General features: G+C 45.5%; 1 protein-coding gene across 3 annotated transcripts; it reads left to right on the forward strand.

Moving 5' to 3' along the window:
* The first annotated feature begins 17415 nt into the window (after positions 1-17415).
* On the forward strand, positions 17416-217523 carry LOC144768698 (zinc-binding protein A33-like). 3 transcript variants are annotated; one of them, XM_078652559.1, is made up of 8 exons: positions 17418-18315; positions 69488-69593; positions 91310-91794; positions 103650-103745; positions 133906-134139; positions 205350-205372; positions 205462-205580; positions 215495-217523. In XM_078652559.1, the coding sequence occupies exons 1-8, from the start codon at positions 17563-17565 to the stop codon at positions 216040-216042; spliced, it is 2364 nt and encodes a 787-aa protein (XP_078508685.1). In that variant the 5' UTR covers positions 17418-17562; the 3' UTR covers positions 216043-217523. The 3 variants fall into 3 exon arrangements, with proteins under 3 accessions (XP_078508687.1, XP_078508685.1, XP_078508686.1); XM_078652560.1 differs by having other exon boundaries at positions 91313-91794; XM_078652561.1 differs by lacking the exon at positions 133906-134139 and having other exon boundaries at positions 17416-18315.
* Positions 217524-288358: the final 70835 nt, after the last annotated feature.

Below are 288358 nucleotides of genomic sequence, written 5' to 3' on the forward strand. Positions count from 1 at the left end.
CTAATACCACTACCACCACCCCCAATACCACCACAACCAATACCACCACCACCAATAACACCACCACCACCACCATCAAAACCGCCACCACCAATACCACTGCCAATACCACCACCACCAACAACACCATCACCAATACCACCACCACCAATACCACCACCACCACCACCAATACAACTACCATCAATACCAACACCGCCAATAACACCTCCAATACCAACACCAATACCACCACCGCCACCACCATCAACACCAACAATACCAATACCACCACTGCCAATACCACCTCAAATACCACCACCACCAATACCACCACCACCAATATAACCACCACCAATACCACCACCAACAATACCACCACCAATAACACTAATACCACTACCACCACCCCCAATACCACCACAACCAATACCACCACCACCAATAAGACCACCACCACCACCATCAATACCGCCACCACCAATACCACTCCAATACCACCACCAACACCACCACCAATACCACCACCACCAATACCACCACCACCACCAATACAGCCACCATCAATACCAACACCGCCAATACCACCTCCAATACCAACACCAATACTACCACCGCCACCACCATCAACACCAACAATACCAATACCACCACTGCCAATACCACCACCGCCAATACCACCACCAATACCTCCACCACCAATACCACCACCATCAATAGCACCGCCTACACCACCACCAAAAGCACCACCACCAATACTACCACAAATACCAGCACCAATACCACCACCACCAATACCAACACCACCAATACCAACACCACTGCCAATACCACCACCACCACAAAAACACCACCAATACCACCACCACCACTAATACCACCACCACCAATACTACTACCACCACCACCAATACCACCTCCACCAATACCAACATGACAGCCAATACCACCACCACCAATACAACCACCACCACCAATACCAACACCGATACCACTACCATCACCAATACCACCACCACTGCCAATACCACCACCACCAATACCACCACCATCAATACCACCTCCTCCACCACCACCAATACCACTACCACCAATACCACCACCATGACCAATACCACCAATACCACCATCAATACCACCACCAATACCAACACCACCAATACCACCACCAATACCACTACCACCACCAATACCACTGTCAATGCCAATACCACCACCACCAGTACAACCACCAATTCCACCACCACCACTACTACCACCACCACAAATATGACCACCACTAATACCTCCACTGATACCACCGCCACCAATACCACCACAAATACCACCACCACCAATACCACCAATACCACCACCACCAATATAACCACCACCAAGACCACCACCAATACCACCACCTACCTGCACTACCAGCACCTCAACCACCAATACCACCAATACCATCACCACCAATACCACCACCAATATCACCACCACTACCACCACAGCCAATACCACTATCAATACCACCACCACCATCAATACCACCACCTCCACCAACACAATACCAACAAAACCAATAGCACCAACACTACCACCACCAATAGCACCAACACTGATACCACCACCAATACCATCAACACCACCACCAATACCACCACCACCATCACCACCACGAATCCAATACCACCAATACCACCAGCATTACAACCACCACCACTAATACCACCAAAACCACCACCAATACAACCACCAATACCACCAGAACCATCACCAATGTCAATACCACCACTAATACCACTACTACCACAACCTCCAATACCACTACTACGACCACAACCACCAATACCACTACCAATACCAGCACCAATACCCGCACCTCCACCAATACCACCACCAATACCAACACCACAACCACCAATAACATGACCACCACCAATACCACCAAACCAGTAACACCACCACCAATGCCACCACCAAAAATACTGCCACCACCACCCCCACTTATACCACCACCAATACCTCCACCACCATCAATATCATCACCAACACCAATACCACCCACAAAACCACCACTACCAATACCACCACTACCAATACCACAAATACCACCAACACCACTAATACCACCACCATCACCAATAGCACTACCACCAATACCGCCACCACCAATATCACCACCACCACCAATACCAATACCACCACCAATGCCCCAATACCGCCACCACCAATACAACCACCACCACTACAACCACCACCACCAACACCAATACCACCACCACCAATAGCACCACCAACACCACCCACCAATACCACTACATATACCACCATCACCAATCACTATCACCAACACCACCACCAAAACCACCACTACCAACACCAACACCAATACCACTACCACCAATACCATCACCACCAATACCACTACTACCACCACTACGACCAATACCACCACCTCCACCAATACCAACACCACTACCACCACCACCACTACCACCACCACCAATACCACCACCACCAATACCACCACTAATACCACCACCAGCAATACCACCACCACCATCAATACCTCCACCACCAGCAATACCACCACCACCACTACCATCACCAATAGCACCACCACCAATACCACCAATATCACCACCACCACCAATATCACCACCACCAATCCAATACTACCACCACCACCAATACCATCGCCAATACCAATACCACCACCACCAATACCATCAGAACCATGACCACCAATACCAGCACCACCACCAATACCACCACCACCAATACCACCACTAATACCACCACCAGCAATACCACCACCACCATCAATACCTCCACCACCAGCAATACCACCACCACCACTACCATCACCAATAGCACCACCACCAATACCACCAATACCACCACCACCACCAATATCACCACCGCCAATCCAATACTACCACCACCATCAATACCATTGCCAATACCAATACCACCAATAGCACCACCACAAATGCCACCAGAACCATGACCACCAATACCAGCACCACCACCACCACCAATACCAATACCACCACCTCCACAAATACAACCACCAACAATACCACCATTGCCACCACCAGCAATACCATCACCAATGCCACCAATACCAGCACCACCAATACCACCACCACCAATACCACCACCAATGCCACAAATACCACCACCACCAATACAACCACCACCACCAATACCACCATCACCAATACCACCACCACCACCAATACCACCACCACCAATACCACCACCAATGCCACAAATACCACCACCACCAATACAACCACCACCACCAATACCACCATCACCAATACCACCACCACCACCACCACTACCACCACCACAAATACCACCACCTCTAACACCACCACCAATACCACCACCAATACCACCACCACCAATACCACTACTACCACCACTACAACCAATACCACCACCTCCACCAATACCAACGCCACTAACACCACCACCAATACCACCACCAACACCACCACCAATACCACCACTAATGCCACCACCACCAATACCCCCACCACCATCAATACCTCCACCACCAGCAATACCACCACCAATACCACCAACACCATCACCAATATCACCACGACCAATACCACCACCACCGATATCACCACCACCACCAATATCACCACCACCAATCTAATACCACCACCACCAATATCATTGCCAATACCAATACCACCAAAACCATCAATAGCACCAGCACCAATACCACCACAATCAATACCGCCAATAGCACCACTATCAATGCCACCAGAACCACGACCACCAATACCAGTACCACCACCACCACCAATACCACCACCAATACCACCACCACCAATACCGCCACCACCAATACCAAAACCTCCACCAATACCACCTCCACCAATACCACCACCACCAATACCATCACCAATACCAGCACCACCAATACCGGCACCACTAATAACACTACCACCAATACCAATTCCACCATCAGTAATTCCAATACCACCACCTCAGCGCCTCTCACTCACGAATAAAAGCAGGGGCACTGTCCCAGGCCGGAGCTGCAGCCGAGACCATCCCACCTCCCTCCCTCCATGCCTGCCATAAAGCACAGCCCACCCTACACCTGGAGTGTTTTTTATTAGGCCAAAGATATCAATGACATTATGCAATGCAACACTGCACACTCAAATCAGAGAGAGGGCAGGAACTAGGCCCTCTTCCTCTTCCTCCTGAGCCGCAACAGTGTAATCACAGAGCAAAAGGTGTTGGAGCACTTTGTTAGGGTTTATAGCACAGATCATATGTAACTCTCACTTCACACTTAGTGTCTGTGTAATGTACAACACTTACACATCTTCTTCACTGCACTATTTATTTATTTATTTATTTTAAGTTTTATTGAAAATAAACAAACATACAACGAAAACAAAACAAAACTCACAAGGCAAAAGTAGAATGATACATAGTCATGAGTCCATGCGGGCAGAGCTCCAGAGGTAGATGGATGCATTGCAGTTGGCAAGCGCGGGGTAACAAGGGCGGACAAGGAAACATGCAGAATCATTGGCGATAGATGAAAATTGGATGTCAATTAGAGGGACGCAGACACATCAAAATTAACATCCTGTGGGGGAGTGCATATATTACCACGGTAAGCGCTCCATTGGGACCAGATCCTACCCCATTTCTTGGGCCGGCCCTGGGAAAGGTACACAGTCTTCTCCCGGAACATGCATCAGTCCATGTTCTCCTTCCACTTGGATATGGTGGGCGGTCTGTGAGAGCCCCAGAGCTGAGCAATGTCTCTTTTTGCGACCATATTTCCAAGGGTCGCCCATACAATCTGTGCTGAGCTGTAATCATTGGGCTCCCAGACATTCAACAGACAGCGCCTGGCCTCGGGCAGCAGTGACACACCCGTAACATTCCCCATCACAACATGTATTCGGGACCAGAACTCAACCACCTCCGGGCATTCCCACAATATAGGAAGAAAGGTGCCAGACACTCCACAGCCACGCTTGCATAACCCATCCAAGGAATAGCCCATTCGAACCAGACACGGCCCGGTAACATACACTCGATGGAGTATCTTGAGCTGGGCGAACCTCAAGCGAGCAGAAATGGCGACTTCCTTGGGCGAGGACTAAGCAGAATGCAGTCCTCATCATCCAATTCTAGTCCGTCAGCGCTCCACGTGGCCCTGAGGTGAACCAACAAGTCAGCTCTATTATTAATGAGTTTTTTATAAATCAGTGAAATCGTGCTGTCGGGTACATGACCGTCCAAAATACGGTCCTCCAGAGGGGAGGACTCAGGAATATCATCACCCGCAGCAAACACAGACAATAGAGCGTGACGGACCTGAGCATACCTGAAGAATTCCGTGTCCCCAAGCTCATACTCCACTCGCAACACGTCGAAGGACTTGACCGTACCTTTCGACCACAGATCACCCACTCTACTGATACCAATCATATCCCACTTATCGAAGCCCTTCGTTCTCCACAGATGTCCCAAACATTCAGAATCATATAAAGGGGTAGCCCGAGTAAATCTGCCACACCAACCCAAGGCCGCATTCGCATCACGCCATACTTTCACTGCAATGTTAGTGGGACCGGTCAGTGTTCCATGGAGTCCTCCGGAGTACAACGCTCTGCTAAAGGTCCCCCCTGGCAAAATAAATTTATCCATGGAGAAAGCCAGGGTAAGGCCCGGTGCGTAGGTCGCATGATTAATCGCACTTAACTGGGATGCCCAGTAATAACGCCTGATGTCCGGGAGGGCAATACCGCCATCATACCACGGGAGCGTGAGTTTAGAGAGAGCGATACGGGCACGCCCATCCCAGACCAGTTGTCTCTGCAGGCTCTCCACTTCACGAAAATAGCCCGAGGAAATCGAGTCAAAGGAGTTCTGAAGTGCGTATAAAAATCGAGGCAGAGACATCATTTTAAAGTGCGCCGCTCTACCGAGGGGCGATAGCGGCAACCTACGCCAGCGAGCAACATCGAGTTTGAGCCGCTGAAGGGGGGGTAACAAATTATGCTCGTAATGCCTAGAGGGGTCCAAAGAAACGTAAATCCCCAGGTATGTAAAACCAGTCTCAGTTACTTGGATCGGAAATCTACGAGGCAGTGGAGGGAGATCTCCTGCCAAAACATAGACGCAGGATTTAGCCCAATTAATAACGAGACCCGAGTTCTTTCCGAAAGAGGTCAGAACATCAAAAAGTACATTCAGGGACTTCCTAGGGGAGGTGAGATAGAGGAGGATGTCATTCGCATATAGCGAGACTCGATCCTCAAAATCGGGAGACCATCGGATGCCCCGCATAGAAGGTTCCCAACGGAGCCACTCCGCCAAAGGTTCCAGAGCAAGAGCGAAAAGCAATGGGGACAGCGGACAGCCCTGCCGGGTGCCACACCCAAGCGTGAAAACGCAAGACACTCTCCGATTAACAACTACCTGAGCCAAGGGCACCTCATACAGAAGTTTCACCCAGGCGATGAATCCCGGCCCGAACCCAAACTTCGAGAGGGCCGCCCAAAGATAGGGCCATTCGATGGTGTTGAAGGCCATGGTAGTGTCAAGAGAAGTCAAAATGGCCGGTTCAGCGAGCGTCCCAGCTCTCGAGAGAACTCCATGGAGTCTGCGTAGGTTTAGAGCAGTATTGCGGTGTGGGATAAAAACGGATTGATCTGGATGGATCAAGTCCCCGATCACAGTTACTAAGCGATTAGCAAGTAATTTAGCCAAAATTTTTGGTTCGGCATTGAGCAGAGAAATGGGTCTGTACGAAGCACAACAATCCCGCGGATTACCCTCCTTATGAATGACTACGATAGTAGCGAGTCGTTGGTCCAAGGGGAGGGAACCAGACTCAAGAGCCTCAAGGAACATGTCCCTTATGTAGGGCGCCATTTTGTCGGGTCGCAGCTTGTACAATTCAATGGGCAAACCATTGGGGCCCATCGCCTTGCCAGAACGAAGGGAACGAATAGCCACAGCGACTTCGTCCACTGTGAGCGGAGCATCCATGAGGTCTCTGTCAGCGTCAGAGAGGCGAGGCAAAGCGATGTCCCGCAGCAGCAACCGGGAGTCCTCCTCATCCCTATCACAAACCGAGGTGTACACAGTCCCAAAGTGGTCCGCGAAACACTGAACGATCCCAACTGGGTCAGTGATACACTCACCATCAGGCCGCTCAATCACAGGAACAACACGATTCACTCTCTCTTTCCTGTCCAACCACGCAAGCAGTTTACCCGCTTTGTCTCCCACATCATACAGCCTGCCCTGCTGCTCCCTATACATCACTCTCGCCGCATCAGTCACGAGCGCCCTATAATCAGCTTGTTTTAAGGCAAGGGAGTGCAACTTCATACTGGAGACGCCCATCCGAAGATCGTCCTCCAGTGCAGCTATCTCAGATTCCAATCGTACAACTTCCACATTTGCAGCCTTCTTAGCGGCGGCAATCAAGGACAGGGACTGCCCGCGATAACAGTCTTGAAAGCCTCCCACAGCGAAACAGCAGAGGAAACAGACCCCACATTTTCGTCAAAATAATGCTCAATAGCTTTTACAAGTTCCGAGCGGGTTTTAGGATTACGAAAGTACCAGGGGTTAATAGGGGCAACCCTTCCCTCATTGCCCGCCCCGACCTCACAACGAAGCCACAATGGGGAGTGATCGGAAATACCCCTAGGGAGCTGATGAATTTCTCTAATGGAGGAGGATTGGACCGCTGGCATTAAGAAGTAATCCAATCTCGAAAGGCTACCATGTGCCCCAGAATGAAAAGTGTACTGTAGCTGTGTGGGGTGCAGTAGTCTCCAGGCGTCCACCAGCCCGAAGGTCTCAAGCAAATCACTCAACCACATTTGCGCCCTGGGTAGATCCCTAGTAGGATGACGATCAGAGGTACCAGAGACAACCGAATTCAAATCCCCGCACAAAATCAAAAGGCCTTCAGGAAGTTCCAAAAGGACCCTGCAGAGATCAGCGTAGGTTAAGGTCTGTGGCCCCGGGGGGACATAAACTGAGAGTATGGACAATGTCTTCCCCTCCCATCTACCAGTGAGCACCGCATAGCGCCCCCTATCATCAAGTTTTACTTCATCAATTGCAAAAGGGAGAGAGGACTGAATGAGAATACCAGCCCCCCTGGCACCAGAAGTAAACCCCGCGTGGGCCACCAACCTATATCCGCGCCTATTCATTGCCTACCATGCGTTGCCTATTAAATGCGTCTCTTGTAGGAGGACAATATCGGGAGAATGACGCCTAAGGAACCGCAAAACAATCCCTCGCTTAAATCTGTCACCCAACCCATTGACATTCCAGGACAGCAGTCTCAACTCGCCATCCCCCATCCCCGAGAAATAGGCAGAGCAGATCCCACATTGAACTCAACGATCAGTGCTGAGGAAGAAAACAATACGATGCCTCGTGAATAAAAGAAAACACATACACCCCCCACCACCTCCCAACTTGAACATGTTACACCCCCCACCCTGCACCCCTGCGTACGACTCATAAGCCACCCCAACTTGAAGTGTGCCGGTTGCCCCATTACTGAACTAAGCTACGCAAAGAACCCAGGAGGAGGAAGAGTCCCCATTTACCCCCCGCCACACCCAGGCTAATCTAGCCCTAAAAGAAGACCAAAGTCCAGTCTCAGCTGAAACAGTAGAAAAGTTCAGACGCCAGGATCCACGGTGCAACCTTCACTCCGCCGCACCCCCGTCGGCACCTCCGGGGTGCCCAGTACGTTCGTCTCTTCTAGGCAGAGAGTCAAGCCAGTCACTGACATTGTCCGGGCGATCAAAGGAGAACCGCAATCGTCTCTTAACTCCCTGAAATCCAAGTCTTTGTTTCTGAACAAGCTGTGAAAAGTCAGGATAAAAAGAAACAGACACATTTTCAAATTTCACCGGGCCCTTATCCCGTGAGGCCTGAAGAATAGCATCCCGATCTCTGAAGTGGAATAGCCTGGCAATGATGGGCCTCGGGGGAGCACCTGGCTTCGCCTTCCCACCAGGGACTCGATGAGCGCGTTCAACCGCAAAGAACTTGCTGAGTCCGGCGGGAGCAAGATAATTTGTAATCAGGTCCTCAACCAAAAGTTCAACCCCAAGGATCTCGGGATTCTCCGGGACACCAATAAGGCGCACGTTGTTGCGACGGGCCCTGTTTTCGTAGTCCTTGAGACGACGAGCCATCAGGTCGTGCGAGGAACGCAGATTGCCGATCTCAGTCTGGGCCTCCGTGACATCCGCAGTAAGACTGGAAGTCTTCAAACTCAATGACTCGACCCTCTCATTGGTCTTTGCCAGATCCGCTCTAATCAGCGTGATGTTGACGGCCACCGTGTCAATCTTGGAGGCGAGGGCCTCGTACTGCTGTCCAATAGAGGCCTGCATGTTGGCAATGGCGCCCATGACGTCCTGCAAGGACAATTCCGAAGACGCTGAAAAGACGGTTTTAGGATTATCCGAGGCGCGACCCGAGGCGCCAGGCGACCCCTTAATCTGCGAATAGTGGTCCATAATGTTCGTCTGAGTTTGACCACCGCGGAGAGGTGTTTTGGTCTTGCGCTTCTCAAGAGCCGGTCCGGTGGCCATATTGGAAAAAGGACCCCTGCGACCTGGTAAAAATGGCCGGTCGTGGAGTGGCCAGACAGACAACCAAAACCAGGTCAGACGTATGTAGGCACCAAAAAGGCCGGATTTTAGGCAATCAATCGGGCCAGCACTAAACAGCAGAGAGTCGCCAGGCCAGACGAAGGTGGATCAGGGCTGCGCCTCCGCCAATCCGGGCCGGGAGTAGAAAACGAAACCAAAAGTCAGGAGGGGGTCAACCAGAAGGAGACCCCCTCAGCCGTTGTTGTTCAACTACTCCCCGGCCTGCCAAGCAACTGAGCCCCCGGTCCGCCTCGGGGTGGGCCGCAAAAAGTAGAGGCGATGTAAAAGTGGACCCCACCATCCAAATTCGATTTTTCAAAGGATAGGAAGATCAGCAAGGATGTACGAACAAAAGCCCGTCCTCAAAATCAGGATGTAGTCAGGCTATCCGTGAAGGGTGGCGCGGGTCCGGGGAGCTCTGTGCTCACGCGACCATCTTGGATGCCCGCGAAGCTCCTCCTCCTTCACTGCACTATTTATCACTACTTTGAAGATGTCGCAGGCCAGGCTTTTCCTCTGATATTTACAATCTAACAAGCGGTCGAGAAGGGCTTTTATTGCAATGTTTATTGCAATGTTTTTTAAAACCAAAAACATAAATAATAGGCATTGTCATTTACAATGCCAATAGCTCAAACTAGCATGAAATCAAGACCTATTGCATTGCAAATGCTTGTTTTGGATAGTTAATAATTTTCGACTAACCTTCATTTGGCTGCTGATCTGGGTTTTTGTGTAGCCACACTGGTTACACTGTACATTAAATTTGATTTGTGGAATTTTCTTGCTCCTCTTTACACTTTCATGCTGCAAAAAAGGACCATTGCATGTTCGTCATCAGGGATTTCCTGAGTAAATAGGCCCAGACCCTTTATTACCAAACCCCATAAAGTGTGGGGCAGTTTGCCACCAGGCCACGAAAATACCCCTCTGGGCGGAGCCAAAGCCAGATATACATGCCAACAGACCTAATTCAGGCAGGAGATTCATGATTTTTGAACCCAAATAGCTTAATGTTAGCTGTCTCCCCCTTAAATTGCCTCTGCTTCAATAGCTGTCACTGAGAGAATAAAACCAAGTCAAAAAGAGAACAAGCAGGATGCAGAGCACATATAAAAAACATTCATTTTAATGACATCAATTAAAAAATATTTAATAAAAATTAGTGTTGTGACACAATACATACAGTTTTTACATTTAAAATAAATCAAGTATAAAATTTACAATAAAAAACCGGGAAGAGAATCAATACAATTAGTGGCACAAATCAATTGACGCGCGTTTTCGGCGTACACAACGCCTTCTTCAGGAAAAGCCACAGATTCACGTTTAACTCTCTGGTAGTTTATAATTCTATAAGGGACCTGAAGGTGGAGGTCTAATGATAGAAAAATGGTGGGCAGTCTGTTCCTCAAAAAGAACCCGAGTCGTGATTGAGGTTCACATCCAACGATGATGCTATAGTAGCTGCGGCGTATTCAATAAAAATAAACTGAGAAGATAAAAAACCAATTCCTATACGGCGATATTCCCACGGTAAGGCTAAACGATGGGGGCATCAGCTTAAAACTAGGTGATCTGTATTATCAAAGCTGCCAGCAGATCTGGGTAAAATGATAATCCCACGATACCATAGGTATGGCCAGGACGACAGTCTTGGGATGAATGGTCTTAATAATTGAATAACCTGGCAGTGTTCTAAATATGTTGAAAATGATCAGGTACCTCACGAAATGATATATTCGAGGTATGTTAATCTCCCGATGCTCGGGGATCCATCACGGTAGCGAGCTGAAAGATGGCCGCCAGTGTGTTACGTTAGTGTGGGAGGAGATACATTCTCCTAATAACAATTTTTAATCTTCCACTTTCCTCTTTTAAAATGTTGGCAAATATGCCCACCCTATCTATATTTTACAATATTGGTAACAAAGGTTAAATAAAAATAAAGCTATCTGCAGAGAGACCTAAAAAAGAAATAGTAATATGAGGAAGGGGTCCCAATGAGATTGAGAACACAAAGTAAAACTTGATAAAGACAACAATCACGTAGACATTAAATCCAACCACATTGTTTTAATCACAATGGGGAAAACATGATCAATAACATCAATAGTCAGGTAATTGGTGAAAGGTGGAGCAAGGCCCCGGGAGGGGGGGGAAGGGGTGCGTGATGTTGTGAGGATACAGTGATAGGGAAGGGTTGATAGGTGACAGAATAATCAGTATTTCAAACCAAATGGTTTTGATGGTTACATACTATGTACAAAACAAAACAGGAAAAAATCCACTTTAAAATCAAGACATATCATACTCCAAACAGTACAATATATGAACAGTTGGGACGTGGAGTTGATAATTAGAACAGGTAGTTGTCGACGTTTCGACCCTCTCGAATAGGCAGGTATTGTTATGTCCTTGCAACAGGGTCTTCTTCAGGACAGTAGAATGGGGGCAGACCACCTAATTAATGTATACAAATGCTGGTATTATTTGGAATATTCTAACTAGTGGAAATAAATGACCATCATTCGATTAGGAAAGCACAATGACCTATTAAAATGGAAAGGGAAAGCGTGACACTATGCACACGATCAACATTGTTGAGAACTCCTCCTTCAACCCTGAGCTCCAAAGATTGGCGACATGGTGTCGCTCTACACATGCATTCCGCAACAAGAAGCCCTGAATGTAATAACACGCTGTCTACAACGCCGTCCGGCACCGGTTCAAGTACCCACGGAGTTCATCGTGTCCCTACTCCGGATCGCTATGACGAAGAACTTTTTCATTTTTAAAAACAAGTTCTACATTCAAACGTCTGGTGCAGCAATGGGGGCTCCCTTTGCTCCAGATGTAGCCATTTTGTACATGGCCGCTTTCGAGGAGGACACCATACTTAATCTAGTCAATCCATTCAGAGACCAGCTCGGTCTCTGGATGCGATATATTGACGATGTCCTCATCATTTGGAATGGCAATCCAGCCGAATTACTTTCCTTTTTTACTTGGCTGAACCTTCAATCGGACTTTTTGAAGTTTACGATACAATCTGACAATCACACGATAAACTTTTTAGACCTCACTATCTATGAGAATGCAGGAATCCTATTGACAACACTCTATCGAAAACCAGCAGAGAGGAATTCCCTGCTATACTACGACAGCCATCATCCTAGAGCCCTCCGGGATAATCTGCCCTTCGGGCAGTTTCTCCGAATCCGCAGAAATTGTTCAAACCGAGAGCATTATCTCACGGAATCTGAGGAGCTCACCAATCGTCTGCTGTCGAGAGGGTACCCTAGACGTTTAGTCAAAAAATCCAGAAAAAGAGCATGGTTCTATCCCCGCGGGGAACTACTGTCTCCCAAGACCAACATGAGCCAACAAGAAACAAGGATCGTTTGTGTTACTACATTTAATACCGAAACGTCGACAACTACCTGTTCTAATTATCAACTCCGCGTCCCAACTGTTCATATATTGTACTGTTTGGAGTATGATATGTCTTGATTTTAAAGTGGATTTTTTCCTGTTTTGTTTTGTACATAGTATGTAACCATCAAAACCATTTGGTTTGAAATACTGATTATTCTGTCACCTATCAACCCTTCCCTATCACTGTATCCTCACAACATCACGCACCCCTTCCCCCCCTCCCGGGGCCTTGCTCCACCTTTCACCAATTACCTGACTATTGATGTTATTGATCATGTTTTCCCCATTGTGATTAAAACAATGTGGTTGGATTTAATGTCTACGTGATTGTTGTCTTTATCAAGTTTTACTTTGTGTTCTCAATCTCATTGGGACCCCTTCCTCATATTACTAATCAACCCAGGTCCCAGTGACTCCTTTTGGGTAAAACCCCCCCAACTGTACACTAAAAAAGAAATAGAGCAGACAATGAAGAAATGTGCAAAAGAAAGATTGAGCCTAAAGAAGAGCCATGGTGTAGAAAGAAAGAGCAAGGCAAAGGAGAAAATATGTGGTGCAAGTTGCCACACAAATATGTAACTACAATTCATTTGTGCCTCTATTTTGTATTGCGCTTTTTCTATCCTGCTCTGGGGGCTTATTTACAAGCCCCTTGCTCCACCGGTGAGCCACTTTTAATATGGGAAAAAGTGATGCCGCCGGTACCACCGGTGAATAGGGTGACCAACCGTCCATAAATGTCACGGACTGCCGTAATTTGGACCTCACATCCGTTGTCCGTGAGGATCCCTCTTACGGACACCTTTTGTCCGTAATTATGGCCCTTACAGGGAGCAGCACTGCTCCCTGCGAGAAGCCTTAGTCCCTTGATGCTGGCGCCTCGCACTTCTCCTCGAGCACAAGAGCAGCCCCTCCCGCCTATTGTCATTCTTTATGCCGGCTAATTGCCGCATACAGAATGTCAAAGGTGCAGTCTGGGGGGTGTGACAGCATGTGGTGGCCTCCTCCTGCCTCAGTGTACAGCAGGGCATTCGGTTAGATAAAAGGTAAAATGCCCATGCTGCAACGTTAGAGAACATTTTATTTAAAGAAGCCTGTAAAACAAGTTAAAAAGAATAGGTTATGTTCTTTCACTATCTCATCATTTTAGAAATGAAGTATTTTCAATATTATATTCAACAAAGCCATGGTTACTGCTTTTTTATTGTAAGCAAATAACAACCATTGACAAAGCCAATAGTCCTGGCTTGTTGTTGGTGTAATGATACTTGCTGTATTATATAACTGGTTGCAATGACAGAAACAACATAATACCAGTCACGCGAAACATATGCTACGCACAGATTTTTGGCCTAGATGTTTTATACCACACCCTTAATTACATTGAATACATTGAAGAGACCCCCAGTTTTGTTACGCCACTTAAAGCCCTGGAAACAACACCATGTCACAGTCACCTCACATCCTGGCACTGTGCATCATGCATGACTCATGACTTCTAGTTTTCAGATTGCCTGTGTGCAGGGGCATAGTGAACCCTCCCCCACCCCCTGCTTTAGGAACTACAGCAGGGGTGAAGTTCTTGATGGGGCTCTTCTGTCTGCAACTCTGCAGACAAAGGGTCAGCTCATGTGAAAAGGTGGGTGAGTAAATAAGTGAAGGAATGTGTGAATGGCTGGATGGATTAGTGAAAGGATGAATGAAAGGGTGAATGGATAGATAATAAAAGAAAGGATGGATGGATGAGTGAGTGGAAGTACGGATGAGAGAAAGGGTAAATAGATGGATGTATGGGTGGAAGGGTAGATGGATGGGTAAAAGTGTGGATAGTTGTGTGAAAGGATGGATGGATGGATGAGTGAAAGGGTAGATAGTGGGTGAGTGAATGGGTGAATGGATGAGTGAAAGGATGGAATAGATTGATGAATTGATAAGTGAATGGGTGGATGGTTGGATAATTTAAAGGGTGGATGTAAGGATTGATGAGTGAGTGAAAGGGTGTAGATGGACAAAAGGATGGATAGATGAGTGAAGAAGTAAAAGGGTGGATGGTGAGAGAACGGATGGATAGATGAGTGAAAGGAGGGATGAGTAACAAGGTCAATGGATGGATTCATGAATGGATGGGTGGGTGAACGGATGGATGGATGAGTGAAAGGGTAGATAATAGGTGAGTGAATGGATGAGTGAAAGGATGGATGGATTGATGAATTGATAAGTGAAAGGGTGGATGGATTGATAAGTTAAAGGGTGGGTGTAAGGATTGATGAGTGAGTGAAAGGGTATAGATGGACAAAAGGATGGATAGATGGGTGAAGAAGTGAAAGTGTGGATGGATGAGAGAACGGATGGGTAAGTAATAGGGTCAATGGATGGATTCATGAATGGATGAGTTGATGGGTGGGTGGGTGGAAGGATGGATGGATAAGTGAAAGGGGATGGAGAGAGAAAGGGAGGATGAATGACTAAAAAGGTGAATGGGTGGAAGAATAAGTGACTGGGTGGATGAATGAGTAAGTGAAAAGATGGCTGGATGGGTGAAAGGGTAAATGGCTGGATAGATGAGTGAATAGATGGATGGGTAGAAGAGTGGATGGATGACTGTATGGATGGATGGGGTGAAAGGGTGGGTGGATAATAATGGATGGATGAGTGAAAGGGTGGATGGAGGGATGAATGAGTGAAATGATAGATGGAAGGATACATGGTGGCTAGGTTTGCAAATGGTTGAATATGTTTGGATATAGATGGGCACATAGATGGAAGGACAGAATGAATGGCGAAAGACTGAATGATATATAAAAGAATGATTACACCTTGTAGCACCCATTATCTTAAGTAACATTTCCTATACATTGACTTTCACGTTTATATAAGTCATTGTCTCTACATAATGTGTGTGTGATGTAACACACTCGGACGCCCTGCCCTACATACTTGGGATGAGTAACACTATAAAAGAAATTAAATACACATGAGAGACGGTCTATGTGAAGATAAGGGGCACCATTGGAGAGTGGTAGCAAGGCCGGACTGGCCAACCGGGCATCAGGTGTTTCCCTGGGAGGCTGGAAAGGGGGGTGAGCGGTTTTGTTACTTGGGGCGGGCACTGCCAAGTTCCTTGTATATCCAATAGTTTTGAATCAACAATAAAAGCGGCCTCACTTATATTCAGGTGTGGTTCACCATCGTCTGGTGACTAATGTAACTGCTGGAGCGAGATGCCAGTTTTGAATCGTCTAAGGTAGCAAGCAGCGGCCATACTGAAAAACCCTGAAGTGCACGATTGTCTCAACCTAATATAAACTTATTTTACCGTGTACTTAAGTGGGTGACTATTTACTTACTTATATACTGTTGCGCGACCTCCTCTGACGCGTCTGTAAAAGTTACCTTTTGTCCTGAAGTTTTGTCCTGAATTTTGACCTTTTGTCCTGAATTTTTGTCCTGAATTTTGACCCTTTGTCCTGAATTTTTACACTTGCCGTCCTGAATTTGCACCCATGCCAGTTGGTCACCCTAGCTTTGCACCTGTGGAGCAAGGGGTTTGTGAATAAACCCCTTAGGAGCAGATTTACAAGCCCCTTGAGACACTTTTGCGTCACTTTTCCCATGTTAAAAATGACGTAAAATTGACACAAGGGGCTTGTAAATCTGCCCCTTAGTGTTTTAACTTCGTTCCCATGTTCTTGTTCTTTCATTCATAAGGCACGGTTCGAAACGCAGCCCAGTCACGGTGATACATGTAAATCATTTTTATGCTTTGAGGGACAAGCTTTCCAGTAACGTGCTTTTCTTCAAATAAAATCGTTGTGCTCGTGTAAGCAATCTAATCCAGCAGGTTCGATTACTGTACAGCAAGTCTCCAACTTCCAGAAAGCATCTATTATGTTTAATTCTAGGGCGGGATTTGGGAACTGTATATACAAGGGCCAGCCAATCCCTGTATTCATTCATTCAGTAACTTGTATTTGTTGCCGCACACCACGCGTTAACGCTAGATTAAAAGTATTAAATAATAAAGTACTGGATGTACATCCCTCTAGTAACGTAGGAGCTCAGCTTTAATCTATGTTTTCCTTGGAGTGTATAATTAAAATAATTAAATGTCTAATCAGCGTCGTTACTGTAGTGACGGCATCATTACAGTTACGGTACCCACATTGGGCTTTTTATCGCAGCTAGTCGGGCGTCATATCTCTTTATTTTGACAGTCAGTTGGGCGTGTTTTCAAGCCACACCTGCAATGTGTTTCTCTTCACGTGATGTTTTAAATTGGGGGCAAAAGAGCAGAACCGCCAAACTGATTCGTAGAGACAAACTCGAGTGTAGTAGGGGTCCCGCTTGCGCCAGTAGTTTATTCTAGAACAAGAACAGATTGCGTCCCGGCGCCTCGTAAAGGAAGCGCCCACAGCAGTGTTCTCCGGGGAAATTATACAAACTCGGATTCCTCTCTTAAGGACCGCTCATGCCTTCCAATATACAACGAAGCCCCTCTCTACGGTGCCCACCTCCACCTTCCAATGGAGTGCAGTTACTTCCGCTTAAACGTAACGTGTCCTTCTCCATGACACCCCAACAACTCACTGCTAAGTGTTCCCCTCCGCCTTCCAAGTGCCCCCCTAAATGCCTTCCTTCAAGTTCAAGGAGATGCCAGCAACTCTCTCCAAAGTCCCTTCCTTCCAAAATATCCCAACAAACCTTTCTACGGTGCCCTTCTCCAAAATCCCAAGCCCCCTCGCTACGGTGCCCTTCTCCAAAATCCCAAGCCCCCTCGCTACAGTGCCGTTCTCCAAAGTTTCACGCCCTCTCTCCACAGTGCCCTTCTCCAAAATCCCAAACTCTCTCTCTACAGTGGCTTTTTCCAAAATCCAAAACCGTTTCTCTACAGTGCCGTTCTCCAAAATCCCTACCCCAGTCTCCACAGTGCCGTTCTCCAAAGTTTCACGCCCTCTCTCCACAGTGCCGTTCTCCAAAACCCCAAGCCCCCTCTCCAAAACCCCAAGCTCTCACTCGAAAGTCCACTCCTCCGCCTTCCGCAAGACCCCAGCCGCTCGCTTCTAGCTACCCCCCTACACCTTCCAGAAGATCCCAGCAACTTTCTCGAAAGTGCCCAATTTCTCCAAAATCCCAACGGCTTTCTCCAAAATGTTCACCATCGCCTGCAAAAAGATCTCAACTCTCTCCAGCGACTCGGAGAGCCATCCCTTCACCACCAAGGGTGAGTTTCCCCATTAAGAAGGGACGAGGTACGGGATGCGCGGGAATCGGTCACTAACCAGGCGGGAGGCACGATTGATAGAGGGATTGGTTTGTGGGCCTTATGTGGAATAGAAATCGAGACTTTACATTGATTTGTAAGTTGAGGCATTTGGGTTCGACTTTAATGTATTTTTACGAGTAAATGCTTGAATTGTTTTTTTACCATAGCTTTTTCCTTCTAGTAGGGAGCTAGCGACCTCACTAAGACAGTGTGGCCTGTGATGTTTAGCACGAATGTCCATCTCCAGTATGTGCACTGCTTTAAGGTTTTCTGTAAATGAGAGCCTGCGACCTACGGGCAGAACTCTGCAGCCTGTATATCAACTAAATCACCAACTGTCTTGCATAAATTAGAACTATTGACGTGCAGATTGCACTCAGGTTCCTGCAAGAGGGAGAGCACGCCCTCCTTTTTAACCTATGAGACCAGATTGTTTATTTTTCGCTGTTTTCCTTTCAGCGTTGGTCATTTTTATTATTTTTCTTGCTTTTCAAGCTCTGGCCCTTTTGTTTGCAAATTCTACCGTTTTCTTCCCCTTTTTCCTGCTGATTTTTCTTTTCATTTAGTCTGTTTTCTGTAACACTTGTAACGCTTACTCTTTTGTTGTGCGTTTTGTCACTTCATCACTCAACTTGTACGTTATTTTACTACTTTTTTTCTTGCCAAATTTACATTTTTAATAGTTTATTTTTCATCCAGTTTATTGTGTTCTGCCGTTTAGTCTGTTCCACTCTTCTGCAGCTAGCCAATTTGACTATTTTGCTCCCGATTTTTCCGCAGTATTCTGCTTCTTGTGTATTTTCATCGAGTGAAGTGGGAGGTGCAGTAAATGACCTTCATTCAGCAGTTTTATCGAGCATGTAGAAATTCTTGTTTGAAAAGCGAAGAGAACCCAAGAGGGCCTGGGACCACTCGTGTCACCAAGTCCAGTCCACTTTTGCTCTTCTTGTCTAATACTAAATTTGCTCTGGACTGCATAGGTCGGGGAGCGATGAAGTACAGGTAGGCCTGGATGTATGTGTGGTGTTTCCACAAATAAAGTAATCAGGAAACGGAGAAAGGTTGAAGAGTCCGGTTTAATAGCCTCATCCACAAACAGCTTCAGGTCGTAACTGACCTGGAACACTAAACACATTCCTATTCTAAGAACAGAGAAGCATTCCTATTCTAAGCAGAGTCCTGGAAAGCGAGACCAGAACCTAGAGGGGAGACATGCATGGTAAACAGCACAACATAACATATCTCCCTTCTTTACAATAAATAATGAGATGAAGAATAAACATAACAGGGAGATAAAAGGAGAAAGCAATTAAGAAGAAAAATGAACATTGCTTACACATAATCTTTCATGTACATTGGAGCACTGCGTAATCTTTGACTTCTCACCCGAGTATTACGTGAAGAGTTGGCACCAGAGTGAGATGGGTTGTTTATACCAAAAAGATTAGAGTTGGTATCACAGTCAGCCTGAGTAATGTTTTTCGATTTAACAACCACAACTCGACTTTTGTTCCAAATCCTCCCATCTTGTGTTTTGATAGCATTACCAAAAACTTTACTGACGGGTCTGATATTAGTATACTTTGACCAAGACCTTCTCCCCACAGGTGCCTTTATTTTAACAAAGTCACCCACTTTTACATCATGAAATTTAACACCTTTAACTTTGTCAAAATACGCTTTCCTACAAGTTTGTTTTTTTATCTCTCTCTCCCTCCAAGCACCAGCACGATTGTCCACAAACCCTTTTTTTAGATTCATCCAACCTGGACACCACATAGTGTTCGGAATTCTACCCCTGAATAGCTCAAAAGGGGATTTGCCAGTAGTTGAGTGAGGGGAACAACGATAAGCATCAATTCTTTCTCTTAGTGAATCTTTCCAATTTAAACCACTAGCTCTTGCGAGCTGAATACTTTCCTTCAAGGTACGGTTGACCCTCTCAACAGCACCATTTGTTTCAGGGTGGTATAGTGATGTTCGCTTGTGTGACATCCCACATTTTTTAAGATATTCTTCAAACAAGCTAGAACAGAACTGTGGACCGTTATCTGATAATATGCTATTTGGAAAACTCTCTCAAAAATATATCAGATAAAAATTTAATGACTGAACTTGACGTAATCTCACTAACTGCGCGTACCTCTATCCACCGTGAATACAAATCAATTAAAACTATCAGGTAAGGTGTGTCAGAAACTCCGGTGAGGGGCCCTAAAATGTCAATAGCTAATTCATCCCAAGGATGACTTGGTAATTCCCTACATACCATAGGCATTTGCCTGACTTTTAGGATTTTGTCACTTGCACAGCATTCAACACAGTCTCTTACCATGCGTTCTATTTCTAAGTCCATTCCTGGCCACCAAAACTGGGTACGAATCATCTCTTTGGTCTTTACTATGCCCAAATGTCCAGAGTGTGCATGTAACAACAACTTTTTTCTTAAAGAGAAAGGAGGGATAAGCCTCAAACCACGAGTTAGCAAGTCATCTGAAATGGATAGCTCCTGCGAAACCAAGGACCAAGGTTTATCCAGACGCTTATTACCTTTTAATAGTCATTACCCTAACCAACTCCTCATCCTTTAACAATTCCTCTTTCCACTCTTCCTTACTTACTACACCCTCCGTAACCTCACAAACATTGAGATAGTCATTCTCATCAACATAGTCATCTTCACAACCAACATCATCATCTTTCACCAACCTAGAAAAACAATCAGCAGCCTTGTTTGACACACCAGGTAAATATTGCACTTCAAAGTCAAATTCCTGCAAGGATATGATCCACCTTCTAATCTGAGAAGAGATAGAATCTAATCCCTTTTTGCAAAAAACTTCTTTTAGTGGCTTATGATCAGATTTGACAATAAATCTAGTCCCCCAAACTAAATTTTTGAGTTTTTTTAGTGCCCAATATATAGCCAATGATTCCTTTTCAATTACGGAATAGTTTAACTCAGGACCACGAAGACACCTGGATGCACATGCAATTAAAGAATCCTGGTCATGTTTATTTTGGACCAAAACTGCTCCTAATCCCTTATCACTCGCATCAGTGAATATGAATGTAGGTAACCCAGGAACAAATGCTTGTAAGCATGGAGCTTTCTTTAATTCCTCTTTTATACCCTGAAATTCCTTCTTGCACTCATCAGACCAGTCAAATGTGACACTTTTCCCAGTGAGTCTCCTCATGTTCTTTGTCTTGTCCGCAAAATGAATGATAAATTTCCCATAAAATTCTACCATCCCGAGAAAGGATAACAATTCCTCTCTATTAACAGGCTCTGCCATATTATTGATGGAAGTAACTAGATCAGATTTAGGAAAAACCCCTTCACTCTTAATACAATGACCTAGGTAATTTACCTCTTCCAAGCCAAATTTACATTTTTCCTTTTTGAGGGACAGACCTGAGTCAGACAGTCTTCTCAACACATCACACACCCGTTCATTGTGTTCTTGTAAGTCTGACCCATATATTAGATCATCATCTTGGTAACATTTTACCCCTCGAAGACCTTTAAGTATGTGAGTCATGATTCTCTGAAATACCGAGGCAGCTGATATTAATCCAAAAGGCATTCTTTTGAACCTAAAAGTACCCATTGGTGTTATAAATGCAGTTGTGTCTTGACAAGAGACATCTAATTCGACTTGGTGGTAGGCAGATGCCAAATCCAGAGTGGTAAAGTATCTCGCTCCCTCTAATGTGCCTACAATCTCATCTATATTGGGTAATGGGAATCTGTCTACCACCACCTCCTTATTTAACGCTCTTAAATCAATACATAAACGAATCTCTCCAGTTGGCTTCTTTGCTACTACAATTGGAGCCAACCATTCAGTGGCCTCTACAGGTTCTATTATGTTATTTTTAATTAATTTCTCAATCTCTTCTTGAACCTTCACTTGTTCTGCAAGTGGAATCCTTCTAACCTTCGCTACTATGGGAATAGCATTTTTTTTAAGCTTTATACAATGCTTGTAGCCAATTAAACATCCCAACTTATCCTTAAACACAGAGGGAAACTTTTCTGCAAACATGTCGGATAGGTTTTCAACTTCAAGAATTCTCACCTGAGGTGTGGCATTTGGATCAAGTGTAACTCCAAGGTCACGTTGGTCTCTCCAACTAATTAGGGCATCACCAAAATTAGTAACGTAAATTTTCCCTGGAATGATTCTGCATCCCAATTCCATAGTGGCCATAAAATACCCTAAAATCTTAATGGGTTTACTGCCATAACCTAAGGGTAAGATGTCACTCTTGAACAACTTTACATTTTTTCCAAAGGTTTTGTGCATTAACTCCTCATCGATCATGGTGATTTGAGAACATGAATCAAATTTAAATTCAACCATGGCATCATCCACCTTAACTAAATGTGTTGGATGTTCTAATGGCCCTGTACTAATTTGAAAAGTTACCGTTTTCACCTGTGGTTGTGTCCATTTCTTGTAAGTATTATCCCTTTTATTACCTTTCGTTCTACAACATTTTGAAAAATGACTTCTTCTCCCACAATCATTACAAATAGATTTCAATGCGGGACAGTTTGGTGAATTAGCTAGATGCCCAGAGTTGCCACATCTGTAACAAGAAAATCTGTTAGGCATATTAAAATTCGGATTGAATCTGTTCATCACATTGTCATTTTTTCCACTGTCTACTTTATCTTCTTTTTGAACTTGACAAACAACTTCTTCCACTTTTGATTCTGTCTTCTTTTCCGGTTCCACCATCTTCTCTTTTTCACCTTTCAGTTCATCTACACATTTGGTCATGTGTTCTACTTGTTTTGCTATTACAAGCACTTCCTCTAAGGGTGGTTCATCCTTTAGCCATAGTTCCTTTCGAATGCTATCATGAGCACACTTCAAAACAAATTGGTCTCTTATTCTTTCCTCTAATGTTTGTCCAAATTTACACGAAGAGGCCAACTTTCTTAATGCTGATACATAGTCTTCTACAGACTCATCCCTCTTTTGACCTCTTAGACCAAAATGGTATCTCCATTATTGTGCTCAACCTTGGGAGGTAATGACGGTCTAATTGTTCAATAGCTACTTCGTATTCATTTAAGTTTCTCTGTTCCGCCGCAGTGAGTTCTGGCAAGTGTTCCAATACATCTTGGCCTTCTCCTCCTAAACAGTGTAATAATAAAGAATGTTTCCTTTCAGCACTTGGGTTTGTGCCGCAAACCCTCGCATAATTTGCAAATATCTTTTTCCATTTCTGCCATTTCACATTTGGCTCACCTGGACTTATTAAAAAGAATGCAGGTTGGGTTACATTTTGCATCTTCTTTCCTTTCTTTTTATTTTTTTATTTTTTATTATTCACTCTTTTTTCTTCTTATAAATAAAATAATGAAGTGTTAACTTCTTTTCTCTTTATTTCACCTTTTTACCAGTCTTTGTTCCAGCAATAATGGAGTCAGACTTGTGAGATCACACTTTTTGCTTGTTGCTGTTAACAATGCTACATTCCAATCTTAAAAGAATATATATATATTTTTTTTTATTTGAGAACACGATTTAACAACAATGCCACGTTCTAATCTTACTAAAAGAACGTCTTCACTTCCTTCGTTCTTTTAGATTAATGACGCGCTTGAACAGCCTTTGTTCGCGTTTCATTAGCTTGTGCGTGGTTGATCATTGGAACGCACGGCTTGAAACGCATAGAGGCTTCCTTTTCACGTTAGCGTGGCGTGTCATTGAAACGCACACAGCCTTTCCCTGGAACGCACTGCTAACCGGATCGCGCAATGACACGCGAGCACTTCTAACGGCTTAAGCTTTACATCAAAGTGCGCTGTTTGTTTTCTTCTTTTTTTTTTTTTTTAAAGTCCCCTTTTATTTTAATTAGCCTCCCACCTTGCTCCTCACCGCCAAGGAGTTTTCTTTCTTTTCCTTTCGTCGGATCTGCTGCTGGGAAGGCTACGCTTCCTTTCTGTTATACTGCCGCTGGGGAGGATGTTCGAAATGGAGACAGCTGTGTGTTGAGGCCTTTGAGAGGTAGGATCGTCGCCCTTATTAATGTGGTGTTTCCACAAATAAAGTAATCAGGAAACGGAGAAAGGTTGAAGAGTCCTGTTTAATAGCCTCATCCACAAACAGCTTCAGGTCGTAACTGACCTGGAACACTAAACACATTCCTAGTCTAAGAACAGAGAAGCATTCCTATTCTAAGCAGAGTCCTGGAAAGCGAGACCAGAACCTAGAGGGGAGACATGCATGGTAAACAGCACAACATAACAGTATGGTTGTTGTATTACCTTATGGGTGTGGTACGAGAAGTGGTTATTAGTGTCGGAAAATACTACTCCTAGTATACCTACTCATATTAATATGGTGCCTGATTATGCCCACTAATGGGGAGAGAATCTGGATGAGTTTAGCTATTGTAGAAAAATTTGGTATTCAATCTATTTGTAGTTTTATTTATCCATGCAATTTTTGGTAGGTTCTTAATCTGTTTATCAGTGGAGATTTCTGCTTAAGCCTCCATTATAGATAGTATGTCGGGTCTGGTGGCAAATAGGACTAGTGCGTCCACCGAGGAGCCTGTTTGTCGTCATAATCGCAGGTTGAAATTTGGCCGTGGCGGCCTTTCATGCTTCTGAAGTCTATAAAATGAGTACTATTAAGCGGCAATTATAAACATCGGTTATTCAGCGCCAAGATACCCTTCTCCGCGAACGTGCGCTTTTTACAAATACACATGCTTTGTTATAGAAAACTATTTGTTTTTAATTTTGCTTCATTGAAAAACGAAAGTAAAAAATATTTATTTATATGGGCTATTGGTGCAGTATTACTAATGTGTAGACTAAATTTAAGTGATTAGTGCAGCCAGGGTTTTCCATTGATAATTAACTACACTCTCTCTGGGTAGCATTGGCATATTACTTTTTTGTGCATACATGAAGGTTTTTAGATCCTGCAGCTGATTCACCAAGCAGGGCCGGAAAGGAAAATCCACCCTGGTTAAAACGTTGAAACCACTTCCACACTGCAGGAGGCTTCCCTTTAACGTGGCCATAGGGGCCTTTACTCTCGGTGAACGGTAGCCCGCCAGGTTTTGAAAGTTTGCCCTGTCAACTAGCTAGGGTTGTCATCTTTCAGAGCAAAATATACCAGGTAGTTGACCATATTTGTATAACTCTGAGGAAACCAAGAACTATTTTGACATCTCACTTAAAGACAGCGGCCTGACAAGCTATTGCCCTCAGGGCCGTCCTTAGGCATGGACAATATAGGCAGCTGCCCAGTGCCTCGCTCGCAGCCCACCAGTATGGGGCCCCGCATCAGTGCAATACACCACCAAACCTACCTCGTGTACCCCTGCCGATCCCATTAAAGCAATGTCTGTTTGCAATTGGGCTTACTGGAGGGGGGCCCTCCCTGTGCGCCTCAGGGATGGTGTGGGGAGGCCTAGGGTAGAGGGTACACTTAATCTTGTGACAGTAGCACCCGCCCTGCGCCATCATACAACCAACACAAAATGCACACACACTACAACTGGCCTCTTTCAGCATTGGAAGCTGTGGTTCAGCTAGCTTTATGAATTGGGTAAAAGGGCTAGCCATCAGCGTTCGTATTGTCAAACAGCTTTTTATTGATGGAAACGCTATAAAAACAATATCCTTTGTTATCCAGTCAACACGTTTGCTCGTGTCTGAACACATTGCAAGTACACGTAGTGAGCAGCCAGGCTTCTTTATGAATGGAGAGCGAAAAGAACATTGTTGTCTTGTTGTTCCACTAACACACTTCAGATGCAGCAGCAGCTGTTACCTACTGTTACATGGTACTCATTCAGGCCAGATCTTTCCCTAAAGCCCACTCCACCTGGAGCAAGCAACCCAGGTAAACATTTTAATCCACTCTGCAAGTTCCCGGGGCAATGGATCTGCCCACTTCTTTTAGATTTCCCTCCCTGCAATAAGCATCAACTAGAACAAAAGGCCTCACTGCTCCTTACTCAAAGAACGTGTTAACAAATCCGTACCCACTGTAAAAAAAAGATCGTTATTGGCCTTTAGAAACCCACACTTTCTGCACCTTGGGGTGGGTGAAGGGGCGAATGTAGCAATTTTTGAATGTGTCCAATATAGTCTATTAATAGTGAAAACGTGATTTAGACGCTGATTTGACTACTGAATATAGTAATTTCAGAGTCACACCAGATTGACTGAATGTCTGACTCTTGGAAGATGTCTCCCCATACCGTATGTGCTGATCCAGGTTTTTTTTATTTTTATAGTCCGCTTCCAGGAGTCTCCAATACCAAAGAGCGACCTTCTTTTTAGATCGAATGTTTTGGAGAGGGGACTCTAATTCCTAATTTCCCTCGATCTCCACCTTCAAGGCCAAAAACCAGGAGGACAGTTGGACATACTTAAACCTAGATAACCTGTCCCCCACTTTTGCTCGGAGTGCTTTCCAGGGTAACAACCCTTGCATTACCATCAAATCTCCCTCGGTAACAATCCTGGTACAGTGTAGTGGGAGGCTCAGCTGGTCCTTCATATAGGCTGTAGTACCTGGGGAATCCCATATTGGTGAAAAATGAGAATAGTAACCTACACACACCAGTTTTCATATCCTTTACCAGAGTGGAGAATTCAGAACATTCAATTGCACCTTTTTAAAATACTTGGGTGCACCAAACACATAGAAACCAATCGAAAGCCGCCTCCCCAGTCATCTCTCCTAGTACCTTACTCCAGGTAGAATTATCGGGCTTTCCCAACAGCATTTGGATATTTTTAAACTTGAATGCCATAGAGTACAGGTATAGATCCTACCCTTGACCAGCTTACGTTTAAGATTTTTCCAAGCCAATCTGGCCCCTCTTGAGGCCCAAATCCAAATTACTATTTACCCCTGTATTTTATCTATAATTGACCTCTGGAAGGTAAGGGAGAAACTTAGAGATGTTCACTTGGGGAGGATTGTCACTTTTACCAAGTTACCACGTCCATAAATTGTTAGGGGCAAGTTCTTCCACCTAGCGAGCAAAATATCAACTTCCCTGGCTACCCTTTTTAAATTGCAAAGGAATTTCGTCCACCGCATTAACAATCGTAATCCCTAAGTATTTGATCTCCGAGCTGACCCTATCACTCCACCCTTCTACAATCCGACACATTATTTTGGTTTTGGACATATTTACCAGATACCCTGATAGAGCCAGACATTTCAGGTATCATGATTAAACACAGTGATTGCACTGTTACCTTTGATTTGCGTTAGAAGTTTTAAGAACAGGCGAGCATTATACAATGGCAGTGATTATTCTAAATTGTTTGTGTGGTCACCTCACTTTGATCCGTCTTGGTTGCATGTTTGTTTGGTTTTGAGAGCATGTTTGTTTGGACACTGAATATTCTACTGCGATTTTTCACTTTGGCTTTGAAACTTAGGTGACGCTTCCGTAGATGTAGGTAGAGCTTTTTAATTCATGTCAGTGTTACCGTACACTACAGTGGCCATGAATGTGTTTGAAACACATATGGTTTTGAAACATGTGGAACTTCTACCAGTAATGTCGAGGGTCATATTTATTGCGTTTGAGTGGAGGGTTTGTAAACACGATTTTTCTTTAATTTTGCAGATATCTTTTGGTGCTTGGAAACTTATGCCATGTTAATTACTGTCATTTCATATAGTTTTCTACCCCTAATTAACTCAGTTATTGTGAAACACGTGTTGACTAGAATGGATGAAAATTAAAGGAAGAATTTAAGAGACTGATATCTTTAATCTATGGATGGCTGGAAAGTAAGAGTGCTCAGGGATCACTGATCTAAAGTGAAGCACAACTTTTTAACTTTCAAAAGATAAGTTTATTAATTATATATGCCAAAAGAGAACATCAACGTATCAAGTGATAGAACATCAAAATACATTCCGAAAGGTATCATTAATAGCATATAGGCAGGTAATCACACAAGAAAAGAAAATGTATGGCAGGAATAAAAGGATAGAAACAGGCTCAAAATTGTGTATGCAACTATAACAAGAATAAATGGAATAAAATATAAGAATGATCACAAACAGAAAATTCAAGTCGGTTGAGCAACTTCTTGAATACATGGTACTGGAGCAAAATATCTTTTAGCGTAATTATCCAAACCTTGTGTGATAGGAGACCATAAATGTAATCGTGTTTTTTTTCTTTTCTTCAAGAGACATGGAAAATACAAAGGTCGCATCGAGTCTGTCATTGTGACATTCAGAATGCCACCAAGCTAAATGAGAGTTTGGAAGCATCATTCCAGTTTTTTGTTATCTGCTGTAAAGCTGCAGCTAATATTAGGTCAATAAATTGTTTGTGTATTCATTTTAGTCCAGCTAGTGGAGAGACTATCCAGAAAAATATTTGCAAATGAAAGGTGAATGTTCGCACCAAAAATAGTATTAATTTGTGTCCAGACTTGTTTCCAAAAATGCAAAACTTGTGGACACGAAAAAAGTAAGTCTTGAAGATCTGCCTGTGGAAATGAGTATGACCAACAAACATCAGGAATGTCAGAATGTATTCTATGCAAGGAAACTGGTAACAGTAGTCTGTAATAAATAAAAAGTTTGTGTAGCGCTAGCTGCTCTGGAAGACTTCTAATTTTCGTCCAACTCTTATCCCAAACAGATATGGGCCAATGTGTATCTAGGTCAGTCTCCCAGGAAAGCTCCGTTTTTGTTTTGGCTTTTGCAGAGGATGGGATTAATGCGCAGGTGTAAAGAGTGGAGGTCTTAGGCAACCTACGAAGAATGCTTGACCAAGTAGTCTGGTGAAGGAGAGGGGTAAGGCAAGGATTCAAAATAAGAGTAAGAATCAGGAGAAGGATCAGACAACCATTTGGATATATGTCTTAGTAAAAAGGCTTTATGATATTTGGGAAAATCAGGGAAGCTAACACCACCTTCAGATTTCAGACACGATAACTTTAGTAAGGACAGTCTAGATTTTTTATTCAGCCATAGAAAGGAAGTAAGGATAGTTAATTTTATGGAACCATTTTGTAGGAATGGGTATGGGAATAGTAGAGATAAGATAAAGAATAATAGGAGTTAACATCATTTTAATAGTGTTGAGACGTCCCCAACATGAAAGATATAGAAGATGCCATTTGGATGTGAGGGAGCCAAGCTTCTCAATAGATTTATAGGAATTGATGATTTAATGGAGGAGGTGAACCATATACCAAGGTATTTTATGTGAAGGGGGTTCCAAGTAAAATTAGAAATGGAAAAATCTTTAAAAGTATATTTAGTTTAGGGTAAGATTTCACACTTATCGTTGTTTAATCTGTAACCCGAGACCAAGGAATATGATTGGACTTCATTTAAAAAGGCTGCCTGGGAATCATGAGGTTGAGAAAGAAATAGAACAACATCTGCATATGCAGCTAGTTTCACTTGTAAAGAGTTTGAGGTGAAACCCATAATAGGCTGCTTTGGTCTTATTTTGGATAAGAAAGGTTCTAGGGCTAGGTTGAAAAGAAAAGGGGATAGATGATAGCCTTGTCTCACTCCACTGTGAAGAGTAAAGTAGGGAGAGGTGAGACTGTTGGCAAGAATTGCAGCTTTAGGGTTCGAGTAGAGCAGGGAAATGAAGGAGATGATTTTTGAGCCAAAACCAAATCATTTTAGTGTCTGAAAAATGAAAGGCCAGTATACTCTGTCAAAAGCCTTTTCAGCAACAAGGGTAATGGCAGCGGGGGGCTTTGAAAGATTTAGTGACTTGGAAAAAATTTCAAAAAACCTAAGCGTGTTGTCATTGATAGATCGTCCTTTGACAAAGCCTGTTTGATCCTTACCTAAGAGTTGAGGGAGATGAGATTCCAATCGAAGAGCTAACCAATTAGAAAATATTTTGTAATCTATGTTAACTAGTAAGGAAGTAAGTCTTTATTGCTTGATTAATTAAAATCTTAGCAGTATATAGTTATAAAAAAACAAAAATGACACGGATAGAACACAATTTCATATTTCCATAAAAACGGTTACTATGTTCTAAAAACAAGTGTTTAAACTGGTTTAAAATACATGTGATAAAATTATAATGAGCTTCTAAATTGAGGCGTAGTCCGTATGCGAGTCCCGTACTTAGATCGTCACCCTTTTCCATAGATCTAAATGGTTGGTTGTTGGGTCGTGGCCCGCTAGTTTTAGTGTCCATGTGGGGTAGAGATCGTATGCGATCACCTGGCTGGAGGCCATGGACGTGGATGGTTATTATCCGGTTTCTGCTCCTAGTTTTATTTTTACTAGTTTCATAAAACTGACACAACTGCAAACTAATATAACATTTGCCCCATCAAAACACGCCTTCACTGCCTGTCTGCAAGACCGCATCTGCATTTAATTTATATGTGGCTTTAACAACTCTCTCCTCTCCTTGTCTAGAGACATGCAAATACACAAAAAATGCAACAAATCTTCAGTTTCTCCACATAATCTGCAGAGGGTGGTTGGAAATGAGCATTTCCAGGGGGGCATGTGGGTTTTAACAGGTAAAATCCCCATCCTCATTGCCAAGAAACTTTCCTTCAGTGATCTGGAGAAGCTGGTGCCTAGTATAATTGTGGTGAGCATTTTGAATAACTTTGAATCACAAACCAGCTGTGTGCCCTCTTAAGTCTGCATGGTCTTTTTCAGTGCAGACAAGGTTTATCGACTTATTAACCAGGTCTTTAACGTTGTTAAAAGGAAGTCCAGATTCCCAGATGTTCTGTAGGGCGAACACGCTGATCCCTGATTGAAAGTAGGCCATGGCGGGGAAGTTGTTTTTCCTTGATGTGAGTTAAGTGATCAGGGCGCGGCGCTCTTTATTTTATACCAGTTTTTAACGTACGCGCCCTACCGGTTTATTGCCTGGTTTGGTAATCAGAATTCGAGCCTTAGTTGCACTGGAGAAGTATATTGCGGAAGGTTGAATATTATTCTTATCGCTTTGGAAACCGTTTTGTCCAGGGTTGTTTCGTCCTTCCCTCGCATGGCCTCACTGCCATAGGTTATTGTTGGTAAGAGCTTCGCTCGGAGTACTTCGAGCAGCGGGAGTAGGTTTGGACCAGTTATTTTATTTTTAAGATGTTTGCTAGGAGGGTCCCTCGCCTTTGAATTGCCTCTTTATGTTGGTCGGGCGGCCGCTTATTTTCAAAGATTATTCCCAGGTATTTATACTCTTTGACCACTTCGAGTTCACTCTCGCCCAGCTCCCATTTCAATAGTTTGTTTGCACTTCGCTGGTTTAGTACCCTAATTTTCGACTTTTCTAAGTTTATTTCCAACCCGTTGTTTGTGGCAAAGTTGTTTGTAGTATTGAGTAAGTGTTGCAAGCCAACTTGGGTTCGGCTAATCAGTAACTAGTAGTCAGCATACAGTAAGTTTGAAAGGGGAGGCCACCCAGATTTGGTGCATGATGATTAGTTGTCTAGCTCGATTGAAAGGTCGGCCACAAAGAGGTTAAATAGGGTTGGCGCAGGGACGCAGCCCTGCTGTAAACCTCTGGTGGTTGGAATCCGCCTTGACATGATGGTGCCGCTCCCTAGTTTTATTTCAACCCATGTCTCAGTGTGTAATAAAATGAGTTGGTTCAGGAGAGCGGGAGGGATTTCCCATCCAGCTAGCTGTGACCATAGTTTACCTCTGTCAATACTGTAAAAAGCGGCTTCATAGTCAATAAAGCTAACAAATAGTGGTCTTGTTGCTTTTGTGGAGTCAGCTAGGAGAGAGAAGGCCAGAATATTTGTGGTATTTCCCAGGTTTTTCTGGTAGCCTATTTGGTTGATTGGGATTAATGTTTTTTTTCCCCGACCCATTCCTGTAGTTCGGCCAATATAAGGCCTGCATATTATTTGTCAAAACAAAGGGGGACACTGTTCCTCAGCGTCTGGTGCAAATAGTCACCTGAAACGCACAGGTGCAAAAAGTCACCTGTGTATTAAAAGGGGTATAAGAGAGAAATAGGAAAAGTAAAGCAAAACCTTAGGTACACAGGACCCACCCAAGGAGTGAAAAAACATATTTCGTCCTCTGTTGCCCTCACACACCCCTGGGGGTGTCATGCTTCATCATCGGGCGTTTGCTCCTCGTAGGGCCGGCGCTGCAATTCCCTACGGGCCCCCGAAGGGTCTCTTTATCGGAGATCTTTTTAGGACAGCCGGATGGTGCATGTGGGTGTGTGGGGTGGGGGTCCAATGAGGGTAAACAAGTGCGTGCAAAGTGAAAATTAAGTTGAAAGGGGGTAAATATGCAGCGAATGTTTAATATATATACCCTTGGCAGATTTGACTGCCAAATAAAATCTTGTTCCTGTAGGCATACTAACCCCAGGAATCATGAAGGTCATGGGTCGACATGTTTCGCGCCTCCGTCGCCTTAAGGGTCGTTTGCGCTTCATCAGGACCAGTATTATAAAATTTATGTGGACGTGAATTAAATTAAAATACCCTCTAAATTCAACCGGGCAGGCGGTGGGGTTGTAAACCCGTAGTCTGGCTACAGCTTCATTGTAAGTACCGCTCCTGTTCAATACCTAGGAAGAGAGAACATAGTGAAACAAAGATATATGTACATCAGTAACAACTTGATGTCAGACTACGGGTTTACAACCCCACCGCCCGCCCTGTTGAATTTAGAGGGTATTTTAATTTAATTCACGTGCACATAAATTTTATAATACTGGTCCTGATGAAGCGCAAACGACCCTTAAGGCGACGGAGGCGCGAAACATGTCGACCCATGACCTTCTTGATTCCTGGGGTTAGTATGCCTACAGGAACAAGATTTTATTTGGCAGTCAAATCTGCCAAGGGTATATATATTAAACATTCGCTGCATATTTACCCCCTTTCAACTTAATTTTCACTTTGCACGCACTTGTTTACCCTCATTGGATCCCCACCCCACACACCCACATGCACCATCCGGCTGTCCTAAAAAGATCTCCGATAAAGAGACCCTTCGGGGGCCCGTAGGGAATTGCAGCGCCGGCCCTACGAGGAGCAAACGCCCGATGAAGCATGACACCCCCAGGGGTGTGTGAGGGCAACAGAGGACGAAATATGTTTTTTCACTCCTTGGGTGGGTCCTGTGTACCTAAGGTTTTGCTTTCCTTTTCCTATTTCTCTCTTATACCCCTTTTAATACACAGGTGACTTTTTGCACCCGTGCGTTTCAGGTGACTATTTGCACCAGACGCTGAGGAACAGTGTCCCCCTTTTTGTTTTGACATTGATATAGGAGCATGGACACTGGACCTTAATAGCTCCAGGGTCCCCCCTCTCTTTTGTTGATAAATTATTGTGCACGGCGGTTTAGCCGAGGACCCATATATGTTTTTCTATCTTTCCTTTATCTTTGAACTGGCACATGAGATACTATTTGAACATTGGTTGGCACTGTATTTGGATTCCACCTCGGCCCAGTGGTGTAGTGGTACCCCGACATTTTACAACCACTCCCCTTATATAACAAACCTTGTGTTAGGAGGGAGGAGGCTTGTGGGTCGCTTAAGTGGCTGTCACAGTGATATTCCACCTTTTCTCCCCCCTCTTTCTCCCAAATAAAAATTCTGTTTAGACTTAGAAGACGTTTATGAACAGCCACCTATATTAGATAGTTGCAATACATACAGACACCATGTACATAGCGGGTCTTTGTCCAAGGTCAGTAAGTTATGAATTACATTCACATGTGCACAAAAGAATCAATATGTGTAGCGCGTATGCGTTTAAAATGAATTACCGATTTATTTAGTATGCGGCCATGTCTAGTAACATTTTAAACAAGCTTGTCATTTGGCAATATAGGCATCATGGCTTACATTGATCGATTGCGCATGCATTAGGGACTAGTTACCCGGTTACTCGCACATGCGCATCGAGTACGTGCTGTTGCGCATGCGCTCACCTTTCTGATTACCGTAGGACTTCCCGGAAAGGGTTTACTTCCAGGTGTATTCCCTAAGTATATAATGAGCACAAATGCCCTTGCCTAGTTTGGTTCACTAATGGCTGACATTCGGACTGGGTAGGTGCACAGGAGGCAGCACCCCGGGACAAACGTAAGGCAAGATTTATTTTCCGCAGAAGGTTTCTGTACATCTTTACTCAGTAACTTCTGAGTTGGGGTCACAGTTTGACTCATGGCTGCATATATCTCTACTTCTATTCACTTGTCTAGTGATTCAAAGCCCGGTAATGTGCGGGCGCCGATTGTTGTTGCCAGAGAAGACATCGCTCAATAAGCGAGGTGAGCACTTTGGAGGATTAATAAGTCTGACGGCACCCATTGTTTACGGTGCCACTGCGCCGCCTTTTGCATTTATTGGAGCCAGTTACTAGGAGTTTGAGTCATGTTCACAATACATTTAGGGCAACTGCGTGTACCGGGCATGCGATTGACGAGCAGATGTAGTTTTCGTCACTGAGGGGTGCCTTAGAGATCCTGATAGTGATATCTCTTTAGGGGGGGTCCCTACTGAGTAATCTTCAGTGCTCTAAGTGTCTCATGAGCCAGTTTTGTTGTTGTTTTTATGTGAAAACGATGTGCATACATTGGTGGCACATTTTATGACATCAAGTTGTTACTGATGTACATATATCTTTTGTTTCACTATGTTCTCTCTTCCTAGGTATTGAACAGGAGCGGTACTTACAATGAAGCTGTAGCCAGACTACGGGTTTACAACCCCACCGCCCCCCCTGTTGAATTTAGAGGGTATTTTAATTTAATTCACGTGCACATAAATTTTATAATACTGGTCCTGATGAAGCGCAAACGACCCTTAAGGCGACGGAGGCGCGAAACATGTCGACCCATGACCTTCTTGATTCCTGGGGTTAGTATGCCTACAGGAACAAGATTTTATTTGGCAGTCAAATCTGCCAAGGGTATATATATTAAACATTCGCTGCATATTTACCCCCTTTCAACTTAATTTTCACTTTGCACGCACTTGTTTACCCTCATTGGATCCCCACCCCACACACCCACATGCACCATCCGGCTGTCCTAAAAAGATCTCCGATAAAGAGACCCTTCGGGGGCCCGTAGGGAATTGCAGCGCCGGCCCTACGAGGAGCAAACGCCTGATGATTAAGCATGACACCCCCAGGGGTGTGTGAGGGCAACAGAGGACGAAATATGTTTTTTCACTCCTTGGGTGGGTCCTGTGTACCTAAGGTTTTGCTTTCCTTTTCCTATTTCTCTTATACCCCTTTTAATACACAGGTGACTTTTTGCACCTGTGCGTTTCAGGTGACTATTTGCACCAGACGCTGAGGAACAGTGTCCCCCTTTGTTTTGACATTGATATAGGAGCATGGACACTGGACCTTAATAGCTCCAGGGTCCCCCCTCTCTTTTGTTGATAACTGCATATTATTTGGCCTCAATATCGATAAGAGCTATAAGCCTATAGTTTTTGGGTTGCTCTTACAGCCTTTATATAAATGGGGGAAATAATTGAGCCTTTCCATGATTCTGGGATTGTTCCTGTCGGCAATGTTGTCAAAGAGTGGTAGTAATGCACTGGACAAATATTTTGGGTCTTGTTTATATATTATTGATGGCAAGCCATTGGGCCCCGGCGCTCCCTCTTGATGGCTTTTCTTCTGCTCTCAATCATTTTGGGAGAGAAACTGAGTGGTAATCCATTCTCTTGGAGGGAACGGGGTGGTTGGGCACCATGATACTCGTATATTTTCTGCGGTTTGCTGTAAGATTCTGTATTAAAGTAGGTTTGTAAGCTTTGCCCAAACATCCTCTGTTATGTGGGAATTAATCCCAGGTGCCAATGGGTTCTCAATGCTCTTAACCATTTGCCAGAATCTTGCGCTGTTTGTTTTTGCGTCATACAATAGTTTTGCCCATAGGTAAGGTAAATTTATTGTGCATAGTTAATTAAAACCAGTGCAAAACATAGTAGAAAACAGTTAAGAGAACTATAAAATATCATAAATTTGTACATTATTCTCGTCGTTAAAAGTCATGTGCAAAGGAACCCAGTCAGATTAGCCAGGAGCAATTGTCTTTATGGCGGAGCAGCGTATTCCCGTGAGTCCCGTAGGCCACCTACATATTGTCTGTCAATGATCGAGAGATTTTTATTTTGACAGTTTTTGCTCGATCATTACAAGGAACTTGACATATCTGCAATTCAGTTTCGTATTAAGCAGGGTCTTTAGGAGCTGTTGACAGGCTGGCCGTAGCGCTTCACAAAGACAGGTCAAATGAAGTATGTCGCCCTTATCTATGTTACAAAACGGACAAGCCTCGTGGCCATTGCTCCTGAGCCATGGTGGGAGATGCTCTCTGCTGGGCAGAACCCCTAGTCTGTATTTCAAGAACTTCAGTTTCATTATTTTGGGATAACCCTGGCTGAAGTAAGGTTGTGGTATCAGTGTTTTGTAAGAGTTTAATACCATCCAGGCATGGTTTCTTTTGGTGAATGTGGCCTTGTCCTCTAGTAAGGATAGAGTTTTGACCGTTTTCCAAACTAGTTTCTTGAATGGGTTGTGCCCGAGTTGCATGTCCCAGATCGCAGTTAGGTTGGTAGCCACCAGAGCTGCCTTCAGGTAGGATCTTGCCTGAGATGTCCCTGTCTTGAATGTCTTGCCATAGCAGCGAGTTTAGAGTGTTGGCGCGAGCCGAGCGGAGTTTGTGGCAGCAGTTGATATACGCTCCCTGTCTGGCAAGAGCTTGCTTTTGCAATCCAAATTCCAGCCTAAGTTGGGCCGGCGATGTGTAGGGCGGAAGGGAAAACATTGTTCTGTAGGCTTTTGTCTGGATTGTGTCCAGGTTCTTGGCGTCTCTCCCGCGAAGCGCCTCGCTGCCATAACAGATAGAGGGGAGTAGCTTGGCCTGGATAACTCTCAGGTAGGGGGTTAGAATTGGCCCCGTCAGTTGATTGGCTATATTTTTTAATGTAACAGCGTTGCACGCCCCTCTCCTTTTTGCTTCCGGCTTTTGCTGTGCGAAGGTGCCGTCTCTGTCGAAGAGAATTCCCATGTATTTATAGACAAGTGCCGAATCTATTTTTTGGCCGCCTAGTGCCCAGGACTTCTGAGACTTCTTCTTGGTGTTGATCGACATGGTGGGTGTCTTGCTCAAATTTATTTTAAGTTTGTTTTCCGTGGCGTAGCTGTGCATTTGAGTCAGAAGGTGCTGGAGGCCGATGTATGTATGGCTAAGTAGCACAACGTCGTCCGCGTACAGCAGGTTGCTCAAGGTTCCCCCCCCCCCGTCCCCCCAGCCTCGGGGAATGGGAGTTGCATATATTGAGTAAGGTCGATAGATCCGACATGAACAGATTAAAAAGTATTGGGGCAAGCACACAGCCTTGCTTTAGGCCTTTGGTAGTACGAACTTTAGATGACAGGTGTGTGCCGCCTCCTAGCTTCACCTGCACCCAGGTATCCGAGTGTAGGAGCTTCAGCATGCTTAGGATCGACTGAGGTATTCCCCATTGTGCCAGTTTCCCCCACAGTCTACCTCTCTCGATGTTGTCAAACGCTGCACTGAAATCGATGTAGCGCATATGCAGCGGCAGTTTTTTCGTTTTTGCTACATCGATCATTAGAGAGATGGCCAGAATGTCGGTAGCTGTTCCAGAATTTTTACGGAAACCTGTCTGGTTCAATGGTATAATCTGGTTTGAATCCGCCCATAGTGCAATTTCCTCTAGGAGAGTTCCCGCAAAATATTTTGCCTCATTATCGAGGAGGGCTTCTAGTCGGTAATTATTGGGGTCCATTTTGTCGCCTTTTTTGAATATGGGGACAATCGTCGACCCTCTCCAAGATTCTGGGATTTTGTTTAAGAGTCTTACTTCCGCGAATAGCGGTTGCATGTTCGTAGCACATTCTGTAATCTTTTCCTTAAATAGGGCTGGCGGGATGCCGTTTAGACCCGGAGCACCTTCCTTCCTGCCCTTGCGAATCGTTTTTTTTATGATTGCTATTTGCTGGCCGACTGTTGTATCGGTGATGTTTTTGGGTAGGCTTTGCTCTCTTGGTCAGTACCTTCAGCGAGATTATTCTGGAGTTAGGCTCTGTGGTGTTCGTTTTTTGCACTCCTGCGTATTCCGCCTGGTCATTGAAGTGGCTAGAGAGGTAATTGATCCATGACTCTTCTAGTATGTGCGAGCCTAGTTCTTTGTGCTGTGGTCTTAGGATCCTGTTTGCTGATTCCCAAAAGCGTGCGCTATTGCTACTTTTGCTGTCATGTAATAGTTTTGCCCATGTCTCATTTTCAGCGTCTTTCTTTATGTTCCATTTTAAGTTTTTGAGCTCAGATCTTTGTTTCTTCAGCACTGTCCGAAGCTGTGCGTTGTCGGGGGCTGATCTTAGCATTCGTAAGGTTGAGTTTACTAATCTTTTTATGCTGCCTTAATTCTGCTCTGTCCTTTTTAGGTCTCGCTAGACGTAAGCAAAAGCGAAGCTTTTGCTGTCTATGCGAGACAACTAATGTAGTTACTTTTCGGGGAATGAGGACAGCAAAGTGACACGCGCATTTTTTGCAGGCCGAGATTCGACCTCGGGAGCGCGCACGTCGCCGTGCCTCGTATTCCCATTCACAAACGAAGCCACTCTCACGCATGCGCACATACACACACTGCATACACACACACGCACCCCCCCTCAAACAGACACACGCTGCATACACACACGCACCCCCCCTTAAACAAACACGCACAGACACACTGAAACAGAAACACGCGCGTACACCCCCACCCTCAACCCCACTCACCGGGCTCCTCTCCCCTTACGCATGGGAAGGCACTGTGGAGCTCTGTGGCAGAAGGAGCGCTGTCTGAAATCACCGCCGCCTCCCACAGCGGCATTGTAGGGAAATTAAAATGTGGCTCCCCGTAAACACCGCCGCAGCCCGGGAACATCGGGAGCCTGAGAAATCCCGAGCGCAGCTCCTCTGACGTCAGACAAGGAGCCGCGCTGGGATTGGTGGCGGTGGGGCCGTTGCCTAGCAACGGAAGACCCGTCGACGGCGGGCAGGAGGGGCTTCTTCGCTCCTCACCCGGGCAGCGCCTGCTTTTTTACTTCGACTCCACAGCATTATAACACGGCGTTGTTATTTCCGCGATGTTTTGCTCGCAAACTAGCGGTGGCGCGTCCCTTGTTTAGCTAATAGTTTGCTTGTTTTTTAATGAGGGCAGACAACAGGAATCGCCCGTGTTGTGTGGCGATCTTGCGGCCCCTGTGAGAAGCGTGGCCTTTGAAACTGGGCTTCACATGCGTGGGCACTATTTTCGCTGAAACTTGTTTGCAATTCTCTCGGAGGTGTGGCTATGGCCCAGAATTAGTACCAGCGGCAGGAATAGCGGAGCAGAGCGGGAACTGCCAGGTATGTCATTGCACAGACTAAGTGGTGGGGGCATCGGCATGAGAGGGGTACGGGCGCAAGAGTGCATGTTGAGCTGCCTGATTGTTTTCTGAATGCAGCTTTCAGTGTTATAAGCAGTATCACACAATTCCGTTAGATGGTCTCCGAGCACCAACGCACCTTCAACATACAGGGAAGTCACAGCCACAGCCTTCTTCAGTGGGGTACAGTGGGACTCGTGCAGGGACATATGAAGCTTAATGACCTCATGTCAGATGCTTACCAAATGTAATGAGCACGTTTTAGACATCTGTAAAAATAGTTTACGAGCACATTTATTGCTACTGAAATAGGTAAACAGGTGATGGGGTGCTTAAACATTCTCAACAGCTCGAGCGCGCGCCTCTGCTTGACATGCAAATGCTACAATCATGTCATTGCTCCCGCTCCACAACACTTCATTCCACACCTCTCAAAGAAAACCCACAAAAGATCTCAACTTGTAGCCATCAAAAGAACCAAACCCCTCTTAACCTCTACTGCTGGCAATTTTTGTAATGTACTGCAGTTTTTAACAGTGCAGCGTTCTTCAATCCTGCCTCCTGACACTTTTTTCCCAGACTTTTATATAACGCGGACTCGACCCGAAGGTATCAGATCGGTTTAGATAGGCACCAGTTGCATCAGAAACGGACACATTCATTACATTAGGAACAGTAAGTGATTTGCACAGAATGTTGAGCCCCCCCTGCCGAGACTTAACCCCAGTTCCCCAGCTTCGAGTTCGACCGTTCCAGCCGGTAGGCCATATCCTCCGATGAACAGACGGATAGACGAGGTAGGGGTTACAGGACATTAATCTTTTCCCTGGCATCAGTAACCATGAGTGGTGGGCTTTGTTTGGTGAGGGTTGGTCCTACAGTGGTGTATTTCGTAGGAGAGGGATGGATGTTATGATCCCTTCAACTGCAGCAGTGTGACCGGTATGTCATGGGTTACCCCTTGCGGTTGGTCTGCAGGGGAGGCGAGTGGTTTGTTTTACAGCTTGACACGATGTTGTGCTCCTTCAAAAGTGTTTGCATGTCAGAGCCTTGGGGGGTGCATTATTTTCTATTTTTTTTGGCCTTGGGTTGTTTCTTTCGTGACTTCTAACAGGCCTAATGTTGCCCTGTCCGATACCCAGCACCCCTTTAGCTGGGGCACTTCGGACCTCATCTTGCTCCTTTTCGGTTGCTGCTTTTCACTGCCCCACGTTCTCGTGTATGGCATTTCGCAGCATGACTTGGCTGTGTCAGAGTCCCCCTGTCATTTGTATCCATGCTCCCAAAGGGAGAACCACTGGAACAACCAACTAACCGGGACTAAATCCTAGCCTACTCTGATCCGCTTAAAAGAGACAGTAAAAACTGCCTATTGATTCGGGCCCCTTGTAGGTCCCCTCCTCACGCATGCTTACATTTAGGATTTCGGTGGGTGATTGCCTAACATGACACCATTGTGCTGCTGTTAATTTTTCATGGGGTCTTTGTGAGTGCAGCTTGGAAGAGGGTGAGAGGATGTGGTGTCATGGCCATAGCTGCTGACTGTAGCAACTGTGTCGGCTCATCATTGATGTTAACAAGCTGGTCTCCATGGTAATGTTGTGTAGTGAAGTGTCATATCAGCGACTGCTCAATGATCTGTGCTGCTCTCTAAGCTACTTGTAAATTTCAAAACGTATTACGACTGCATTGTCGCAATCAACAGTTAAATATGAGCCCTAAATCAATAAAGCTCCGAAACATAACGTACTACAACACAAATAAATTACTACTCAATCTGCATAATGCTTCAGTAATCTGTTCTCGCAGCTTCCACACACCTGTAATAAATCACATTTCCCCTGCTTCTACAATGGAAAAGGAAATGCACATTATTAATGTACACGCACAGCTCAGGTTACAGCACAAACAGTCACTCACGAGCTCAGTAATACAGAGGTACAAATTGACAAGAGTCCGTGTAGGCACACACATGCTGACATAATGTCCCAACAGATGTATAAAGAATCAGAGGCTGACGAGAACCGACATAACACAGAGATAAGAAAATAGACCCCCGCACACACCTTTTTGATCCTATTCACACTCCAAATAACAAACATTTGCAATGCAATAGGTCTCGCATTTACGCGAGTTTCAGCTATTGGCATTCTAAATGACTATGCCTTTTATTTATGTTTTAAAAACGAAAACAAAACTAAAAGGCATTGCCATTTATAACGTCAATAGCCCAAACTCGCGTAAATGCGAGACCTATTGCATTGCAAATGCTTGTTTGAGTTGGTTTTGCTGCTTACATTGTGCAAGTTACTTTTTGCCGGGGTCTTGGTTGCCAGTTCTTTTAGCAAAGATCCTGTGTATTGCTCCCAGTGTGGGATGTGCCCAGCTATACTAGTTTTGTGTGTATTATATCGTTGGAGGGCAGTATCGGCCAGAGTTGTTAGATTACTTGGTGTGCATTTAATCCTTTTTTGATTGATGGTATAGATCGCGCTTAGCGTTTTGTCTGGCCGGATTGTAATAGGAGACTTTGGTATCAGATGGCATTCCTGGGGGCGGTGGTCACTTTCTCCCTTGTCCCCATTCTAAATTCTGAGATGTAGGGGAAGAGTGCCAGACTGGCAAATGTGTAGTCCAAGATGGAACTGGCTGTTTGTGAGTAGAATGTTTCTACTGGAGGACGATCTGTCATGAATCTGCCGTTTAGTGCCCGGAGATTTAGATGTTCGAAGTCTTTGAGAAAGGAATTGTATGGGTACTTTCTCCTGTTTTGAGGGGAGCTTTGTGGTGGTATGGTGTAGATTTTGTTCAGAGCCAGGACCTCTTCCTCTGCCGATGAGCCAAGAAGGTTTTGGTTGAAGTCCCCTGACAGGAGGAAGAGTGGCTTTTCCATCTGAGACATGTACTCCGCGAGTTGCTTAGAGATTATGTTGGAGTCTTAACCTGTGTTTAGGGTGAACGTATGCATTGACAAGGCATATCTCTTCTTTATTACAGAGCTTCAGTTTTATTTTTACTGTTAAGGTTGAGGAAACCAGCGCCAAGAAACCTATGGTGACAGAGCGCTATATAAGTTTCCCATAAGATAAGATAAGGATGTGGAGGAGTTCATAAGTACTGCTGATGATATTGTTGTGTTGGATATATATGTAGCCAGGCCTCCTGACTGGTGGCCAAATCTGTTGGTTCTAACTGCTGCTGTTGAATAGCCAGTGAAGCCCGTGATGTGTTGTATAGATGTGAGCCAGGTTTCCTGCAGCATTACTATATCAAATAGAGAGATGTACTTTTGGAAGTCTGGGTCATCCGTTTTTGAGATTAGGCCGTTTATATTCCAAGAACAGATGCCTATAGTTGGTACACTACCCTTTATGCCATCTCATTTGTTGGTGGCATCAATCCTCTTCAGGGCGTAAGAAGATCGTTCGAGAGAGAATTTCTCTTGTTAGTGCTCAGTTTTGATGTCGCGCCCCCGTTGTGCTCGCTTCTGTCCATCCCCGAGGGCTGCGTGTATTTTTGGTTGGCGGACTTCTTCTCACGGGCTTGGTCATAATGGAAGTGCGGATCTGATGATACTTTTGCACTGGGCTTCTCCCGCTTGATGTGAGTGCTGGTTCAGTACCCACTGCCACCCTCGACCTATCTTCTGGACGCTGCCAGGGTATGTTATCTCTTTTTTTTGGGCGAGCTTCCCAGGGCACCTTTAAGGACGCTAAGAGTGTTTGCCTGTCTTGCCTCCCATTTTGAGCTTGTCCTCCTCTGGAGGGGAGAGGGGGGTAGGCTGGTTTTATAATGGGGTCTAGCTTGATGCCCCAGGACTTAAATTGCTCTGCTTCTGCTGCAATGAACTCCGCAACGTTGTTCGAAGACCAGGTGGTCTTGGTCCCCTCCGGGCTATTTGGGTTTGCGGCAGGCAAGAATTCAACCAAGATTAAGTCTTTAGTGCTTATCCCCTCCAGGCTGGAAATATTTTCCATTAATTTAAGAATGTTGCCACGGTTGAGCGTGTCATGCTGCCCTTGTGACTTATATTCCGGACGGAAGACCAACATCTGTTGTTTGGTGTTTCCTGCCTCCTTGTATTGTGATTGATGTGCTTGAGGTAGTGATGCATGGCCTGTGAGTTTCACGAGGTACCGGGGTGGAGCCTTCACCTGGCATGTTGGTGGTGATTGTTGATGTTTTGAATGAGGTCGTTTGCTTTGATATTGTTTGTGTTTTGGATGGCCGTTTTACTTGGAGACGCTCAGTTTGATTAGAAACAAGGTGAGTAGTGAAGTCCAATGTATCTGTGATATAGGCTCCATTGGTTTGGGTTAGCGTTGGGCCAGGTTTTCCATTCCTGTCCCCCGCCTCAGCATTTGACCTTAGAGGATGGTTGATGTCATTTTCATTTGGTGGTGGCAAGTCTTGATTGTTTGTCGGATCTGATCCTCCCCTTTCCATTTGGGGAGGAGGCTCTCTGCTTTGCAGTGTTGAGACTCCCGCTTGATCCTCCGAGGTCCTTGCTGTCTTGTTCTTGGTGCAGTTTGGCGGTGTAAGGTGATTGATCTTTACTACCGCCTCTCTTAATCCATTTGTTTGTTCCGTTTGGTCTCCTGCCTGTGGTCCTTGGGACCCTTGCCCTTCTTGTTTCGGCTGGCTGCTGCTTGTTTTGTGCTGCTGCTGATTTGTGCCAAGGAGTAATTGGTTTTCGCTATCTGTGGGATTGGCAATGTTTCTGTTATCCCAAGATCTCTCCTTTGTGTCATAGAATGGGGAGATATTTGGACATGGATGTTTCGTTTTTTTGCTTACGCCCTTTTCTTTTTTGTTGGCGGCGTTGTTTGGCGTTGAGTTTTTGCGAGTGCTCCTGTCCCGTTAGGGTTGTCTCTTCTGTTGCGGAATGGATGGTTGGCTCTGCCGCGATTCTGGATGCTTCGCTGTTGGTGTCACCTGTTACAGGGTTTGTTGTGACCATTTTTTTGGTTGTATATCCTCTGTGTAGAGTCTTCATGTCTCCTATTAGGTCAGTTAGCATTGATGGCAGTGAGGCTACTTTGTCTAGTGCCTGACTGCAATTACAGCTCACATAGGTGTTTGATTGTGCTCTCAAAATTAGATTGTTTAGATTACCTAGCTTGTCGTCAATGCCAGCTGTGAAGACTGCCAGTGTATTGAGAAGATTAAGTTGAAGCTCTATTTTCTCTGATATTGCAGGGTATCTACTGCTAGTTGGATTGTGTTTAGCAGTGTGTTCCACGTTCCGGTGTTTTGTTCCTTTCTCCGCTCATTCTCTTTAAAATCGTTGCCGGGCGTGTTTAGGTTTTTGACTGCCAAAGGTGGGTCAGGGGCAGTAATCTCTTTGGGATCAAGTGTGTGTGGGACTAACATTTCTTCCCATTCTTGTGTGTTGAAATAAGACGCTGGTGCCCTTGCTTCGGCTTTGCTACTGGAGTCGTGAGAACTTGCAGCCTCCCTGCCAGGGGCGCTTCTTGCGGAGTTGTGGGTTTCCTGATCATAGGTTGGTAGAGCGCATTCAGCCGTTTGGTGAGACTTGATAGGTGTGCTGTGGTTGTGGCTCTTGGATTGCAAGTCCAGCTCCGGGCTTGGTGCAGTTTCTTTTGTTGGAGCCAGTGCTGATGTCTGTAGGCCTGCCCCGGGATCCCTTTCAGTGGGGCAGCTATCTAGTTTGTCAGCTGGTATTTGGACTAAAGTAAGTTTTTCATTCAGGTTGACTTTAATACCATCTGGTGTGGATGGTAAGATGTTATCCCGGCTGCAAAGGACCAAGCCAGCTGGATGTGCGTGCAGAATCTTCTGGTTGTGGACAACAGGGTTGGAAGACTTCCCTCTTTCGTACGAGGTCCCCAGAGGAGTGCTAATGTTCCCGTGCCCCGAAGTGCTGCCCTGCGTAGGATCCGACCAAGAGCCCCCTTGTGACGGCGGGCCTTCGGGTACAAGCGGTGGTGGTGAAGAGTGTGCTAATCCCAAGACAGTGGGAAGCAGTGGTGTTTGTAGTCCGGACAGGTGCCTGTTGCTTGAGTAAATAGCTGCGCCCGCGTCCTTTAGGAATTCAAATGTTGTGTGTATTTTAGGCTGATAGAGTTTTTTTGCAGTTTGTGTTGCGCTTACTACGGTCTCTGGTATCAGGACCGTAAGGGATCCTTGCTCTGTTGTGTTGTTGCTCAGCCCCAGCGCCAGCTCTTATGTGGAGAGGTTCAGCTCCGTGCTGGTGGTTGAGTTTACGCTCATTTTCCTTTTCTTATTCTTGTGCCCTTTCCCATTTCCCCGTTTTTCGTTCGCTTTTACTGTGGGCTTTGTTTTGACTTCCAAGGCCCCCCTGGCCTTGCCCGATCTCATGTCGTTGGTAGCAGTGATGGTTGGCTCGCTAGTTTTCTGTCCATAGGTTGACCAGTTATAAGCTGGATGCGTTTTAAGCGGAGCGTGGCGGGCGGAGCACGCAAAGGCGCCGTAGGTCAGTCAGACCTGGTCGGACTGCCGGTCACACCCCCCTGTCAGACTCCCTGGCTCTTACTTAGCTAGCAGCCATGCTCGCACTTGCGCTTGCTTTTGCTCGCCTCCCCCGGGGGACCAAGTAGTATGGTAAGTAGGGAGGGTTCCAGATGTGCAGCCTCGCTTTCTACCCCCGCTTCACCTCTTCTCTTCTCTTCTCCTCCTCAGTCCTCAGTCCTCAGTCTTGGGCAGATGAGCAGAGTGAATACAGCAAAGCAGCCGCTGCCCCTGCTCACCTTCCTGCTCCTTGCTCCTCCGAACTCACTCTTCGCTTGCTCCTTACTCGCTCGCTAGTCTCGCTTGGTCTCCCGATTCTCTCAGCCTTATTTACAGCCCTTTTTTTGCCCCTGGCATCAGGAAAAGACAGGCTGGGAATCAGAGAACCAGGACTGGGCTTGGATTGAACAGCCCTGTAGCCCCTGCACCTGCAGCACCTGGCTGTCCTCGGCGTTGAAGTCGCTTTCCACTTTTCTATGGTGGGCGGGCCGGGATCAGGACGGGCAGAGGTGGCTGGAGCGGCGTAATTAACCAGCAGTCGCCGCTCAGACCCGCGTCTCGCCGACAGCCCCGACTGAGAGATTAAGATAGACTGTCATACTTATAAAAATACTGCCAGGTCACACCAACCTAAAGACTATTCAGGGACTGTAATCGGGGGTTTAATTTAGACTGTTCAAAAGCTGCTCCAAGTGTCATTAAAAAGGTAGAGCATGACAAGAGTCACGTGTGTCTCACAAGTCACTGCGCTAGGGTCCAGGGGGCCAGAAGCTGAAGAAGTGACCACTGTAGGCCCACAGATGTCCTGGTACTGTACTGGTACTGTACGGTGCAGTACCATCGGAGGAGGGAGCACAGCACAACGACAGGCGACGGGCAAGCAGGCGACAGACAAGGGACAAGGTCACAAACTGCTCCTTTCTAACCGCTCACCTCGCTCTCATGCCTTCGGAGACCTTCACACCGCTACACCCACCGCCGCTGCAGTCGCCACCACCGTCTTTACCGCTCACCTCACTTCTTCACTTAACTCCACTCCAGCGTTTCAGGTTCCTTGGACCGTCTCCGACTCTTTCCTCGGGGTGTCCTCCTGTTGCCTTGTCTAGTCATGCTGCTCCCCCACCTCGCTGATGGGTTGTGGGCTTGCCGTGGGCTGTGTCTCTGCTCCACGGGAATGCTGCACTGCCCACATGCCCACTATGATCTGCTGTCCTCCCGCCGTGACCCGCAGCTCCTTTACCACAGAGCCTCCACGAGCTCCGTGACCTTCCGCGATCTTCCGGGAGCTCAGCTCAGCTCAGCTGCTCAGCCATGGAGCCGAGCACAGCACGGTACAGATGAAAAAAGGCCAGGCAGGCAATGAGCTTCCATGTGGTTCCGCAGCAAGGGCAAGGGCAGACTCGGCTGGGTCAGCGAGCGTTAACTTTTCGTAGCAGCAGCCCTTTGGAAATGGCGATTCTGGAGTTCTGGCGATTCTCGCAGCTCTCTGGCTCACTCTAGTGGCAAGAGTCCGTAGCCCATAGGGATTCCGCGTTGTCTTTTTTGCGCACCAGATTTTATTTTTCCCAGTCCGAAGTTTTCTTAATACCTCACCATCAGTCAGGTTATTTTGGCGGAGGCTGCGGATTGCTCTACTTAGTTCTCCCCTTATTTGTCTTAGTTCGGCTTGGTGACTTGATAAGAGATGGATTCCCTGGCTTTTTTCCACCCCAGTGCTTTGGTTGTGCTGGTGCTTTTAGCTTGATGCGAGACTACTGAAAGGGGGGATTGACCTAAACCTTTAGCGAAGATTTCCCAGGTGGGGACGATGTTTCCTTGAGGGGGTTTAGTTTCCACCCACAGGGTTTTTGCGGCGGCTGATAGCTTTTCTGATTCGCGTATTTTGCATCTGATTCTTCTGTGTTGAAATCTCGTTGTTAGATAAGAGTCCGGGTTTGCGTATGTTAAGGCGGTGCCCTGTTTACCAAGAGTGAGCTCTTGCGGTTGGTGATCGCTGTGGTCTGACACCCCGATCCTAAAGTCCTTTGTTAAGCCAAAAAGTGGTAGAGCGAGGAAGGTGTAGTCTATTGCGGTGTTAACTAGTGTTCTATGGAAGGTTGGGGCTTGGGGCCTGTTCCCTGGCGTACGGCTGTTTAGCGCTACCAGGGATGGACTTTCCAGCTCTCAACAAATTGTTCGAGGTCTTAGTTGGATTGTCCCACTTGAATTTATCCAGGGAGAAGACCCCGCTCGATGTTTGTCATCTTCTGAACTGTCATGGTCTGTGACCTCAGCAAGAAACATATTAAAGTCCCCTGTTATAATGTAGCTTGAAGCGTCCTCCTGTGTTATTGGGTTTGTCAGTTCAACTATTAACTGCTTCGCGCCGTTCCTCTTACTCTGAGGGTGAATATAAATGTTTACCAAAATTAAATGCTGTAAATTGCTTCGGCCCTGCATTTCGAGAGGAATTGCCATTATTTCAAGGGATGTAGTGTTCCTTTTAGTTCTTTACCTGTAGATATGACTTTGATCGAAGCATAGATGGTTAGTCCTCCTTTGGAGTGACCATAGTTTGAGTTTTGAACTGCAGGGAGGTGGTAGGTCTTATAACCTTGGAGATGGAGGGGATGCTCCAACCAGGTTTTCTGCAGGAGTACTAAGTCGAATTTTTGAAGATTTGACAGTAGTGAGTTGTCGCTGATTTTGGTTCTGAGACCATTTATGTTCCATGAGCAGAGTTTTAAGCTCCCTTTGTTGTTTCCCTGTTCAATGTTGGGTCATGGGATTTCCGTTCTAAGATTTATAGTTTTTAGATATTCAGGACCAGTCTGTTGGGAAATGGCTTCCTTCTTGACTCCGACACCAAGTTGTGGGGCTGAGTGCATCTGGACCTGCTGTGGAGGTACTACAGGCTCCCTTGAGGACTGAGATGCAGTGACCGTGCCCTCTCGAGCTGTTGGGTGACCTCTTGTTAGAATCTAAATGATGTTGGAGCAGCCGGTCCGGATAACCAACTGGTCGGTGTTGATGCACTCTGATTCCCCCAAGCTTCTAACTGGGATTCTTTGTTAAGAATTCTCTCTGCCTGTTCTGGTGTTGCTCATTCTGTCCTAGTTGTCGCTTGGTCCGAAAGATTTTTGAAAGTTTCGAATTCTACTGACAGCAGATCTTGGGTTCTGATCTCGGACAAACTGCTGATTGCGTTTAAAATTTGGAGAAGATTACCACGGTTAAGGGTGTCCCTTTGTCATTTTGACTTGTACTCTGGGACGAACAGGATTATTTTTTAAGTCACTGGTTGAGTTGTTCACTGAATTTCTGTTCATTAGGCACTTGCAGCCTCACTCTTCGCTTAAGAATTTCGTTTGTGGTTTTTCCACTTCGTTGCCCTTGCTGGGGCTTCGCTCTTTGGGGTTGTTTTTCACCAATACTTTGCATAGTCCTGTGAAAAAAAAGTGATTTGCCTGACCAAGAAATACGTTTAATGGACCTCACAGCCGTTAAGATTTTGAGCAAATCCGTATATTCTAGGAAGTACAAGATGAATCCTCTCTGCTACCCCATGCTGGAAGAAGACCAGGAAGATGCTGGACCCAACCTGTGAGCATGCCAAATATTAAGAGTTCCTTCTGGTAAATTGAGAATTTTTGGAAGGAAAGACTTGAAGAAAATAGGATCCTTGTCCACTTGCAATTTACCTTTTTGGACTTATGCTGGTAACAAACTAATATCTTCAGTTATATGGCTACATTTCCTTTTTCTCCCTGTGGATTTGTGTCCTGCCCTTTGTGTGGCTCGAGATTGGGTTCGTTTTCATCTTGCACATCATGCTTGCCAAAAAACAAGGAGCTGTTGGTGGGGAAAGGTCCAGGTTAGTGGTGTGGGTTAGGTGAGTAGTTTGGGTGGTTTAGTGGTTTGGTTGGGCATTGCTTAAAGGAGATAAGATGTGCGACACAGAGTGGGTCCATGAAGCCCTGGCACTCTAGGAGACCAGATGGCAATATTTGCTTCGGCTTGCAGTAGTAGACATGGGGTAGGTGGGATTGGGGGTACCTTAGTTACCTCCACGACGGTGGTGTGCTTCTTGCTACACTTTAAGATTGTTAAGAGAAAAAAGAGAATTGAGGCAATGGTGAAGCTAAGGCAGGTGGTGTATGAGTCAGAGGGCAGCAGTAGGTCATCCCAGTCTACTTATCTGGGGTGCAGCTGCTAGTTCCCCCAAGATAGTGGTGAGAATGCAGTCTGTGGCCTGGGTCTAACTGAAGCCAGAAGCAAGCAAATGATGGCACCCAGCTGGGCTGGCACATGGAAGCAGCGTCTGTTGTGGGAAAGCCTGTGGTAGAGGTGATGCTGGGTACTTAATCATGGGAGGAGGAACATTAGGCGTGTGCTATGTTCGTGAACATCCAGGAGGTAGAGCAACTGACAAGTTGGGACTTATTGCGCCATTGGCCAGGAGTATAGTGCATTTCAACAAAGGGGTGAACCCAAGAAAGCCACTGGGACCTGGGTAGCTAGTAGTACAAAGGGAGGAGGGGTCCCAGGATACTATGCACAATAAGGACAGTTCAATAGAAATATAAACACATAGAATCAAATAAAGTGTACATGTTATTTATTCACGAAGTATCAGCGCACACAGCTCATATTAACATAATCACATATTGGGTGCCAAAGGGAAAGGGGGAGTGAGGGTGTAAAGTGCTGGGACGTAGTGCAGGGTTACGTAGTGTAATATAATACTGGTCAAATATCCTTAATTACAATCTTGAATAAGGAAACAGCAATGGCAAGAACCAAAGAAAACGCAAATAAATGTACATGAGATTTAGGCAACCATGCTTCTATCAAAAGGGCAATACATTTTTCATGCTCTGGGTAGAAGCTGGTGGGGCGATCTGTTGACGTTTCGACCCCACAAGAGGGTGGGGATATGTTGGCTCTTACAGGAGGGTCATCCTCAGGACTGGGAAATGGGCTAGGGCACAGTCTATAAAGTAAAGATACAAAAACCAGAGTCAGAAAAATCTCCTTAGGGATCAAGGCATACATGGATGGGTGTGGTTAAGGTGGAGAGTGAGTTAAAGGAAAGCGAATTACCAGGGGTCATGAAGATCACAGGACACGTAGTTTCATCATGTCAGGGGACGCAGTCTGTAAGATCTGCAAAACCAAAGGGGTCATGAAGGGTGAGACAACGGAAGGCTGGCAGCCTGTACGATGAGCAAAGGACGGACTCAATGTTAACTACTTACAAATGGTATGCTGTTCCAAACGATCCATAAAAACAAAGAACAGGGTGCCAACCGCTACCCTACAAACTCAACATCATGGGTGATCAGATGCGGGGGATTGAATCCAATACAACAGTCAGGGTGCCTTCAGCTACCCGCGGTATCTATGGGAGAAAGTTAAAATAAAAATAAAAGCCTGTGGCAAATAAAAGAAAACAGACGTAATGTTGAATTTAAGTTCAAAACCCATACTAAACAACGGAGCCCGAAGGGTCCGTGTTGGGACCTGGAGACGTACCTGTATGTTTGCGGTCAAAACCGAATGTTAGCCGTCATCGAAGGAGCAGTAAGGGAGCGCCTGTGTAGAGCAGTTAAAAAACCGGCAAGGTGTGCACGTAGTGCTACGCCGAATGCGTGAAAAATAGTTGAGAGACTCGGGCAGCGCCTTCTCACTGATTAAATACCAATAATAAAAACATTGCTTGAACGTAGTGTGGAAAATTGCAGGAAAAAGGCAGAATCGCTTAATTCCGAACGTGGTGCCTATGGGTATTATTGTATGTTTAACAGCTGAAGAATACCTGATAAGGTCTAACACATTATATATTGCTAATCATGGGGTCGGTAAGCAGTGTCCGATGAAAGAATCACCAGGTAAACACATGGAATTTACACAGTGTTTTCACGTTGCGAGTTAATCAACCGATAGATAAAATGTGCTGGTCAACAACTTGAACGTATATATTAGGCGTGCCTAGCACTTTACACCCTCACTCACCCTTCCCTTTTTCTTGGGCACCCAATATGTGATTATGTTAACATGAGCTGTGCACGCTGATGCGCAGGTACTTTGTGATTAAATAACAAATGTACACTTTATTTGATTCTGTGTTTATATTTCTATTGACTGTACTTATTGTGCATTGTATCCTGGACCCCTCCTCTCTTTGTACAGGAGTATAGTGGGTAGTGGATTCGGGGTCCTTGGGAGAGAGGCAGGTCAAAGGCGACTGATCTTGAGGTTGCTTGCATGGTTAACGCAAGTAGAAACTTTTCAGGTACGTGCCCAGGGAGTGAGATGAGAAGGTTTTGGCAGGAAGTCGTGAGATGGCACCTGCTCAATGCAGAGCATTGAGAGGGAGGGGTCCCAGTGTGAAAGTAACAATGAACATACAATTTATCAAAGAATTTAAAGAAACCATGAATGAATCCATTGTTTATTCACAATGGGGATGGGTATATTCAATATACTGTCAAATATTTACATGTTATACGCGGTTGTACAGTGCCCCAAGGGGGGGGGGGAAGGGGAAGTGATAAAGTGAGGATAGTGCGGATAATGGGAATTGTGACAGTAAAAATCAATGTAATATCAAGTGCACTTGTATATGAATTTCGATATACAAAACAAAAGACAGTTGGTTAAAAACATCAGTCAACATGTATCATGCTTCACAAGTTACAATTAATGTCACACTCTTGGCGTGAAGCTGACAAACTGGGAGCTATTGTCGACGTTTCGACCCTCAATGCTTCGCAGGGATTAGTGGTACCCTTGCTGTAGGGTCTTCATCAGGACAGGGTGCGGGGCAGGCAACCTAGTTGATATATGTTTAAAAGAACTGTTTTAATAGTTGCTCATAGTCGCGAGAAATAATCAATCCAATTATGTACACCTAAGGGCATACCATTCTGGTTGATGCTCGTCATGTGGATAAGACAGGACTTGCGTCTCCGTAAAATTGTTCAATTCTTGAGACTGAGAAAATTAAAGAGAGGAATTCACTTGGTAAAAAGAGACCAGTAGGTCAGAGAATGAAGGAATAAGCGTATTGTTATTCCAAAGAGGGGCGTAGTAGTGGATTACATAGCCCATAGTTAAAATAAGTTAAAATGACTTACAATGAAGATGTTAAATTGAGCGGTGGAGATGGAGTCTGGCCCAGGGACGGTGAATGGCGGTATCTGGAACAAGACCTCCATATTAGAATTCAAGAGCTCAATAGGACCGTTGTAGCGCCCACCATTGGTGAAAAACCAACCAGGACTTACCCGATTTGTAAGTTGCGATGGCACTTAGTCCGAGGGTAATTTAGTTGCACAGGGGATCGCTCCGTGGTATCTGTGGAAGAACATGGAAAGCGTGTTGCGGATTAGGGTATTAAAAATGAAACAGTTTGGCGCTATCTGAGGTCGGGTTGGCATAACAAGAGGGACATAGGTAATCCCAGAGGGGCGCCAGAAAGCCTTCGATGGGTTGTGTTAGAAAAGGCAATACTAGGACCCCGAGGGGGCAATATCTCAGGCATTCTCAATACACGTGAATTGAAGTGGATGCTTTTCTTTGACTCCATCCTGCATGGTCTCAATGAACAGGACAGTTCTTTTTCCCAATTAGCAACCCTGCCCCGAATCCCCTGTAATCTAAACACTAACAACAATTTACATGATTTATTGTCGCTGACCAGGACGGGCCTATACCCTCTTGTGAGAGGTACGCCATTGTAATAATGTAGTGTATATGAATACCTGCCGAAAAAATTACATGTCATTCATCATCACTTATCTAGAATGTGTTTCATTGTGGTAACATATGGCTTTACTATCATGCGACAGGTACGCCATACTAATACCTTTGATTTCCTTGATTGTAATTGTGATATCAGTATGTACCAATTTAAGTCCAGGTGTGATTCTCACCAACTTACAATTAATATACTGTATTCCCAGCACAGTTTCTAACTACAACCCTTTTAGGCTTGATCCCGTGGTATTTGTACCAACTGCCCGGTATTTCTTCTATGTCCATACTCCTGACTCAGTCACGTGATGCCGTCTCCATAGCTACGGTAATTCTAGGAAGCTCTGTTCACCATTACAGAAAACGAGCGGCACCGTTTGCCAGATTCATTCAGAGCACGGTGAGTGATTCCGTCAATACTAACCCGGCCTCAGACAGCACTAAATTGCGATTCATTTATGCACTTAAATCTGTAACCCGCTCTCAATGTTCTTTCTTAGATGCCATGGAGCGATCCCTTGTGCAATTAAAGTACCCTCGGACTAAGTGTTAATGCAACTTAGAAATCGGGTAAGTCTTGTCGATTCACCATTGATGCACGCTAAAACTGTCCTGTTCGGCCTTTGTATTCTAATACAAATGTATTGTTCCAGATACAACCTATTCACTGTCCCTGCGCCAGATTCTGCCTCCCAAGCCCAACAAAACTTCTTCATTGTAAGTCAATTTTATTTTTATTTAATTACGGGCCATGTAATAGATCGCTACGCCCCTCTGGGATTACCTATGTCCCTCTTGTTATGCCAACCCGACCTCAGATAGCGCCAAACTGTTTCATTTTTAATACCCTAATCCGCATCACGCTTTCCGTGTTCTTCCACAGATACTACGGAGCGATCCCCTGTGCAACTAAATTACCCTCGGACTAAGTGCCATCGCAACTTAGAAATCGGGTAAGTCCTGGTTGGTTTTTTACCAATGGTGGGCGCTACAACGGTCCTATTGAGCTCTTGAATTCTAATATGGAGGTCTTGTTCCAGATACCGCCATTCACCGACCCTGGGCCAGACTCCATCTCCACCGCTCAATTTAACATCTTCATTGTAAGTCATTTTAACTTATTTTAACTATGGGCTATGTAATCCACTACTACGCCCATCTTTGGAATAACAATACGCTTATTCCTTCATTCTCTGACCTACTGGTCTGTTTACCAAGTGAATTCCTCTCTTTAATTTTCTCAGTCTCAAGAATTGAACAATTTTACGGAGACGCAAGTCCTGTCTTATCCACATGACGAGCATCAACCAGAACGGTATGCCCTTAGGTGTGCATAATTTGATTGATTATTTCTCGCGACTATGAGCAACTATTAAAACAGTTATTTTAAACATATATCAACTAGGTTGCCTGCCCCGCACCCTGTCCTGATGAAGACCCTACAGCAAGGGTACCACTAATCCCTGCGAAGCATTGAGGGTCGAAACGTCGACAATAGCTCCCTGTTTGTCAGCTTCACGCCAAGAGTGACATTAATTGTAACTTGTGAAGCATGATACATGTTGACTGTTTTGAACCGACTGTCTTTTGTTTTGTATATTGAAATTCATATACAAATGCACTTTTGATATTACATTGATTTTTACTGTCACAATTCCCATTATCCGCACTATCCTCACCTTATCACTTCCCCTTCCCCCCCTTGGGGCACTGTACAACCGCGTATAACATGTAAATATTTGACAGTATATTGAATATACCCATCCCCATTGTGAATAAACAACAATGTGGATTCATTCATTGTTTCTTTAAATTCTGTGATAAATTGTATGTTCATTGTTACTTTCACGCTGGGACCCCTCCCTCTCAGTACTTATAGAACCCATGTCCCAGTGACTGTTCGGGTAAAACCGCCCCTTATATACAATGCAGCATGGCACAGTTCTAGGGCGCTGGCCCGAAGATAGGAGGTGGTCTAGTAAGGCTTTGCTGATGCTGTGGAAAAAAAGCAGAGGATGCACAATCCTTTCCGCACTACAAATCATCAAAGTCGCATTGGTATGATTGGAGAGTGGGAGATGGCGAGCTGCGTGGGACAAATTGAGTTTTCATCAATGAGATGGTGGAAGTTGGTTTGGAGAAGACCTAGCTCCTTATGAGAAGTGTCCGCGCTTGGAGGAAGGAGAAACTGAATGGGTATAACTAGGAGGGGTTGTGGTGCTTTGTAAAAAAAAGTTATTGAGCCACCAAGGAAGAAAGCGGGGCTCTGAAGAGTAATGTAAATTGGTGAGCTGTCCTAGAGTCAGTAAATAATAAAATGTGGACTTAGAGTTTTTTATATATATATACCAGCATTTATTGCAAAAAAAATGGGCAGTGGCTTTACTTAAAGACCTGGACATAAAGGAAATCACAAATGGATTTTGTGGACCTGGCCTGCTTATGAGACAGTAGTCCTAAAGATGAAGTGTGAATGAGGCGAAGTCATGGGGACACATGGCAGTGGGTTGACTGTTCCTTATGAGCCTTTTTGGGGTGGGGGATGGGTTGGCAAGACAACATTACTGCTGCATGTTGGGGGCTTCAAAAAAGGAATTTGTTCTGGAGCATTGTTTCAATCACAAGTGTTGGTAGTGCAGGAGAATTCACACACCATTTCAATGTCTGGGCCAACTGTTTACAGACCGACATTAGGAAGGGTGCAGGGGTGGGGGGGCAGCAGCAGTTTCTGTTTAAGGGTACCTACAACAGGAAAGTGTGTGTATTTGGCTGGTAAAGTTCCCTGATGGAGGCAGCAAACTTTGGGAAGAATTTGTATTTGATTGCTATGGGTACAAAGAATGATGGAACATCTTCAGTCTGAAAGGGAATTGAGACATGTGATGAGGGAGGTTAAAGAAAGAAGTGATCGAGAGAAGGGTGATTGGTCCTTTTGAGAATTGACCACTACATGATTTGCTGGAAGGTGCATACAGTGAATTACTTTGAAGCACAGGAGGACAGGATGGTACAGAGTGCTTCAGTAGATGGGAAGGAATTGGTCAGCATTTGTGGTGATGGTACAGAGCTGGCGAAGTGCATATAAAGTTTGCTTTACACATTATGCCGGAACACTCTGCTGACTTTGCATTGCTAGGATTGCAGTTAGATGGTGGTTTTTTTTTGTTGCTGGACTATTGCCAATCCAGTTTCCCTTTCCCGCTCTTCAAATGCTCAGCTTTTTTTTAAAGATTTTGTTTGGTCATATTCTGGTTGTGACAAATTACTTTTTGTTGGGAGGAGTTTGGTGATGCTTTTTATTGTTTCAGTAGATTGGTTGACCAATTTGAGGTACAATTCGCACCAGAGAAGACAGAGTAACATAACCTTGTTTTTTGTTATTTTTTTCACCTATCAAAATGAGCACCGTTGTAGTGCAGATGCATTTGCCACACAAAGCTGAGGAGATTGTAACTGTTGTAGAAGTCAGGAAAGGTTGAAAAGTTTATAAAAGCATTTGAGCTTTGCATGCAGATTTACGATACCCGGTAGGGTTTTGTTCTTTTTAGTATTTGCAATGTCAAGAGCGGTGTTACCTTGTAGAGTACAGCAAGAGCAGATTTGAGTGTACAGTTAGGTTTTCTGGAACATTTCAGTGGAGTGACAATACAGTCCTTGAATGAGGTGTTGTGGAATGTACAGATTTATTCTGATGTAGCTGGAGCAGAGGCTTTTCGTTTTTGCAGGGTGGGGCTGGAGAGCAGGCCTTTAGGAAGGCCTTAAACTGGAATTTTCTGCTTCTTCCTACTGGAAAGGTGGTCGGTGTGAGCTCTCTGCTCTCCTTGGCTCCATGGCTGTGGCGTGATTTTCTGCGATGCTCCAGGATGGTGTTTTCTAAAGTAGTTTGTATAGTAGTTGGAGATATAGCAGGTAGAAAATACTTCATTATTTACTGTTCCCAGCTGGTGGAATAGAAGCTTCATTGCTGGTCAAAGTTTCATTAGGACTTGTATAGCAGTGAGAGGAGGCTGGTAACTACTCGGTATCCCACGTGGCCTACTGAGTAGAACCGGGCACAATGCTTTTTGATAAGGTAAATTGGCACACATCTCTTGTTTTAGCAACCAACAACGGGCGGCAGGAGTACTGTTCTGGTACCTTCAATGGCCAAAACGGGTAAAGGCATTCTATAAGATGTCCCAAATAATGACTTGTCTGCTATTTTCCCCTGGACTGCGACCAGTCCACCAATCTTTGGAGCCAAACACAAATGCGCTGGTGCTTCCTTCACTTCTGCACTGGCTGTGTGTTTAACTTCGACATTGCTCTGTGCATCCCAGTAGTTCTTCAGTTCCTGTAAAACAGCCAAAAGGTCATTGATGTCAAAGGAAGTTTCTCTCGCCACTGTGCTGGGACAGTCTTGGTCAGGAACCCACATTTTAACCCCAAAAAGGATCTCGTAGAGAGTCCAACAGGGTTTTCTAAGCAGATGTTAGAGGCTCTCTGGAACCGATATAGGTGATGTACCCAGCTGCCACCTGAGCCTAATAACCTTGCTGTTAAAGACTGCTTGAAGTCTAGGTTCTTCCTTTCCACTACTGAATTTCCTTCAAGATGATGGGGGGGGGGGGGGGGGGAAGTACCAGTCACCCAATTTTCCCATGGTGTCTTTGTAAGCTGTAGAGGCAAACACCAAACACCAGCCCTTAGCCTGAATGGAATTTGGCAATTTCGTAAGTTCCGATAAAGACTTGCCGATCATTGATTGGTTCGGGCATTCGCTGATTGCGGTGGCCAAACTCATAGGAATCGAACAGGAATCCACTGCACCCATGATGTACTGGTAAGCCCCATCCTGTTGTAAGGGGCCATAATGGTCCAGGTACACACAAGTAATTGGCTTGTTTGAGATCAGAAGTGGTGTCTGCCGTGAGTATGCTACGATGGAACTCATCTGCTGCCAGATGTCACATTTAAGAACAAAGTTCCTCATCTGTAAAGACCTGGCCAAAAATAGCATTGCTGAGGTAGGGAAATCGTAGCGGTCACCCCTGCATGTGGAGATGCCTAGCTTTTATGTCCTGTTAGGATTATACCTAACATGCAACCAGTGGGTACTACTCTATTCCCGCACTCTGGGAATATGAGCAAATATATTATGTCTTGTGCACATAACCGGTAGGAGGACTTTGCTGGGAAGCCTTTTGGCAAATGGGTGTCCCCCATGCAGTGTTGAAAGCCATCATAATGTCCATCATAGTGCTGGAAAACGAGTAATCACAACAACAGTTCACACTGTTTTTGCGACTGTCAGCCATGGAATTCCCTGTAACGTGTATTCCTACATGTTGATGACTAAAGGTGTGAAACACATGAGTCTGTGGCAACCACTATTTCAGCTTAGATCCTTGTCCCATAGCGTTTTGTGCTTTTTTGGTGTACCTTTTGGAAACTCTTAATCCAACGCATTCAAAATACCTCCGCACGCATGATCCTCTACATCCCTCGCCGCAACCACAACACACCCCACCTGAGACCTGCACTGGCTCCCTGTCAACAAGAGGATCACCTTCGAGCTCCTCACCCACACACAAAGCACTCCAACACTGGACCAGCATACCTCAACAGACCACTCCGTTTCTACACCCCAACTGCCAGCTCCGCTCTGCCGCAGTCCCCCCTCATCCGAAAAGCAACCTCCGGCGGCTGATCGTTCTCCCACCTCGCCGCCAAGACCCGGAACACCCTCCCCATCCCCCTACAGCAGACCCAGGACCTCCTAACCTTCAGAGGACTCCTCAAACCCTGGCAATTCGAGCAGTAGCAGCACAGCCCCCCCCCTGTACCTTGAGACCCTCACCGGTAAGTAGTGCGCTTCACAAATGTTCTGATTGATTCTGACTAGTAGTGTAGATAGTCCTTATAAGACTGGACACAATAATACGTATTGCACACTATCAGTGTGTGGAATTTGGGATCCGTACTCTTGTACCAGAATTGGAGCTTTTAGTTCTAACATCTGTGCACTTGACGAGTGATTATGTGTAGGTCTTTCCAGGCTGGAATTCACCATCCTTAACTGGGCATTCAGCTAAAGTTGCTGTTTTGTCTCTATAGCAGGCTGTGCAGAACTGTCAATATAGATGTAATCCTACTGATCAAGAGGCATGACTTTATTAGTCAGAGGGTATTCATTTTCATATTGCAGGTATGCTTGGGTTTGTAGTGTAGAGTAAAGTCTGTAGTCTAGATATGTCAGGGTGAGAGTTGGGCCACTGTTTCCACCACAGATGTAAACCTTAGCTTTCGAAACACTATCTTCTGTGACCGCCCCAAAGGTTGGTACTGAAGTACGCCAATTGTTTCCCTTGAGCCAATCTTCTCACCACAGCAGTCTGTACTGCCATCAGAATATTTTCTGTTTGTGTAAAGCTCTTCTCAGCATTGGTGTATAAATGTGATTTTATGTAAATGGTACGGTCTCCTTCATTTAATGTATTATAGGTGTACCTGATGCACCCGCATTAATATGGACAGCCAGGTTTGAAGTTTTGGTAAGTGTTTTGCCGCTAGCATGTCATCTTGTAGCGAACATAAAATCTGTGTTCATTTGTCCAATGTGTTTGTGTGCTCAAAGTCTGGATGAATAGTCTTCGAATGGGTTAACTAGTCTGCATAATCTGGAATGGAAGTTCTGCCAAAACCTAGGAATCCCAATATGAATTGCAGTTTCTACAATGTGCTTGGTGGTTGTAACGGTGCACACTTCTCAAAGTGTAGCAAGGCATTTGCCTTCACTTGACAGCTAGCATCCCAGAAAAAGGACATTGATGTGGGAAATTCTTATATATATTTTTTTTAGATGAATTTGTGGTTCATGAACAAATCCCAGAACTATGCGATCCACTCTTGTACAATATGTGGAAAGGTCATAATCGGTCAAATGTCACACGGGGGAATGACTGGTCCTCATTTAAAGATCTAACTCTGACTGAAAACCGCTCAGAACTGTTCTTGCACAGCGGGGGACAAATGACAGAACTGGTTTTGAGAACACTGCGTACTGAAGGTTGTCAAAGATCTGCTCTCGGGTGCTTTTTAATTTTTACAGAAAAATCCATTTGAGATAGTGTTTTGGATTTTTACAAACTATATTTATTAGTGCTGCGCATGTTTTGTACTGCAAATGCTAGTGTAGCTGTGTTTAAATGTCTAATCTAATTCTAGATGATATGAACATTACTGAAAACAAGGGATTATTCATACAAGAGGTGCAACTTTATATTACACCTTGGTATTCGAGGTCTGTGAGAATCCCTGGCTTGTTTTTTAGCTTCAGTTTAAAGGAGGTATTGCCTTTGAGGTTGTGGGGGCAACATCCCTTGTATTACATATGGTGAACCCACCCCACCCACATTGTTGCTGTGTAAGGCAGAACCAGCAAGAATGCCCACTCGTTGGTGTATGAATGTTTAACTGATTCTGGGAAGAGGTCTGAAAAAGCAGGTAAAATTACTGTCTCTCCCTCCAGGCAGTCTATCACAAATTCAGGTGGCCCATCCTTTTCATCTGAGAAAATATCGTAGCCAAATGACAAGTTTTCTCAAAAGAGAACACGAATGTATCTAGATACGTTCCCTTCCAACTGGAGTTTATTCTCATGTAAATCATGCAAGATGTTCACCCTAGTATCCAAAATTTCCACCTGGATAAAGTCACTCGAAGCTACTGCCGCCAGACAATCCATCCGGTTCCAGCGATCTACTGTGACTTCTGCTGCACTGTCCGGCATGGTCAGAGCCAACTCTCTGCTCTGAAGCATCTTCCATATCTGTTGCATGCTAGACTTTCAGTCCAGCTACCTTCTTAATGAATTGAGGCTTTGGCTGTTTAGGTTTCTTACTTTTTAGGTAGTCTCGACACACAGCACTTGCGCTGTCTGCAAGACCTGTTGTATCTCTTCTAAGGGCTTTTGGCACACCCTCTGATTGCCATTAGTTATTTGGGGCATTCCGAAATGATTGCTTGTTGGTACATTTTTGTAAATATCCTACTCTGTGTGGCTCGTTACTCCCATGGCAATTTCACTAATTCCTTTTGGTTGTCCCGCAGGAGAGGGCTGTGCTGATGACTACCTCAGTTGGGCTTTTTTATTAGGATATTGGTTTGGTTTCGGGATTCTTTTTAAGGAGGGGTAGGTTAGGCTTGTTTGCATTGCTAGTTCTTATTGCCAGAAAATTGCTAGGAGCGCAAGTAACTTTGCAGCAGTTGTTTTAACTCGATCATACATTTAAAAAAATACACCTTCCCCCCCCTTCAGCCCGGCACCCACCACCATAAAACTGACCCTGGATGTCATCATTGTGCCCTCACAAGTCAGGTGCTGTCATTTTGTGTACTGGTGACACCGGTCACATCGAAGCTTTATCTGCTCATAAAAAAGATGTTCTGGTTGCCTCTTGGCCATTTCCTTTTAATATCTTTCTTCAAGCGCACATCCCCTCGGGTCCTGTTACTTTTTTACCTTTAACATTTTATTATTCGTTTTGAAAAGCCAAAGTGAGAGTGTGGCACCGAAAGGGACTTTAAGGGATCTAAGCATCACAGGCCAGAATACTAACTCTTTAATTCTCGATCTTATTTCCTGTTTTTATTTATTTTGTAGTTTTTACTTATGTTTTTTTCTGGGTCTTTCTTTCTGATCTTTCTTTTACTTTCTACTCATCCCTTTATCTTAGCTTTTCATGTATCCTTCCTGATGTCCTTTTTACTTAATCATTTTCTTTGAGTCCTCCTCTTTTTTGCTTTTTCTTCCTTACTTTCCATCCTTGCTTTTTTTACTTCATATTCTCATCTTCTTTATTTAAAATATCTTCTAAAATACTCCATTCATTCTTTACTTTTCTAACCCCCTTCTTTTGCTGCCTCCTATTTCTTGGGCTCCCCCTCTGGACATTACACTGCCTAAACTAAAACAGTAGGCTTAATATTGCCGGCTAAAGTATTTGATTAACATTTGTCTATAGGTCTCGAGTTTCACACTGTACTTCGTTTTCTGAGGAGGATAGGTCGGAGTCTTGGGTCCAGTGTTGGAGCAGCTTTGGTCACTGACTTTTCATTTAAAGCCCTTTTGGGCTGAAAGGGTTGTGCTGATGTGTTTTTTACTAGAGCACCAGTTTGCTCTTAGATCTTTGTCCATGGACTAGGGAGCTCAATCAAGGGGTGTCTGCGTGTGGAAATGCCATGGCAGCATGAATGTGTGGTGTGGAAGGAGTATAGGGTTTTCCCAGCAAAAGCTTTCCGGCAAAATGCTTTAACTTGTGACCTGCCATCCAACTAGGTGTAGTTGGTATAAGTCTGGGGGAAGATCTTCTGCCTCAACGCTTAGCCTGCATCAGCTATGGAGGTTTAGTCATTTGCTTAGGGTCTCAATGGATGGCATACTACACAGGCTGGCTACTGCCCTCCTACACCTTGAGTGAATATGCTGGTGCTGTGCACTTTTATTTGCGGTTAGGGCTTGCGTAGTCATCCTTTGGTAAAGCTATGAGCAGGTGCATTAGTGGAGGGGGGGCCTTGTCAGGTTCCCTCAATAGATACATTTTCTACCTGGCCCTGTCACTTGATCCCCGTTCCAGTACTGTACAAGAGTTCCCTCTGTTTGCAAAAGCCATTGTTATTATTCTCCTGTCCCTGTGTTTGATCTAATTGGTCGTTTGTTTCAAGGTTCTTTCCCTGGTCTCCTCCAATAATCCTCTTGATTAACTTGTCCCCATCCAGCTGGAACAGTCCAGTAAGTGAGGTTTAAAGAAGGTTCATACTAAGATTCGAGCTGCGAGTGATGGTCTCTTCACTGGTGCAATGGTTCACGGAGTTCCTGAGATGGAGAGCCATGAGGTGCTGGTTGGCCTCAGTTCGGTGTAGTGGAGGCTGAGTAGTCCGTACTGTAAGAAACAAGGCAAACTGTGTGCAACATTGCAGTTCTATAGTAGTAAACTATCTGACTAAAGAAGCGAAAGCAATCAGTACAGCTAGCGCATGGAACAGAAATTAAATTGCCTCATCCAATGATCCCTCTTAGTGTAAAACCAATGTTTGCCAATATCGCCCAGAAACCCGCATGTCCCAATGGAGAAAGCACAAGTAAAGGCAATGCACCCCCCCACCGCTTGTCACACCTACAGACAAATCCACAGTAAACCTGCTAATCTGAATATAGTAACAAGCCTTCAATAGATCCTGGGATTGTTTTCCGTCTCATGTGGTTGTGGTTCTTTTGAGATGAGTAAACTACCTTCCCAAAACCCAAGTGGTCCAGAAGTGCACAGAGCCGGCAGTCTTCACGTCTCACTCTGGTCTGGGTGGCATCACCAATTGTCCTGAAATTTTAATGACAAATGTGGGTAACCAAAGATTTGCCAGTTTGTGCCCAAATATCTCAAAATAGAATATAGTGTTTGGGTGTCCAACATAGGTTCAGTAAATCCAACTCCTCTACATAGGGCTGCTTCTCTGGTCCCATCAGTAACTTTCCCATTCTTAGTACTCTAGTCAGTGCTACTAGCGGTTTCTCTTGCTATATCGGTAATTCTCCATTCTTAGTCCTCTAGACAGTACTGCAGCAAAGTCTCTGTTCATACATCCAAAACACTCTAAACCAAAAGATAGTCATTGTAAAATGACAATGACTTAACTCTAATAAATGCTTCACCTGTTGCATTTTAAATGCTTGTTTATTAGGCTGTCCAAGTGTCCAGTCCTTCAGTTTCATGTACTACTGTGATCTGCGCTCTGACTGTCCAGCTCTCTCCAATGGTTTCTCAGATGTATCCTGAAAGGAACAAGATGAACAGATCAGTATCTTGATACTTGTCAGGAGTTGTAATATCGGTTACGCTTTTCAGTGGCCTCCTGTTGAGGAGATCCGCCCTGTGACTTGGTCTTTTCTTTGTTTATTATCTCACTACTTTGATATGGTTCTTGCTTTGAGTTATCCATTTCTGAATTTTAGGCCTGGCTCCCAAGGTATCCCTGCCTATGGATGCATACATTTCTTCAGTAATATTTGTTTACTCTCGCTCTTGTTCTGAGTTAAGTTGGTGAGTCATTGGTGTACCACAACACAGCTGCTTTCCCCTTTAATATTACTCAACATAATGATGAATATTGCAGCAGAATTGCCCATCAACTTCATTCCCACATCCAAGGCAGGTGGTGCCACGTACTATTCTTGAATCTGTTTGAGCGCTTCTGGTAAAACATCTAATGATGGTGTACTACGAGTCCTAGGTGTTTACTGCAGCGAAGACTGTCTCCCCCAAGTGACATTTTTCCACGGGGAAGCCATCCCCATTGACAAGGATAATGTAAATTCTGAGGTTTGCCTGTGGTCCTGTATGGGGAAACACTACTTCAGGTTGCTTGTTTTTTGTGGAATCCAGAAAGTAAATTCCTCCAGTCTGGTGGGAATTGTCCCCTTAACAGCATTAATAGTCTGTGGACTAATGTCTTGTGTAGCCAATTGTAGTTGTGCAGCTTGAGCAGTCCTTGCATGATTTTCTGCTATTGTTCGCATGACAAACTGTCAGACTTGTATATATTCTGACTAAACTATTCTATAGTGTGCTTAATTGTGGTGCGGTCAAATTAGTTATATTTAGATGTAGTGTAACTGGCTAAAACTGGACATGGTGCCCCCTCATGACTAAGGGAACCTAGTTTAACTTCTTCTTTAGGGAGTGGTAGTGCGCCTTCATACCAATTTTGATCATGTTAATGGAATTTCTAAAGCTCTACACTTATTTGGAGCGTCAGTTGAAGTGTATGTGTGAAACAATCTTCAGCAGTTCGCTGCTGGTAATGTAATCCATATAGAATATCTCAGTCCTAAATGCTTCGTGTGCCTCAACCGCGAAGGTAACCTCCCTACCAGGAGGTGAGATCACATTGTAGCAATTTCTAAATAACCATGTCTGCAGTTCTCGGTATGTTTAATGCTGCCGGTTCAGCCATAAGAATGTTATCATTCAGAGGGTATCCCCGTGGGGAGATCCTTTTGAAAGGTTCAAGCTCTAACAACCTACAGCCAATATATAGATTTAACCTACTCCCTTGGGCAGGATTTTTCCTTAACACTAAGGACGTCTCCAGTTGAAGAGATGGGCTCTTTGTGTATACAAAAGACAATTACTCGGGCAATCCATTAAATAAGCGCTCAACCTATAACGCTGGCTGCACCATTTTGTACGGCTTGTACCTCCACTGTAAAACTGTGCGCTTGCTGGACAACCTAAACATCCGGATTGTGTCAGGATGATTCCATAAACACCCTCCGGATATTTTGCCCTGTATCCCTGCTAGCCCACAGTGCACCATCTTCACCCCTAACCGTATAGGAAAACAAATGTGTGTTCAACTTCAAAGCATTACCACTCTGATTCCACCCCCCAGTCCCCCGAACTCAGGGTAACCGATAGAGCACACTTTTGTTTGGACACTCATGCATACCCACAGAAATACTCAGCAACGTGTTTCAATATTTATTGAAGCATTCTGATTCTTTTATAAAATGTGTGCTGCAATAATCAATAGAATGAAACTGATTAGAGTAATTTCCGCCATGGTGCTAAGACAGTGAATACTTACAGGCATGTAAGTACTGTGTATATTGTACTCCTACCTAGCGCTCCCTAGCTTAGTCTCACTTAAGGTAGGCGATATGCCAAATCCCTGCCCAGGTGGTCTAATCTCCCATTATCTGTGGTCTTGTCAGGTTGTCTGTCTTTCTGTAGAGCTGGACATCACTTGTAAGCCGAAATCAGCTAAGCTGACATTCCGGCATGTAGTGAACTCTGTTGGTGGAGTGCTCCTCTTCTCCCCGTCCCACCGCGCCAACCAGGAAGTGGTTGAGAGTATATATATATATATATATATATATATATATATATATATATATATATATATATATATATATATATATATATATATATATATATATATATATTAAACAGCACCAATGTAGCGATGTTGCAAACTGTCAGGCCACGATTGTTTGTTCCAGTTGGATAGCATCTATTGAACAACAATGACGTTTTAACAGTGAACTTTAGCCCTTGTAGCAAATGTTCAAGGCGTCGTAATGTGCCTGTGAAGTAGAATTGTAAGCAACTCAGATAGTTATCCAGCATGGTCTCGTACTCCAATGCACATTTAGTCATCGTGTGTAAAAGAGAAGGCAACTTAATAAATGTGAGCATGCAAATGCCGGTGTTTCCTACCAGGCCTATCCTGACCACATGACCGAACTACCTTGGGCATCCACCCGTCGCTTTATTAAAGCTTGTGCAGCCTTTCGAAAGCAGCAGAAGGTGCAGAATATTGCATCTTAAGAGGCAACATTTTTGCCACCGGAGCTCACATGGGGTTGCCTTGGGCCCAGGGGTCGTGGTGTGGTCTCACTTCCTTAAGGTAAGACACTGGTTTTGGCAGCAGGGAAACGACAGTTGCCTAATGGGTTCCAGAGCTGACACTATAGTGTGGAAAAGATGCATCTAGGACATCTGCGAGTTACTCATTGAGGTTGCAGCACCTGCTCCTCCTCTACTGTCTTTAGAGACTACTCTTGGAAATGTTCCATTGTGCTACAGATTTATTCATACTGGCAGGAAGACCTGTGTATATTAGTCAACGATTGAGGGAAGCGTCGCCCAGTATGTTAAAGTTGACACTGGGGTGAATATTATAGGGAAACTCTGCGTACTCCAGAACTACCAACTAGAGTTGCAAAAAAGCCTGAGGCAGAAACTGTGTGCTCCAAAGTAATTAATTATCGTGAACCTGCCATCTCGTTTCTAGGCGGAAGAGTAGGCTAACGACCAGGTCAGACACCTGTAGAGCTTGAACGTACTGAATGGTCACCGCTTCAATCCAGTGAACATGGTGACTTACTCTGTCTCCGCGGCAGCAGAGAACAAAACCCTAGAAGCAGCCTGATCTGGACCATGGGTGTCCCTGCTGCCTGTATAACCAATCAGAATGGTTAATACTCTAGTGCGATGGGTAGAAGCACCAGTGCGGCAGGCGGCTGTGAGGTGGTGGCCATAGAGCGGGAAAAAAATGGAGGAAGCCATGCCAGAGTGTGGCACTTCCCATTGAACAGCCCACACAGTAAATACAAATACTGATTAATATCCCCCCCCCCCAGTTTAGGATTAACCAGTCACTCGAGCTCCAATTTCTGAAGTCCCGTAAATAGACAGTTGTAAAGGAAAGGCACTTATCTGGCAGACTAACAGGGAGGAAAGGGGAAGGGACTTTCTTTGTCTAGCTACTAGGGAGAGTAAGACAATTGAGAGAAATCAATGTTTGAGTTTAAAGACTCATGGAAAATGTAGTCTTTTGAGTTATTGCCCATGGTAGTTTTGGCTGCTGAGCTAAAATCAAGGGAAGAGTAATGCATAATTTGAGCCTCCGGTCCAGACCTTGAATTCTTAGGCACTAGCTCCTCACTCATATACTTAAATATTGCTGTAGGAATGGATTTAATAGCTTAGATGCTTTGAAATATTTCCCAATTTCTTTTTACCTGCCTTACAATAAAATTACAGGTTCTGTTCAGGTTGACTCAAATACAGCGAAACTAGCCAGGTTGTTACCGTACTCTAAGCCAGATTGACTGATAGGCCAGTCCTGCCAAGTCATTAAGGTTTGGAGTTGAGGCTTTCATAGCCCAGTAGGTTAACTGTTTAGGAGTGCAGTGTATAACATCAGAAGAGTAGTAATTGTAGTAATTAAAATGAGTATATAACCTGATCCGGTCCGTCTAGTAAAATTGTAGAGAAGTACGTTAAAGTATCTCATTTCCTATCCTTAAAAACATGGAGTCCTGATAAGATTTTGGCAGTACCTCAGGATTTTGAATGAATTCATGCAACTTTATGGATGGTTTTCTGTTTCCTTGTGTTCTCGTTAGACCATGTGTAGAACTGTTCGATGGCTCCCACCTAATGTTTTCCCATCATGATCTGAACTGCGAGCCAGTGAACTTTAGGTAACTCCCAGGTTTTACTTTCCTCGTCTGCCTAGATTTAGAATGCATGATTCATTTTATATTTTCACCTGCCACTTTGGTTGTTACTTGGATATTCATGCAAGAGCTCCCTAAGCTCGGAACTTAAGTTGACAAATAATAAAAGGTTTGCTATTAAGGGAGTAGCTCACTGGGGTGACTGGTAACATAATTTCTTTCTGGCGGTACTCACCCAAGTCATTTGGAAACAAAGCCCATCTGGCCACCATGCCCTTTAATCTGCCCTCCCCTGGCTTTTAGTGTAGAGACCTGACAATTAAAGGCAGGGTGTGTGAAGTAACAATAGGATTCTAGTTCTGTCACTCATCCAGTGTAAACAAAAATATATTTTAGAATTAAACTGATATTGTAATACCCTCTCCAATTGTACCTGAAAAAATGTATTTGTCATTTAACTATACTGACAATCCTTTGTTCTGTTTTAGGTGTTCACATTTGAAGTGGACCAGCAGCTGTTGGGGGCCATGCAGCAGAGTTCTTCATATCTGGAAAATATCCCTGGGATCCTGAGTTCAGAAATAGAACATGATGGTAAGGATAGGCGCAAATGTACCCATTGACTCTACAAATCGCTGTGGTCCTGGAGGAGGTTGAAAAAAATGAATTAACAAATCTGAGTGTGGTGGTAACTTTTGGAGCACAATATAGTTGTGAAGGGAATGAAAAGAACACTCCCATTTGCTCATTGAAAGCATAATATGAAGAACATCAGTTATGAAATGAAATAGTGCTGGCATATTGGTGCATTTAATTTTGGTGAGTAAGACAAGACTTTTTTCCTTCCAACTCTTGGCGTCATGGCTTTCATGATGCCCTACATATTTTAGAACATGCATATGTCCTGTTGGATTCAGGCTTTTTAGACACTGCTCAGGCAAGAGGTCTTAAGCCATGCAGCTCATGACACAATGTGATACTTTTTGCATCGGACTTTCAAGCACTGTAGATCCCCCTTCTCCCCCCTACATGAGAAGACAAGGTTCACAGCGTAAAAAAACCTTGCACCATGTGCATTCATTCTAATGTTCTGTCTTTAGTGCTAAACTAATCAACACATGTTGTCTTTTTGAAGCTAAAGCCACCCTTTTTGGTCTCTATTTATCATGCTGGTACTTCCTTTAAAGTTTTTTTCTTAAATGGTCTCTCCTAGTGCTTCCCAGACGTTTAAGACTACACCCAACTTTAGGAATAGTAAACTTTCATGACCCACCTAGCTTTAATGGATATGCGTTGGGTGTGGATTTTCTTTTCTGTAATAGCATTGTAAACATCAGTACCTTGACCACACACTTCGATATTGTGCTGTGGTCAGTAGAATGATCTGCCCATAAAAGTGAGCTGGAACCAGTTAGGTGTTGGCCTGTAGCATCTCTTAACCAAAATCAGAAGGCTTCTGAACAATCTTGGTGTGGATACCTGTGATTGGAGTACATTTGAAAACCCTCTTCTGCAGCAGAATGAGGTAAGACCTGATATCCGTTTTTGTTGGAACGAGGCAGTCATGCATTTTAGACTGTGTGTGTATCATAGCTCGACGTCCAATAGACACGCACTCCAATTTTGCAAAAACATTTTCCTAATTAAATCCGAAGTTTAAAGTGCACAAACACTGCAGCAAAAAAACCCACTTTTTTGGTGCTGTTTTTGCCGAACGGTTTGTTCAGTTTAAGTTTATGAATTATTGCAACGTTGGAGTGCGGTCTCTTGTAGATGTGGAGGAGTGATTTGCTTAGTGTATGGGTTCCTCATCTGGACGTTCACCACTGCTGTCAAGGCTCCTGCATATGAAGATGTATATTTCACTGAGAAAAACCAAAGGTTACAAGGACTTTATAGTTGGTCCCAGATTTCACACATACAAAACCAGTGAAATTCTGCAGTTCTAGTTACCTGCGCTAACTAGAACCTGCCCCCCCCAATGCACTGTTTGACCTCACATATAGCATCACTCATGACCTGGTCGGTGACGTCACGGATATATTGATTTGTAAGTGTTTTCTAAAGGTTTTTGTGTTAAATCTATATACTAAGGTACAACAAGAGCTACATTGGTATACTTGATGTACTACTGAGTGATTCCTTTTTTAATAGTTAGGTGTCTGAGTGACTGTACAGGTGTGAGTGCTTGTTCAGCTGTATAAGTGGGTGTCCAAGTGGCTATCTTTGTGACTGAGTGGCTGTATCAGTGAGTGGCTTTGACTCCTTGTGACTGTATGGGTGAGTGGGTGTCTTGCTGGCTGTAAGTGACTGGATTTGTAAGTGGCTGATTGTGAGTTGGTGTCTGTGGGATTGTATTGAAGAGTGAGTGGCTGTTAGTGGTTGTATGGATGTGTGGAATGGGTATATCCGTGGTTGTGTGGGTGGTTGTATGTGTAAGTGAGGGCCTCTGAGGCGGTGTGGGTTGGTAAATGGGTGTCTGAGTGACTGTATGGGTGAGTGACTGGCTGTGAGTGGCTCCTTGGATAAGTGAGTGGTTGTGTAAGTACTTGTATGGGTCTGTGAATGGATATGCGAGTGTGGGCGAGTGGGCGTTTGAGGTTGTATACGGGTGTAAGTGGTTCTATGGATTGTCATCAGTAATGTCACTGACATCTCATGAGTGTAATATAAGGACATAAACAGTGCATTGCCCCCTTTCTCAACCACTATGCAAATGCACCTCCTGGAGTACTGGCCCCCTGCTAACCATGTTCTCAGTACCATTGCTTTCCCTTAAAACTGTCCACAATTGGCAAAACTTCAACAACCCCTTTAAGTCCTTAGTAAATGTAGGTACCCCTGGTATGTAGGGCATTGGGACTGAAGAGGGTCCACTAGGCATGCAGCAAAAATTGTGCCACCCTAGTGACCCCTCAACAAAACTATGCAAACTGCCATTGCAGGCTGCGTGTCTTGGTGCAGAGAACTGAAGTCTGCATCCCACACAGCCCTGTCATGCCACCATACATTGAATGAGTTATAGGGAAGTCAACCCTACTGCAGGCCTTATATCCCTAAGGAAGAGTGCAGTATATCCCATGTGTGGGCATATTTGCATGAGCAGATAGTCCCCTGCAATATCCGAGCCATTCCTGGGTATTGTACATGTACAGGGAAGCCGTAGATAGTACATGAGCTGGATACTTGTCGCAAGTTTCCTCGCTCCATGATGGCTTCACTGAGCTCTAATATTTTAGATACCAAACATCTCTTCTTAATAAATCCACACTGATGCCAGTGTTGGATTTATTAATACATGCAGACAGACCTTTTAGAGGGCCCCATGGAAACCCACCAAGCACTGGTGTGGTATCTGACTAGTCTTAGAAAGCTTCCCACCACCAAACCTATTTCTGAGCTCACTGGGTGAGAGCTAGCACTCTGAGACTGGGAACAAAGTCTGCTCAGGGCAGAGGTGCTTCACACCTCCCCCAGGCCAGGATGGCCTTCCAGGGTGGAAAGATTCAAAGGCGATGCTGCCTTTAAAAGGCAAACCAGGCAACTCCAGTTAAGGGATGATACCATTCCCCCCTGTCTTGCTCCACATTTGTCGGTAGTACAGGCAGGAAAATTAGTTACATTAGGGGGTGGACCATTTTCAGCCAGTACCACCCCTGAGGTGGGGCAGGTGATGTTGAGTCCACTTTTTATTTCCCTCCATCTTGGTTTGAGGGAGAATTAGCAAATAGTGTCAGGGTAGTGACCCTTCCCACATGAAGTGGTCACTTAGAGGGGGTAGACACCTCTAAAGGTAGGTAGCCCATTTGGCTACTACCTGTCACTCTTTAACTCCCCTAAATTTAGTATTTAGGTGGCATCCCTGGACACAAAAGGGCAAACGAGATCTGCTGACTCGCAGACTGAATCCCTGCTTCAGAAAATTAGCACCAAAGCCTGCCTGCTGCTTTAAGGACTTGACAATCGTGGTGTGCTGCCTCCTTCAACTTTTAGGCCTCCAATAACCCTGGAGAACCTCCAACCTGTGCCGAAACACCTAAGAACTACCTTGGAGTCGAGGTACTACTCTCCTGAAATCCGCAGCCACCGAACCAGCATTTGCTGCTCCCCAGTGACTCGAATGCCGCACCTGAACCGAAAGTGGTACACCAGCCTTGGATGATAATCAGTCTCCCCTCCAAGTTTGGAGACACCAGGATCTACTGAAGCAGTTTCACGCCAATACAAAGTGTTCCAGACCCTTGGCAGTATTCACCAAGACGAAGAGTCCAATCCAGACTCCAACTGCCTAGGGAGCAAGATCCTGTTGACGGATGTTGAGACCCCTGAAAGCCACTTTGCAAGTGGCCCAGATGCCCTGGAATTGTTGCTCCAAGCTTCCAGCCCCTAACCAATAGGAAATCTTGGCACGTGCTGGCTGGATGACCAAACTGCCCTGCACCCAGCCTGCCTGGCCTGTGTACTGATGAACCAACAGTGGGTTCCCTCTGATTTACCCTTTGAGTCTCCTTGTGCAGTGCTTTTTCAGGTGGCCCCCTTCATAGCACACTAGTTACCACTGCCCTCTTCACCCTACTCCCGGCCAAATCCAGGATGCTCCTGGGAAACTGCCGGTGAAAGATTGTGCTTGTCCTTGCTACTTGCCTAAATCCCGAAGGTGAACCTCTAAATGCAACTTTTTATGTGCATTTTTCTATTTTCTCCCATTTGACTTCAAAGGTGAGTAATTGTGCACAAGTGATTTATTTTGTGAACTTAAATTCATATCTTAAAGTACTTGCTGTAGAATGAAGTTCTTAGTTTGAAAAATTATTTAAAAATCAGTGTTTTTGTAAATTTGTCTCCGATTTATTCTCAAGTGTCTCATTTATTGCCTTGGAGTACATCAAAGGCTTAGCACCATCCTCTGAGCCTAGCTGCTCACCCTCACTACCACAAATAGAGCATTTGTATGATCTACTTTTGCCTTTGTATACCAAACTGGTGCCACTGGACAGTGTACTTCATTTTAGTGTACTATATAGAGCCAGCATCCTACAACCTCCCACCCTTAGCTTTCTCCATTTTTTCTTTGATAGTCTTACCTTTTTTTTATTCTTCCTCTTTCTGCTACTTTCCGACCTGTGTTCTGGCTCTTTGTTATTTTCTGACCTTTACTGTGCCTCTCATCTCCCCTCCCATCCACTCCCAAGACCAGGGGCGATTCTCCAGGCCCCCATGCTCCCAGTCAGTTCCCTGCCTCCTGTGGGAGCTGGCATTGCTCTCAGACTGAACTGCCCAGCATGCAGCTTCCTCTGTCAGAGCAGTTCCGTAGTAGGGGATCTGTGTATAGTCATAATCTAGTGAATAGTCCCGCCCATGTGCGTGGACCCGGAGCAATCAAAAATAATCTCTTAAGTGTCTGTGCAGGTCTGCATTTTTTGATAACTTAAGAGAGAATGTAAAGACAGATAATGCAGCCTATATCCACAGGCTACACTGTCCAATACTTCAACTAGAAATTCCACCAAAAATCCACAAACCGCACAGCCTGTCCCGATTTCTCCACAGAGAAAAACTTTCCTTTACCAGCAAAACCCTCTGGAATGATAGAGAGGAAGGAGTGGACAGACAAGCCCCATAGGCTGCCATTATGTGATTCAGAACAGGATACTGTGCCTTTAAGAGAACTTTCCAGAACTCTCTCAGTATCCCAGAATGCACAGCAGGTCCCTTTTACTTTAAGTTCTTTTTTCCGGGTCCTGCAAGCAGGCCCCTGGAGCATTGAGCTCTCCCTTTTCAAGGGTTTATTTGGTGATTTTTCACTTTTTCAAGTATTTGAGCGCTTTCATTTGAAGTACTTTGGTGTTTTCTTCCTTGTGTGTGTCTTTGTGCACTCTTATTTGTCAAAATGCCTACTTTGTTTGACAAATGCCCAGAGTGTCCAAGGAAGACTGCCAAGTCGGACCCACATGAGGTGTGCATCATCTGCCTTCCCTCATCTCATGTCCCAGAGGAGTGTGGCATCTACCAGACATTATCCACCAGGACCCTGAGAGAGAGGATGAAGATCAGGCTCCAAGGCCTGGAAGATAAACTGAAGACGCAAGGTGGGTCTGGGCATTCTTCATCTGCCCATGCTGAGGTCTCGGGAGGAAGACCAGCAAACGTCCTATTTCTCCGCCGACGTCTATGGCATTGACTGCGTTGAGAGAGATGACAGCAGTCTGTTCCTCCGTCTCCCCAGCGCTCTGGGTTGAAGCGGCGTCGACGTTCAATGTCGAGGGGACTGACTAGGCCGCCGTCGACTGTCATTGGCGTGAATCGTCGAGTCTTCGACGTCGAGGGAGTTCGGCCCGGCGTCGGCGTTCGTCGTCGAGGCCACACTGCTGTTCGCCGTCGGCGAAGAGGAGGAGGTCGGCGTCGAGGAGGACGTCAAAGGCTCGCAGGCGTTCGACATCTAGGAGACGCTCTGCATCCAGATGGCGTTCGCCGTCGAAAGGCGTTCGACGTCACGGAGGAGACTCTCTACATCGAGAGGACGACTATCTCCGTCGAGACGTTCGCCGTCCAGTCGTGACTCAACGTCGAGACGATGGCGCCGGTCGACGTCGAGACCGCGTTCCTCGACGTCGAGACGACTTTCTTAAACGCCAAAGAAGCGCAGAAGGAGTTCTGGCGCCAGGAGTCCCGCTGGGGCGTGTCTGCGCTGTTCTCCAATAAGACACTGCCTCCATCGCCTCCGCCTAAGAAGAAGAGGGAGTCACCGGGCTCGGTGTACTCTGAGGTATATACACCGTCTAAGCCAAGGTCGTCTACCCCTCTTCCCTTGCCCAAGGAACCTCCGCCGCGGAATCCCACTCCGCCTCAGCTTCCACCACCGATTTCCCCCCTCATGCTCATCCTCTGCCAACTCCTCATGGACTGCGTCCGGTTCCGCCGAGGTCGGCTTCACTACCACGGTACCAGACTCCTGCTAAGGAGACTCCTCAGACGAGGGTCCCGGTCAGGCCGCAGTCTCCTGCTCCTTTGAGACCTGCGGAGTGTCCGAAGCCGAGGAGATCGCGCTCTCGTTCTGGACGGAGGGAGAGGTCGCGGAGTCGTCATCGGTCATTGACAAGATCAAGGCGACGCCACAGGAGGCGCAGATCAAGATCCCACACAGACTCTTCTGGGGCCAGGAATACTCGCCGACTTTGTCGGAATCCCCTGGGACGAGGGTGTCACCAGTGGACGACATAGTCTCATTCCAAGATATTCTGCTGAGGGGTGCGGCTTAGTTGGGCATCACGGTGACTGTGCCCACGACGTCCGTGATTTTCGAGACGCTACATAAAAAACACGTCTCGGCCGCTGCTACCCCTAGTACCAGGATTGGTAGAGCCCGCTCAGGAGTTGTTTCTCACTCCGGCGGTAACGAAGGCGGCTCCCTCCAGGCTCCTGTACCGGGCTCAGGATTCTGACCCGGCCTTTCTCAGGATGGATCCGCCACCTGACTTGGTCATAGTGACGGCTGCTAAGAAGCAGCATGCCACCACCCCGTCGTCCTCCATACCTCCTGGTAAGGAGAGCCGCTGGTTAGACTCGGCAGGCAGGTCTGTGGGACGTCGTCTACTGCAATGAAGGCTGCAAGTGCCGCAGTGTTGCTAGGGCGATACGATCGAGCCTTGTGGGAGTCCCTCCAGCAATTTGCTGAGCTCCTTCCTCAAGAGAAGGACTTCCAGGAGATTCTAAATGAGGGGCTACTGATGTCGAACCAAGTCATCAGCGCGGCTGCTGATGTCTCTTCTGGCGGCGCATGGGTATTGCCATGGAGTCAACCAACGGCGCCACGCTTGGCTTCGCCTTACATCCTGCAAGCCAGAGGCTCAACGGGTGGCCAACCTGCCTTTCTCGGGGGAAACCCTGTTTGGCAAGCATGCGGACGACGAGATGGCCCGCATGAAAGCGGAGGCCGAGACCCCGACAGCTGTCTGGTTGGAGAAGACCTACCGCCCGTTCCAGAGACGGTTCGGGGCGCAAGGCAGAGGGCGAGGGCAGGCTTCGGGACAGCAGCAGCAGTTCCGGAGGCCCTTCCAGAAGCGCCAGAAGGGCAGAGGTGGCCAACAGTCCGCAGCGGCAAACAAGGGCCCGGCTGGGTCTAGGCCCTGAGCAGTTACTTCCCCTACATCCGTTACCCCCTCCGGTGGGGGGGGGGGGGGGGAAGCGGTCAATTTTTTTCTGGCAGAGTGGAGAAAAATTACTCTGGACAAGTGGGTGCTGAATATTGTTTGCAATGGATACAGTCTTCGGTACACCAGCCCGCCTCCAGCAATTCCACCTGTCAGCTCGCAGTTTCAGCTGCGCGAGCTCCAGGTGGAGGCCGATACCCTGTTAAGGAAAAGGGTGATAGAAGACGTACCTCTGTCTCAAAGGGGAAGAGGTCTGTACTCTCGGTTCTTTCTGGTTCGCAAGAAGGACAAGAACGAGTTCAGGCCCATTCTGGATTTGCGACAAGCAAACAAGTGGATTCGCAGAGAGAAATTTCACATGCTGTCGTTGCATCAGATTTATCCCCAGCTGCAACAGGGAGACTGGCTATGTGCTATAGACCTACAGGATGCGTACTTCCATGTGCCCATTGCATACAAACACAGGAAGTTCCAGCGATTCCAAGTCGGCGCCAATCATTATCAGTACACAGTACTGCCATTCGGGCTGAAGTCTGTGCCCAGAACATTCTCTAAGTGCATGGCAGTGGTAGCTGCACACCTGAGGAAGAACAAGGTGTTTGTCTATCCGTACCTGGACGATTGGTTGATCAAGGCCTCCTTCTCGGAAGCTCAAGCGCACTTCCAGAAGGCGTGCGTTCTCTTGAACAAGCCGGGGTTGCACATCAACATGTCCAAGTCTGTCCCGACTCCGGTCCAGTGCATACAGTACTTGGGAGCCTCCATCAATACGCTGTCAGCAAGCGTGTCTCCTTCGGAGAGACGATTATCACTCCTTCGGAAGGCTCAGGCTCTTATGACCGCTCCATCTACAACAGTGAAGACGGTGTCTTCTCTACTGGGGTCGATGGCCTCTTGTATCTTCCTCACGCAACACGCACGGCTGCACATGAGACCATTGCAGGAGTGCTTGGAGGATCAGTGGTATCAGAGGAAGGGGTCTTGGGACGATAATATAGGACTGTCTCTGCATGCTCTTCAGTCTCTGAAGTGGTGGTGTTCAGTAGAGAATCTCCTGAGAGGGGTTCCCTTCCACAAGGACATTCCCACACAGACTATCGTGATGGATGCGTCCATGACTGGGGAGCGCTTTCCGGGGAGTTACAGATCCAGGGTACGTGGTCCCAGATGGAGTCCAGGTATCACATCAATTTCCTGGTACTCAGAGCTGTTCACTTGGCACTGAAGGCCTTTTATCTGTCCTTCCAGACCAACTCTCTGCTTGTACAGACGGACAATACGACCACGATGTATTACCTCAACAAGCAGGGGGGGGGGGGGCTCGATCACGCACTCTGTCGCAGGAGGGGCAGGCTATCTGGCGCTGGCTTCTAGCCAGAGGACTGACAAGAACGGCTACCCATCTACCAGGTGTGCAGAATGTTCAGGCGGACGCACTGAGCAGACTGATTCAGGAAAACCACGAATGGGTCATAAACTACTAAGTTCTAGGAGAAGTCTTTGCAAGGTGGGGGACTCCAGACGTAGATCTGTTCGCCACCGCCGAAAACAGCAAATGCTGAGACTTCGCCTCCAGGTACTACCAGCAGGGGACGCTGGGGAATGGATTATGGGTCAACTGGTCAAACAGCTTTCTGTACGCTTTTCCACCCATTCCCCTGAGTCCAAGTCAATCCAGATGGACGCGAGTGCCATGGTCAAAGGGGCCGGTAGAGGAACTGTTTGAAATGGCCCTTTTTTCAGTGTTATCCCCAAACCTTTTGCTTTTCCTGACCTGCTGTTTTAGGACTCTGTGCACTTTACCCCTGCTATTCAGTGTTAAAGTACATACACTCTGTTGTAAATTGTGTTATGGCTTGGTATTTCCATGATTGGCATATTTGATATAGTAGTCAGTGACCCTAGCAAAGTGCACAGTGTGTGCCAGGGCCCATAAATCACATGCTACTTGTGGGCCTGCAGCACTGACTGTGCCACCCACAGGAGTAGTCCTGAAAATGTAACTCCGACCTGCCACTGCAGAATATGCGTGCAGTTTGTAACTGCCATGTCGACTTGCAAGTGCACCGACTTGCTAGGCCCTAACCTTCCCTTTTCTTACATGAGTCACCGCTAAGGTAGGCCTCGGGTACCTCTGTGGGCAGGGTACAGTGTATGTGAAAGGTAGAACATGCCCTGATGTGTGGCATGTCCTGATAGTGAAATACTACCAATTTTGTTTTTCACCATTGTAAGGCTATCTGCCTCCTAGGATAGAATGGGAGTTAATTTATAATATGTAATAAATATAACTTCCGATTGGGACCAGATTGGATGATAATGTTTGATATGCCTGTAATCTGAATGTTAAAATTCATCGTTAATAAGGGGGATTTTTACATTCGGTCTTTGAAAATACCACTTTTAGAAAGGAGGTAGTTTCTTGCTTAGCCATCCAATGTGCCGCTGGAAGGATGCGTATTGACTGTCTGGCTTTGGAGTGACGGGGGCTGGGGATGCGCAGTGGCTCACGAGAGTCTGGATGAGTCCAAACTGGGCTGAATAGACCTGGGCTGCATTTAGAGTAGTGGGAGATTTCCTTGCACCTGATAGGGCCTGGTCTGCTGCAGACCATGCTTTCTGCGCCTCCTGCTGGGCAACTACACAGAGGATAGAACTGGTTCTGGCTGGGCACAGGGCTTCTCTGCCTGAGCACACTGGAATTTTGGGTACAAGTACTGGGGCCCAGCCCACTGTAAAATTCTTTTGGAACCAAGAAGATTGCCAAGATGAAGAGCTGGAAAAGCTTTGAGGGACTACCACTTTGCTGTGTGCTTTGCTGTGTTGTCCCGCAGTGGCTGCTTCTGTCTTTTCCAGTGAAAGGACTGGACTCCACTTTCTGCAATTTTCTATTTGTGAGTTTCTCCAAGGGCTTGATGTATAGCTTGCTCTTTGTTGAAGTCTCAGGAACAGCAAGGACTTCAAGTTCATCTGTTGCCAGCACTGGGAACTGTTTTGTTCTGCAAAAGAAGAAAAAGCAGCTGCCGACTGTCCTGAAGGCACCGCATAGGGCACCGCCGCACTTTGCACCGCCGCACTTTGCACGCAACCCTGGTCTCACCGACTCTGGCACTCGACGCTGCCACAAAGCAGCGGCTTGCACCACGGTCTGTGGGCACAGCACTCCATAACGGCTATCCTCATACCGCCACCCTGGAATCCCCAACCCCACCGCTCCACGCCAACATCAATGCCGCTGCTTGCACAGTGGATCGAGGGCACCACTCGTAAGGTACAATGCACCGCCCTCATCCCGCATCGCAGCCTTGGCCTGCCGGTGCCATCGACTCGAGTTTGTCAGCTGACAACAGCGCTTCAACAATAAAGACGCTGCCTGCACCGTGACCTGCCAGCACTGCGACGAGCCCAGCATCACTTTGCACCGCAGCTCTCGTCTCACCGTCACCGCTGGATGACAGTCACCAAGCCGTTGCCTGCACCGCAACCCGAGAGCACCACTGCACTTCGCACCGCAGCCCTGACACCTGCCGGTGCTCCCGACTTCAACTGCGAGTTCAATCTGCAATGTGTAAGATCCGTCTTCATAAGATTACAGAAGACAGAGGTGAAGATGATGATCTCTTATTAAGCTCAAGGTATAAGAGACCCCATCCAACGCTCGGGACTGGCAACTGTCTTCTGACTAGATGCTCAGCCTTCCCTAGCAACATAAGAATTCCACATTCCACACAATGTTAAAGAACACATGCTTATGTAACTTAATGTAAGACATTACATTATCTCCCCCCTAATATAACAACATATTACCCCAACAATTAAAAGGAACAAGAAGACAAATTATAAAGTATGAGTATAACACAATCTTGAAACATAGAGGGGCGTCTAACTGCCCTTTTGAGGTCTCACTTTCACAACCACAGAAGGCATAGATGTGGTGGAAGTTGAGGATGAAAGTGAGGTTGATACCTCTACGGCAAGACATTTAAACACAATATTGAGATTCCATACTCTGCGGTCACTGGTCTTGACAGCATTCTTAAAGACCTTAATCACCTTAAATGGTTTGCTAAATTTAGAACATCCTGAATCAAGACTGGGCGACTTGATTTTTATCCAATCACCCACAGACACCACTGTTTCCTTTGTAGCTTTGCGACCATAAAACCAAACTTTACACTTCTCTAGCACTTTTTTCTCCTCCTTCCACCCTTCAATACAGCCAACATTCACATCAACCAAGGTTCTTTTTGCTAACACTCATGAAGGATAAACTTCAACATTAGGCACTCTTCCCTTAAAGGCGGCACTGTTTGAGGAATGTGGTGTAAACCATATATTCCCTTACTTTCTTTCTCATAGCCTGTTCCCAGTTATTGCATGACACAATAGCTTGCTGTAAACATTCTTTCAAGACTTTTACGAACCTCTCAACCAAACCATTACATTCGGGATGATAGAGGGCTGCCCTTTTGTGTTTAATACCTCTTGAGGAAAGTCTTCAAAAACCTTTGAAGTAAATTGAACTCCATTGTCCGACAACAATGAAGGAAAGCCTTCCCTTTCGAACAACTCATCTAGGAATTCAATTACTACCATAGATTCTACTGAGTTTACAATCTTAATTGCAGGCCAACGTGAGTGCATATTCATACACACCAAGACTTACTGATCTCACCGGGCCTAAAATATCAATGGAAATATCACACCATGGTCCTTCAGAGTGTTACCTTTTTACCATATACTGTGTCCTGCATTTCAAGATCTTGTCACAGCTAGCACACTCTAGACAATTTCTAACAACCCTTTCCACATGGGCATCAACACCAGGCCACCAATAAGCTTCTCATTCTCTTTTGTCTTAACATTCCCCAAGTTACTAGAATGAGCACGTTCCAGCAAACCATTCCAAAGTTCCTGTGGAGGAACTAATTTACTACCTCTTAAAAGGATACGATCTACCACAGCCAATTCCTCCTTGACCTGCCAGGACCCTTTAACTTCGTCACTGCAGTCTTTTTTTTTATCACACCGACTCAAGATCATGGAAATGACTTTCTGCAACACTTCATCTTTGGTTAACTCCTTCCAGTCCTTCTCAGAAATTATCCCCTCTCTGAGACAGACATCAACTTATTCATTAAATTCTTCACCATCAAACCATTCACCTTCATCCTGAACAGTAGCGGTAGCTACATCACATACATTTCCTAATCTGGATAAACAATACGCTAACTTACTGCTGGCTCCCGGAAGATAGTTAACCAAAAAGTTAAATTCCTGTAAAGCCACCACCCATTTTCTGATGCGGTGAGACACCAAATCAATACCTTTCTTGGAAAAAACTTCCTTCAACGGTTTGTGATCAGTTAAAACTGACAGCCCCACAAAAACTTGCATTACTTACGTATGGCCCAAAATATCGCCAGTGCTTCCCTCTCAATGACCGAATAATTGAACTCTGCATCTCTCAAAGGCCTTGAAAAAAACAAAATAGCCTTGTCCTCTCCTTCCCCTTTTTGCAAAAGTACAGATCCAAGACCCTTTGAGCTAGCATCAGTCATTAAGTAGGATGCTTTCTTGGGATCAAAGCTACCTAAATCTGGAGCTTTGTTAAAGACCTATCAAATTCTGAAACTCTTCATCACATGCCTTGCACCAGACCAACTCGCACCCTTTGCAAGGATCACAAAACATTTGAGGAATCTTAAAGTTAGGAATGAGTTTATGATAAATTCAGTCATCCCTAAAAATTTCACAAGTTTGTCCTTATCTTGGGGTGTCCTTAGATTGGAAATAGTGTTAATCAGGGCCGGTTTAGGTTTAATACCATTAGATGACAAAAGATGCCCAAGATTTTCAATTTCTGCAATGTCAAAGCGACACTTGCCTGCTCTCGGGGTGAGACCTGCATCACACCGTCTTCTTAAGACTACCCTCAACCTATTATCATGCTAATTTGTATCCGTTCCAAACACCAGCACATCAGCTTGGTAAATTCTCTCACCCTCTGCACCCTTCAAAATGCGCTCCCTAACTCTCTGAAATACAGAGGCAGCAGAAATTAGGCCAAACGGCATCTTCAAAAATGTAAAAGTACTAAAAGGTGTTACAAACGTGGTGAGATCTTGAGACAAGGGATGTAATTTGACCTGGTGGTAGGCTGAGGTCAAATCAAGGGAGAAGTGTTTGGCACCATTTAGCAACCATAACATTTCATTGATATTAGGTAGAGGGTAGTAATCGACTACCAGAGCCTTATTTATCTCCCTCAAGTCCACACAGAGCCTAGCCTCCCCTTTGGCCTTGCGGGTTATAACAATGGGAGATAGCCATTTTGTGGCCTACTTCTTGTATAATGCCATTGGCTACTAACTTGTCCAGTTCAACTTTCATGCTTTCCTTTGCCAAAAGTGGTACATTCCAAACCTTAGCTACTTTAGGTAGTGCATTATGCCTAACTTTAATATGATGGTGGTAGTTCTTGAGACATCCCAGTTTCGCCTCAAAAACCTTACCAAAATCCTTGACCCATGACTTGCGTTTACCACCAACTTGGCTTACAGAAGGTAACTTTTAGGCACACCGAAGGATTCTTATTGGTAAATCACGTTGATGGAACCAGCTATTGAAGGAATCTCCCTTCATGGATACGTACACCTTTCCAGGCACAATTCTGCCCTTAAAATCGATAGTACCTCAAAAGCAGCCGAACGGATCAATGATTTCCCCACTGTATCCGCTCTGTTTGATATCAGTTTGCCTTTCTTTGCAAAATGTTTAGGAATCAGTCACCTTAGCCCCCAAGTCAAACATTTTTACAGGGGCATCATTAATCAGAACAACCTCCATCGGGCCATCACCACCAGAAGCTTGAGTTGACAAATATTCGTTATGTCCGAATCAGAATAGTTTTCATACAAATCTATCTCTTAACTTTTTTAGATCCTTCCCCTGATCTACAACATTTTGTAAAATGACCTCTGCGCCCACACACACTACATGAGGCTTTCAACCCAGGGCAACCTTTCAAATTGGCTATGTGTCCTGAATTGCCGCACCTAAAACACTTGCCAGAGAATGGCTTTAGATACAAGTGGTTTGTTCTCAGTTTTAGCAGAAGTTTTAGGTCTTGAAGTTTTTTCCTTTTCAACAGCTAAAACACTTTCACCATTCTTTTTAACTATCATTTTTACGTATGGTGTCTACACATGCCTTGGAATGTTCGTGGGTTTTTGCAATAGTTAGAACCTCATGGAGAGACTGTCTTTATGCCACAAACTATCATGAGCTTTGTCAATCGTACAGCCTAACATAAATTGGTCACAGACGTTCATCCAAGGATGCAGCAAAATTACACGTGGCAGCAAGTTTGCTCTATTCAGTAATGTATTGTTCCCAAGACTCATCTTGCCTCTACATCCTCCTTCCAAATGGTACCTTTCAAGGACAGTGCTGAACTTTGGAAGATAGTGTAAATCCAATTTTCTTTTTACAGAAACCTCAAATTCATTTAAATTTGCAGCATCTCCATCTGAGAGGTTGGGAAGATGCTCAAAAACCTCCTGACCCTCAGAACACAAACAATGCATTAATAGGGAAGTTTTCCTTTCAGCACTGAAGGACGTGCCACAGACCCTTGTATGATGTGTAAAAACCTTCTATTTGATCCATGAAAGAGTAGGTTCACTGGAAGATAAGGAGGTGCAGGTACATTTTGCATAGTTGAAAGAGGGCAGGTAAGTATAACACAGCTAAGAGAAAAGATATAACTTTTAGCTTTACCTGTGTAGGAGTAAATGTGACAGACCGCACAGGATACTCTTGTAAAACAGAATGAGCAAAAACCTCAAATCTATGAAAGTAATAGTATCCTAATAAACAAACAAATAAGCAATTTGAATGAATTCTTTTGTAGAATATCAAGAATTGTACCTTTTTTTTTTTACATCAAATCAGCTGTGAGGACACACTTGAAGAGAAGATGAGATGTGCGTGTCCGCGTTGAAGCAACATGACCCGCATAAACACAAAAGAAAGCTGTTTGTGTCAGCGACTTGATTTGTAATAAACGCTGTGCGTATCAGCCGAAATAGGCAGCTGACACACAAGAACGCAAGTGAAAGATGTGCGTGTCAGCAAGTAAGTTTGTGATAATACGTGCCGTGCGTGTGAGTAAAATAGTATGCTGGCCAACACGCTTCAAAAACAGAACAGCTGTGCGGGTCAGCGGAGTGATCGTCAGCACAGTGTCTTGGAAACGGGAGGAAACCCATTTCAAGATGGTGGAGTCAACGTGAATAGACACCACGTACAAGCGAGGTGACACAGGGTAAGTCACATTTGTGAGAAGTCACTGGTACCCATGCACTGGGAAGATGTCGTCGCGGAACCATAGCATGGTGGAAACAAAGCAGAACAGCAACATGTCATCCACAGCAACCGCCAACAGAAAAGTGGTAGGGCCGTTTGTTGTTTACTTATGTTCTCCACTCGTGCAGGGACAGCATACACTCTTAAAAGAAACAGAGCAATTCCGAGGCAATTTACCCCAAAATTTAAAAAAGGCACCTCATGAAATATAACAATAATAGCAAGATAAGACCAAGTTCAGAAGCTCAAATCGATAAAGAGCAAGGACCACCACAGCTAGTACTCTTTCAGACGTACAGTCAATCAAGAACAGATTCTTTTGTAGCCAGAAACCACGAAGTGAAGTAGAAAGAGATGCAGATTGACTGGTGTAGCACTTGCGTAGCAGGATAAAGGTCTTGCACACATGTAGATCTAAACTCATACACCTCACCAGATCCTAGCTTAAAAGCGGGTGTGCTGGATATGAAGCGCAGGGTGATATTCTCCTTATGAAGGGATAAGATGGGTAGTGTAGATGTTTGAAGAATCTTGCTTTAAAAAAAATCCTTAAATTGTGCTGAGATCTCGGAGCATAAGTAGGAGTTCTACAATTTTCCATCGTTGCCATATGTAAGATCCGTCTTCATAAGATTACAGGAGACAGAGGTGAAGATGATGATCTCTTTATTAAGCTCAAGGTATCAGTTGCCATTCCTGAGCGTTGGATGGGTCTCTGTCTTCTGACTAGATGCTCAGCCTTCCATAGCAACAGAAGAATTCCACATTCCACACTGTTGAACACATGCTCATGTAACTTAATGCAAGACTTTACACAATGCATGTGACTTCAAGGGCCCGACAACGCCTACACTGGCCTCCGGAACAGACTACTGGGGACACCAGATCTTTGGGGCTCATTGAGAGGTCGCCAACGCCCTGCACTTCTAAAGGACTTGGTTTGCGAGTCTTCCCGACACTGTAGCTGGCCTGCAACGCAGCCAGAATTGTTTGGATTTGTTGTTCACGACATCGTGATGCCCCCAGACTGAGCTATTGACTTCAAGGAACTGTAGTTCAAGTCTATTTTGATGAAGATTTCTGAGCATTGTGGTGAATTTATTATCGTTTTTGGTCTTGTTTGAAGTATATAGAAATATTGGATATTTTTCTAAACTGGTGTCCTTTTGTAGTGTTTTCACTGTATTACTGTTGGTTATGTGCTAATGACTTATACACTGCCTCTGAGCTAAACCGGTTTGCTCGTGCCAAGCTACCAAGGGGGTGAGCAGGGGTTATTTTAGAAGACCAAAACCTACTAAAGAAATCAAGACCAAACTGGCTAGGGCATATGATAAGGTTAAATGGAAAGAAAAGGGAGAGGAAATGTCTTTACAAATATCCCTGAAACAAGGTGTGTTGAAGTTACAGAGAGTATTACCAACTGCTCCTTTTTAGGAGGACGACAATGGTCCAGGATTTTAGAATGTCGGCCAGGATAGACCACCTCTATGTCCACACAGAGTAACTAGCATTTGCAGAAAGACCAGGAAAGTGAGGACAAATGTCTAGGAATTTATCGGAGTAGAGCCGACAAGTGACTGAGTTTAGCACCAGAGTTGTATAACCAAAGAGGAAAATACTGTATTCCCAAGTAACTTTAACCCCTCCATGCAGTATCAGGCAGTGAGGATTTAGAACAATATTTGGAGGTCATGGAAAGCTTTAGAGCAATATTTCCAAATGAAGAAGAAAATACCCTATCTACCCCCCCCAGATCATAACGAAATAGATAGGTATGTGTTAGTTGTATATGGTTTTAACATCGGAATTGAAGATGTTATGGACTTTATCTAATGGTTTTTAGATTTTTTTTATTAACATGTTGATAACCAGAGAAGGGGAGGGGGCGATGCCACTAATGGCACCCTTGAGAGAAGTACCTGGGTTTGACCAGCTTCTATACCACGTCTAAGTACCATGCACCAAGTCAGAATTGCTGTCCTTTTCCAAAGGTTACCCAGATATTGGAGAAACCCTGAGGAGTGGTATGCTAGGAGTGAGAAGATATTGAGCATTGGGAACATTTTTGTGCATTCTTCCGCCATCCTCAGATATTTGGCTAAAGTGTAGATATGAGGACCGAACTGACCTTGAACTAAGTTAACAAGATATACAACACGTACAGAATACTAGAGATGCAGATACAAGGTACCTAAAATATTGGGCTTACACTCAGAATTAGTGTTAAGGATGCAACATAGAGTGGCTCATAAAAGGATAAATTGACAGAAATCGATAGTTGTAAGCAAGGAAAAGTATTTCTCCACTTCCTTTTCTGGATTACAAAAGACTTTTGCAGCTCATAGTGGCATGGAAGTATCAGACATGGGAACTCCACAGCATTATCAAGTTGCCTTGTAAATGGCTTACAAGATCAAGAAATGCATCCATATGTATGAGCCTACCTGGGAGTTAAGCCCCTTACTGAAGTTTTGACTATTGCAAAATATTATGAAGAGATGCAGGCCCAGGAGGAAGCCTGTAAAGATAAACAAAAAATTAAAGGGAAAGTTTTTTTTTTTTTACAACATTTGCAAAGGGAAAGATGTATTCATACTATTTTGTGGTTACATGGGTGGAGGATGGGGATATTCAGCACCCCCTATAGGTGTAAAGATGACCCCATCGAAACTGGATGTCACCACTGCAAGCCTCCCGAACATTGGGTAAGGGAGGGCCCTCATCTACAGCGTGGTCAGAGGGGTAGGTTAGTACAGAGGGGACGGCCACAAAGGGGAGCAGGAAACAGCACACAACACTTAATCATACCAGAAGTATCAAAACATATTACTCAGATGACCTCTTTGATGCAGGTAATTATTTTGATAGGAAACAGATGGTCACTGTTCCATTACCAGAGTGGGACTTTGTTGAATTGAGGGACCCAAGAGGTTATATGGAAATAGTGACTATTCAAACACTGCTTTATATTAATAGACAAATGCCCATTAAATGCATTAGATATAGATCTTAAATGCACCAATGTCACTATCTTGGGTGACCTCCGCATCCATTTTGATAACGCAGTTTTTTATCTAACTACTTTTGTGATGGTGGGCCTTGCTGTGCTTGACATTCAGCTTATCACCAACTCCCTCCCTCCCCCACCCACCCACATCACTTGTCATTTGTTGGCTCCTGATTTCTTGAACCTTTGAAATTCAGACTAAACAGTCTCTTCATCTGCCATGATCTGAAAAACGTTGTCGCTCTCTCGCTCTCTCGCTCTCTCTCGCTCTCTCGCTCGCTCTCTCTTGAAACTGCCAGAAGTTGAAGCCTGGATGAGCCTCCATTCTCTGAAATCTAATGGAAACCAGACCGAGGTTTTGCTAGTGGGCAACCACCCCCTCTTTGTGGTCCTCCTATTTGGCCTTCTACTATGGGTAGGCCCCCCCTTCCCCGTTCAGGTGTTGAAAAGACTGGAAGCATGGCTAGATGACAAGCTGTCCATTCATCATCAGTTAATTAAGGTGGATGCCACGTGCTCTGGCATCCATAAATGACTGAAGAAATCTTTGGCATACCTTCCAGTTTCTGCTCAATGAACAATAATCCAGGCTCTGGTGATTTCCAGACTGGACCACGTAAGTGTTTTAGATCTGGGTGTTACAAAATCCTGGCTCAAATGGCTCCAAATTGTTCAAAATGTGGCAGCGAGTCCAGTTTAAGGCCATTTGCTACATGCACAGGTGCTTTGTTAATACTGGGCCAATATATCAGACTATTGGTGTCTGGATACATTCCAAAACATGCACTTCATAGGTTTAGTGAGTCCTGCTACAATGGCCAGGCATTTGCCCATCTCTGCCCTAAGCTGTAGAATGACCCGTCACACTCATTGAGAGCCTGCAAATCACTTAAATCAAATAATGAAGGCCTATCACAAGCAATTAAATGTCTCAGATTGCTGGATTTGCTTAATGCTTCCCTCTGTAATAAAAGCATGAAATGCTTCTGATGCCGTTGAGTTTGCCGCTTAATGATTCTTGTTATATTCTATTTAAAGCAGTGATCGCCTCTTGTTTTGGGTCAGATGGGTACTGATATCAGATGCAAATACAGTGATGAAATATTGGAACCATTAAATTGCACAGTCAGAGGAGAATTCACCCTAATGGGATGCTTTCAATGATAGTTTTATGACTAAACTATATAGGTAATATGCCCAGAGTATGAATGCCTCTAACTCTTCTGCTCGGTTCCTCAGATAACTGCCTTATGGGTAACGAGAGGGCATGGGCAATTGCGTATCCCATCAAATGGATCATGAGATGGGATGAAGTAACTTTACCCATGTATTTAGTTTGGCCATGGCCTCCAGGCTATCGCTACCAGTAGGAGGAGAGAGCATTTATTTGGTTTGTGAACAGAAAACATAACCTTGGCTGCCTCAAGTTTGGGGAGGGTCATGGTGTTTGGGCCTAGTGCTCCCCGGTATCAGACACAATCATAAAGAACAAGTCTGCAAAGATCAATTAAACTGTTTAGTAAGAGGGAGAAGGGAAATAGATCTGACTGATGCCTCTGTGCAGGAGTTTGGTTATTTGGCACTAGGAATACTAACTGGGTGTAGCCATGAATTCTAGAAAATAAATCAAGTAGGCCATCAGTTGGAATCCACAATAAATGTAACAAAAGCCCTAGGTAACCGAATGGTAGAAATGGTAGCCTTGAGGTAGGTAATGCTTCAAAATTATATTGCTAGATATGCTTCTTTCTGAAAATGGTTGTGTAAAATGATACGTATTTAATGTTGCATATTGATCCCCGATAACTCTCCAAGTGTTTACAAAGCAATAGAGAATTTACTTGACATAGGAGTACAAGTGCTTGATTTTGCTGAACAAACGTGATGGGGATATTTCTTCTCGGTTTGAGGCTTGGACTATATTGAAAGGCATGATCTTCATTGTGATAATTATTCTGGCATGTTTGTGTATAAATAGAACTCCAACATGCCGCTGAATGTCTGTTAGTGTGTCAACCTATGCCTGCAACAAATGGTATTCAGACTAATGCTCTTATAATGAAGGATGATGGGGATAGAGGAGAGGTAAATAGTTGGAGAAGTGAAGGGTTCAAAGGGTGGAATGAGAGTGAATAAAAAGGACTGCACTGAACAGTTTAACTATATTGCACAACTTGATCTGTCTATTGCCCTCTTGCCCTTTGTGTAATAACATCTTGTATTCTACTCCCCTTGATATGTGTGAAACTGTCTTTCTATCTTTGTACTACAGCCAATATGAGTTATATGCACTGCTTAAGGGAAGCAGAACATTTTTTAACACTGGTTTATGTGAATGAGCTGGTGCTGACTGCACTTTCTAACACGCTATGTATGAATATTGGGAAATTCCACAGCTTGAAATATTGTGCGAAAGACTATAAATGTGAGCTGGTTGCATCCAGAGTTTCTTCGAAGTGCCTGGCTTCACATCGCAGTTCGAACTTGGAATAAACTGTCTCCACAACTGGGACTCTTTGTCTCATTTGCTGTACCAGATTGAGCATTCACATTTGTTGCCCATCCTTGCTTCTTGCAAAGAATCATGCTTCAAAGAGTCCCCAAATATCAGTGGAATAACTTTATGAAGAAAGTGTTGGTGCTTTTTGTATTCCTTCTTTAATTTAACCAATCTTCTCATGCCAATCATACTGCAGTAACCTATGGCAAAGGACTACTGGTGGTCTTGTTCATGCTTGAGATTTTTGTTTACCACAAGTAAATGTTTTCTATTCTTCCAGCAGAAAAAAAAATAGACGATCTTGTGGCTTGTACCACAAACGCCTTAAATATAAATGAAGATTTGACCTGCAAACTGTGCCAGGGTCTCTTTCAGAACCCAGTGCTCCTGAAGTGTGGCCATGACTTCTGCCGGACCTGCATTGATGGAGCATGTGTTGGCAGGGTGATTGGCTCTTGTCCGGTCTGCAAGGCTAATTTCATTCGTGGAGATCATAGACCTATCATGGCGCTGGCCAGACTGGTTGAAAGGGTGAAGGAGGAATTCCAGATTAACACCAGCAAAGAGTATTGCGGGGACCAACTGGAGAATCAGAAAGACATCTGTAAGAATGGAAAATGCAAAGTGCAGTGTGAAGACCACCAAGAGAAGCTGCAGTTCTTCTGCAAGGATGATGGAGTGCTGATATGTATCATCTGCCGTGATGCACCCAAGCACGCTGACCACGTCTTCATGCCCGTCCAGAAGGCAGTTGGAATGTACAAGGTACGTGTTTTGTGGCTGCTGAGTGCAGGCCTACTACTTTTTTGACCCAGTTTTCACTAGTTCTATTTTAAATCTTTTGGTCTTGTGTAGATGTGAGTTTAAGTACGTAGACGAATGCCTTTTTCTTTGTCTACTGACTCAAATCTCTAGGTTTGATTGGCTGCAGAGTTGGAGGCGAGCAAAAGTTAATGTGCCAGTGGTAAAAGCAGTAGAGGCTTTGAACTGTTGCTGCTTGATATATTGTAATGAACTTCTGTTTTCTAAATTCTAGACCTGTAAATTCATTCCTGTATACTTCCCTATGATTAGACTCGTCCAATCAAGGATGTTTTCATCCGGTTCTTGGCAGCTGCTAGTTTGATCTCTGCCTGAAGGCTTTCATTTGCTAGCTGCTGGTACATTGATATGAGGGGGAAATCGTTCCATTTGCAAGAGATCAATTGCAAGTAACCAGTGCAACTAGTAACTATACTTTGATTTCTAGCCATAGTGTTGCACACTGTTCTTGCATGTCCTTGACACATTATTGTGGCTAAACTTGTGTATATCCAGATATAGGTAATGCATTTGTGCTTGCATAACTCAACAGCTCATGATCGTATGTAGTTAACTCCAATGTGAGCCAGCGTAGGAATAGAGTATGAACTTTACCATGGGTAGATATAGTGGTAAATGAAGAGCTTTTTTGGAACTTACTACATTGTTCTTGCTCATTTATCTGGATGTGGCACCATATTTGAATTCCTGGAGCTGTTGTCAAATCTGTGCCATCACACACTCCTAACTTCTCTAGAGATGCATTGGCGGGCCTCCCGATGATTGGTGGGGCTAGACATTCCATTAGCCGGGGAGAATGCATCACTGCAAGAACGGTTTGCTGCCTCTTGCAGCAGCCCAGTCTCACCTGCTAACACTGGGGTTCTAGGTGTTTCACCACGGCACATTTCCAGCAACTATGCCACCAGGGCTGGGGGCTATGATGGCACTTGTCATTTATTGTTTAAAGAATTGTAATCCTTATCCCTAATTCATTTACTGGCCTTCTTTCTCCTTCTAATGAGAGGGAGGTAACCTCCTAACTGTTAAACCTCTGCAAGAGATGGTGCCCTCTTGTACAGTTTTTCTCCAACTAGACTCCGCTTCCACCCACCCCTTAATCCCTGCAATACATCAGATGCCGCCCAACTTAAAGCTTTAAATTAATTGTCCATTGTTTTCATTTTCCACATTAGGGCTTGTACAGTTATGCAGGCACCTTTAGAACTTGTTGAAGCACTCCACTTTAGTGCATTTATAACTTAAACTGAGTTAAAAATCTGTCATTGGGTTGTGTGGCCTAGCAAAGTGCAGGAGCAGAGAAAGCCTCATGGAAAGTGCCCTGTCCTGCGCGGCAACTGAGGCAGATTGTGCGGAACATCTGCATCTCCCAGCTAGAGCAGAGAGCGAAACGTGTTGTGGGCTGGGAAGCTTGTAGCTCTGGGCTGAAGGAGGAAGGCAGTGGCACCGATGCCTATAGAGCCCAAACATTTGACCACCGCTTCCAGTGAGGTGGCCCTAGAGGAGATACCAGAGCTTGGGTGGGCTGACCTGCCTTGTGGCGACTCCCGCAAAACCGAGGAAGACACCCGCAGCCCACAGTGCTCTGAGAGCCAACCTGTAGTTGGACTTGAGGGCCCCTGGTGGCCCTCCTCCATTGAACTGATGCAGACTAACATGGCACCCCATGATACCTGTGGGGTGGCGTGCTCGGTCCCCCACTGGACTCTGGGCCATTAAGTGACTTCCTGGGGCCCAGCCACTCTGCATAGGTGATGACTTGGCCTACCGTGGATTTCTGACAAACCATCCGGTAGTGAGATGTAGGAGCAGCACTGCAGGCCCCCACTGAGCCAGATCTGGGTCTAATGGCTACCCCCAGCACATGCACAAGTGGCTGGCCTGGAGTGGACATGGGGGTGCATATTGTCTGCTAGCGGTGTTTCATCTCCAGACAGTCCCTGGCCATTAAACTAATAGTTCCTGGCCTCGGCGATGAGAGAGGCTGTTGGGCCACTGGAGGGGCCCGCACACAGGAGCAAGTGAAGTGCTGTGGGGTGCCAGACTGCAAGAGGCACACCTCTGAAGCTCCACATGGCAAGAGCAGAGAATCCTCCCACCCATCCCCAGACGGAGGGTGGGATAGAACTGATGACCCACAGGCTGCAACGAAGCAGCATGTTGGCACATGGGACCCACCGTGGAGATCTCCCTGAACACTCCTGGGCCCATTTGCAAGTGGCTGTGGGACAACATTACTCTTAATTGCCGTGCTCCCGCAATCCTGGACTTGCTGACCCACAGGTAAATAGACCTGGTGCAGAGAAGTGTGAAGTTCTTTCAACAGCTGGGGTTGACTGACCTCAGGAGCCCGACTTAGTTTTTGTGTGGACACAGCAAGGCGGCAGCAGCACCAACACAAGCATACTCTGACCGGAGAGCCTGGCTGACTGGACAACCTCTGACATCAGCGGCCAGGGTGGGTCAACCCTGCAGTCCCCTGGAATGTACCATATGTCAGGACAGGCCCATCGCTCAATATACCACCACATGCACCAAAGAATGTGGCGCTGATCATGCCGTGGACCTGCCGGAAGGGGACCAAGAGCCGTCCAGGGCTAAACTGCTGGAAGCTATCCAGGGCTCCTGGACCACACTTGAACATAAAATAGACCATGTCTATTGATATTAATCTCACTCTTTTGGTCCCAAGAGTTTGCAGACAGTCACAATCACTGAAGGCAACCTCTCTGAGCTACAAGGTGAAGGTGTGGCCTTCAAGAGTCACATGGCCCAGATGACCACGGTCAGAGATGTGCTGGAGCATCACGTTGAAGATGCTGAGGGTCGCTACTGGCGTAGCAACATCAGTGTATTGGAGTTCCCCGATAGGGCAGAAGTGGCTTCTGCAGAAAAGTTCTTAGAGGACTGGGTGCAGACTGAGCTTAAGCCAAAGGGCCTGTCGGACTTTTTCATAGTGAAGGGAGAACATAAGGCACAATCCCACTCCACTCACCCACTGCCATCATATCAAAAATCCTCAGCTACCACAACAATGACCGTATCCTTCAAGTTACCCGGGAGCAGGCTTTACCCCTCTTTGGAAACCACATGATAGCCATCTACCTGGACTGCACAAAATGGGTACATGAACAGTGCAAATCTTCCCTAAGTGTTGAGCAAAAGCTGAGCACTACAATGTAATACATGCTCTTGCACCCAGTGAAACAGTCCTATGATTGGAACACAGGTATAAGTCTGTGATACCCCGACTGGGGAGCAGCAAGCAGCAGAACCAGGGACCCCAATGTGGGGGGGGGGGCTCAGTTGTGACCACTCTACAAGGAGTTGCAAAAAACCACAGTTGATGGACAGAATGTAGAACAATGTCATACATTCACCCCAGTACAAGGATCTGGGCCTAAATCCATCGTTTTTTTTGCACACCACCCTGGGTTAGACACTGGCTATATGCAAATCAGCTCTGACCCTGTGCCTCATGGGAACAGTCCAGTCCGAACTACCAAGCCATGTCTTTCCTAGACCGGAATCAAGCATCCAAGGACCGGTTTCTGGCTATCAGCCTTCATCAGCCTGGATAGCTTGACTCCAGTGGTGTGGAGAGCCTGGACTCACGTCTGAGCATACCCAGCCCACTCGGGATGAAAATTGCAAAAAACCTATGCTCAGACGTGAGTCCCAGGCTCTCCACACCACTGGAGTCAAGCTATCCAGGCTGATGAAGGCTGATAGCCAGAAACCGGTCCTTGGATGCTGGATTCCGGTCTGGGAAAGACATGGCTTGGTAGTTCGGACTGGACTGTTCCCATGAGGCACAGGGTCAGAGCTGATTTGCATATAGCCAGTGTCTAACCCAGGGTGGTGTGGAGTGCACAAAAACGATGGATTTAGGCCCAGATCCTTGTACTGGGGTGAGATGTATGACATTGTTCTACATTCTGTCCATCAACTGTGTTTTTTGGACTCTACAAGGAGTACCTTAACCACCCCTTCCCCCCCTCCCTCCCAAATAGGGTTCTCAGAGGGTGACTATCAGTGAGGATTGGACCCTACAGATACATTCATAAGTGCAAGACCTAGAACTGGGCAATATCTCTTAACCACTTGCTGAGACTGGGGCCCGAGCCCAGTGATGGACTTTGTATCCGATACCATGGTCACCCCAGAGGTGGGGATTGGTGATGACGGACTGGGATACTGTTGGACTTGGCCCTTCTGGCAGGTTCACCCCTGAACTTTTTGCTTTTAATTGTGACTTAGTGTTGGTGGTTTTTGGCTTCTGCGCACTTTCACTGTGTCCCAGTGTAAAGTGCGTGCGCACTCTGAGTGCGTGTGGTGAGGTTGGCCTGCCCTCCCATAGGAATGCATGGGGAATGTATGTGTCCCTGGTAGTTCCTGATGCGTGGGGAGTGCAGGTGCGGACTCGTGTGATTTAAATGCTGCGCGATGTGTGCGGTGTTATTGTGTCTAGTGTGGAAGTGCCACTTCTAGAAGTTGGCATGTATGTGAATTGACTGTCTGGCTTGTGATTGGCTGGAGCTGGCTGGTGAGCCTGGCTCCAGGAGTCAGGATGGGTCTACCCCAGTGGTGAATAGAGAGATTGACAGTCAGATGGGTGGGAGGAGTGCACCTGGGACCTGAATCGGGCTGGGCTTTCCCCACACAATGCTTGCTCCGCCCCCTGTGGTGAGACTGATGTCCCTAGTCTGACTAGTGAATGGTGAGGGGCTGAGCATAACAGTGCTCCAAAACCAGCTGCGACTGGTTTTCCCCCACTCTACAGACAAAGGATTTAGGTGTATAAAAAGGGGTTGTGACCCCTTACAAAAGGTTCTCTGTTCCTGATCCTAATCTGAGGGGGCCTGCTGCTGCTGGGCGCCAGGAGGACCGCCACTGGGGACTGCCTCCCTGCCTGGAGGGCCCTGTGAGCTTGCCCCTGGGCCTAGCATTAGCCCCCCTGCCTTTCTCTTCCTAAGGACCTTGTAGCTGAACTTTGACCTGAAGCACCTGGGGAGCGCTATGCCCCGAGTGCTTGGGAGCGCTTCTATTTTTACCTGCAGCCCCGAGCTGCGCTCGCCATGCAGAGGGAGTCTCCGGCGTGGGGATCCCCCTGCCCTTGTGCCCGGATTAAGCGTGTGCCTACCCCGCAATTGTGTGCCTTTGAACGGGTGCCTACCCCGTATTCTGCCCCTTTATTTTGACCCCTGATGGGTGCCCACCCCGCCAGGGACACTGCCGTAATTAGTTATTAATTTATTTAACGGGTGCCTACCCCGTGTTGCAGGCAGCCTGCCCGGAGTACGTAGAGGGCCGCCGCACTGCCTGCGGCGACAGGAAGCGGACGGGAGCCCACCCCGTGCTCCTGTGACCCGGAAGGAACTTGCCACGTCATCCCCCGGGGCTCCCAAGAGCGAGGGAGAGCCCCGGACAGCCTGCTGGTGCCCCTCGAGGAGAAGAGAGCGGCTGAACGTGCAGGCGGGGCTCTGGTGTTGGAAGGGAGCCCTGCGCTGCCCAAAGAAGAAAGGGAACCGGCAGACAAGTGACCGGAGACCAAGGAGCAGCCAGAGGAGCCCCGCAGTCTCACCAGTGAGTGGGGGATCCTCGGGCCAGTGCTGTGGGAAGGGGGGGGAGTTGGGGCACATTGCCGGTGCCCTCTCCTCCCGCTGGTGATCTCGAGCCCACGAGTGCTCCGGGGGACATCGTTAGAGGGGGCGTCGGGGCTCATTGCCGGTGCCCGCCCCCCTCCTGCCTGTGCTATCTTTGTTTTCGGGCCACATTTGTCAGACCCCAAGAGGCTCAAAGGGGGGCATTTTGTTTAGAGCCCACGAGGCTCCTCCAATGACGGTGGTATTTTAGGGGGTAGAGCGGCCCCGGTTGGCAGCGGGCTGCTCCCCCAGTTTGGAGGGCACACATTTCCTTAGAGCCACAAGGCTCCCACATTGGGAGGGACCCTGAAGTGCAGGTGTTTCCACAGGAAGTGGACGGGAGCCCACCCCGCGCTCCTGTGACCCGGGAGGAACTTGCCACGTCATCCCCCGGGGCTCCCAAGTGCGAGGGAGAGCTTGTTGTTGTCGTCGTCGTCCCACAAGGCTCCTGGGGGCATTTTGTAGGGAGAGGCTCCAACGTTGTGTGGCAGCAGTTGTTCAGAGCCCACGAGGCTCCCACAGTGTTTTTGGGCCCTACTGTGTTTATTTAGAGACCAGAGGAGATCTCCAGCTGCCCAGAACTTAGTGGGCAGCTGCTTCGTTTAGGCCTGATCCTTTGCGCAATCTTCTGTGGCTGCCTGCACAGCCTGCCCGAACATTGTGGACACAGTTCTAGCCCCTGAGAGGCCAAGTTGGCCTAGAGACAGTTCCATGTGTTGGGCTCTTGCGTGGGGTACATGTTTTTGCCCCATGTGATCTTTGCGCAATTTGGGACTACCTGCCTAATGTGATTTATGCATCATGCGTAAAGATTCTGGCCAACCTCTGAATGTGTTTTCATGCTTAGGAGGTTGTTTTTCCTAGTATAGGTTATACCAGTGAGTTAGATTCCCTGCGTGATATTTGCCTAAGGTGTTTAGGATTGCGTAGGTGGTACTTACCTTTTACCAGTGGTTACTGGTTGTGTGCTACATTTGCTATTTTGGTGCTACTGTTATTTTATGTTCTATGTGCTTAGCGGTATTTCTATAAAGTGCTAATTCTACCGAGTGCTAGTTCTAAAAGTGCTTATTCCTGACAGTGGTCCATGTGACCCTGTCCAATGTATATAATCCCCTGTAAATTCTGCACGTGCCTATGGCACATTGTAAAGTATGTGTTTAATGTGTTTGGTATAATACAAAGGCTATTTTTATATATAACCCTGTGAGGAGTTTCCTTTGTGGTGGGCCTTGGGTGTTGCTGGGTGTGCGCGCAAACGCTTTACACACCGCCTCTGAGATAAGCCTGACTGCTCGTGCCAAGCTACTAAGGGGGTGAGCAGGGGTTATCTTGACGGATAACTTCCTTGCCCTGACGTAGAATGGTGGTTTCTGCCTGGCTTTGGCTCAAGTCACAGCCAACCGGAAATCACCATTTCTAACATACCTTTGGTTTGAGACTGTGAATTAGACCATTTGCAATGGAGAGGAAGCTAGGATATTGTGTGCGGATATGAGCGGCTGGCTGGTTTGGTGGGGTTGGTAGTGGTGGAGTGTTAGGCGGTCCCCGTTGGACAGGCTGGGATGCAATGCAAGTCCTGGCACAAGCAAATAAGGCACATAGTCAAACAGCTGTGCTGTATTTGTCCATGGGGGGAGTTTTGGTTTGTATGGTTTATTTGTGTTTTGGACAGCAGTTGAGAGTAGGGATGATACGGTGGGGGGAGAGGAGGCTTACACCAGAATGCACAGAGGGTGATTGCGGGGTGACTTCAGAATCCCGATTTAGAATATCCAGGGTTTAGGGATTCTACATTAAGAGGTATAGGGTATTCATCTTAAAGGCATAAAATCACTAAACCCATATGACGGTACAAAAGGGGGTGGTGATGGACAGAGCATCTGAACCAATCAAACACTCACACCCAGTCAAAAGATCTGGGTTTGATCCATCACCATTCTTTAGCTCACTCCGCCACCCCAGTTCAGACATGGCCATATGCAAATCAGTCTGACCCTGTGCCTCATGGGAACAGTCCAGCCCGAACTGCCAAGCCATGCCCTCCCTGGACCGGAAACAAGCTTCCGAGGACCGGTTTCTGGCATTCCAGCCGTCTTCATCCCGGCTTTCTTGAATCCAGTGGCAAAGTGAGCAAGGGACTCACGTCTGAGCATACCCTGCCACACTTATGGCAGCCAAAGTGGTACAAAAGGGGGTGGTGATGGACAGAGCATCTGAACCAATCAAACACTCACACCCAGTCAAAAGATCTGGGTTTGATCCATCACCGTTCTTTAGCCCACTCAAACCCATATGACGGCAGCACTTAGCAGGTTAATGCAGAATATGGGCTGAGAGGATGTCTAGTGGATGAGCCACCCCACCCAGAGGGTATACACATGCCATTCCATGACATATTCGACCTTCAGCGGGTTCATCGGATACAGGTAGCAGGGATCCTGCAATCAGAGGACATTGTGGTGACACTCCTCTACTGCTTTCTAGAAGATCACTCCACAGTCAGTTGCACAATAGACTGGAGAGGTCTCACACAAAGTGTCATGGAGGATGCCGGTGGGTATCCTAACGGACCCACCTGGGAGGGAAGTATTATCACAGACACTGACAGATTACATGGGCAAAGGAATGCGAGGCCCTTAAAGTAGCAAGGAGGGGAGCAAGCCTGGGACTAGCGTGTGGAGTGCAACAGTCGCAGGCAGATTTAAGTTGGGACTAAATGGCGCTGGCCTCAATACAGATGGGGTCCTTACCTACCCCTGAGGTACGCAGGAGAAAACTGTGTGGCAGGTGAGTAGCAGATATCTGACCTTATTTTCATACAAGTATACACGTAAACCATATAGATGATTTCATAGAGAGGGTGACAAATCGGGTAGGCTCCTGTCCTGGAGCCTTCCTGGGAGCACACTCCCCCACTTAAAACACACCTGATGACATGGGGCACTAGTGTCACCACTAGGGCGAGCATAGTGGGCACGTACCGAGAGCACTTGCAGCGAGTGTACACTGCGGACCCGCATATAATTCTCAACCAATCTCCATTCTTAGAGAGCCTGGACATGCCCAGGCTTGGACCAGCAGTTGCCGAGACCCTGTACACCCCATAGAACTTAAGGCGCTAAGGACCACATTAAGTATCCTTCCACAGGCTAAGGGGGCAATGGCTTCTCACCTAAATGTTATCGTTCTCAGCGACTATCGTGCATGTCCTCCTTGAGGTGGTCTTTGAGGTGCGCGACAGGGGGTGCTGCTGCAGACTATGGAGGTAGATATGTACGTTCCTCAAACTGGGCTGTGACCAGGCTGATCCTGCAGCATACTCACCATGATTAATTCAGACTTGAGCGTCCTATGTAAATAAACTACACGCCAACTGATTGACCACACTCATGTTCCACTTGGTCCATGAAGACCAGTGCGGGGTCCAGTGACTGGTAGTTCTAGTCCAGTCACCTACTTGCTGCCTGCCAAAAAAAAATCTGCTCTAGCAATTCTGGTTCATTCTCTGCACCTTGGCTCTAATCCGAAGCAGCTGACTGAGCCTTGGGAAAACTGATTGCTGATGACATGGCTAGGTCTTGATCCTGGCTCCCGATCCCTTGTCTTTCCCCACCAGTAGAGGCACTTTGTCAGTATATCCCTCCCTGTGTAAGGGGATTGCAGATTCCGGTTAGCTATGCAGGGTTGATTGCCCCATGCACATTGACCACATGGTCAGCACCACAATTGCGTCTTCCTCTGTCTCTTATTGGAAAGTTTGGCTTGCACAGTCATGCATTCCGGTCCAAACACAAGTAACCAATCTGCCTCCTTCAGTCTCCATGCAATTTGTTAAATATGCATGGATTTGATAATCCTTTTAAAGGAGAAGTTTCATTTTTCTCCAGAAATGTGGAGTGCATGGTTCTCTTCTGGACTCTACTTGTAGTTGCACAGCTCCCCGCATGCGGTCTCCTTTTAAAAAGGAGGGTTAGGTATGCAAGTCAAAGACTTTACACGAGAGGACAAACCAGGAGACTCTTGGTAGATTTTTAGAATGTGCATACAGCATCATATATTTGAGAGCAAATGAAAAATTACATAAACAGTTATGACCGCACTGTAAGCTAAAATGCATGAACACGAATTGACCCTGGTGCTTGAATGTGAAAGTGACAGTGGCGACGCAAGTGACAATTGGTGATCAGCAAAAGAACGGCCCAAAATGTGAGCAATAATATACAGTGAATGGGGTGGTTCCAGACATAAATGTATGGTTGACAAAAGAATTGAGAACTATTTCGTTGGAACCACGGAGGTGGCGCCTTTAGTCGCGCTGAAGGGTCGATGGCGTTTTGATCCAGTGACTCTGGATAATCATCAGGACAGGGTTGTCAAATAATCGCAGTGCTTTGGGAGGTGTGGGTGCCCGCTTCAAGGATGCTTTGAGGGGCACCATGGCGTCAGGCAGGTCGGTGGAGTCCTCTGACTTCTAGCTTGGTTACAGTATTGGGAGGCACTCAGTGGGGTAGCGCCAAGGTCGTGTGCGGTGTGCCGGGGCTTGAATTACAGGATGACCGCCACGTTTGTTTGCGGTTCCTTTGACAACCCCGTCGTTCTCTTTCGCTGATCACCAATTGTCACTTGCGTCGCCACTTTGTGTCACCTTCACATTCACACACCAAGGTCAATTCGGGTTGTTCACGCATTTTACCTTACAGTACGGTCATAACGGTTTATGTAATTTTATCTTTTGCTCTCCAATATATGATGCTGTATGCACAATCTACAAATCTACCAAGAGTCTCCTGGTTTGTCCCCTCGTGTAAAGTCTTTGACTTACATACCTAACAGTCCTCCTTAACTACACCAGTTGAGATATTGTTTGCTCCACGTACCTACCCTAATCTCAACTCTGTTTATGGGTTACACTCCTGTTTTAGACAAGTCTCCTATTAAAAGACGTGAAGATTGCCTTAAACTAATGTACTTTTTTTTTTGTCTGTAGATGCTGGTATGGTGGAGTGGGCTTCTGTCAGACTATTTGACCTACCACATAGTTTGTGTTTTACAATTTCAGTCCTGCATTTCTCAGTGATGTCCTGTTGCTTTTTAAAGTTATTTATCATGTATCCTATGTGTTCAAGCACCATCATAGAACACACATGCCTCGGTTTGCTCTTGGGAGCAAATTACACTCCTCGGACGATACATAAATCTCATTTGGTACTGCATAGCCTTCAAACAACCGCATTAACTGTCACCAACATGCCTAGAAGGGCTTCTACCTCTCTGGTGGTTTTACAACCCAATCGCACTCGGTGACTGCAAGTAAATCTATTTAATACTCGAGTCAATCGATCTGTTACTCTGCCCATGAAGAACAAGGTCGTATTTGTGTGTATTTATTAATGTATTTAGTCAAAAAATATCACACTAACTCATTCCTTACATTTCATAAAATTAAGCTTAGGTTTCTGACACATCTCTAAAAACGGACCTACAAACTCCAAATTAAATTAGAAAATGTCATTAGTGCAGTACTTGTGAGGCCTCGACTCGAATAATTGATGTAATTGAACAAGGTCAACTGTATTATGCACCATTATGCACCTTAGTGTTTTACTACTTGTGTTCGCCAAATGAGTCCGAGCAGGGGTTAAAAAATCAATGGCTCATTTGGCATGGAGAAGCCGCACATCCGAGACTATCCAACATCTGCCTTCAGAAGAGATTGTAAAACTATTTCAAATTCTTCCAGCACGCTCCCGTGTCTTGTTTTTTAGCTTTATTGCTGGAATAGATTGACTGTTTAAATGCCTCTAGAAATGTCCATACTAGCCTTGCTCACTGCTTGTTACCCGATTCGAGCAACTGGTTGTCTCTCTGCTCCTTGGGATTATACAGAGCCTTTTCTCTTTCCTACTATTTTTCTATTTTGGCTGATTGTACGTCTGTGTTCACTTCCCTGCGTGGCAGTCCACCCCCCCCCTCCAGTAAGTTTATCTATTAAACGATTCATGATTCAAGCACCATGGCCAATATTTCCTTTTGTGGTCCACGATTTGACCTACAGTTTTCTAAACGTTTCATATCTGTGCAAAGTTACAATGTTTATGGTGAATGTTTGTGGTGTTCGTATAATGACCATTCCTGTCCCTTGCATATTAGGGTCAGTTGTCTGCAGCCGTGGATCAGATGGCATCTGCGCGGTCGCAATTCGATAGATGGCAGACCGACCATGAAAATGCTCGGAGGATCTACGAGGTGAGCCCACTTCACAATGGAACTACCTGTATGACTGGGTATTACGCGGAGGGCTTCAGTTTAAATCCCTCATCTGCATGTGTCTGTAGAGCTGAAATGTAGCACTTGCCACAATCTATTGAGCGGCCAACAAGAGGAGCAGCCAGTGATGAATTTTAGAGTATAATTCTTCAGCTTCTGTGGATGGTGCAGGTGGCGGTTTAGCTAGGATGATACAGGAGGGAACAGGTTGGGCTGGCATATCCACTGTAGCTCCAGGAAGACAGAACCACTGATTACATGAATAACTACCATATTGAAATTTAATGTGGATTTCCTACAAGGGATTTCAGCAAATATGCCGTGGGTCATCCCCTCTTAAGACCAGTTAACATACAAAAGTACTGAGGCATGCGTAAGTAGTCCATACAGTAGTGCTGATTTGTAGCTACTCGAGTATACAAACTCAGTCCATAATGTGTTTTCTTCTTTCTATTATCCAGTCTTCGTGCACAACTAGCACCAATGGCAGCCGACACGTTTTTCGTCCAACGGACTTTTTCAAGGCAACCAGTAAAGGTGTCAATAAAAGCCAGAAGAGGTCAGAAAACTGGTCCCAATATGGTCTGACCTCACAAACATGTTCTTAATATGCGTAATGCGCTCTGTTTGGTATTGCCAGCCAAATGCACAGTAGTAGGTGTAGTCTAGGATTCTCCTTCGATGTGGGACTTCAGAAGCATGTATAAAATAGGCAAAAGTCACAGCTTCATTAGAAAGTGGTCCAGTCCACTGCGTTTCCGGTAGAGCGGTTACAGGACTTGATACGCCTTGTAACCCTCCAGGCATGGATAACACCATATGGTCCCCATAATTCCCTTGTGAACACTATTTCGGCTGGAAATAAAAATGAGTATAGTTTTTCAGGTTCCCAAGATTGTGCATGGGTGCACAATTGTGTGAAATGCACACTTTGCGATAATGAGAGAATACAGTGTGGATTGTCAATGTTATAGGCACATTAAGAATTAATGCTTATTGCTAAACTAGAAAATCAGTAATCGCTCAAATACAACACTTGTATAAAAATGTGGTAAACCATAATTGTAGCTTTCATAACCTACACAATTAGTGTTGAAGCCATATCTTTTTCCTTGAGCAGGGATCTAAAGCTAGAAGTATTACATCTTGACTCGTTCACTTGGCACAAAAAAGTAAGATTGGCCCAGGTCTACCACCATTGTTTACAATACCTCAGGACTCCATAATCTCCAGCTAAAGAGGTTTCAAAGCTTCAGTAACATAGTTGTTTTCTCAGTTGTGAAATTCCCTTTCATCATGCTCCAATAGTTGTCCCTTTAGTCTGTAGCCCTAACTTCCTACCAGGCATTCAGGTCCACCTACTGAGCAAAACAATAACTAATCACCAGGGGCTCAACAGCTGGATCAGAGACCAAGTTTTGACATTGCCTGTTTCAACAGTAGAGCAAGCCTAGTTTGGGTAAAGGTGCTACTCCCAGTAAGGGAGTGGGCAGTGCCATGCTGATGGAAGACCTGTTGTAAATCTCATATCTATCATTGCAGATTGGTAACCATGATTGCTTTGTGGTGGTGGAGATAGTACACAAATTGTAGTCGCGCCACATCTGATTAAATGGAGGTTTCCTTGTGATGTGCTAGAAGTAGAGCATCATTTAATTATCGACATTGGAGACTCGTATCTTCAAGCTGCATGTGGCCATGAACATAGAGATGGACCTTCCTGTGCAGCTGCGTCATTTCCCTCACGAACCTTCAATTCTGTAATTTTGGGTGCTCGTTCTAACGTGTCACTCCAAATACATTACTTATTGCCCTGACCCAACTCTACTTTGTGCTTTCAAGCTGTTCTGTCCCAACACTTGCCTCGTGCCCCAAATATTAGAAACCTCTGTTGGCCCAAGAAACCATAAATAAGCCACTGTGGGAGACCCTAATCTGCTTAAATTCATGGTTCTGCACAAAATAAAAAAGTGGATGTAGAAGTTGCACACCATTCTCCCACCGTGCACATTCTTCTTGTTTCACCATCCTGCTGGTCTCTTCCCAAGATGTTCAGAATTTGGAAACTTTCTTGAACTTATGACTTCAAAGAATATTTTACCTTGACTCTGAAACGTATGTGAAGCTACACAGACATTCCAGCAAACATCCTCCCAATATCCACCCTCCTTTTTGCAACAAACTTTATGGCACTCCATGTTGCTGACCAAACTAGAAACCTTCGACATAACTGCAGACCCCTTTCGCTCTACAAGCTGCCCTTCCATGGCACAAACTAATCCATGCTTACCAGCACCCTCCTTGCGATAATTTGCACAAACGTGTTTCAAATCTTTTTAATGACAAGCCATTCCTCAAGCAGTCTTCATCCCTCAAAGAAGCTTGTAATGACTCCAGACAACCTTTTCAAATACAGGCTCATTAGTGCACTACTGTGTGCCAAAAGCATTCCAGTTGCCCTCCCACTTGGAGTCTAATGGACTCCTAATTGATTTTCAATCTAGTTTCCAACCTAATCGGCAGACTAATACCACTCTTATAGACGTCAAACAAGATCTGCTCAACTTTGCTGACCTGGGGCACAGCTGTGCATTGCCCTTTTATACCTCTCCATCGTCTTCCACACCATTGACCTTCAGGGGCTAATGGAAAGATTGTCCATCTTGATCCTCATCCGAGGTACCTTAACTTAGTCAGTTTCATCAAGTTGTGACTTTTACCTCCCCAGAAAAAAAGCAGACTTCAGATGGGGCATTCCCAAGGCTTTGTCTTATAACCAACAGTGTTCAACATTTGTTTGCCTCTAGCATTACCGGCATACTGGATTCCTGCAAGGTAGGATATCGCATGACTTTGGATGCCACTCTGTTTTACCTTGAGCTGGATGATGTCCGTGGAACCTCCTGGATGCAGAATATCTGGTTGTCTTTAAGGTGATGAAACTGATATCTTGCTTTTTGACCTGGTGAATCATACTCTTACATTTACCTTGCCCAGATGGTGATGAAACCTAAAATGTTTGAATTTTTCCCATGGAACTCTCTACCATTATATAAAAGACTTGAAGATCCTTAAAGGCCCGTTTATTCACTCTTGCATGTAGACTATGCTATATCCTACACTACCCACCCCCTAAAAAGAAATACTTCTCTTCAGCTGGCCTTTAATTCCTAGATGGTCTGATGCCTAAAACTAGCATGCCACCTTCGGCTTCAGGATTCTGTAGTTTAAGGCTGTCCTCTTTTTGGACACAGTAATGAAATGAAATGTGTACTTGTTAAGCGCACTTATACCCCAACTGGGGTGTTCTGGTGCTGTACACATACTGCTGTGGAACCCTTCCTGGCTTTTCCCTGTGAAATGTCCACTCCTGGTTGGCACCCCCAAGGTGAAGCCAGGCATCCCAGCGCTGTTGGGGCCGTTGTGGAGATTAAGCAAGCTATTGCCCAGAGTTGCAGAGTGGGACCCATGATTAGAAGAGGCACCGAGGCGAGAATGATCAGGTCCGAGGAAATTGAACCCAAGACCCGCCGAGGAGGGAATTGAACTCTGGTCCCGGGCCAGACCTCTGCATCAGGGTCTGCTGCTCTAACCATTGAGCCACACTTCTCTAATGGCGGGTGGGTGTGGTATGCCCCACGCTTCCTGATGGATCGCTTGGATCCACATCGGCCACTGCAAAGTATTATCTTACCTTGTACACTCAAAGTGCCTTGACACCACTGGGGGGTGGTTAATAGTGATTAAAAACCCTAAGTATATTAATGAATTGTGTAGTTAAGTAGTCCTACTTGGATAAAATAAAAAAATCTTTTGAAACGGATGTTTGTTTTACCTGTGTACTTCCTCATTATTATTCATAAAATTAATTACTCTGCTCAAGGTAGCATAGTGCATTTTTTAATCAAACTAATTTGTTGGTTATTTATAAAAGTAAATCTTGTTACTTGATGGCCTTACAATCTAATTAGGAAAACTGAATTTCTAAAATCATGGCGCTTCTAGTTCCTAAGCAGTACTTTTCAACTCTTCATGCATCAAATTATAGTACACCAAAAAGCTCTACTAAGGTCAGCTTGCCACATTTATCAAATGTTTGAAATGTGGAAGGTGAGTCACAGCACGCAAGTCACCTCGCTTTAGATCCATGTTCATGTAGTGGCTTGTATATAACAGTTTTCTGACGGTCTTAACACAATTTCTTAGTCGACCTTCAGAGAAGGGTTATTACTTAAGGGGTATGGAAGCCCCACTCGGGAAGCAACCACAATCCTGGCCGGGTCAATCAATATGAAGTGTGGACAATCACCCGATAGGGTATCCAGGCACTTGTAGGTTTCAGCATCTCCTTCGAACAGCCAGGTCTTGGGGGCCCTGCAGAATTCCGAATGACGTGAGGGTCCAGAGTTGCATGGGGAGGCTGTTCCAGGGTTTTGCTGCTATGTGGGAGAAGGATCCCCTCCACCTCTGCTTAGGTAGATATGAAGTGTGGGCAAATGATATGGAGGCGGAGCGTAGTCTTCTAGACTTCGTGGAATTTCTGGTGGTGGTTAATGTAGGTAGGTCCTTGGTTGTGTAGAGCCTTGTGTGTGTGGATCAGCAACTTTAATTAGCACCTCTTCTGCATGGGGAGACACCGGAGTTGCCAGAGGTGTGGCGTGATACGGGATCTTCTAAGTTTGGGGAAGAATCTGGCGGTGGCATTCTGTATGGTATGAAGTCTTTGTAGCAGGTGTCTGGCAATTCCTACGTGGATGGTGTTGCCGTAGTCCATTCAGCTGGTGATCCTTTATGTTGGTGCCATTGGTTTCGCTATGTGTGACTAGGGCTGCTGCCTTTGTTGCTCTTAGCAGGCGCTGGAAGAGGTTGATGAAGGCCTTGAAGGGTACCCTTTTGGAGGTGTCTTTGCTGGTGGGCCATTTATTCTCCAGTTATTTGTCCCATTTAGCTGTTCTGGGATGTACCTGCTGGCCTTTTTGGAGGGTTTTCTCTGAATGCTGCTGGGAATGAATTTGTCGGTGCAATTGGTTATCGAGGCGTTGACATTCTTTACTCCCTGTACAGTGGCGGGGTTAGAGCTGTGTTGAGGGTGTCTGTTCAGCTGGCCTCTGAAATTTTACTCCACTCCCAGTGGGGGACGCTGGTCATCATGGGGGTGGCGGTGCGGGGGCAGATATGCTGAAGTGAATGATGGAGGGTTCAGTCCATGTGAGGTCACTGGTGTGGCTGTATTTGATGCAGCAGCTGGGGGTGGAAATGGGGTCCAGCAAGTATGAATGGGGCTAGGCAGGCAGCATGAGTGGCAGTGAAGAAAAACAATAGCAGCAGTGATTAAAAACGAGGGAAGCAAGACAAAAGCTGTGATGAAAAACGAGGGAGACAGTAGCAAGTGAAAACAGATGGGACAAGGAGAGAAAACAAACAAGGGAAATAAAATGGGAATGCAGAGCAAGGGCGAAGCAGCAGCTATGAGAGAGCTGGGCCTGGGACCATTAGGGTGACTGTCACTATATTAACCTGTGCTTAATCCCCTCCCCTGGTAGCTTAGCACAAACAGTCAGGCTTAATTTAGAGGCAATGTGTAACGAATTTATCAAACACACCAACTGTAATAAAGTTCAAGTGCAACACCAAGAAAAATCCCAAACCAGTTTAGAAAAATCAAACATTTTAATAAATGAAATGACCCCAGAACAAATTACATTCAATCAGTAGAACCAGAGTTATGGATTTTTAGAGTTTTTAGTCTAATCTAGCACCCAAAATATAAAAGCAGCAATGATGCTTAACTGGTCAAGCGAGACTGGGTCAAAGTCAAAACTGAAGGCCACCATGATGGACTGCTGGTAAAATATAAGGGATGGATGGATGGAGGCGGGGGGGGGGGGGTTCACTGTCCTACCTCCACACCTGGTTCTGGAAAGTTCTTCCCTGCCCCGGTCAAGGCTCCAATATGTCTGTGACCACAAAAGGCTGGTGCCAACATTCTAAAAGTGTCAAATGACTTAAAATTTGGCTTTATGATTAAAGAGGACTTTAAAGAGGACTTTAAATTGCAACTCATTTGCAGTTTTTCACTTACTCGACATGTAAAACTCAAATCCACATATCCTACTTATTAAATATCAAACTCCCTGCTCTATAGGCATTTAGGGTCTACCTTGGAGGAGACTTACATGTTTTGAAAAGGAAGACTTGGGCATGGCAAAAGATTTAATTTCCTGGTCAAGCTGGCAGTTTAAATATGAATACTGACTGCAGTGACCGGCCTGGACGTGTTTTAAAGTGCTATGAGTAGTTGGCACAATAAGTGGTGTCAGCCCACCAGTAGCATTTAATTTACAAGCCCAGGGTACATGTATATACCATTTAGTAGGGACTTGCAAGTAAATGAAACTCGCCAATCGGGTCTAGGACAGTTTTGCCAGGTTTTAGGGAAAGAGCACTTTGCACTTTACCTCCGCTAAAAAGTGCTAAATAGTCCTAATGCAAACTCCAATAAAATCAGAAAGCAGGAACGGTGAAGGCAGGCTGTTTGGAGTAACCCTGCCAAGAGGACCGGGTCCAACACAGACCAATTGTAAAAAGTATTAATCTGGACTGTTGGCATGGGCTCGCACTCTGCATCCTCACTAAGATTAAATGCTCTATGGCTAGAAAACTTGTGGCTTGCAACACCTCTGACGGAGCCACTGTAATCTGGTTTTGTCTGAGGTTGGTGCAGAATGGATTAGATTGGGCTGAATTGGTTTTGCATAGCAGTTGACTTTGAGCCTTCCGCGTGCCCAGCCCTGTAAGTCGAGATGCCAGAACAGATGCCTGCGCTTTCAGATTGTTTATTTCTTTTATTTTATTTCAGCCATAGTTACAGCTTTAATAGTCTGGTCCTTCGTTTTCTGGTGTGATATTGGAGGATTTGCCAAACAGTGGAGATTAGTTTTTGTTAGCATCACTTTTGCCTTTCTCTGATTTTGAACATTGTGACTAGAGCTCCTGGTTTTATGGTATTTTTTTTTTACATTTCCGCCTGTATTTATTCATATTTTTATTGGTTTTGTGAAAAAAATAAAGCTGAAACTGATACATTTCCACATTATTTTTAACCAATAAATATGCAGTCCTGCTTGAATGCCTGCCAAATTTCAGTGATATGAACACCTGCAGAAGATAAATCAATGCACTTCTATGAAAATATGCACATTTCAGTACCAGCCTTGTGCATATCTACTGCTGTTTAAGCCTCTTTAATAATATTCCTTTATCTGAAAGAGACACGTTAGTGATAGATTCCTTACCTTAGAATATCCCCAGGCATCAGACTGGATCCGGAAATGTTTGCGTAGCAGTACCCTTGCACGTCGGTAGGCATCTGCGGCTCCGCATCCGTCGTCGGCGTCGTGATGACGTCGGAGTACTTAGACGCCGCCTCCGCGTGCTGACATCAGTTCTTTTTTTTTTTTCGCGCCAGCAGCGCAGCTCCGGAAAAAGTGGTACCTTAGTCACTTTTTTACTAATCTTTTTTGATCATTCTTTTCGAAGTCTTCGACTCCGATCGGTGCCGGTAGGGATGCCAGGTTTTAAACCCTGTGAGGATTGTGACCGGCTGTCGGTCACCGACCCTCACCGTCGGTGTCTCCACTGCCTCGGCGTCGATCACGACGACAAGACCTGTTCCGACTGTCGGGCCCTGACTTCGAAGGCTAGGCGGGAGCGGTCCCGTAAGCGGCTCGAACTCCGGCAGTCGGCCAGCGCCGAGAACGGTCGCGGTCCGAACGGGTCGAAGTAGTCAGGTAAGCATAAGAAGACGAAGAGACGTCATCGCTCTTCCGACTGCCCCCCCCCCCCCCCCCCCGACGGTTCCGGGTCGTCTAACTTAACAACCTCTCTGGCGCCGCAGGTGTCACCCCCGGCGCCGTCCTCAGGCAGCGCCGTCCCCGATGCCGCCTCCGATCCGGTTCCGGCGTCGAAACGGCGCCACTGGGCGCTGCTTCAGACGCCGTTCGGAGAGTTCACTTTCCACGAACCGGCCCCATCCTTTGCTAACCCTGAGTTTCAGGAGATGGGTGATGAGGATTGGGAGGAGTCTGAGGACCCTCGGACACGTGAATGCCAGTCTTAAGAGGACTGAGCAGGTGAACTTGGGGAGGCCAGTGGTATAGACACATCACCTGACACTGGCTTTGTCTCACCTCCTACCGTGGCTACGGAGGGGGCAACCTATAGTGTGGTGATGAGGGCAGCCAAGGCCTTGGGTCTTGAGCTCCCCGTCGCGGCCGTGAGGACTTACCTCCTCACTGAGGTCCTTAAGCCGCAGTCATGCTCAGCTGAGCCTCTCCTGCAGTTTAACAAGGCCTTAACTGACGTTCTTTTGGGCACTTGGTCCAGGCCCGCTACAGGCTCGCCTGTAGATAGGAACGTGGCCAGACGCCACCGCCCGGCTACAGGCGACCCTTGTTTCCTGTCAACACACCCCACCCCTGAGAGCCTGGTAATCCAGGCCTCAAATTCCCAGACCGCATTCCCGTCGGTGCCGCCTGACAGGGAGAAGAACACTTTCTTGTCATAGTTCTCGTACCTCTTGGATTCCCTGAGTCTGGGACTGCGGTCTTCCAACACCGCGTGCCTCTTGGGCCGTTACACCCACTCTCTGTGGGATACGGTCGCGGACGTGCTGCCAGACTGCCCATTGGAGGTGCGGCCAAAACTCTGCCAAGCCCTTGTGGAGGCCCGAGATGCGGCACGTTATTCGATCCGATGTGGACTGGATACCACCGACTCTCTGGGCAGAGCGATGGCAACGACGGTGGCGATTCGTCTCCACGCCTTGTTGAGGTCCGCCAACTTCTCGGCTGATGTCCTGAAGGCACTCATGGACATGCCGTTTGATGGCCGTCGCCTTTTTGGCGACAAGGCAGACCATGCGCTCGAGCGCTTTAAGGACTCCAGGGCTACGGCCAAGTCCTTGGGCCTCTCGGCCTCGCGCCAGCAGTCTGCTGCCTTTCACTCCTTTCGTGGCCACTGAAGGGGTGTACCCACACATGCTGCCAGCCACGCTCCGCAGGGTACTTCCCAACGCGGTGGGGGCCGTGGAAACCGCTGTGGCGGCGGTCGGGGACAGCGGGGAGGTCAGTCCACACCTTCCCCCGCAGCATCTGCCTCAAAACCCTCCTAGTCCGTGCTTTTCGGCCCATGTGACACCAGTGGGGGGCAGGGTTTGCCATCACCACTCTCACTGGCGCACTGTCGTCGGACAGGTGGGTGCTGCAGATCGTCCGATGGGGCTACTCCCTCCCCTTCGAGACGACCCCTCAAGCCATGCCACCGCAACACCACCGCGTGTCGGGGGATCATTTGAGGCTTCTACAGGAGGAAGTTTCGGCCCTCTTGGCCAAGGGGGCCATCAAGCGCGTTCCTGGGCCAGAAGTAGGGTGTGGTTGTTACTCCCACTACTTTCTGGTACCCAAGAAGGGCAAAGGGGCCTACGCCCTATCTTGGACCTACGGAACGTCAACGGCTTCCTCCGGAAGGAGAAGTTCAAAATGCTGACTCTGGCTCAGGTCTTAGCTGCCCTGAACACGGGAGACTGGATGGTAGTGTTGGACTTGCAGGACACTTATTTCCACATCCCCTTCCTGCCGGCCCACCGGCGTTACCTGCAGTTCACGGTAGGCCACGAGCACTTTCAGTTTACCGTGCTCCCCTTCGGCCTTACCAGCACCCCACGGGTGTTCACGAAGGTGATGGCGGTGGTCGCAGCTCATCTGCGCAAGTTAGGGGTTTCAGTCTTCCCCCTACCTAGACGACTGGCTGTTGAAGGCGGGCTCGCCCCAGACAGTAGTCGGCCACCTCCATACAACGGCAGACCTCTTGCACCAGCTGGGGTTCTCCATCAATGTGCCAAAGTCACACCTGTGTCCCTCTCAGAAGCTCCTTTTCATCGGAGCTGTTCTCGACTCAGCGGGTTTACCCACCCGAACAGCGGGTTCGGGATATTAAGGCTCTGATTCTGATCTTTCAGCCGTTATCCCGAGTCTCGGTCAGGTTGACGCTGCGGCTTCTGGGGCTGATGGCCTCCTACATCCTTCTGGTGCGTCACGCCAGGTGGCGGATGCGGGCTCTGCAGTGGGACCTGAAGTTTCAGTGGGCCCAGCATCAGGGCAACCTGTCCGACCATGTCCTGATCTCGGAGGGCACTGCGAGACAGTTGCAGTGGTGGCTCACGGACCGCGATTGGGTCAGCGGCAGATCCCTCTCCCTTCCCCACCCGGAGCACGTAGTTGTGACGGACGCGTCCCTCCAGGGCTGGGGAGGCCACATGGGAGAGGCGGAGATCAGAGGCCTCTGGTCTCCGGCGAAGTCCCAGATCCATATCAACCTTCTGGAGCTGCGGGCGATTAGTCTAGCACTGAAGGCATTCCTCCCCTCTGTCCGGGTGAGTGTAGTGCAGGTGTTCAGACAACACCACCGCCATGTGGTACTGCAACAAACAGGGCAGGGTGGGGTCGTGGACCCTTTGCCAGGAGGCTCTGCGCCTCTGGCAATGGCTGGAACATCAGGGCGTGACCCTGGTGGTTCAACACCTGGCAGGTTCTCTGAACGCCAGGGCGGACGAACTCAGCCGTCGGTGCATGATGGATCACGAATGGCGTCTGAACTCTGACGTGGCGCAAGGCCTCTTTCGGCAATGGGGAGAGCCTTGGTTAGATCTATTAGCCACCGAAGAGAACGCGCAATGTCACCAGTTCTGCGCGTTGGAATTTCCAAGGCGGCACTCACTCGGAGACTCTTTTCATCGCGAGTGGAGTTGCGGTCTGTTGTACGCCTTTCCGCCTATACTACTTCTGCCCAGAGTGCTGAAGATCAGGCGTGACTGGGCACAAGTCATCCTTGTGGCTCCGGACTGGGCACGAAGATACTAGTATCCCGAGCTACTCAGCATGTCAGTCGATCCCCCGGTTTGTCTGCCTCTTCAGGAGGACCTTCTGTCGCAGCAGCAGGGGACGGTCCTCCGCCCGAACCTGTCCAGTCTCCACCTCCATGCTTGGAGATTGAGCGGTGACAGTTGAGGCCATTTGACTTGCTTCCTAAAGTCTGTAACATCATTCTGGCAGCCAGGCGTCCCTCCACAAAGTCGATATACGCCTGCAGGTGGAACAGATTTGTGGCATGGTGCACAGCAAAGCTGTGGATCCCCTTGCTGCCCCTCTCTCTGAGGTTCTTCTCTTCCTTCTTTCTCTTGCCCAGCAGGTCTCTGCTCTGGGCACTATCAAGGGCTACCTTTCTGCCCTTTCGGCCTTTCTGAGGCTGCCTGATCAACCTTTGTTCAAGTCCCCCATTGTAAATAGATTTCTAAAAGGCATCACACACACGTTTCCTCCTGTTCCGTTTGTGATGCCTCAGTGTGACTTGAACCTTGTTCTTACATTTCTGATGTGCGCTCCCTTCGAGCCACTTCACAACTGTCCTCTCCGCCTTCTTACTCTGAAGACTGCTTTCCTGGTTGCCATCACCTCTGCCAGGAGAGTGAGAGCTCCAGGCCCTTTCTTGTACTCCTCCTTTCCTTTCGGTCCATCCGGACAAGGTTGTGTTGCGTACTAAGCCATCTTTTCTGCCCAAGGTTGTCACAACCTTCCACATCGGGCAGTCTATCACCTTGCCAACCTTCTTTCCACCACCGCATCCTTCTAAAGAGGAAGAGCGGCTCCCCCGTCTGGACCCAAAACATGCGCTCATTCTATTTGGATCGCACACGCCAGTTCCGGGTGGATGACCAACTCTTTGTTGGTTACGTGGGCGCTAAGAAGGGGAAAGCGGTGCACAAGAGGACCATCTACCGGTGGATCATCTTGTGTATCCAGGCATGTTACTCCTTGGCTAAGAAGGAGCCCCCTGTTGGATTGCGGGCTCGTTCCACCCGAGCCACGGCGACTACAACTGCCCTAGGCCGGGGGGGTGCCCTTGCAAGACATCTGTCAGGCAGCTACGTGGGCATCGCTGCACACGTTTGCAAGACACTACTGCCTGGACAGCCAAGTCCAGAGGGATGGCTTCTTTGGCCGTTCTGTCCTCCAGGACTTTCTGGTGTTATTATTGGTTCGCAGACCCACCACCGGGGTTGGTATTGCTGGGTTATCTATTCTAAGGTAAGGAATCTATCACTAACGTGTCTCTTTCAGATGCACAAGTTACTACTTGTGTAACGATATATCTGTAAGAGACATTAGTTAGTGATATATTCCTTACCGACCCACCCATCCTCCCCGTTCTGCGAAGCTATATCTAGGGTTAGGGTTACCCCTTTCAGGGCCCTAGTTTCAATGGCACCAGTGTTGGTTTTTAACATGGTTCCAGCGCTTCTGGCATGGAAAAGCTGTCTAAGAACTGACGTCCGCACGCGGAGGCGGTGTCTAAGTACTCAGACGACGTCATCACGGCGCCCACGACGCAGACGACGGATGCGGAGCCGCAGACGACGCCTACCGACGCGCAAGGGTACTGCTACGCAAAAAAATCCCAGATCCAGTCTGACGCCTGGGGATATTTTAAGGTAAGGAATCTATCACCAACTAATGTCTCTTACAGATGTATCGTTACACAAGTAGTAACTTGTGCTTATAACCCCCTTACCTATCAATCCACAGTGATTGGCCTGGCAGTCATGGCAAATTGTATTAAGAGTCACTCAAAGCACACAATTTCCTTTTTTATCCATATTTAAAAATAAACACAGCCAAGAAAAGAAATGGTATTCTGGTTGTATCTGTAAAAATCAGTAAAGACGGAAAACAGGGAGCCTTAATTATGACTAATGAAGTGCCTTAAACGTGGATGATGGGACCGTATTGGAGGATTGTCAGCAGACAACTGTTTGCAAATGATTGTGTGTGGAGAAAACTTAAGAGGGACAGACTCAGAACTGGCATATAAGACAGGGAACACCGGCTCTAAAGGACACTGACAAACCAATAGCAAATGTGGAAGAGCACACATGCAGGCCATATAGCTAGTGCATGGGAGAATTAAGGCAGCCCGTGTGATTGTGAACAGTCTTTAAACAGGCCATGGCATGGGGCTCACCGTGCAGAATTAGTAGGCCATATCACAGTTGAAGTAGCTTGGACATCAGAGCACAAGCCCAAGTAGGCGATGCGTCTTTAAGAAACCCTTTGACTAAATTAGTGTGGGTTTTTATCAGTTCTTAGATTTTCCCCTCCCTGTTTTTACTCATTGTTCCGCTACAGTCTGGGATTAACCATTTAAAATCAGCCTTGGTCTTGCTCCAGTAGGAATACTCCAGCCTGATGTCAGAAGTCTGGGCTTTCTGAAAATGTACCAAAGCAATTCTAGATAGGATTTGGCCTTAGGGGATATCATTGACTAGTTCTGGTGGAAGACTGCCCTCTACATGTATCAGCCTCCGGGACCTTTGTAAGCATTCCACCCATCACCCTTGTGTTAGCGTGACACTAAATGTGGGTCTTGTTCTCGCTGTGCCATAGAACTCTGCTCTTAAACCCTGGATGTTCTGTGTATTGCCATGTATGCCCTATGTGCTTTACTCTCTGGGGTTATGTGAATGGCTGTATGATCAGTTTATATATCGCACTGCTTCAATACATTTGCAAATGTTGCATGGTTAACCTCCATTAATTGTTTGCAGAAATGTTGTGTGATGGCTAAAAGCCTGGTGTTGTGCTTAGTCACATTCATGAACGGTGGACGCATTTGTATGTTTCATGATAGATTCGCTGCTTTGTTCTGTATGTGAGAGCTTGAAAGAGGGAAGCAAAGTCAATACTTAAATGTTCAATTGGAGCAAATGTATATAACCCGGTTTTAAGTTGCTCAGAGGTCTGGTCTGACCCAGAGCAGGCTGAGTCAGCCTGCTATACACCCTGCACTTCAACCTTTGAAATTTTTGTCAGATGAGGATGCGGACTGTCCAGAGGAGGGGTGTGGAAAGAGCGGATGGGTATATTATTGGAATCTAACAGAAGGTTACCTGCAGGTTATTCGATTCATTGTTCTTTGTGTTCATGTTTCGAACTGCAGCCTGTTCCCATTTTTAATAAGAATTGCACATTTTCGAATGACTTAGTGAGTTTTAATTTAAAAATGTGATACATGAGAAGAGAATCCTGATCGCTTTTCCTCACTGGCATATCTCCAAAGTGGATGCATTAGTCTAAGGTCTGAAGAGTGTACCTGACGTGGGATCTGGATTTATTCCAACTCCTCACAACAAGGCTAGAATCGGTGCTGAGATTAGTTCAAGCAATCTACCCATCACTTGTGGTGCATCCATGAACAATGATGGGAAAGAAGGGTTACAAAAATCGTTCGGGTTGTCTTTTAAGCAAGCTTGAACTCTACCTGATGTGGGTTGGTTGTACTGAACAACCAAGCATCTTCAGTGTAGGCCATTTCATTTTTTTATATACATATTACTGTTTATCTGGGCCGGGGAACTGAAACTACCCTGTAGCTTCAGGATATATATGGCTGCTTCTACAAATTTCTCAAATGTTGAAATTTCTCAAAGATCCAATTAGGGTGGATAAATAAACAGGACCCATAGTCTCAATGCATTTTAGAAAAAGAACTCCTGTGTTGGCACTTCGGAACGAACTGATGTTTTTTCGTCACCCGGCATGTCTGAATTTGCAACTTCTAAGCATGAAAGCGGTTTGGAGGAATACTATTTTCGTTTAAGCCACAGGTATGTAAATCTAAGCACATGCCAAATGTAGAGGCAAGAAGCTGACCCTACCATTAATGTTTTATAGCAGTAGGAAATGTTTAAATAGGCTTTTCCTAATTGTGTGAGCAAGCATTGCATTCTTTGACTTCACAAACTTTACTTCAGTTCTCCAAATAACTGTATTATCACTTTTGTTTGCAGTCCAGTGCCTCCTCGACAAGTCAATAGAATGTCATCTAGTTAGGACTCTGGATTCCCTAAAGATCCCTTCACTGTACATGTTTGAAACAAGCAGCCTCTGCGTCGGTAAGACCTGGATTGCTTTTTTCCAGCCCCTCCACCAAATTTGGGAAGGGGGTTGGGGCACGGTAGTGCAGTTTAAATGAAAAGCGGCCATGGTGACCCACACCATTTCTAAGAAGGCAGCTGGGGGGGGGGCCCTCATGGCTTGGCTCCAGCCAAAATGACCACAACTTAGAAGAGCTCCGGTGAACCCGACTCTCCAGACACACCATCCGTCATCAATTCCAGCCTAGTGCCCCGAAGTGAACTCCTGGAGTGTCCGTTGGCCCCTGCTGTACTGCAGTGCAGCTGCCTGGGGTGGCATGGTGTATGTTGGAGTTGGATCGGCCCACGGCCCTGAGAAGGTGTGCCTGGTGAGGGCCTAAGTGAGTCCGGAGGGGATCGGGAGGGGTGGCAGCGGTAACGGAGGGGCAAGTCACCCCCCTGAAGATTGTTCTGCATTATGAGGCCAACCACGCAGAAGGGAGAGCAGCCACCCAACGCAGAGGCCTGCGCCTCAGGGCCTTACTTCTGCGAGAGGGCTGTGTGGCAGCACAGAAGGAGATGGTGGCGGTCCTCTCCCCACCCCGCTGACTACAAGCTATCACTGCTTGGCCTACCAGTCATCACTGCTCAGAAGAGCGCAGCTGCCCGACTGGCAGGCCTGATACCTTGGGCCTGCACTTCATGCACTGCAGCAGTCCGCAGTTGTGGTCACAGGAGGGCGCACGTCTGTGACTGAAGCTGCGGCACTGAGGCCAGTGAGTTGGGGCCTTGAGCCCATGAGTGCTGTGCGGCAACCTGAGCAGTGAGCCTGGATGTGCCCGGGGATGGCTGATAGAAGTGGGGTTAGTCACCCTCTCCCTGCCCTCATTGACTGTTAGACATCTGTGGTCTGTGTGGGAGGAACGTGACCACCCGACTAGCAGATTGGTTCTCTTGGGCTCAAGCACCATGTGCCATGGCAATCAGTATGTGTGTGTGTGTGTGTGTGGGGTGTGGGAGGGGGGAACCTGGAGAGCGGTCTGCCTTAACGGTGATCCTGCTGGGCAGCAGCACACAGCAGAGTGAGAGGATGTGTGGCCCACCTGACTGCCTTGGAGTAACTGGGAGGTGCCTGTGGTGGGGACAAACTCCACGAAGGGGGCGCAGTGACGCACCCTGGCCCACATTGATTACCTGCTATGCCTATTGCCCTGGGGGACTTGAAATACGATATATTCACATACAGATGGCCAAAACGAGTCTTGGACAATGCACATGCACTAGAAATGTTAGTCAATAAAATAACGTTCGCACTTGAATGGAGTCCATACCTGCTTCCAGAGAAGTTGACGAAGCGGCCAAGCTACGCATTCTGGTACAGGGAAAATCTGGGTTCTTTACATCACCAGCAAAAGCATGGGACTGGTTGGAGGGCTGGGGTACCTAGAGACTGCGTCCCCTGGGGGGGGCAGGAGAGGTCACCCCCAAGACCAATAGGGCAACTATTCCCTGACATTCAGCAGCAGGTGACAGTCCCACGTGGAATCAGAGGCACAATGAGACCCTGCAGAGTGTGGGGATGAGTACCCAGTTGCATGATTTTTAGGTCTCGCTGAGTCAGTACGCATGCGCTGAACAGACATTTAGTAGCAGCTTTGGAAGTGCTCCCAAAGAGGCCACCAGCTTGCGCTCACGTACACAAGCAGGCATGCCTCACGCGCGCATCCCTTGCGTGCTTTAGCAAGTCATCGCGATCACTTTCACAGCGATCGTGATCGCGATGACTTTCTTTCACAGCCACGCGGCCAATGCTGGTCTAATTTGGTTTCTGAGTGCTTTAAAAAAGTCACTTTTACCTAACAGGAGTTAGTTTGCCATCCTGTTAATAAATTTACTTCTTTCTGCATTCTGCACTTTGTTTCCATTGCATCATCGTTTTATTTTGTTAATGATGGACCTTCATTTTAATAGGGCTTTGTGTAGGCATGGGGAGAACCAACACAGACTCAAACCCGGTTCCCCAGGTCCAGAGTCGGCAGTTCTGTATGTTACTCACAGGCTGTCTCCAAATATTGCTGGGCTTAGGCGTCCGTGTGTTTAGCTGGGAGCGGCCAGGTTTCAGTATTTATTTTTGTTTCACTTGAAGCATTCTGCTGGCGGCAGAACCTGCTTCCTTGGGGCTGTGTGCAGCTCTTCCGCCCCTGCCCCCTCCTTGTGTTTTGCTCCTTATGTGAGACACATCTGCCTTAACTGGCTGTGACTCTAATTGTTTAAACAAACAACTTAAAAGTTCCAAACCACAACGTGATTTCAGCTCAGCAGTTCATTACTTGTAAATATAATAAACAAATTAATCACAACTGTCTCTAATCTACCCCATTAGTTAATTAGCAACGTGAAATTAATTTCCAGTTTGGAATTTCTTGCAGATTTGCAAAAGGGCAAAGGGATTGGGTGGTCGCCCTTTTTGGATTTTGGGTGTTGAAGTTATTACAAATGTTTGTTACGTTCTAAAAATACTTTTTTCCGACTACGATTGTAACTTTTTTCCCAACTTGTGAGTGGTGGACTTTGTCAGTGCATTTGGACACGAGGGGGCATGGAAAGTGAGTATTAATAAACATCTTAAACTAAATACAGTGAGCAAAGGGTGGCAGAGAACAGTCTTAAGTGACGCATTCTATTAAGATATTGCAGGAGTGGAGCACGGCTCATCGTTTTGAAATAGATAGGCAGTTACTGCTCCCAGTACCCAAGTTACTTAAAAGAGGAGACCTTCTATAAGGAACGGATTTCTCAATATATTATGTAAATATTTATTACGTTTTATCACCTTTGCCTGCAAGTTTTGGGTCAGTCAGCAAATTGTCTTAAATTGTGTGGTGATCTGGCTGCACTGCATTACCCATGTCATCTGATTCTAGAATGTATTATGTTTTACCTGCTTGAGACATTCTATGAGACAGTTACTTGGGATCTGCAACAGCTGTGACCAATAAACTTACTACATGAAATATCTTTCTTTGGTGATTACTATACTTCTACAAATTGGCGACGATTTGTGTAGCACGAGAATTGCCAGTTGGGAATTCAGCTATAAGCCTGTTTGCGATTAATTTGACATGAGAATGACCTGCAGTTTGTTTTTGACTCAAAAGGAGTGTTTGTTCATCTTAAATGTCGAGTAAAGTGCTTAAAGTAAAAATAAGCTTTAACTGAATGTCGGAAAGCAAAGAAAATTGGAGTCTGTTTCAAAAAGCTGCTGTTCAGGGCAAATATCTTCCAGCAAAATTTAAAAGGATTTATGAATGTGTATTTAATTGACTGTGATGGTGGTTTAAGAAAATACAGTTAACTGAGTCCTTTTCTGTTTTTTTTAATGCGCGTGAACTCTCACCCGGATTTAACAAACTGCAGCATTAAAATGCTTTCCTACGTTAATGTGCAGTAGAGTGTTAAGATAGTTTTGCCTCTGATTTAAAATTAAAGTACTCATTTTATTAAGTTAATCCTTTATGCACTAGAGTCAGGAGATTCGTGTTGGGAGTGTGCGCTATCGAGAACCCAAGTCGAATGAAAATAATTACGCATGCATCTGAGCGTGAAAGGCTCGCGTGGCAGGTTTATTTAATTAGCTTAATCCTTTGTGCTCTCGAGCGTGAGGAGGCTCGTGTTGGAAGTGCGCGTGATCGAGGCTCACGCTTGATGTTCGCGTCGTGAGCAGTTTCATATTATTTAAACAAACACTGAATCATCCGCTTCAAATTACATACGTGGAGAGAGTTAACACGAGCAGCTTCACGTATGGGCTAATTAATGCAAGTTAACGCGGACAGATTAAGGTATAGAGCTTTCAGCAAATATTTAGGAGTGATTGGTGGAAATAGATATCGCCCAGAATGAAAGAGGTTTCTTTTAGAACACAATTTAGGGTTTGAGGGACAATCTATTTATGAGCACCTTCCACCCTATATAACCCCACAAGATCAAGAAAATTTAGATGAGTTTGAGATAGCCGTGAAGTAACTTGAGAAACAATTTGATGTAGAACCTAGTTTAATTGTTAACAGGCACAAGTTTTTCACACGACCACAATTACAAGATGAATCTATTGTTACCTACGTTGCTTCTTTACGCATGTTAGCAGCAGAATGGGAATTTGAAAACTTCACGGACCAACTCATCCGTGATCAGATTGTTGTACGATGTTATGATGGCAAGGTTCAGGAAAAATTACTCACTTTGAGGAATCCTACTCTTGCTGAAACTATTGATATTGTAAAGGGGATTGAAGTATCACGCAAGGCACGGAAAGAGCTTAGTAGAAAAGAAAATAGCAGTGTGTCTGTTGTGGATGAGAATTTAGTTTCAAAAGAAAAGTATAACTCAAAGAATTATTAAACAGAAAGACAACAGATAGTTAATTTTCAAACAAAAGTAGTTTTTTCACTCAAACATTTGCTGTATGTGAAATTCCAGACACAATCCAAATGGTAGACCTTGTCCTGTGAGGAGTGTGAAGTGTAAAATTTGTAACAGTCGGGCATTTTGCCAAGGTGTCAGACTCCAAAAGATAAAATAAATTCTGTTATCGAGGATGATCAGAGTGACACCTCAGAAGATGAACAATCTTGTGATAGAGGGATTAAAGACATGATAGTTGTTGTACAGGATGATGAATCAGATTGCATAGATCCCTATGAGATCATAGAAACAGATGGAAAAAATCTGAGACTACTTATAGATTCTGGTGCCAGAATGATAACTGATGAACTGTTTAGTGAGGTTTGGGGTAAACTTAGTCTCCTTCCTCCTGGCAGAAATCCCGTCACTTATGATGGAAGAAAGATTGATTTGTCAGGTTACTTTGAATGTGAACTCCAGTTTAAAGGGCGCACAATTTTTGGGAAGGTGTATGTTGCTAAAAAAGGATTAAATGTACTGGGATGGTATCACCAGGGCCTGTTTGGCATGACACTCAGACCTAGAAGAAAAGTACAAGTATCTTTAGTAACTGATCTAGAAAATGAAGATAACAAATGGAAAACATGATAATGACAGTAAATGGTTCAAAAAATTTCCAAAAGTCTTTGAAGATAAACTAGGGGAAATAAAAGGATTAAAACATAAAATAAAAGTTCAGGATAGGGTGACCCCAATCAAACACAAGTTGAGAAGTGTACGTCAAGATCTAGCAGGCATCCTTAAAAAGATGTGTGATGATGGAGTAATAGAACCAATTGAATCATCATTATGGTTAAGTCAATTAGTTATCGCAAAAAAAAAATGGGAAGCTAAGAGTGTGTTGACCTGAGGAGTTTAAACAAAGTAATTTGGGTTGACTCACACCCCTTACCTAGAATTGATGAGATCAGCTCATTCTCAGGTTCTAGTGTTTTTTCAAAAATCGACCTAGCATCTGCGTACCATCAAGTCATACTTGAGGAATCTTCAAGACACCTCACGGCCTTTGTTTCTCCGATAGGCTCATTCCAATTTAAAAGGATGCCTTTTGATTTATCAGCAGCATCCGTTTTCCAACGCGTGTTAGAGAATGTTTTGGAAGGAGTTGACGGGGTGGTAACATATCAGGATGATATTTTAGTTGCAGGAGAAAACCAATCAATTCATGACAAACGCATGCTCATGGTTTTGGAAAGATTACAAAAATATGGTGTTGCAGATCGGGGGAAAAATGTGAATTTGCAAAAGATTCTATAGAATATTTGGGTCATGTGATATCAAAACAAGGAGTGGAACCTAGACCAGGCTTGATTGAGGCTATTTCTAAAGCTCCCACACCAAAAACGAAAGAGAATGTGGGGTCATTTTTATGACTCTTGAGTTTTATTCTAAGTTTATAAAAATGTTTCAACAAACAGTAACATTAACAGAATTGTTAAAAAAAAACATTTGTGGGATGAAAGTTGTCAAAAAGTTTGATGCCTTAAAAAGTGAAATTGTATCTGGTGGGGTTCTTGCACCTTTTGATCCATCTCAGGAATGTATTATTACGGTGGATGCAAGTAATGATGGGCTTGGTGCTACTATTGCTCAGATTAAAGGAAAATAAGAAGTGACAATTTGGTTTGCCTTGGTCTTTAAAGCCTAATGAAAAATATTTTCTGTAATTGATAAAGAACTTTTGAGTTGCTGCTGGGCAGTTGAGAAATTTAAATGTTTAATCTGGGGCAGAAAGTTTGTACTCAAAACTGACCACAAACCATTGATCAGTATTTTAAGCGGTACTACCATAAAAGATCATTCTCCAAGAATTGCACGATTGAGTTCGAAGCTATTGCAATACAATTTCACCATGGAGTACATACCTGGTGGTAGGAATATAAGAGCTGATTATTTATCACGTTCACCCGTAAATCTCACAGATTCTCAAGTAAATAGTGATGATTATGATGAAGACTGTATGATTGCGAGCATTGACCTGTCATGATACTTTCAGCGAAAAGGAGTGGTTTTCTGAATCAGTAAAAGATATTGAATTAGAGTGTAAGAGTCTGTCATGTCTGGTTGGCCAAAAGAAAACACTCTCACAAAATTTACAACCATATTTCAAGGTAGCCGACGAGTTGTCTATTGAGGATAAAGGGATGTTAGTACGTGGAGAAAAGTTCATTCCTCCAGTCTCATTAAGAGAGGATTATCATGTACGGGCATGAGGGACATTTAGGCCAAACCATAACTAAGAGGAAAATAAGATAATTATTGGTGGCCCAAAATGGGCTCGGATATTATTGCTTGTGTACGTAGTTGTGGTGTTTGTGCAACAAGTGACAAAAGTCTTAAAACAGAAGCAGTTCCCTTACAGCCTGTTGACCTGCCAAGCACAGTTTGGTCCAAATTAGCAATAGATTTCATTGGCCCTTTCAGTACACTTCCTAGAAAACTGAAGTTTGCCATAGTAGTAGTTGATTACTACAGCAAATGGTGGGAGGTAAAGTTTGTAGAAGAACCGAATACCCTCAGTGTGATTACATTCTTGGAAAACTTATTGATTAGAGAAGGATTTCCTAAAGAAATCATTTCGGACAATGGTGTCCAGTTTATTATTTCTAAAGAAATGAGAAGTTTTCTTGATAATAATGCGATCAAACATAGGTGTGTGGCCTTATACCACCCTCAGGCCAATGGCCTGGTAGAAAAAATGAACCGCACGTTAGTAGAATGTATTCAATGGGGAATTCAGAACAAGTTTGACATTTGTAAGGCTGTAGAAGAAATGTTGTGGTCCCATAGATGCAGCCCTAATGTCTGTTATTTCCTCATTTGAGGTCTTATGAGGACGGCCACCTGCCTCACGACTGTGTCCTACTTGGTTGAGAGAATTTCAAAACAAAAGTGATCACATGACAAACTTAGACAAAGTTGTGAGACCCAAAGTAAAAGAATATCAAAACAAAATAAACTCATTATGATGTCACCCATAGGGTGAAACCTGTAGAAAACAAACTTAAAGTGGGTGACTGGGTTCGCATTAAGGATCCTAATCACGTTCCGAAAGGGTTGTCAAAGTTCAAACCTCCTGTAAGGATTGAGGTAGTGACAAAAAATGCAGTAAGAACTAGTAGGAACGAATGAGGGAACAAGGGAAGAGTAGTCCAAGTTCATTTACATGATGTTATTTCTCAGGATCATGATGTTTCATCCCATGATTCATATGTTTTATCGAAGACCTCTTTCCACACTGTTTCTCCTACTTCTGATATTCAAGTTATCGAACAAAAGTCTAATCCCTATCCTTTATCTGTATGCAGAACCAGTAGGAGAAATATAGTTAAACCCACGAGGTTTCGTGATTGACGTTTTATTTATTTAAGACATTTTTCCATACTGTTCCTCCTACTGTTGCCTCTCCTGATATTCAAGTTATTGAACAAAAGTCTAATTCCTATCCTTTATTTGTACACAGAACCAGTAGGAGAAATATAGTTAAACCCACAAGGTTTTGTTTGATTTATATATTATATTATTTACATATTTTAGTATTTTATAGTCATTGTATTCAATTTTTTTACCATTATCATTTTGTTTTATTCTTTAACTTATTTGTAAAGAAGGGAGATGTTGTAGTGGTCTGGCTGCACTGCATCATTACCCATGTCATCTGATTCTAGAATGTATTATGTTTTACCTGCTTGAGACATTCTATGTGACAGTTACTTGGGATCTGCAACAGCTGTGACCAATAAACTTACTAAATGAATTATCATCTTTTGGTGATTACTATACTTCTGGTACCGCATTTGTGTCTTCCATCATGTTGAACATTCAAAACCACTGTAAATATGCCCACCTGTGCCTTTTGTGTTGCTTCTGCCATTCCGCCCTTTGTGTTGCTTCACCGTGGTTATGCTTCGTTTGCCACCTGCACCCTTAGTGTTGCTTCTTCACCATGAGTCCTGTGTGTTACTACTGCCCAAAAAAAACAAGCCTTGGCATAGCCAATAGGTCTCGCCTTTGGGACCTTATAAGTGTTTAGCCATGCAACAGTTGTTGTTGCACCAAGTATATTGTGCTGGATAACTAAACACTTATAAGGTCCCAAAGTCGAGACCTATTGGCTATGCCAATGCTTGCTCAGGGCTGCTGTCGGGGTCAAGAGTTAAATGGGCTGGATAACCTCCTACTGGGGACAGTTACTAAGTTGATCCTTCAAGAATGTATTGACCTGCTTGAAGGAGGGGTGGGGGGGAGAGGGGGAAGTAGCAGCACCTCCCAGCCTAGGGTGGATGGATCGGGGAGAGGGATGCTTTGCATTCCCTCCTGGGTGCACAAGGGGAGCAGGGGAGCTTGAGAGTCCCCATGACTGACCAATCTTGGGTAAATACAAGACCATGACATTTCATTCTGTTTCATAAGAGTCCGATGTCTTGGGTATTGGAGGATACAATGGCAGAGCAGCCAACTCCTAACCTTTAGGGTGATAGGTGCTCTGCAAGTTTGATTCTTTAGAAGTTGCAAACACTACAACAAATATTATGGTTACACGGTGAGCCAAGGGGGGGGGGTGGGGGTGGGTGCGGAGCGACCGATTGGAAAGGGGCTGGGTACAGGGTGGACCCGGCAGTCTAACTTCTCATGGGGACACTGGCTCATTCTGACTTGAAAATACTGTTCTGGATATGTGACTGGCCTGTGCTCCAAGGTTAAACGTACCCTCGTGCTACAGGATATCAAACAGACCCTGGACCTCCTGCTGGAGAACCACTTAAAAGGCCAGTGTTGCAAAGCCCTGGAGAGCTAGGGATACACCCTGGTGGCGCACGCAGGTTACACTGCTGGATCAAGGGTCACTGGTGTCCTCCTAAGGTTCTCTACACCATACACACTAGACACGTCAGGAAGGATGGGCAATGACCTGATGGGAAGATGTGTGCTGCCGACGGGTTTATGGTAGGGTCACACAATTAATCTAGGCTCGGTTTAAACACCACCCAAATTAAAGGGGGACGCTCTTTTGGTGCTTTGCGCCTCTTGGATATGCCAATGGGCACCTAGATCCTGTGCGGTGATATGAATGATGCAATGTCCTTGTAATGAGGAAGGGTGGTTCAAGAGGGACGAGGTCCAGGACGTGAGCCAACTCAAATTTGTTGCGGACGTCGTGGGACTGGTGGACCTATGGCAGTACACCCTCTGAATGAGAACCACTTTCCCATTTATCAGCCAGACACTGTAGTCTATCCCAATGGGACTATATCCTTACCCACTGCGACAGCGTGGGCCGCTATAGCAATACATCACACTTGGCTTGTGGTATTGACTATTCCCCAGTGGTGACCTGTCCGTCTAGGCTGGCCAGAGAGATGGTTCTGATACCCAGAATAGCAGCCTGGCCCTTGAAAGATGAGAACCTGACACTGGTTTGGGTGCACAGAACAATACTTCCAGGTAAACGAAGGGTCGGTTCCCTCGACGTGCACCTTGTGGGAGGTGTTTAGGAAAGTTCTGCGGGGGGGACACTTAGGCCCTCATTGGGATCAAAAGGAAAGACTAGGTAGCATGGATCCAGGAGCTGGAGAGGTAAATTAAGTCCCTGGAGAGGGGAATATCAGGGGGAAAGCCCCAGACGCTGGATGGGTCCATCGCCTCCGGCTGAGGCAGCGAGAACTGAGGGACCTCCCAGAAAATGCTGAACGGGCGCATGCCTTGGCCACAAAGAGAATGTTATATGATGTGGGTGATAAAGTCACCAAGCTCATAGCCTGGCTGGACAATAGAGACTGGGACAGATTGGGTCACTAAAATGCACAACCCAGAGTGCATGGTGCCGGTGGAAATACCAGAACCATCCGCAATGTACTACAAGAGCGTGTACTCCTTTTGGGACCCACAGGTCTTATGGGGACTGTGTGGATCTCCTGAAAGATTGAAGGCTTCAGGTCTTCTCCGCAGATGACAGGGAAGCACTGGGACAAGACTCGATTGTGGAAGAAATCAAGAGGGCTATCCAATGGTTGCAATCTGGCAGGACAGCGGGCCAATTAACTTGCCTATTGAATTGCTCAAATGAGTGGCCAGTAAGATCGTGCCTCATCCACTTAACATGTTCTGGACAGCAAAGGTAGACCGAGCTCTAACAGTGGACCAGAGAACGGCCACAATAGTCTCCCTTGCCAAGAAGGGCAAGCCTCCCACTGCCTGTAGTCCTTAACAGGCTACTTCTACTCAATACGGAGGCCAAGGCTTTGGCAACAGGTTGGTGAGGGTCATAACCTCAGTGATGCAACCGGATCAGTTAGGGTTCATGCTGCATTGGGGTACCCGCTTAAACCGGAGGCGCTTACATGGGGTGATGCACATGACAGTTGCTGGGGTTGGCTCTATATATTCATAATCCTCCCCAGACTGGGCTTCAGCTCTTAATTCTGCTTGTGGGATCAACTCCTCTATCAGGGCCCTGTGGTGATGGTGCGCATGAATGGCATTGTCTCGCACCTTCGCAGGGGCATGTGGCAGGGGTGCCCCCCCCTGTCGCTGATTAACTCTGAACTGGAGCCTTTGGTGGCTTGTACCTGCCTGGACCCTCTCCTGTAGGGGATTCTGAGAGGTGGGGCATGTGAGAAGATCTTGCTGTACTTCAATGACCTATTACTATGTTTCACAGCCCACTTCTCAGTGCATAGGATTTTGAAAATGTTCAACCTCTTCAAGAGCTACTTGGGCTATCCTATCAATTTGGACAGATCCCTTATCTTGCCTCTGTCAGGGAGATGTCAGGTTCTAACGTCAAAGCGCCATTGGCGACTTGGGGATTTCAATACCTGGGCATTTTTATTACCAGGATCAGAGGAATTCCTTAAACAAAATCTGACTGTTCAACTAGAACACCTCAGAGGATGTGCCCCCCTGGAGAACGCTGCTGATATCTTTGGGCAGGGCCATGCTCTTGAAGTTGACCCTCCCCTGCATGCTATACGTCCTTCAGAATATCCCCTACAAGGTGCCGCTGCAATTAGTCACCAGTGAACTACACACACTCCTCTGCAACAGAGGCAGCTCTTTCATATCCCTCGGAAAGCTACAACTGGGAGTGTTTGAGGGAGGGCTGTTAGTGCTTACTATTGGGCCGCACAACTGATGGTAGTAAATGAATGGGTATTTGGGGACTGGGACTAGCCAGCCTATAGGGTTGATCCAGAGGCGATGAGTGACTGGAGTTATCCTTCCATTCTTTGATAGGAGGAGGGTAGTTGCACTCCCAATTCACACTTGGGCAGTAGTTATGGTGTGGCATGAGGCAAACAGACATCTGGGGTGGAAGGGAAAATTGACCGCCATGACTCTGCTATGGGACAGCAAACACCTTGGTGAGGTAAAGAATTTGAGGGGCCACATTAGATGGGCTTTAATAGGGCTAGACAGACTAGGGGATGGTTGGGGGGGCACTCCTGTCCTTTGAGGACTTACAAGTGGAGTATGACATGGAGGATAAGGAGAAATTCAAATACTTTCAAATGAGGCATGCATTGCGGTGCCATCTGCCTGAGGCAGCAACTATTGGACTCCTTGCCCATGAAGGACTGGTTAGTACTAGACCAATGGTGGTTAAAGCAGTCAACTTGGTATATCAGAAAATAATGAACAATTTGCCAGATCTTCTCTTGTTGCGGGAGGGTGACTTAGGACTCTTAGAAGATGACAGGGTGGAGGCCTTCCAGAGCCCCAGGGAAAAAACACTAGGGGCTGCAGGTCATTGGCACCTTCTTCCATACACAGTGGGAATACCCTGAGATTCAACAATACTGGAGGGAGGTCACAACTGTCATGGCTGCTGTTGGGAGCCTGGGGGTTCCATTGGAGGCTAGATGGCTGATACCGGGTGTTGGGGCTTGGCCCTTTTTGCAGGGTCATCCCTGAACTTTTGCCTTCCTCCTATATTTTTTCTGACCTGTTGGCTATTTTATGACTCTGGGCACTTTACCACTGCTGATCAGTGCTAAAGTGCATATGCTCTCCCTATTGTAAATTGATATATGGATTATTGAGTCCATGATTGGATGTTTGGTTTACTTGTCAGACCCTAGTACAGTGCACTCAGTGTGCCCAGGGTGTGTAATCCAAATGCTGCTGGTGGGCCTGCAGCACTGGTTGTGCCACCCACAGAAGCAGCCTTGCAAAATGTGTAAGGTCTGCCATTGCAGAGCCTGCGTTCAGTCTGGTACTGTCCTGCTGACTGGGCAAGTGTACCCACTTGCCAGTCCCTAAACCTACCCTTTTCTTCATATCAGTCACCCCTATGGTGGGCCCAAGGGCAGGGTGCATTGTAAGTATAAGGTAGGACAAGCCCTGATGTGTGTGGCATGTCCTAATAGTGAATTACAGCCATTTCCGTGTTTCACTATTGCAAGGCTGCCTGTTCTCCATAGGCCAGAATGGGCTGTTAGATTATTACATGTTTATAATCCTAACAGGCTCAGAGCATGGTAGAAATTCGAGTTTAGTATGCCTGAACTCAGAATAATAAACTACATCTTTTAGTGAAGTTTATATTAATATTCTGTGTTTGCAAATACCACTTTTAGAAAGTAGGTATTTGCTTGTCTAACCATTCAAACCTGCCTCTGCTAGGTTGTGTATTCCTTTGTCTGGTTTTGTGAGTGACGGGGCTGGGGGATTCCAAGAGACAGACTGATTCACCCAGTGGTGAATAGAGCGATCTGCATCTAGATGAGAGGTGCAGGGAGAGGAGTTCCCCCCCAAAGTTGAAGTCCTGGTATGTGAGTGTGAAGACCGCCCAGAAGAGTGTGGGCTGTGACAGTCAGATACGGTCTTGCCAATCTCAGGGGAGTGGTGTGGAGTACATGTGTAACTAGAAACCCCAAAATCTAACACTGGGCATTTCCGGGGAGGAGGAATGGCCCAGGTATCCTAAACTGTGGTTGACATTGGCAGTAAGAGTGGCTAAATAAAACACTGCAAAAACATGGCAGGGGGATTTGAGTAGACCCTTGTTTATCCTGGACTGGAAGAACGACTTGGACTGTTGTCAGCTGGCAGAACCGGAGGTGTCAGAGCCAGCATGCCCTCGCAAGTACGAGAACGTGTGCAGTAGCTGGATCCATTACAGGGAGACTGGAGGCCGGCTAGGGGTAGTGCTAGTGTGAGGGCCCAGGGACATTCGTGCCTGAACGGTCTTTCGCAGAATATTGTGCCTATGGAAATCTATGTGAAATATATCCGACCCCACAATCAGTTGGCAATGGATGGGGTTTGTACTTTCCCATAATTGACCAGCTATCTGTACCTTTCATTTTACATGCTGATCAACTGTTTTACAAAAAGATTTATTTAAAAAAGGCAGCTTGAGATCTAAAGGATCTTAATTTTCAATCTTTTTATTTTTTCCTTGCCATGGATAGCTAATTTACTTTCAAAGAAAGTGATGCCACAGATTTTAAGAAAATGAGTTCTACCTCGTCCCCACCTTTCAAATCAATCCAGATTTTCACCTATATGAATCTAGTTTTACTGTATATTTTAAATGCCCAATTATGGGAGGTGGATGGCAGTGTGCCCAAGCTTTAATCTGGTTGGGCCTGTCTGTGTCTCTTAAAGCTATTGACCAACAGCTCCTACTAAATTAAATACTGGTAGAGTGCCCGTATTCACTTTTTCCTCTACCTCTTGTGACTGTGAGGTGTACCTTAAATCTTAGTTTCTCCTACTTTTGGCGAGTCTGAAGTCTGCTGTTGGAGTCCAGTTCTCCACGTATGCAAATGGCACCCAGTTGTGTTTTTTTACCATTTCAAAGAGGTAGTGGCATTGGGAGAAATCATTATGCACACTTCACCAACTGCTGGACAGAAGAACAATTGCGAAGGTAAACCAATGTCCTCAAACTGTCACTTAAGGGGAAAGTTTCTGGGCTCCAATATGCGGTATTAGATAATATTGACCTTGAGAATCGGGTAACCCAGCCCATTAAGATAAGTACAGAACCTTGGCCTCCACCTTGATCATAACCTTTTCCTTGAAGCACAGACAGCCTCTTTATCCAGCTTAGGTTTCTTTCACCTGAATGTTCCATAGAAATCTTCCCTTCTGTGCACCCCACCTTCAGATTCCTGTATCCAGTATATGTATTCAGTCTCAGGTTAACCAGGGTAACCATACTAATTATGGGCCAACAGAAAAGCTTCTAAACAGTTTTATGAAATTCCTTAAACCCTGACCGCAGTCTTTAATTTGAGCCAGCGGGGGACAGCCGCACTATTTTTTTCCACATCAAACCTTTCTAGAGAAGGGAGGGGCCACACAAAGCAGAAAGACTGCGTAAAAAGACGGAAACCCTGTTTCAAAATGAGAAAGCAGCAAACTGCAAAAGTGAGATAGGGGTAGGAGGTGTCTGGTAGTGAATTAAGGCATGAAGTAGGTTTCAGACTGTGCAGCTCTGTTGAGCAAGGCAATATTTAATTGCACCAGACGGAGCCTTCTGAGCAGAAATTTGGGCACACACGCTCAATCTTGTACAAATTAAGCACTTCATGCACATTCCCCCTGTTAATAGCTAATGTTGGTCTTCGTTTGTACGCGTCAGTAGGATGAACGTTCTGTAAAAGTGCTTTAAATAAAGAAGAAAGGGTGTGAAGAATGTAATAAATTGTGTCCAGTGTTGTGCGGGCCTGAATTTGTCCAACATTTTTGTTCTAGAGGGAGGAGAGTGACTCTGAGACCAGTATCTCCTCGTGCTTTAAGAAGTACCTCAGGCCTCTTGAGAACCAGAAGTTGGCGACCTTAAATAAGCTTGCGTTCCAAGATAAAGTGGCCCAGAAGCAGATGGTGGAAAACCTGACCAAGCTTAAAGAAGACCGCAATAAAGTTCAGTACGCCTGGGATGATGTCCAGATGAGGCTTAAAGAACAGGACCCTTTTGAGTTTCTTAACGTAAGGAAAGAACAATCTACTTTCATTTTAACTAACTGTAGTGAGCGATCATGCACAATGTCATTTTACAGTGCTGTTAAGTATCACGGATGCCCATACTGCAGTTCGGATAGGTCTGAGATTTCCCCAGAATTAAAGTAACCCTGGCAAAATGTTTCTTTTCCAGAGTGTATTCACTATCCTGTGAGATGTTGTACCCTAGCCCCAATTCTCACATATATTGGGGAAACTGTTTATTTGAAAGGCTTAAAGGTAACAAGCGCTCCATAAATGCAAACCTTTTCCCCCTCCTCTAGCCCTCCGCTATCCTCCTGATTATCCAGTATTATGGGTGTCTTTCATAGATTCACATGCCTGAATCATTCCCCGTCGTCGAGATGGGAGCCCCGGTAATAGAAAAGTAATGTCCTATAGACATACATAGAGAAAAATAGGCCTAAGGGCCTTGCCTTAGTAGCCTATCTATGTCCTTTTGTGAAAAGGACCAAATTTCCAAAGGTAGCCAATCAGCTACCACCTCCCTCTAGAACCTTCCTGCCAGGAGCCTCAGTCTCTCAGATTTTCTACCGCACGTTGTGCTAGGGAGTCCCCACCTGAGCTCTCCTCAGGTTTCTTCAAATTCTTTACTTTCTTCACAAAAACTTGGATTCTACTTCAAATATGGCTGAACAACAGAAAAGAGGACTATTCGGAGCTTGTTCTTCTTGTGGCAAGAAGAGACTGCACGTCGACGACAAGCATGAGACTTGCCTCTACTGCCTCTACCCTGACCACACAGTAAAGGACTGCAGGGTATGTAGAACATTCTCTACCAAGACCCTTAAGGATAGAGAAGGCAGACTGCTCCTCTGGCTAAACAGACTAAAAACCAGAGATGTTGAGGTGCTCTCCTCGGAGGGCAGTGAAATGGCTTCAGTTTCCTCAAAACTGTCCTTAAAAAGGCCAAGGGAGGCTTCCCCTGGCCATCCAGACGTCCCTCACAAAAAGACTACTTCAAAGTCTTCTGAGGCAAGATCTGATACGTCTGTGAAGGATGCTGCAACCTTCAGAAAGCCATCGCAGTCCTCGTCGTCTACTTCGATGACATTATCTTCAAGAAAAACGAACTATGTTTCCACATCGACGACGATCTCGACGACGGTGGCATCGTCAGCCTTGACTTCAACGACGACGACCACCCACTCGTCGACGACGGGTAAGCCAATATCGTCGATTGTACTTATTAAAAAACAGCAATCGTTTGTCAAAACTCCGTCGTCATCTCCGTCGACGTTGACAAAACAGAAAACACCGACATCGTCGACGAGAATTCAGTCGACGTCCACCGCATCGTCGACGAAGACACCGACGACGGTAGGAGCACCGCCGACGACAACTACACCGTCGACGGCTACTACGACGCCGACGACAAAACTGCCGTCGACGTCCACGACGACGGCGAAGGCACCGTCGACGACCACATCGACGACGGCGAAGGCACCGTCGACGCCAACTCCGTCGACGGCGAAGGCACCGTCGACGGCTACTCCGTCGACGACCGCCTCGTCGACGACAGCTTCATCGGCGAAGGGACACTCGACGCTTGAAAAGCGATCGACGGCGATACCGTCGACGACCTCGTCGACGACGACATCATCGACGCCATGGAAAAAAGCGGAGTTAATTCCATCAAAAAAGGTCACCAAACTCCCTATTACGCCCGAATTAACATCACCCAGTAGGGTTCAATCACTGCTTCCTTCTCACATACTTCAGGCTGACGAATCAGATGATGACCACTTCGAACAAGCTACTAGCCCGTCAGATCTCAACGTCAAATGCCAGAGTACTGACGATGACGGAGATGATGTTATATTTACGGAAGAAACTATTCAGGCTCAGGTACATACTCAAGTCACTCCAATGATCGTATTACCGGCCGAGATAGTTCAGGATCTTCAATTCCTGATCACAGACTATAAAAAGAGATTCCCAGAATCGTCAGCGACACCATCACATGGCAATTCTCAAGAATCTTCCACACAGCAAAGATCACCAAGGGCAAGACCAACGCCTTTGGTTATTCCTCAAGATACTGAACAGGTTCACAACATACAATCCTCTGATGATGACGACGAACCTCCTGAGGAAGGTGAGGTTAGAGATGACCTCTCTCAAAACAGAGATGAGGATTACGTTGCTCACTCTCCGGCCACACCGGAACCCAGCACATCAGACTCTCCACCAGTGGATATCGGTGGATTCCACAATTTAATAGAGAGAGCGGCCACCAGATTTCACATGGCAATGGAAACAAAAGTAACAGATTGTTTCTTGTATGACTTCAAAGACCCCATTAGAAAGGAGGCACGATCCATTCCCATAATAGAACATATCTGGGAACAGGGGCTACAACTCATGCAAACACCTGCATCTGTTTCAATAGTGGTCCCTAGACTGGACAAAAAATATAGGGCTCCGTCAACGGCAGCCACTTGTTTTAATTCACATCCAAAACCTGATTCGGTCGTCACTCAAGCCGCCCAGAAGAACTCCAGAAACCCATCCTCGCCACTCTCAGCACCACCAGACAAGGAGGGCAGGAAATTGGATGGCATAGGCAAACGCTTCTCCACAACGTCAGCCATGACGGTCAAAGTGGCCAACGCCATTGCTCTGCTGGGCAGATACAATAGGCAACTATGGGAAGATATTGCTCCATATCTCACGCACGTGCCTGATGACTTGAAAAATGAGGTCCAGGCACTCCTTCATGAAGGTCAAATATCGGCATCAGAAATCATAGACTCAGCTGTCGATGTCGCCATGACAGGCTTCAGACAGCTTGCAGGTGCCGCAGTTTTGCGCAGGCAAGGTTGGCTCAAAGCGACGTCCTTCAGACAGGAAGTACAAACCAAAGTTGTAGATATGCCCTATGACGGACAACTACTATTTGGAGCTAAAATAGATGAAGCCTTGCAGACGATAAAGAAAGACACCGATACTGCAAGGGCTCTCGGGACTTTACAATTCAGGAACCAGTCCTTTCGAGGGCACAGAGGACGAGGACAATCCACGTACAGAGGATCTTATCAAGGCAAATCCACATATAATCAAAATCGCTCCCAATATCCACAGCGGCAGCAACAACAAAGTCGTCAGACCCCCTACGGGAGACCGAACTTCAGAGGCAAATCGCAAAAGAAAACGGCTGGCGGAAGACAATGACCAATTCCCGCAGCCAGTCCCCCCACCGTCCGGTCCGCTCAAAATTGGTGGCAAGCTAACACATTTCCTCCAATTGGAAAAGGATTACGACGGATCGGTGGGTACTACAATTGATTCAACACGGTCACACCTTGGAATTCAACTCCATCCCACCGTTCACCCCTCCTCACAAACATCATCACAGACACCTTCGTCTGTTACTGCAGGAAATCTCTTCCATGATAAAAAAGGGAGCAATAGAGCGAGTCCCATCAGCTCAAAAGGGAAAGGGATTTTATTCCCGCTTCTTTTTAATCCAACAGAAAAAGAAGAAATGGAGGCCCATTCTAGATCTCAGGGCACTCAATGCCTTCCTGAAAAGCCAATCGTTTCGTATGGTGACTATCCAGGAAATCTTAGGCTCCCTGGAGGAAGGAGACTTTATGACATCTTTGGACCTGCAAGATGCATATTACCATGTCCCAATACACAAACGACACAAAAAATTCCTACGATTCGAAGTAGCAGGTCTCCATTACCAATTTTGTGTCCTCCCATTTGGCCTCAAATCAGCACCTCGCATTTTTACAAAGTGCCTGGCTCCTGTGGCAGCTCACCTGAGACAACAGAATCACCAAGTCTTCCCCTACCTAGACGACTGGCTGGTGAAAGCACCGTCTCTCACGGACGCACAGCTGTCTTCCAACGCCTGTCTCGACATTTTCCGGAACCTGGGTTTGACTCTCAACTTCGAAAAATCTACTTTACAACCCACCAGGATAATAACATTTCTGGGGGCCACTATAAACACCATTTCCTCCAAAGCTTTCCCATCTCTGGAAAGAAAAAACAAACTGATGACTCTAGCTACCGCGATATCTTCAAAACCAACCATCAAAGTAAGGATTTTCAAATCTCTTCTAGGGATGATGTCTTCCTGCATTCTACTCATCCCTCACTGTCGGCTCAGAATGCGCCCCCTTCAGGAGGCCCTGACCAAACAGTGGACCCAATGTACAGATTCCTTCGAGGATCACATAGTCGTCACTCGACAGATATCCGAGACGCTGGGCTGGTGGATGAAGCACAAGAACCTATCCAAAGGTCTCACGTTCTTGTTACCAGAAACTCCACACGTCATAACGACGGACGCTTCTCTCGAAGGCTGGGGTGCAGTCCTTCAAGACTTACAAATCAGCGGCAGATGGTCGGAGCAAGAGAAGGCTCTGCATATCAACCTCCTAGAACTACGTGCAGTCCTTCACTCCCTACAGGCATTCCTCCCTCGCATCAAAAATTCTGCAGTGCTAGTGAGGACAGACAACACGACCACAATGCACTACTTAAACAAGCAGGGAGGGACACGCTCGCTGACGCTGTCTCGCGAATCACAAAAAATTTGGAGCTGGCTACTGCTCAACAACATCACATTAACATCGGAGTATGTCCCAGGAAAAGACAACGTCATAGCAGACGCTCTCAGCAGACAGAGGTCAATGTCCCACGAATGGGAACTGAACCAGCAAGTTCTAGACAACATCTTCTCGGCATGGGGAACACCTCAAATAGACCTCTTTGCCACCAAGGAGAACAAAAAATGCCAAAGCTTCGCAAGTTGGCATCCCCAACAGGGGTCATTAGGAAATGCATTTTCCATCGCATGGCGCAACGTGTTTGCGTACGCGTTTCCGCCATTTCCCCTGATCAGCAGAGTCATCCGGAAGATGAAAATGGAGCATTGCACATTGATTCTCATGGCCCCATACTGGCCGAGACAACATTGGTTCGCGGACCTCCGACGCCTCTCAGTCCGTCCATCAATCCAACTGCCTCAACATCCTTCTCTACTCTCGATGTCCAAAGGCCAGATACTCCACCCGAATCTGACATCTCTCAGATTATCGGCTTGGCTCCTGAGTACCGAGAATTCTGTCACCTAAGCATCCCGCAGGAGTGCAAAGAAGTCCTAGCTAAAGCAAGAGCAGTTAGCACGAACAAAACTTATTCCTTGAAATGGAAGCGCTTTTGTATTTGGTGTAAAGACAACAATATACACCCTTTTAGAATCACTCCAGAGCAGATACTGCCTTATCTCCTGCATCTGGCCCAAACAGGTCTGGCGCATGCTTCCATCAGGGTACACCTGGCAGCAATCTCTCGCTTCACCAGGTCTTCAAAAGGCCCTTCACTATGGTCCAACAGACTGATAAAACAGTTCCTTAAAGGGCTTTACAGATCTTTCCCTAGACCAAGACGAATACCACCAACGTGGCATCTGAATATTGTACTCAATCAGTTAATGAAACATCCATTTGAACCTATCCATAGGGCTGAACTCAAATACGTTTCCTGGAAAACTGCACTTCTTTTAGCTCTAACATCAGCCAGAAGAGTCAGTGAGTTGCAAGCTCTTTCGATACAGGATCCTTTCTTGCAATTTAGAGAAGACAGAGTCATCTTAAGAACCAACCCACGTTTCATTCCTAAAGTCCCCTCGGACTTCCATCTCAATGAACCGCTTGTGCTTCGCTCATTCTTCCCGAACCCAGGCACAGTGGCGGAAAGATCTCTTCACTCCTTGGACATTAAGAGATGTCTAAAATTTTACCTGGACAAAACGAAAGCTTTCAGAAAGACCAAACAACTTTTCGTTGCCTTCAGTAGGCCGAGAAAAGGCATGCCACTCTCCAAACAATCCATTTCCAGATGGATATCGGCAACAATTGCATTTTGTCATGACAAAGCCGGACGTCCATTACATTCCTCAGTCCGAGCACATTCCACGAGAGCTGTGTCCACATCGGCAGCACTATTCGCTGGTGTACCGATTCTGGATATCTGCAGAGCGGCCACCTGGAAATCGCCGCACACCTTTACCAGACACTACTGCCTGGACACGGAACTGATGCAGGATGCAGCTGTGGGCCAAGCTGTACTTCGCCATCTCTTCCAGTAAGATGAGCCTTCCTACTTCCCACCGTCCTGCAATGGTATGCACATTTATTTACTTTACTCTCTATATTACTGATGGTATCTAGTCACATGATATGTATTATCTCAGACTGTTATATTCCATCGCATATGTGCATAATGTATTGCTTGCTATTCTGATTCAGGCATGTGAATCTATGAAAGACACCCATAATACTGGATAAGAAATGCGTTACTTACCTGTAACAGCAGTTATCCAGTATTGGTGTCTTTCATAGATTCACATGCAACCCTCCCACCTCCCCAGGAAGGACTCATCTCTCACTACAGAGCATATCTTACGTCTACCTAGCTTGGTGCGTACGAAAATCTGAGAGACTGAGGCTCCTGGCAGGAAGGTTCTAGAGGGAGGTGGTAGCTGATTGGCTACCTTTGGAAATTTGGTCCTTTTCACAAAAGGACATAGATAGGCTACTAAGGCAAGGCCCTTAGGCCTATTTTTCTCTATGTATGTCTATAGGACATTACTTTTCTATTACCGGGGCTCCCATCTCGACGACGGGGAATGATTCAGGCATGTGAATCTATGAAAGACACCAATACTGGATAACTGCTGTTACAGGTAAGTAACGCATTTCATCCAAATAACTGACTAACCTATCTACCACTTTTATTACTTTCATATTTCACTATACTAATTCAACACTAATCCTTTATGGGTTCCAGAGTAGTGTGCTAATCGCCGAAAAAGCACTTTGATCCTTCTGCAGGGGTAGTATGCTCTATATAAATGAAATTGCAATACAATATTGGAATATTCCATTCAGTTATCATTGGTGTGCACCCTTATCTTAAGTTTCCTTACGAAGTGTCCCCAATATCATTTCAATAAGTCGTTTGTATTTTACGTGTTTGTGCCCCGCCACAATCCTGTTCTTCTGCCAGTCTGAAATCATTGAGATCTGTCATGTGTTAAGTGTCTGACTATGCAGACATTAGCCACTGCTACTGCTGTTGCTAGCCATTGTCAGCAGTTTGATTTTGAAATGTCAAATGTGTGCAACATGGCCGGTTAAGGTGTGAGTGGAAGTGCTTCGCCAAAAAATAGGAGGACTCTGTTGGCAGGCAGGATTGTGCAAGACTTCCACAGGACCTTAGAACTGGCGAGTGCTGTGCCAAATGCAGCTTTAAGGTGCTCCAGAATCCATCGTGTAATAATTTGAAATGCCTAACTGAGTCTAGCCTCTCTGAATCCTTTTCCGTGCTATAACCATTCCTGACGATTCTTCGGCACAAAACACTTTTTCTCCTTAGCCTTTTCTCGACAGCGCGGCCAATGCACTATCAATAAGAAATACTATCCGAGCCCCATATTACTCCTTGGAATGTATCCCAGTTCGTAATGTTATAGGTGAGTGTATGGTAGTACTCCTACTGGAGTTTATGCAGTAGGTTAATTGTGTACACCTCTATAAATGAGGCGGGTTATTGCCTTTCACGTATTTCTTCAAAAGCTGCCTCTTCTGTTCTCGAGCTTGTCTTCTGTAGTATGGACTCCTACTATTACCCACTCTTTCCAAAAGGTTTCTTTGTTAGTAGTAGCTTCTTCTTAAAGGTGCATGTTAGAAATGGGATTTCTGGTTGGCTAAGATTTGCTGAAATGCCAGAAACTGGTTCTCGGAATATTGTTTCCGGTCCAGGGAAGGCATGGCTTGGCAGTTCGGGCTGGACTGTTCCCATGAGGCACAGTCAGACTGATTTGCATATGGCCATGTCTGAACTGGGGTGGCAGTGGGCTAAAGAACGGTGATGGATTAAACCCAGATCTGTTGACTGGGGGTGAGTGTTTGATTGGTTCAGATGCTCCGTCCGTCACCACCCCCTTTTGTACCACAAGGTTTGCACCAAAGCCAGGCAGAAACCACCATTCTAGTCAGGATAAGGGAGTTTCACTCCTAAAATAACCTCTGCTCACCCCCTTGGTAGCTTGGCATGAGCAGTCAGGCTTATCTCAGAGGCAGTGTGTAAAGCATTTGCACATACCCAACAGTAATACAGTGTCAGCACTACAAACTAACACCACACGAGTTTTGAAAAATATCCAATATTTTATATACTTAAACAAGACCAAATACGATAAAAATCCACAGTACTTTTAAAATAGATGCATTGCAAGATGTCTTTAACTTTCCAAGATACGTTGAAAACACAGTTCCTTGATGTCGATAGCTCCGTCCGGGCTATCACGATGTCATGAACAAACAAATCCAAACCGTTCTAGCTGACCACGGCATCGCGGGTCAACTGCGGTGTCGGGAAGACTCGCCAACAGTACCTTCCAGAGATGCAGGTCGTCAATGACCTCTCATTGTCATGCCTGTTGCAGGTCGATCTCCTCTGATGGAATCAGGAGCCCTGGCGTCGGCAGGCGTCGAGTGCTGCGGTGCAAAGTGCAGCGGTTTGGCGTGCGGTGCCCTCTGCTCACGGTGTGAGCAGCGGATCGGTGGCGGCATCAGATGGCGTCGGTGAGACCAGGGTCGCGGTGTGAGATGAAGGCAGTGCATGGTGCTGGCAGGTCACGGTGCAGCAGCGGTGTCGCTGAAGCGGTGTAGTCGGCTGACAACTGGAGTAGATGTCACCGGCATTGGCAGGCCAAGTTGGCTCTGTGGAATGAGGGCGGTGCATTGCATAACTTTACGAGCGGTGCCCCTGAACCACGGTGCAAGCAGCGGCATTGAGTCTGGCATGGAGCGGCGTCATCGGGGATACTAAGGCGTCGTGGTGCGGAGTGCGGTGCCCACAGGTCACGGTGCGAGCAGCGGCTGTGGCGGCATCAGCAGGGGTAGTCTGTGAGACCAGGGTGGCGTTGCGCCGGTGCTCTCTGCTGTGCCTTCAGGACACGGTGTCGGCAACGGCGTCAGACTGCGTCGGCCTTGAAGTCTTTGCTGTTCCTGAAACTTCTTGAACAGGGGGCAAGCTCTACCTCAAGCCCTTGGAAATACTCAGCACAAGTAGAGATAGTCCAGTCATTTCACTGCCCAAGGCAGAAGCAGCAGCTGCAGGCCAACCCAACAAAGCAACAACACAGCAAAGGGGCAGTACTTCTCCTGGCAGCTCTTCTTGGCAGGTTCCTTGATTCAAGCGAGTTCTAAAGTCTTGGGGTCTGGGCCCCAATATTTATACCAGCAATTCCTTTGTCCTCTGAAATCAGAGGGGCCTGGACCTAGTTCAAACCAGTTTGGGGTGCATTCTGCCAGGGTGCACTTTCTTCCTTTGTCAGTGCGGGCGAGGGTCCTCAGACGCCCCACAGGAGGTGGAGCCAGCATTGTGGAAGGCAAGCCCAGCCCTATTCATGACAAAGATATTACTCCTCCCACCCATCTGTGTAGATGTGCCTATTCAGTCCTGCTGACTCCCCCGGTCTCCTGGAGTCTCCTCAGCCCCTGTCACTCACAAACCAGACCGCAAATTCACAAGCTATCAGAGGTAGGCTGGATGGTTGGGTCAGAAAATACCTACTTTCTAAAAGTGGTATTTTCAAACACAGAATATTAAAACCACCTTCACTAAAAGATGTATTTGATCATTCTGAGTTCAGGCATACTAAACTCTAATTTCTACCATATTCCCGGAGTCAGTTAGGATCATAGGATGTACTGATCAAACTGCCCATTCTGGCCTACAGGGAATAGGTAGCCTTGCAATAGTGAAACTAAGTAAGCTGTAATTCACTACCAGGACATGCCACACACCACGGCATGTCCTACCTTGTACATACAATGCACCCTGCCCATGGGGGTTCTACCTAAGGGGCGACTCGCATGTAGTAGAGGGAAGGTTTAGGGACTTGCAAGTGTGTGCACTTGCCAAATTGACATGGCAGCCCCAGGCTGCGCACAGGGTCTGCGATGGCCGGCCAGAGATGCACTTTATGGGCGGTTCATGTGGGTGGCTCAATCCAGTGCTGCAGCCCACCAACAGCATTTGATTTATCGGCCCTGGCACGCGCCGTGCACTTTACTAGAGACTATCCCACTTTGTTCATTTTCGTTGACACATTTCTTCTACTTGATGGTGGTGGTAATTATTTTTGTATCCCTCCTGTTCTTAATCTTAGTTTGAACCAGTTTTTTTAGTACTGGGTACTCTTCTGTTTTGATATACTTTACTAGAGACTGACATATAAATCAAATATGCCAATCATGGAAACACCAATCCATAACACATTTTATACAGCAGCACTTGCTCTTCCTCACTGGACAGCAGTGAGGAAAGTGCGCAAAATCATTACACCAGCAAAAACAGTCAAAACCAGGAGGTCGGAAAGCAAAGTCAGGGGAAACACGCCATAAGATGCCAAGTCCAACAGTTCATGTAGCTCTGTCTGTTTCTAGAAGTTTGAGCAGTCGGCCAGGCTGGCGCCGGCATGCATCACTTGGTTAATACTTTGCTCCTTCATTTAGGATCCAATTGACTCCTTTCGAATCAAACCCAGAGGTTCGGTTTAGCATAACGGGAGCAAGAGGGCCATGTCAGCTAGATATCTGGCTAAATAATGATTATATGTTGGGGAGTTGCAGACCACCAGCATCCTTTGTGGTGTATAACTTGCTCGCCTTGTATCTGGGTTTGCAGTACACTTTATTTACTTATTAATCAAGAATTGATCTCTGTTGTGGTCCGGGGTATGCATAGGGATGGCATTGCAAATATATAATGTATACACTGCACTTCTGTCATCTTTGCTACTTGGACTCTGTCCACAAAATGACTGTTGTAATGTTGTCCAGCATATAAAATAGTCTGTGGCCCATTGTATTAGAGGGCATACGTTATCTCAAACCATGTCATTAAAGCCCTGTGGATCAGTATCTCGAAGTATGTCATGAAACCATCTCTGGGATATCACAATTGAAAATCCTTAGGCAATTGGTGCTTTGCTGAGGGCAGTGCACGTCTCCAAGTACACAACCAGGTTGGGAATTTCAAGTTGATTGTGTAAATGTAGACTCACCCTTAGTTAATGATTGCTGTATCATCCTGTTGCCAATTCCACTGTATCCTTCTTATGCCTGATGAATCATATTAAGAAGTAGGCAGAATGCATGCTTACCAACACTGTGGGCGTGGTTCAAGCAGCACACAAGGCATTGTGATTGTAAGAGTCTTTTATCCAAACCCTGTGGGGAGAAAATACAAATAAGATATTTAATATCTGGATTTCACACTTTAAAGTTTGTTTTGAGTGAACCATTAAGAACTGCATATATTCACTGAAGGTTTTTGGTAACTGATGAAGTTGCCTGTGAAGATCAGAAGTGCATATTCAAATAAGTCCCCTGTAAACTCTTGAAGTGATGTCCTCATTGCCTTCTACAAACCAGTGCATTTCCCCCTGTATGAGTATCTAAACCACCACAGTGCCCCAGATAGACTGCTCATGACCTAGCAGTATGCATGACTTCATCTGAACTGGTCAAAGACTCAATGGAAAGGAAATAGAACACCACTTTATAAAAGATCCTATTTTTAGTTATTTTATACACCAAAACTAACAATCCATTGAAGGGTTCCAGAGATGAACTTTTAAGTTAATTGTAAATCACTGCTTGCACTCAAAATGTCAACTACTGCGGATAGAGGTCACTTTGGCAACTTTTGCAAAGTTGTGTTAAAGGCTAAAAACTTATCAGTTAAGATCTTTTTTCCTGCTAGGAAGTGTAAAGGGGATATACTTTGCATTCGTAAAATTTCTAAGTGACCAATTCAAAGGATCACTGGCTACGGAATAACATTTGAGAATTTATTAAAAGCCAAAAACAACTGAACATACAAACACCTCAATACGAGGTTAAGAAAATAGATTGGTACTAATACAAACATAATCCTACGCAGGAGTCTCCTCCGACTCCGCATCAAAATGATCGTAAGCTCCAGAAGCATTAAACACAACTACAGTTCCTATCTGGATCTGGGAACTCATTAACCTAGAACCGAAAAGTTAAGCTATCCCTAATCTATTACTAAGATGACATCCCTACTTACCTTTTTCTCTCTTGCCTGGAAACAATGCTGTCAGTAGTGATGACTTCCTTAGACGTTCACTCACTTGCATAGGTAAGTAGCCAAAGCTACTAAGATTGTTCTAAGATGCTCCTTTCCTTGCTCTGTTTCACTCTGATTCCCTAACTCATCCTGTCTCCCTCCTGCCTCACACTCTCCTTCGTCTGCCTCAAACTAACTCTCCTCCTGCGGGGGACTGTCCCAAATACAAAATCACAAAACAGTAAAACACGCCCTTCTCACGCCCCTTCAGCCAGGTCTACCTTCTGTAACTTTCCATCAAAATGTCGACTTCATCCAAAAACAGTTTGGTCGTCCTTGGGTCTCGGGCACCTTCTCCCCCGAAAGTATCATATCTGCATTCCTGTGCACTTCCATGGCAGCTTCTCCAACCGTCCTAACTCCTAAAACAAAGGGTTATTCTGCCTAACGAGATGTATGTCTTTGCACCTGCAACAAGAAACATGTGAGAAACAACCTTGCATGCACACAATCTTCTGTCTACCTTCTTTCTGCTGACAACCCTTTCGCAAGGAAAAATAAATTTCAGACATACAATTATTCAGCTAACATAAGAAATCACAAACAGGCCTTCACATTGCAAAGCATAGAGAATCAACTTAGGCGTTTACACATACATTTCTAAATCACTTTATAAGCATTGCTTCATTATTTCTACATACATTATAAGCAAACTACATGTGCTGACTTTTATAGGGTACACTTGTTAAATCTAATGCATCACTTTACACGTGAACTAATTCATTATGCATCTAAAACATCATTTCGATTAAACACTACATTGATCTCCATGAATAACACAATTACATTTCTATCCACTTTAACATATGCTATTTTAGTATTGCATGTCCAATTGACTACACGTGAATCCATTACTTTAAATATGCGGGTGCTGACTATCTGTGATTGTTGCACCCCTACAATTTTCAGACCAACATGACTATCAGTTTGGTTCACTTCTCTGGCTCACTTTGGGCAACCAACTCTAAGTCAGGGGAGGCCAGTAAGCAGGACAATTACCTTACAGTCTCTAATACAGTTCCAGGCTTTGAGTGAGCCTCCGTAGACCTCAATGAAGTAGTCCAGGATGCAAGGGATACAGGATGCTTAAGATGCTGATCTGGTCCATGGATGTCTGTCAACAAACACGATGGGGGAGACTTTGGCTGGGTTCGGTCTACTGGGCTGCGCTTCGGCAGTCTGTGGCGGACAAGCACTTGTAACTACCAAATTTGCAAAGGCAGCTTTTTAACTTTGTGCCTCTGAAGCTGTATTGGAAAGTCAGCCAACTGATTCTTGGATTCCACTTTTCTGTCTGGGAAAACTTTTCTAGTAGCTGGGCACAACAGGCACAGTACTTTCTTGATTCACCCAAAGTAGCATGGACAGTTCAGTCTTTGTTGCAGGTGCTCTCTGCCAGGTCTAGGTAACAGGGCAGTCTTCAGTCCCCTGTCCAGACATGATCTGAGGTCTGGGTGCCAGGGGTACCCCTTTTATGCTCACAACTTGCCTTTGGGAGATGTGGTGACTACTAGCCAAAACGTTATTGGTCCCCTCCCATTTTACCACTTCGTGCAATGTGTGGCATCTAGCTATTCCAGAGTGCAACATTCTGCTCACACCAGATGGCAGAACCCTTCTTGCTGTGAGGAGTTTAGTAGCCCACCCTAGAGGTGTGGCTACCTGAGGGCTCCATGCCTATCAATCCGGGATTTGGGAAGCTCACTACTCACCCTTGAGGGTCTCAAGGCACTGGGGGGAGGAGGCTTGGGTCATGCAGCTCCATCTCCTCCAAATATCCAGGTCTTGAGGCTCTACCTGAATGCTTTCAGAGTGGGCGATCGTCTGATGCTGAGGGGGAGTTAGAGCCTACTCCTTCATTGCAGCCAAGACCTGGAACGAACTGTCCAGGCTCTGCAGATGCGTGGGGATATGGCCAGGGCAAGGTCGGCGGGCGGAGGCTTCTTTTCGGTGCGTAGGACTCATTCATTGAGGTCTCGGGGGTCCTGTGTTGAATAGGGATTTGTAGACATGACAGCAGCTTAAAGGTCACTCTTTTTGACGGGGAGCCAATGGATGTCTCACAGGTGCTGGGTGCTGTGGTGTTGTCGTGGGATGCTGAGGACGAGTCTGTCTGGGGTGTTATGGATGGTCTGGAGTTTGCAGAGTAGAGATTTGTTGATCCCCGGCCATAGAGGGAGTTTCTATAGCCCAGTCTGCTGGTTGAGTGTGCATGTGACTGCTTTGGAGCACATGGAGGAAACTGTGTTGATCTTTCAGGTCATGGCGGGGGAGTCTAGTATGATGCAGAGGTTGCAGGCATGGTCCATGGGTTTGGAAAGGTTGCCAAGAGCAGTGGGCCACCAGGTGTTGTCCCATGCAGAGGGGGTAGATATGAGGACTTCTAATTTCTCTTAATTGAGCTTCAGGCAGCTGCTGTTCATCCAGAATGCGAAGTCTTTCATTCCTTCCTCGGAAGCGGTGTCTGGTGATGTCTCGTTCCTTGGTGAGGGAGAGGATGAGTTTGGTGTGGTCGGTGTAGGATACTATGCCTAGGCCATGTTTTCTGATGATGGTAGCGAGGGAGGATATGTAGATGTTGAAGACCGTGGAGCTGAGTGATTATCCTTGGGGTACTCCGCAGCTGATCTCTAGGTTCGGAGAAGGGCAGGAATCTGATTCTTTGGGTTTGGCAGGTGAGGAAGAAGCGGATCCAGTCTAGGGCAGTTCCCTGTATGCCGACGTCATGGAGTCTGGTGATGAGTGTGCAGTGGGAGACTGTCGAAGGCTGCAGAGAGGTCTAGTAGGATGAGGGCCGCCGTGTGGCCCTGGTCGAGGAGAGTACAGATGTCGTCTGTGGTCGCTAGGCTGGGTGTCTCCGTGCTGTGGCTGCTGCAGAATCCAGATTGGGAGGAGTCTAGGATCGAGTTGGATTTTATGAAGTACGAGAGCTGGATGTTTACTATCTTCTCAGTGACTTTGGCTGCGAAGGGGAGGAGAGATGGGTCTGTAGTTCTTGAGGTTTGTCTGGTCTGCAGAGGGCTTCTTGAGGAGGCGCTTGGCTTCTGCGCATTTCACATCCTCTGGAAACATGCCAGATTCAAAGGTGGTGTTGATGGTGCGTCGTATTTCGGGTGCTGTAGCGGCAGCAGCTCTGTGGAAGGTGTGTGGCGGGCAGATGTCAGTGGGTATGGTCTACATGGTTTTGGCAGTGTCTTCTGTGGTGACGGATCCAGGCAGTGATGGTAGGCTGGCTGCCGTTGCTGGAGATGGGTGTAGTGTCTGTGCCTTATTTCTGTTGAAGTTGTCGTAGAGGGATAGAGTTTGTTGCAGAGGTCCGGGGGGGGTGGTGTCTGAGCTTTCGCTGTGGGTTTGGTGAATTCTTGTATAATGCTGAAGAGTTGAAAGTTGGGGAGGGTTCTGTCCTAGTTGAAATTACTCTTTGTGGATTTGATGTGCTGGTGGTATTCTGTCATGGCGGTTTTGTAGGTGGTGTGTGCTTATGGAGTTTTGCTGTTTCTCCATGCTTTGGCGAGACATCGGCACGTGTCTGGATTCTCGGAGGTTTGTGGTGAACCAGGTGGCTTTCGTGGGGCATTGTCTGGAGTTCCGGAGGGGGGGTGAGCGAGTTTGTGCATTTGGTGATCCATCTGTGGAGTTTGTTGGCTGCCGAGTTGATGTGTGATGTGATGGGAGAAGGAGCGCACTTGAGGTGCTCTTTAGTGACCTTGCTCCAATTCCTGCACAGGGCGTGATGTAGGCTTGTGCGCTGCGTGTTTTGAGAAGGAGAAATGTATCCTGTGGTGGTAAATCCAGAGGAGTTGAATTGTGTGGCTGAAGCGTTTCTTTCCTTCTGCGAAGATGGGGTCAAGGGTGTGTCCTGCCTTGTGGGTGCAGGCGGTGACTAGCTGTTCCAGTCAGATGTTGGCGAGGTTGTCCTGGAGGGCAGTGGAGTTGGGGGTCCCTGAGGTTGTCGAGGTGGAAATTCAGGTCTTCGAGCAGTACATAGTACATGGAGGTGATGGCGTGTGGCGCAATGACGTCTGTGGTGGTTGAGGTGAACGTGGTGCGCAGTCTGGGAGGGCTGTAGAGAGGGTGCCGCGTAGTCGTTATGTGGTTGGTCTGGAAGTGGAGGTGTTCCATGGGGGATGAGGAGTTGTTCGAAAAACCAGCAGCATCAGTTCAAAACTTTGGGACTGATCATGAAGACAGTAGAGGTGGGGAGACATAATGATGCTGGCAAAAGCTTTTAAGTTATGTGGTTGTAATGCACCCAGGAGAAGTGACATTCTCAGAATATCAAAGGTTCGAACAAGCATTCCAGTCCATTATTTTGCACACCCTGCCATTTCAGTTTGGACCCAGCCAAATACAAATCCGTTTTTGACCCTGCTCCACTGGTAGCAGGCCAGGTCCTCTCTGAATCAGAACACATACATTCCGTGACCGTTTTCCCCCTTTATTATGGCTCATCAGAAGGGCATTCCATCAAACACTTCTTTCCCCACAAGTTTGATGCTCCAAGTTTGATGGGTATGTATAGATGTGGATAATGTGCCACTGGAACCAAGCTGTACCCCAGTTCGGACTGGACTGTTCCAGTGGAGCAGGGTAAAGACCGATTTGCATATGGTTGGATCCAAACTGACGTGGCAATGGTTTGTAAAAGAACAATGGACTGATATGCGGCCCTAGTAATTAATAATGGCTGCGATTAATTCACTCATTCCATCCATCACTTTTCATATGCTTCAGTGAGACTTTATAATGCAGCTTGGTTGTTTGAGGCAGCGCACATCATAAGTTTTCCTCTGATATAGTTCTTAAAATGGAGTACCACAATTATTTTCATTTTACAGATCAATTCTGTTTGTTCAAGCCACAGGACAACTTGTTAATACACAGCTGGATGCCTAAAACCCAAGGGGCCGGCAACTTTAACAAACATGCAGGTTGGAGTTTACACAGTTTCTCATACAACCCTGAGTCCGCTGTGTTAGTGTTACTGAGGCATTCTAACAATGTCACAACACTAAAACCCCAACCACCCCTCCCCCACTCTCTTCCCCCAATTCCTTCATAGGATGCAGCGAAGTGGTCTGTCACAAGGAAGTTTTGTGTCCAAGGCTCGGGTAGCTTACAGCTTGGGGATCGGGATGCCTAACATAGAGTGGAGATCTGGCAAGACTCTGGCGGTGAAAGCAAGCTGAGTAGTTTGAGATCGGTCCGGCATGACAGTTCATTAAATTTGGATGAGCGGATACGAGTAAGGGGTATCTGTTCAGGGTTTGCTTCACTCTTGGTCAAGGGCTAGAAACCATTTTTCCATGCCCAAAATGAGCCATAGTTGTGTAACAAAGCTGAGAAATCTGGACTCTTCATACACCAAAAGGTGAGGATCACCTGAGGAGCCGCTCCCAGCACAAGCGCCACTTGTTTCCACCGCTGCGAGTGAAGTGGGAACATAAGAGAATTAGGCAGGGCAAGAATAGTGTGTGGGGAACCTTAGACTCGAGGTGTTAAAAAGGTCTATCAATGTCTTTAAGAACATGTTCCTGAAAGTGGGTGAGCTTTGGGCAATGCCATAGGAGATGTAGTAGCATACCCGTCCCTCCACAAACCCTCCAACAGTATTTGGAACACTTGGGGTTCAAGGATCAGAGTTGTGCCGGGGGTTCTGTACCAGTAGGTCACAATCTTATACGTGGCCTTGTTGCTAGACCTATTATGAGCTGTATGCCAGGCACTGTTCAAGATGTCCTTCCGCTCGACATACGAGTTCACTACCTAATTGCGCCTCCCATCTCATTCGTCCACAGATCTAGTGGATGTCCCTAACTGACCGAGTAGGGTGTATAGCTCAGTGATGCAGTGCTTATCCTTCTTGAGAATTAGCCATATTTTAAAGGGCATGAGGGGCCTTTCAGCGTACATCCTAGTAGTGGGCTGCATCATCAAATGGCAAACATGGAGGTATTGCATGAGACTGTAGTCCGTTTTTCAGTCAAAGGGGATGATCCCCTGGGGATCAAACATGCAGCCTATGCGTTTGCATCCGAACATCCAAACATGTCCCGTTACCATCCCTGGAGTAAGTCTGAATTGGCTAGCGTTGGGGTCATTGGAGAAGGAAAGGAAGTCAAACTCTCCTGAAGTGCCACCACATCCCAAACTCCGAAAACTGAGCTAGTTAGCGGTGAGGAGTAGAGTCCTGTGTTTCCAAAGAAGCCATGGTTTCTTCCAAATTTGTGCGCCTGCCACAGCCTGGTCCATGAAGCACCAGTGCTTCTAGGTGAATGGGTGATTTCAATTGACCAGAAAAAGCTATTTGGAGGCCTGTTAATATTGCATTAAAAGGTACTGAGGCAGCTTTCCCTTGTTGGGTGATAAATTAGATTTTTGAAAGGGGAGGGGGGGGGTTCCCTTCCCAAATTTGTCAGTTTGCAATGTTGGGAAGTTTCTTTTGTTTTTGGTGGGGTGAATGGGGGAGCCTAAAATACAGAATAAGTGGAAGGCTTGTCATTTTAATGGCAGCAACTTTGCCAAGCAATGAAAGATGAAGGTGGATCTGATAAAGGTCTGTCATATTTGTGTGGTGAGGGACACATAGTTGAGTTTTGGTTTTAGGAATTGAGCAGGCTAGTTTGATCCCAACGTAGGGAATAGTCATTCGCCCATGCAAATGGGAATTTGCAACGTAGGTGTTTTTCGTAGTGGGGGGCCGATATGCTGAGTATCTGACTTTTGCATGTTAACTTTAAAAGGAGAGGTTTCCAAAGATTTGAAGCTTAGTGTCAAGGGCGGGGAGAGAAGACAGAGGGTTTGTAATAGCCAGAATCACATTGTTTGAGTAAAGGCTGATAAGATGATCTCCACCTAGTACAGAAGAGTTCTTGAGGAGACCGTATGCACTGGGCTAGGGTTCCAGGTATAGCGTGTAAAGGAGAGGCGACAACCTTGATGCTGCGCCTCGTCAGACAGGGAGTGTTGGGATGAGAACCCATTGACAGGGGCTGTAGCCCTAGTTGTGCTATATATACACACTATGGACCCAGTTTTGGAACCGTTCGCCAAAGCCAAATAGTTCTAGATTCTTAGAGGTAGGGGCAGTTAACTCTATCTAATGCTTTCTCAGCATCAATTGATAGCAGAAGGGACACTTTTTGCCATTTAATGGTTTTGTCTAGCAAATGGAAGATTCACCTGGTGTTAGCTCCACATTGTTCAGCAGATATGAAACCAGCCTGGCTGGGTCAATTAGGTCTGACATCAAGTGGTTAAGGCGGTGGGCCAGAATACTAGTGAACAGTTTAGCATTGATGTTTAGAAGGGATATGGGTCTGTAGGAGCCACTGAGCGTCTGGTATTTGCCCAGTTTAGTGGTGACTAAGATGACTGCTTCCAACATGGAATCCGTGAGGTAGCCAGTGATGGCAAACAAACTAAACATGTTTAAGTACTGGATCTAGTTTGGGTCAAAACGTTTTATAAAATTGTGAGGGGAAGACATCTGGCCCCGGGTATTACATTAAATTCTGATGGGTAATGGCCAAGATGCCTTTCAATATGAATGGGTTTATCCAGCAAGGAAGCATCGTGTTGAATGGTGGTAGAACTGCTATTGATGGGGTGATCATTGAGATCCATGGAAGCGCTATCTGAGGCTGTGTAGAGGGTGCTATAAAAGTTCGAAATGTGAAGGCCTGTGCGCACTTCTGTTGACGGGCTAGGGCTGATCACTTGGACAGATCTAGCATGAATTTTAGCTTGCAGGTTTGGGAGCAATCGACACAACAGCTACTACTGAGCTCAAACTTGTGTTTGAGGTGCACCAAAGCATAATCTGCCCTGTCCAAATCGAGTCATTTGAGGAGTAAGCAGGTTTTTCCCCAACTCCCTCCGAACCCAGGGAGTCCTTGTAAGTTTGTGAATGGCATCAAGTTCTAGAACTTTCTGTTCGAGGATCTGTTGCTTCTCTTTGCGGCAATGGTTTTCGGATGCCGAAATAGCAATAGATTCCCCTTGCACCACTAACTTGAATGTTTCCCAGAGGGAGGAAGAGTATGTGTGTCCATTGTCATTAGTTTGAAGATAGTTTAGGATTGTCTTACGCTTGGACGATATCGAAGAGGGGACTTGAAGATTCTCCTTAAGGTGCCAGTGTGATGTCTTGGTGTTACTGGTATCTAAGCATGCAGTGGGGTCAAGGGGATGTGATCAGAAAGTGATCTAGGTCCAATTAAAGTCGCAGACAAGAGAGCCTGGAAGGCTGATGTTTCTATGTAATAATTAAGGCATAGGTTTTGTGTGCTTCAGAGTAGAATGTATAGTCCCACGTAGTAAGGTGACTGGTTCGCCAGACATTTGCCACCCAGGCCAGTCAGCCAGCCAACGGAGCTGCTGGGTGGAGCAAGCTCTTGTTCAAAGCATTGGCCAGAGCAATCCTTGACATTGTCCATCACAAGGTTCAAGTTACTGCCAATCCATATGGTAGCTTTTGGGGTAAAAAGGACCGGAGTGCCTGTGAGTAACATTTCTTTGTGTTCATTGGATGCCTGAATGGTTGTGAGGGTGAAATTAAGTGCAGTCATGATCTAGAAGCAAGGAGTCTCCCATTGAGGTCAGCCACTTTAGCCAGTATTTCTGGTCTAAAGCTCCATGAGAAAAATGGCCACCCCCTGCATTTAGGGGAGTTGGAAGACCATAGTTGGTGAGGGAACCAACTTGATTGTAAGCAGTGAATAGCTTTGGGTATGAAACGTCTCTTGTAAAAGACAAATGTCGCTACTAGATCATTCCAAAAAGGACAGGACTGCCTTTCGTTTCATGGGATTGAGACCTCTGACATTGAGGCCTTTTATTTTAACCTCCAGGAAAGTTTGTCATGGGGGTGAAGTAGATATGCAAGTGGGATTTATGAGAATAGAACGGCAACACTCTAACCCAGGGAAGGGAGGCTGACCTAACTAGTAGGCAAATGTGTTTTGAACAGACGATATAGTGAAGGGATAAAGACCCAGTTAACTTGGTTCAAAACAAACGGGACAACAAATTGAAAGTCCATCCATGACCGGATGCTTTGCAGTCTAGGCCAGAAGCAAAGTTCCCAACATGTGTGGTCAAAGCCAGCTCCCCACCACCAAAGGCTACCTATAGATGAAAGATTGCCCGTGGTAGCAAGATGTAGCCCGTGGGCAAACCTTGTAGAGTTTTCTCAGGTGAGTGCCCCACCTGTGCCCGAGGTAATCTGTACAGAACTGTGAGCGCTCTTGTGCGCTGTCTTCCGGGCTTTCTGCCAGCCGTAAGACACTTCTTGGGAGTGTAGGAAATCTGTTACGTTGAACTCCCTGCAGGGCTGGAGGTTGAGGAGGGAGACATCTTGATAGAAACTAATAGTGTGATCCCAAAAGTGGATAAGTTGTTTAGTTCTGGCTGCTCTCAGAATTTCATCTTATTTGGAAGATGTGCACAAAAAGCAAGATGGCTGACGGCCTAGCTGCAGGGGTCTCCAGGATGGCCGACCCAGTGGACCCTATTGAGCCGTAGCTCAGCATAGTCCTCTCAATCCAGGACCAAATGAAAGCGCTTGGGTGTATCCTCTGATGTCTGAGTCCTTGCGCTTGTGGGGACCCCCTGATATGGATATTACTGCAGGATCTGTTTTCAAGGTCTTCTGTTTGGGCTAGGAGTTTGTCATGCTGTTCATGAAGACGGATAATTTCTTAACACAGCATTTTCACCTCTCAATTTTGCTGTCTTCTAGAGTAGATACGCAATCCCCCATGGAGGACAAGTCTTGTTTCCAGTCCTGCATGTCCTGTGAGCGGCCTTTTTTAAGGGCATGAATGTCTGACTTCAGAGAGTTGGAGGGCTAGAAACACCCCTGGTCACAGGTGCTTGACCTGAGCCAGGAATCCCTTCAGATTTGGATTGAGTATGGGATTTTGAGCTTAGGCAGTCGCCATTTTGGTACCCGCAACGTCCGGGAGCTTCAGTCCGTGTCGGAGTGATCTGTGCAGTCTGGCCCCCCATGTATTGCCGCCACTCACTAGCTGCCCATCGAGGCTGGGTTGTGTATTCTTGCCGGCCAGGAGTCCCTTAGGGCACTGTTGATACTTGCCCAGGTTACAGAGTCACGTCCTAATCTGCCACCATCTTGGCCATGCCCTGAATTTATTAATTCTGAACAGTCTTCGAAAACTCCATGTATTTATTGATAGTGAGATAATCCTGTGAATGAGCTAGGAAACATAAGGTTTTTCATAGTCAAAGTATAGACAATTTAAATGTTAGAACAGAAATGTTGTGCCTCTGGTGTACTGTTGCTTGAAATTCATTTGATAATGATAGGCTGAAATAACATGGCCATTAAGGTTACGTGGTTCTTGAAACAACTACTATGCCTTTAAAGTGGATTGCAATGAAAATCATATCTTGCACCGTTCTTTCGTATGCAGTGGCAGCTCCTTGAGGGAGAGCTGTGGGGCGGGGCAGGGTGGGGGTAGTTAACTCCGGCATACGACTGAACGGAGTTAAATAAATAAATAAATAAAAAGAATTACTTTGTGCGCGCTGCATCGCCATTTGGTGTTGCAGCGGGCACAATGTAAATTTGTTTTATTTACTTAACTCAGGTTGGCCATATGCTGGAGTTTACTACCCCCCAACCTACCCCCGCCCCCCCTTGCCCGGCATCACTCCCTTGAGGAGCCGTCACAGTTTGTATGAATAATTTCTTGTCTACAAGATTATATGCTGAAACTGAGCACACACTTCAGGGGCATAGCTAGAGCTTGTGGCGCCCGGGGCTATCCCTCAGATTGTCGCCCCTTTGGGGGGGGGGGGGGAAGGACGGTGAGCCCTTGAAAGATGTCCGAGAGACACGTTGTATTGCTAATAGCTACCTCAATCATGCAGGAATACAATGCAACAAGTAAACCTGAAATAAATCCCACCGCATAGCCTGTTAACTGTCAAAAGCAAAACCTTTTATTCATGTTTTTTGTAGAATCAATCAAATGATTTTCATCATCTTTTAGCTTGTTTACTGGAACAAGTTCGCAAATACATCTCATAATCACCCCCCACCTGTCTCAGCTGCTTAATAGCCCGTCCTCAGCCTCTGTGGTGGTATTTCTACCTCAGAATGTATTCATTTTTGCAGTTTTCCAAACGTTGCCTTTAGACAGTGGCATCATTTCTAACGGACAATCGATTAATTAGATAATTATGATGATTGGGAAAACTTAATACATACATGCATGCAAGTTTATTGATATGCATACACTGGCGAGTCTTAGCTTACTTGGATCACTTGTCTAGGATTATGGAGCAGGTCAGGCCTTAAGCACTAGTATGCCAGTTGTCGACAGTCAATAAATCAGTTATGAAAAAAGTCTGTGAACAAGATTGTACAGCTAGAGACATTCTTTGTAAAGGAAATAGCTTTTTAAACGAGCGTCAAGCCTAAAATGCGCAGGCAATAAAAGGATTGAAGAAAACTCCGCATTTCAAGCTCTGAATGTATCACCTGAAACAGGTGGAATAAAGCTGGTGACCCTGCAATACAGGAAATAATGAGAACGGTGTCATTCTGTGTGCAATGCTCTCCAATGGCAGTTTGACAGAGGGAACAGTGAATGGGGTGTTCTGATTGTTACAGGGCTGGGCAGGACAGCACCAAGGTGTGCACTGACAATATGCATTCTTAGAGGAAGCAACTTTGGTAATGGCTTAATTTGAGCACCAGCGCTTTTCTTGAGCACCAGTTAAGGACATTTTTTCATGAGGACGGTGATTAAGTGAATTGCCCAGTAAGAGGATGTTGAGCAGACGCCGAGACTTGAACCTCCACTGCGAAGTCTGCAACACTGACCATTATTTCACATCCGCTCCTCACTTTTATTGTTATATTTTAGGTGGCACTAACATAAGAAATGGGCTAGTGGAAGCTTCCTCCGGACGAGCGCCCCAGCACTTGTGTTTTTTACAAATTAAGAAGGGGGTCCGCTGCACTCCAAGGTACAATAAAGTAATCTGCTGGGTATACCAGGAAAGTCAAGTCTCTTAGGGTGATCAGGATAGTGCCCTTACTGTCCAGGAAGGGCGGAAAGGTAAATCACAAAATGCAAAACCTTGTAGGCACAAGGTGGATAACCTGAGCACTCCTATGTGCTAATAAAGCAAACTATATCCAAAATGTAATTAGATGGTTCAAAGTTTTTTATTCACTTTGTGTCCATTGTTTAAGTCAATTTGTAGTTACAACTTTATAATTCAAATCATGTCCATGTGAAGAAAACGAATTCTCATAGCATAATAATATCCAAGGTTTTCGAAAATTCCAACAGTAACATCCTGTACATGGATTGAGTCTCCTATGCATTTCGAACAAAAAGCTCTACGTCAGGGGGTTCAGTTTGTACTGCAAATAAGTGGAAAAAGAGTGTGTGTCAGGAACCGAGTGTATAAAACGAAGATAGAAGAGAAATCTAAAAGAGCGTGCAAGTTGGGTGGATGAATCTGAAAAGGATGGTGAGTACAGAGTACAAATGGAGTAACATTAAAGGTGTGGAAAACGAACTAAGTGGTCATGCGTGTTCAGTTAGATATTGAAACTAAATAGTGTATGAGAGCGTTGGGGAAAATGTGAAATACACGTGACTCAAGGTGCTGACATTGATCCGTAAAACCCAAAGAAATTCACCCGGAAATGTAAAGGTGATATATGTGCGAAAGAATATGGTGAGACCGTAAGACATAAAGGAACGTGCATCAGTACGACACAAACAAAACCTTACAAGACAAGAAAAAATAGCTTTGAACCAATTAGCAACCAACAATGAGATCAAGATCTGCCCTGCCGATAAGGGGGGCTCCCTGGTCATTATGGACACCCAATTCTACCTTGATAGTGTCAACAACCATCTGACAGAGGCAAACATCTATGTGGAAATAAATTTAGATCCCACTAAAGAATATGCTGCTATCCTCCAGCCCATCGTTGATAAAGCAGTATCTACAGGAACCATCACCATCAAGGACCGCAGTTATCTCATCAAATCTCATCCCAGCATTCCTTACTTATACATGATCCCGAAAATTCACGAACACCCAACAAACCCCCATTCAGACCTATCGTCAGCACATGTAATTCCATTCATGAACCCATTGGCACCTACATTGATCGTCATTTGCAACCTTCTGTGAAACAAATGGTTAGTTACCTTCAAGACACCACCGATTTTCTATCCAAACTCCTCTGCATCACGATCAATCCACAAACACCAGTTCTGCTTTGTACCATAGACGTGAATTCACGGTAACTTCTATCCCTCACAATCTTGGCATCCAGGCGGTAGAAGCGGCATTACTCAAAACTAACAAACCTCATGAGTTACAAGTTTTCCTTATGGAGTTGATCGAATTCACCCTAATGCACAGCTACTTCAGATACCAAACCAAATTTTTCAGTCCACTCTCAGGAGTAGCTATGGGCAATTGCGCTGCCCCATCATACGCTAACCTTTTCATGCAGGACTATGAAACTGAACACATTCTAACTTTACCCCATTGGAAAAATCACCTTCAAATCTACTATTGTTACATCAACATCTTTCTAAAATGGACCGGTACGGAACAACAACTGATCAAAGCCATCAGTCATCTCAACAGTGTCAATGAAAGAATCCAATTCACGCACAATTTCAACCGCACTACGATATCTCTCCTGGACGTCAACATTACCATCAAAGACAAACTTGAAACATCTATTTTCACTAAACCCACAGACCGAAACAATTACCTGCACTATTCCAGCTTTCATCAACCCAGTCTGAAAAATCACTTACCTTATTCACAATTGCTAAGAGCCAAAAGAATCGCCTCCACTGAACATTCCTTTATACAAGACAGCACCAACATTATGGATAAATTCTCCAAGAGGGGATACCCACAACAAAATATCTCATCAGCTTACACCAGAGTGAGCTCCACCGACCGCTCTTCATTACTCACACCCAAACCCAGGCCAAGTTCCAATACTCAACCTAATGTTTTTGTCGGCAAATTTTCAACCAAAAGTCATCTCATTAAAAAAAGCATTAAAATCCATTGGCAAATACTGCAATTGGAACCTGATTTTAACAATTTGTTCAACGAAGTACCAATCTTCGCATACCAAAGATCCAAGAACTTAAGGTCACTTCTAAAACCACGCACCATTGAACCTGCCATTTACAAAGGAACTATTCCCTGTCACAATTGTCAAAGCTGTCACAACATAATCTCGGGTAACAGTATAAACCATCCTAGCTCCGGCAAACAAATCCCACGCAAAACCAATGCAACTTGCGATACCATAAATGTGGTATACCTCTTGAAGTGTCCTTGTGGGCTACCCTACGTAGGGAAAACAGAAAGGAAAATAAAGACTAGACTTAACGAGCACAGGAGTAATATCAGAAACAAAAATCTTGTGTATCTGCCCACTTTACCCAGTTAAACCACAACAGTCAAATTCGCTTCCTCGTCCTCGAGGTTGAGAAACCGGAAGGAATTGACCCCAAAAAATATCTGCTCCAACGAGAACTTTTCTGGATTTTTAAACTTGGTACCACCGCCCCGAAAGGTCTCAACGAATGCCTGGAATTTAGCAGCTTTCTCGGACATGTTTTACCTATGCAACTGACTAGTACATGTTTTTTCACTATTTTGTGCATGCCTACCCGACTGGATTTTGAACCTTACAATGTAGAATGTAATCTGATTTTATTGCTTTTTTCAATGTCATGGTTATTATTCTTTTCCTCCACTATTCTGCTACCGTAACCCTGTTTTTTCTTTTTGATCTGTTTTATTTTCCCCGTCACACCTTTTATCTCCCATTGCAGTTTAGACACCCTCTGCCTTTTTCTTCGTACACCCGCTCCATATTTTCCCACTTAACCCAGTCATTCTCCCACACCGTCATTTTTTCTATGTTCTTTATTCATGATTCCACTTTCTGTCTCTTCTTTCTTGTCTCCGTTTTTTTTTCCTATTACGTTTTCCACGAAAATAGTCTGCTTTCCATTTCAATGCGCTTGCAGCATTTAGACGCATGCGCATAGTCACTCGTTACTTCCGTGTTTCCTGGATGGCGTCTTTTCACCAGAGTTGTTCCTAATCCACCACGATATACTTGGTAAGCGACTTCACCCTTTAGTCACTTAAACCCCATTGCTGTTCACAGCAATACAGCCTTGTTTGATGCACTTTCCTTTGTCTTACGGTCTCACCATATTCTTTCGCACATATCACCTTTACATTTCCGGGTGTATTTCTTTGGGTTTTACGGATCAATGTCAGCACCTTGAGTCACGTGTATTTTACATTTTCCCCGACTCTCGTACACTATTTAGTTTCAATATCTAACTGAACACGCATGACCACTTCGTTCGTTTTCCACACCTTTAATGTTACTCCATTTGTACTCTCTGTACTCGCCATCCTTTTCAGATTCATCCACCCAACTTGCACGCTCTTTTAGATTTCTCTACTATTTTCGTTTTATACACTCGGTTCCTGACTCACTCTTTTTCCACTTATTTGCAGTACAAACAATCCCCTGACGAAGAGCTTTTTGCTCGAAATGCATAGGGGACTCAATCCATGTACATGATGTTACTGTTGGAATTTTCGAAAACCTTGGATATTATTATGCTATGAGAATTTGTTTTCTTCACATGGACATGATTTGAATTATAAAGTTGTAACTACAAATTGACTTAAACAATGGACACAAAGTGAATAAAACTTTGAACCATCTAATTACATTTTGGATATAGTTTGCTTTATTAGCACATAGGAGTGCTCAGGTTATCCACCTTGTGCCTACAAGGTTTTGCATTTTGTTTTTTACAAATTAACTAACCCTGGGCGTAGTGTGCGGAGTGGGGCTCTGCGGAGCTACGCGAAGTGGGCGCAAAACTACGCCCACCCGCACACTCCGCGTAGCCCCACTACGCGCCGCCCGCCTCCCTCCCGCCCTCCCTAAATATTTAAATAAAAGGATAGAAAGCTTTTAAAAACACTTACCTTGTCTGCCGCGTCCCCGGGCTCCCTCTCGCCGTCCCTGGATTCGCGCCGCCGCCATTTCAGATACTAATGCGCATGCGCGGGTGCCCGCGCATGCGCATTTCTCATGAGAAATGCGCATGCGCGGCCGTCCGCGCATGCGCATTAGTATCCGAAATGGCGGCGCGAATCCAGGGACGGCGAGAGGGAGCCCCGGGGACGCGGCGGACAAGGTAAGTGTTTTTAAAAGCTTTCTATCATTTTATTTAAATATTTAGGGAGGGCAGGCGGGTGGTGGCCGGCTACGCACCGTCTGCGGAGCGCGCGTAGTGCCGCCTGGCTACGCCCGCTACGCAAAATGCGTAGGAGACGGCACTACGTGCACTCCGTGCACGGAGCGTAGCTGGCCGCCCACCCTTAAAATTAACCACAGTGGTGTCTGGTACACATGCCATGGCAGCCTCGGCCGGAAGGGCGATTTCATGGGAATGGGAACGAGCTTGCCTGGCCAATGAACGAAAATGACTGATTAATGATTCTCTCACCTTCAATTAGTCCAGGCTGAGTCTGAAAGCTGCCTGCACCTGCAGTGACTGTGCCTGCAAGTGTAAAGCACTGCCGATGCCCCAGGCCAGAGTTGACTCCTCCACACCGTAGTCACAGGACGAGAGCGTAGCGGTGAGCGCGTAACGCGTCACTACTACGTTCGGGAGGCGAGGGCCGGCCAAAAATGTCCATCATTGGTAGCGCGCTCCGCACACGCTACTACTGATTGACAGCCCTGTAGGACTCTGAGCGAGGCTGCGGGGAGGGGGGGTAACAACCACAGCGGTCTGAGCTGGAGGATGGACGATGACATCACTAACGCGGCGGCGGGACTTAGGCCGCACCCGCGCTGCAGCCTGCACACACTCCTGACCTGCTTTTAAGTTTTAATTGCAGCAGGCAGGCACAGTGCAAAAGCGGGCGGCAGCCGTGGCACTGGAGGCCCATTGCGGGCGCGACCGCCTTTTTTTTTTTATTGACATTTTTAATGAAAAACGATGCACATAACATCATAAAAATCTCTTCAAAGGATGATACAATATCCATATGTCATGGTGCAATGTTACAGATAATGAATAAAATAAATCACTGAAATATAACAGAAAAAAATAAACATGAACTTTAACAAAAAAAAAATATATATAGGCAAACAAATGTCGGTCAACTCATTATACCATTATATGAACATTCTAGGGTGTCTGCAAACAGTGTGAGGGATCATGGTAAGTAAATCAAATGGGTGACATCATGTGGATTGTGTTATACATAGGAGTAAGTCATGTGAGGTAGATAGCATGGCAAGGCACTTCGAACAGTAGGTCAACCTACATTTGTAGGTTATGCATAATATACAGCAAACTACAGAACATACAATCTAGAAGAATTGTGTATATATTACTGTCGATTGAAATTTAACTAGGTAGGCTCTCTTGACCATCTGACTGAGCCTCGGAAAGTACAGACGTAGGAGAGCCCGCCCTTGCCTGTGTCCATTGCATAAATGGTTCCCAAATATCTCGGGGTCTAGATGCAGAGGGCATCAACTGCCAATATATGCCGAGTTGTGTGTGGCCATAGGTAACATCAGACAGCCAAGCTGCAAATTCAGGCAATTTTTTCCGACCCCATCTGACTGCAATCTGCCGCCTAGCATATAAAAGTAAAAGGGCATGGAGTTTATGCCTTTGAGGCATAGTGTCTTTCACCAGTCCCAGGAGGCCTAAGTGTGGGGACGGGTCATCAGATCTCCCAACAATTTGATTAACAGCAGTAAATATTTCTTGCCAGTAATCTGAGGACAGCCCCAGGCCATATGTAAAAAGGTAGCATTGTCAAATCCCCATCTCCAGCATCTAGCATCTTCCCGTAGGTGCATGCGGTGAAGGCTAATAGGCGTGCGATAGTATCTATGTAAAAATTTAAAGTGAATAGGGCGCAATTTATAGTTGGGGGGGGGGGGGGGGGGGGGCTCCAATAGCTGTTTACAGCAAAAAGACCATTGCTCCTCGGTCAGTGGTGTATCTAATTCTGAGTTCCAAAGTTGCATGTAGAGTGGCACCATAATCGGGGCTTGGTCCTGCACAGTATAAAGCAGAGTCACCAATTTCCTTGGGGAGGCTTGTGTTAATGTTCTGGAGGGCGTGCAGTGTTGGGGCCTCGTCTGGAAAACCCTTCCAAAAAGATCGGTATGTCGCCTTCAATTTATGATATGCAAATATCTCTTGAAAGGGGACCTCCAACTCCTCCATCTCCACGGGCTGGTCTCTGAACGTCTCCTCAGGATATATATCAGCGAAGCTACGTAAGCGCGTGCCACCCAATGATATTTCACCTCCACTCTCCTCAAGGCAGGGCAGCATTGGGTTGTGTTTTAAAGGAATTGCAAGTGCATAGAGTATCTGGAGGCGAGCTCGTCTCTGTAATTCTCGCCACACCCAGCGCAGGGTGTTAGCAGTATCAATATCACCTGAGGGCCGAGGGGCTCTGTGATACAAGGCTACCGCCAAAGATAGTGGCGCCGCCGAATGTAGCTCCACCGCCACATGTGGCTGGTATGGCGTGGGGTAGGCCCAGAAATGCAAGACCTGGGCTTGCGCACATAGTGCATATATGTGCATGTCCGGAGCACCCAGACCCCCTATCTCAGCGGAAAGGTCATCCGAGCCCAGGAACTCCTGACTTGGCCTCCCACCCACACCAAGGATAGCAAGTGAGAGCGAAGGCAACTGAAAAAATGTTTTGGGAGCGGGATCGGAATATTCGCAAATAAAGGAATTTAGGCAAGACCACCATTTTGGACAGAGCTACCCTCCCCGCAATCGAGAGGGGCAGTTTCGACCAGATTGCCACTTTACTTTCGAGCCAATTTATGGCTCGCCCAAAATTCAAAGACCAGATATCTTGAAGGTTGCGGCTGAGCCAGATACCTAAATACTTGACTTCGTCTGCTGCCCAGCGAAGTGGGAACTCCGACCGCACCTCGGGTGTGTTGTCTGTCAATGGGAAGACTACCGATTTGGCCTAGTTGATTGACACACCAGATAGTCCGCCGAACCTCACAAACTCTTGCAGCAAAGGGTCCAGATTGTTGGAGGGGTCCCGGACATATAGGGTTACGTCATCTGCATATAGGGAAATTAATAAACTGTGTGCTGAAACAGATTCCTCGAGCAGTATGGTGTTGTCTGATTCTAGCTGCAAGAGGTTCCATAGCAATGGCAAAGAGTAGTGGAGACAATGGACAGCCCTGCCTCGTACCTCTGGAGATTTCAAATGGGGCCAAGATCATTCCATTTACCCTAACGAGTGCAGTCGGTTTAGTATAAAGCAGCCGTATTTGGGCAATGAACAGCGGGCTGAATCCCATACACTCCAATATACGGAATAAGTAAGGCCATTCTAGGGAGTCAAACGCCTTCATGGCGTCCAGGAAAACAGCCACAGCATGCACCGTAGGGTGGAGATAATGTAGCACCAAGAAGATGGTTCTGAGATTATGGGAGGTGGAGCGGCCAGGTATGAACCCAGATTGGTCTGGAAGGGCCACCATCGGGAGAAGTGGTTGAAGGCGGTCTGCTATAAGTTTAGCAAATATTTTTACACCCACATTTATTAAGGAAAGAGGCCTATAGGAGTCCAATGACAGTTCATCTTTGTCCGGCTTCAATAAGGTCATGATCAACGCCTCCCTCATGGAGGCAGGGAGAATTCCTGATTCTAACGATTCTGCATATACAGCATGTAATCACGGTGCCAGTTCTTCCGCATATGCTTTATAAAATGCAGTTGTAAGACCGACTGGGCCAGGCGCCTTGTTCAATGGTAAACCACTATTCACTTTTGCAATGTCAGCTATTGTTACTGGGAGATCCATATATTTGCGATGCTTGTCATTAAACCAGACCAACGCAATTGTGTCTAGAAAGTCTTGGAAGTGCTCCGGTACAGTGGAGTGTGTAGTAGTATATAAGTTAGAATAGAAGGCTTGAAATGTACGCAAAATCTTAAGTTGCCCTACGATGGCCTGGCCGTTTGGATCATTAATTGTGTGTGTAAATGCAGTGCTTTTGGTATTTCTAATGAGACTCGCCAGGGTGCGACTCGGCCTGTCTTCCTCCCCATATCTTCTGGCCTCGGCATGTTTGCCTAGGAATTTAAGTTCCTGTTGGGCCTCCTCTGCAAATTCCACTAATTTCCCTTTCAATTCTGCCGCTGTCTCTGGGTTTGGGTCAACACAAAACATGTTTTCTAGCTTTTATCTTTCCTTTTTATGGTGTTTATGGTGCCCCTGATGGCCTTCAGGACTCCCGCCTGTCTCTTTATACATTGTCCCCTAATAACTATTTGAATGCATCCCATAGTATCGACTCGGTGGACACAGACCCTGAGTTTACAGAAATCTATGTCCTTTTTGATTTCCTCCTTGAGAGCCTCGTCTAACAAGGCGTGCGGGTGAGCCGCCAGCTAAAAGCACGTATAGGTGTATCTGGGAGTACCAACTCTAGGAGGCATGGAGCGTGATCGGATAACGAACGGGCTAGGCCACAAACCTCTGTTGTCCAGCTAGCTACGTCGGGGGATACCAGCCAGAAATCCAACCTGGACCAAGCTGCATGCTGACTGGAAATACATGTCCCCTCGCGAACACCCGCGTGATGTATTCTCCAAATGTCAATTACCCTGTCATAATATCATGAAGGGCCTGACATGCATGGGGGTGTAGCGACCTAGATGCACCCTTGCGATCTAGGGTGTCACTCAAAACTACATTAAAATCGCCTCCCCAAATGATGGTAGCGCAATCCATCACATTAATTCTGGCCCAAAACTCCCTGAAACTCTGGCGCATCCGTATTTGGACCATATACGGCTGTCATGACTACTGGCCTACCACACAATAGACCATACAGTACAATGAATCTTCCTTCTGGATCAATATACGCTTTGCACTCCCTCCCGTCCAACCCACGCCGCCCCAGCAGAGCCACTCCACAGGCTTAATTTGAGTAGATAGCAGAATAAGTATCTCCCCATCTACTATGTCTTAATTTCACTGAAGGTTGCGAGTTGAGATGCGCTTCTTGTAAGAAACAAATATCTATTGCATGCATCTGTAGATACGCATGCACAAGTCTTGCTTTTCTGCCATCATTTAATCCTCGGATATTCCAAGTCAGAATTTTAAGCGCATTTTTAGTCACTCCCACGGATATCTTGCCAACGTCACGTGTCTACCCCCACAGTTACATCCATTAATCACATATTTCAGATTGTGAGGGAACTTTTCGGTTAATGACCGATGTCCTACCAAACATTCAACTACCCCAACCACCCCCCACCCACTCCAACCCCCAATCAGGTTCTGTCAAATCCCCCCCCATAGTCACGCAAAGCGTGGAAACAAATGGAAGAACAAAACATTGGGAATCACCCCTCGGAGGCACGGTAGCGCAAGCATACTCCCCTGTTCGCACAGGGTGACTAAGGAAATACGAGCGCACCCGCAAGGCCCCAACACATAACAGTTAACATCAGACCAATGTATATAATAGGAATAGCAAAAAGGAGAACATGTTAATCTAGAAACAGAGCAAGGAAGCTCCTCTGAGGCACATCAATGATAACAGTTAGGCATGAATCAATGTCCACCTGTAAAGAGTGTACTGCGCATGTTAGACGGTCCGGGCGACACCAATGACCATGTGTCAATCATTATCACTCAAATGACACTCTTCCGCCTCTCCCAACGCTCGCTGCTTTTGCTTAAGGGCCGCAGATGTTTGGCAAATTTAGGTGCAGACTTAGCGTCAGTAAAAAAATGTGCAGTACCATCGTGGGAGACCTTAAGTTTCGCAGGATATAACCGCGAGTATGGAATCTCTGCCTGGAGCAATAGGCGTTTTGCTGGGAGAAACTCCCGGCAGGCAGCCTGCACCATCGGGGTAATGTCAGGGTAAAAGGAGATGGTTTTACCTTTGTGTGTGATTCGGCCTTTCTCTCGCCAGCCACAGTACCAAATCTCTGTCCTGGTAATTTAGAAGTTTGGCCAGTATAGGTCTTGGTGTGCCCCCCACCGGCGGCTTCGGGACAAGTGCCCTGTGAGCCCGTTCCACCGTAAACACGGGGGATAGGTGGGGGTCGAAGAGTTCATGTAGAAGGTTCGAAACCTATACCTCCATCTTCGTTATAGATGTTTCCGGAATTCCTGTAATTCGGACGTTGCTCCTCCATGAGCGTGCCTCCAAATCGTCCGTATTTGCCCGTATGACTGCAGGAGCTTGTCCATGTGCGATTTTTGCTCTTATGTTTCCTGTTGGAACTCTCGATCTTCAGTGTGGCGATTTTCCAAGCAGTCCAGACGCGTTTCATGGGTTGAGACCTGGGACTTTACAGATTCAAGTTGAGATGTCCGTGTCCAATTTGGCGTCAATGTTTCTAAGACTTATATGCATTTCCAACATCAGCGACCTAATGTCCTCTTGTCCAGCACCAGAATTTTCGCCACCTGCAGCCCCAAATGCATCTTGATCTGGGATAGCTTGCTTTGCAGGTCTTTTATTGTCAAAGGTTATTTTAGGTTGGCGATTGTCGTTTTTGCCCATAATGACCCAGAGTCACGCGTTTGCCTGCGTGTCGCTAGATAGCGTGTAGTACCGTTCACACAGGGTCGTCACCTCCAGCTGGGGCAGGTATTCGTGAGGGAATGGCAATATCGGACAGCACCAGCAGGACCTCCTATTAAGTCTAGTGAGCTGAGGTGTACTTTTAAGATGTATGCCCTCCAGGTCTTCACATGCACCCCCCATTAAGGCCACGCTCAGTAAGGAGTCGCTTCCTACGGGGCAATACCACCACTGTGAGAAGTTGGCCTGATATATAATGTTCACTATTCTAGTGAGCACTTTGTATCAGTCCAAACAACCCTTATTGATTGGTTGTAAGTCAACCTTATAGACCAGCTATCCTAGTAGCATGGATACGAGCAGTCTAAGGCTCTAGAGGGCGTGTTAAGCCAGCTGTTTTACCATCACATTACCCCTTGAGCACCAAGTGAAAGGACACCACACAAGTTGTTATGAAAATAAACAGATATTTATTTCTAACAAGACTACCCTGGCTCTTTATGAGACAGGGAGCTAAGCACACAACAAAACTCTTACGAAAATACTTTAAGTCGCACAATTTACACAAATGCCCGAGGGGCACGAAAAACCATATATTACAAAAGTGGAATGCGAACTACTAGCAGGTAAGTAACTATTCTCATAGACTTTAGAAACGCTAGTCCTACAATGCTAAACACTTAGATTAGATGCAGGGGGCCTGTGGACGTTGTGTGCAGAGTGGGAACTCACGCGTAAGGCGGGAAAAAGTCTATGGAGGCTAGCAGTTGCAAAGTTACTGTTCTCGGGCGAACCAGACTAGGTGGATCGAAAACAAGGGTGGATCCGAACACTTAGAGTGTTGGACTATGCTGAAGCACCGGAGTACTTGGTTTACCTAGCCCAGGGGCTGCGGCTGCATAGGGTTGAAGTTACGTCGGAAACACTCGTTGAAGAACCAGGAGCCTGAAGAAGGAAGTTGCTGGCAGGCGGCCAGTGAAGAAAGTTCGTGGTGATCCAAGCCTGGATCAGGGAAGAAGACCTGAAAGCAGAGGGGACCAAGTTCTGAATCACTAGCCAGTGATTAAGTGGGCACCAGGATGGCACCGGGCGAAGTCACCTCAACCAGGTGAGTGGGCGCTGCTGGGCTCTGCAGTCTCTCGGACCAGGAGGCGTTGTCGGCGACCAGGATGGAGGTGCAAGCTGTCCCACGAAGGTACTTGCTGTCGACGTCGCTGGACCCAGGATTGGGGCAACAAGTCTTGGCAAATTCCAGCCCACGCGGTGGACCTAAAATGGAGTCTGGAGTGGACCAGGAGGGTCCGGGGTGCTCCTCTGTTGGAGGGGAGCAAGGGCCAGTCTGGAGCAACCAGACCAGCGGTGTTTGTCGTTGAAGTTCGTCGTCAGAGGGCCACTAGCCAACGGGCAAGCGACCTGGACAACACGGTGAGCAGCAAAGAGCAGAAGGGCCCCACGCAGATCTCGTGGATGCAAGGGGGCTGGACTTCGGTGCTGGAGCTGCTCAGGGTCGGGGCTTCTCTTACCCCAAAGCACTCAGTCGAGGGTGACTCGGAGTCGTGCTGGACAAGCGTCGTGCAGTTCTGAAGATGGCCGGTCCCTCGGTCTCGTCGCACCCACGGATCACAGCTGGGCTGATGATGTAGGTTGAGGTCAGAGGTGCCAGGGAAGCCGGTTCTCGTCGTGCTGGAGCAGTCTTGATCCGAAGGAGAGACTGGCAACAAACCGCGATACTTGGTTGGTGCCTGCTGCTGCAGGGTGACTACTCCTTAGTCACAAGGGAGAAATCTTGAGAAGAGTCTTGAGTTCCTTCTTGTAGAAAGTAGTTTCAGGATTCAAAGATCTGATTTGGAAGGGGGCCAGTTCCTACCTTTATCCTGAAAAAGGGGGCTGGCACGCGACTAAGTCCTGCCCTATGGGTGGGACCAGGAGGGGGGTGGTTACACCCCTCTCCTTTGGCGGGCTTTCCCCAGGTCAGGGGCTGGAGTGCCCCTGGAACTGGTTCCAGCTGGCCTATGCATAGTGAGCACCGGGGTGCCACTTGCAGTCACCTTCCTCTAAAGCCCTGCCTACCTAGGATACACAAAATCCTGTCTGGGACGGTGCTGGCACCGCCCCTGGCAGGAAACCCTTTGTCCTTGCCTCCTGCTCTGGGAGGACTCCCAGCAGCAGGAGGGCAGACTTGTGTCTCGGTGGCAGCATCCATTTTGTGGAACTAAGGCTATGTCTGACTTTAACCGGGGTTACAGGTTACATACATGTCGTGTCCCTCTAGAAGGGTGGAATGCTAACCCTGGCGCCAGAATTGGCGAGGGGTTAGTATTCCAATTCGTATGACACCTTACTCGACATGTTTTGATAAAGCGATACCAGAGTTGGCATATAACCGCGAGGATTATAATGCACTTAAGAGTATATGGTATGCGTTATCATGGAACAGCTATTAGGACTTGGTTCCGCAAGCTGCAAACGGGCTCAGCTCATGCCAGAGCACCATTTCACATTATTCCAAGCACTCTGCCTTCAGGATTGTTAAGGCCTGCCATAGGAGTGACTGATAGGAATACATGTGTCCATTTTAGGGTTAGATATAGGTATACTATATCTAAAGCAAAGGGTGATTACACCACCTTGCCCCAGCTGTCGTGCAGCCAGTTATGTCAGATTTGGATGGCCAGCCAGGGGTGGCATAATACATGCTGCAGCCCCTGGTAGGCCCTGGGTACACCCATGCCCTGGGTACCTAAGGTACACTGTACAGGGACTGATAAGGTGACTCCGTATCCAATTAGATATGTACCTAAGGTACATGGAATCCATTTTACAGAGAGCAGTAGGCCTGGGGCCCTGAATAGCAGGGTCCCAGGTCAAATAAGTCAGAAAACCAGCAAAACACCAGGCAAAAAGTTGGGGGCAACCATAGTCGGGGGGGTTACCTTCCTACAACCACCAACACCGTTGTTCCCACGCCAACATACACTACTCCGGTGCTTAGGGCTCAAATGCTCGGGACATCCAGGCGCAGTCTCCACTGTAAACCACCCCTGGCACGCCGAGGATCTCAATGAATCTGTGTCCAATTAGCAGCGACGTGCCCACCTGCAGATACCAACAGTCATGGTGGGATTAGTCTCGGGTGTCCGCAATTATGGATGACAGTATTTCGGCAGTATGAATGGGACCCCCGGCACAACACCTCCTCACCTGATATGGCAGCGTTGTATTGTGGCTATGTCTTCGTGTTGTGAGCTAGCCCCCGTCGCAGCAGCAAGGCCAGATAGTACTCCATGAGGGACCAGCTCAGTACCGACACGGGCGGCAGGCTTAGCCCAGGGGGGAGTGCAGGTTCCACGCTGTAAGCGAGGTCGGGGTCTCTCACACTCTGGGGGGGCTCAGGCAGAGAGGGTGGCACCACAGTCGGGGGCTCCCCCAGTAGGGGAACAAAGTTCAGCAGGCTCAGGGCGGGCGTGTGGCGCCCGTCGGTGTCGGGAAGGTTAGCCGCGGCAGTATCGCTATCGCGGCCCTGCAGGCATCAAAATGGCGCCTCCTTGATCTTCGGTTGTTGCGCAATGCATCTGATGTCAAGTCACCTTGTTTGCCCAGCAGTAGGTGCCGCGTTGTCATGGGTTGGGAAACAGGACCGCATTATTAGGCATCCGCTATGCAGCTCATCCCGCACGTTCCACAGGGGTTCCGATCTAGTCACAAAGGGCCCACACAGCACTGGGCTCAGTTGGTAGGCTCGCCCGGGGATATCCGATCAGCTCACGGCCTCCGCAGTTGCGTCCCTCGGTTCACGCTGCAGCCGGCCAGAACTCGTCACAGGTCGCAGTTCAGGCTCTGGAATTCGAGCACCCGGTACCTCAGAGGTTTCTCTTCCCGATGGCTGAAAGTTGTGCCCTCGTAGTCTGAGTGTAGGATTAATACAGGATAATTGCCCCAGTCGGCGGAGCTCTCTCAAATTCGCTGCCTGGCTATCCACGCCCCCCCGGCCGCGACCGCCTTAATAATTTATTTGTGACACTGTGCCTTGTCGTTCCCAAGAATCTCAAATAAATTATAAAGGCCGCTGCGGCCGCAACAGGCCTCCAGTGCCGCGCGGCCGCCTAAAAAATGCTGCCATCTGGGGCGGACTAACCCCCCTAGCTACGCCCCCCTAACTACGCCCCCCCTTCTACGCCCCCCCTAGCTACGCTATGCAAGAGTAATACATTTAAGTGTCACACTTAAATGTATTACTCTTGCATTCTGAATGGACCTTTAATGGCGAGAATAGATGAATGTGTACTTTAATCCTTTTTTAGATTTATTCAATTTTGGACCCCTAAGAAAAATATATATTTAAATGCTCATTAAGAGGGCAAGTTCTTTGCGACTACAGTCAATGACTAACGTACGTTTATACAGGGCCGAGCTAACCAACAAGGTTTCTTGAATCTAAATATACCCAGGATCCAACCTTAATTACAAGTGGGCCACACATTCTTTTGGCAAACTATTGCTAATCCTCATTTCTGTGTAAATTCCAAATACAGGTTCCACAAGATGCCGCTGTTATAGCCTGAAATGTACCATTCACAAGTAACCCTTTAATCTCATATTGCTACCTTTTTCCAGCTGGAAAATGTAAGTTTATGGTGTGGGGCTAAGGGTACAGCTGAATGTCCGAAGCGAAGACAAAGCAAGGGGGTTCCTGTTTCGGTATCATGCAAAAAGTCAATCTGCTGGTTTACAACATCCAGGAAATGTAAGCTCCTCAATTTTGCCATGCTGCTGCTCTCCCGACAACTGGTTAACTAATGGAAGCGTTCAGAATTTCAAAACGTTCAATGTATTCAGAAATGATTGTACCATTTTATGCCTAGAAAGAAAAACACAACCTAGGTTTTCCAGGTTTTCGTGCTTTTGGATGTAGAAATGCGTATCGGTGTTTAAAGGTTACATGGTCAGTCCTTTTAAATGGGGGGCTGCAATTTGATATGAACTGTTGTAGTTAATGCTCCTCTTTTAAAATAATAATAATAATAAAAAGTAAAGACGGACTGCATACCTTGTCTTTCTAGAGCTCCATATTCAGATATGGGTCAGTCTCCTTCAAAGCATAGAAGTGCTGATCTATGGATAGGTTCTGGAGTGTCTAAATCTTTTCTGGCAAAGGGTCCTGGTAAAACCATGTGCTCAAGGTTGAGATGAGAGGTTAGACACCTGTACAGTCACTATTCGCCCTAAAAATTGATAACCTACTTCTTCTCAATGAACACCATCTTGCAACCAAATAACTGTCTGGAGGCAATCTTTGTAAATCAAAGACACAAGATCAGTTTTGTCCATTAAACCGTACTGTTGACTGAGCTTGGGTTTCAATCCTGCAAGTTTGTTCAGATACCATGTTAACAAGCAGCACCACCATTGTGATAGTTATTGGTGATTGTTTCAATCACCCATTTATATTGAATACATTTAGAAAATGAAGGCTACTGCTCACTTGTTTATACATCTCTGCAGTTATCTTATACACCAGAGAGAACTTGATTCACCTTGCCAGCAATAATTTGAAAATGCAATAGTTAGTGGTTTCTGTGATGCCGTATACCATTCGTGATATCACACATGATGTCACCAATTATTCAATCCGTACCATGTATTGAAAAACTACACATGGGGATTCCTGTGCATTTGGTCCATTTGAAAAGTGCCTCTTGTGCCTGCTTGAACTACTGTTCCTCTTTCATACCAGGTTACAGATCTGCTGTTCTTGCTCTAGACACGACTGAAGATTTTTCTTCACTTATTGTGTCCCAGGCTTGAGTTCTGATATCTGCTGCAGGAGAGTATTCATTCAATATCTAGTAATCGCACACAACCATGTCAAATGGATTGAAGGCCTCAAACGGATACTGCACTGTAGCTAAAGTTTGTAGACTGTGGCTTCTACACCCCTTCCATATTTCTCAAACGTTGACAAGAGTCCCAGTCCGCATATCAATATTTTGAAACGCCCAAGATTTTACTTCATGGCAAAAAAGAACCTTGCTATTGTCCATAAATTATCATTGGAGTAACAAATACTCATGAAGCAGGACAGTAAAACAGCTGGGTTACTGCACCATGTATTTTGTCTGAATACGGAGTCTCTTCCTATTGTACTGTAATTGCATTCATATAGCGCTTACTACCCCTGACAAGGCGTCCAAGCGCTATTTCGGTGAGTAGCACACTACTCTGAAACCCATAAAGGATTAGTGGTGAATTAGTATAGTGAAAAACGAAAGTCATTTGGGTGGTGGATGTTGGTCTATTTGAATTGAGAAGGATTGTAAAGGGATAGAAAGGGGAAAAGTTTGCATTTTTATAGTGCTTGCTACCCCTGACGAGGCGTGGAAGCGTTTTTTCGGTGAGTAATACGCTACTCCGGAACCCATAAAGGATGGTGAATTAGTATATGGAAATATAAAAGCAATTTGAGTTGTGGATATTTTGGTCAGTTATTTGGGTTGAGAAGGGTAGCAAAGGGCCCATGATGTTCATACCGGCTTGTATTTTTGCAAAGCTGTTACTCTGCAGACACCAGCGGTGAGTGAATTATGGTGGTTTGTGTCGTAACTTCTCCGTAGGTACATTCGCTTTCACATTTAGTCCCTTTTATTCGCAGAGTAACATTCCTCTGCCCCATTTTGATGCTACATTTGACCATACCTGCGTTCACTGACAAGCACATGCCGTAAGGCTCACGGGCTAGCAACTAACCCTAAATGTGTTGCCGCTTTTATCGTATTTGTTTATAATAGTACTGACATCACTGGGGAAACAGCTGGCGGCGTCCTTTGCCACCTTGTCCCCACTAGCTCTGAACATGCAAGTAAATGGACGTATCCTAACACTTGGCATATAATCTCCTAGAAACGCACCATATGTTGGAACCTCTGTACCTGAAGAGAACAGGATTCATTTATCAGGTTTGATTCGTAAATGCTGTTCACTAGTACAAGTGCACGCATGTCAGTCCTAGTAAAACGATAATGAAAGCACAGTTGACTACACTGCCCACTGGTTAATCATGAATGTAAGTGGTATTCTATAACCCTAGTGCTGACTTAGACGCAAATCCAATTTGTTTTGATGTGGAGAAGACTTTTACATTTACCAAATAATCAGTCAATCCCAAGGAGAATGGATAATACGCATAAAAGATAATAGTGGAACGCGAGAGAAACACTGATTTGGCCTGACCCAAACAAGCCATTGGGGAAAAGAGGAATACAATGTCATTTTTTTTTTTTTTTTTAGTTCAACAAGATTTTATTGAGAGAAATAAGGATCCAAATAATAGCAGTCATACAATGTCATTTTTTAAATAGTTTCGGTATTTATCCAGATTTACTACTTGGTCTGTTGCAAATGAGGTGTTAAAAATCATCTGATCAATGTATACCTGGTCTTTAGACCTTTGTGTGCACTCTCCTGAACATGTTGTTGTACTAGGAGGCATGCACATCTGAAGCCATTTAAGTTTGGGGATGGGGGGGCGGCTTACTCATTCTGCCATTAGGTAGTCATTGATCTGCTGGTTGTAATTCTCTGTATGGAGAGAACATTGAATGTTCTCAATTCTTTATTTCGGGTTTAGTAAAAGTTTACTTCTTGGGCACAGTCATCCATGATTGTCCGCTGTGCTAGAATATAACCTAACAAACCTTCGATTTAACTTTTGTATTTGCTGCGATTTTAAAATGTATTGGATTCCATACTTGTAGCTTAGATTTATACCAGTTTCCCAAGGTCTGGCGTTCTAAAGGTGCCCCAATAAATATCGGACATACACTGGAGGAAGAATTGCATCTGGAGACAGTAACGCGGATGGTATATTTAAGGTGGGTAACCGGGAAGAACCAAGGAAAGGACTAGCCATAGGTAAAGCGAAGCCCTAGTTGCCTCACTACTTTCACCAGAACAGCAAATAAGAAACCAATTACTGTCCCTGCTAAAGTAGAACGTGTGCTGACCCGAACCTTCATGGCCCACACCGGGGCGGCACTAGCAGTCTGAGCAGATCTATGGTTTGGTTTTTGGAAACAATTTAAATATGAAGTAAAATGGCGGCATGGCTCAGACTAAAATTGGAAATGGCAAGAAGGATTAGGTATCATAAGGGTACGTTTTAAAGCTGCTACCAGAAAGGGGTCAGGCAGGAAATGGGGAGCAGTCTGGGAGGACGGCCATTCCAGTCTTTGGAGCCCAGAACACAGAAGCTTTGACTGCATTTTGCGAAACATGAGGATGATCAACACATTCGCAGGACTAGAACGGAGTTCTGCGGTAGTTTGAGTTTAGCTAAACCGAGTTGGAAATGTGAGACGTGTGCTGCAATAATCACCCAGTATAAAACCAGGCCTGCTCGATTGTTTTACAGTAATGTTCAGGGATTGGGGGAAACATTGATAATCTTACAGAGATTACACCACAACAACTATGCCCGAGAGGTGCGGGAAGTCGGGGGAACTGACGGATAGATTCCCCGTTGACAGGGGGGTTAGGCAGGGCTGTGTGCTTGCACCGACCCTGTTCTGACTCTTTGTCAACGGGGTAATCGCCCACCTGAACGGCACCGAATATACTGACGCCCCAAAATTGAACGGTAGCAGGGTGCCTGCAATCATGTTTGCAGACGACACCCTGCTGCTGTCTAAAACCCCAATGGGGATTCAGCGGATTCTCGACTATTTTGTGGCCTTTTGTGCAGATAGGGGCCTAGAAATTAACACCGCAAAAACTAAATTTATGGTCCTGAATCCAAGTCATAAACTGCGCCCGAATCCATTATTGGGAGCGTCACGGTTAGAGAGAGTCTCCACCTTCGAATATCTAGGTGTAACCCTGAATGAGACTGTCATGGGGGCCTCATCAGACGAGGGCCAATCTTAAATTAGTACAGACCACTAGGGGCATCGCGCGGATGTTGAAAAACTCGACACATCGGCCGTTGGGACCACTCATCCAGATCTATAAGGCACAGGCTAGGGGCGCCACTATGTACGGGGCGGAGCTGTGGGGACATACATCAACTCGCAGTCTGTCGGTAACTGAGAACAACTTTATTAGACAGATAGTTGCACTCCCGCCCAGCACTCCGCTCCTTCCCCTGAGACTAGATCTGGGACTGAGACCAATAGCTGATGAAATAGGTCTCAGACCCATAGTCTTCTGGCGAAGACTATGGAGCAGTGAAGAACTCTGCCTATAGCAAGGAATTGAGGGAGCTTCTAACTCATCCGAAAGCGCTACAGATCCCTTGGGTAAAATATATTCAAAAATCATGTACGATACTAGGGCTCCCTGAGCTTTGGTCTGATCCTGCTGACGCCTCACTAAACATCTCACGCAGAACTTTGGTCAATGTCTATCACGCCCAGAAATTGTCCACTGCCATGGACTGTCAGCGGGAGGGATCACTAACATCTGTATTTATGCTAAGCAAGGACTCATACAGGTTGGAAAGGGTTCTGGACGCCATGTCCCCCGTGCTGGCCAGGAAGCTGTTCCTCCAATGGAGATACGGCACATTGCCCTTGCGATCTTTTACCAGCTCCTGGACAACCCCGCCCTCCCCCAAGCAGTGTCCGACATGCTCTTATGCTGAGGAAAGTGACCTACATGTAGTCCTGTTTTGCCCAACCTACATGAAAGCTAGGAAATATTGGCTTCTCCCACTTATCAGAAACCTTGGTTGTAGGGAGTATCTCCCGATGTACAGAATTTTAAAAACCGATGTTTCGAGTCTAACCGTCTTTGCACTGGCAAAATTTCTCACTAATGTTTGGCATATCCGCATTAGTATTTTGAAGTCGCAGTCCTTGATTTAATTTTAAGTCTTTTCTAAATGTAACTTTGGTAGTTCTAATTCTAGAAACGAATGATTTTATAGTGTATAAATATGTATTGTTATTATTGATGGTGATTTCACTATGGTGCATATGGTTTACTGTTGTACATCTTTGATGGCCAAATGGCCGAAATAAAGATTAAATAAATAAATAAATTTCCCCAATGGTCTTGAGGAAGAAAGGCAGGCATTGGAGCGCTTGTCATTCTGAAATGAGAAAGCAGGATGCCGGTCAAAAATGATGCCAATATTACAGGTGGAGTCGGGGGGAGTGCTGGAGATCAAGGTCCTCAGGCCGCCTGGTGTGGGACCACGCAGAGCACCGGTCACAGACCAGATCTTCAGCTTTCTTGAGAGAATTAGTCCATCCAGTGGATGGCTGCGTTGACACATCCTTAACGGTGTGCAATGCTACCCAGACGCAAGATTGACTGCGTACTGCCTGCATTTGCATGCAAAGTAAACGGAGCTGATGGGAATGAATGAGAGCAGCAAGAGTCGAAATACAGTTAAAGTGTAGGCCCTAAAGATTTTCGGTTGGGGATGAGCAGCCTTTCATCTGTCATGTGACACTAAAGACTACAGACACCGCTATGGCTCCCCACGCTTCCAGGTGACCATCACCACCGCTGCGCCACATGCCAAGGCTCCTTCATATAGAGGATGACTAACTGCATCTGTGAAGCTTTCATTTCAAAAGCCACACTAGCTGTGCTTCCAACACAACAGTGGTGGCACTGTTGCTCCTGGTACAGTCTGTAATGAAATTATTTGCTTCATATCCTTAAAGCAAGATCGGAGTCTCAATTATTCAATTGGAAACAATACAAAAACCCAGTGCTGGGACGGAAAAGTCCCTTGCATGATGATGGATATGCACTTCTGACCAGAGTGCCTCAACTATACTGATGTCTGGAATTCGAATGCTGATTTTTGTTGTCATGGGCGAACACTGATCATGCATTGCGCAGTCATAGGCGGCAATCCATCAGACTGCCTTTTTGGATCAGAAGGGGTTTCCAAAGAGCTATAATAATAATAATAATAATAATCCACATTTGTATAGCGCACAATCACCCGTTAGGGTCTCTAGGTGCTGGGGGCCGTCGGGAAGATTAAGCAAGCTATTGCCCAGAGTCGCATGGTGCTGGGCTAACCTGCCGCCGGAGCCGGGGATCAAACCCTGATCCCCAGATTCCAGCGTCAGTCGCCCTGGCCGCGGCGCCACACCTCTCCCACCCTCCGTGTTGACCGGCTACTGCCTTTACCAGGAGTTAAGCAGTATGAGTGGTGGCGACAGCATACCACGTAGTGATCCGTAGGAGCGAGCCCATCCTTTTTTTACACTGGTAACTGGAGTGAGGCCTACAGCCTCACTCAATTTAAGTTCCGCTGCTGGGTGCTTAACTCACCTTTGGCTTACATCGGTTGAGTGTGTAGTGCTGCACAGAGCTTGTGTGGTGCCCATATGCTGGGTGTAGGTGTGCCTGTGATGGGTACAATACATGGAAGACTCTGGGTTCCATTGTGGAAGGCCAAGGGCTGAATGGTGAAACCTGGGGAGAGAAGGTAGAGGTACCCCCCTCCCCCCCCCCCCCCCCCCCGGGATGAGTAGGGCTGAGTCCCTGAGGTAACATTTTGATCTACAGATCACTGTGGCTGGCATCCAGGTGTGAACCTAATTGAGCAGACCCTTCCTTTGCTTTCATCTGTAATGAACATTTCAGTACTACTTTGGTCACGACCATTGCTGTTTCTCTCTCAATTCCACTTATGTTGCATCACTGAAAGCACACCAAATTAGTCCAAAATAGTGGCCTGTGGGCCAATCTTGGATGACTAATGTATCTACATCTATGTAGTTGGAGTACTCCATCTTTTTTAGCAGATTTATTCTAATTCACTTCCTGGTCCAAATTATAGTTTTTTATTTTGATCTGCCTTCGAACTCCATTCTTTCTTTTTCAATTCCAACAATGCATCGACCATAATCACAAAGTGTGTTCACACTCCATGTTACTGTCCAGATGATCCACTCCAGTCATGATGGGGTCAAATATTTGATCCAAACTCCTGTTACTCTGCATCATGCTATGTCGATCGCTGTTAATCACGTTTGTACAGTATATATATATATATATATATATATATATATATATATATGTGTATATATATATATTTATATATTCCGTTTTCCCTATTCAGAGTTGTTTCTTCATGCACTCTCGTGTTTTTCAAATTTACGCCACACGTTCTGTTTGTCAATTGTTAAATTTATTTTAGTTATTCCACAGCGAGCCAGCAGCACCTTACGCATTTCGGTCTCTACGGAGACCTTGCTCACAGGTAAACAGAATCGAAATTTTTTTGCAAATTTTTAAATGAAGTGCTTATCTGTGACATCACTTCCTGTTAGTTTCTACAGGATTTCTGGGACGTGTCGTTTTGTCAGGAAACATTATAATCATGTTGTCCTTTTTAACAAACATTATCAGTTATTGCTGTTATTCTTAAACAGTGATATAGCGCCACATAATTTTTTAAACAAAGCAAACATTTTTGGTATTACCATTGTACTACAGTCGGGCCCTCCAGTGGGCATATCCACATCTATTATGATCAAAATTTAGCATTCCGGGTTCCCATATTTCACAAGTTTTGATCTATCTCTATTTCTAATAAAGGCCCTCTGGTGGGCTTTTTAACCATACAGCTTGTGGGAGTCAATATCAACAGTGAGGTTGCCCTCCATCACAATTTCGTCTGTATATCTTCAAGATTTCAACATTTACAGGTCCTTCAAGTGTGATCAAACCAAATATGAAGTGAAAATGATAAAGTAACAGTGCAAGTTAAAAACGTTTTAGAGAGGTAACAGTCTTACTCTTCAGTGTTCATTAGTCAATAGTTAGATTGTTCAAAGATGGCAATGTAGTTCTTCGTCCTGGTTATGCCCATGCGGGCTCAGAGTCCGGACACTCATGATGTTTTGATTTTTTTTTGTCTCATTATTTTTTCACGATCACCTCCTCTTTGATTTGGCCCCACACTCTCGATTCCAAAGAATTGTAATTCTTTCCAGTTGCCATTGTGTTCTTTTTCCATATGTTTGGCCATTGCGTTGCTGCAATCTGAGTTGATAGTTGCCCGGACATGTTCCAGGATGCGCAGTTAAAGTTCCTTTTTGGTGCTTCCAATGTACTTCAAAGAGCACGGGCATTCTAAAACATAGATGACGAATTGGGTTTTGCAATTGATGTAGTTGGTCAATTTTCCATGTTTTTTTATTTGCCATGTCGAGTTTTTTGATGTTTTTGGCAATACAGCAAACTTTACATCCAGAGCATTTATAAAATCCCTTGGGTTTATACCAATCTGCAGGTTTTTTCTTTTCTTGAAAGTGACTGTAAGTTAGTTTGTCTTTTAGGTTTTTGGCTCTCCGGTAAGTTACATTGGGATGATCGCCTACAATTTCCGCAATTTTTGTATCCACATGTAGATTGTGCCAATTTTTTTTTGAGAATTTTGATTATCGATTGGTTGGCCGTTGAGTGAGTGGTAATAAACCGAATCTTTTGATCATCCTGGTTGGGTGGTTGTTTTTCTTTGAGTAGATCAGTTCTTTTGACCTTAGAGGCGCGAGTTAAAGCCGTTTGAATAGATGCAGGGTTATATTTGCGTTTTTCAAATCTTTTGCTGGCTAGTCTTTTATTCATATTCCAGTCTTCCTCATTTGAACAGATTCTCTTTATTCGCAGATATTCTCCGTAAGGAATATTTTGAATTAGGCTGGATTGGTGGAAACTCTGAGCATGCAAAACCGCATTTGTTGCGGTACTCTTACGATGCAATGTAGTCTGTATTGCATTATTTTCGATAATTTCCGTATCCAGGAAGATCACTCTTGACTCGCTAATTGCGTATGTGAATTTTAGACCAAATTCTGAGTTAAGAATTTTGAAATAAGCCTCAAATTCTTGATTTGTTCCATCCCAAATCAACAGTAAATTGTCTATATACCTTAGCCATGCCACTGCTTCATCATTTTCAATTCTCCATGCCCAAGTTTTGTCCCATTGTCCCATTGTTAGGCACGCATACAAGGGACTGAAGGAAAAGCCCATCGCTGTGCCCTTGGATTGACGGTAGATTTCTTGCCCAAACATGAATGTGTTTTGCTCCAAACACATTGAGATCCTTTCTAGGAGCATATCATTGTGATCCACAAATTGAATATTTCTATCCATGAGGAAGGACTTGCATGCTTCCAAACCAATTTTATTTTGAATGTTCGAATAGTGTTATGACATCCATCTTGAGGACTGGGTCACCACAAGAGGTGTGCCAAGGTGCAAGGGGAGCTGCAGGAGCAATACAGCCTCCCCAGCACGAAGAATAAAGTCTCCACCCAGTCTCTTGGGGACAGACAAGAAATAACCCCTCAAGGGCTCAGTCAGGCGCCAATAGCATCCTGTGGCTGGAACTTTTGTTCTCCAGCTGTGGGTGCCTTAGGGACTGCGACGAGGTGTATAGGGCTGAGTTGGGGCATGTCTGGAGAAGGGCATTCCCTGGAGGTGAAGAGGTGTAATTGCACCAGAAATGCATTTACTCATGTTATTTCTCTTAGCGGGACTGTAAGACACACGTGTAATGTGAAGTACCTGTGTAAGGTGAAATCATAAGCAAAGTCTGGTTATGTTGCCAGACATTCCTGCTCAGGTGTCTGGCTGTAAATACTTAAACTCGTGATTTTATCTGTGATGCCTTTTAGGGGCTGTGATTGCAATGCATTACAACTGTTATCCGCTATGAGAAGTACTTCATTTAAAGTGATGCCCCAACATGTATTCTTGCTACTACGTTAGGGGAGGAACTACCCAGACTGTTGGCTACTAAGATGTAGAGGTGCATACTGTATGGTCAGTATAAGATGCTCAGTCGGGGTTCTCTCCAGGGCAGGTGTACCTAGTTTTAATGCTGGTTGAGATGATGGGTTGGGTTAATAATAATAATACTGATACTTGTAGAGCGAACAGCTACCTCACTTGGAGGTGTCCCGGCGCTATGTGAGCAGCTAGCTGAAACCAGTAGCAAAGAAAAGAGGCTAGATTTACTGGGGAAAGAGCAAAGTCTTTAATTGCTTTCTAAACCCGGATTCCGAAGTTACAGACCCGATGGAGGGTGGTAGGGCGTTCCACAATTTCACCGTACCAGCAGAGAAGGTCCTGCCCCCAAGTCTGGCCTTTCTGACTCGTGGGTCGAAGTAAGGAATTTGAGCGCAGAAGCCTCACCTGATGGTAATGGGGAGTCTCAGTTTTAAATAGTTAGGGCAGGTGCCCTGTAGTGCCCTAAAAGCCAAGGTCAAAGCTTTAAATTTGATTCTGCTTACCACTGGGAGCCAATGCAGATCGTGCAGATGCGGAGAGACACGCTGCCTAAAAGGGACATGCTTTATCGGTCTCGCAGCCGCATTCTGCACGGTCTGCAATCGTTAAATCAAATATTTTGGTAGGCCAAGGTAGAGGCCGTTCGCGTAGTCCAGCCTTTAAGTAAGTCGCATGGACTACCGTTTTACGGCAATCTTCAGGTAATAGTGAAAGAAATTTGCGGAGATTTCTGAGTTTATTTAGACATCCTGCTGAATGTGGGAAGAGGAGAGGCTGTCATCCCATCTCACCCCCACATTTTGAGCATTAGTGCTAGGGGGCGGCGGGGGGCCCATTTCAGCTGGCCACCACAGGTCCGCTGGGGGTCACATGTCTTTGCCAAAAAAGACCACCTCAGTCTTACCCACGTTCAGTTTTAATTTGTTGGTATTTATCCAAGTAGCTACATCACGAAGACAGCCCTTAAATTTGCTAAATGCTGCCACCGACACTTCTGAATAGGGAAAGACCAGCTGTGTATCGTCTGCATATGAAATTGCCCTGACCCTCCCATTTGGCAATCAAGGTGAAGAGTGGGGTAAATAAACATTGAAAAGTAGAGCGCTAAGCGCCGACCCCTGGGGGACCCCTCACCAGAGGCACTTCGGTTTAGAGGAGAAGGAACCCAAAGCCACTTTCTGGGAGCGGTCGGTTAAATAGGAATGAAGCCAACCCAGTGCTTTATCCTTTAGACCGAAATCCTCCAACCGTTGCAAGAGTCTGTCGTGGTCTACAGTATCGAACGCGGCAGATAGATCCAGGAGCACCAGCATTGCCGATGCCCCTGAATCTAAAGACCACCTAATCGACTCAGCCACCTCGATGAGGGTGGTCTCGGTGCTGAAACCTGATCTAAAACCAGATTGAGTTTCATGCAAAATCCTGTTTTCTTCTAAAAAGCTATTCAGTTGGCGTTTAAGTTTTTCAAGCATTTTCCCTGGGTCTGATAGAAGGGAGATCGGGCGGAGATTGCGAAGGTCCTCAGGGGCACCATTAGGTTTTTTTCTTCAGGGGGAGAAGTGTGGCGTGTTTCCAACACTCGGGGAAACACCCCTGACGCAATAGACGTGTTCCAAATGTGTAGGAGTGTTGTAACAATTGAACCTGACATCATATTCCACAGCTTGGGAGGGCAGGGATCATCCGGAGCCCCTGACTTACATTTTTTTTTTTATTTCCTCCAGCGCCTCAGAAAAAGAGTGGAATTGAACTAGGGTCAGGGAGGGTGTGCTGTCATCAACAGAGTCCACCATTACTGTGGGACCAGGATTAGTGCAGGAATCAAACTTTCAAAATTTTATTGTCGAAGTCCGAGATATCTTCGCAGAGTCTCTCTGACGGGGTGACTTCTGTCTCAATGACTCTCAGCTTAAAAACGGATTGGAAAATCTTAAAGACTTCTTTGCTCGATTGCTCAGCTTGCTGGATGGAAGTAGCAATGGAGAGTTTTTTGGCCTTTTTTATAGATTTATGAAGTTCATGGAGGGCTTTCATATAGCAAATCTTAGCTGATTCACAATTTACCTGCCAAACGCGCTCCAGTTTCTTGCAGTTGCTCTTTTCTGCCATCAACTCTGCTGAGAACCAGGGGGCGGAAGGTGATTCTCTACGTGACATGGAGAGTTTAGCTGGGGCGATGGCCTCCACCGTTTTGCCTATCCAGAGATTCATCGCCACCGCGTCTGTGGTCAGAGCTTGGGGATCAATTGGCAAGGCAGGGCCTAGGGTGTCTGCTGAGAAGTTCTTCCATTGCCTGTGCACAAAGGAGCGCCTGCCATTAGCGTGGTTGCAAGAGGGAGGTGTAATTGAGAAGGAGATCAGAAAGTGATCAGACCAGAGCAGTGGCTGTGGGGTTTTAGCAGTCGTATCCTGAATATTGGAGAAAATCAAATCCAGCGCATGACCTGCCCTGTGTGTGGGTCCAGTAATAATTTGTGTTAGATTGGCTGCTTTCAAAGTTGTCATTAGTTGAACAGCCTGGGGGCAGCCACTTGGATGGTGCCAGTTGGTAAGGCCTTCGCTCCAGCTTGTGTCAACCCACTGCATTGGGGGGCAAGATGATGTGCATACATGGGGGAGGTGGTCCTAGACCCCCCCCTTGCGGGAGGGGTGGAGATGTTATGCAATGTCACAAAGTATTTCCAACAGCTGCCGTATATTTGTAAATTGGTGCAGAGTATTTAGCTTGTGTCTCATAAATGTACTCTTACTTTTTATAAAGCCAAGTACATACTGGACAATCAATTGTTATTTCTGTGTACTTGAAATGGGGATTACTAGCCTACACCACCTCCCTTGAGTAAACCTTACACTGCTCTGCAATGCTACCCTCAGTCCAGCACTACAATAGGGTGTTTGGTTCCCAGTGAAGGACAAATGTGACATGTTTGTGCAGGCCTCACAGATAATCCCTCGTTTTCCAACAGTCGTTGCAAGGCAATCGTAGTCCTAGCCAATAAGAGCATCATCCGCATATGACAGCAGGTATGCTACAATTGCCTACCCTAGGACAGTCCATATTAAAATTCAACAAATGATTTTCCAAACTGTTAACATACAATGAGAAATAGAAAGGGGCCAAAACACAACCCTGGCACACACCTTTATCAAGCTTGAAGGCTTCAGTTATTTTCCCAGCTGGACCAAACCTCACACTGGTGGTTACCTCTCAATGAAGCTCCCTCAAGATGTTTGCAATTCTGGGCTCAATCCCTAAATCCATCATGGTTGTCCAGAGTTTTGACCTATTGACAGTCAAAGACTGAGCTCAATTCCATGAAGGCTAAATACATGTTGCCTTACTTTGCCACTGTGTACTTATTAATTAGAAAGTGTAAATTGAGGCACTGCTCAACTGTATTGTGGCCGGTGCATAAACCAAACTGGTGGTCCAAAAGCACATGATCAGTTGCCCAGGTTTGCAAATGTTCCTGCAAGATCCAGCCTGTTATTTTGGCAGAGTTCATTAAGGAAATGGGGCAGTAAAATTTTAGATCCCCCTTGGATCCTTTTTTTAAAAATTGGAACAATTGTCTTATGTGACAAAGCCTTGGGAGAGCCCAAAAAGAAGGAAACATTAATCAGGAGGAGTGCCAATGGGGATAGATTTGCCCTGAAAAGTTCTGCTGGTATCTCCTCTGGGCCTGGAGCTTTCCCTATGGGGACCTCTATTAAATCATTCAAATCAATCCGTAGGCCAAGAAAGGTCTGGGTGGAAACTGTGGAGGCTAAAGGTGTTTCTCTCGTGAGAGTGGCCCTCATGTAATACAGGGTCTGAATAAAATTGTGTAAAATATCTTGACAAACTCCCGAGGAGTGGGGGGAATGATTGTATCCTGGGCCAGCGCTAGGCATGGGTAGCTGCCCAGGGCCCCGCTCTCAACCCACCAACATGGGGCCTCGCAAAAGTATTTCTGTATTAGGCCTCACACCTATGCTGCAGCACTGCGAGGCCCAGGGAAGGGATGACTCTCCACTGGGCCTCGCAGGCATGTGTAGCGCTGCGAGGAATAGGGGAAGCGGCCCACTTTCACTGTGGGTGCTAAACCCCGGGGAGGGGCCCCTTCTCCCCTGGGCCTTAAAGCCCCATACTTAGCTGTGAGGCCGGTCTGCATTTGAAAGGTTTGGCCTGCGAAGGAAGATCCAGACCACTGCTGGCTCCAAGAAAAACGTAATGCCCATTATCCTGCATTTTGGCGCCTGGCAGTTTTAACCATTAAAGACTAGCCACTCTTCCAGCTGATGAGCTGTGAAAGATGTCCGGCAGTGGCAGAAAAGACGGCATTGCAGCACACAAGGGGGTCATGTTCCTTGTGGGGTCACAAGCAACTTCCCATATTTTAGATGCAAATAGCCTTGAACGATTAAGTGAAACACATTTTTCCCCCAGTTTTTAAATTGAGCAAACTCAACCCAGACGTATTGGAGTGCTTTACATGCGAGTACAAATTACATTTCATAAGGATGTATTCCTTTTTTAGATAGGGAGAGATTAATTGATTTGCCAAGGAACACAGGCTGCTGAGCGACAAGACTCCAGCCTGATTACTCTGTTCCAAAGTCGCCAGTTCTGACCTCAAGCTCTATCTTCTCCCCTCCTTTACCCATGCTCAGGACCTGTCTTGGAGTACTCTAAATATGGTTTTCATACATGAGGCCGGTTTCACAATGCTGCCATATTGTCAACTCAGTGGATGAGGCACAGGGAAAGAAATATTTGCCCAGGATTAAACAGTTGGTTACATTAGTAGACCCAGGACTGCATTGCACTCCTACTTGGGGAAAGGCTATATATTTACCACTGTATTGCATTTATGTGACTATACCATGTGACTGGGCACCCTCTATTGTCTACGGTAATCAGCCATTTTTAGAAATCACACTGACTAGTAGTTTTTACATTGAATCCAAATACTCCCAATCTTGCCAGAAAAGGAACAGCAGCACAATAAGTTCAGAAGTGTTTGCCCAAGAGCACACAATTTGGCCAAATTGGAGGCTGGGATCAAACTCGATCTCCTGCTTCAACATTTCCAACTAGTTCACCAGACCACAATTGGGGTGTCAGTGATTCTGTTGACAAGACGAAGAGACTGCCTCTCTGAGGGAATCGTCACTTTGTTATGGGCATCCCAGCTTTAAAACAGTGATCATTTCCATCATAAAGCTGACATTAGATGTAAAATATCCATGGCTAAAGCCTACCCACTGGACCATATCCAGTGGCAAAAGGTACTTACTGGACTGTATGCAGGGTAGATACTAATATTTAGCACTGTTTTTTCAAAGTTTCCATTTGGGTACCAGAGATCATTTTCTAAACTTATTGTTCAATATGTGCAATAGCGACCAGCCAAGGCTGATAACTGGATTAGAACTTAAATATAGTGTTAAGGGTAGTCCAGCTTGATGAACTCAACTTCAGGCGGAGTTATCTTTTAATATGGCCTGCTTTAAAAGGAGTGATTTGGAATAAAATCCCCCAGACCCACTATTTGACTTATAGTTCCCCAAGAGACCGCTTCTTTTGCTTCTGCACCCACAATTTGTGACCAGCCGTGCAATGTGTCTTCAAAGGCTGAAATTGTCCTGTGATGTGATAATGGAACATTGGGCATCCTACTTGGCCCTCACAGCAATGTCTGGAGACCAAGACTGTGGGGCCCTGGGAAGAGGACTCCTCTTCTGGGCCTTGCAGCATCAGGCCGTGGATGTGATGCCCTGGGCAGTAGGTCCCATCCAATGGGGCTTGCCCCACTAGACCACAGCTGTGAGGCCAAGGGGAAGGGACCAACCTCCCCCGCGCCCTGCCACTCTGGATCATAGTGGAGTAGTTCAGAGAAAGGAACACCCATTCCCTGGGCTTACAGTGTTACACTATTGCTGCAAGGCACATGATAGAGGGCTTCCCTATTTTGTGTCTCCTCCCCTTGGTCTTGCATCACTAGGTTGGGAGGCCTAAGGTATTGGAGGCCCCTACCCTACACCTCGTAGCCATGGTGGAGAAATGAAAGGCCTTTCGGAGGGCCCATATTCCCAGGGCCTTGAAGCAATGGCTCAGTGTTGTCAGACCCATGGGCAGTGGGTTCCCTCTCTTAATTCTCTCAATGCTACAGCATGACGGTTAGGCCCAGGAGAGGGAGGTGTGGCTTGTGTGGGACCCCACCCATAGGCCCAACTGTATTTGCCTCACAGCACTTTACCCTGACCCTGTGCATGGGTCTATATCAGCGGCATAGCAATTGGCAGTGCAGCAGTTGTAGTGGCACCAGGCTCAGTGATAGAAAGAGTCCAAATCGTCCCAAATTATGGCTTTACTGTACTGGGAAGCCAGTGGACGAGGGTGAGGGGACACTTTTACTTTGCACCATTGCTGTGGTTCTCCCCTCTTTTATGGGCTTCACAGCAATGTTCCAGAGCTGTGAGGCCTGAAAGAGGCCCTCCGTTCCTTGGCAATCGCAGCCATGGCTGGACACTCTGGGGAGGAGACACCCACCCATGAGCTTAGTGGCAGTGGACACCATGGTTTTGAGGCCGATGGGTCCTCTATCAGGGGGTGTAGTTAACAATAGTGGTGCAGGTGCAGTTGCACCAGGGCTCAAGGATGTCAGACCTAATGCTCCCAAATTATGGCTGTGTTTTACTGTCTGGTATCATTTTGTTTGCATCAGGGTTGATGTCTACATTACCACTATGCCACTGTTTCCTTCTCCCATGCACAGCCACGATCCAGAGCTGCAGAGTTTAGACCAGGCCCATCTTCCCCTAGGCCTCACAACCATAGTCATGTGCTGGAGGCCAAAGTGAGGGAGTCTGCTGCCCTGGGCTTTGCAGCACAGTTCCAGGATTCTATGCCAATGGCAAGATGCACCCTCTGAAAGGTGGGCGTCCCTAGAAATAGTGTAGGAAGTGCAATGGGAACATGGTCTAGAGGCGTTATGGGGCCAATGCTCACAACTTATGGTTGTATTTTACTGTCCAGTCAGTGACCAAAGGGTAGTGGGAAGGAAAAATGTATCTTGCTTGCACAATGGTGTATGGCAGCATTGCTACACCACTGTTCCAGCTCGCTTGCACCACGCAGCATGATCCAGTTCTGCAAGGCCCAAGAAAGTCCTCTCGCCTGGACCTCACCACCATGGCCCAGTGCTCTGAGGCCTACCCAAGTAGAGTGGCAGGGTGCTGGATTGTTCTTCATTTTAGATGTTTGTCCTGAATCCTACTGCAAGCTCCTGCTGGATGCCAAATTTCCAACTTGATTTGCTTGCCATGTGACTGATGTAAGCAAGTAGGATAATCAATAGGTGGTACAAAACAAATAGATTAGCCGAGAAGCCTGGGCCAGCCCATCCCAGTGGTATGCCACAGCACTGACTCTGGGAACAACCACTATACAGAGGTGGCCAGCATTTGCTAAAATGACAACTGGGAGGCAGGACTTGTACCGAAGGACTAATATAAAGTATTTCCATGTACATAACTTAAAACTATGTATACTTGTTTTAATATTTGTTTTACTGTTATGTGCACCAGGAAAATTGCTTCCTGCAAAGCCTCTCAATTATAGTCAATTGGGACTTCCTGTAATGTAATTTCCTGTGATTTCACACTGTATGCAAATTAGAAGGGCCCCACACATTTCCTTTCTGCCCAGGGCCCCAAAAGTCCCAGGACCGGCCCTGACTGTATTGAGCCCAGTTTCGTGAGTTTTCTCTACATAGTTGCAGTTCAGTTTGACAAATGTTTACTGTCTTTAAGTTCACTGGCTATTAAGCTATGATAGGCTTTCTCTCTTATTATCCTTTTTCGGGGCAGTAAGACCTTCTTGTACACCTTTCAACAAATGCACACCTGCTCCGTTTCTCTTGGCACTGCTTTGATAGTTAACAATAGCGGTTTGTAGGCCTTGGTACAGTTCAAGTCGAACCATCTTGCTCTTTTGCTGTTATAAATGCTGTTTGTGACAGTACGCATTACCCGTGCAATTCCACAAATACGGTTTGTTTCAGATGTACCCGGTCTTGACCTCCTCAAGATATTTTTAAGAATAAGTTGATATTAGATTTGATAGGAAAGTGTCATCTCTAGCCCCATTCATAGTGACCACCTTATTCACTGTATGTCGGTGGTAGTGGACTGGTCACCTGTCTTTGTTGAAAAAATAATAATAAAGACGTTACTTATCGGTACAGCTATGAACCTATGACTGCTCAAAGGCGACTCTAGTAGCACATCATCTCCAACCCATGTCCTAAAAGTTTGTGAAAATGAAGTAGTCTATTAAACCGGATCAGCTAAACACCTGGACCACTGTTGAAGGAGTCCAAAGCAAACACCAAGTTATCTCATTAACAGATTTAAGTTCATCTACATAAGGACTATGTCCAAAGTGTATAATAAGATCCCCTTCAGTACTCAACAAGCCACAAGACATTGCTGAAGACAATTTACAATATTTTGCATTGACATCTCCCATCCATACAATCAGCGAGCATTAATTCTGCTCAGTCTTTACTTGATATCCTCATGCAAGGCTTTCGCTACGGCAGAGATTCTGGCATCAAACCTATTATAAAAATTGGCAAACAGCAGGTGTTCTTTCACATTTTATAAGTAACATTTGATAATAGGGAGAGACTGTTTGCCCATACAACCTGGCCTGGGAAAGTAAGGGAAACTAATGTAACTAAGCCTCATTTTGCCCAGCCCAAAAACCCTGAAATTGAATTAGTGAGTTTCTAGGAGCCATGGTTCTTGTATGCGAAATACTGCTTAGGGTTTTATAAAATGTAACCACTCCAAGTTTGTCTGTTTTGCATCCAACCTGCCACATTCCATAATGCAGATTGCAATGATCCATCTCCATTATTTCAAGAGCACATAATAGCAGGACTTTCTTCCATTTGAGTGGTTAGATTAGGAATGATTACTGGGGGACTTACAATATTGCATCCTGAGTTTTGTCTATAAAATTACTGGGTTTGGTTTCCTGGTTTGGGAGTCCGATACAACCTCTTTATTCAGCTTCCAAAGCTATAGAAAATAAAACATTGAACGATTTACAATGCATTGCATCCCATTAATATAGCCTCATAATTCATCACATTAAAATAACCCCAGGCCTGAGCATCATAAAGGGAATACTTGACCATAGCATTTCCTGATATAAGATTTTTTAGAAAGCAAATTTATAACAGCATAACAGATTTCAGGGGTTTAAAGAATTGTTTTTTAACTTTTTTGATACGAAGTCATTCCAATTGGTCTAGCTGTGACAGAGCATATTAGTAATAGTAACAGGGCTAGAGATATTCGAAAGTGTAGGAAGGGGATCTGTAGAAGAAGCCCAAGTGAAGAACATTAATTGCTGAAAATCTTTGCTTAGTAAACTTAAGTCTCCAAGATGTACTTATTTAAGTTAACAATAGTCATTATCAGGTTTTGGATGAATGCCCACTCCAAAGACCCTACCCACAAGATTGATCTGGCTGTGAAGTTGTCCTGGAGTGTCCATCCTCGTATTTAAACAGTTCACCTCCTTATTTAGTCACTGGTCATATTTCTCTCGGGTGCCTGGCCTCAAAGGAGTTGCACCTTTATGGTCCAGCACAAACGGAGTGGCCTGTGGAAGTAGATGGGAAGTGGGGAGAACTGATGGACAGGGCGTTTGAGTGATCTCTCCTGCCGCATATGTGTATGCAATATTGTCCCCCCTGAATCTGCCACATGGCTGTCCCTTGGCTCTCCTAGAATGACATAAGAGGTTATTGAGATTAAAGAGCAGTCTAGGTTCCTGAGGAGGGTTTAGATAAAACTACAGAAACCCTGTGGCCAGTAGCTGACCCCCAATGAGTTAAGGTTTCCGTACAGGCATCCCTTGTCGGAGGTCTAAGAGGCGGTCTGCTTTGACTAGGGCTCTTAAGAGCCTAGCCTACCCATTCCAGCAGTGATTAAAATCTGTTAATTTATTCTCCAAACAGATAAACTTAATTATGTCCGATTCCAAAGTCGGCGGCTGTGCACAGGAAGTACAGCTCCCTCCGAGTGTGGATCCTGGGCAACCTTGCCCTTCCTGCACTGTGGATGTTTTTATTTTTCTGGTGGTGAGGAACAGTTGGATTCTTGTGTGATTGGGGCAGCAGGTGCAGCCTGTAAAGTGACTATTTAATCAAGGTCACCAAGTACAAAGATTCCGACACCCCCCTCCTCGTACTGAATTGTTGGCCGGGGTTTGGCTGCTGGAGCTACAGTTCATCCCTGATGGCTCCTTCCCAGGTGCAGACTTCCTGGCAGAACACAGCTTCTCTTAAACAAGGCCAATCTCTTGGTCAAGGGCTCCCATGGCATTCGTGGGTTAAGATACTATAGTGATCACCTGTTGATTGTTCCTTGTGGAGGTAGGCTTTCTATTAACCATGACAGCACTACCGATAGCCCTAAATCCGGCAACCGGGCGAAACCCCTCCCACGCCATTAGTCTTAAAACCACCCCTTCCTTAAGTAGATTTCGTTGTGGCTTGGGTAGTAATCCATTAGTTGTAATAATGCTCTTGTAAAAACTGGCGATGTAATGAGTCATGATTCAGGTTTCGTCGTAAGAGCCTTTTGTTCCTAAGCCTTCATTGTAAAGGACGTTTCCCCTATATCTGCCCCATGGGATCCAAATTCTGTAGCACACACCAGCGTGACTAGTCTCCACACTGAGCTATACCTCTTGACCATGGAATCTACCCAAGCTTGTCCGAGGGATAGTCTCTGACAAAAGGCCCGGGACTTCCCAACATCCCATGTAATCCTCCAACTCATGTGCTGGAGTGACCCTCCATTAGTGGTTGCAAATTGCCATTCTGATCCGTCAGAAGACTGAGTCAGGGAAAGTTGAATTGGAGAAAGTGCCAGAAGAACTGGATACCAAAGCTATGATTTCTAAAGCCGGATCACCAAGACCATCTCTGCCCTCTCTCCTGACCAATGCTGAGTATGGCTTTCATGGAAAATGGGGGAAAGGCATAGCCCTGAAACTGACACTGATCGTGCAGGAAAGCATCTGTCGCTTCCGCAATGGTGTCCAGACGCCAACTGAAAAACTAGGGAAGCTGGTGATTGAGGCGGGAGTTGAAAAGGTCTACTTGGCACGGACCCATAAAGCTTTAAAAAAGAGGGTTCTAGCTTCCAGGCTCTGTATTTCTTTAGGTGTCTCGATTGCCAGTCCGCCATTTGGTTGAAATTTCCTTCAATCAATCAGGGGTTTATAAAGCACGCTACTCACCCACGAAGGTCTCGAGGCACTGGGGAGGGAATATCCTTGCAGATATTCAGCCGTTATGAACGATGTTATCCAGGCAGTATTACCAATAATCCATGGCAAAGTCCACCAGCATCTTGGACTTCGTTCCTCACTGCCGAAATAATGTTAATCTTCAACAAGACAGCACATGAGGCCTTGTTGGCTGCCTGGCTCTAAACTGGAAAGGATCTGGTGAGGAATTCCAGACAATTGATACGGATAGACTCCTGCGGTTCTTACCTCTCTTAGTATCCCCACAGCATGCTCCCCAACCCTGACCTATGACTCAATGACCAGTTCTGGCGCTGATCCAAAGATGTCTTTGCAGCCCCAGGCCGGCATATGTTCGAGCCACCAACGGAGCTCAGATTGAGCCTTCGAGGAGAGAGAAGCCTCCTGAGAATAAGTCCTGCCTTTCCTCAGATACTGCATCTTAAGTCGTTGAAGGGCCCAAGAATTCAATGGATCCAAAAAGATCACTCGAATTGACCCTGAAAGAATCACAATCCGGACCAGATGATGAAGGGAATCCCTGTCCCTTGTTAAGGCCCTGTGCAAGTCCCAACACATCTTTTGGGGTAATCTGAGGCACTGGCGTACAATGTTTACCTCAAACCACAGAAATGTAATCTGTTGCGCCAGTACGAAGTCTGGCTTTTGTTTCTTTATTAGAATGCCTATGTCTTCTAGCAACGACTGAGTCCTCTGAAGTTGCGCAAGTAACTTGTCTGCTTCTTGGTGCATCAACAGGAAGTCGTCCAGGTAGATGAGACGTACTCTCCTTGCTCGTAGTCATTCAATCACTGGCCTCAGCACCTTGGTGACACACTAAGGTGCTGAGGACTGGCTAAAGGCAGGCAAGGCTACTCTTATACTTGCCAGTCCCACTGGAATTGCAGAAACCTCATGTGGGGAGGAAAGATCGGGGTGGTGAGGTAGGCATCCTTTAGTTGCAATTATACTAACCAGCCATCGGTCAACAAGATGTCTCGTAGAAGGCGAATAACCTCTATTTTGAAATGGTGGTATACCACCCAGCAATTGAAGTCCTGTAGGTTGAGGACGGGCCTGAACCCATTGTCCTTTTTTTGACCAGGAAAATATTGCTCAAGAATCCCCTGGGATTAACTGTGGAGGTAATGGCCCCTTTGACCAGGAGGTCCATGACGTCTTTGTACCACATGAGCCCCTACCCGAGAGAAGACTAAAGGTCTGGGACTTGTGTGTTGGTGAACCATGCAATTTTATATGAAATCCCCTCATGATTTGCAGTACCCATGTTTCCCCCATAACAGAGGTGCATTGTTGGCTGAACAATTGTAATCTTCCCCCCCACCCCTGGTAGAGAAAGGATATTTCTTACTGGTGGTTTCAGCTGGTGCACTGCTGGCTCTCCGGAAACTGCCGTTGCCCCCATGTCCTCGGTTGCAGCCTTTCAAGGAGTAGAACCCTCCAATTTTTTTTGTGGTCCTGCTAATGGATTGAGCATCTGGATTGCTTATGGGGTTTGGAGTTGAATGCGTGGCCGGACAAGTGCCCCTTACCTTTTCTGGCCCCTCAATAAATTTGCTGACAACTTTCTCTATGGATTTTTGGTCCTGATCGAAGGAGCAAAAAGTAGTAACAAATTGTGACCTCTCCTTAATGAAAGGTTCTCTGAAGAGACCACCATTGGCCACCGGGCCAGCTTAGGTAGTGGTAGCTCACCTAGCCTGGGCTCTATTTTGATCAGAAGAGAGGGACAACGCTCCGTTGATAATGCACAATTGGTATTTCCAAGGAAACCCAGGCTCCTTTGAGCCAATCCCAATAGAATTGTGTGATCAATGATATGGCGTCTGATTTCCTGGCATCCTCCACCATATCCAATATTGTTGTAATGGACGAGGACATTGAGAACCTTATCCTGGCTGGATCGCAAGGAACAGTCCAAACCATTTTTGGGTTCCTTAATATATATATTTTTTTATAAAAGTGGCCACCCATGGGTCATTGTCCAGTGTGATTGCCACCTTCTTCCCAGGGCGATCCTGGGGTATTCCGCCTTCAAGCAGCCCCGGACATCTTGGTCCATGGGGTTTCTAATGCAGCTGGCCACATATTGCACTAAACTTGGTGCAAGGACCCAGTCCATTGAGTGGGGATGGTAAATGCTTTTGGGTGGAGCATGTTGGGTATCCCAGAAGAGTCTTGGTCATTAGTATCATCCAGCCTGGGTTTTTTTTGGCACCACCCTCTGTTCGCCAGGATCAGGTTAATTTCCTGAATCCTCATCAGGGTCATGTTGTCCCCGGTATTGACATCATCCCTTGCTGGGGGCATGGATCGTCCACTGGAGTAACACCCGACTGGGAATTGGCCTGGGCTATTCTGTCCAATTGCTTTTTTTAGGAAGGCCTGGCGCAGTCTCTCAAAGGCATCAGAAGCTGGAGTGGTCGCTTAAGGGGTGGAATTGTGCCTGGCTTTGGCCCCTTGCCCTTTGTAGTCCCTGTAGTGTCTGTAGAAGGTTCTAGCTGCCAGCCTTTCCCAGGTAGAGGTGCTACACTGCGCCGCACTGTCAACTCGATTATGCGTTGGCTCAGGGGTTCTAGGGCCAAAGAGACTGCTCTTTCCAATGATGCATCTATGGCATCCACTAACTCCTCATGGATGGGAAGCAATGAGTGCTCCTCCTCCACCAACTCCCAAAATGTGTCAAACTGACCTGCCATCACTGATCAAGTGAAAGTCAGAGGTCAGACAAATAGTTCACAGATCAGCAAGATTACTTGAATATACTGCATTGCTTCTTCAGAAATCAGCAAAATTAGGCCTCTAGATATACCGGCTGTGTACAGGGGATTCACCGCGGTCGATCCGTTTGACTGGAGCATGTGTGACTACAGAAAAAAACTATTAGTGGAAAACTGAGGGAGTGCCTAACTCGCTGCCTCCGGGCGTGCTCAGCTCAGTGACAGGCTCTTCATCATTGGAAGGGTAAACTATATACGCCACGTTGAGGAATGTTGTGAAGGGGGCGCGCGCCTCTTAGACACACCTCCACAGATACGCATGCTCCATGCCCCTGACTGAGTTGCAGGGGGGCACCATGCGTCCTGATACTGGGAGACTCTCTTCTCCCTTCCAGAGCCGATGCTCTGTTGCCGCGAGACCGCTGACTGCAAAACGCAGTGCTGAGGAAAAACCCTCCCGAGCCTCCATGCTTCAGAGGTGGTTCAGGAAAGTGAATAACCGCAAGCGTAGCACGCTCGTGGCCCAAACCAAACCCTTGTCACCACCGGACTGTAAAAGACCAGGTGTCTAAGCAACTTAAAAGAAACGCAAGCAAGCGATGTCAAAGTACTCCATCCTTCAGCAGGATACCCTTGTAACACCGTCCGTACAGCCCCACATAAACTGTACACCCCTCGGGCCCAATTAAGCAATATTAAGGTAAGCACTTATCTGTCTGCTGAGCAGCGAAGAAAGAGGACGTGCTATTCCTTGATGTTGCCTATATTGCACTGAATTTATGGAGGTTTTGTTTAGTGTTTGCAAAGACTCGTGGGATTTGTAGTCTTTGATCATGTTTTTGAGGTGCTGAGCAGAATAAATGGAAAGAGTAAAGCATAATCTGAGCCTCTGGTCCTGACCTTCAATTCATAGTTTTTTCATTGGAAAGAAAATCTAACAATTTACATGGTTTCTTGGTTTTCTTCACATTACTTGATTTTAAATGCATGAACTACAGTTGGGTCTTATTTGAAGTAAATGTGAATAGATACATTCATTTTATTCTCAATTTATATCACTTGTGAGAACATTGTTCCTTATAGCTTTGTGAAGGCACTGTGAGTCCTTGCCTCATCAGTTCCTTGGGGCTAACTTCTGCCATCTTTATGTTCCTCCTTTAGCGGTCTACATTCCTCTTCACTCCTGCAATCGCTGTTTGGATAGGACTTCAGTGTTTTCTTACTTGAAAGAAACCTTTTGACTCCCGTAATTTGGTATTTGTGAATTGAACTTGCGCACATTTACTTGTGCAGCGCTATCAATCAAAATAATATAATCGATGTTAAGTTTATGGAGCCACTGTATCATTTTGTTTCAAACGTTAAACCATACCGGTTTGCTTCCTTCTGGTGTGCCTTTCAAACACTACAAAGTGTATGACCTAAAAGAGTATAGCTTAGGTGTGCTGCGCTCGTAAAACAAATGTGTGGGATTGGGTTGCTATGTTCCCTGGTGGTAATTGCTGAGCTGTGTCTTGGTGTCTTTAGTTAAGAAATATCCTAGTAAATGTCAAGTCAAGTCAAAGGATCTTTATTCGGATATAAAAAACATCCATAAAAGTACAGAAGCATCACAACAATCACATAATAAGCAGTTAAAACAATATAAAACAATTTAAAAATACAATCCATATGTGCGATGGTTACCTATCAGTCTATATAAGGTAGAAGCCTTCAAATTACATTATTATAAATACATCACTATGCTCTAAACTGGCGCTCAATAAATGTAAACATTGTAAGGTAATTAGCTATTTACAAAGTATCAAACATACTGTGCGGACTACTAAAGTGTGCAAAAAATGCAATCAATAAATATTCGGGCTCTTGTGCAAAACCGCAATAATGTACAAGTGATTCAATTTATCAGGGCATATTCATAGTTGCTCGGGAACGTGTCTGTTTGGAGAAAGCAGCTTACTCTAAAAATTACTTCATCACAGCTCAACAGTAATAGTTCCTTGAATGCTAGATTAAAGTCCACCACAGCATGCTTTTTAAAGTAGGGAATAAAATAAAGTTTTGTATATCTAGCATAGAAACCACAGAAAAACAAGAAGTGTAACAAAGTTTGCTTACACCCTAGATTACAGGGACATTGCAAGGTCTCCAGGTTTTTATTGAACCCCAATGGAAATGATAAGGAATATTTAATACTTCCATCCCTGAGACGAAAGAGCAAACGTCTGTTCCACCTCCCCAAATTTTTTCTAAGGTATCCCTGTGGCATGTTAAGCCTGTTATCCTGTACCAGGAGGGGAATGTATCTTCTGAAAGCAGGTTTATACTTCTCTGATGTATCTTTCTTTCTAATATAGATTGTACAATGCCCCTCTTACTAGCTTTTGTTGTGTTTGTTCAGTGGCTTGAAAGGAAGAGAATAAGTGCTCCAAGCCCACACTAGCTCAACTTCTTTTTACTGCCCCTAGCCAAGGTATGCTATTTGCCCTGTCGCACCTTAGGCAATCCATAATTATTTCTTGGGTCAGAGAAGCGGCAGGGTTCTGCCATATTTTTAACCAAAATAGTGCTGGTCTTGACCTTATGAAGTCCTCCACATAAAAAAGGGTCCGCTCCCTGTGGCAAATATAAGTGGGTGCTGAGATAGACGCCCCCAGAACCTTTCTACAGAATCTGTTCTCTTCGATCTGTATACTGGCGCTATTAGAATACCCCCATACCTCAGCACCATAGGTTGCCGTAGGTAGACATTGGGTTCTATAGATTTGCAATAACTGATTTACTATATCAGCACGTTTAGGTTAAGGCTGATTATGGAATTTATTGCCTTACCCAGCTTGTTCCTCCCATGAGCCACATGGGGCTGCCAAGAACATGTGTTAGAAAACATCAGGCCTAAATAGGGGAAAGTGCTAGTGCTTTTTAGGGCGTCGCTCCCAGACATAATATGCTGAATATTGTATTTTCTAGGCCCACACGACATAAGATTTATTAAAATTTGTACACAAACCAAGATCCACCATATAAGAGACAAAGCCCGTTAAAGTGCGCAGTGCTTTGGGGGTGCGACCCATAAGGACCGCATCGTCCGCGTATAAGACAGGGGAGTAAGGTTCCATTGATGCTGGGGACATCACTTGTTTGACTAGACAATGAGTTACTTAATTCATTTATATACAAAATAAAAAGCAGGGGAGCCAAGACACAGCCTTGTCTGACCCCCCTGCCAATTAAAATGTCCTCTAAAACCTCCCCTTCATTATTTATTCTAACGCGGGCTTTCAAGTCACTGTGCAAATAGGCCAAAAAATATACGAGAGCTTTATCCAGGCCATACTTTAAAAGGGCCACCCATAATTGGGAGCTGTTAACAAAATCAAAAGCTGAACCTAAATCCATAAATCCTAAATATAATGGTGCTTTTTTGGTTATAGTGTATTTGCCCATTATTAGGTTCAAATTCAGACATTGCTCCACGGTCCCCATGTGACTTCTGAAGCCCAATTGGCACGGGTGTAAGATCTTATTATCCTCACCCCAAGCCCTAATTTTATTAAAAATGACTACCTAGGATCTTCAGGGTGTTGTCAATTAAAGATATAGGGCGATAACAACTAGGGTTGAGTCTGTCCCCCTTCTTAAAGATGGGGACGATAATACTGTTGGACCAGGTCTCTGGGGCAGGGGTATGGGACAAATTATTAAAAACATTGCACAATAAAGGTGACAAATTCAGGCTCTGATTTGATCGATGGATAATCCATCGGGACCAGGTGCCTTGTTGCCTGCGCTTTGATAGCGTCTTCCACCTCTATTATCGTAAAATTAAGTGCCATAACTGGGTAAATGATGTCAACTGATGCGCGTGGTGCAGCATAGATATTTGTGTATTGATCTTCCCACGCTTTACCTGATATATTGCAGTTAATAGGGGTGATAGGGGTGATATTTGATCCTATAGACCTCAGATTTAACCTCGCCCCAAAATCCGGACACCTCTTTAAGGGCGGCAGTGCGGGCAAGGGATTCCCACTTGTCCTTTAAAAGTTCTTCAGCCCGAGTTTTTGTGGCACGCTTATAGCGTGCTCTCAGTAGTCTTACCAGGGGCTGGGCTCGTGGTTTTACTAAAAGGGCCTCCAGTAGTTACCAGTTTGCTTTGGAGCAGGAGCTATCAAACCACCTGGGGTCTATATTAGGGCGGTGGACTGGTTTAGAGATCTCCTTTTTAAAGGCCGCACATAGCAGTGTAAAGGCCGCTATAATGTCAAGACCTTGGTGACCTACAGACAAACGGATATCAATCAATTGGGGGTGCTTGTTGATAATGCATGATAAGAGCCCCTTATTATTTACCCCCTTCCAGATTACTGAGTTGTCAGTTGATACCGTCAGTTTAGTTGCCCCGATTTCCTGTCGCTTATCCAATCTTTTAATAGAGTTAAATATAGTCAAAATTGGATTATGGTCACTATATACAGTACTAGGGACATCAGCCTTTATTAAACAATCCACAAGTAGAGAGGAAATGAATGCGTAGTCAATTGTGGAGGAACAGCCGAGCCCTATGTATGTGGCCGTGGGACCTTCGCCCTTGGGGAGACTGGCTTTCTCCATGACATTAACTAAGTCACGAGTAGCTATATGATTAAGTAATTCTTCCCCTCTTTTGCAAGGTAGCACCTGACTGAAAGGAGCTGCTAGGTTGGTGTTACCCTTGTAAATGTGGGCATTAAAGTCACCTCCCAAGATGATCCCATAAAATTTACCGTAGGTATGTCCATCCACAATTTTATCAATAAAATCAAATAACCGTATAAAATTATTATTGGGTTGCGATGAAAAATCATTATTATAAAAATTAATTAAACACAACTTGATCCTACTGGAATAGATTAAGGCCTGAAAATTCTCGTCATTAGTCACCAGAGTTTTAGTATTTCCACCTGCAGTGATTTTTACCCATTATGATAAACCACCGCTGGGTCGTCCCACCGCCAGACATGGTACAATATGGTTGTAACAAGTATAACCCTCAAGAAGCATGGAACTGGTGCACCATGTTTCCTGGAACATTAAGATGTCAAAGTTATTGATCCATTCAATCCAGTCAGTGGATTTCATTTTTGCATTTAGACCCGCGATGTTCCAGCTTAATACAGTTAACCCATCGGTGTATTTAATTTCCCTGGTGGTATGACCTTCAAGCAAGGCTTAGGAACAGTGGTAATGGTACTTGATTTGTTATTGTGCTGGAGGGCGTTATCATGAGTCATGGGCCTTTCTGTGACATCTAGAGGGTCTGTTGGTGGTCAACCCTGACTCTCTAGATCAGATAGAGCACTAAATCTGTTAAATAATGAATAAGTTGGTGTAACTGGGTTGAGTGGTCTCACTGAAGGTCTATAGAAATAGCCCAAAGATAGAGGGGTCACAGCAGTTGATGGGCTGAAGTGGATATTATTACTGTTTAATAAATGTTTTACGGTTGAGGGATTCCTAAAATTCATGACCATGCAGTCTCCATTGATATTCTTGGGCGAGGGGCCAACCCAGTCTACCCGTCGTACTGTCAAGATTTCGCTAGAGATCCGAGTCCCCACACCTTTATGCCTGGACAGCCAATCAATACTTATTTTTTTAGCTGAACCCAAGACTCTCTTTGATCTTCCTTCAAGAGGGGGGGGGGGGAACTCCTGCTAGGATTAAAACATATGGGCAAGCTTCAGGGGGCAAGTGGAGGACTGGACCGGTTTGTTTTTTGGACCGTGTAACATTGGTTAACCCATTGTCGAGGACAACATTTCCTGGTTTCCCCGGTTTCCCAGAAGCAGAGGCAGGCCCCGTTGGGGCTCCCAACACCCCACCAGTAGAACAGGGCTGCCTATCAGGTACATGTGACCCAGTCTGAGGTGGCTTATCCACAGTGGTACCCCGTGATGGCAGAAGCTGGTTACTCCCTGTTGGACTGCCCCTGGTTGAACTCTTAGTAACCAATGTACCATTGGTGGGCTTTTCCCCCATAATGCTCCTATTAACAGTCTCCATATCTTTCAGGAATCGATCTCCCCTTAACTTATCAATGCTAATAGTACCTTTCCTTTTTGCATCTTCGCTTTTCACCAGGCTTTCCAGTCTATCCAGTCTTTTAAAAATCGTATCAAACTGTTTGTCCATTTGACTTTTCATTTGGTTTAAAATTGAGTCTACAATAGTTTCAATAAAATTCCCATTTGGTTTATCCTGCGAAACATTTCCCATAGTTGGCTCGGTCTGTGTACAGGCAGAGTTTTTCTCACAACTTGAAGAGGCAATAACAATGTTGCCATCTTCCAAGGGTACAGTCTGTGTCGGGGCCCCTACTAGATGTAGTTTTCCCACGAGACCACATACTCTGTGTGGTAGGTTGTCCTTTATTACGAACTGGTTGTTTCCTCTTGTTTGGTGTTGTTATAGTGGGGCCTCTCTTCCTTTTCTCTCCGACTGTCTTATCGCTAGGAACCAAAGAGGGGTAACAATAGAGTTTGTGGGGTCTTGCTACGAATCAGTAATGGTAATAATATTGCTATCCGCTAGTAAAACGGGGGGTATGTTAGCTGGCGGAACAGTTTTAGTAATTGTGACCACTGGGGAAAGTGGCAGGTTATTGGTCATGCCAATTGATTGAGTTTCTGGGGGTTCTAAGTATGAAGTTGACAGTCCCATGGACATTCTTCTTTCAGTGTTTGATATTTCGGTGGTGACTAAATTAAAAGCATTTTCCAGCATACTTTCAATTGAGGCAGGTATAGTAGAGGGGGCTTTAGTAAACTGGGTTAAAGGGGGTATTCCGTTTCCCCATGTTAATATCCGAAAGGCTCACCTTTGTTACAGCTTAGTGGAACGGCCCGCCCGACCACTGTCAACCACTGTCGACCCCTGACGGCCAGACGGCCCGCCCTGTGCCCGGGCTTAGCCCGGCGCACGCCTGCGCGCGTCTCGCGACGCGGAGGGAGCCTGCTCCTTTTCAAGCGCCTCTGGGTGCGCTGGCAGGCGGAAAAGCTCGCCAAGCAGCCTGGGAGCTGTAGTACCCCCTCCCCCCCTGCGGCGTCCTCTGGTGTAATGGACAACTGCGGCAGGGGAGAATAGCGTGGGCTCCCCAGGGATGGCTGCTTTCTGCTGGTGAGTAGCACTGCCCCCGAGGTCCGTATGGCGCTTCGAAATAACTCTCCCCCCTAGTAAATGTAATAAGGCCTGCTGTTTAAGCAGGAGTGTGGGTGCTGCTGCTCTGTGCCTAGGCAGATTTTAAGTGGCAGTTACCTGGCTGAGGTAGTTTTGGTGTACTGTGGGAATCTGAACCCAAGTAAGACCAATGACCTTTCACTATAAGCAACTAATTTACCTCAATCGCAAAATGCTGAAAATATTGTAATACCTAAATCACCACTTTGTTGCTTAACATTCTAATGTTTTCTATTTCCTCAACAGGGCATTCAGTCTTGCTTGAAAAGGTACGTGCCAACTACCTCTTTTGCTATTTGAATTCCTCCTGGTATCTCTGGAGTTAAAGTAATGTGATATTCTTTTCTCCCATCCCTAGATGTTCTGAGCTAAAAACGGTGAATTCTGAAGTGGTATGGGCAGACATACACAAGCATGAATTCAGGGGCCCAACTGCTTTTTCGTTGTGGAAGAAAATTAAGTGTTCAGTCTGTCCAGGTAAGGAAAGAGGCCTGGCATGTACAGTGTCGGAACTTCACCAGACTGTGATGACAGGGGTGGCATTAATCCCTTTCTAGGTAACCAATACTGAAGGAATATGCATGAGTCACCAGAGATCGTGGAGAATGAGAAAATAGTATCTTGGCAGACGCGAGGCACCAGAATGAGGTATCCATTGCGAGTTGTTGGCTCCCAATGTGGCCTGGACAGCCAAGGTGTTAGATGCTTAATCTGATCCATGCTATGCCAAATACGATATGCGCTAGATGGTGCGCAGCGCCTAATGCTGGATCACGCCTTTCTGCCCAAACTCTGGGATTGGCAAGAAAGTGCTGAAAATCCACGGCCTTTAAAATTGGTGTATGTAGACCAGGGAAGGGGCTATGTACACAAATTCAACTTTCTGGTTGAGCTGGGACTTAAAGTGCAAAGATTCCATGCAGAAGGAGTAATGCGGAGGAAGTCTGGCTCAAGTTCTAGTCTGGCTGTAGGGTCTGGATCCAGTAGGGGATTCACTACGCTGGCAGAAGACTAAGCCAAACCCTTTCCTTCTATTGTCGATAGATCCAAATTATGCAGCGTTTTTTCATATTTTTTTATTCATAATAAATGGAGCTAACCAGTAAAAGATTAAAGATCTTGTGGTGGAGCATAGTTATTGATACTAATCCATAGTTGTCTTCCTGGTGATTAATTTCGTTTACATCGTTGAGAAAGGAATGGTGCTTGCAACCATATCAGCAAGGCCATCTGAAATTATGGACCCTCAGGAAGAGCAATTAAAGTGCTGAGCATTCCCCGCCCCTCTTTGCTTTATTCATAGGATCAATTGTTTATTACCCTTAAATTCTCTCTAAACTAAGGCAGGAATCACAATTGTGCAGTGGGAAATAGCAAATTTCACACCATATTATCTAGCTATTTTGACATTTTAACATCCATTGATACATAAGGGATCCTCGTGCGATTAACCATATAAGTGCTGAGGCTCCCCCACTCATTGATAAGCAGTTTTTTTTTTATTTGATGTTTGGGACAGTTCGCTCTTATGCCATAACATTTTTCACTTAAGGATACAGGCCTAATTTCTTTTTTTTTCTTCACATGTTGGTGATTCTCAAGTGTACCAGAGCGTGTGAATCTCCCTTGTGGGAAATAAGAAAATAGTCAAAATTCTGATGGATATTTCTACATGCAAATTCCTTCTCTTCAGAATATCACCAGGCGTCAGACTAAATCTTGAGTTTATTTACAGTTATGCTCCAGTGTGCCAATATGTGGTGCCATGTTCAGTGGTGACTCTGTACTGCCCCAGAAGTAATGGAGTGGAAACCATATAAGCACCACCACTGTTTGCTGATGTACGTTCCTTTCATTCCGTTGCCTTTAACATGGATCTGAAGCTCTGCAGGTTTGACCATTGCCTTTACCACTCAAAAAAGTGTTCTAGCGAACGACGCACCCCTCAAATGACGGGATTCAAGCTGTTCTAACACTGCAGAAAGCAGATGTCTGTCACAAACCCACACACGGTACTGCTATGGTGCTTAGGCCATGATTAAATTATGTGATTTAGGGCACACTAATGGTATTCTGGACTGGTAATCTAAACTACGTTGCAAAGCAGAAGAGGTCGCTGGTGAAGCATCGCCCATGCCCATGTACCAGGTCAGGGACCTGAGGCCATGAAAGGCCGCCTTCTGTCTAGAAGTATTCCGATGAATCTAAGCTAAGGCACAAGCCTAGGCAGGGCAAGCATGACTTTATCCCATCCTGAGAATTGAAGTCTAGTAAAAAAGAGCGAGGGTGTCCTAGTAAACATTGCTCTACACCAATGTCTCCTGGGTCTAAAATAATCCTTCTCTTTACCCTTTCCTGCCCCACAAACTTCCTGGCTGTTTACCCCGTAGCAAAAAAATCTTCAAAGAATCCATTCTACTGAGATTTTGTGCTTTTCAAGCTGCTTCTGGTATGCCTTCAGTCCCTACGGAGCCAGTCAAATTTCTGCCAGGGGGTGGTCTGCATCTTTGGGATCTGCTGCCCGCTGCCCCCCCCTTAGTGCCATTAGGTGCCTCCCCATTCGCCCTTCCTGGACAACAGATTAGGTACAGTAGCCCACCATAACGTTTTACACCATAAACGTAGACCATAAGCAGTATGACTGGTACAGGCATGTGAATATAAAAATAATTTATTACAATAAAAGTACCAGAAATAAATAAAAATACAAGAAAATAAATTACTGTACATCAATGAAAGGGAATTACAAATATTCTTTCGGCCATAGTTTCAGACTGGGCTTTCACTTACTAAACTAGAGCTCTTACAACCTGGTGAGGGAGGCAATTAGAAGTTCGGTAGACTTATTGTGCACAGTTGAAAAACCTAAGAGCTTTACAGTGAAGCTGTGAACTAACTAGATTACTAGACGTATCTGCTGTCCCCCCCCCCCCCCCCCCCCCAAAAACCTCTCGACCAACAGATCGGGACCCCCAAACGTGACCTTATATTCACTCCATCATGCTATATCGCCCTCACTCCATCTATCAGGAGTCCCCTCACTGGGCTCGCTGGGCATGTTATGTCCGGCGCGTCGGGGGATGGGGAGGGGTATTTAGGCCTTACCTGCCATTGTTGGGCCTCTTTGCTGCCCGACACGCCGTCTTGCAAGGTTGTGTTGCTTGTCGTTTGGTCGTCTGTCCCCAGGCCCGAGAGTACCTTCAGCTCGACAGTGAGTGCTCTGCTACCCCCCCCCCGCCCCGTCCCTGGGCAGTACCGGGTTGCACAGGGGCCATGGCACGTCGGCCATGTTTGGGGGGGGTCGCGAGCTCAAGGGAGACTCACTCGCCCGATTTTTTTTTTAATGCTTTGTGCCATTGTGGGCAGTGCGGGACCTTGCAGATCGAGTTCGCCCTCACTCTCTTTCTAGCTATCGCCCTCACTCTCTTTCTAGCTATCGCCCTCGCTCTCTCTCTAGCTATCGCCCTCGCTCTCTTTCTAGCTATCGCCCTCGCTCTCTTTCTAGCTATCGCCCTCGCTCTCTCTCTAGCTATCGCCCTCGCTCTCTTTCTAGCTATCGCCCTCGCTCTCTTTCTAGCTATCGCCCTCGCTCTCTTTCTAGCTATCGCCCTCGCTCTCTTTCTAGCTATCGCCCTCGCTCTTTCTAGCTATCGCCCTCGCTCTCTCTCTAGCTATCGCCCTCGCTCTCTCTCTAGCTATCGCCCTCGCTCTCTCTCTAGCTATCGCCCTCGCTCTCTCTCTAGCTATCGCCCTCGCTCTCTCTCTAGCTATCGCCCTCGCTCTCTCTCTAGCTATCGCCCTCGCTCGCTCTCTAGCTATCGCCCTCGCTCGCTCTCTAGCTATCGCCCTCGCTCGCTCTCTAGCTATCGCCCTCGCTCGCTCTCTAGCTATCGCCCTCGCTCGCTCTCTAGCTATCGCCCTCGCTCGCTCTCTAGCTATCGCCCTCGCTCGCTCTCTAGCTATCGCCCTCGCTCGCTCTCTAGCTATCGCCCTCGCTCGCTCTCTAGCTATCGCCCTCGCTCGCTCTCTAGCTATCGCCCTCGCTCGCTCTCTAGCTATCGCCCTCGCTCGCTCTCTAGCTATCGCCCTCGCTCGCTCTCTAGCTATCGCCCTCGCTCGCTCTCTAGCTATCGCCCTCGCTCGCTCTCTAGCTATCGCCCTCGCTCGCTCTCTCTCTAGCTAGCTATCGCCCTCGCTCGCTCTCTCTCTAGCTAGCTATCGCCCTCGCTCGCTCTCTCTCTAGCTAGCTATCGCCCTCGCTCGCTCTCTCTCTAGCTAGCTATCGCCCTCGCTCGCTCTCTCTCTAGCTAGCTATCGCCCTCGCTCGCTCTCTCTCTAGCTAGCTATCGCCCTCGCTCGCTCTCTCTCTAGCTAGCTATCGCCCTCGCTCGCTCTCTCTCTAGCTAGCTATCGCCCTCGCTCGCTCTCTCTCTAGCTAGCTATCGCCCTCGCTCGCTCTCTCTCTAGCTAGCTATCGCCCTCGCTCTCTCTATCGCCCCACCACAACATCACTCAGGGGCACCACATCACATCTGTTCAACCATTCAACAACTGGTTCAAATATGTTCTCTCAATGTTTTAAGCTTTATTTCAAATGTCACAAAAATGTTATTTCACTTCTGTTCTTGGATTTTCGTCACAATAAAATACACTGAACATAATCTTCACAAGTTATTTACAAAACTTTAAGCTTTTGCCATTATAAATTACATTAACTTTTATTTAAGTATTAATTAAAAAAATTAAAAGCCATTGTTTGTAATATCAATACATCTAAGTCACGTAAATACAACACATTTTGCATTACAAATGCAATAGGTGTCACATTTGCGAAAGTTATAACTATTGGCATTGTAAATGACAAAGCTACTAATTTTCGCAATTTTCAAAACTAACACATAAATAAAAAATGTATCATTTACAATAACAGTAGCTCAAACTTTCCTAATGCGAGACCTATTGCATTGCAAATGCTTCTTTATAGGTTTCGCCTGGCGTTCCCCTTGCGCAGCAGTGTCGCGCAGGTGAAATCTTTTTCTGTAAGGGGCTTTCATCCGCCTCTCTTCCATTGGCTAGCTCCATAAATGGAGGCTAGCCACTGGAAGAGATCTGTCAGTAATTCTCGGAGCAGATTCGTGGGCGTTCCAGTGATTTTTTTTTTTCTCGCTCCGCCCCTTTGTGAACGTCATGTGGCGGTGGGCGGGTGGTTTTTTTTGGGGGGGGGGGGGGAACGGCATGTTTTGATCATTTGTTCGTGACTTTTGCAGGAGTGGGCTGTGCACTGAGGCCGCTGGCCGATGTCTGAGGAGCTGTAGACGGAAAAGCAGCTCCAGTAGCCGCCCTGCTCGGTCCCAGGACGTGCAGGCAGGAGCCGGGCCTCGGCCTCTGGGGTAGGTCTGAAACAGAGCCACTGAGAGCCCGCAGGGGACTCCGAGCCCGCTACTTTCATCCTTCCCGCACCCCGGCGTCCTCGCCCCGCTCCTCCCCCCTGACTCCCGGCGCCTCCTTCCCTGTCTTCGCCGCCTGGGTAGGTCTGGAGCAGAGCCTCTGAGAGCCCGCAGGAGACTCCGAGCCAGCTCCTTTCATCCTTCCCGCACCCCGGCGTCCTCGCTCCGCTCCTCCAGCACCATGCTGAAGGTCATTGTGGAAAGTGCCAGCAACATCCCCAAGACCAAACTGGGGAAGCCGGACCCGGTCACCAGCATAGTCTTCAAAGGTAAGGGGGTTCCGGAGGGCTTCCCCTCCCGCCCGCATCCGGTTATCTCTATCACCGGGGCTGAATTATCCTGCCGTATACAGGTGAGGGAAAATACCCCACGCGAGACGCTGTACCCCATCGTGGGAAGGGCACTGATGCGGGGGCCCTGGCGCTCCGTGCTGAGAACGAACCAAGAAGACCTAATGGCTCCCCCAGATGAGACATAAGTTCCGCCGGGGTCACAGCTAGTGCTTACTACCCCATACAAGGTGTGGTTGGGTGGATGGAGTCAGTGGATGAATGGAGTGGAGTGGTGGCTAGGTGGATGGACTTAGTGGGTGGATGAAGTGTGTGTGTGAGGCTGTGTCTGTATGTGGCTCTGTGTGTGTGTGGCTCTGTGTATTTGTGTGTGGCTGTGTGTGTGTGGCTCTGCGTGTGGCTCTGTATGTGTGTGTGGGACTCTGTGTGGGTCTGTGCTTGTGTGGCATTTGCGAGAAGTTAAGCTATTGGCATTGTAAATGACAGTGCCATTTATTTATCTGTTTTCAAAACCAACACATAAATAAAAATGTTGTCACTTACAATGCCAATAGCTCTAACTTTTTCAAAGGCGAGACCGTTTCATTGTAAATGCTTGTTTTTATTACAGCACAGGCATGCCCAGCCGAATCTTCACCTATGGCGGCTGCACCTTTGTTTTGCACAAAGTGCGTCTCTCACACCTCCTGCGATTATCCCTGTGGTCTCCACCCCCACCCGTCCTACAATAGGGATTGTGTGGGCCCCCACCACTCCTCTATCGAAGAATGATTTTTATTTTATAGTGTAAATTAGGGCAAACATTTCCCACAATCATTCACAAGATGTTCAAACGACGCTGAGTCTTGAACATGGATCCCCAGCGCCGAAGTCTGCAAATCCCGCTGCTGAGCCACGTTCTCTCCGCTGCAGGCTGCTCGCATTAACAGCAGCTCGCTCTCTGGCTTTTTGTTTCACTATAGTAGCGCTTTCTACGAGCACCAGTAACATTACACAATCAATTTGATGTTTTTTGTAGACACAGGAAGATTAATCTGCAGCTCAGGGCATTACCTAAATGTCTAACAGATGCAGATTAATCTCCCTGTCTACAAAAAATACGAACATGTGACTGTGTAATGTTACTAGCGTGGAAAGCACTACGTAACTGAAACAAAAAGCACCCAGAGCGAGAGAAGGCTTTGTCTCTGGACTGATGTGCATGATGGTGAAACACGGACTCTGCGTCTCCCTTGAAGTGCTGCTCAGAGCACGTACTCAGTATCTCCCTTCTACGGTGGTAATATCGAACAGGATCAGTGGCTCTTGCCTGTGCCGAGATGGGCTGGTGTGCAGCAAAGTGTCCGTCTCTCCAGTGTAGTGTTAGCAGGCCGTATGTATTTAATTTAATTATTTCTCAAAAATCTGATAAATGCTGTTTTTTTTGGGGCATATTTATATCGCGCAAACTGACCCTAGGTATTGGTGCCCTCTACATGAGCACCAGTTTCGTTACAGAGAGACACATTTATTTTTGGTAGGCACAGGGAAATTAAGTTGTTTGCCCTTTATCACAGGATGCTGAGCCGACACCCAGGCTCTAACCCGGTTCCTCAGGTCTAAAGTCGCCACACAACCTCTCCCCCTCTGTTTTCTTTACATGTTTGTGCACAGTACCCAAAGAGTTGAAGCAGAAAATGTTTTATTCGATTTTTTTTTTAAGGCCTCATTTAAATAAGGGTTCGTCAGTGAACCCCAACATGTGTGAAGTATCTTCATACTTTTTGTTGTGAACGTTGTGAATCAATACAACGCCGTTGTGCGGCAAGATTGATTTGGGAAAGTATGTGGGGAAAAACCGATTACTATCAAGTTATACCTACGTAACCCCTGCACAATGTCCTGTTACAAAAACATTGTAGACGTATGTGACCTTTTATATTCAGAAGTACTTTTCAGAAGTGCACAAGCGCATGCATTCTCACTCTGGGCTGGACTGGGAACCAAAATCGGCCCCGGGAAAGTGCTCGGCCGGCCCCTCAGGGGGGAGGTTGGGGGTGCGACCGAGCTCTTTGCTGGGCCGGTTTTTGGCCGATTTAGTTACAGGGCCGATTTTGCAGCTATGCTGCATAAACGGCCCTGTAATAAAAACGGCCCCCAGGGGCCCAAAACCGACCCCACCCTTGCGGTGCACCAGGGGATTGCCCGGTGCCCGCAACGGCCAGTCCGGTCCTGCTCAGACTATGGAAATGCCTCGGAGTTGTGAATTTGGCTTCTGTGCAAGTTCATAGTAAATGTTGCTTGTCTGCCGGCTTCAGAGTGAGGGGTTTATTACATGGTTTTGTTAAGGTCTATGGGGCGTGTTTCAGAGGGGTGAAGCTCTAACAACTCATATTGGGCTCGGATCTTAAAGCAGAGGATTGTCCAACACCTACGGGAATCCTGTCAGTCACCCATCTATTAAGAAACAAGACCGGGGACCAAACACATGAACATTAGGGCCCCACGGCACCGCACTGGATAGCAGTATCGGTTAGTCGCTGCCATGCCACTACTTCCTGTGATTCTGGGCAAATCTTGCATAAAAAACAAAAATATGCGACTATGTAATGGACCTGGTGCTCATGTGAGCTCTCCAAAACCTTCCGTTGCGGTGGTGTTCTTATCACACTACCTGCTTAGCACAAGTGAGCAAGCTGATTTTTGAAAACTCAAACATTTAATTTAAAAATATTTTTCACACAATAGGACATAATGTATGCAAACAACAATATAGGACAGTGTATGTTAAGCATAGTTAACGCTGCTGTATCAAAAGTAATCTCCTAAGGTTGGTTAAATACAGAACCCCTTGAGTGAAATATACAAATGTCATACATGCTGAACTCGCTGGGTAACCCTCTAATCCAGCAGGCTCCAGCCACATGCTTAGTTTATCCCATACAGTAAAAAAAAATCACCACTCCTTGGTCCACTGAACCCTGATCTGACATGCCCTTCCCCCGCATTCTAGTGGCCTTTTATGTTGCATGATGCTGGATTTGTAACTCTCCAACACAATGCCCTGCTGTGATATTCCCTCGTTGTTGATTTAAATAATTACAGATTTATCTCCATCACTATTCCAGATTTCCCCCTCTCCACATTTGTTTGCCTCTTCTCATTGGAATCTTCCACATGTTGTCTTTTTCATTCCATCTCCTTCATGCCTTTTCTTCTCAGTTCTATTTTCCTCTGCTATCCCCTTTCACTTTTCCCTCCAATTAACCGAGTCACCAGCACCAGTGTTTATCCCATGGTTGAGAGGTCTGGGTCTGAAGCTGAAGGCAGTGCAAGTTTCTCACACTACCAGTCAGTCGGTCAAAAATGTGTTAAGAATGCATGGTCATTTAATCCTTGGCATTTACATCCCTCCCATTCAGTCTTCTTATTTATCTATCCACAGTGGCCCTTAGCATCTCCCAAACAATGCTCCTACAATGTATCTCACAGTGCAACATGGACAATGGGAAGCTCTCATATTTTACATTATCAGCTGCTCTGCTGGAACCAGATTGGGCAGCGATGCTGTGAGCCTCCTCACCTTCCTCAAGGGCGACCACCTCACCCCCATGCAGGAGCTGGGGGTCTTGTGTGGGGTCCTGTATTAGCAGCTTCTGCCGCTCTCCCTACTGGCAGGTAAAAAGTGTATTCCGAATTTTACGGTGTCCATGGCACGGATTGCTATACCGTAGCCCAGCACCTGTACAAGTGCCGGTCTGGTGTATTTATGTAGTGCCTACTATTGGCATTGTTAGCGCATTGATGAAAGACATGCGGTGGGAAGTGTTGTGCACAGAATCAGACATGGTGGCCAAGTGGAGATACCGAGTACTTCACTTTAATTCGAAATGGAGTACCAGCACTTCTCAGCAGGGTCTGAAAACTTTAATAGGTATCGCATTACTTAAAGTTTGAGCTATTGGCTTTGCATTATTATTAGCAACGCCAATAGTTCAAGCATTCAGTAATGCGAGACCTATTGCATTACAAATTCTTGTTTATGAACTCAGAGTGATTGATTGCTTTCTGGGAAGGTGTGTGCGGGATAGACGGCATTTTTGGCATTGGGCATGTTCACCTACTCAGTTTTGAACTGTGTGGTTGCTATCCAGGGGAGGGCAAGGTGTCATGGTGTTTGTAGAGCAGTGCACATGCTACCACTAGAAGGCTCCTCTGCCTGTTGCATTGCAGTAGTGGTTTAGTGACTGTTAATGGGGTGATTGTGTTTAGTCTAAAGGTTTCAAATGAATACTGCAGCAAGAAATGTTTAGGGTTTTTTTTATGTAAAACGTTATTTTCAGCACTTATACCATCTGGCTTGTATTTTCTTTTTCTGTGACAAACGCATGCAAAAAGAAACGGAATAGGGCAAGGTTTCTCCTGCTTGTCTTACAGACTTAAAGTTAACACTTGTAAAAATATTGCTAGTTCAGGAGTACCTCGGACAAGTCGTTTCTCTCTGGGTATGTTTATGTAGCCCCTCCTGTGTGTAATGCCTCATTTAAGTTGATTTAGTCCCTCCCTTTTGCTTCGGTTTGATGATAGAATGGGGTTTCACACGGGTGAAGGTCATGTTAAACTTGAGTAATTTGTCCAGCTACTCTGCTGTAAAGCTTTTCTTTTCTTCACCCAGCTCCTTCCGTCTTGACTCTGGACCCTGGCACTGCACACTGTGAGCTGGTCCTGTCCGAAGATCGAGCCAGCGTGTGGTACGTCGGCCCAAAACAAGCTGTGCCTCACCGCCATGAGAGGTGTGCCAAGACTCCAGCTGTCCTGGCATCGAAGAGCTTTACGTCAGGAACACACTACTGGGAGGTTCATGTAGGGACAGCCCCTACCTGGGTTGTAGGTGTGGTCCTGGAATCTAGAAGCTGTCCTAGAAATGACCCACGTTTCCCTGGGAAAGAGCTCGGGTTGTTGCAGCGGAACCAAAACAAATACGAAGCACTAGGCGTAAAGAAACCCGTCCTGTCCCTGAGCTCCAGGCCCCAGAAGATTGTTGTGTATCTGGAATCCGGGAAGAGTCGGGTCTCCTTCTTCGACGCCAACAGCATGTGCCACATACACACACACACCTTCCAGTGTATTAGTTCTCCAGAAGACTTTCCCATTTTCTATCCCTATTTCTCCCCGTGCACTGGTACTGCTTCGAAGCACTCTGAGCCACTCACCATCTGTTGATGCTAGAAGGAAGGTCTGGACCCTGCGCCCACCAGAATGTTCTCGTCGCGGAACAGTATTTCAGTAGCCAGAACTTTAAGAACATTGCTACTTAGTGTAACTTCTGGCTACTTGGAAGTGCCAGGAACTGAATCTTTGAACTGTTGTGGTGTATTTGTTTCTCTATTTCGTGTATCGTTTTTATTGTAAACCATGCCCCCTTTTCATGTGGCTGATGCAATTATAGGAGCAAGAAAGTTTCTTCTTGGGTTTACTAATTCGTTTTCATTGTGAATGCAGCTGAACTTTCTTTTCTTGTGTAGTTGTTTTAAATGTAATCTCCAACAACTTTACTTATTTAAAATAATGCACTCTTTTACTCTGAATGTAAAATGTTGTGGCACCGAAGGCAAATCTAGTTTCCTAAAGACGCTCACTACTCATTGTTCTCTTTGCTCTATCGTTTTTGGTGTAGCCAGCTGCACCCAAGCAGTTGACCTTCCTAGATTAGTGAAAACATTTTTTTAATTCAGCTTTTAAGTGAATGAATAATTGCCCTTTCACACATTTTGAGCCATTGTAAATGTGGTAAAATGGGATGGACTGGGTTTTTTGTGCTATAAATCAAATGGGCTATTTAATTTATTTTTGACCAGCGAGCCAGTGACTGGGTAAGGCCAGTAAGCTTTGTGTTTAGTCATTGTGAACACCAAGCTAGGGCAACCTAGGTAACGTAAAATAATGCTATGAGGTCTAGCAGTTCACATGTTAATGTTTCAAACACGAATTTTATGCTTTCTGCATTCACCCTGTTTTGAGCAGTGTCCTCTGGGTGTCTGGGAGCTTACCCAGTATAATTTACTAAAGCTCCCGATCTAAAGACTTGTTGCAGCACGAAATTATATCGATTAACAAAACTCACAAACTGTAGTTTTTTTTTTTAATGGGGCCCGACTACTGCCGGTCAAGGGCAATTGTCACCAATTTATTGTTGAGAAATTTTCAAAGTAAAGGTAATCATGCATATGAACCTCTTATCAGTGATTATTTAATACAAGGTGTGCACTTTTTATTACAACTTTCCATATCATTCCTACTACATGTTTATCTTGACTGAGAAAGTATCCCAAACAGCTTGATGGTAACGATGGGAGGAATAGAAGGTCACGTTTGGGGGTCCCGATCTGTTGGTCGAGAGGGGCTTTATTTTTATTTTTTTTTGGGGGGGGGGACAGCAGATACGTCTAGTAATCTAGTTAGTTCATAGCTTTACTGTAAAGCTCTTAGGTTTTTTCAACTGTGCACAATAAGTCTACCGAACATCTAATTGCCTCCCTCACCAGGTTGTAAGAGCTCTAGTTTAGGAAGTGCATTGCCCAGTCAAACTATAGGCAAAAGAATATTTGTAATTCTCTATCATTGATGTACAGTAATTTATTTTGTGTTCTTGTATTTTTATTTATTTATGGTACTTTTATTGTAATAAATTATTTTTATATCCGCATGCCTGTACCAGTCATTATACTGCTTATGGTCTGTTTATGGCGTACAAAGTTATGGTGGGCTACTGTACCTAATCTGTTGTGTTTTATGTGCTTGATAATGCATTTCTGGGTGGAAGTTTGCGCGCGTTAGTGGTCGGGTTGCAAATCAGCAAAAAGCACTAAAGTCCCGATTTCGGTCTCAACAATGATGGGCAAAATTCCCCGTATGGAAGAGTATGCCTCAACATGGATCATGTGCTAAAGAAACAAAGGTTTTAAAACAATACATATTCATTGATATCAAATATAGTGGTGTGTTATATATACAAATCCAGACAAAAAATAGAGGAAGTCACTAGTATAACAAATATTATTTGTTTTATATAGAACATATATGTATTCAAAGTGCAAAAAAATCACAATTTTCACAGAGTTAAAGTTAAAACCACATTCTCTTCTGAGAAGTTATAATACATTTATTACACATTCAAAGATAAAAACAAGAAAACTTAAGTTGTCGCAGCGTTTCGATGAAACTTTTGTTCGTCACCTTCAAGACAAAGTTTTCGCAGTTCTAAATGTCAAACTTTTCGAATATCTACAAACTGGCTTCTTATATCATCATTATAACAGGCCGTTTTTAAACAGAAATATGTTTGTCAAACAACTGCACATTGACCCACTCTGGACTAATTGTCCTGGGGGGTATGTTTTATTTCTGTTCTTGATAGTGGTCCTCAATCTGTGGGGCGTGACCCCCAGGGAGGCCCTGGAGTCATGGAAAGGGGGTTGCACATTTCCAGGCCTCACTCTCGCCTGGAATACAAAATGTGCTTTTCCTTTTAGAAGGACAACAGTCCGGGCTTCATTCTGATTGGTAAAGTGCTTCTGCTGAAGTTAAGTGCTAAAGTTAATTGAGTCTCCTGAGCTGGAAAAAGAGTCTGGGCAGAGAGGTAAAAAAAATACTTCACACCAGGGTGCCTTCTTGGCTGAATGAAATGCAAATGCAGCTATGAGTTAATCTACAAATGTAAAGGGTGCGCGGGAGTTTTAATACCGGCAAGCATTGTGATTGCAAAATATTTTTTTTTGCCAGTGGTAGTAGGAAGAGTTAAAAAAAACCTGTGCTGTGCATGCTTTTAATTGTACTTACACAGCTCTTGGTACAATTATTGGATGCACAAAGGGTGAGGAAGGTTGAAGGGACAGTTCTGCAAAAACAAAAATGCATTACTTATGTACTGGTATTACTAATATCTACGTTTTGAAAGCTTCATTTTACCCTAAAATATAATAAAATACGGACTTGCTTATTCACAGTGCTTTCTGTTACAGGCTGTGACCTTGTAGCACAAAACATTACACCGCACTATTCTCCACTGCACCAACCAAATTTAAATCTGTGGCTCTCTGGTTACAGACAGATCTCTGCAGTGCATTAACTAATAAAGATTTCATAATGAACTATAGTGCATTTCCCACTGAGTAACATCGTTTTAAAATGTATTTTTCATTTAAGATATCCATAATTTTATATGTAGCTAGCCAATTGTGAAAGTTCTAAAAAACAAAGAAAATATTTTGGGGCTTATTTATGAGACTTGTGCCGCTGGAAAAACAATCTGGCCTATGTTCGCGCTGGGCAGCAATTTGTTCGCCAACACAGGGAGAAAGGACAGGAATGTACCATATTTTAGAAATAAGGTGCATTCCTTCCCTTTCACATTGGCGTAGGGCAGTGAGGCAAGAAAAACTTGCAGTGCTGCCTTATGCCAATTCCTCATAAATTAGGCCCTTTGTTTTTAGCCACACCTTTGACCACGCCACCGCGATCATTGACCTTTTCTTTGCTGAACACTGTTTAATATTTTCCCCACTGTGAAAATGATTTGTTGTGGGAATAGGGGGCGTTGATGTTTGCCATTAGTTTTCAATGATGAGGAGTTCTAAGTTCTAGAAATTTTTGTAAGGAGGGTGTCCTTACGCCGAAAAGATTTTGACACTGGGGGGGGTCTCGGTATCAAAGTTTGAAGACCTCTGCCTTTGGATATACTATTTTGCAATAAAACATGATCGATCAAATAAGTAAATAAAAGGTTCACTTATACCAATTCAGTTAAGCACACCGGTTTTTGTGCAATTGGATAATTTGGTATCACAAAAGCCCAAGATCCGTTTTGTTAGGCTGAACAATTATTATTATATTTTTAAATAAGGGACCCACTTATTTATTTCAGAATTTTAGACATTGCCTTCCATCAGAATGAAATTCAAAGCTCATCCAGAAATTGTTGTAATTTGTGAAACCTTGGACCAATCAAAGGTAATGTTTTAGGGAAGATATGTCTTAAATGCATTTCATATATTGTAATCAAATGTTTCCTTCATACCTTGTAATTTGCAATTCAGGTCACTGCCATTTTGATGCAAAACTCGCTAATCCTTTAAATGTACTATATTCACTTTATCGTACAAAGCTGTATCTATTGTGATGCACCAGTCTTTACATGAATAGGATAAACTGTTAACCACCAATGGAAAAGTAATATAAAACAGCAGTTAGTATCCCACTGTAAGATCTTATTCACTGGAATACCTTGATTGAAAGCTTTAACACATCAGGTGAAAGTTTGGGAGGGGAGCACCCTCCTTTTTTTTTGTTTTTGCTAAAAATATTTGATTGCATTTTCTAAAAACGAGGAAAATACATTTAAGAACACTGAATTGAGTACCCATGGAAATATTTGGAACAATAGCAGTACCTAGCTGTAAAAACAGATACAATATTACATAATAGATAATAAAATGGAGAGGGGAACATAGTCCTTAATATTGGAAAAACCTTAACAGAGCTACTTATAATAGGTAACCATCCTGAAATATTATTTGAACACATTGTCACCCATTTATCTTGAGACAATGACTGTTCATTATCCCAACACGTAAAAACTGCATTATTACCTTTAGTATTCCATTCTTTTAAATTTGACGGCATGAGACTAAAGAAATTGCTTGAATAAAAATTGATGAATTTGAATAATTGTTTGAGGGAAAGAAATCTAGTATAGTTACACAAGCTCCTATTTCTAATCAGAATGAGATCAGACAAATGTTTGTTGGAGCTCCTCAAATGAGTGTTATGGTATATATCTTTTAAATAAAAAACAACTTTAATCATAGTGCCAAATTTTAAAGTTCAAGAGTTTTACTCGTGGATTATGTCATAATATATTTAAAGTATGTGGAATAGTTTGATGAAGAAATGTTTCTAAATCATCAAATATTAACTTTGAGGATTACAAAATAGGTTTCTAAATCATCAAATATTAACTTTAAGGATTTCAAAATAGTAGGTTTATTAATTAATGTTGAAGTATTAGACATGGTGAGCACGGTTTCCTTTACCTGCTTTACTATCAATCCTTTTTCTATGTGCAGCCAAGTTGGGGAATTATTACAATGGAAATGATTAAACCAAATGAGCTTTGTTTTAATATAAATACTTTATAATTCAAAAAATCTGGTAAGCCCAACCCTCCATTACATTTTGCAATTTTTTTTATATAACTTATGGGAAATTGGGTAGGAATCATAGCCAGGGAATAGACCATTTCGGGATCTATTGCCATTTTTTGTGAATCCATTTTCCCCCACCATGAAAGATTTAATACAGACCATTTGGAAAATTTGTCTTGGATATAGTTTATAATAGCTTCACAATTTATTGTGTTTTTTATGGAATTGGGCAAAAGAATACCAAGGTATAAGTGTATCCCTTTGCCAAATTATGTATTTAATGGGTAAAAATCAGGTGTACAATGAAGGTTGAGAGGAAAGAATTCAGTTGTATTAGTATTGAACGTATAACTTGAAATATCACACTAAAAGGAGATTATATCAAATAATGGAGTAAATGATGAATCAGGATTACTAATAGACCAAAGTATATTATCTGCATAAGCGAATGTTTTTACAATATACAGTGTGTTGTGTATTGGTGTTCGCCATGTTCCTACTTCCCACGTGTAGAGTGCAGCAGAGAGCGCGACACGCGGACGACAGAACGCCATTTCTCCACGACACAGCAAGCACAGTAGCGAGTTGAGCTAGTCGGGCCGGCATTGGTACAGCGAGCCAGGGGGGGCTGATTGTGGCTGACCTTTTCCACTCCTCGCCCGAGCTCAGGACAGCGGGCCTCATCACAGACAGCGGCTCCCGGTGGCCCCCCGGCACCTGCACTGAGGTAGCGAGTGCGAGTGCATTGAGGCAACGAGGAGAAAGGAAAGGGGAGTCCAGGGTGAGCCCGTGCGCGCTGTCACAGCAGAATTCGGCAAAAAAATACACAGGATTGACGTGCCCCTCCCCTCCCCCGCGCAGCTCCCTCGTGGAATTTGTATCGATCTGCTCAGGCTGCGGGAGGCACCCGGGTATAGGACGCACCTGGTGAAGAGCGGTGAGAGTCACGGCCGCAGTGAGGTGGTGCAGGAGCAGGTGGGGGTCTGGATGGAGCACGAGCACGGGCACAGATCTGTTGCAAGCAAAGCAGCAAAGGGCAACAATAGCAGGTGGAGCGTGGAGCGGCCAGAGCTAGCCAGAGTTAACCGGCATCACTAGCGTCATCAGCCAGCCACAGTAAAGTGGCGGAGGAGCATCAGCACTATCAGCGGCATTGGATGCGAGGTGAGAGCGATTTGAAGTGCCCAGTGTACCCTGTTATTTGCGATTGGGTTGGGCCCCTGCCCAGTGATTTGCCCCATCAGCAGCCACCCCTACGCCCTAAGCCACGGGGCTAGTTAGTGCAGGACTGCATTTACTGAAGCACAGCCGTTTAAGAGATCGACAGGTGTTAGCGTTAGAGAAAGCTAAGGAAGTGCACTTTGGCCGCCAGCACCCAGGTGTGTGCAAAGAAACACAGCGCTGGGATTCTGCACAGATGCGATCCGGTGCCATCCGCCAGGAGGCCATAGCAAGACCGCGAAGGAAACAAGGAAACCAAACCAAAAAAACAAAACTAAAAGAACAAGAGGTCTCACAAACTAACATCCGGGAAAACGGAGTGGGTAACCGGGACAGGCTGGTTTCAGTCCCAACCCCACCAACAAAGTCAAACCCCAAACCGACTCGCCAAACAGTGATACAAAAGTTTTTCTTCTTAAAAGACCCCTTGGCAGCTATTTACGCCCCCCAAAGGGAATCTGCGCTACTGCCAACCCCAATGCAGCCAGCCAAATTACAACCTTCTCTTGGAGCAACTACGGCTATGTTAGACTGTGTACCATCACAAGAACAATTTCCAGAGATTCGGCTGGTACATACAGATGGTAGAAAATTGGTACCAGTAAAAGCCCAGGTGCACCAGGCAGAAATTGAAAGGACAGGACTAACTCCCAAAACTAAACCAGGTGATGTAACTGAAGTACAAAAAGAAACTACAGCAAAACCAAATAAAATTAATACCGGAGACACCGCGGAACCCTCAGATCTAGAGGTCTTAGAGGCTCTCATGGGGACAAGTAGAGTGTGAAAAATCCCACTCCTTTTCTGAAGGTCAAATACAGGAACAAAATGACCCCTCACTTATAGTAAACCGAAACGTCTGTGAAATTCCCCAAGGAAATAAGGAACAGTGCCGTGTTTATACAAAATGGTCAAAGGAGAAAAAAATAGACCTAATAAAATCAGCAGCAAGTCTAGCAATAAAGGAACTGCGGATCAGCAAATCGATCTCCAATGTAAGCGAGGCGAACCTAATCGAAGTCTTGGAGTCTCTAGAAGGGATGGGACTGGACAGGGAGCAACTCACCCCGTGCCCAAAGAATACAATCCCACAAAGAAAAGCCACTTTGGTCTCATCAACGCCTCTGAATCCTCAAAGAATTCAGGATGTCAACATAACAGATCTACAGGAGGATGGCCATAGCCCTATAACAAAGAAATAACAAATCCTGTCTTCACCAATAACAATCTCTTCTGGAAATGGGTCAAGCCCCAGCTTGTCAGCTCTGACAACACAACGATGACCGCCAGAATATGAAATGGGCTGACAATTTGATTCAAACCTTGGAACAATCCATAAAGGTACAAAATTTCCAATCTGATAAAATGGATGTTCAAATTGACCTAATACATTTGATGGCCAGTCACATCGCCGAAATAAATAAAAAACTGGACGCAATAACAGGGTTACTAATAAAAAAACAAACTCTAGACAGAGCGACACAAATAATCGACAAGCCACTTGCCATTGTAGCCCGATAATAGAGAAACTGGCTACATTACCGGAAATCTTAAAAGATGTTTTAGGGGCAGCAAAACAGTAATTAAAACACCAGTGTCAAGGTATATTTCAAACGCCAACGGCGCAAGAGCAAACCTCACACCTATCTAATGTCAACAAGGAGGAAGCAAAAAATAAAAACGACGCTCAAATAAATTTGGATCTAGAGATAAATCCAATCCAACGTGAAGATCAAACGGCGTCACCGCAGCCAATAACTAAGGCAGAAGTTAAAATCACAAAACGGGAAAGAAAGCGCGCAAGGAAGGCCAGGCTAAAATACAACAAACAACAAAATCCAGCTCCGGTTAAATTATTCCCACTCTTTACAGCAAAATAAAATACGGAAACGAAAATAATACCTCGACCCCTACCTGAGGCAGGAAGCGTAGAAAGGAATCAAGCCACTCTTCATAGTCCCCCTCCGCAGACAGGCAAGATCTTAGGCACATGGCAAAATCTTTTTCTGAGTCTCTCAAAACAAACAAGGAGTCAGAAGCCCAGTCCTTGAGGATAAAATGAGTGGTAAAGATATCCGGGTGATTTAGCAAGAGAAGAAAATAAAACTACGTGAAAACTAATTGGAAGAAGTAGCACACATGGAATACCAGCAACTGCCGGGACAAAGTAGCCCGAGGGGTGACAAAGCACAAAATAGTCACCAACTAGCATGTCAAGAACCAGAGATGCAAGAGGGGCCCAACCTTGCAGAACTTAAGCAAAACAGGTCTGAGGGAACATTGTCAACTAACCACCAAATCCCCCTGAAACCAATTGCTGTAATCCTAAGGGGGAAGGATCGTCACTGCAAGCTCAGTCCAGGAGCAAGTGGACCCACAAATAAAGACTTCGACCCAAAAATATTCGGGCCCTCCAACTGTTAGGCTAGAGGCAAAAATTTAAAATCCGGCAGAGTATGAACGGGGAGGCAGTGAAGAACCCCTGCAAATTCTCAAAGGGCCAGGGGGAAGACATGGTAGCGTTCCACAGTCTTCTGAAAAGCAAGAAGTAAAAGACCCGTGTGAACTGATGCGGTCTTTTATCCCGGAATACTAATCAAAAGGCACCCAGGATACGCTCAATAGGGGAAACCTCTTGAGACTTTTCCATGAAATCCCCGAACTAAAAGGAATCTGTTCACGTGATTTAATTTCAGTGGAATTCAAGGAAACATCCGGAAGGGGGGTAGAGGAGTCCCTGACAACGTGGGCATCCAAGGACCTGGTGGACAACATTGTAGCTATGAGTGGAAGATTTGAGACATGGGGAATCAGGCTTCAGGCAGTGCAACGCCCAAGGTACCCGTATCCCTTCTTAAACAATCTAAATGAAGAGCAAAGCCCACGAAGACATCAGCACACATGTTTATGCGGAGCACGTTCCAATTCACAAATGACATCCGTGCGAAACAATAGGCCCCCCCCAAAAGCGACAGCTTGGGTACAGCTGGGGGAAGCCCCCAGGACCTCAAGGACTGGGCCTGGATCGCAAAAACTCTGAATGATAAGTACTCCTAACAAAGGAATACAAACATCGGAACTGGCAAGGGAAAACAAGGAACCAACCAACATCTCACTCTGTTCATGGAATGTGCACGGCTTTAGGGACATGGGCCAAGACCAAGACACAGTAACCTTTTTAAATCAACAAGAAATAATTATGCTTCAGGAAACATGGAACATGGGGGCAACCTCAATACCAGGTTTCATTGAACATCATTGCCTGGCAGAAAGACACTCAAATTATGGCCATCCGAAAGGGGGCTTATCAACCTTCATAACTCAAACTGAATTGGGAAACCGAAGAAAAAGACACAGGGGCAAACTGGATCCAAGTGACCAAGGTAACCGGCAAGGAACAAACCATAAATCGCCTCCTAATAAATGTTTATATCCACCCAGAGAGAGAGAAGCAAAATGGCAAATACATAACTCTTATAAAACTGCTAAAAGTACTGCAGAAAAGCCACACAAATACTCACCTGGTGATCGCCGGTGATTTTAACACCAATATTTTAGCGACCAATCGGGGAAGAAACCGTAAAGTATCTGCGTTGGACTTTGTCCGCAAACTAGCAGCACTCGACTTAATAATCATAAACTGTAAATCCCCGTGGGACTCTCCTCCAGTGGCAACATACCAGAGTGGAAAAGTCGCTTCGACAATAGACTTTATTATTACGAGTATTAAGCAGCTCTCAAATCTGCTTCAGAATAATTACACGAGCTGAAAGTGATCATCTGCCGTTAATACTGAATCTGAATAATAGAACAAACTCCGCTCAGAAGAATAACGCCATTAAGCAGCACCCAGAAACGTTCAACCTGCGTAAAGTAAAATGGCGAGGAGTGGCTCCTGAACTTATTGAGAACAAAGTAAAGGCCTTTATTGAAACCCAAGGCCCAGTTCAAGAACATGCACATGTAAGCCATTGGGAGCAAATGGTTGAGTTTTTACTTCAAACCTTCCCGGTTACCAAGCCAAAGAGGTCCTTAAATACTGCCAAAAGGGACCCATGGTTCAATCACGATCTCAAAACGCGCAAAAGAGATCGTGAGAAGTCAGACGTCTATCCCGAGAGGGAGAAAAGGACCTGAAACAAGAAAAAATAAAGTTGCAGACACTATGGAGTGCTTACAGAAAGCAGTTGGGGAAAGCAAAATCAGAGTATAAAGAATCAATCTGGCAGCAACTATTGATAGCTGGCAAAAAATCCAACAGCAGCGACTTCTGGGGGATTATTAACATGTTAACAACGGGCCCAACACTTCAGCAACAGGCAGGAATTGGTGCAGAAATCTGGATAGACCACGTAAAGACCTTGTTCAGCCAATCTAGGAGGGATCTAGAACAACCCCATGGGCAACACCATGACCAAAAGGAGGCACAAGCCGGACCAAGTCACGCAACACCAACAGCTAATTCAGCCCATTTAAACTCTTTTCGAAGAGCAAACTCCTCTGACAAATGAGAGAACTAAAAATCCTCGTAAAGAAATTAAAGTCCGAGGGAGCGGCTGGGCCAAACGGCATTCCAAACGCAATCTTCTGGAATAACCCAGAGCTATGGTCTGAAATCCTAGCACCAGTCTTCCACAAGATTTATGTAAACTTTAACATCCCAGCTTCCTGGAGGGGGACGGTCATTCACCCCATCTATAAAAAGGGAGATCACAGTAAGCCAGGGAATTATAGATTAATCTCCTTGATTGACGTGGAAGCCAAACTATACGCCTCGTGCCTATTGAACCATCTGCAGTGTTGGATGGAGGAACAAAACATCATCCCCAACAGGATTTAGGAAAGGCATGGGTACTCAATCGAATCTTGCACCCCTAGCTCTCTTGACGGAACAGGCGCAAAGAAGGAAAGTCCGTCTCCTAGCCTGTTTCGTGAATATCAAATCAGCACTTGACAGTGAGCAGGAATCATTTATGGAGCAAACTCAAAAGATGGGGCATACCAAAAGCACTCCTCACCGTCATTGTAACCTTGCACACTGACACCTGGACAAGAGTCAAGCTGGGAAATGGGTTGAGCACCACCGGAAGTATCTCTACACAAAGTGGTCTGAAGCAAGGCTGTGTCTTGGCCCTAAGCCTTTTTAATCTGTATTTATCGTACATTGCCCAACACTTTGAAAACCCAGACTGCCACCCCCCGAAACTGGCCAACAAGCCAGTCGCAATCTGCCAGTATGCAGACGATAGTCTTGTTAAGCCAAACCCCAGTGGGACTACAAAGATCAATAAATAACTTGGCATCCTACCTGGATTCGGAACAGCTAGAGATAAACAAAGACCAAACAAAAATCGTTCGTCTGGTTGACAGTAGGAAATTAACGTTCAAATGGAGGGTTAAGGGGGCCCATGTGGAAGAAAAAAGTTCATACAAATATTTGGGTGTAATAATCAGGCAGGGCACAAGTCACAAAACACAAAATGTCCCTCAAAGCAAAGACCCAGTCCCTGATCTATGCCTATACATCCTTGTGCAGAAAATTGGACTGTCCTAACCACTCGTATTTGCTAAAAGTTATGGCTGCACAAATCCAACCAAGTTTGTCATATGGTCTTGTTCCCTGGTGTGGCAAAGATTTGCATTTCCAGAACGAATTGCAGTCATCTATAAAGCAGTTTTTGATTTGCCAAAAAGTGCCTCGCCCGCCCAGGTAAGACTGGAATTTGGGCATCAGGATCCTAAATACAGGGCAATGAGCAACTTTATTCAATTCTGCCACACCCTTTGGCTATCCGAAGTGGACACTTTAAACAGACTCTGCTGGGACGAAGTTAGGTCACAGAATGAACAAGAAATCCCAAATTCTTGGGGGAGTTACCGGAGTACATCTTTGGCCGATTTGGAACTCCAAGGGTTATGGGACAACAAGATGGATCGAGCGTCCTTTAACAAAACTGTGAATGTCGCAAGTAAAAAGAAATCTCTATTGGAAGATAAATTTGCGCTCACAAAGACGGCACGCATGGACAGTCATGAACTCATACAGGTCTTCAAAGCCACAAGCCTACTTATCTGCCCATTTTAGTTCCTATTTGAAGATGTGCTTTCTAAAGTCCAGGATGGGGGTGCATGTCTCCAAGGATTTATCCCCTTCTTGGCAGACAGATTTTAACTCAGAACGTTGTCGCTTATGCGGATTCCAAAAGGAAACCTTGTCCCACTTGCTGTGCGCATGTCCAGCCATGTTAACCCAAAGGAGCAATACCTAAAGGCGATTTTTATCAACCTGGACATTTGCTCTAGCAGACAAGCAGTGATAAGCTGGCTGGGGGGGTTCGTTATGTATCTTGTCTTGCCGAGGAGTCAAGTTTATGAGATTAGTCAACAGCTGCTTATTGCAAGCGGATGATCCTTAATCAAAACTGCATGTAACATTCCCATACTTTTAATTTGGTTGGTGCAAAATTCTAACTTCTTGCTGTAACTTGATCTAAACCTAGTTTTAGAATGATTTTATAAAAACGGAATTTTACACATTTGAAATGTATGGGAGAGCACAGATGTGCATTTGCATATATGACACTTCTAGTTGTTTGAGCAGATCAAACTCACTTATTTTATGTAGGGGGGGGGCATTGTGATGATTTTAACTAATCAAGCAATAAACATTAAACTTGAAACTAAACTTGATACCAGTAATAGTTATACAATTTCTAATAGTGGGTAAGGGCTCAATAACAAGAAGAAAAAGTAAAGAGGATCAGGGGCAACCTTGTCTGGTATGTATAAACACAAAAAATGGATTAGAATGTTGGCCATTGATTAACAATCGTGCAGAAGGGCTCAAATAAAGCTCCGATATCATGCCAATAAAAGAATCACTCAAATTAAATGCATATAAAGTATGGAATAAATATTGCTAATGAACTTTATCAAAAGCTTTTTCAGCATCTAATGCTAGTACTCCAGACAGACCCCTGTTGAAAAGCATGTAATAAGACTAGTATTAACAGAGTATCTATTTTTCATGAAACCAGATTGATCGGGATGAATAAGGGTCTCCAATACGGAGGGCAACCTAGTTGCAAGAATTTTAGCATAGTTTACAATCTTAATTTATTAAGGAAATAGGACAATAGTTTGATACGATAGTTTTGTCTTTGTGGGGTTTAGGAAGGAAAATAATCAATGCTTCAGTAAAAGAATCACAAGTGGATCCTGATGCACTAAAGGTAAAAAGCTGAAGCAAATTAGGGGTGAGTTGCATGGCAAATTCTTTGTAAATTTTAACTGGAATTCAATCGGGATCAGGCCATTTACATTGCTTAAGGGATTTAATAGGTAATTCAATTCCTTCCAAGGTAATTGAGTCAAACTTATCTTTGGTTGACACTTTTGGTGAACCACATTTATGTACACTATTGTCTAACAAGGAAGGATCACATGAAGGAGGCTTATTGTAAAAGGTTGAATAATATTTTAAAAATACATTAACATCTTTTTGAGATGGCCATCGTTCCATTGGCACCATTAAATGAATGTATTTGGGTTTTATACTTTTTTTCTATACACAAAGTTGCTGAGTCTTCCAGATCAATGGCATTGAACCTGAATTTGGCTTTGGTATTGGAAAGTTGTATACTAGCAACGTTTTTGTAATTGTATTTAAGATCATTAGAGGTTATGAAAAGTCTCTAAAGTTAAGCAATTTGTTTATCCAACTCCTTAATCTTGGAGTTAAAGGATTTGTTTTCATGAGCCATAGGAGAAATGGATGTCCCGCTAAGCCTTAAAGGCATCCCATTGAGTCACCATAGCCAGAAGTGCTTATAAAAGTTTTGTTTTGTTATTTTCATTAAGTACAATATTTGTATTCATATGCCATTTATGTTGAGCTTTATAGTTTGAACTAAATTGTAAAACCATCGAAATAAAAGCATGGTTAGAAATATCAATGTTATGAATATTTGTTGCAATAACTGATTGACTTAATTGTCTAGAAACTAATAAAATTCTAATCTTAAAGTTATGGGGATTTGAGAAAAATGAAAACATTCTCTTGATGTAACAATTGATCAACTTAGTTGTTTTAAAAAACCAACTTTAAAGTGAAGAAAGATTTAGGCGGTCATGTTTAGTTTGTGAAGATCTAGCTAATAAAGGATCACCAATGAGGTTGAAATCTCCAACAATAAGTGGACGTTGCCTAACTTGAGTATCTCTGCAGTAAAAAGAGACCAACAATTAGGATAATCGGTAGTTGGGCCATATACATTAATTTAAAACATAACTGTTTTGAATTTTCATTTCACTATAATGTAACACTCAATCCGAAGATTTGCTCAATATTTGAAAATGTAATCTTTTTGCAAAAAGAATAGCAACACCTTTTTTTATGAACAGCAGGGGAAGATATAACAGTACTACAGTTTTTTTCTGCATAAAAGTTAGAACTGTCAACAATGTATCTCTTGGAAAAAAAAACTGCTTTATGATTTCCTAAAACTAAGATTTTAGTGCGTTTTACAGGATGTTTTAAACTTAACATTCAAAGATATAATTTTGATATTAAAATTGTTTGTTTATGGAAAGAAGAAATAGAGAAGAGGATAGAAATTAAGGTTAGAAAGTTGAGTAAAAAGTAGCTCTAGAGATTAATGGAGAACTAAAGACCGACACAAACATAAAAAAACAACACAAACAAAAACAACACAAACATTAAAAACAACACAAACATTAATAACAATCTCTAATAGCACACGCACAGTAAGTATAAACAGAACCATTTATGGCCTATAGAAAAATTGGTTAACTAAGCTAGCTAGTAAACAATTAATTTAATGTTCAAGTATCGGCTTCATATATATCCATAGATTAGAAAATTAAGAAGCAGCGAATAAATACTAAGTTGGTACTATATTGATTGGACTTGTCCAGCCGGACAGAGGTCTAATATTTTCTTAAACAATTTCAAAAGGATGGTTGCACACAAATACATAAAGTGGGAAACAAGCCTGTATCCTACTAGATCAACACAATACAAAACACACCGCCGGAACTAGAAGCCCATATCCTCTGCTCATTTGCAAATCAAAACGGCCATCGAGCTGGCGGAGCACACTCCTGTGGCTCTTCGATACCCTTAGTTTACCTCTAGAGGACGCCAACCGATATCTTCATGAGCACTCGGATGTTCCGGTCCTATAGACAGGAGTAACCGGTAAATTAAGGCACTATTGTTACAGGCAATTATTCATTGTCCTGATGATCCACGCACTAGCCACATGGATCGAAACGCCGTCGACACTTTGAAACACCTTATACGTCAAATTTTGTATTTGAAAAATGTAAAGGTGTGCGCTGTGATTCGTTTAAAAAACAGATACATCTGCAACAAACTATGACCTTTGCCTGAAACCCCCTTTTTGTGTTTTGTATTGTGTTGGTCTAGTAGGATACAGGCTTGTGTCCCACTTTATGTATTTGTGTGCAACCATCCTTTTGAAATAGTTTAACAAATAAATTAGACCTCTGTCGGGCTGGACAAGTCCAATCAATATAGTACCGACTGTCTATATTTATTTGTTGCTTCCTCATTTTCTAATCTAGGGACCTCTGTTGTCTAAATTAAACGATTCTAAAGGACTCTGGTTGACTTATTTGGGTGCCCTTGTTGTTTGAATATATATCCTACATATCCATGGCAAGTTGAGACCGTTGTACTAAGAATAGACTAAGATAATCAGGACGCTGAAAGGACTTTGAGAAACTGTCTTTTCAAATCTGCATAGTCAAGGGGAAGAACAGACCATATTTAAATCAAAGACTTCTCAATTGTGGTCAAAAATCCACAAAGTTTTTGCTAATTTTAACTTTCTCTTGCAAAATCCTGTTAAATGAAAATGTTATTGCCATTGACCATTAAAGATGAAATTTCAAGTGCTGCCCTCCGTATCCGCACTAGGTGATGATGGCGTAGAACGTTAACTGATTTGTTGCAGCTTATTCAGGTGGGTGGAATATGATGGGGATGAATTCTATGTGCCTTATCAATTTCAAATTTCTCTGGAAATTGTAGGCGTAAAAGACCAGTAAATAAATTCCCCAAATAGAATCTATAATCATTACCTTCCACATCTTCCAGCAAGTTAAACATACGTAGGTTGTATTGTCTATTATGATTTTCCAAGTCAAGAAGTAAGTTGGACATGGGCAATATTTTTGCTATAAGTGGTGCAAAACTGTCAATTTGGCTTTATTTTCCTGAATTTTGATTGCATTGTGAGCAACCTTAATTGAAAGACTCGCCATGTCCTTGCGTACATTTTTAATTTCTGACACAATAGAATCTGTGTTGGAACGAACAGCTTGAATCTCATTGAGTAATAAAGCTAAAGAAGGTTCAATAGACTCCTCAATTTGTTTACTTAACTGGAGGTGGAGAATCATTTTGCTTCTGTTATGTAGCATGTGTATTTTTCCCTTCCGTAGCAATTAGTGTAATTTGCACTTGGATGTATTAATGTGAAATAAAGCAATACAAAGGGAAGACCTTTCAGTAAAAGGAAGTGCAGCAGCTAAATTGGACTGTGGGAGTGTCTAGGCAGAGCCTCACTTTCCTGAATGCTGCTCTGCCTCCCTGATAGGAAAACTCAGGAGTAACTGGCTGGAGAGGACCAAGGAAGAGCAGAAAAGACACTCCTGCTGCATAGAGCCTCACAAAACATCTCCCTGGATAGTGCAGTCTCAAACAATTTATCTGGCACAGAAAACAAGGTAAATCCCGCTGTAGATGGGAAAAATTGGATGTTTAAGGGAAAACGCGGGAGGAACTTAATGGGGGGTGACCATCTTAGCTTGCGCTACACCAAGGCCTACCTTTTTTTTCTTCTGGAGATATCCCCGGCTTCCAGTCCACTATGCAGTTACGGAAAAGAACACTTAAGTTACACTTTGTAGGCTAATTGCATCATCATGGATGAATGGCTACCTCCTGAACTTTATTCCATAGGCTTCAGCTTTAGGTTTAAGTATCATCTTTGACAGATGAAACTTAAGAGCTTTCCTTGAATTTGCTCTCCTTGTTTGCTAGGCTCTACATGCTCACCCTTATTCTGTGATTTTTCCCTATTTATTCTACAGTGAAGAGAGCTATGAGCAAGTGTTTTTTCCATCTTGGTATATCTACTGATAGGCATATATGTTTGAATTGTCCCATTCATGTATGGGATCCCGGTGCACTTCCAAAATAAAATATATTTTTATACTAGTCTATTTAAATGCAGACACTTAGTGCAGCCCAAGTTAAGACATTAATTGCTGTATCTTTGTTAGAGATAGCTAACTAAAGATTGAAATTAATTAAAAGCAAAAACTAAATCTAAGACTAATAGAGCCCTATTTTTAAAACTGAAATTTGACAACCTGTAATTTAAGGTAGCCATTAGCTAAAACATCTGCTAATGTTGTGTACTGCCAGTTGCTACCTGGCTTTTTTTCCTGTGTGTATGTATAGGATTCTTGAGAGCTTGCAGCTGCACTTTTCACCTTTTATTTGTTCAGAAGTGTTTTTAAAATATATGACTTCTTTTGAAGGGAGTGCTCAAATTGATTCACTGAACCAGTTTTCCTTCCCCCCCCCCCCCCCCCCCACTGACTGTACATTACTACTTTGTCTTGCAGGAAGATGGCTAGCGATGACCCACATTCACTGTTATACCTACATCATTTCCACATTGGGAAGTATTGTTGGTTCATTAATATTTTCCCTCTAGGACCCTGAAGCACATGGAAGTCATTCAGTGGCAAGGAAACCTACCAGATGCTTTTCAAATACAATAGTTAAGTGAGGCCGATGTAGACCTTGTATTATAGACCATGAAGGGGGTTCTTTCTCCTGAAAGCCAGTGTACAATACTAGCTGTCAAAGACTGATTTAAGGGGACCTTGTCTGGGTATTTGAATGTTAAGCACTTCACATCAAAGCCTTCAGTATTGAGGCGTTTCACTTCTACAACCGATTCTAAAGTGTCAGACCACATGTCTCCTTCAAGCAGGCAGACGCCTTTTGTTCTGACTCTCATATTTGAGGCTCCACCAACCATACTTCAAGCTATAGAAGAGATAGCGTTAGACTCTTTAGTACTTACTTTAAGAAAACATTACTTTTTGCAGGTGCCCCTCACTTGTTGCCCCCATCTGTACCCAGAGCATGGCCACCAGGGCCTGAGGCACAGTTTGTGCCACTGAGTGATCGTGTAAACTGACAGCAGGTCTGCCATTGGAGCCTGCAGCAACCGGGCAAACTGCTAGAACTCCACTGTGCCCTAATTATGTGTGGCAAAGTCAATGCTCTATTCTCAATGTATGCCAATCACCCCGAAGGAAGGCCTCCTAAGCCCAGGTGGGAGGGTGCATTATAATTAAAGGTACAGTGCAAGCTTGTATGCCCCCATTGTGGTCTTTTACATTAAATTACACTGTAAGGGATAGGCTGTCTATAGGATAACATGGGCCGGCATCTGGGCGAACTCTAGGTTGGCAGCTCCTTTATGATCCACCTAAATGTCATGTTTGGTATCCACATGCTTCCTCACCCCCAACACAAATTTTGTTGGACGACGTGGCATGCACCCATGTGGCTACTTTAGAGGTTGCCCCTCTGGTTGCCCTAGCCTTTCCTGTGCTCTGGCTGCCAGCCTGCACTTGCTGCCACCAAGATAGTTATCTGGCTCTCTCCCAGAAGATGTGAACTCTCTCAGGAGTAAAAGGCCTTGATGGGAAGGTCACACCTCCCCCTCTGGCAGAATAGCTAGGGAAGTGGCACATCAAGGTGGTGAGCTTCAAATGCTGCACCACCTGTGATCTGCAGCCAGGCAGTCTCCCAAAGGAGGCAACAGCCCTACCCCCAGCACCTTTGAACCCAGGCAGGTGGAAAAATTAGATCGTTGGGAGGTGTACACCCCTGGAGGGCTAGCTGAGGAACTGAAATTTGGATTAGGTCCTGTAAGTAAACGGAAGACACACAGTATCATTTAGAAATTAGCGTGATGTACCTATTCAGTTCAGTGTAGGAGTCTGTGCATTAGTGGGTTTTACATATATACATAATTCAGTTATTGCTACTCACTCAATATGAATTTATGCCCTCTGACGGGTGTTATAACCTAACCCGACCAGCGCCATTTTGTGGCCTGGCCTTGCTTGTAGCATTAGCAGAATCCAACCATTCTAGTCGGTAAGAGTCGTTCCCTCGAGAAATAGCATGACAACTGTAGCAAACTGCTGCTCCTGCATGTTAGGCCTGTCAAGGTTATAGGTGGGGGTAGGCCAGATAAGCACATTCCAGGAGGCGCTGTACGAACCCTCCTGAGACAGCCAGAAGGGAGTTACCCTTATCGACCTTGCTATGACGAGCTAAGCTAAACTGAAGCTTCTTTGTATGCCATATATGGTCTTTCCTTCCCAGCAACCTGTACCAACTTGTATTTTTACTTCTTAGGTAACGGTTTCGAAATGTAACAGTATATATGTGATCTCTTGATGTGCCAGCTGTCTTATCGGCGAACCTCGAGGGGTTAGTTCGTGAGAGGCTCCTCTGGCAGAGTTGTTGTATAATAAATGATTGTACCTTCTTCACTGCCAACTGACTGGTTATTGTTAATTGGTATTGGGGGCTATCAGTAAGTATAGCTCTAGGGTATTTATTTTTCGGTGCTTCAGTTGGCGACTCTGCCGGGACTCCGTGTTGGGGTCGTCCCTCCGTAATCGGAAAAGAACAGGAACTAGAAAGGGTGATCTTGGTCGAGGGGGTGGACTGACCGCGGTTTGGAGGTTGCTCCGCTCTCCCGATCAGGAGAACCACAGCTGCTAGTGGCCCCACGCCGGAGTCCTACGGGTGTAACCCAGAAGCAGACCGTGTTGGTCTTCAGGAGTTGGCAGTGGAGAAACTTGCAATCGAACCTGAGTGCACCAGGTGAGTGATTTGTCTTGTTTTGTGTTGGATATCCTTTTGATTTTGGGTTTTTGGTATTTGGTGGTTTGAGACCATGGAGAACTTGGTGGGGGTCTGACTGGGCAGTACTGAGACTGCACGGGCAGACGCTTCTGTTTTGAGCAAACTTGGTGAGTAATAGAGATATGAACCAGACGCCTAGGTGGGACTTGTGAAAAAGTTCACACCTGGCCAGACTGCTCTCGTAAATGCTGGCGGTCACGATTGGGTAGCCCCTGGACAGATCTGGAGCGATGCTTGGAAAGCGGGCTAAGCCAGAATTGTCCGTGTGGTGAACCAGGAAGGCTGCCGGATGGTCCATAGGTCGGTCTGTGGTTTGAAAACCTGTGTGGCTATGTTTAGGTAGTTTAAGGACAAGGCTGCTTGACTTTGGGTTTTTTTTTGTTAAGAATTGGAAATTACACTAGTTCTTCATGGGCAGGAGTCGACGGGCTCTGCCTTTTTGTTTAGTACCAATTTGTTTCGTCCTTTATGTTGTCTGAAGATTTTTGTATGTTTATTGTATGTGAATAGTTGAAGTCGTTTGAACGTGTCCATGTGTATGAGAGTATTGTAATTAACCCTTTTCCCTTCCAGCTAAAGAAATTAGACTATAGAAAGATAATGCCGTGTTTTAGCAAGTAATGTTTCGGCTGTATTTGCCGGAGAGGCACGAGACTGGTCGAAAGCCAACCGACTCCTCCAGAAGGGAGCCCTAGTCATGATATGTATTGCAAGCACGGGATTGCACCACTTTTGTTTAGTACCTTATGGCATAAATATAGAAAAGATAATGTAGAATTACAATGGCCGTTGACGGGGTCTTTTGATGAAAAGAAGATCCAATATTTACAGGATCGACTGTTCGCTAAACGCAGCAGACACCCTTAATAAATGGCAGAAAGAAGCAAAGCGAAGACGCATCAGAGCAGAGAAATTAATAAAGATAAAAGGACAGACTGTCACCCAGAAAGCTGTCGCCTATGATAAAAACCAGACTGAACAGAATATTGATTGTTTGGATAGACCGTTTAGATTGCAGGTAGACAAAAGTTGCGTTACTCGAAATGAAGCTGAAGCTGAAGATGAAATAGAGGATTTATTGGACGTTCGACCGCCCCCACCGTATGCGCCACAGCGCATATACCCTGCTGTTCACCTCCAGTTAACCACTGCCCCCTTAGCCTCGGCCCCAGAGGCAGCTGTGTCTCTAGCTCCAGCAGGTACATCAAGTACCACACCTACCTCACTAAGAGATACAGCTACCCTAATTCCAGATACACTGCAACCTATGGGGGGTTCTCGTGTGATTTTAGCAACCCCGAGTCCCATATGGACCTCTCAATCGGCTGGTGCGAAACCTGAAGAAAGGGACCTGACTCCTTTAGGGGATCCAAGTGGGCTGAACGCTAGGCGACTATTCACAAGGGCAGCATTGGGATAAAGTGAAAAGGAAGCAATAGCAGAACAGGTGGATGCGAAAAGATGTATATACTGTGACTGACTTATGGAGTACCATAAGGGATCTTGAACCCGTTATGCAACAGCATGCCTTGCACCAAATGTCTCGGTACCTTATTGAAATAAATTTGGGAGAAATGCTTTCGAGACGGGTTGGCTCCTCAGATATTGTATGACATTTTGGATCGAACTCATAAATTCGATTGAAGTCCGGGAGAAGTGTATAAGAACGTGGAGACGTTGGTAAAATACCGAAGTAGAATGTTTTTGAAATGTCCCAATTGGGATTCTCAACACCCCATGAGGGAAGTGCATCCCATTTTCCATCCTGAAATACCTAAACTACGCAATGATCAGAATGTAGTTACGATAGACTGAGTAGAGGCTCGGTTTCAGGAACAATGGGTATACACTCCATGGAAGAGAAGTGAAGTCCTAGCTCTAAAATCACAGCTTCCCGATCCCCTGTAAGAATCTCAGCTTACTATAAGGAATTAACTGAAGCTGCGGCTTCAGCCGTAATGACTATAGCTGATGTTGAATTGTTTTTTGTTGTTGGTGGTCCCTGTGGATATTTGGCGACCGGTACATGACACTGATCATGCGACTGAATTAGGAGGAACCTGGGAACAGTTGAAAGAATGGGATAAGGACCGCAAACCTGGAGACAAGCCGAAGAATGAAATTACTACCCTCCCCGCCAAAATTATTGCTTATATGCATTCTTTATCCCCCCTCGCAAGGTCGATTGGGATAAACTGACCGCCTGTAAGCAAAAGAAAGACAAAATTGTTTCCGTTTTCTTCACTCTATTTGAAGGCACATTTATTGATTTTAGCGGACAGGACCTTGCTACAGAGGGTGGGATTCGGTTGTTCGTAAATCGTTTTGTGACTAACTTGTTACCAGAAGTGTTAACCCGGCTACAAGCCACTGAGAGCACTTGGACTACGTCCACCCCTTCTGTTATACTGAGTATGGCCCAATACTATGAGCATAGGGAAAATGAAAGTAAGGATAAAATGGAAAAGAAGGCTAAAGACCTCAAAACACGAGTATTATTGCAGCAAGTCGTCAGAGGACGAGGAGGAGGAAGAGGCATCAGAGGGCCAGTGTCCGGAGTGGTGGGCACAGGAAGGGGTGGAGGCCCAGTCCAGTCGTTGGGGATAAATCATTGTGCATACTGTAAACAGGAAGGACATTGGAGAGCACAGTGTCAATTGCTGTTAATGCAGAACGGAGCTGCCCAGGGGCGTTAGTGCAGAACGGAGCTGCCCAGGCGCGGGGACGGGGTCGAGGTGGTCCAGACGGAAGTGATATGCGTAGAGAAGAAGCAGCGCAAGGACAATTCGAACGAAATCATTTTGATAATCCTCAAGGTAGGCCATACTTTAACGAGGACTACACGTTCAGAGACCAAGATGGGTATGTTTATACATAGGACAGCCAAGGACAGAGTGGGGGCCAGGTGTCGATACCAGTCAATCAACAAGGACCCTATGTGAAGGGTGAATTGATGGGGACTTCTGACAATTTTCTGATCGACACAGGAGCAATGAATAGTTCCGTTGCTTGATCATTGGTCCCAGGGGCTGCTCTGCCCAGGTAGAATAATGTTTCAGTGGGATTTTCAGGAGTTCCAGTAGTAAGCCCCATCTCCAGACTGCTCCCATTCACTATTTGTCCGGTTACTGTCGACTCCCCTTTTCTGTTGACTTCGCATTGTGGTGAAAATTTATTGGGCCTGGATATGTTAAAGAAATTAAATGCAAAAGTCCACTGCTCCCCGGACGGTGTCTACTTGACAATACAACCCCCTAATTTAGATATGAAACAGTACTTTGCTAAAAATGAACCTCTTCCACCTGACTTCGACACTGTTCCCTCTACGCTGTGGGCAACGGGGGATGCGGTTAGACATCCCTCCCGTCCATATCACATTAAAACCTGGTGTAAAATTGCCACGGATACCTCCATATGAGATTTCCCCGGCTGGTGAGCGAGCTTTACTCTCCATTATACAGGACTTAATTGATAAGGGTGTAGTTGAGGAAACAGCTGCTAATGTTTGTAACAGTCCTATTCTCCCGATTTTGAAAGACTTTTGGCACTGGGAACTCAAATGTCGATATGTATCGTTTTGTGATCGACTTGCGGGAGGTTAATAAAATTGTAGTGCCTCAGTGTCCAGTGGTGTCTGATATAACTACCATACTTACCATGATCCCTCCAACTGCAAAGTATTTCTCGGTCATTGATCTGAAAAATGCTTTCTTTAGCATTCCAATCCATCCCGATAGCCGTCAGATCTTCGGCTTCTCATTATCTGGCCGAAGCTTTAGATTTTGCTGCGCACCTCAAGGATATACCGAAAGTCCTAGCATCTATAGTCAAGCCCTTAAAGCAGTTCTAGACGATTTGATTTTGCCTGCGGGTAATGTGCTCTTACAATATGTAGACGATTTGTTAATTGCGTCAGACACCAAAGAGGGTTGTAAAGACGCCACTGTAAAACTGTTGCACCATCTAGCGGCGAAAGGTAATAAGGTGTCCTTGTCCAAATTCCAATATTGTCGACAGGAGGTGACCTACTTAGGTCATCTACTATCGAAGGAGGGAAGGCATTTGACTCCTGAGCGTATTACTATCTGTAACATGTCTGTGCCTTGCACCCAGCGTGATGTTCGTGCTTTTCTTGGCATTACCTCCTACTGTTGCCAATGGATTCCTAATTTTTCTCTCCTTGCTAAACCTTTGTTACATCTAACCACTAAAGATGTGCATGAACCCCTTCCGTGGACTGATGAATGTCAACATTCCTTTGACTCTCTGAAATCTGCTCTGTTCTTCACCCGTCTTGGGTACCCCTGATTACCGCAAACCTTTTGTACTGTATGTGCATGAGGTCGACGGTTGCTTGCTTTCAGTGTTAACACTAGGATTTGGTGGTAAGCAAAGACCTTGAGCTTACTTTTCGGCCACATTGGATAATGTTGACAGAGCGCTTCCTAGCTGTCTGAGGGCCACAGCGGCTGTAGCGGTGGCCATCCGACAGTCGGAGGGGCTCGTTCTAAATTCTAGCCGAACAGTGATGGTGCCCCATGCTGTGGATGCCTTGTTAAATAAAACTAAAACACAGCATCTCACGAGTGCATGCCTTACTGGTTATGAATTAACTTTGTTTGCCCCGCATATCACGATTAAGCGATGTGCTACTTTAAACCCTGCCACATTGCTACCTCTCCCTTCAGATGAAACTAAAAACGATGTACATGATTGTATATTTCGGACAGAAGAAGAAACGAAGGGGAAAATTGACCTCAGACATTCCTCTATCTGACCCCCAAGGAGAATTGTATGTGGATGGTTCTTGTTTCAAGTTAGCAGATGGCACAACAACAGCTGCATATGTGGTCACAACGCTAAAAACGGTAGTTGAGACTTCTTGAGTTCCCTATTTATCAGCCCAGACTCCTGAGCTAGTGGCATTATTACGAGCCTGTGAATTGAGCGAGGGGTTAGAGGTTAACATCTATACTGTCAGCCAATATGCCTTTGGCGTGGCTCATAGCTTAGGGCGGCTGTGGAAGGAGAGGGGTTTCCTTACCTCTCATGGTCAGAAAATACAGAATGGTCCCTTGGTGTTACGATTACTTACAGCTCTGACATTACCCAAGAAAGTAGCAATAATAAAATGCAGTGCACATAAGGCAGTAGTGGATGATGTGGGGGAAGGGAATGCTTTTGCTGACCAAATAGCTAAACAAACGGCCCAGTCCATGCTCACCTCTGTTTGCAACTTCTTCTGCAAGGTGGGTGGAGGAATCTGATCTGTTTAATAACACCATAGAAAGTGTGCAAGAAATACAGAAAGAGGCTACCCCGGTTGAGTTGGTTCGATGGGAACAGGAGGTGGGAAGGTTGGATGAGAATAACTGTTGGGTGGACTTGACTGAAAAACAACGATGGCTGTTGCCCAATGCTCTGGTGGCTGTTGTAACTATGGCTCATGGCCCAGCTCATATTGGAGCAAAAGGTATTTGTGCCCTATTGGACCCAGTATGGAATAACCCCAATATTCAGAAGACGGCTGTCCATTTAGTCCAATATTGTATGGTCTGTTTGCAACATAATCCGGGAAACTGTCCTAAGTGGGAACTTTGCACCCCGAGCTTACCTTTTGAGGTGCTTCAGATGGATTACATCCATATGGAGCGTGTCAACAACCTGAAATGTCTTGGTGGTGGTCTGTGCTTTTAGCAAATGGGTTGAGGCCTACCCGACTAAGGAAAACACTGCTTTAGCAACAGCAAAAGCTCTTCTCAAAGAGTTTATCCCAAGATTTGGGTTGCCCTGTTTGATTTGGTCAGACAACGGGGGACATTTTCATGGGGCCCTTGTCAAGCATATCTGTAATGGGCTGCAAATAAGAAAGAAATTCCATGCAGCTCGACATCCTCAGTCAGCAGGATTGGTTGAGAAATATAACGGAATCTTGAAATTAAAGATGGCAAAAATCCAAGAAAGTACTAACGTGAAATGGCCTGAAACCCTACCCTTGGCCCTAATGTCATTACGAGTTACCCCTCATTCACGTTCTGGCCTATCTCCCTATGAAATGATTTTTGGACGGCCTGCTAATGTATGGGGAGTACCTAGGCCGAGGTCATTTAAAGATGTTGAATATCTTATGTTAATAGACTATCTGTACACTCTGACTAAAGATCTCCGTTCTCTACAGCAGGTAGCATCTGTGTTGCAGCCCCTGCCAGAGAGCCCTGGACATCGATTGGAACCTGGTCAATGGGTACTTGTTAAGAAATATCCGCGAGACACCAGCCTTGCTCCAAGGTGGTCTAAGCCATACCAGATTCTCCTGGCGACACGGACAGCAGTGAAGGTGGACGGAAAGAAACACTGGATCCACGTCTCACCTGAAAAGCTGCCCCTCCCGCTTCCTCATGATCAGCAGCATCCCGATGGAATTCTGACGCAGGAAAGTGAGAGCCACCAGATTTGTTCCTTTTTCCGACGCCTGTGAAATAGAGCAGAGGCAAGAAGGAGTAGCGGGATCGGGTGAGGCTGCACCAGTGGAATCTGCAATTGCCTCTAATCCGGTTGCTGTCACTTCTGTTAGTAGTGGCTCTGATGGAAACACACCTTCTCCTGTGTTATTTTCTGATCAGGAAGTCCCGGGTCATGTCCGTTACAACCTGCGGCCAAGAAAACATCACGGTACCTCAGACAACACGGCTAGGTGATAAGGAAAGACTTGAATGAATAGGGTTTGCTAGATTCTATTCTGAGGTACTGAGTGAGACACTGGACTGAACCAGTTGAGAGCTGAAACTTTGATATTTTGCTCTGTTCAGAAAGAAAGACGTTTTGCATATTAAGGCCCAGGGTGTACCTTTGATTTCCTCGCTGCATCACGAAGTGTAACATGGATTGATGATTTTTTTTTTTTTTTTAGATGAACTATAGGAGTCTGCCTGTGAGACTCTAGACGGACACAGGGAAGAAGAACCCTCTGGCAGGAAGGTCTGCTTTGGCCAAGTGTAGTTTTGGACTTTTAGCTAGGAATGTACCCCTTTGGTCGTATGGTGCCTGAAGAACGCCCTTTTGCTCCACGATATTTACCTTTTTATGAACCCATGTTTTCTGCTTGGACCATGCGTGTGAAAATAGCCTTTGTAGTAGTGATAGCAGTTATATTAGTAATTTTTATGGTGTATTCCTATATTTAGAGTACCAGCATCCAATGCAAACAATGATGAAAACTACTGTTGCTCCTCCAGAACATTTGTTGTTTTCCTTAGCTCCCCATATGAAAGACCTAGTCAGATCTATGCTAAAAATGTATTTGTAGAAATGCTTCATCAAACGCATAGTACCACTAACATTACAGATTGTTGGGTTTGTGGGCTTTTGCCATCAGTCATGCACAAACATGTGCAGGTCGGGAATAGTGTTTGTAACTATACCTATAGAATGAAGATTTTTAGCAGCCCGCCATTATTGACTCCTCCAAATGTTTATTTTGTATGTGGGGAAAATGCTTATACCTGGTTACCTCGGGGATGGGCAGGCCAATGTTATTTGTCTTTCTTGTACCCCCCATTGTATATAGTACCTTCAGACTATCATAAGACTCACCAATTATATGATTCTAACGTAATTCCTAGTAGACGCAGGAGGCAGCTCGGGATGTCCGAAGTTGATCAGACTGACACTTCATTACAACAGTTTTACGATGTTGCCAAAGGATTATTCCTGATCTGGGGTCCAATATTCACTAGTAGAGAAGTTAGACGATTGTCCAGGATGGTAGAAAATGTCATCAATATCACTACAGATATTATGACGGAAGAACTTCAGGCCACGAGACTTGTCTCTCTTCAAAACCGGATGGTTTTAGACGTTATCTTAGCTGATCGAGGAGGGGCATGCCGTGTGATCGGCAGCTCCTGCTGTGTTTACATTCCAGACTCCGCCCCCACAGTTCATTTAGCAATTCAGAAGTTACATCGCATAGCCTCAGAAATACACAGACAATGGGTCCTGGTCACTCTAGTTGGTTCTGGGGACTCTTATCAGCTTGGTCAATAAATTATTAATCACAAGGTGCAGATCTGCCTTTGACACTTGCCTGAACTAGCTTCTCCTGAGAGCATTCTATCCTCTTTCCAAGACATAGCAGTCTCGGTTAGGGATGTAATGTTCAAACAAGGCGGTATAAAGCAAGTCCCCCAGCGGTGGTTTGACTCGATGTGCACTTGTGCACATTCTCACCTGAAACAGGGGCTCCACAACGTTCCAAGGAATAGCACTAAAATCAAAGAAGCCAGAAGGAATTACAAATCAGCGCTTTTAGAGAGGAAGAATGCCCTCCGGAAAGAAGCCTGGGAGCTGCTTACCTCGGCCGTACAAATGAAAGGTCGCGCCACTTTCTGGAAGGCTGTCAAAACACCTTTCCTGACCCCGGCGGGGGGCTCTACCGTTGAAGTAGCGATCACAGAGGGTAAATGGATCGAACATTTTCTTAAGATATATAACGGTCCCTGTTCCACTAGCAATCATGATACTTATAGCGTAGGCCCATTTTGCCAGCCATTGGACCTATACTTTAGTATTAGCGAAGAAAGTAGGGCACATTCTTTAAGCGCAGAGGGGATAGCTTCTGGTCCCGATAGGATACCCCTGGACTTGTACAAGTCCAATGTTGCCTTATGGGCCCCTACCATTACACAAATCAACGCTAGTTGTAAGGCTGCTTTCCCATTGACCTGGGTGGAATCCACCATTGTCCCTATATTTAAGAAGGGAGACTCCCAGGATCCGACCTGCTACAGGCCCATTTCCCTATTGGACTCCATGGCCAAGGTTGCAGGATGCATCGTTTTGGAACGCCTGCAGCTCTGGGCAGAGGAAAACCTAATCCTATCTGACATCCAATAGGATTTCTGTGAAGAACTAGGGACTGTGGAACAGGGTCTAAATCTTGTGATCCTCATGGGAAAGTATGTCGGAGTCAAAAAGGGAAACTTGTACTTGGTTTTCGTTGACCTCACGGCGGCCTTTGACTGCATGAGGCACACGAAGCTTTAGGAGATTCTGGAATCACTTGGGGTCGTCAAAAATAATATCCACTTTATCCGTTGCCTTTACTACGGAGCTAAATCACGTGTCCGATTTGGCCTAGTAGGTGAGTGTACTGCCTCTTTTCCCATTAAAATGGGGTAGGCAAGGCTGTGTCCTAGCCCCCTTCTTTTTTTATTCTTTGTATCAATGGGTTAGGACAGGCCCTCAAAGATGTCCACTATTTCCCCAAGTAGGTAATCGCCCCATCCCAGCATTACTCTACGCGGACGATGCTGTAATAATGTCCCGTACCCTGATTGGCTTACAAAAGACCCTAAATAATTTTATTAACTTCATGAAGGAGCTGGATCTTAGGATTAACATCTCTAAAACATTTGTAATGAGATGTGGTCATGGGATTAAGAAATGCAGGGATATTTTTGTGGAGGGAAAATAGATAGCCTCAACTAACAGTTTCTCTTATCTAGGCATTTTGTTCAGTCACAATTACACCTGGGCCCAAGCTGTGGTAGCAAAAAGCTGGCCTTAATTAGAACTGCTTTACCCAGCTACAAAAATTGGGACGCAAACCACCTTTGGAACTTTTAAAAATGTATAAAGCAAAATGTGTTGCCACTGTTACTTATGGGGCTGGGATCTGGGGTTTTGTTAACACAAACTCAATACAATTAGTGGAGAATTCGTTTATCAAATATATTTTGTCAGCATCCTCAATACCTCCACCTATGTCTGCCATGCCAAGTTGGGTCTTTCGCACATATCAGACCATATAAAAATGGAACCAATCCTTCTTTGGCAGAGAATTTGGTTAAGGGTGAGACTAAATTTAATAGGGACCTACTACAGGATAGTCTGAGGTTGGAGGGTGTGCTAAGGATACCGTGGATTAAGTTCATCCAAGAATTTACAAAAGACATGGGTAACCCGGAATACTTCACTAACCCCAGCACTATCGCCCTGGTTTCCAGGAAAAATCTTAGAAAGGAGGTTCTCTCTTTCCTGGAAAGTAAAAGACTATCTGGAGAAGTTTGTAAACCTAATGTTTTGAACCACCAGATGGTCCTTACAAATTTCAGTCTGCAGCCAGACTTAGCTTTTGTGACAGCTGGCTTTGATAGGTTCTTACCATTCAGATTGGGAACAACACATAGACTGGTTTCCTTCCCCAAGATGAATAATTGGGCAAGTGAGTTACATTTATGCCTGTGTGATAACCTGTCGTCTCAATCATCTATTCATCTGGTTTTATTCTGTACATTTTATAGTGAGACAAGAAAGTTTTGGATAATCCCGATTTTACATAACTGGGGCTTGAGACTATGTCGCCCTGCTTTTATTAAGCTCCAGCTTTTAGAAAAAACATGTTGCCTGGAGGATATCCACGTTTTTAAAAAAAGGCTCCATCGCAGAAAGAGCATTGCTGTCTAGAATCGTGGCGGAGGCCCCCTGCAAACACTCTCTCGACAAATTTTTATCTGTCTTAATTTGTGTAAATATTCATGTAACGTTTTTTAATATGGAATTATTACATATGTAAATTACTTTTTAACTCCAGATGATCCTTGTTCTAACTATGTTTATTGTTTTGCTACATGTGCTTTTTATGATTGTTATACCACAATCGAAATAAAGCTTTGTTCTGATTCTGAGTATTGTACATTGAGGCCTAACCAGCATCACCACAAAATACTCCACTTTCCTAAACTTTCTACGTTTAAAGTGTAAACCATAAACTCTGGTCTTACTTTCCTAGTGAAGAAATCGCTCATGACATGGTTTTGAAGTCTGCATCGGGATACAATGGGACCATCTTCACCTAATATAGTCCTCACAAGAGCAGACTTGACCATTCTTGTCAATCTGAAGGTAAAGTCCTTTCATAGATGACTGAGACACATAACCTAGAGATGGCATGCACATGGATTCAGTATGTCACATATTTCCAGTTGTAAAGCAATGACCCTGTCGGGGCTGCTGCAAAGCTAAGCATCCTTAAGGTGGCCCCTTAGCATTTTTCATTGTAAAGACAATAGAGTAGTGTAAAGATCACCCCAATTGATTTATGGTGTTCCAAAATCTCAATTAGACAAGTTTGACACCATCCACATGTAAACAGCTTTCCCGACTACTGAAGTATTCTTGATCTGAACAAGGTTGTTTTATTTTGAGGTAATGTATTGCCAAAATAATTCTGAGCATAAGCAAGAAACTGATCTCTCTTTAACTTCGGTGCCACTGAATGTACAGCAAATGTCTGGATGCTACTGACCAAATTGTTTGCAGGTTGGACTCCAATGACAAGTTCAAAGACTATCTTCAGAGACTGCATTAAAGATTTTCAAGAGAACCCTTGGATAGGCTTCTCCCATGAGGAACAGGGTCATTGATGATGGACTGTCCTACAGAATAGTCTTCTAGCATTTTCATTTATTCAGATCCTTGACTGCATGTAAGACCACCTCAGGTAGGCTTGAATAATCTGTGGTGCCTGCTCAAAGGCAATTTGGTAGACCGGTTTGCTCTACGTTAGGCAGAAATACAATCTTTTCCAATGGTGGTGTCTTCTTTAACCCCTTCGGGGCTGATGACGAGCTGGGCTCGTCATGGCGCACACCGGTCGTGCGCTGATGACAAGGCCAGCTCGTCATCAGCCCCACCCTCGGGAGAAGCGCTGGTGCTCCCCCCGAGGGTCTTGGTTGTTTTGCTGGGGGCGGCAGCGGAAGAGTTTCCGCTGCCGCCCCGCCCCCCCCCCCCCCCCCATGGGAATCCCTGATGACGTCAGCGCGCACAGCGCGCACTGACATCATCAGGGATTCCCAGCGCTCGGGAAGCCGTTTGCTCTCCCCTGATGTCTTTTCCTCTCCCCTGATGTCTCTTTGCAGGGCATTTCTGCCTCACGATCGCGCACAGCGTCGCGATTGTGCGGCAGAAATGCCCCCACTAGCACCAGGGATTTAATTTTAGTTTATAGGAAGCGACCCTTTGGGCAAGGGTCGCTTCCAGGCGGGGTCTGTTAATGTTTTTGTTTTTCTGCCCCCCCCCTGGGGGCAAATCGGCCCGTTTTTTCGGCTGTTTTGCCCCCAGGGGGAGCAGAAATTCCCCACTAGCACCAGGGTTGTTTTTTGCTGGCAAATATGGCGGCCATGTTTTTTGTTTACGTTTTTCTGTCCCCCCGGGGGCAAATCGGCCCGTTTTTTTTGCCATTTTGGCCCTAGGGGGGACAGAAAATGCCCACTAGCACCAGGGATTTTGTTTTTAGCTTTTAGGAAGCGACCCCTTGGGCAAGGGTCGCTTCCAGGTGGCCTCCCAATTAACTTTTTGTTTTTCTGCCCCCCCGGGGGCAAATCAACCAGTTTTTCAGCAGAAATTTCCCACTAGCACCAGGGATTTTTGTTGGGGCAATGTGTTTGTTTTGGGAAGCGACCCCTTGGGTAAGGGTCGCTTCCAGGTGGCCATGATTGTGTTTTTGTTTTTCTGTCCACCCTGAGGGCAAATCTGCCCAGTTTTTTTGCCGTTTCGCCCCCAGGGGCGGGGGGGCTGAAAATGCCGACTAGCACCAGGGAATTTAAATTTAGTTTTTAGGAAGCGACCCATTGGGCAAGGGTCGCTTCCTGGTGGCAAGTAATTATGTTTTTGAATTTCTGCCCGCCCTTGGAGCAAATCGGCCTGTTTTTTTTATGTTTTGCCTCCTATTTTTTGGCCCACTAGGCCCTAGGATTTGAGTTTTGTTCCAATGTTGGTTTTAATTTTGGTTGTTTTTTACTGTCCGCCTCCCTTGGTGCCGGTTGGTCTTTTTTTGTCCTTACTGCCTTGGCTGGCGGTGTGTGTAGAGTGGTGCTTGGCTGGCGGTGTGTGTGGAGTGGCGCTTGGCTGGTGGTGTGTGTGGAGTGGCGCTTGGCTTGCAGTGTGCGTGGAGTGGCACTTGGCTTGCAGTGTGCATGGAGTGGTGTTTGGCTAGCGGTGTGTGTGGAGTGGCACTTGGCTGGTGGTGTGCGTGCAGTGGTACTTGGCTGTCTGTGCACGGAGTGCTGCTTGGCTGGCGGTGTGTGTGGAGTGGCGCTTGGCTGGATGGTGTGCGTGGAGTGGTACTTGGTTGTCTGTGCACAGAGTGGTGTTTGGCTGGTGGTGTGTGTGGAGTGGTGTTTGGCTGGCGGTGTGTGTGGAGTGGTACTTGGCTGGATGGTGTGCGTGAAGCGGTGCTTGGCTGGCGGTGAGTGGCGCTTGGCTGGCGGTGTGTGTGGAGTGGTGCTTGGCTGGCGGTGTGTGTGGAGTGGTGCTTGGCTGTTGGTGTGCGCTGAGTGGTGTTTGGCTTGCGGTGTGCGTGGAGGGGTACTTGGCTATCTATGCACAGAGTGGTGCTTGGCTGGCGGTGTGTGGAGTGGCGCTTGGCTGGTGGTGTGTGTGGAGTGGTACTTTGCTGTCTGCACGGAGTGCTGCTTGGCTGGCAGTGTGTGTGGAGTGGCGCTTGGCTGGTGGTGTGCGTGGAGTGGCGCTTGGCTGATGGAGTGCTACTTTGCTGTCTGTGCACGGAGTGCTGCTTGGCTGGCGATGTGCGTGGAGTGGCGTTTGGCTGGTGGTGTGCGTGGAGTGGTACTTGGCTGTCTGTGCACGGAGTGGTGCTTGGCTGGCGGTGTGTGTGGAGTGGCGCTTGGCTGGATGGTGTGCGTGGAGTGGTACTTGGCTGTCGGTGTGCGCTGAGTGGTGTTTGGCTGGCGGTGTGCACGGTCTGGTGCTTGGATGGTGGTGTGGGTGGACTGGCACTTGGCTGGTGGTGTGTGAGTAGTTACTTTATGTTGGTCACTACACACACTGCTAGTTGAGTGACACTCTACGCAGTCCATCATTTTCTGTAGTTGCTGTGTCAGATATGTGGGCGTGTGAAAGTGATGGGCCCTTGAATGGCGCTGGCGGCTGGCGGTGTGAATGTTTTGTATGTGTCACACGTACAAAAGATGTATGAATGTCCTTACTGCCCCTGTGTGATGGGGGTACTGGTAGGAGCAAAAGACTGACTGGCACCAAAGGGGTCAGGCAGTAAAAAAAAATCAAAAAATTAACCAGTGTCTTGATGTTAAACCTCATCTAATCCCAATTGGTCTAAGCCCTATTTGATGGCCCATCTGGCCGAATTTAAATTTGGGGGGAAAATTTGTGTTTTAATTGTTATATTGTTTGTGAAATGTGGTAGTAATTTTTTCTTCTTCTCTATTTTTGTCTTGTTCCAGGCTTTTGCTGTTTGGATTGTTGTAGGTTGCGTGTCTGTTTGCAGCTTGTGTAGTTGCTTGTGCTTGGTAAGTGAATGTATTTTGTACTACTTTCCCTTAATGTTTGTCTTTTTGAAAAAGGTTGTACTTCTAGCAGTTTGTGTGGCTCTGTTTTTTTCAGCATTAGTGTTTGATGTGCACTTTGTTTTCTAATCTGTCATTTCTTTTTTTCTTTCTAGTGGGATATCATTTCTTTTTGCTGTGTCAACAGAGTAGGTGCTAGTGAGTGTAGCTATATTTGGTAAGAGTGAAATTGTTTTGGATTGTATTTATCTTTTTGTGAAAGCCTTACCTTGTTTACTCCTTACTTTGCAGTGTAGGTTGTTGTTCACTTGTGTGTGCAGTCTTCTTGCTTTGTTTGGATAATGGCTAGTCGTAGGATTACTGCTCAGCAGGTTCTTGGTTTGCTTTTTGAGTCTTCCTCTGACCATGGTTCAGAGACTGAGTCCGATTCGGACTCCCAGGTAGGGGCAGAAGATTCAGGCAGTGAGTTTTCTCTTCGCATGGAATCATCGGATGATGAATCTTCTTCTAGTGCTGATGAAGGGCCTATGGTAGAGGAGGACATTGATGTGCCGGTAGTGGGCCAAGAGGCATCTGTGCTGCTGCCTAGGGCCGCAATGTTTCCTTTCTTTTTACGTCGGCAAGAGGCATGTGGGCTGGAGCCTGCACCCAAAAGGCTTCACATTGCTGTGGTGCGCCAAGAGGCATCTGGTGCTTTTCGTCTTCCTGCTGGTGTAGTGCAGCAAGAGGCATCTGGGGCTGTTAGGCTTCCCATTGGTGTAGAGCGGCAAGAGGCATCTGGGCCTGCTTGGTTTCCCGGTGGTGTAGTGCAGCAAGAAGCATCTCAGGCTGCTGGGCTTCCCGTTGGTGTAGTGCAGGAAGAGCCCTCTGGGGATGCTATGTCTTCTGTTGGTGTTGTGCAGCCAGATGTATCTGTGGCTGTTAGGCTTCCCATTGGTGAACAGCAGCAAGAGGCTTCTGGGCTGCAGGCTGGGGTGGCTGCTCCCCCACGTTGATAGGGGTGGCCTCTGGGTTCCCCCTGGCATGGTGCAGTCGGCATTGCCAGAGTTCACTGGTGTTCCTGGGTGTAGAGTGAATACTGAGAATTTTCTGCCAATACATTTTTTTCAGTTGTTTTTTGACGATGTGTTTTTGCAAGAGATTGTTGATCAAACTAATTTGCATGCAGAACAGTTTTTGAGGGCCAAAAGTGCCCGCCTTAAGCCCTATGCTAGAGCAATCCGGTGGACTCCCACAAATGTTGAAGAGATGAAGAAGTTTTTGGGATTAACTTTTTTGATGGGCTTGCTAAGGAAGCCATCAATGTCTTCATATTGGTCCACTAGTCCCTTGATGGCAACAGCTATATTTCCAGCAGTCATATGTCGTGATCGGTATATGCTTCTTCTTCGGATGATGCATTTTGTTGATAATAGTTTAGCGTTGTCACGCAATCACCCTGATTGTGACCGTTTGTTTAAAATTCGGCCTGTCCTTGATCACTTTGTTGATTGTTTTTCTGAGATCTTTGCCCCTGGTAAAGAAATTGCAGTGGATGAGTCTTTGCTGTTGTTCAAGGGCCGCTTGGTTTTTAGGCAATACATTCCTAGTAAGAGGGCACGCTATGGAATCAAACTGTATATGCTGTGTGACAGTGAGACTGGATATGTCTACAATTTCAGGGTGTACACTGGTAAGGAGTCCAGCATTAACCCTCCTGGTTGTCCTTCTACTTTTGGAGTGACTGAGAAAATTGTGTGGGAACTAGGTAGAGGATTATTTAACAAAGGCCATCATTTATATGTAGATAACTTCTACACTGGTGTGCGGTTGTTCAAGGAGTTGGCCAAAGTGGGCATTGTTGCTTGTGGCACAATGCGCAGTAACCGTAAAGGTTTCCCAAAGGAACTTGTTTGCAAAAGGCTTGTGCGGGGACAGTCTACGGCATTGCGATGTGGGGAGCTTCTAGCTGTGAAGTTTTCAGACAAGAGAGATGTGTACATGCTGACTACTATCCACGATGAAAGTACAGAACCTGTGCCTGTTTGGGGTCAGGGTGCTGAAGTGCGCAAACCTGTGTGCATTTTAGCTTACAATAAGTTCATGGGTGGTATTGACAGAGTAGATCAGAGGTTGGAACCTTATACTGCTCTTCGAAAGGCGTACGTTTGGTACAAGAAGTTGGCTATCCATCTGTTCCACTTGGCATCCTTTAATGCTTTTGTTGTGTACCAGAAGTCTTGTCCTGAGAAGAAGATGCCTTTTAAGTTTCAGGAGTCTATAATAGGCAGCCTTGTACTTGTGGAGCAGGCAAGTGTTCCTAGATTTGGAGTGGTGGAGGAAGTGGCTAGATTGAAAGATCGCCACTTTCCTGAATCTATTCCTTCCACTACCGCAAGAGACTTTCCGACTAGAAGATGCAGAGTTTGTTGGCGAAGAGGCGTGCGGAAGGAGTCTCGTATATACTGTCCTGACTGTCCTTCTAAGCCTGGATTGTGTCTGTCAGCTTGTTTTAAATCGTACCACACGCAAAAGAAGTTTTGGGAGTTTTAATGAGCTGTAAAGTGAATTGCCTGGTCTGCATTCTGTAAAATGTTTTAGTTTGTTTCAAGGTTTGGCATTAGTGCAAAGTGTTTAGTTTAAGAATTTGTGTTAGCTGATTTGTAGGTATTTCCATTTGTTTAGTGTTATTTTGGAAAAAAAGATTTCTAAATGTTTGTGGTGTGTGCCGGCTGGTGCTTGGCTGGCGGTGTGTGTGGAGTTGCGCTTGGCTGGTGGTGTGCGTGGAGGGGTACTTGGCTGTCTATGCACGGAGTGGTGCTTGGCTGGCAGTGTGTGTGGAGTGGCGCTTGACTGGTGGTGTGTGTGGAGTGGTACTTGGCTGTCTGTGCACGGAGTGGTGCTTGGCTGGCGGTGTGTGTGGAGTTGCGCTTGGCTGGCGGTGTTTGTGGAGTGGTACTTGGCTGTCTGTGCACGGAGTGGTGCTTGGCTGGTGGTGTGTGTGGAGTGGCGCTTGGCTGGTGGTGTGTGTGGAGTGGTACTTGGCTGTCTGTGTACGGAGTGGTGCTTGGCTGGCGGTGTGTGTGGAGTGGCGCTTGGCTGGTGGTGTTTGTGGAGTGGTACTTGGCTGGCGGTGTGTGTGGAGTGGTGCTTGGCTGGTGGTGTGTGTGGAGTGGTACTTGGCTGTCTGTGCACGGAGTTGTGCTTGGCTGTCGGTGTGCGCTGAGTGGTGTTTGGCTGGCGGTGTGCATGGTCTGGTGCTTGGATGGTGGTGTGGGTGGACTGGCGCTCGGCTGGCGGTGTGAGAGTAGTTACTTTCTGTTGGTCACTACACACACTGCTAGTTGAGTGACACTCCACGCAGTCCATCATTTTGTGTAGTTGCTTTGTCAGAAATGTGGGCGTGTGAAAGTGATGGGCCCTTGAATGGCGCTGTTTGCTGGTGTGAGTGTTGAAAAGTGAAGGGTCCGCGACTGGCGGTGTGAATGTTTTGAATGTGTCACACGTACAAAAGGTGTATGAATGGCCTGTAAAGAGGTTGGTGCCTTGATGTGGCTTTACAGCTCACGAGCTGTGAGTCAGTGGTTCAGTTAATCATACTTTCAATTATACGCGGTGTATTTCATTTTTTGTGAAATTACTTGCGAATACAATTGTACTGAATCATCACTCACCCTCGTGCCAAATCCAACCAGTATGTGTGTGCTTGCGGATTAGATGGCTGTGCAGTAATTTTTTTTTTTCTCTTTCTGCAGTAGGGTGTACCTTGTCCCTTATTGTGATTGTTGTAATGTGTTGCTTTTCCTTCCAGATGGTGTTAGTGGTCTGGTTTGTATCCGGTATGAAAGGTGCGTGAATGGCCTGTAAAACGGTTGGTGCCTTGTCGTGGCTTTACAGCTCACGAGTTGCGAGTCACTGGTTCGGTTTTTATGCATTTATTTATTAACAGAGCATTTCATTTTTTTGAAATATCATGTTAATAAAATTTTATGTACTGAACCATCACTCGCCCTCGTGCCAAATCCAACCTGTATGTGTGTGTCTTTGAGGAATAGATAGCCCTGCTTGATTCTTTGTCTTTTGAGTTACTCAGTTATGGTGTATATTATAGCTATAAATAACTTTCTAAATTTAGATATTATTGGTAATTCATGGTAGTATATGGGCATGTCTTTCTGGTGAATTCTATTGTTTTTTGTCCACAATTTCTTGCAAACTTGAAATTGTCTGTCACAATTTTCATGCGATATTGTCCCCTGAATCGCACGTTCTCCAACTGAAAACTTAATTCATTCAAAACAATTTGGTTTTGCAAGGGGGTTCCCATGAGTTTTTGGCCCGGGGCTTGGCGGGCATCATTGGAAACTGCCAAACCCAAAGAGTTCTGAGAACTAGACACCCGGTGGAGTACAGGGAGGTATGGCATGCGTGGGTCCCCCAATGTTTTCCTACCCAGAAATCCCTGCAACCCCTAAATTTAGGTTAAAAAACCACTTTTCCATACATTTTTGGGTGGGATCTCGCTGCCGGCACAAATGTCCTACCACCCAGCGTTCCCGTTGTTCTCCCGAGTAAAATGATACCTCACTTGTGTGGGTGGGCCAAAGGCCTGTGACTAAGGTAGGGGGGCTTAATTTGTCAAACTGAAATACTACTTTTTAAAAATTCATTTTTAGCCTGTTCTACTTTGGGGCACCCACACAAGTGAGGTATCCTTTTACTCGGGAGAACAAGGGGAACGCTGGGTGGTAGGACATTTTTGCCGGCACAGAGATCCCACGCAAAAAAGTTTGGAAAAGTGATATTTTTACCTAATTTTAAGGTTTGCAAGGAATTCTGGGTAGGAAAACTTTGGGGGACCCACGCATGCCATACCTCCCTGGACTCCCCCGGGTGTCTAGTTTTCAGAACTGTTAGGGTTTGGTAGTTTCCAAAGATGGCCACCGAGCCCCGGGCCAAAAACTCAGGTGCCCACCCCCTACAAAATCAAGGTTATGTAGCTATAGGGTTTTTTAAATTAACCACCGTACGATTTGGACCTTTTCCTGTAGCAGCCACTATGCCTACCCACGCAAGTGAGGTACCATTTTTATCGGGAGACCTTGGGGAACGCTGGGTGAGAGGAAATTTGTGTGAGCCCAGTAATGCCACGCTTTCCCACACAAATGTGTGAAAAATCTGATTTTTTTTTGGAGCTATAATCGAGATTTGCAAGGGATTCTGGGTAAAGGAACGTTGGAGGATCCACGCAAGCCATACCTCCTTGGAAGCCCCGGGTGTCTACTTTTCAGAAATGTGTGGGTTTGGTAGGTTTCCCTAGATGGCCGTCTAGCACGGGGCCAAAAACCCAGGTAACCCCTCTTGCAAAAGCTGGTGGACTTGACATTGTCACCATTGTCTAATCCACCAGCTTTTGCAAGAGGGGTTACCTGGGTTTTTGGCCCCGTGCTAGACGGCCATCTAGGGAAACCTACCAAACCCACACATTTCTGAAAAGTAGACACCCGGGGGCTTCCAAGGACGTATGGCTTGCGTGGATCCTCCAAAGTTACTTTACCCAGAATCCCTTGTGAACCTCAATTTTAGCTGAAAAAAATCAGTTTTTCACACTTTTTTGTGTGGGAAAGCGTGGCATCACTGGGCTCACACAAATTACCTCCCACCCAGCGTCCCCCCAGGTCTCCCGATAAAAATGGTACCTCACTTGCGTGGGTAGGCATAGTGGCTGCTACAGGAAAAGGCCCAATTCGTACTGTGGAGACCAACAAATTACCTTTAGCAAAACAATCTTATTTTTTGAGGGGGTCACCTGACCTTTTGGCCCGGGGCTTGGCGGGCATCTTTGGAAACTACCAAACCCAAACAGTTCTAAAAACTAGACACCCGGGGGAGTCCAGGGAGGTATGGCATGCGTGGGTCCCCCAATGTTTTCCTACCCAGAAATCCCTGCAAACCCTAAATTTAGCTTAAAAAACCCACTTTTCCATACATTTTTGGGTGGGATCTCGCTGCCGGCACAAATGTCCTACCACCCAGCGTTCTCCTTGTTCTCCCGAGTAAAATGATACCTCACTTGTGTGGGTGGGCCAAAGGCCTGTGACTAAGGTAGGGGGCTTAATTTGTCAAACTGAAATACTACTTTTTTTTAAATTCCTTTTTAGCCTGTTCTGCTTTGGGGCACCCACACAAGTGAGGTATCCTTTTACTCGGGAGAACAAGGGGAACGCTGGGTGGTAGGACATTTTTGCCGGCACAGAGATCCCACGCAAATAAGTTTGGAAAAGTGATATTTTTACCTAATTTTAAGGTTTGCAAGGAATTCTGGGTAGGAAAACATTGGGGGACCCACGCATGCCATACCTTCCTGGACTCCCCCGGGTGTCTAGTTTTCAGAACTGTTGGGTTTGGTAGTTTCCAAAGATGGCCACCGAGCCCCGGGCCAAAAACTCAGGTGCCCCCCCAAAAAAATTCAAGGTCGTTTTGCAATAGGGTATTGTAAATTCACCACCGTACGATTGCAACAGTTTCCTGTTGCAGCCACTATGCCTACCCATTCAAGTGAGGTACCATTTTTTCGGGAGACCTGGGGGAACGTTGGGTGGGTGGAAATTTGTTGATCCACGCTGATTCCAGGACTTTCCACTACAGAAATGTGAGGAAAATTTGTTTTTTTTGTCAAATTGTTAGGTTTGCAAGGGATTCTGGGTAACAAAACGTGGGGGTAGGTAGACGCGTCACCCCATCCTGAATTCCCCTGGGTGTCTAGTTTTCAAAACTGTATAGGTTTGCTAAGTTTCCCTAGGTGCTGGCAGAGCTAGGGCGCAAAAACAAAAGGTAGTCTTTTGGTCCAAAAAGGGCAAGATTTCACTGGGAAATTGAGGTGCGACCATGTTGCGTTTAGCGCTGTTTCATGTCGCAGCCACTATGCCTAACAACGTAAGTGAGGTACCATCTTTTTTTGGGAGACCTGGGGGAACGCTGTGTGGGTGTAAATTTGTTAATCCACGCAGATTCCAGAACTTTCCACCACAGAAATGTGAGGAAAATGTGTTTTTTTTGGCAGATTTTTAGGTTTGCAAGGGATTCTGGATAACAAAACCTGGGGGTAGGCAGACGAGTCACCCCATCCTGAATTCCCCTGGGTGTCTAGTTTTCAAAAATGTATAGGTTTGCTAGGTTTCCCTAGGTGCAGGCAGAGCTAGGGCTCAAAAACAAAAGGTAGTCTTTTGGTCCAAAAAGGGCAAGATTTCACTGGGAAATTGAGGTGCGACCATGTTGCTTTTTGCGCTGTTTCATGTCGCAGCCACTATGCCTACCCACGCAAGTGAGGTACCATTTTTTTCGGGAGACCTGGGGGAACGCTGGGTGGGTGGAAATTTGTTGATCCACGCAGATTCCAGAACTTTCCACCACAGAAATGTAAGGAAATTTTTTTTTTTTGTCAAATTCGTAGCTTTGCAAGGGATTCTGGGTAACAAAACCTGGGGGTAGGCAGTCTAGTCACCCCATCCTGAATTTCCCTGGGTGTCTACTTTTCAAAAATGTATAGGTTTGCTAGGTTTCCCTAGGTGCTGACAGAGCTTGGGCTCAAAAAAACCAAAGGTAGTCTTTGTCCAAAAAGCACAAGATTTCACTGGGAAATTGAGGTGCGACCACGTTGCGTTTTGCGCTGTTTCGTCTCGCAGCCACTATGCCTACCCACGCAAGTGAGGTACCATTTTTTCCGGAGAACGCTGGGTTGGTGGAAATTTGTTGATCCACGCAGATTCCAGAACTTTCCACCACAGAAATGGGAGGAAAATGTGTTTTTTTTGTCAAATTCTTAGCTTTGCAAGGGATTCTGGGTAACAAAACCTGGTGGTAGGCAGTCGAGTCACCCTATCCTGAATTTCCCTGGGTGTCTACTTTTCAAAAATGTATAGGTTTGCTAGGTTTCCCTAGGTGCTGGCAGAGCTAGGGCTCAAAAACAAAAGGTAGTCTTTGTCCAAAGAGCGCAAGATTTCACTGGGAAATTGAGGTGAGACCACGTTGCATTTTGCGCCGTTTCCTGTTGCAGGCACAAGGCCGACCCACACAAGTGAGGTACCGTTTTTATCGGGAGACTTGGAGTAATTCAGATTTGTAAATCAACTGTTACCATATGAGCTTTCATGCGTTTCTCCCTTTCAATGAAAGACATTGTGTAAAAAAAAAAAATCTTTTTGAAAAATGACCAATAATTCTCATGCTAGTATGAGTATTCCCAATTTTGAAAATGTGCAAATATATACTGTTTCTGAACTCTATAATTTGTACCCAATTCAGAAATACATAGGTGTCTTTCATACAGATTTTTCCATGTATACATTTTCCAAGACAAAGTGCTCTATACCCAGTAAATGAAAAAATACCATTTCAAGTTGCTGCTCAGTTTTTGGATCTGGGTTCGTCGGGTTCTTGGTGAAACTACAAGTCCTATATATCCCCACAACCAGGAAGGTTTAACGGATGTAACGGTATATTGCTGTCCAAGAGCTGCCAAAATTAGAAAGTTATAGGTGAAAACGGTGAGACAAAAGGCTGTTTTTTTCAACAAATTTTCAATTATTCCAATATTTAACTGTTAGTTTCTATAAAGAAACCTTCATGGATTTAGACAAATGACCCCTTTCTGAATTCAGAATTTTGTCTACTTTTCGAAAATGTACAGCTTTGCAGGATCCATTATTGCTTTTAAACTCATTTCTACCATTAACTGGAAGGAGGTGGAAAGCTCTAAAAATAGCAAAAATAGGCTATGTCCCAGAAAAATGTCAAAACTGTGTGAAAAATGTCGGTTCTCTGACAAAAGACTCATTCCCTAAAAGCTGAGAAAATGGAGATTTCAGCCCCACAAACCCTTTTTTGATAACATTTTCAGGGAAAAACCCAGAGGCTTTCATTTGCAACCCGTTTTTCCCATTTTTCCGAAAAAAACAAAAAATTCACTATATTTTGGTTAATTTCTGGGGCCCCTCGAAGGGAATCCACAAACCCTGTGTGCCTTTAGAATCCACATGATGTTGGAAGAAAAGGACGCAAATTTGGCATGGATACCTTATGTGGTCAAAACATTACAAGAGCCTAAGCGCGCACTACCCCAAAACGCCAAAAAAGCCTTAGCACGGGAGGGGAAAAGGCCTAGCAGTGAAGGGGTTAAAATCTGATGGTGCTTTTTTGCACACCTGTATCCAATAACCTCTGGATGCTCTGACTCTTCAAGGCATGTGATCTTTGAAACCGCTGCATTACTGTAATCCATATTCTACAACTTTGAAGTTCATATATGTGTTTTGAATATGGCTTCTCACTAATAAGCCACACCCAATCCCGGCACTCCCACCTGGGAGGCAAATATACCACTGCACCTTTGAATAATATGCACTTTTGAGCATGTCTTCCCACCCCTGGCACAGCAAGACTTGCAAAACAAACAGCACCTTTTGAAAAGGGCTTTTATCTAACAAAATGCAAAGACTCTCACTTTTAGAATAAAGCTTGGGGTTTATTACCATAATACTCTCTAAACAAAGGCTGTCTCAGATACCGAATGCATAAGATTACCAAACCTATAATCTAAAGGCATGAATCAATAACTGAGCATATATAATACAGATTAATAAACCAGCAGTAACTGATATAAGTTAAGATACACTGGACATCCTGCAAGAGATCAGAAAGATATATATACACACACACAGAGAGTAGAGGATCACTCTGGATGTGCACCTCCCACACCACAAATAAAACACCTCAAACGATCACAGCCAATGGCTCACATCACAATGGCAATAACCACAAAACTCAATACATCACCTGATGCATACACTGCCCACTTCTGGCTGGGGGAAGTCTTCACACAGCCGGGGATCAGAGCTCAGCAATCAGGGTGCAATCCGAGATAGACACGTCTGCCCTCGCTCGGAATCAACTCCCACCAGACCAGTGGAGGCTCCCCTTTTTAATACAAATCCAAACATAACAAAGCTTCTATCAAGCCTCGCCCCCTCATTCTCATGAGAGCCTGTACCAGTCTGCTCCAAGGCCATGGCATCGGTTGATCTGGCCTTTGCTATGGCTTTGAGATAGACCATGTACATTCCTCTGATAAGAACTGGTTTTCTCTAGTCAGTAAAGTGTGAAAATCAGATTGGAAGAGCAGATCATGCCCTCCCCACTTTGCAGCTACATGCAGGCACAGAAAATAGCTTCAGTCGTGAAAATGGAGTTAGTTAGGCCATGCATACAGAAAGGCCCAAAGCAAGATTGAAATGAAAAGCAATATGACATGAAAGCATGTCAAAGCTAATAAATAGTAAGCACTGCCAAAAAGCAAGGTAAAGTCAGATAACAGAATGACATTAAACCATGTCAAAGACAATAGTAAGAACTCATAATTCTCACCAATGTACAATACACATTCCTGCACAACTGCACGCCTTCAAATGCACATCCCACACGCTCTGCTCTTGGCAAGACTGTTCCACTCCGTAACAGCTCCCACTGAAAGACAGCGAGATTACAGGACAGAAGAGAAGCAGGCATATGCAGGACCATTTTACATTAGGGCTAGGGTAATATACCATACTAAAGTCCGTTAAAATGGTGGTTATTGAGGGTCATCATAGGGTGCCAAAATTACAAGAGTGGCTTTTATTACGTTATGTCCTTTGTCCTCTTGTAGTCAGACAGCACTAGAACTATGTATGGTCTATGCACAAGAGCAGATGCAAGATCAAAAATCTTGGGTCTAGATGTTTAGGCTATTTAAATGTGACTGGGAGCCTCACCGCTAAAGTCCTTTCACTGGATGTGGAAAAACATTGAAGCAGATTCCTTCACTGGGATCTTCCAAGAGAATCGCAAGCAAGTCCTAGGGCGAGTTGTACAAGCTGGGTTTTCCAAAATAGACCTTCACCACAACAAAAAAATAACAAATGGACAAATTTCAGCCCTGGCTGTCACAACCCTGGGACAATGGACATGCTCTTTTGGTGAAATGGGCTGTGATATTTATTTACGCTTTGCCATACATTTCATTGATTTACTTCAGAACTGATCAGGATGTGGCGTGGAGGTCAAAATTTGCACTGGTCACACCAGAGTAATTGCAATGTTGGTGAATTACAGACCCCCTGCATATATCTGAGCAACTTCAGAAAAAGCTACAATGTGCTATGCAGACTTCCTAACATATTCTCCATCCCAGCATGTTTTTGCTTGATGGCATGGCTACACAGGATACGGCGGTCTAAATTTACCGAATTACTGCATGGATAACCTAATAGAGGCAAAACATCCTTTAACCAGCACTGTTTAAATTTTTAAACACAAAAGATTCTGCGTTTGCTAGCTATACAAACCATCAGTCCAACAACATTCCATCAAGCATTTCTACTATATCCGCTGTATCTATCAGGCTTGTATTTCTCTTCCATTAAGGTATAGCATCCAGCTCTTAGTTTGTCATCCAGTTCCCTATTGATAGTACTAGTGATCAGAATTCTTCTTTGTTCAGAAGTTTTTCCTGAAACTAAACTACTACATAGTCATTATATATTTCTCTTTAAAACCCTATTGATTCCTTCATTTTAACTTGTACGTAAAGCTTTGTTGCAACATCCTTCTTGCAAAATAGTTTTCTTAGCTGCAATAACTTCACCTTGCATGATTAGTGACTTCTCTCCTCTTACCCCCCCCCCCACCCCCCCGACCCACCCACACACTCCCCTGAGAAAACATACACGTTTTCTTGTGAAATTCTACTTGGGTTTCAAAGTTAACTAGAACATTTTGTTGTCAGAGTTTGAAAACCCCTAATCTTCGCTGCATCTTTAACTAAAAGATAATTACCCACAGTACTGTGGTCTAGTTAAACCTGGAAGTGAGGAAATCAAAGCTATTTGATATCCATTATGGTCTCATTTGAGCTGTCTAAAACTTGCTTTGTAGTATCAAAAAACAATTGCAATTTTGCCTGCTTAAACTCGATGCCCATTCTACAAGAGGGAAAGTTACCACTGCAGCATTAAGAAATGCCCCAATGGCTGATCTTTCAATTGAAGGTCTGTGGACTGCATTTACAAGACACTGGATTCGAACTCTAGGGCATATGCTCAACAGACCACTTAAGTGTATTTTTACTTGCTGTTTTTGTGACCACCCAGTTTCTTCTGCTGCTCTCTAGTAGGAATGGGGATTGTTGTAGAATGGTTGACTGTTTTAGAAGATTTCCCAAGTGTAGAAATGCGGCTGCCCGAGGCCACAGCAGGAGGCCACTCAAGAGGGCGGCCCTCTAGTGCCATCGGGCATTCCACCCCCCCTTTCCTCCCAAAGGGGCAGGGACTCTCGGGGAGTTCCCTCCTGGGCGCGGGCAGTGCCGCGTCATGTCCGGTGCGCTGGCGGGGTGAGGGGTATATATGCCCCCCCTCACCACGCTGACAACCTTTGTCGTCGCACCGGACACGCGCGGCCGCTGTCTTGCAGGACACGCCGTCGTGACGAGGTACTTAGGCGAATTACTTCACTGAGCTTCGGAGTTCGGGCAGACTGCGTGTTGAGGTGAGAGCCTATGCCCAACACCTCTATTTGTCAACCCCCCCATACGGGTCTCACCATGCTGGTTTGAGCAGGTTGGGACCCCGCCCCGGTGGCACGTCCCGGCCGTGGCCCATTGGGGCTTGATGTATTCGGCATCTGGGACGGCGAGGGGGTGGGGGGGGGGTATTCTCCCGGCCGCACACTGTGGCGGCATTCCCGGTGCACAGGAGCCTGTGACACTTGGCTGCCACTTTCGGTTTCCCCCATATAGGGGGGCATTCTGCGGGCTGCGCGGGCGCTGCGGCAGGCCATGGCTTCCAGTGATGGGCGCGAGTGGGCCAGCCGTATTGACCGGAATAAGGTATTTAAGCACAACATGATATGACCAGCAGAGCCTGGAGTACAATTACCGCCGGTCCTGCTCCATGCTCCAGTGTCCCTGGGCACAGGGGGCCCCCAAACCATCAGGGACCCATTAAGCCCAAGCCAAAGAATCTCGGGGAGACATGTGGGACTCTGGGCCCGTGGTGCCAGCCCAACCACAAGGCCAGGGCCCGGGGATTTATCGTCGAAGCCCCCCCTGCCGCCGTCGCTCACTGGGGCATGCACTCCACTGGCCGTGGCATGACCGCCGAACAATGGGAATGCCACCCCCCCCCTTTTGACGGATGACACCAGGTAGGTGCCCCCGGCGGTCTTAGGGCCGCGGGTTCTGAAACAGCTGGCGAGCTGCGGCCTGGCTTTCCGGTGGGGAGTCGTGGGTTTTACTACCATTAGGAGCCATCGCCAAGGCTCTCCTCTGTCCCCCGCTAGGTTTTGGTCCCATTACAGCAATTAGCAGTAAGGTGTAGAATTACAATATTGCTGCCAGATCCGCACACAGCTGGCCTGTGGAGAACTTGGCTAGACTCTGGGAACACAAAACTAATAGGATCCAGACACCCAATGCTCTTCTAATACTTTAATTGGCCAGGAAGAGTCTTGCCCCTCCTTTATGCCGATACTAGAATTAACTTCAAAACATGGCTCTGATTGTGGCCGGAACGAGCATGCACATGTTTCCTCGGTTGTCCCTGTGTAAGGGGTTCCCTTCGCACCAATTTCCCACCCCACCCACCAAACTCGCTTCCATGTTCAGGGCAGGGCAAGAGAAAGTCCCGGAGTAGACCTGAGCAGCTGCGGCGCCGGTGACTCCCTCCCGCCTTTGAAGCGGCAGGGACTGGAGCCATTACAGAAGTGCACAGAGCAGGCATTCTCTGCCGGCGCTGGGACTGAAGGTCAATGCGATGCGTCGTTGGAACCAAATGTGCCCAGGCCCAGTCCGCGCCTTGGGTTAATTCAAGACCTTCTACCGGGCCAAAGTCCCCCCCCCCCCCCCCACGCTGTTTCACTGTTGGCATCCTGTCTTAATTTTGTGGGAATGCCTCAGCGCACAGCAGCCCCCAGCGCCGTGAGACCCTTGGGGCAGTGGCGTAACGAAACTTGAGGGGCCCCCCCTGCAAGGTACGTCGAGGGGGCCCCTCCCCACAATGGCGACTGGCGACATTTGAAAGTGGTGAGGCGTAAAATGTGTTTTGTAATGCACCACGGCCAGAGCTGAATATTTAGGAACTGGGGAACCAGGTTTAATTCTTACTTGAATTGTCTGTATTTCTGGTTATATCAGTTAATTTCACATGAGTCTATAGAAATAAATGTGACCATGTGTTATGTAACTGGTGCTCATAAAGTGCTCTATCATGTCGGGTCGAGTTTGTGGTATATAAAAACTGCAAAAAGAGGTTGAAAACAAAGCCTTAACATAATGAATGACAAATCATTTAGTGGCCGATTTGTACAAAGCGAAACCAGAAAACATTGATAAATCACGGCTACCCCACTTAAATGGTGTGATCTTAGGCAAATATTTTATTTTACCAAAACTCAATTTTCTTCATTATCACGTATGCATGCATGCACTTTTAAATACAGGAGTTCAGAATATAGTTGTACAAAAGGTGTGGCTCAAAAGCCAAAATATTATAAAAGCTTTACTGTCAGGTAGCTTCACATAAAATTACTTGCAACTTAAATGTTTTTTTTTTAAATGACAGTGGCAAGTGCACTGTAGTGCATTATGAAAGTCTACACTGCCGAGGTCTGTGTGTAATCAGACCGAGCCACAGAATTACATCTTAGTGCAGTGGAGAATAGTTACTTGTGTATTTCTAGTGCCACAAGGTCTGTCTGTGACAGAAAGCACTGAGATTATGTAATTCACTTTTTAAAACTTGCAGTACACACAGTAAAAGATATACTGCTACAAAATGCTTAAAAGGTTACGATAAAATGGTGTTTCCAAAATATATATTTTAATAATACTAGAACTGTACTTACATTTTTTTTTTACAGTACTATCTCTTCAACACCACGCCAATCAAAAACACTGAACAACTCATTTGTTAACTCTTTGCACTACCTCTCAAAAAGAATGTATTTTGCCATCACAAACCTTGAGTTTGGCCTTGGGGGGGCCCCCGCTGTGGGGACTGCGGGGGGCCTGTGTTACGCCCTTAATCGCGACCATCTAAATGCAGAGGGATCGTGTGTGAAAGATAGAGAGGGAGAGAAAGAGAGAGTCTGAGCGAGAGAGAGAGTGTCTGGAAGAGAGAGAGCGAGGGAAAGGGAGAGAGGGGGGGGTGCCCAGACAGGGATGTGGGCATCAACTGGTGCAATCGTGCAGGAGAGAGAGTGTCTGAAAAAGAAAGAGAGTGAGTGAGTGTGCAAGAGAGGAGAGAGAAACCGAGACAGAGAGAGGAAGAGGGAGGGAGGGAGAGAGAGCGAGAGATGGAGCAAGAGAGAGAGTGAAAGTAAAAGTCTGAGAGGGAGTCTGAGTGATAGAGGGAGTCTGAGAGTCAGACGGCGTGAGAAAGCGAGAGGTGTCCTGCCTAGACAGGGAGGAGCAGGGTCGGTCTGTGCATCATCCGGAAAGAGTATTCATTTATTTATTTTAAATGTTTTATATAGCGCGAACATGAACCTAGTTCAAGTTCAGGCATTTGTATAGCGCACTACTCACCCAGAGGGTCTCAAGGCGCTTGGGGAAGGGGTCCATTATTTGTCGAAAAGCCAGGTTTTAAGTTCTTTTCTGAATGAGACGTGGTTTTGAGTAAGGCGGAGGTGAGTGGAGAGTGAGTTCCAGGTCTTGGCAGCTAGGAAGGAGAAGGATCTGCCACCCATGGTGGATCTACGGATGCGCGGGACTGCGGCGAGGGCTTGGTTGGACGATCTTAGTTTGCGGGTGGGTTTGTAGAAGGACAGTCGAGTGTTGAGGCATTCGGGTCCTAGGTTGTAGAGGGCCTTGTGTGCGTGGGTGAGAAGACGGAACGTAATTCTTTTGTTGACGGGAAGCCAGTGGGGGTCTTTTAGGTGACCGGAGATGTGATCTTGTCGGGGAATGTCCAGTATGAGTCTTGCTGATGCGTTTTGGATGCGTTGGAGTTTTTTCTGTAATTTTGCTGAGATTCCGGCGTATAGTGTTACCATAGTCCAGTCGACTCGTGACCAGTGCGTGGGTGACAGTCTTTCTAGTCTCAAGGGGGATCCAGCGGAAGATCTTTTTGAGGGTGCGGAGTACGTTGAAGCAGGAGGATGAGACTGCGTTGACTTGTCTGGACATCGAGAGAGAGGAGTCTAGGATGAAGCCAAGGTTGCGTGCGTGATCTGTGGGTGTGGGTGCTGTGCCCAGAGCGGAAGGCCACCAAGAGTCGTCCCAGGCAGAGGGGGAAGTTCCAAGGATGGGCACCTCCGTTTTGTCTGAGTTGAGTTTTAGGCGGCTATCTTTCATCCAGTCGGCTACTTCTTTCATGCCTTCGTGAAGATTGGTTTTGGCGGTGTTAGGGTCTTTGGTGAGGGAAAGGATTAACTGGGTGTCATCGGCGTACGAGAGGATGTTGAGGTTGTGTTGACGCGCGATGGAAGCGAGTGGGCTCATGTAAACGTTGAAGAGGGTGGGACTGAGTGAGGATCCTTGTGGTACGCCACAGATGACTTCGGTGGACTCTGAGTTGAATGGGGGAAGTCTGACTCTTTGGGTTCTTCCAGTGAGGAATGAGATGATCCAGTCCAGGGCTTTTCCTTGTATGCCGATGTTGCTGAGGTGTTGTATAAGGGTGCTGTGGCAGACTGTGTCGAAAGCGGCGGAGAGGTCGAGTAGAATGAGGGCCACTGTTTCTCCTTTGTCTAGTAGTGTTCGGATATCGTCAGTCGCTGCAATGAGGGCGGTTTCGGTGCTGTTTGGCTCGAAACCCGGATTGAGATGGATCGAGGGAGTTGTTGGACTCAAGGAAGGCGGCGAGCTGGTTGTTGACGGCTTTCTCAATGACTTTGGCCGGGAATGGGAGAAGGGATATGGGTCGGTAGTTTTTTAGTTCGGAGGGGTCTGCTGTGGGTTTCTTCAGAAGGGCGCTGGGTTCGGCGTGTTTCTAGCTTTCTGGAAAGGTGGCAGAGTTGAACGAGCAGTTGATGACATCACGGAGATGGGGTGCGATGATGAAGTCAGCTTTGTTGAAGATGTGGTGGGGGCAGGGGTCGGTTGGCGAGCCAGAGTGGATTGAGTTCATTAGGCGGATGGTGTCTTCAGTGGTGATTGGGTTCCATGCGCTAAGGTTGTTAGTTGGCGGAGTGGGATCTGGGGGGGTGGGGAGCGTTGATCGCTGGGAGTATTCTCGAAGCTGTTGTGGATGTCGGCAATTTTGTTGTAGAAGGAGGATAACGCATCGCAGAGGTCTTGGGAGGGAGTGATGTCGTTAGAGGCTGCAGGGGGGTTGGTGAATTCTTTGACGATGTTGAAGAGTTCCTTGCTGTTGTGAGTGTTGTTGTCGAGGTGATCTTTGAATGCTGATTTCTTGGCGGAACGAATCAGTTGGTGGTGTTTGCGGGTGGCTGCCTTGAGGGTGGTCATATTGTCGGCGGTTGGGTTATTTCTCCTTGATTTCTCCAGGGTGCGGCATAGCTTCTTGGATTTTTTAAGGTCATCATTCAACCAGGGAGCCTTAATGCTGGATGATTTGATTTGGTGCTTTTTCAGGGGTGCTAATTCGTCAGCGCTGTGGGTGATCCATTGCTTGAGATTGGTGGCTGCTTGGTTTGGGTCCAGTGGGAGGGTGGGAGGGTTTTGGTTGAGTGAAGTGAGGAGTTGGTCGGAGGTGACTTTGTTCCAGTTTCTCCGAGGAATAGGTTGTGGGCGGTTGTGGTTCAGGGTGGTTTTGTAGCTGAAGTGAACACAGCTGTGGTCCGTCCAGTGGAGAGCTGTGGTGCGGTCGAAGGAGATATGCTTGCTGGAGGTGAAGATAGGGTCGAGCGTGTGTCCGGCTGTATGGGTGGGGTTGTCAACAAGTTGTTTTAGTCCGAGATTGGCCAGGTTGTCCAGAAGGGTGGTGGTGTTGTTGTCGTGTTTGTTTTCAAGGTGGTAGTTGAGGTCTCCTAAAAGAATGTAGTTCTCGGAGGCGAGGGCGTGTGAACTGACGAAGTCCATGATGTCATCGTTGAATTGAGTGCGGGTACCTGAAGGCCTGTAGATGAGGGTGCCTCTAAGTGTGGTCCTAGGGTCGGTGTGGATCTGAAACTGGAGGTGTTCGGCGGTTGCAAGATTATCGTCTGAGCTGGTTGTGATTTTGATGGTGTTCCTGTGGATGATGGCGATGCCTCCTCCTGTTTGATTGGTGCGGTCTTTTCGGATAATCTTGTAAGCGTCCGGTATGGCTATGGCGATGTCAGGTGCTGATGATGTGTTCATCCATGTTTCTGTAAGGAAGGCGATGTCCGGTGGCGCAGTGTCGAGTAGGTCCCAGAGTTCAGTTGCGTGTCTGTGGACCGAGCGGGTGTTAAGCAGGATGCACTTCAGGCGGTTAGAGTCGGTGCTGAGTTTGGAGGAAGTGGATTTGGTGAGGGTCCTGAAGCAGTTGTACTTGCAGGAGAGGCAGGCGAATGGGCCGTGGGTACGTCCTGGGGTGGCTTTGCAGCATTGTGGTGTGCGTCCAGGATTGAGGGCGAGGAGAGTTGCGGCATCATATGAGATTCTAGTGGGTAGGGTGCGGCGGGGACCAGGGGGACAGGCGCTGGGCGCGGTCTAGGCGCGGACGGGCGCAGACGGGCTTACCTTTGGCACACCTTCGGCGCGACCGCTGCGCGTAAACGCTGCGCGGGACTGCATCAGTCATAAATGGATAGTGGAAGGGGAGGGGCGAGGGAGGCTCAGCTGGGAGACGGGGCGGGCTCTAGAGGACGGGCTTGCAGGGACAACAACAACAAAATGGCAGCGGATAGTAGAGTAAAATAAACACAGCCACAAATATCAATGCAACGATGGTACAATGAATGCAAGTGCGCTACAATGAAACGTATGCTGATCAAATGAGGCCAAACTGCATTAATTAGCGTTACAGCAGCGTCAGTAAAAATTATCGAGCTAAAGATGGCAAAGCGCCCTGAGATTCTGTATGGAAGGGTGCAGAGCTGGTCGCGCTAGGGCAGTATTAAAAACAGCAGGTTTAGATCAGGAGCGCAGCACAACGATACCAGCCCGAGCAGGGAGCCTGGGGAGCGACCACTAACAGCGTCGAGACGGTCACAGCGCTTCCAGGTACGGGAGCGGCGTATGTAGTCAGTGGGAGGGAGGCTCAGCTGGGAGGCGGGGCGGGCTCTAGAGGACGGGCTTGCAGGGACAACAACAACAACAAAATGGCAGCGGATAGTAGAGTAAAATAAACACAGCCACAAATATCAATGCAACGATGGTACAACGAATGCAAGTGCGCTACAATGAAACGTATGCTGATCAAATGAGGCCAAACTGCTTTAATTAGCGTTACAGCAGCGTCAGTAAAAATTATCGAGCTAAAGATGGCAAAGCGCCCTGAGATTCTGTATGGAAGGGTGCAGAGCTGATCGCGCTAGGGCAGTATTAAAAACAGCAGGTTTAGATCAGGAGCGCAGCACAACGATACCAGCCCGAGCAGGGAGCCTGGGGAGCGCCCGCTAACGACAGCGTCGAGACGGTGTTTATCAGAGCGCTTTCCATAGGAATTGAGGAACTGATAAGGCAATTATATAATGCAATAACCGATATAATGATATAAAGCAATAACAGCCTGTAAAAAACGACAACAAAATGACATAAAAGACGCAGGCCATGGGGTAAAACAATTGCCAAGCAGGCCATTGAGAGAGATAATCCATAATATCTTCAACTGAACATTTTTAAAGAGAGGTTCTTCTCTTTTTAGTAAACGTGTGTTTTGTTCTTTGTGTATTTAAGCACAGCTGTCCTTAACAGGAGTATTTTTTTAAATGTTTGTTTTTGTGCTATACTGCGCTAAGCCTCCTGCATCCAGCCCAGCTGTGCTTGTTTTTGTCCGAGTGAAGGCGCATTGCTTTCACCTGTCTGTTCTCTGTGAAGAACCTTGACTACAGCTGCCTGCTTCAGCTGTTATCGTTAATGTTTCTTTTTATTCAGTCCTTCTTGCTGTTGGGCAATGCCCGTATGGACCAATACACTAAATACACAACCAGCCCAACTTGCTTTATGTACATTTTAAATGCTAAATACGGACTGAGACAGTGACCGAACTAGAGCAAAACACAAGCGTATAAATTCATATACATTTCAGGCACAATCCGAGACACACATTTATACCTTAAAACCTTTCAGGCCACACAGAGTGGGATCCTCGCGCTGCATACAGCATGCTCGAAGGTGATGGAGCAAGAATTTGCACGTGAAGCGTCTTGCTCGTATTCAAGAACCTCGCATAACCCTAATAGAATATAACCAACATGTTTATCTTACTAATTTCCCCTTTATTCAGACATTTGGGATGTCCTAGAGAAGCTTGCCTATGTGTTTATTAACATTAATACGCTTGCCACTAAAATGGCCGCTGCTTGGCGGGGTTTTCTTCTGCGTATGCGTTGGTCACAATCACGTGACGTGACGTACTCGCAGTTCTGGTGGAAATCTTTGCGCTTGCGCACTTGACTTAAGATGGCCGCTTTGTGTGCTCACATGCCGAAGCTTGCACTATCGCTTTCTGCATCTCTGTTCGTTTGCACTAATTTTAATGCTATAAGTTAGTATAAAGTAAGGGGAGTCATATAGGGATTCTTGGTATACAGTGTATTAATTTATTTTCTGTGTTTTAATTTGTTTTCGCTTACTTTTCATGTATCGAAATCCATGGGCATGAGGGATGGGAATACTCCATATTGAACAGCCTTTCTGCGCATGACAGTCTTCTGCCAGTGGATGAACTCTATGGCATTGAACGCTTGCCAACCCGTGGTCCCAGCCAAGATGTGCCTGGGAAGATGCACCTTCGCCTAGCAGAAGAAGCTGACATGTACTAAATGTATCATAATTCATAGATGCACTATTGTAATATTGAGACCCAAGTCATGGGAACCCTAAAATCAATAGGCGGTCCCAAAAGATGTAAATTAGGACTTGTGAAAATAGACTCTGGTTGGTGTGTTGACCTGTCCTACTTGAGGACCAATCAAAATTGGGGATTCTTACACTTGCAACATTTGGGGGGTGGTACACGGACCCGAAAACAGTATAACTAGCCTAGGCTTAGCTAGAGAAATTGTCCGACTTGTCCGAATAGCTGACCTGTCACTGACCCAACGCACTCAATAGGTGACTGATACAGAGAGCTGCGGAGCACTCTGTCCGTAATTTTCACAGACCCAAGCGGGGTTTTAAGAACCTTAAGTGCTGGCGGAGCACTTTGCTGGAGAATTCGATAACCCAATCGGGGTTCTGACTGATAGCTGCAGAGAGGGTGGAGCGCAGGCGTTGCTTCCAAACTACGGGTGCTGGTCTTTCCTTGGTGGTCCTGTCCTGATCCTAATCTGGTTTTCCTGTCCTGTCCTGGGGTGTCCATTCTGCACCTGCTGGCCTACTGGCGACTGTCCTTCCTTGGGGTTTCTCCTGTCCTTAACTGACCCATGGCCAGGGTTGGTCTTCACAGCGTTCTAGGTAAATATAGTACTGGAAATCTATTCTGCATCTTTTATTCTTTCTTTTTGCTTTAATAAAGACGTACTCTTGCATATTTGATTTTCCATGCTTTTCGCACTGCTAAATGAAAAGGTCATACATTATCGTTGTCATTCTGGCACGTTCCAATTTTTCCCCATCCCTTAAGTACACTTTTCCATACAGTTCATGATATATAGATGTTCCTTTTTCTTACCCTCCTTTAGCAAAATAAAGTAATCGGCTCTGAAATATTAGCGTGTTCCACTTTTACCCACCCTATAGTCACATGTTGCTTTTTGAGTCTTTATAGACTAACTAGATTCTCGTATTTTGCTCTCTTTTACCATAGTATGCATTCTAGCAGTGTTCCTTATCTTTCCCCGTCCTTTAGTCACTCTATGACTAGTCTAAATTCTTGAAAAGTCTTACAAGCATGTTCCCTGTCTTTACCTTCCTTTAGAATTATAGATGGTTGGCCTGATTTATTTCCTATATGGATACGTGCTCTTTGTAATCTTACTTATTGACAGTTTATTGGTTGTAAACCTAATGCTTAATGAAACTGATGAATTTTAGATAAAGGTTTTCAAAACTTCCCGAGTTTGTGGTTATTACATGATTCAATTAGAATATATAGCATTTGTATTTTGGTGTCTGCCTTTCTTTTACAGCTAGCTCCCTGATCCATTGTGGTCATTAGGTACCCGTAGCAGTGGAATGGTAAGTCGGGTACACTGAAAATAAAATAGGAAGGAACAAGGGTTACTGGTAGTAGAGTGCAAGGTTACCCGATTAATAAATATGGTGAATTGAAAATTTATGGGCCCGATACGTATATGGTAAAATTATAGTCGGGTGACCTGCGCGCTCTATCAGTAATTTTCTGGTAGCAGAGGTATGGTTAGGGACTAGTTAAAGTTAGGTAGGACTAGTTAGGATAGGTAGGTAGGTTATTTGCTGCTAATTGTGAAAATAATATTTTCTGTTGAGATCGATCGCATGTACCACTAATGTTTTATTGCTGTGAAAATTATTAAATATTTTTAATTGTTTTTCTTGCTGCTATATTGATATATGTACTAATCCACTCGTTAGTGACTGTTATATGTTGTTTGGAATCCCCGGGGAAAGAATAGCGGGTGGTAAGGAGAATCCATCGTGCAGTGAGGTCAGTGGCTTGAGGAAAATTGGTGCAGGTTAGGCAGAACTGGAAGCACTAATTAGGGTTTTTCTGTATAAATGCATGAATAAATGGTAGCAAAGAGTTCGCTGGCAAAACTTCTATTGTGATATAACCTAGTAAGGGTCACACGGAAGGAGTAGCAGGTTCGTCTGAGCTTGATTGATAGCAAAGGAGTTCACTAGTGAAACTTTTGGCTTAGTATATATCCCAAGGTGGATGAGTCGAAGGAGTAACAGGTTCACTAATGCTTGTGTGAAGAGTAGGCAGAAGGGATCTACTTATAGTATTTGAAAAGTAAATAGAAGTTTACTTGCAGTGAAACAAATTTTTCTTTCTAGACACTTGAGTACAGTGGCGAATGTGTTTACGTTGTTAATTAAAGCACTTGCACTTTAAAGGGTAAAAATCGAAGCGTTTCTTACCTTGTGAAGTCAGTTGCGGAGCTGCGCTGACGTCACCCAGTGCCGCGCTGGTATTGGTCGAGACAGCGGGCGTGTGGCTGAGGTGGAATTGTAAGGGAGGGGTGAGCACAGGAGCGTGAACTAGTTTACGAGAAAACGCCGCGCACCCATTGGTTGAATTATTTTGAAATTGTGTACGTGATTGGTTGCACGAAAATAAGACGCATTTGGATTGGGAGTAATATTGTAAACAAAGTCGCTTGTGGAAAAGTATGTGGTATCCAGATTTTTTACCTGATCCGAAATACTTAGGGTTCGCTAAAGATCAGATGCTATGAGGCAGACCTTATAATATGTACGGAAGCAAGAGAAAAATTACTTTAGTAGACAAAGTTAAAAATTATTTCAAGAAGGATAAGCCCATCAAAACTAGAGAAGGAATAGTTATTCCACCACCTAATACTCCAGCGTCATTCATGTTATTTGACAACGGGTATCACACATGCGTATGGTTGGAAAATTGGGCGGAATATACTAAAAGTGACGGAATTTTGGCATTTCCGTTAGATGGTACATTTAATAGCCGGATTCTGTTCAATTTGAGAACCCGAATGAATGATTTACATCCTAGACCCAGACTAACGCAGTATGAGGCTTTAGAAGAATGGGAGATATAGGCTTTTGAACGAGATAGACCTAGAATTGACAAGGGAATAAGTAAATGGTACCCAAAAATGCATAGAGAAGCCAAAGAGAAAAAAATGAAGCAGTGGAGACAGAACATGATAATAGAAGGACTGTACCCTGTAATTGCCCAAGAAGCGCCAATGGGAGAGAAAAGGACAGAGAAAACAAAACATTTGATGACCAGTGGGGATTCAGATGACTATTATTTGGAGGAATTGTTAATGAAGAATCCACCTCCTTATAATGAGGGACCCAGATCCTCAAGTGTAGGGGATGCTTGCCTAAGACCCCCTTACCAGGAAGGAACTAGACCAGTAAGTGCAAGAGACGGCTGTCAAATACCTCCTCATCAGGAGGAGCCGAGACCTTTAAGCACAGGGAATCCATTCCTGAAACCAAATTATGGCGAGGGACCAAGTATGACGCATCCAACCGCCCCGACTTATGCCCCAACCCTGACTCCGCAAATAGTACATGAAACAAGCCTGGAAAGAGTACTGCAGGAGAGAGAGCGAGAGGCTATAGCTAAACAGAGAACAGAATTAATTCAGAAAATCTCCCAACTAAATACAAGTCCTGAAGCCTTGACAATTCCAGTAACTATTGGACCAGTTGTTCCTTTGTACGGGGATAAGCAGGGGTGTCCAAAGACTCCGATTATTACCCCAGCTGTAGTGCAGCCGAGAAAAGAGCCCTTAATTATAGATGACCAGGAAAGTGAATGTGAATCTGTGATTTCCTTGATGGATTTACCGATAAGGGAACCAGAGAGGGGTTCACGGAGGAAGAACACTCCCTTCAATTCAGGAGAAGTGCAGATTGAGTCAGCTTCTGGTACTAGAAGTGCCACCGTAGTGACTCCTGAAGCAATCAAGAGATGGAGTCGAGAATTAGAGAAACCAAATCCTCAGTCGAAACCATTAGATATTTACAAATTGAGGATAGAATTGGAAGAACTGATGGCTGAGAATGTGGGGTTAGATAGACTAAATACTTTTTCCGAGGAAGAATTGCTGTTTATCTGTAAGAGTATCACCCGTAATACCAGAGTGTTCCATGAGAAATTAATGGATACTGCGGCTAGTATGGGAATAGATATTGGGAAATCTAAAGTGTTGCAAAAATCCTACAGAGCAGAGTTCTCAGACAAAGATTTAGAAAACATGAATGTGTCAGGGAAAAAGGTACGGGTCAGGGAATTGTTGAACCTGTTGCAAAAATGGGGAGAATTAGAGAAATGGAAAGTCAGGTGGGCAAAGAAAAAGGAGGCGATTAGATCAAAACAGATGGCTTCCGAGTATGTCTTAAAAGAAGCAGACAAGACAGAAAAATTATATCCTATGCGAGAAGTGCCAGGTGGAAAATATGTACATGTTCCATGGTCCCGACAGGATATTGTGTCCTTTACCAATGACTTCCCGAAATTACGAGAAAAGCCTGTAGATTGGTACAGACAGGTAGAAAGATTTGTGAAAGTTCAGAAATGTCTTTGGAAAGATTTGGATGGTTTCTTCGATATTGTAGTTCCCGTAGATTTGTGGACAGAATGTAAAATTGCTATTGATTGGCCTAGTGAAGAATTCCCGAGGTACCCTAACACAGGGGCTCCTTCACCCGAGGTGATGAAAAAGTACAACTAGGTGATGTTGCATCTGAAGGGAAAAGTGCCTGCAAAGGAAACTGATTGGACCCGAATAGATAGAACTACCCAGAATAGAGATGGGTGGGGGTAAGCCCAGAGTAAAAATGAGCAGAGAAGAGGCCAAAAAGAAGTTCCCCTGTCACGGGTGCGGACAGATAGGGCACTGGAGAGACGAGTGTTCACATATACAGAATGGTAATGTCCAAATCACTGATTTAAATCCGCAGACTCAGAATGAGAAACCACGAAAGACCCAGCAACAGATAAAACCGAATCCGTTGCCTCGTACACCTAGACAAAATTTTAGGAGCAAAGCACAGCAGGGTGAAGACACCGAAGTGTGGGAAGTAAGGGAAAATAAGAATGCGGCAACTTCACAATTTCTGTTGAATGACACGTTTCTCTGTGATGACACCTACTGACGGTGCCTGAGGAGGGGAGGACGAGGAGTGCGTGCTTGGCGCCTCCTTGCTAGTGGACCAGTCGGGGCCATACATTGAAGGAAAGGTTGAAGGAAATTACGTCACCTTTCTGTTGGACACTGGTGCTACCCGTTCTACTGTGAGAACAGCAGACGTTCCTAACCTACCCCTCTCGGGAGAAGCGATCCAAGTAGTGGGCGTTTCTAATCAGCTACTTAGTACCCCAGTTACAAAACCCATGGAAATTAAAATTGGAAATTTTAAAGAAATGCATAGATTTGTTGTCTGTGACTCCAGTCCTGTAAACCTATTGGGACGAGATTTGCTGTGCAAAATGAATTGCACTATCTTTTGCACACCAAATGGCGTCAAACTCCAGACGAAGATAGAATTTACAAATTAATGTTAGCAAGACCAGACTCTAAATTAAAAGGCTGACCATGCAGGACTTACCGAGCTCCAGGAAACAGTGGATCCAGAAGTATGGGATTTTACTGGAAAAGACGTAGGATTAATGAAAAACGTTGACCCAATTAAAATAGCCATAAAGGAAAATGCTGCATACTCAAATATTAAACAGTACAAAATGAGTGCAGAAGTAAAAGCAGGAGTTGCCATTGAAATAAAAAGATTGTTAGAAGCAAACATCATACAAGAAGTAATGAGCAGCCCATGTAATTCGCCAATAATTGGGATCAAGAAACCTAGTGGGAAGTACAGGGTAGTACAGGACCTGCGCAAAGTTAACAAAATTGTGGTTCCTTGTTGTCCTGTCGTGCCAAACCCTGCAGTGATTCTATACCAAATTCCATGGAATGCTGGATGGTTTACCGTCATTGACCTATGTCATGCATTCTTTTCAATCCCATTGCATCCAGACAGCAAATTTCTTTTCTCATTTGAATTCGACAGTCACGTGTACGTCTGGAATTGCGTCCCTCAGGGGTATACTGAAAGCCCCTCAATCTTTAATCAGATTCTGAAAAAGTGCCTTGAGACCCTAATTTTGGCCGGAAAATCAGTTTTGGTGTAATACATAGACGACCTCTTGGTGGCGTCTAAAAGTCAAAGAGACTGTGTAATTGACACCATTGCCTTGCTAAACCATTTAGGTGAGGGGGGGCATAAAGTATCAGCCGAAAAATTGCAATTCTGTACCACATCAGTGAAATATCTGGGGCACCAGATAGAGAGAGGTATCAGGAAAGTCACCTCAGAAAGAATCAGGATAATTCGAAACATGGAATTACCAAATACCCAGAAGGAAATCAGAATGTTCCTTGGAGTTGTAAGGTACTGCAGACAGTGGATTGTGGGATTTGCAGTCCTAGCAAAACCGTTAATAAAAATGACAAAGAAAGGAGCAAGTGACCCTGTAGAATGGGATGACGAAAGCATGACCGCTTTCACAAAATTACGAGACTGTCTATGTACTGCCCCTGCCTTAGGAATGCTCGACTATTCAAAAGATTTTGCACTGTTCTGTGACACACGAGATAATTGTGCACTCTCAGTCCTGACCCAAATTCATGGTTTAACTCGACGTCCAGTGGCATACTTTTCTTCCACATTGGACCCAGTAGCAGCTGGAGTACCTGGATGTTTGAAAGCTGTAGCTGCAACTTGCATGAGTCTTGAACAGAGTGAGTCCATCGTTATGGGACATCCAGTAACTGTGTATGTTCCACATTCTGTTGTAATCTTACTGACAAGGACGAAAACCCAGTACCTCACACCTAGTCGGCTGTCTAAGTACGAGAGGATCCTTGTAGGCGTAGGAAATGTAACCATTGAACGATGTAATATTTTAAATCCAGAAAAGGGGGTGGTGATGAACAGAGTGTCTGAATTAAGCAGACCACTCTTACCCAGTCCAAAGATCAGGGCTTGATCCATCACCGTTTTTTTAGCTCACTGCACCATCCCAGCTCAGAACCTGGCTACATGCAAATTAGTCTGTTCCTGTCCCAGTGCATGATGGGAACAGGGCAAACCAAACTACCACGCCAATTCTTATACTGGGAAGGAAACAAGCTTCCGGGGACCGGTTTCTGGCATTTCAGCCGTCGTCGGCCCGGCTTGCTTGAATCCTGATGGTGCAATGAGCAAGGGACTCACATCTGAGTATACCCTTCCACGCTTATGGTGGACAAAATGATTCAGAAAAGGGGGTGGTGATGAACAGAGTGTCTGAATTAAGCAGACCACTCTTACCCAGTCCAAAGATCAGGGCTTGATCCATCACCGTTTTTTAGCTCACTGCACCATCCCTGCTCAGAACCTGGCTACATGCAAATTAGTCTGTTCCTGTCCCAGTGCATGATGGGAACAGGGCAAACCAAACTACCAAGCCAATTCTTATACTGGGAAGGAAACAAGCTTCCGGGGACCGGTTTCTGGCATTTCAGCCGTCGTCGGCCCGGCTTGCTTGAATCCTGATGGTGCAATGAGCAAGGGACTCACATCTGAGTATACCCTTCCACGCTTATGGTGGACAAAATGATTCAGAAAAGGAGGTGGTGATGAACAGAGTGTCTGAATTAAGCAGACCACTCTTACCCAGTCCAAAGATCAGGGCTTGATCCATCACTGTTTTTTAGCTCACTGCACTATCCCAGCTCAGAACCTGGCTACATGCAAATTAGTCTGTTCCTGTCCCAGTGCATGATGGGAACAGGGCAAACCAAACTACCAAGCCAATTCAATTCTTATACTGGGAAGGAAACAAGCTTCCAGGGACCGGTTTCTGGCATTTCAGCCGGCGTCGGCCCGGCTTGCTTGAATCCTGATGGTGCAATGAGCAAGGGACTCACATCTGAGTATACCCTTCCACGCTTATGGTGGACAAAATTATTCAGAAAAGGGGGTGGTGATGAACAGAGTGTCTGAATTAAGCAGACCACTCTTACCCAGTCCAAAGATCAGGGCTTGATCCATCACCGTTTTTTAGCTCACTGCACCATCCCAGCTCAGAACCTGGCTACATGCAAATTAGTCTGTTCCTGTCCCAGTGCATGATGGGAACAGGGCAAACCAAAGTACCAAGCCAATTCTTATACTGGGAAGGAAACAAGCTTCCGGGGACCGGTTTCTGGCATTTCAGCCGTCGTCGGCCCGGCTTGCTTGAATCCTGAGGGTGCAATGAGCAAGGGACTCACATCTGAGTATACCCTTCCACGCTTATGGTGGACAAAATGATTCAGAAAAGGGGGTGGTGATGAACAGAGTGTCTGAATTAAGCAGACCACTCTTACCCAGTCCAAAGATCAGGGCTTGATCCATCACCGTTTTTAGCTCACTGCACCATCCCAGCTCAGAACCTGGCTACATGCAAATTAGTCTGTTCCTGTCCCAGTGCATGATGGGAACAGGGCAAACCAAACTACCAAGCCAATTCTTATACTGGGAAGGAAACAAGCTTCCGGGGACCGGTTTCTGGCATTTCAGCCGCCGTCGGCCCGGCTTGCTTGAATCCTGATGGTGCAATGAGCAAGGGACTCACATCTGAGTATACCCTTCCACGCTTATGGTGGTTCTGAGCTGGGATGGGGCAGTGAGCTAAATAACGGTGATGGATCAAGCCCTGATCTTTGGACTGGGTAAGAGTGGTCTGCTTAATTCAGACACTCTGTTCATCACCACCCCCTTTTCTGAATCGTTTTTGGCCACTATAGGTGTGGCAGGGTATACTCAGACATGAGTCCCTTGCTCACTGCTCCATCAGGATTCAAGCAAGCCGGGCCGACGACGGCTGAAATGCCAGAAACTGGTCCCCGGAAGCTTGTCTCCTTTCTGGTGAAGAATTGGCTTGGTAGTTTGGTCTGCCCTGTTCCCATGATGCACTGGGCCAGGGACAGACTAATTTGCATATAGATAGGTTCTGAGATGGGATGGGGCAGGGAGCTAAATAACGGTGATGGATCAAGCCCTGATCTTTGGACTGGGTAAGAGTGGTCTGCTTAATTCAGACACTCTGTTCATCACCACCCCCTTTTCTGAATCATATTTTAAATCCAGCTACGTTACTCCCATCTCATTTGCAAAGGAAGTGAGGGAGGAATTTGCACATAATTGTATTGACCTGACTGAGTTCAGTACCAAACCACGCCCAGACATCAAAGAGAGCTCTCTGTATAGTGAAGATTGTGAGCTGTTTGTAGACGGCTCATGCATGAGACATGAGGATGGGGGCCTGAGCGCTGCCTACTCAGTATGCACTCTAGAGCGACCAGTGGAAGCATCCTACTTACCTGGAGTTAAGTCTGCACAACTAGCCGAATTAATTGCATTGACAAAAGCTTGTAAAATTGAGAGAAATTTGAGAATAACCGTGTATACTGATAGCCAGTACGGTTATGGGGTTGTGCATGACTTTGGCCAATTGTGGCTACAGAGGGAGTTCCTGACTTCTTCAGGCACCCCTGTCCGAAATGGAAAATATGTGCAGGATCTACTGGAAGCAATCCAGTTACCAAAAGAATTGGCTGTGGTCAAGTGTGCTGCTCACAAATCTGGCAATGACTATGTGACAGCAGGTAATTGTTATGCAGGCCAATTAGCCAAACATTGTGCAAAATATAAAATGGCAATCAACATAAAGGTTGGGGGAAACGGAAGCAGCTGCCAACTTTTGATGCTAGAGGGAGTGAATACATGGGAGGAAGTGAGAGACTTACAGGAAGCAGCAGACCCGCAGGAGAGGCAAAGATGGAGAAACTTGGGGTGTCATAGGAGGCATGAAGATGGTGTCATTGTGTACCTTGATGATGCGCCTGTGTTACCAGACTGTATGCTTGCTCCTATGGCTAGGCTGATTCATGGAGACACCCATGTGGGCAGAGATGCGATGATTCGCATGTTCCGCCAAACATGGTTCAATTCGAAATTCAGAAGCGTAGCAGAAGCACTCTGCCAGAGGTGTTTGACCTGCCAGCATTTTAACCCTGGAAAGAAAACCATAGTATTGCCAGGGAAAATTGGAAAGGCAGAAGGCCCTTTTATTAGATTACAACTTGACTTCATTCAGTTGCCTCCTTGTCGAGGAATGAAATACCTACTTGTCATTGTCTGCCTGTTTTCAAAATGGGTGGAAGCTTTCCCTGCACGAAGAAATGACAGTATCACAGTGGCAAAATTATTGCTTAGGGAACTAATACCTCGTTACGGTTTCCCGGTCTTAATTGAATCAGACAGAGGAAGTCATTTCCAGAATGAAATAATAAAACAGATTTGTGAAGCATTCAAAATCACGCAACATCTGCACTGTGCATATCGTCCAGAGGCTTCTGGAGTGGTAGAGCAGATAAATGGCACAATCAAATCGAGATTGGGAAAGATGTGTGAATACACTCAACTGGAATGGCCAGATGCTCTACCTCTTGTACTGATGGGACTCAGAAGTATTCCAGACCGGAACACAGGCTTGAGTCCCCATGAAATCCTGATGGGAAGAGCAATGCGGCAAGCATGGGTGCCAGGATACAAATTAATAAGAATATCTGATGATTTGGTACTGGAATATTGTAAGGAACTGGCTGATCAAGTGCGTTCTATCTCTCGCCAGGTTGGGGGAGAAGACGTCGCCAGGCCAACGACTCCAGCACATAACCTGAATCCAGGTGACTGGGTCACAATAAAGAAGCACACTCTGAAAAGTTGCCTTGATCCCAGGTGGGGAAAGCCACGACAGGTGATCCTGGTAACCACCACAGCTATAAAGTGTGCAGGAGTACCTCGCTGGATCCATGCCAGCCATACCAAGAAAGTGACTGAACCAGACCTAACTGAAGCTGAAGGTTGCGCAGCTGAAGGATCCCAAGACGTCGGTCCTGAAGTAGCTGAAGAACAACCGAGCTCCAGTCAAGAAGATTGGATTCCAATTATCGATCTGACCATCGACCCTATACGAACTAGAAGTCAAGCTCAGTTAGATAGACATTGGGATAGTGAGGACGAGACAGGTGAAGAAGAAGCTACTCAGATCATCGAAATACATGTAAAATCTGATTCTGAGGAGGACCAGGTAGGGAAAGAGCAGGTAATTGACACTCCTCCAAGAACACCTGCACCAGAAAAGGGACAGATAGAAATTAGGGCGGAAGTTCATGCAGAAGAAAATCAAGAGTTCGAAGAGCTTGAACAGGAACAGGTAGGGTTAGACAATTGTGTTCAGGAAGAAGAGACCGAAACAGATCAAAGCCAAACTCAGCAAACACCTGAAAAAGGCCAGTTTAGGGACCAGGCAGAAGAAACAGATGAAAGACCTGGACCTAGTCAGTTAGGGAACAATACAGGAATTGAACTTGATCCAAATGTGCCACAACTGAATGAAAACAAGAGTGTTTGAAAGGCCAAGACACAGTGCCAGTTAAAAGACTCAGAAAAGGTGACTCAGTTCCTCGATTTGTAAAAAGGCTGAGATTGTGTTTGAAGACAATAAACAGCCTAACCAAATTAACGAGGTTTCGAGTCAAACTGACCCAGTGGTAACAAAACAAAGGAGAAGAAGTGCTCGCATTAAAAAGCTGAATAACAAGTATTCGAGCCCTGAATGGACTTACTATCTACTAGAAGAATTTGAGAATCTGGAAATAAGCGACGCAAGTACTGAAAGTGACGGAGAATTGATTGCTGAACAGAGTGAAGACGAAGCAGAACCACCCTGAAAAGTTACTAGAGTAAGCACATTGTGCTGAGTTACAAAGAAGGGTTGAAGCTTCCTTTTGAGCCAAAATGTCTGATTCTTCTGAGAATGGGGGACTGAGACGAACTTGTTGTAAAATATGCTGCCAAGTATGTTTATGTAGTGTAGCAATAGTACTGATCCTCTGGATAGGACTAACAATAACTCTTCCCTCTATGATGAGCAAAAACCAAAGTTTGTACCCAAATAATAACCTACCTGACGACACTGTAGAATCACATACTAGAAAGACACCATGAAGAGTAGACACATTGGACAAACCACTTAGCCTGAAACGGAGACAATTAGACTTAGAAGCACCAGATGAGGAAGAATTACACTTTAACAAGATTAAGAACAAAACTCATTTAAATGTTTTCGCAAACCTGTTATTGCATTATGTAGAAACTATGGCAATAGACTGTTATGTCTGCATGAAGCTACCTACTTCTGTAGCTGAAGGTGTAACTTATCACCTGCCCTTAACCTAAGGAATTTCCTGTAGTATACTAACTAGCTTATTTTACAAAAGAGGACCTTTACAGTATTACTACTCAAACTCTGACATAACGTTTTCTGAACTTCCTGTTCGAAGAAACCTGAACCCTGTACATACGACTAGAGATGTAGCTAAATACATGAGTGATTATTTTCTAACTGTAGGAAAAATTAATATAGATGATGCACATAAAAATAACCTGACCTGTTCTTTACATGAAAAGGAAAAAGAATTTCTGGACATGGTAGAGAAGAGAAGAGAGTTTCCAAACGAAAGCCAAAGACAAGAACCATAAATTTCCTAAATGGGCAGAGAGTATAGGGAGCACCTCAAATGGTAGAACTAATGCTGCAATGCTTTTGGATTTCGAAAAGAAGGGGAAGCTCTGTCTTAAAAGGGAAATGACTAGTTATTATAACAATGTTTTCATTGGTTCCAGTGAGTGCGAACATAATTACAAGGTAATTGGAGGTTGGGGTTTCAAAGATGGGACAGAGCCTGTGTTTCCTGAAATTTATTTTATTTGTGGGAACAAAGCGTACTTCAAATTGCCCGACCATTGGTACAGGAGTTGCTATTTTGGTATTGTCTTCCCAAAGATATACCATGTGGGGAAAATCACTGGAAGCAATGAAGAAACTAACCAATTAGTACGCACTAAGAGAAAGTGCTGGTGAAATTGTAGGAGATATTTTTAGTGCACTGATACCTGCAGTGGGAGTGGTTCTGAATACACACAGAATTTGCAAATTGTCAACAGTAGTAGACCGGTTATCTACCGATACTGCTGGAGGTTTCCTGATGGTCAATACCGAAATGGTTGCGGTCAGATCAATGGTTTTACAAAACAGACTTGCCCTTGATACTCTATTAGCAAAAGAGGGCGGAGTCTACAGAATGTTGAAAGCGCAACATTGTTGCACTTGCATACCTGATAAAAGTGTAGAAATCCAAATGTACGTAAGGAACATTACTAATTTGGCAAAAGAACTCAAACCACTGGAGGTTGACAGTGCCTGGAAGAGACTTACTGATGGTCTTTCCGCCATAGGTCATTGGTTTGCTAATTTAGGTAAAAGTTTTCTGATTAAAGTACTAATGCCAATTGCAGGAATAGGTTTAGTAGTATTCATCATATTCATTTGTTGTAAATGTCGAAAGCACCAGAAAAAGTATACTTTGTACCAGAGAGAGGTAAAGAGAAATGTGGATGAACTTGAATTAGAAGAAATGAACAATCAGATTTATAAAAGGGTGAAAAATTCTCACCCTAATAAAAAAACGAAAGAGAAATTGAACCGAATGTTTGAAGAAATTGAATTGGGCAAACTGTGAAAAAGTTGGCATCTGGTTCTAAAGATTTGTGATGATATAAAATATCATCAGAGAGGGGATTGATGGAGCAAGAATTCGCACGTGAAGCGTCTTGCTCGTATTCAAGAACCTCGCATAACCCTAATAGACTATAACCTACATGTTTATCTTACTAATTTCCCCTTTATTCAGACATTTGGGATGTCCTAGAGAAGCTTGCCTACGTGTTTATTAACATTAATACGCTTGCCACTAAAATAGCCGCTGCTTGGCGGGGTTTTCTTCTGTGCATGCGTTGGTCACAATCACGTGACGTACTCGCAGATCTGGTGGGAATCTTTGCGCTTGCGCACTTGACTTAAGATGGCCGCTTTGTTTTCTCACATGCCGAAGCTTGCACTATCGCTTTCTGCATCTCTGTTCGTTTGCACTAATTTTAATGCTATAAGTTAGTATAAAGTAAGGGGAGTCATATAGGGATTATTGGTATACAGTGTATTCATTTATTTTCTGTGTTTTAATTTGTTTTCGCTTTTCATGTATTGAAATCCGTGGCCATGAGGGATGGGAATACTCCATATTGAACAGCCTTTCTGCGCATGACAGTCTTCTGCCAGTGGATGAACTCTATGGCATTGAACGCTTGCCAACCCGTGGTCCCAGCCAAGATGTGCCTGGGAAGATGCACCTTCGCCTAGCAGAAGAAGCTAACATGTACTAAATGTATCATAATTCATTGATGCGCTATTGTAATATCGAGACCCAAGTCATGGGAACCCTAAAATCAATAGGCGGTCCCAAAAGATGTAAATTAGGAATTGTGAAAATAGACTCTGGTTGGTGTGTTGACCTGTCCTACTTGAGGACCAATCAAAATTGGGGATTCTTACACTTGCAACATTTGGGGGGTGGTACACGGACCCGAAAACAGTATAACTAGCCTAGGCTTAGCTAGAGAAATTGTCCGACTTGTCCGAATAGCTGACCTGTCACTGACCCAACGCACTCAATAGGTGACTGATACAGAGAGCTGCGGAGCACTCTGTCTGTAATTTCCACAGACCCAAGCGGGGTTTTAAGAACCTTAAGTGCTGGCGGAGCACTTTGCTGGAGAATTCAATAACACAATTGGGGTTCTGACTGATAGCTGCAGAGAGGGTGGAGCGCAGGCATTGCTTCCAAACTGCGGGTGCTGGTCTTTCTTTGGTGGTCCTGTCCTGATCCTAATCTGGTTTTCCTGTCCTGGGGTGTCCATTCTGCACCTGCTGGCCTACTGGCGACTGTCCTTCCTTGGGGTTTCTCCTGTCCTTAACTGACCCGTGGCCAGGGTTGGTCTTCACACCGTTCTAGGTAAATATAGTACTGGGAAATCTATTCTGCATCTTTTATTCTTTCTTTTTGCTTTAATAAAGACGTACTCTTGCATATTTGATTTTCCATACTTTTCGCACTGCTAAATGAAAAGGTCATATATTATCGTTGTCATTCTAGCACGTTCCAATTTTTCCCCATCCCTGAAGTACACTTTTCCATACAGTTCATGATATATAGATGTTCCTTTTTCTTACCATCCTTTAGCAAAATAAAGTAATCGGCTCTGAAATATTAGCGTGTTCCACTTTTACCCACCCTATAGTCACATGTAGTCTTTATAGACTAACTAGATTCTCGTATTTTGCTCTCTTTTGCCATAGTATACATTCTTGCAGTGTTCCTTATCTTTCCCCGTCCTTTAGTCACTCTATGACTAGTCTAAATTCTTGAAAAGTCTTACTAGCATGTTCCCTGTCTTTACCTTCCTTTAGAATTCTAGATGGTTGGCCTGATTTATTTCCTATATGGATACGTGCTCTTAGTAATCTTAGTTATTGACAGTTTATTGGTTGTAAACCTAATGCTTAATGAAACTGATTAATTTTAGATAAAGGTTTTCAAAACTTCCCAAGTTTGTGGTTATTACATGATTCAAATAGAATATATAGCATTTGTATTTTGGTGTCTGCCTTTCTTTTACAGCTAGCTCCCTGATCCATTGTGGTCATTAGGTACCCGTAGCAGTGGAATGGTAAGTCGGGTACACTGAAAATAAAATAGGAAGGAACAAGGGTTACTGGTAGTAGAGTGCAAGGTTACCCGATTAATAAATATGGTGAATTGAAAATGTATGGGCCCGATACGTATATGGTAAAATTATAGTCGGGTGACCTGCGCGCTCTATCAAAGGGACAGTCACATTTTATTGATGTGAAGTCCCTCCACATAGTAGTTGATGGTGATGGCTCTCTCATTCCTCTGTCCTTTCTGTCGATGCGCGTGTCGGTGTGTAATGGACACACAACCCATGTTTCCAAGTCCATGCTCTTGTTTTCACACTTGCGGGCCCCAGGCATCTCTGCATAAATCGTCTCATCGTCCAGATGGATGCAATGTGAAGGACCTTGGTTTTTTCAACCTGCAGGTCAATTATTGTTTAATTGTTTTCCGGAGCGCGCTGAAGTATTTTAAATCCAGGGAGTTTACTTCAGAAAAAGACCTAAATGTTCCCCCTTTAGAAACAACGATGTGGATAATTCTATCCCTCTATGCCAACTCAATCAGGAGATCTTTGGGCCCACGCCCGAGCACTGTGCTGAGGGGGCCTCCTGGAGCTCGGGGGGCCCCCCCGCACTGCATGGGCTGCGGGGGCCTGTGTTACACCCCTGCCTTGGGGGTGATCGGTTGCTCCACATTGGCAGGACATTCCTTCATGGCCGACGAGGACCGATTCATGTGGACAGTGTGGGTTTCGGCATTTGCCGAGCCGGTCTTTTAGGGTGCTGGTCGTTCATGCGCCGGGACTCTCTGGTCCGGAGGCGCAGCTGGCTTTGACTGGCGCAGTGGCACTCGAATCCATCGGGTATCCGAGTTTGTTTTGCCCGCGTCCCTACGTCCCTTTCTCTTTTGGCTGCATTGCATGTGGCAGCCCGTGGGCGCTGGACGTGGGCTGTGAGGGTGTTAAGACACACATAGGAGCACCGTAGTGGAGAAAACCGAACTAAGAACTGCAAGACCCAGAACCACACCCGCCCTGAACTACACTTCCCAGAGGGCATAGCGCGGGTAACACACGCGGAGGGCGTCACCATAAAAACAACCGGGAAGTCAGCAGTCGGCGTCGGATATTTTGAATCATAGACGCTAGTCTGCATTGCCGATGCTTCAAGGAAGGTGAGCTCTGTATTACGTGTGTGTGTTGTGGAAGCGCAGGACGCTATTGTTGGAAGGCGGCCACACACAGACAGCACCCTGCATTTCACGGGCGTTTGTGACCCGTCCACTCTGTTGAACTTTTCCTGTCCCCGCTCGAGGGTTATCGAGCGCTTGGGACTCCGTCCCTTCACAGA

This window comes from Lissotriton helveticus, chromosome 7 (genome assembly GCF_964261635.1).
Source record: "Lissotriton helveticus chromosome 7, aLisHel1.1, whole genome shotgun sequence".
In the NCBI taxonomy this organism is placed as follows: domain Eukaryota; kingdom Metazoa; phylum Chordata; class Amphibia; order Caudata; family Salamandridae; genus Lissotriton; species Lissotriton helveticus.

Coding starts and splice junctions, on each gene's coding strand:
- LOC144768698 (XM_078652559.1), top strand. CDS start 17,563: ATGCCTTCCAATATACAACGAAGCCCCTCTCTACGGTGCCCACCTCCA. Junction 134,140..205,349: donor ACCCTTTTGAGTTTCTTAAC/GTAAGGAAAGAA, acceptor TTTCCTCAACAG/GGCATTCAGTCTTGCTTGAA. Junction 205,373..205,461: donor ATTCAGTCTTGCTTGAAAAG/GTACGTGCCAAC, acceptor TCCCATCCCTAG/ATGTTCTGAGCTAAAAACGG.